Genomic DNA, 263,748 nt, shown 5'->3' on the forward strand with positions numbered 1-263,748 from the left:
AGTTCGAACTGTGTCAATAATCTTTATGAAACATTGCCATGCTGTATTTTGAAGAAATGAAAGGAAACAAATAAAAGTTAATAAAGATGTTAATCATCCCTGACTCGTTCAGATGCATTGCATCTGGGACTGCTACAAGGCGGATTGGACAGCAATTGCTGGCCTGATTGGTGAGGCTCTTATGTCATTAATAAATGATGAAAGGAGCCAAATAGACCCTTCCTAAAACGAGAAGACATTCTGGCTTCTGTGTCAGATGAGTTATTTCTTCATTCCATTTAATGTCAGAGCTAAATACAAAGAGCCAGCTCACTGGAAACAGAATTAGCTTCAGTCGGTAGCAGAGGGTGGTGGGGGAAGTTTGTTTTAAGGATAGGAGAATGTTGACGAATAGTTTGCCTTGGGGATCACTGATGGACCCGTTGCTTCTTGTCGTCTTTATCAATTATTTGATTGAGAACGTACAAGGCACGATTCATAAGTTTACAGATGACTCTAAAATAAGTGGAATCGTAGACGGTGAAAATGGTTGTCAAGAATTACAGTAGGGTCGTGATCATCTGGGCAAGTGGGCCAATAGCTATTTGTGTTTAACTCAGATAGGTGTGAGATGGTGGATTTTGGGAGATCAAACTAGGGCAAGACCTTCCCAGTGAACAATAGGGCCATTGGGATTGTATAAAGCAAAGAATATAGGAGTACAAGTACATAGTTCCCTGAAAGTGGCGTCACGGGTAGATAGGGTCCTGCGTTAGACTTTTGGCATGCGGGCCTTCATCGATCAAGAAATTGAGTATAAAAGTTTGAAGATTATGTTGCAGGTACACAAGACACTGGCGAAGCTGCACTTTGAATATATGTTCAATTTTGGTCACCCTGCTATCCAAATGATAAACTGGAAAGGTGAGATGGAAAAGATTTAATATGATTCTGAGTGAGAACTTTTTCACGCAGTGGGTTTAGTTTAGAGAAACAGTGTGGAAGCAGGCCCTTTGGCCTACCAAGTCAGCACCGACTAGTGTTGCCCGCACACCAACACTATCCTATACACACTAGGGACAATTTACAATTTTACCGAAACCAATTAACCTACTTACCTGTACATCTTTGGAGTGGGAGGAAACCAAAGCACCCAGAGAAAACCCACGCCTGGCACAGGGAGAATGTACAAACTCCACACAGATAGCACGTGTGGTCAGGATCGAACCCGGATCTCTGGCGCTGAAAGGCAGCAACTCTACCGCTGTGCCACCATGCCACCATATGTGATGGATATATGAGACGAGCTGCCAGAAGAAGTAGTTGAGGCAGGGAATACATATAGCATTTAAAAGACATTTGGACAACTACATGAATAGGAAATCTTTAATGGGTTAGAGGGCAGACACAGACAAATGGGATTAGCTTAGATGGAGCATCTTGGTTGGCAAGGACGAGTTTCATACAGTTTCTGTAATGTTTGAGTCCATGACTCCCCCTCCCTAGGCACCTTCCGTTGTAATGGTCAGAGAAGTCATGTTTAAGAAGGAACTGCAGATGCTGGAAAATCGAAGGTTGTCAAAAATGCTGGAGAAACTCAGCGGGTGAGGTAGCATCTATGGAGCGAAAGAAATAGACAACGTTTTGGGCCGAAACCCTTCTTCAGTCTAAAGAAGGGTTTCGACCTGAAACGTTGCATATTTCCTTCGCTCCATAGATGCTGCCTCACCCGCTGAGTTTCTCCAGCATTTTTGTCTACGTCAGGGAAGTAATGCCTGCCCCTACACCACCACCCTCGCCTCCGTCCATGGACCTAGATAGTCTTCCAAGTGAGACAGTGGTTCACCTGAACCTCCATCACCCATTGCATTCGGTGCTCTCGATGTGAGGCCCTCAACATTGCTGAGACCAAACACAGACTAAGTGACTGCTTTGTTGAACTCCTATGGTCTAAGGTGCAATAGTAATTTAAAATATAAATGGTACCAGGATCTGGTAACGGGGGGTATAAAATTAAAATTAAAAAAAAACACGGCTGGTATATCCTTTTTTGTGGAGTTTTGTGTTATAATAGAGCGATTGTTTTTCCTTTTTTTTCTTTTCTTTCTAGGGTCTATTTCCTTTCTTTACTTCCTTCTCTAACTTCTTCCCTAAGGGGCTTTCTTTTCCCAACACTTTCCTGCACCTTCACGATTCTTGCTCACTTTCCTTACTTCTTTTATTTCTACCTTTTTTTAAAGCTCGAAAAACAAAGTGGTACAACAAATGTAATAAGATATATGTGATGTGTATTACTGTAATTTACTGTACTTCTAATTAAAAAAATAAAATAAATACAAATAAAAAAAGAACTCCTATGGTCTGTACTCTGTAACCATTGGATCTCCCAGTTGCCAGTCACTTTAATTCCCTTCCCATTCCCACACTGTGGCCAAATACGCCCTAGAGGAACAGCATCTCATTTTCTGCCAAGGTAGTCTACAATGAACATTGCATTCTCCAATTCAAGGTAATCCACACACCTCTGTACCCTTTCCCTCTCCTACCATTTTTAACCCTCACCCCCCTCTCCCCCCAACCCCCATTACCCTGTTTCTATTTCTCACCTCCCCATACTCCTTCCACTGGATCCCCTCCCGCTCTTTAACTCACCACTCCCACTGTTGTTCCCAGCTGCCATCAGCTCTCATTCAATTCCATTCTTTCTTTCCCATCAGATTCCAATATCTGTAGCCTTTTGTTTTCAACTTATCACCACCCAGCATCTGTTGCCATCTCTGTTCTCTACTCATCCCCGATTATTATCTGCCAATCAACCCCAACTTCCCACGGTGGCGCAGCGGTGGGCAGCAGTAGAGCGCTTGCAGTGCCGCAGACCTGGGTTCGATCCCGACCACGGGTGCAGTCTGTACGGAGTTTATACTGTATGTTCTCTCCATGATCACGTGAGCTTTCTCAGAGACCTTCGGTTTTCCCCCACTTTCCAAAGCTGTAGGTTAATTGTCCCTCACGTGTGTAGAATAATGTTAAAATGTGGGTATTTGCTGGTTGCCGCGGATTCAGTGGGCCGAAGAGCTTGTTTTCGCAGTATCTCTAAACTAAACTAAATTCAGCTATATCCACGGTCACTTGCTAGCTCTTGCCCCATCCTTCACCGACCTCTTTATACTGGCTATTTGCCCTCTGTGCCTTCAGTCTAGACGAAGGCTCTTGACATGAAAATCAATTGCCCATTTCCCTTCACAACTGTTGCCTGACCCGCTGATTCCATCAACTGCTCTCCTTTCTTTGCATGGGATTTGTTGTTGAAAGGTTTAGTAGGGCATCTTTGTCGAATGAAACATCAATGATAAAATATTATATAATTATAAAATAATTATTATAAACTAAAATGATTAAATATAGTGAAAATTAACGTTGAAGTATTTTGGAATTGAATTTTGCAAATTATGATGTAAAATATATTCCTCTGTTTCAATATTGAATATGATATTGAAAATTACTTTCCTCTTGCCCTTGTCTTGTGACGGTGTTGGCCATTTATCAATATTAAGGTCTACCTTTGAGAATATGAGAAGGAAAATAGTTTAATGTTCAAATCAGAACTCAATAAGACCTTTGGAAAATAAGACAATGACAATTGTTAACGTCCATTCTAAGAGTATAAGCAGATACAATTAATGATGTCTGATTGAGCACAAGCAACCCTTGATATATATAGATAATGTATAACCTGACACCCTATTAATATAGCATATCTTAGTTATTCAATATTAATTGAAAGCTTTTCACAAAGGAATGCATTTAGTTTAATTTAATTTAGATTAGAGATACAGCGTTTTTCTGGTGGAAGCTCATTAAACTGATAATGAATCAGTTGACCTGAAATCCCTGAAATAATTTATCTAACAGAAATGAAAATGAGAAAAGACATTGTCATCAGTCACTCTGTCAATAATTACATATTCAATATGTTCAATCATTAACTTCATCTCATTATTTCCAGATTTTTTTTTCTCTTCTTGTGTTGTTTAATTTCTTTAGGATCTTGGGCATCTGATCTTAATTTAGGAATCCATAGATTTGATTGGAACACGCACAATGAGCTGCAACAGAATTTAAAAATCATTATTATGTTTATAAGAAGTTAGATGGAATTTTCAACCATTGAACAAAATGGTTTAATCAGGCTGAAGACTTAATTGGAAGCATTTCTACTACAAGAAAGAATGGAGTGACAAATGTTGAGCAATAAAGAATAGTGTGGATTTAATACCATCTTTCCAAATAGTTTTATATTGCTTTGTTGCAATACAGTGCCATTTATTATAAAAAATCACTGTGCTAAAATGTTACCAGTACCAAATTAATGGCAGGAATAGTTTCTGTTTACTTAGTAGGATTATTTCTACAATTAATGTTGTGCAGAATGTAATGACATTGGTATAGTTTTCTGTTTGTACTGCTTATTTATATTCTTTCTTTCAGAGCTTGTGCTTTGGATAATTTATGTCATGCATGATATAAACATTATGCAAGAAATATTGATTGCATTGGTTAGAATGTGCGAGGAGTATCACAGCCAGTTATTCTTCATTCTACACTCTTCATTCACTCATCATTAGGAGCCAGAGTACAGAGCAAAAAAATCATAGAACGAGTATCATTAGTCAGCAACCGTTCTAAGGGGATTGAAGTTCCCATGACTTGAGCACATAATTTTGACTGACAGGTGAGTATAATATTGAGAAAGTATGAAATTGTCAAAGATGTGGACTTTAGCTAAAATATTAAACTGAGGCTCAATCTGCTCTCTTGGGTGAATGCTGAATGCCCCCAGCTACCAATTCTAACATATAGATAGTAATCATCCCCATTTCAGATAAAAGCAAGACAATTCTCTCAATTTTCATAGACAACGTTTAACGCTCATCAAATATCACCATCTGCCCACTATCACATTAATCTTTATTTTACAAATATGCCAATAGGTTGTTACGTCTCTCAAAAGCACAGTAAGAATTACAGATCATAAGTACAGTCTGATGATTGTAAAGCACTTTGGAATGTCCTGAGGTCACGAGAGATGCTACAACACTGCATGACTACAGATGTCCCAAGGACACCTACATTGCAACCTCCTACTTGCCATGATGTTGATGGTGAGCCTGATCTTTAACAGCCACAGTCCATGCGATGAAAGTACTCCCATGTTGTGCTAATATAGAGCATGTCCATGTGCCTATCTGAAAGTCTCTTAAATGACACTATTGTATCTGCCTCCATCACCACCCTGGCAGTGGGTTCCAGACACGCATGGAGCTTAAAAAAAACTTACCCAGCACATCTCCTTAAAACATTGTCCTGTTCACCTTAAAGCTATGCCCTCTGGTCTTTGACATTTTCACTGGGAAAAGGGTTCTGACTGTTTACCCTATCTATGTTATCATAGACTCAGAGAGTCATAGATGCATACAGCACAGAAACAGGCCCTTCGGTCCAGCTTGCCTAAGCTGACCAACATTCCCCATCTACACTAGTCCCACCTGCCTGTGTTTGGCCCATATCTCTCTAAACCTATCCTATCCATGTACTTGTCCAAATGTTTTTTTCAATGTCGTCATAGTACCTGCCTCAGCAACCTTCTCTGGCAGCTTGTTCCATAAATCTGTCATCCTCTGTGTAAAGAAAGTTGCTCCTCAGGTTCCTATTAAATCATTCAGCCTCTCACCTTAAACCTATGCGCCCGGTTCCTGATTCCCCATCTCTGAGTAAAGATGATTCAATTATCCTATCTATTTCTCTCGTGATCTTATAAACCTCTATAAAATCAAACCTCATCCACCTGCGTTCCAGGGAATATAGTCCTTGCTGTTCAACCTCTCCCTATAGGTGAGGCTTTCCAGTCCTGGCAACATTCCAGAGAATTGTGAGCCATTGAGTGAAGAAATACCTCCTTATTTTCATTTTACATGGGCAGTCCCTCATTCTGAAACTATGCCCTCGTAAGGGAAAACATTGTCTCAGTATCTCTCCCCTGCCAATCCTCTTCAGATCATCTTCCATTCTTCAAAACCCTAAAGACCACTGTCACAACATGCTCTTTAACTCATCCTGGATGACAGTTAATTGTAAAACAAAGACGCCAAAACTGCAGTTTTAACAAATCCAAATTGTTTTGTGCTCAGTCAGTTTATTGTCCGAGATACCGAGGTACAGTGAAAAGCTTTTTGTTGCGTGCGATTCAGTCAGGAGAAAGACAATACCTGATTACAATCGATCAATTTACGGTGTATAGATAAACGATAAGGGAATAACGTTTAGTTCAAGGTAAATCCAACAAAAGTCCAGCCAAAGATTGTCCGAGGGACAAGAAAGACGTAGATAGTTTCGCACTGCTCCCTGGTTGTGGTTCAGTTGCCCGATGACAACTCAGTACTTGCTGTTTGACAACTATCCAAGCAACTGAAGAATATTCCCTCACACCTCTCACAACTTCCATGCAGAAGGTGGGAAGGCTTTCGGAGAATCTGATGGTGCCTTGTTTAGCTGCAGAACATCTCGCCTGCTGTTCGTATAGAGATAGCAGATTCTGGAATCTGGAGCAAAAACAAACTGCTGGAAGATGTCAGCGGGCCAGGCAGCATCGCTGAAGGAAAATGGATAGACCCAAATGTTTTGGTTCGAGACTGAAGGGTCCCAACCTGAAACCTGGTCTGTCCATTCCCTTCACACATGCTGCCTGGCCCGCCGCATCGGTCTATTTTTTTTAAAAACTTGTTCATATATGCTGTTCTCATTATTATAAATCTGTCAGGGGTTGCAATGAGGAACGGATGGCGAAGCAATGATAAGCTCAAAGACAGGAGCAAATAAAGGGGGAAATGGAGCAAAGAAGAAGGATGGGGCAAACGAGAATAGACCGGGCGTGCTTTTGAATAGGGCGCAAGTAAACAAGGAAGGGGTAAACAAAGCAAAGAGTGGTAGCAGAATAATGACCCAGACCACAGCACAAAGGAAACAGATGATACACTGTCTCCGTGCTTTAGCTTGTAGCCGACGCTACAACACGTCCTACATTCGAGTGGATTCCGTCCCAACCGCGAGTGGAGCTGTTCGCTTTAATTCCAAGGATCAAAAAGGTGGTTTCTGCTGTGAAGCGTTTCCGGAGCAACACTCAGCAATGATTGCGCCGCCCCTCCCGCCGATCCACAGACTTGCTCTGTGACGAGCTGCACAGGCGGAGTTTTCAGGTGGAGCGGCCAAATGCCGATGCACAGACTCGACCATTATTTACTCACACAGGCGTCGCTCGCTGAATGAATCAGTGAAAGTGCGGCGTAACGGCGGTGTAACGGCGGCGGCGGAGCTGACGGACTGTAGTCGGGGCTGGGAGGAGGTTGCTGTCGATCCGCTGCCGCCGTTTGGGAAAGAGGTCACCCCCCCTCCCCTCCACCCCCACCCCCCCCCGCCCAGCGCGGGATGGCGTCCGGTCTGCGAGGCTTCACTCACTTGGCGTTTCAATGACTGGTTCAGTCAGCGGCTGGAAGAGGACACACGTGTACAGAGCGGAGAAACCACGGTAAGTGACCCATTGTGGGGACATTGACCAGCCGGTGAAAGGCAGACAATCGCACCCACCAGCGGCCAAGCCACCGACACTGATCACTAATGTCCACAGCAGCAGCAGCAGCACCCCCCCCCCCCCCCCCCCCTGAATCTGCACCCCTGCTTGCATTTAGCCCATTGCTCATCGATCTGCTCCGATTCCCCACCCCGGAATATTTTTCTAGGTGTGCGCTGTAAACTTTGGTGCGTTTCTTGCCTTTGGGCTGCACCGGAATGCGGTTCGCATTGAGAACGGGGGAGGTCGGGCCGACACCCTCCCTTCTGCAGGCTTCATCTTTATTCATTGTCTGGAAGAACGAAGTCGGTTCATTTTGTTCACTCCAAGTAACCGACCCTTCACCGTAAATTGAGTAAACTGACAAGAGTGAGCAGGGAAGTGCCATCATACCCAGGTCTTGCATCGGAACTGCCCGCAAACTTTCAGTCATCCTGCTTCATTTATCTTCCCGTTAGCAACGTGATTATGAAGACAGATTCACGACCTGGGTATAATAGACTTCGGCACTACCTTGTTGTAATCTGGTGCCTGTGATACTGCTGTCTGATTCTCGGCCCCGCACGTACGATAGCCGGGAGAAATGGGCAAATCGATGCAATTATTCAATGTGAGCGAGTTTGATTATGTGTTTTTTCCACGTTGGAGATACACATATGCACCGTGCAAGCCATGGCGTATCCCGGCGGGCACTCCCTGTATGTCAGCGCCATGGGCTGTGCCCAATGTACACAAGGATAAAGAGAAACCAGCTTGCTTCACTAATGCACATGAATCACGCGTAAGAATTATTTGTTTAAGTAAACAGATGGTAGATGTCCACCAAACTGCATGCCAGGCACCAGCATATTCATCTGGAGGGATTGGCTGGTGAGCAAATGCCGTTGACAGTTAAGTTTTGTCCGGTCCATTCTTTTTGCGGCCTGGGGGCATCCGCAATGTATTAGATTCCAAACATTTGACAACATGTTTATTTTATCACCAGCAGTTTGTGATGAAATGTAATGTAACAAAGAAACATGTGCAGTGATGGTGGTTCTTCCGATGTACAGCATACGACGTTTCAGGAGTCAAGAGTTTTATTGTCAGATGTACCAGGAAGGAAACAATGAAAAGGGGTGGGCCCCTTGCAGCCTGATTGTAGTAAGCCTGGCAAGCGATAGGTGAATACAGGTGAGGGAGGTTTATTTTTGCAGATAGGTGAACAAAGGGTAGAGATGAAAAGAAGACATAAGTATGGCAGATAAGCAGAGAATGGGAATCAAATATAAAGCCCGAGGAAGGGATACCCAAGTGGAATATGAGGTGCTGTCCTCCAGTCTGTGTGTAACCTCACTCTGACAATGGAGGAGCCCAAAGACAGAAAGGTCGGTCTGGGAATGGGAATCTCACCTGGAAGGGCTGTTGGGGTCCCTGGATAGAGAGAGGAGAGGAGCTATAGGGACTGGTATTACGTCTGCAGCAGTTGCAGGCGAAAGTACCAGAGGAGGGGTTCATTTGGGTGGGAAGGGATGAGTGAACTAAAGAATTGCGGAGGGAGTGGTCTCTGTAGAAAGAGGCGGAATCATGCTGAAAGTGGTGGATATATCGCCGAATGATGTGTTGGATGAGGAGGCTGGTGGGGTGAACTCGATCCTTATTCCGTCATGGGATAGGGGGAGTGAGAGCAGAGCTACGAAATGCAGAGGAGATATGGATGAGGGATCAAAGCGCAGCAGCATGGGGGAAACCATGTTTAGTAAAGACAGAGGACATCTCAGGTGCTCTAGAATGGAAAATCTCATTTTGGAAGCAGATGCATTGGAAATAGAAATTGAGGGTGGGGTGGCATCCTTACAAGAGACAGCGTGGGAAGAGATGTAGGTTTATTATTGTCACATGTACCTAGACACAGTGAAAACCTTTGTTTTGCATGCTATTCAAACAAATCAGATATACTATACACAAATACAATTAAGTTAAACTCTACTACGATAGATACAGCAAAGGGGAAGATACTGAGTGCAGATTATATTTCTCAGCATTGTGGCACATCAGTTCCATAGAAAAAGTCCAACGTCAACAATGGGATGGAGGTGAATCGGGTAGTACTGTAGCTTATAGAGTGTAGTAAAGATAACTGAGGTTTATGGCAGATTGTCAGTTTATAGTCTGAACACTTGAGAGGTCAAGAAAGGAAAGAGAAGAGTCAGACATAGTCCAAGTGCATCTGAGAACAGGGTAGAAATTAGTGGTAAATTATGAAATCCACGAGTTCTGCACAGTTATAGGAGGCAGCCGAATGCAATCTTCATGTAATGGAGAAAGAGTTGGCGAGTGGTGCCAGTGTATGTTTGGAACAAGGACTTAACCAACAAGAAGGCAGGCATATCTGGGCTCTGCACGCGTGCCCAGGGTAAACCTTTAACTTGAAGAAAGTGAGAGTAGTCAAAAGAGAAGATGTTGAGGGTGACGACAAGTTCTGCCAGGAGGAGTGTTAGTAGTAGGAAACTAATTGGATCTCTGCTCCAGAAAGAACTGGAGGTCCCTGAGACTCTCCTGGTGCAGAGTGGAGGTGTAAAAGAACTGGACATCCATGGTGAAGATGGATAATGAGGTATAATTGAAGTGTTGAAGTGTGCATGATTTGTCTTGGATATAGGTTGGAAGGGTCATTTGGAGTGGAATCTGGTGGGGCAAGAGCAGGCAGAAACAATAGGTCTGCCAAGGCAGTCCTGGCTGCATCGTGAAAGAAGAAAGAAATTGTCAGTATAAGGTTGGAGGCTGTGCTGGGAAGATCGGCAGAGGTGATGAGATCAGTAGCAGACTGGGAGAGAGTGATCTGATTTTTGACCTGGGGTCATGGTCATGGAGTAGGTATTAGGATGTCTGGCCTCGGCATGGCAGAGGTCAGCCTGCCAGACTACAACAGCATATCCCTTGTCAATGTGTTCGATAACAATATTGATATTGCTGCTGCGTGAGCAGAGTGCTGTGCATTCAGAGTGGGTTGAGTTTGGAGTGGGTAAGTGAAGAAGTCGAGACAGTTGATATCGAGCTGGCATTTGGAAATAAAATGATCTAGAGATGGTAAAAGATTGGCTAGGGTAATCTATGAGGAGGAGGAATGTTGGAGTTTGGAGAAGGGGATTGTAACTGGGAGATGAGGATGCCTTGCCACGGAAATAGACCCGGGGGTGGAGGGTGCAGAAGAAGATCTCGACATCATGATGGGCTCATTGAGGTTTCTCATAGGGGCACAGAGGGAAGGAGGACAGGGTTGTGCAGTGTGTTTCATAAATCATATGGGTGATGGGAAGAACCTGTACTTGATCCCGGAGGCAATGGTAGTCCGGCTCCTGTAGCACCTTTCCGATGGTAACAGCAAGATGAACATGTGGCCAGGGTAGTGGGGGACTTAGACAATATTAGCTGCTGCCTTGAGACAATGCTTCTTGCTGATCCCTTTGGCGTTTGGGAGGTCAATACCAGTGATGGACCAGGCAATGGCCATCTGGCGATGTCCACAAACATCTTAGTAAAGTGTTAATGTGTAAAAAAATGATTTTTTCAGACAGAAAAAAGCAAAAACAGAAAGTGTTGGAAACAGTTAGCTGATCAAGCAACATCTGTGGAAAGAGAAACAGAGTTATTGTTACAAGCTGAAGACCTTTCATCAGAGCAGTGGATTTTATTAGCTGACAAGCTTCATATGTAATCCGGGTGCTTTGGAGTCAAAAGTGTTGGTTGTTGGTGATCAACAATGTCTTGGTATTTGCACAGCTGGGCCACTTCTGGTCTTCATGCAGATGTTGGGGTATATGAATAACCTGGATCAAAAGCTGCACACTTAAAACGCACAGGAAAGAGCTTTCCCACCAGTTTCTGAATGAACGTTGGGTACTTTTACATGGTTAAATATGGATTTTCTTTTTAATTAAGCATGGGGGATGTGGGTTGAAGTACAGGGAAGTTACTGCGTTAAACTAATTTCTCTTTTAAGTATCATTTCCTGATTTGAGTACTTTTACCTGTTTAAATAAATTATGGTCGAAAATAGTTATGTGTGCTGTGGCAGGAGAGAAGAAGTTAATGCATTTATTAACTCATTCCAAAAGAGGAACCAATATTACTAATGTCTTAAATTTTTAGCTAATGTTATATTGATTGCCAACCCACGGTCCAACATAGCAAAATTGTTCCTTATTTAGTGAATTAAGAAGCGATCTTGATACGATACGATATGATAGAACTTTATTTATCCCAGAAATTGATCTGCCGACAGTCATAAAAAAACCATAAAAGACATGAAACATGAAATTAAAGTGACGAGTGGAAAGGCTTGGGGGATGTGCAAAGATTGAGGGGGGGAGGGGGTGGGGGGAAGAGAGTCACTCAGTCTACCCCATGACAGAAGGGGGAGGAGTTGTAATGTTTGATAGCCACAGGGAAGAAGGATCTCCTGTGGCGTTCTGACATGCATCTTGGTGGAACCAGTCTGTTGCTGAAGGTACTCCTCACGTTGACCAGTGTGTCATGGAGGGGGTGAGCTGTATTGTCCAGGATGCTCTGCAGTTTGAGGAGCATCCTCCCCTCCAAGACCACCTCCCATGAATCCAACTCCATCCCCAGGACAGAGCCAGCCTTCCTGATGCGTTTGTTGACCCTATTGGCATCCGCAGCCTTCACCCTGCTGCCCCAGCACACGGCAGCAAAGAAGATGGCACTGGCTACCACCAATTGGTAGAACACCTGCAGCATCTCACTGCAGACGTTGCAGGAGCAGAACCTTCTCAAAAACGTACAGCTGGCTCTGTCCCTTCTAGTACAGGGCCGCAGTGTTCGTGGACCAGTCCAGCTTACTGTCCAGGTACTCTCCAAGGTATTTGTACTCCCTGGTAAACTGCACATCCATACCATTGATGGAGACAGGGGACAGAGGTGTTCCTGTCCTCCTAAAGTCCACCACCAACTCCTTAGTCTTGTTGGTGTTGAGCTGCAGGTGATTCAGCCCACACCACTCAAAGTTGTTGACTACACCTCTGCATTCAGCCTCCCCTCCCCTCACTGATGCAACCCACAATTGCAGAGTCATCTGAAAACTTCTGCAGGTGGCAGGAGATGGAATAATATCTGAAGTCCGAGGTGTAGATGGTAAATAGGAAGGGAGAGAGGACCGTTCCCTGGGGGAGGGCCCTGTGTTGCTCACCAACCTATCCGAGACACAGTTCTATAGCCTGACATATTGTGGTTGTCACGATGAAACACTCGAGGCATTTAACAGATTAGATGAAGGGAACAATGATTTCCCAGGGAGATGAATTCCCTTGAGCTAGGGGTCACTATCTCAAACCAAAGGGATCAGCCACATAGAGCTGAGTTGAAAGGTAATTCTAAAATCTGGTGGAGAATTAATGTTTGTAATTCTCTACCCAAGAGGTTGCGGAGGCTTTGATGCTTGAGTACATTCAAGCAGAGATCAGTACACTGTTGGATATTAATGGAATCAAGAGGTTTGTGGTCTGTGCTGGAAAGTGACTATGAGGTAAAATATCAGCAATAGATTTATTGAATGGCAGAGCAGGAACAAGGGGCCAAGATGGATGGAAATGGAATGAGAACTTGAATGCCTTTTCAATGAATGTTTAGAACTGTGTAGAAATATCTTTGCTTGGCATTATTGGTGTAAACTGACAGTTCTCAACAACCTATTTACAGCGCAATTGTCAAATCTTACTTTCTTCTGCTCAAGATTCCAGCATCTGCATATCTCTGTGTCTGCTCAATTGAAGATGTCATTTACAAATAGAATATGATATTTGAGTTTAACAATGCTGTAAATAATCAAGTCTAAAAATCCCTCGGTATTGTGTTAATGTAGAGCAATAAATAATGTTCAGAAGTTAATGGTAATGAAATTTGAAATTTATAAAATATTTTCTTGATGAAGATTGACAACCAAATCTCTGCATTAAAATGAGCATATTGTAACAGTGTACCTTTCTCCGACTAATACAATATTAGTGATCAGATTGATGTCTCAAATGCTTTACAGAGCATTATAAATGTTCAATGTAATCAAGGAAATTCCTGGATTGCAAAATATGCTCAATGTGTAAAGGGCATTAATGAAAACTATTTCTGAAGTGTCCTTAATGATCGAGGCAAAAATGCAAGTTTATTCAGTTATTTTAGGTTTAGGTTTATTATTGTAACATGTACCAAACTACGATGAAGAGCTTTATTTTGCAACCTGTCCAATCACATTAGATAATACTTTACCTAAATACAATCAAGTCAAATTCAAGTACAATCAGTAGAGCAAAAGGGAAGATAGATTGCAGTACACAGTTCTCAGCATTGCAGTACAACAGTTCCATGGACAATGTTCAATGTCTGCAGTGGTGAACAAGACTTGCGTACGGATGACCGCTCTAATGCCAGACAACAGAGGAAAAGAAGCGATTTCTGAATATGGTGGTGCTTGCTTTCAAGCTGCTGTACCTTTTGCCTGACGGGATCAGGAGAAGAAGCAATGACTGAGATGGGACAAGTATATGATTATATTGGCTGCTTTTCTGAAGCAACCTGAGGCACGGTGGCATAGTGGTAGAGCTACTGCCTTTCAAAGCCAGAGACCCAGTCTCGATCCTGACTTTGGGTATTATAATAAAGTCTTCAACCTGTTATATCATTTAAAAGTATAATAATCATAGGGAATATATTTTTTGTGTTTACAGGTATGGCTGATTTTTTTTTGTGTGAATGAAAACCTCGTTAAGAGGTCTCTTGAACAAGCAGTTTGATTTCAGTTTTTTTTTTTGCATTGTCAATAGACTTGAGAAAAACATAACTGGTTTAAGCAAAACATAACATCAGAAAAATATATTATGTTTGCCTTATGAACTTTTAAGTTTATGAAAGAGAAAGAGAGAGATTAATAAAGATGTATAATAATTTTTATGTAGTGGTTCCCTGAGACATGAAAATTATTTCAAGGGTTCTGCAAGGGTAAAAATATTGAGAAACGCTGGTATAGAGAGTATAGATGGGGATTGAGAAGCATCCTTGTAGCGTATTGATGTTGGGAATTATTGTGGAGCAGATGTTGTCACTGTCTTTGCTGATAATGGCCTGTGGATCAGAATGTTGAGGATTCAGTGGCAGAGGGGTTCTAGCTCCAGGTCCAGGTCAGTTTGGCGGTGAGTTTAGAGGGGATGATGGTGTTGAAGGTGGAGCTTTAGTCCGCAAATAGAGGAGTCTAACATAGGCATCCTTGTTGTTTAGATGGTCAGGAATGTGTTTAGGGCCAGGGAGTGTAGAGAAAAAAATGCTGAATTATGGAGAAAATAGCAACTGAATATTGAATGGTACAGCTTGAAACTCTCGTCCAGCAATGGCGAAACTCTCCAGTCTGGCAACTCCCATGGTCTGGTATGGTTTGAATCTGCAGTATAGATCTGTGCTGAGACCAGTCTAAAGAATGGTCTCAATCCAAAAAGCTGTCTGTCCAGATCCCTCTACTTCCCGCTGCCTGTTCTGATTAGCTCCTCCAGCACTTTGATTTTTTTCCACATGATTTCTTGATTGTTTTTGTGGGCTGGCAGCAGTTAGGTTTCAAACGTAGACAAAATGCTGGAGTAACTCAGCAGGACAGGCAGTATCTCTGGAGAGAGGGAATGGGTGATGTTTCGGGTTAAGACCCTTCTTCAGACTCAATCCGAATAAAAGGGTCTCGACCCAAAACGTCACCCATTCTTTCTCTCCAGAGATGCTGCCTGTCCTGTTACTCCAACATTTTATGTGTATCTTTGGTGTAAACTAGCATCTGCCGTTCCTTCCTATAGGTTTCAAGGGTGCTGGACTAGAGTGTTTCAACCTGGATTACAAATGACATCTTTATGTAGTGATGATATTGTTTGTAAAATGACATAAAATACTTCAGGGGGAGTAATTTGACAAAAAGAGGAAAAATGAGGTGGCATGAAGCCAAGAGGTTGGCCTTGGAAGTAGGTTGATTTAAAAGAAAAGAGAGTTTACAGAAGTGATTCGAGTGCATTGAGCTTAGATAGCACAGCTATCAATCAGACTATGTGATGAGAGATGTCAATGTCAGATATTTCACCTGCTGCATTGTTTACTTGGCAATTATGTCCATGTTGGTGCTTATATTTTCATCTTTGATACCTATCACTGGTTTGATCTTGCCTTGTGCTTGCGTTTTTTGGGTGGGGAGTTATTTCCCAGTTATTATTTACCTAAAGTTTAATGTGCTCAAATACCAGGGATGACTAATCACGAATTTCTATTGAGCAAAGATGACTATAAACATCTGTGAGCCATCCACACTTGCAAACACCCAAATATACGATATGTTATGCCAGCTGTGTTGGAAAAGTACAGAATGTACCTATACTTCTATTTTAATTATGATAGAATTTACACTATGTATTAAACAGACTAACATGTTAATTGGTAGTGAAATGGCTTCCAATACCTTGTTAGTAGGAAACACATGTAGGTCAAATGTGTAAGAAGGAACTGCAGATGCTGGTATACACGGAAGATAGACACAAATTGCTGGGGTAACTCAGCAGAGTCAGGCAATATCTCTGAAGAAAAGGACTAGGTGACTTTTCGGGTTGAGACCATAATCATATGTTAAAGTTAACGTCACATTTAAAATATAATTTTAACAGCAATGTTGTTGCATTGAACAAATACTATTTCTTGGATTCATTTTAAGCTGCTGTTATTTATTCTAGATTTCCTTTGTCTGATTATTAACTTCTTAAGATATGTTAGTGTTGAACTTCACTAACAAAGATAATCAACAATTGCCTCATCATAAGAAGTCTTTACAAAATGGGATGCAATAATTCTGGACATTAATTATGACAAAATACTGATAATTAAAGTGGTGCCTGCTGGCTGTCAATCACAGGCAGAAATTTAGGTCTGGAATTTGCGTGAACATATTCCACGTGCCTATCAAAGTTACTTTATTCAAGAGAATGCTTGCAGCACATGTCCAGTTAATTTTGAAATGAAAAAGTTGCTATCAGAATTGCACTCTTCCTTCGCCTGCTCTACCTTGCTGTGAGATGAAAAACCCAGCATGGAATGCCTATCGTTCTGGCACTTGCACTCCAAATGTGCCAGGCATAGATGGGGCTCTGCTGATCGGCTGTATATTAACTGTTAAACTTTATGATGAGTCTTAATTGCAGAGGTGGCCTGGAGGGCACCTGACAATATTGTCATCAGTCGGATGGAACTAACTATTAATCATTGTCAAACAACCTCTGTGGCACTAGAAAAAAAAATGTATTTAAAGGAGGCACCACAATCATTCAGATGTGGTAAACTTTTTTATACTTCTCTCTCAATCCCATCTTTCCCTCTCTGTTTTGCTTTCCACTTGTTAACTGAAATGTTCAAATGTTCCAAAAAAATATTGCCTAACTTCAAATTTATTAAGTACCTTCAGAACGACTGGTTGGTTATGAAACCACCGTTTTTCCTTTTTACATGGGTTCCAGATCTCCTGCAATGGTGTCATGATGAATATGATCTTAAATGCTCAAATTCTACATGGGAAAGCTGCCAAAAAACTTGCAGGTTGCCACAAGCACCATTCCTTTACTGTTAATCACAAAACCGTTGCCATCAAACTAAGGAAAAGCCTTCCTCCCATAGAGATTAAAAATCAAAGGTAATTCATTCCTTGGTCCCCCATCAGATTCGTGAAATGGACACATTTCAGACTGAAACCCAGCCGTTAAGTGTGTCACCATAGTTGTTGAGATATTTAAGGATGGAGAAAGTAATTGAAAAAATGATTCATCCCTAAATTTACTTGGATATCTCCAGAAATTCCTAAACTCCTATTAATATAAACTTTGAAAAAGTTGTTCTTGCAAAGAGTTTTGTGACTTCACTGAGATGTTTTAAGTGGCCATTACATTATATATGGTTCACAACATTGAAATGCTTGAGAATATATTCACATATATTTAAGCAAACTTAGAGCCCTATTGAATAATTATAAACCAAAACAGAAATACTCTTTTTTATCATAAATTCTTATCACGGGATTGAGTCTGTGCGCGTCCCTCTGCAACTGGATTCTTGACTCCCTCAACAGACCAAATTTGGTACGAATTGGCTGCCACTCTTCCTCCTCAATAATCATCAGCACAGGAGGGCCTCAAGACTGCATGCTCAGCCCCTAGTTCTATTCACTCTATACTCATGACTGTAGCCGGACACAGTTCCAACTCCATCTTTAAATTCACCAAGTAGACCACCGCTGTTGGATGACTTATAAATTACGATGATTCAGAGTATAGGAGGGAAACCGATCGACTGACCAAATGGCGCCTTGTTCTCAACTTCTGTAAAACCAAACGTGTCTTCATGGACGGGGAGATGGTGGAGCCAATTCCTGGATGTGCATCTATTTGTCCTGAATCCAGCAATTTGTTGCAGTCATAAAGAAAGCCCATAAATGCCTCGGCTTCCTTGGAAGATCTAGGAAATTTGGATTGTCAGCGAATACTTTCTTGAACTTCTACAGCTGTACAGCGGAGAGTCTATTGACTAGTTGCATCCCAGCCCGGTTCGGCAACTCGAGTGGCTAGGAGCAAAGAAGATTGGAAAAACTGGTGAACACTGCCCAGTGCAGCTTGGGTTCTCACCTCCCCACAATCAATGGGATCTACGGAAGTCGCAACCTCAAAAAGGCAGTCGGTATCATCAGAGACCCACACCACCATATACACACATACATATAAACATATATACATATCTATCTTTATTTTTGCAAACATTATAGTGAATACAGAGTACTATGTTTACATATATGTTGTGCTGTTGCAGGCAAGAATCTTATTGTTCTGTTTTGGGACATTATGACAATAAAACTCTCTTAACTACAATAATTCACTCGTACATTGAAAGCAATCTTCCAGATAAGAATAATATGTACCAGGACTGAAGTAGTTTCACTAGTGCTGTCCTGTAACACAAGGTTAGCCTTTTCAAGCATAACTAGTTTCTGGGTGTTGCTATGTATGCAGCAGTTTAATAACACATTTGCACTCTGCCTATGTTTGTTTCCTGGAGCTATGGTTTAATAAACTGGATTCACTAATTCAATTTATGCAGGTTAGGATAGTTGACATGGATTCTGTCATTTTGTTTTGAATGCATCGAGTGATTCAATAGTGATTGTCAGTTTGAATGCAGGTCTTGAATTGCAGAAACTTGCTTTGCAATGTCAGTCTGCCAGTAAGTTGCTCAGTGCAAAAATAGCTGCTGTGTTTATCTGCATAACAACGGTTATTGGATGTGTAGTGTTTAAGATGTCCTGAGGACATGTTAAGGCAGAATTGAAATGCGACTTGTAACCTTACCAATTCTTCCTGCCTGAAGTCACAGTGCAGATTCAGGACTTTAAATGATGGGGAAAATGGAATTGAAATGGTTGGCAACCGGCTGGTCCCGTAAGCCTAGGCGGAATGAGCGTAAGTGTTCAGTGAAACGGTCGCCGAGCGCACGTTTGATCTCGCTGCACACTTACGCTTGGTCCGGCAAGGCACTTGGTCCGGCAAGGCACTGTGCCATTCCCATACTGACCTTTCTGCCCTAGGTCTACTCCATTGCCAGAGTGAGGGCACGTGCAAATTGGAGGAACAGCACCTCATATTTTGCTTGATAACATACAACCCAGCCGTATGAACATTGAATTCTCTAATTTTATGTAACTAGTCTCCTCCCCCTCCTTGCCCCCTTCCTCCACCCTAGTCATTTTACCTGTTCCCTAATTTTCCACATTGTTTTTCTCTTGAGATTACACCTTCCCTGGCCAACAATGGACCTACTAGGCACTGCCCTGGCTGAGGTCATTTATGGCTGGCCCTGATTTGTGCTGATCTTTTCTTGCTTCCACCTTCCCTGTTATCTAGTTAAGTAGGAAAAAGAAGAGAAAGGACTTTTCAGGAACTAGAAATATTCCAAATTGGCTTTATATCCAATAAAAGTCCATCCATTGAATTTAAGTCCAGTAAATATGTAAAGAAAAGAAGCTTCTTCTTAACCTGATCTTAATTATAATGCAGATGATGGGGCTGTATATTTCTCAAATGATCTGCAGCAGGACTAATTTTCTGATAAAAGTGCAGTTTCTTCATTGACTGAAATTGTTTGAACTTCTGCCAATGAGTCTGAGAATAATTGGAAATGCTTTGGGTGCGAAAATCCTCTGTGTTGCTGCTGTGATGTAGGAAACCTGGGAGGCCATTTTGGATATAGCAAGAGCTGTAAGTAACAATCTGATAATGACCATATAATATACTCTTCAGTGTTGGCTGAGGGGTAATTGTCATCTAGATGAAAAATAGAATTACAGCCATTTCTGATGGCAAAAGATGAAATATCAAATAGGTAATTCCCATTGTACTGCCCCAAAGTGCCAGGCTGGATTATATGTGTTCAAGTCAGTTAATGTGGCTACCTCACAGCTCCAAGGACCCAGGTTCCTTCCTCCACTCGGGTGTTTTCTGCATGAAGTTTGCACTTTCTCCCTATGATTGCTTGGATCTCCAGGGTGCTGTAGTTTTCTCGCACATTGCAAATTAGTTGGGCATATTAATTGATGATATGTAAATTACTCCTTGGTGCAGTTAGATTGCTAAAGAATTAAAAGGCACTTGATAGGTACTGTAGACAGAATAAGTTGAAGGAGTGCAGGGGATATAACTTGGGAGGTGGGAGAATGGGATTGTTCCTTTTGGAGCCAGTATGAACCAGTGGGTCACTGGTTAAAAATAAGTAAGCCCGAAACCGGGATTGAATTCAAAACCTCTCCAAATATTCTCGCATTTTGGAGTTTTGACTGACGGTTATTGCAAATTAGCATTTTAGTTATCGCTTAAGCAATCTGTCTATTGACCCTAATATGAATATTTAAATATAGAAAGGCAGGTTCTCATTAATCAGATCCTGAGTATAATGGAGGTGATGGAACTGTGTATTTATCAAATGATCTGAAGCAAGCGCAATTTTCGGGTAGAAGTGCAATAGCCTCGTTGACTGAAGTTGTTTTGAACTCCTGCCAGAGAGTCGAGGGTCCATGATAATTAACGGAAGTGCTTGAGGAGAGAAAACCTGCTGGTTTATACAGCCCATACTGAGATGAAAGGAGATGCTCATTAATACTATTCTGAATTGAATTAAGCCTTCTCCACTTCATTTTATGTACTGTTAGTATTTTGAAAATAACCTTTATTATTATGAGTAAGTGACTTGACGGATATTAAGGAACCAGTCATATTTACTGGGGACTTCTGGAGTTTCTAAATTATTAAGAAACGTAGTCACAGGGAATTGCAGATGCTGGTTTAAAAAAAACCCCCACAAATATGCCAGAGTAACTCAGTGGGTCAAGCACCATCACTGGAGAACATGGATAAGTGACGTTCTGGGTCAGGAGTAAATTGATTGAAGGCATGGATTGTCTGCAGGATAAAGTGAAGTTGAGGTCCATTAGAGGTCTGGATGAGTAATGCCTGGAGCTTTGGGAGCGACTGGGAGAGGAAGTGCAGTTACACTTGGCAGAGAGAGTAGAACACAATGCATGGAGGGAGAACTGTTACAAGGTAAATTGATTGAAGCCGTGGATCCAGTGGAGGATAAAGTGATCAAAAGCATGGATCACGTGGAGGATCCCAGCCTGAAATATCACCTATCCATGTTCTCCAAAGATGCCGCTTGACCCACTAAGTTACTGAGGCACTTTGTGTCCTTTCTTGAAGAGACGCCGATTTATTTCTCGTTCCCAAAAGGCCAGTTGATTCTGTTGATGATTTCAGTGTCAATGGCACATTTACAGTAGCATCCACAAACTACATTTTGTGGGTGAATTTTATGATAAGGTATAGGATTTTGCTCATTTTATTTGAGCATTTTCAAGTGCATTATCGCAGTGCCCCAAGATAAACTTAGCGTGAATAATAACCAGAATGTTATTTACTGAAGTCTCAAGTGACAGCTGAATTGAGACAAATTTATACTTCTATTGCCAAGAAATTGCAGGATTTGGATTCGGTTCTGCTTCAGTCAGTATTTCTATATGACTGTAGTGATAGATTTATCTTGTATTTAGGTTGATATTTGTTTGGACCCACTTTTGTTTTCAATCTTTATTCAGCTGTGGGCTATCTTTGTTAAATTTCATGGTTGCCAGCTTTGCTTAAGGATGCATGTTTGACAATTGCTGCCTTCCACACTTCTGGTTGCCCCTCTGCAATATTCAGAGTGCGATGACCATATGAGCAAAAAATAATAATAATGTAGCTGTTAAACTAATTTAGTGCTTAAATTCTGTCAGTTCTACCCATAGTTAACATTTTGCATAGACTTTACTGTTTAAAGAAAAGGATTACAGGTGGCAGCAGGCCATTTTAATTTCTGCTGACTAAGATAAATCATGTTTAAGAATCAAGTGTGTTTATTTGTCAAACTCGTGAACCGGAACAATGAAATTCTTCCTTGCTGCAGTGTTTATAGGCGCATTAGACATAATGACAGCATGTAATAGATTTTCAGTTGTTCAAAATAAAACTAGACTGTTCATTGCAAAAACCAAAGTAGTTAGACAATCATAGTGGTGCAACGTCCGCAGTGGTTGTGGTTAGGATTGTGTTGTGTGGTTCGAGAACCTGATGGTGATTGAAAGAAGTTGTTCTTGAATTTGCAAGTTATTGTTCTTGGGCTCCTTTACCATTATGGTGGTGAGAAGAGGACGTGGCCACATTGGTGTGGGTCTTTATTTGATGCTTTTGTGAGACAGCACATCCTATAGATCCCTTTGTTGGAGGGAGTTCAGAACCTGTAGTCCACCAGTTTCTACAGCCTCTTTCATTCTTGCATTTCCAAATGTTCCAACCCACAGTAAGTTCTCCACTGTACATGTGCAAAAGGTCAATAGAGAATTCTGTGACACGCTGGGCCCAGTAGAGATCATCAGAGATGTGTACGTCTAAAAACTTGAAGCTGTTGACTCTCACAACCGCTGCCCCACATGAAGACACATGCTTGGTCCCTCTACTTTTGCTTTCTATTATTTGCATTTAATTTGTTTATTCATTCTTTTATTGGGTCTGGGCACTACTAGCAAGGCCAGCATTTATAGCGTGTCCATAACTGTTTTTGAGAAGGAGATAATAAGCCACCTTGCTGAACCACTGCACATCTTCTCATGAGGGGATTTCTAAAATGCTTTAGAGACGTTCTATGATTTAGACACAGATGATGAAGGATCAGCCATATAGTCCCAAGTCAGGATCATGTACAAGTGGTAATATTCCTATGCATGTCAAACCTAGTTCTTCTTGGGGGTAGAGTTTATGGGTTTATGAGATGCCATCAGAGTAGCCTGGGTGAGTAACTGTAGATGGAATCGTGCAATATTGGCGATCGATGGGATATCAGTAATCGCATTGCTTGACTTTGGATGGCGTTGAGCTGATTTAGTCCTATTGGAGTTGCACTCATCCTGTCAGGGAGAGATTATTCCATAATACTTCTAACTTGTGGTTTAAGGATGGTGGAAAGGGGCAGCACCTGCTCTGCTCTTGTATCCATGGTGTATATGTAGATGGTCCTGTTGAGTTTTTGGATAATGGTGGTTTCCCAGTTTGTTAAAGTTGCTCATGGGGGTGTGATTCAACTGTGGTAATGCCTTTAAATATCAAGGGTAGGTGATTAGTCAATGTCTGGCAACCTTTCAGCCTATGTCTGTGTTATCTGGATTTGCTGCAGGCAGGTATGGCATGTTCCATTATGTTGAACAGCCGTGAACGGAGCTGAACATTGTGATTACTCTTTGGTGATCCTTGCTGCTGATCGTGTGGTGTGAGAAATATTAGCGATTAGGCAACTGAAGATGATGAGACCTCCCTGGACCCTGCTTTGAGGAATACTGCCAGCGTGGCCTGTAGCTGGGAAGAATAACCTTCAACAAACATAACCATGTTCCTTTGTACCTGGTATGACTGCAACCATTGGAATGTTTTCCTTTTAATGCTGATTTGACCTGAGTTCTTTGATAGACTAGTTGAAATGCTCTCGTGATATGCAGGGCAGTCACTCTCGACTCATCTCAGGAAGTTGGCTCTCTCGTCAGTTTTTTTTTGTACTAAGGCTATAATGAAGCTAAGTGGTCTAGATGAAACCCAAACTGAGCTTGAATGTGTATGATATTGGTGAGTAAGTGATGCCTGATTGACTTGACTTCAGCATTTGTTTGATGGGCCCAATGTTTGCTGAGGGTAGGTATGCTATTTGAGGATTTGCCTCTCATGATCTGTTTTAATTGTAATTTGGGTCTATGTGTTTGTAATGTATGGCTGCAGAAACGGCATTTCGTTTGGACCTCAAGGGGTCCAAATGACAATTAAATGTATCTTGTTAATTGTCCACCAGTGTTCAGGATTAGATGGGGCAGGACTAGGAGACCATATTTCAATCCAATAAAATGTTAGATGCAAAGTTGAATTAAATTCCAACGATTGCAGTCAATCAGATTCTAACCCTAACCATCTGTAACCTGACTTTTAAATGATGGAAAATAATTTTTAATAACATAAATGTCTCTTATCTATGATGGGATACAGTAGTTAATGCCTTAAAATATGTCTGTTGTTGTGCTATAATGAAAGTACAATTTTTTTGGAATCTCCTTGAAGTTCCACAATGAACCACTTATGAATAGTTTGATTTCAGTTCCAGCCAGAGTAGTCAACGTGAGACTCGCCCAACAATTTTTGCCGTCCTTCTTTTAAAAATCCATAAATTATGCAAAATATTGTGACGCTAAATGACTTGGTGTGTTCAAGCTAATTTACGAACAGGTGACCTTATCTAAATGATATCCTGGTTTATCAGCTAAATTATTATTATAGACATGAAGTATGTACATGGCACAAACCTTTTTATAACAGCCCTTCAATGAACTCTGTTAAATGCAGCATGCTGAGTAAGCAAAACGCTGGGAGTAATTTAGTTTAGAGACCAGGCCCTTCAGCCCATCGTGTCACGCCGACCAACAATCACCCGTACATTAGTTCTATCCTGCACTTTAGGGACAAGTTACAGAAGTCAATCAGCCTACAAACTTATACATCTTTAGAATGTGGGAGGAAACAGGATCACCTGGAGAAAACCCACACGGTCACGGGGAGAATGTACAAACTCCATACAAGTAGCACCCATAGTCAGGACCATACCTGGGTCTCTGGCGCTGTAAGGCAGCGGTTCTTCCACTGCCCAACTGTGCCACCCTATTTGTCACAAGTCTGTTCTAGACAGTTGTTCACACTATGCCCATTTGAAAGTGCTTTAAGTCTCAGGAATATTTAGTGGCAGGATGAATGTCATCAATAATTACTGCATTATTTCTAAAGCTCTTCGGCTAATCGCATCTGTGTTCTATAGGAAAAGAGTAAAAATATTTTGCTTGTTTCAGTAAAAAAATTAGTCAACATTTCCTTGCGTATGGCATTATGTAGTGGAGTGGATTGAAATGCGTTTAAAGGTTTTATAGTAATGGGTATGAATCAATAGAATTTATTTCTGTGGTCATTAAAACCATACTTTTTATCTGTTCTTGAAACTCTTACAGTAGAGATTTGGATGTCATTCAAATTTTGAGATATATTTGAATTTGAGAGGGCAAATTATGCACAGTCCCGAAGCTTGAATAAGAGCCAGTTGGCCAAAGATCTTTCCTATTTTGCACTTTGTTTTAATGGTCTTCTGTTTTCTAGCGCAGTACTTAAGTCTGGTGAAAGCATAGCCTGTGAAATTCACTTGGGGATTTCCAGATTTCTGCGGTACATTTTGTACAAAGGTTTTGCTTAGAAAAATGGCATGTTGCAGTGATTGGGAGATTGTTTATTTCTTGGAGCTGCGCACTACACAGATTTTTATAATTTTTATTCCTTCTGGGTTGAATAAACTATCAACGGCATAAAGTTATTGCTCCTTCGTGGAATGCACTGCCAATGCTCAAGGATACGCACAGCAACTTGCTGCTCTGCCTCTTAGATTCGTACCCCTGGCTTTCCACCACAAGGCACTCAAAGGTAGTAACATTCCTTCTGTTTCATCCTTTTAGTCTCTCTTCGAATCAAAATAATATATTCTAAAGCCATGGAAAATTCTGCAGCGTTTTTAGGCTGACAAACACTCATTAGGTTTGTACGTACTTCCCTGTGACGGCGTGGGTGCTCCGGTTTCCTCCCACACTCCAAAGACGTACAGGTTTGTAGGTTCATTGCTTTTGGTAAAATTGTTGTGTAGGCAGCGGTAGAGCTGCTGCCTTAGCGTATGGGGCAATGATTGATCAGCACGGATTTGGTGGGTCGAAAGGCCTGTTTCTGCGCTGTATCTTTAAAATCTAAAGGCTATATCACAGCGCTGCATCAAGTAATGACCTCAGAGATAAGTGCCATATGCTTATTTTTGTTTTAAACCAAAACTTTACGATTGTAGGCAATGGCCCCCAACAGCCTGTTGTACGATGCACAGTTTATGTTGGAGTGGGAGCATTGTTTATGGTTGCCAACACTGTGGAATTTGCACTGTAATTCAACCAGGGCTGATGACTGACAACCAAGATAATAAACTCCTTTTAAACTAGTACTTTAAGTTGGAGGTGGTTTGCTATTTCTTGCATTTGCACTGCTACACTCTTTTTTTTTCTCTCTCTCTCTCTCTCTCATTAGCAATGGCCTCTTACGAATTGGATCCACAGATCTGTCATTAACATGAACAAACAGATTCAATAAACTAAATTAAAGATTGATGCAAATTTGCTTAGTGCTTCTTTCTTGCGCTAGCTCCATATCCCTTAGTTCCCTTAATAGCTAAAGAACAATTGATGTCTGTTGAATATAAAGAGGAGGGTCCCACGTGGGTAAAGAGTTCCATAGTTTTATCACCCTCTGTGTGATAATTTTGACTCGTCATAATCCTGAATGGCCAGTTGGTTGTTTAGGTTGACACTTGTGTGTGGACAGTGAAGATGGCTGCCAAAGTATACAGTTGGATATAGATCAGCTATAGAAATGGGCAGAGAAATGGCAAATTATGTTTAATCGGAGCAAGTGAAGGTGTTTCACCTTAGGATGTAAAACATAAGGGGAATATAAAGTTAATGACAAGAGTTATAATAGTATTGATGTACAGAAGGATCTTGGGGTCCAAGTTTAGAGCTCCACGAAAGCGACAACACAAGTAGGTAAAAAGAAAGTATACAGTAGGCTTGCCTGCATTGGTTGTAGTATTGAGTATAAGAGTCAGGAAGTCAATGCAGCTCTATAATGTTTTGATTAAGCTGCAATTTGGGGAATGCTTGCAGTTCTGGTCACCCCATTATGGGAGGGATGTGGAAGCTTCAGAGGTGAAGAAGTGGTTTATTAGAATGCTGCCTAATTTAATGGGGTATTAGCTGCAAGGAACGTCTAGACAAATTTCAGCACATTCTCCAGAGATATTGCCTGACCCGCTGAGTTACCCCTGCCGTTGTGTCTTTTTTGTAAACCAACATCTGCAGTTTCTTGTGCCTCCATTGGACAGACTTGGATTGGTTTCCCTGATGCACTGGAGTTTGAGGGGAGACCTGATGGAAGTATATAAAGTTACAAGAGGCATAGATAGAGGAGACAGTCAGAGCCTTTTCCCAAGGTGGAAATATTAAAGACTGGGGGATAGCTTTCAAGTGATTGGGGCAAAGTTTAAAGGGGATGCGCAGAGCAAGTTTTATTTTACACCAAGGGTGATGGGTACCTGGAACAGGGATGATAGTGGAGACTGATACGATCGTGGCGTTTAAGAGGCTTTTTGATAGGCACGTGGATAGGCAGAGACGTGGAGGGATATAAATGATGTGCAGGCAGATGGGATTAGTTTATCTGGGCAGCTTGTTTGGCACAGACATTCCGCTTGCAGTTCCGGCTGAAGGGCCTGTTTCTGTGCTATACTGTTCTATGTTTTATGTAACTGAATGTGACTGTCGTAAACTGAAGGTGTAGTCCTAATCTCCCAAACTACTTAATTTCACCTGTGAATGGTTGCATTTTCCCTGTAGTTGTAACACAATATTCTGCACTCTGTTTATTTTCTACTTTTCACAGTCTGTTGTTATTGTGTTTGGTTTGATTGGACGTGTGTATGACACGATTTGACTGATAGCACACAAAGCAAAGCTTTTCACAATCGTGGTCCTTAAAAGTGGTCTTAATGACTTTAATAAATAAACCAAGCCATTAAACCAAATACTATAAACAGTTTCATGTTTATAGTGAAGGCCATGACCAGTGTTCCACAGCCGTGGTTGTGGGCAACATGGCATAAAGTTAGCCATTTGACATGATGTTGTTAATGAGAGGTTGCTGTGCTGAAATTGCTGACTCATTTTCAAAACTACAATAGCGACCACAGTAAACTTCACCAATTTGCTTTCCTATCGTTTGAAAATCCCATAGGTTCAGTACCTCAAGAGTCAAGAATGTCTTATTGTCATATGAAAAAAAGAAAAAGTTCAATAAATGACAAATATAGTGCAAATAACAAATAATAATATAGTCTTTTGCAGTTCAGAGCTCATAGCTTATTTGTTCTGTTTAATAGCCTGATGGCTGTGGGGAAGCGGCTGTTCCTGAACCTGATCCTGGTTAGTCTTCAGGCTCCTGTACCTTCTTCCTGATGGCAGTGGTCAGATAAGTGTGTGACCAGGATGGTGTGGGTCCTTGATGATTTTGGCTGCCTTTTTGAGGCAGTGACTACGATAGATTAACTCAAGTTTTATTCGTCACTTGCCCATAAAGTACAGTGAAATAAATTTGCCAGCAGCGGTACAATAAAAAAAAAAACACACAATACACAATAAAAATGTAACACAAACATCCACCACAGTATTCATCACTGTGGTGGAAGGCACAAAATTTGGTCCCATGGTCGGGACCACAACGTTCCACAGTCGCCGCTGCGGGCGTCCATATTTGCAGACAAGGTAAGTCCTGAATCGGTGCCTCCCCACCCGAGACCGTGGCTTCAAGATGGTGCAGGCCGGCGGTCGAAGATCTAAAGTCCCCGCAGCCAGAAGCACCACAGACCGCAGGGCCGGCGGTCGGAGCTTCCCTCCAGGGATCCCCGGCGAGGGATCCTGCTCCGGATGTTAAGTCCCCGCCCGCGGCAGAAGTAAGCCGCGGGCCGACAGTAGGAGCTCTTCTCCGGGGTCCCCAACAAGGGATCCCAGGCTCCGGACACTGCGCCACCTGGAACTCCGCACTCCCCTTCAGAGACCCCTGGCGAGGGCTTGCCTGCTCCGTGAGGAAAGAGTCCTCAATGCGCCCGCTGCTGAAGCCTCGGGCGCATCTCCGGGAAAGGCCGCACCGATCCTCTGTGTTAGGCCACGAGGGAAGCGACATGGAAAAAGTCGCCTCTCCGTGGAGGAGGCGAGCAAAGCGGTTTCCCCCTCCCCCCCCCCCCCCCCACACCACCCCCCACACAAGACACAAAAGACACACAGAGAAACATTAAAAACACACATTGAGACAAATTAAAAAAAAAAAAAAAAGTAGAAAAAACTAACACGCTGCTGGCAAGGCAGCCGACTCCCAGCGCCCCCACCGACCGACCCTTCAACGGTGAGGAGGTCAAAGCTGGTGATGGACTGTGCAGTGGTCACAACATGTTGTAGTCTTTTTCGCTCCTGGACGTTCAAGTTGCCGAACCAGGCCACGATGCAACGAGTCAGAATGCTCTCTACCATGCACCTGTAGAAGTTTAGGAGAATCCTCTTCGACATGCCGAATCTCTGTAATCTTCTCAGGAAGTAGAGTCGCTGGTGTGCCTTCTTTACAATTGCATCGGTGTGCTGGGTCCAGGAAAGATCTTCTGATATATGCACGCCCAGGAATTTGAAGTTATTGACCCTCTCCACCATTGTCCCGTTGATATAAACAGGATTGTGGGTCCTCATCCTTCCCCTACCAAAGTCCACAATCAGTTCCTTGGTCTTACTGATGTTGAGAGCCAGGTTGTTGTGCTGGCACCATTTGTTCAGTTGGTCGATCTCACTTCTATACTCTGACTCGTCCCCATCTGTGATTCGTCCAACCACAGTGGTGTCATCGGCGAACTTGATGATGGAGTTCGCACTATGACCGGCTACGCAGTCATGTGTATAGAGTGAGTAAAGCAGGGGGCTGAGCACGCATTAGCTACAGGTTCGCATACTCCCTTTAGCACCCAGGGGCCATGGTTTGCAAGCATCCTTCAAACTACACTGGAAATGTTATTACACTTCCGTGTAACATCTACAAAAAAAAAGTGGATTAAAAGTATGTTAGTGTCAATTGGAATAATGATCAATAGTGCAGGAAATGTGCCTGACCCGAGTGTGCTGGAATAAAGGAGTTTTACTGTTCATTAAACGTTCTGAACACTTTGAGACGTCAGGATGTGAGAGGCACCATATAAATAAAAGTATTTCTTGTTTTAGACATTGAGATAAAAGGTCTATGTATCAGTGTGTTTTGAACAGTTTGGTGTTGCCCAATTCTGGAGATTTTATGCTCTTTACATGGCTTTCAAAATATGAATTGAAGTCTCACGTGCATGCTATTATGAAAACAGCTACTGACCTTTCTGTCCTGGGCCTCCTCCACTGTGAGAGTGAGGCCACACGCAAATTGGATGAACTGCACCTCGTATTTTGCTTATTACAACCTAGAGGTATGAGCGTTGGTTTCTCTAATTTCAAGTAACTCGAGCATTCCCTCCATTCCCCTCTTCCCCACCCTAGTCCTATCAATTCCACTTTGTAATCTTGGCATCCCTCTTGTTAAAGCACTTTCCCCAGCCAACAATGGGCCATTATTGGTTCCACCCTTTCTCAGGTCATCTGTTACCAGTCCTGATTTGTTCTGACCTTTGCTTGCCTCCACTTTATTTCCCCCCCACCCCCCACCCCCCACCTCTACTTTCAGTCTGAACAAGGGTTCCAACCTGAGATGTCATGTCTTCTTTTTCTCCAGGAATGCTGACTGACCTGCTGAGTTGCTCCAGCATTTTGTGCCTATCTGCTAGACCTGTTGATCACTTCCTTAATTTCATTTTTATATTTCATAGAGTCATGGAGCCACATAATACAGAAACAAGCCCTTTGACCCTTTTCATCCAGTGCTTTATAATCACTGCATTGATTCGTTCCAGCTAATTTAATCCACTGCAAAACCGGGAACAAACATTGACCAACTTTGAAAGTGAGAATGCTGTTGAATGAAGAAATCATTTATGCCAACCAATGGAATCAGAGCGTTGCGCTGTGTCAGTCCTTTTTGGACTTCCCCAGTCAAACCCAGTCTCACTATTTTAAGTATTTTATTTTTAAAGTGCATCTTTACAACAAAGCTTTCCAACATATCTCCATACTCTCCATGATGCTCATTCCTCTTCTTACTTTGCAAGATGCATTGTTACACATTTCCGCATTAAAGGGATTTAAGGAGAATTAACTGCTGAAAATCCATTCAGCCTTAATCTCCATTAGGCTTGGGAAATAAGAATGTTTATTGTTCAGAGGTCTGTGTGTCGGATGGGGTTCAAGCTCCGTTTTGATTTCCCGTATGTTACTTTCTCCAATTTGTAACCTTCCCCACTGTCCTAGATCCTTCATGTTGCCTTTACAGACTTCTATGCAGTCAAGTCAAAATTTAAAGAAAAAAAACCTACAGATTCTGGAAATCCTAAATAAAGAACAGAAATTCCTGGAAATGCTCAGCAGATCAAGTCACATCTGTGAAAAGAGCAAGAGAGTTAACATTTCAGGCCCAGGGCCTTTTGTAAGAAGAGGAAAGGACTAAAGAAGTTTTTAAGCTGTGGGGACGGCAAGAGCAGAGTGAGCCTCTGACAGATTTAAACTGGGGTGACCATATGGATACGCTGTAAACAAGCATCAATAGCAGAGTGACAACACCAACAAAAATCATGGGAGTTGCAAAATAGAGAGCAGTGAGACAAGTGTAGGAAGGAACTGCAGATGCTGGTTTACAGCAATGATAGACACAAAATGCTGGATATAACTCAGTGGGCAGGCAGTATTTCTGTAGAGAAAGAATGGTTGACATTTTGTGTCAAGACCCTTCTTCAGACTCAGCATGGAGACTTGCCTGGCAGGTTAAGATGGGCAAGTCTTCCATTCCAGAGGAAAAAATGCAATCAAGTCTCAGGAGTTTCCAATAATCTTTAAATAAAAGTGTTCAAATAGCACATCATATGTAATTAAGCTGCCAGCAATTAACCATCCAGCAAAAGGGAGTAGATGATAGATTTCATCAGGAGTTGCAGGGACACCCGAAAGCTTAAACACAAGTTTGCACTACTTCACTGTGTAAATATTTTTTTGTTAAAAAATGAAGGTGGTTTCAAGATGATTGGGCAATTTGAAAGTGGAATAGAAATGTTATTTTCCAAAACTTCAAAGACCTTTCTCATGCTGAAAAGTGGAGTGTTGGTGAAAACAAATTTGAAGGCAGGTCACCTGAAAAATTGAAGATGGAGGTAGCAGTAAGAGTTGAAAAATGGGAATAAATAACATGGAAAGTAAGGAAATATGTTGGACAGCTTTATTAAAAAGATGCACATTATATATACATATTAGACTAAGTTGGACCCGTTGGGTCCCAGCATCACACGGGAGGGCTGGTCCCCCAATGCAATATTCCACCTCTCCACCAATTCCAATATTGGTGGCCAGTGGGGGAGGGGGGGGGGCTTTCTGGAGCGCTAGTATGGGTGTTGTACGCTGAAGGGACTGGTTTCCAGAGAGCAAGTATGGACATTGTGGGCCGAATGGATTCTTGGGCTGGCGTCTCAGTCACTCAAGCCTGTTGTGCTGGCAGCTCACTCACTCACTCACGTCTGGTGGGCTCACAGTTGACTCACCGTTATTCCTTGAAATTCCATTTCAAGCACGGTGCAAGGGCACCAAATTCAAGTGCTGTTTCATACCATTTCAAGCAGGATGCATGGCCACTAAAGGCAGCGAGTCATGACCTCTCCCTCCCCCATCCTGCAGAGACTGAGCCACACCCACACTTCTGGGTTTTATAGTCCCTCCCCTCCTCCCACCAGAAGGGGCGTGGCCTTCATGGCGTGATTTTCAGGATAATCTCAACATTTTTTAAACACTAATAACTTTTATTTTTCATCGCTGTGAAATATGGCCAAACTTTACAGCCGTACGTTGTAGCGTTTTTTCTAAAATCAATATAAAGCGCAAACAGGAAGTGGTCAAGATTAGACTTTTAATTATATAGAAGGCAAGGCTGCTCTAATTAGGCAAGGCAGCTCGCTTTAGCACTTTCAAAACCAAAGGCAAGGCAGCTCGCTTTAGCACTTTCAAAACCAAAGGCAACACAGCTTTAGCACTTTCAAACCAAAACACACTTTTGCATTTTCAAACAACATTTTCATTTTCAAACAACATTTTCAAACCACATTAAGGGCGCTGATAGGTCAGTAAAACCACTCACAGTTTAGTAGACATGTGTTCAGTGTTATTCACAGCTCAGACTGAGAATTGTGACCTCTCACTCCCCCATCTTGCAGAGAACTGAGACACCTCCACACTTCCGGGTTTTATAGTCCATCCGGAAGGGGTGTGGCCTTCAGGAAAGAGAATCTCAACATTTATTAAACACTAATAACTCTTTTATTTTTAATCGATGGGAAAAATCCTCTTGTCCTGCGCAGCGGAGGGGGACTGAGTAAGATGGCCAAAAATCACAGCCGTAAGTGGCAGCGTTTTTTTCTAAAATCAATATACAGAACAACAGGAAGTGGTCCAAATCAGACTTTTAGTAATATAGATTTAGAATAGTGAGGTTGGCATTCAGTGGGGAATTAAAATGAAATAGGATGTTTAAGTAAGAAATAAGCATTTAAAAAAAAGCTCCTGAGAAAATGCATTAGAGACCCAATAGAAGGCTGGCTCGGCAAGGTGCATGTGGACTGAGAATGAGGAAACATCAGACACCAGAGGACCATACAGAGTAAAAATAAGGAACTACAGATGCTGGTTTACAAAATGGTTTACCAGACAGCCATACCAGACTGCCTTCGGGATGTATTTTCCTGAATGCTAGATGCTTTTAAAGGTGCTAGACTGAATGCTTTCAACATATTTGAAGCATAATTTCAGGTTATCACAAACAAAGCATACACATTTTCTGGCACATCAATAACTGCATTGATACTGCCTCCTGCATTCATACTGGACAATTTCATCACTTCCGTTCAGAGTGGTCAATTTCCATCCTGCTCTCAGCTTCAATCTCTCACTATTCCATTTTCTGGATCACTCTGTCTCCATCTCAGGCAATAGGCTATGCACTCAACCCATTGTAAGTACCTGACTCCCACAACTATCATGACAGCTCATCCCATCCTACATCCTATGAGAACTATTCCATTCTCTCAGTTCCTTTGCTTCAATGGAGCCACAAGGAACAGCAGATACTGGTATTTTGCATAGAACCCAATGTACTGGAGCAGGTCAGGCAGCTTATCTGCAGGACATGGATTTGGGTTTGGACTAAAGAAGGATCCCAACCTAAAATGTTGCCTATCCATGTCTTCCAGAGATGGTGTCCGACCCATTGAATTACTTCAGCACTTCGTGTCCTCTGATCCAACGATTATACTTGCTGTTCAAATGCCTCCTGAAATGTCTGCCTTCTTCTTAAACCTTGCTTCCCCTCCACCATTGTTAACAATGCCTTTGATAGCATCTCATTCATTTCCCCAGCCTCTGCTCCCATCCCCTCCCTGGGACAAAAAAAAGGACTGAATTCTTCATGTTCAGCCACACGAGCCTCCACAATCAACAGGTCATTTCATCATTGTAATGTTCAATCTCCAGCAAACTTGTAACATTTAAAAAATGGATAGTGCAACCAAGAAATGATTGCCTTCAACATGATTTTGGGGGGCAAATAGTCAGTCATAAAACTTAATGTATAAAATTAAAGTTTGGAAATTTTAAAACATTTGTTACCATTTTTCATACACTCATCTCCCATCTCTGAGTCACACATTTCCTTCCCCCCTCTTCCCCTCCACCCTGATCCTTCCAATTAAATTTGTCCATCCAGCTTTATTTTTCACGCCTCCTCTTTCATCTGCTTATCACCTCAAGCCTTTGATACTAACTTTACGTGTTTGCCAGTCAAACCTTCCTCACATGTACCAAGCTATCATTAGCTAGTCCACCACCTTTCCCCCCCAACTTTCTCTCCCAGTCCAATCAGTCTAAAGAAGGCTTGCACAGCTCTGTGGAAATATGAAATTCTCTCCGCTGGCAAGCTGTTGAGGCTGGGTCGATTATTTGAAGCTGAGGCTTCCAGCCTGTTAGTGAAGTAGAATTCATTAAGCATTAGATGGAGAATTAGGTGGCTAGATGGACGTGAGGTAAGACATGATCTAATTGAATGATGGAACAGGCTTGAAGGGCTGAAAAGCCTCATCCTGTTCCTATGATTCTCTCCTGTCAGTGTTTTTTTTATATTTGATGCATCACTATAACCAATTCGTGTTCATTCTCATTGATGAGAACGAGTCAGACTTTTACAAGATCGTAAAGTGAAATTGGAAGTGTATAAGACTCCTGGTGATTGTGTGACTGAGATGGAAACCACTATTTAATGTTATTAATATCCGCAGTACATTCTGACCATCCATTATTCCAGCAAAAGCCAAGTCATCTGCGTGTCATAGATAACTGCTAGGCTATGGAAAATGAACACTGCAATACTTCCTTTAAGGGAAGGACCGGACCAATTCCTTTGGGCTCCACCATGTGGCAAATTTGATAGGGCCTGTAAAAGATAAGTATTTAAAATTACGTGGGAAGGCTTTTTTTAGACTCTAGCCTTTCAAAACTGAGAGGGATTAGCTTCCATGAGTTTTACTCCCTGAGAAGCAGTCAAATATTTTAACATTGCAGAGCTGAACATTATGTTAGCAATTTTAATGCGTTTTGTTATTAGTGAACTTTTAGGATTGAATGATGTATATCAGTGTGCCGAAGAAATCAAATTTGAAATGTGACAAGATAGACACAAAATGCTGGAGTAACTCAGCGGGACAGGCAGCATCTCTGGATAGAAGGAATAGGTGACATTTCAGGTCGAGACCCTTCTTCAGACCCAGCATCTGTAGTTCCTTTCTGACACTTGAATTGTGACATTATTGTTCTGTACATTTTTCTTTGTTTTCTTGTATCTCGGTTGCTTCAGTGTGGTCAAAATCTACCGAAGGCAAAGCTTTGAGCAGTTCCACCAGAATTCTTTCACATAGCTTTTTTTAATTAAAAAAATCACAGTTGCCCGTGCTGTTGGTAGGATGTAGAAACTCGCTGGATATGTAGATGAATGCAGATGTTGATCGATGGGTACTCTACATGAAAAGAATACTCTGCGTCGATTGTGACAGTGTCAAATATACTGTATTGATTAAGAACCTTGGGGGGAAGGGGGGGTCCAGAATCCAGGAATGACAGAAGTTCAAGTAAATATTTTATGAAGGATTTTGCATTCTTTTGAATGGTTACATGCAACTTTTGTTTTAAGATGCTAGAATTATTTTTTATAATCCTAGGCTATATATAATTGTTGCAATAACTGAAAAATGATTTACAAAAGTGGACTAGGCTTCAACAGCTGACAATTATTTTCTATCCATAGATTCCTCGCATGGTAACTTTAGTGTGGTTGTTCAATATAAGGAATGCCCCTTATTTATTGAGAGTAGGAGAGGACTGAGTGATGGAAAGAGAGCCTCTACAGTTAGGATAGGTCCAATGGCATCCCTCCATAGCCATTCCCTGATTCTAATTTACTTACATATTGAAGGGGAAGTTACCCTGGACATATCTTACACAGGCGGCCTGCCACCTCAATGTACGTAGGACAAGTGTAGGGAGCAGACAACAAATTGCTGGACCAACTCAGCAGGACATGCAACATCTCTGATGCCTCTCATCTTCTGTCCATCCCACTGAGTTACTCCAGCATTTTATGTCTATCTCGGTTTAAACCAGCATCTGCAGTTCCTTCCTACATAAGTACCAGGAGCATCTAGAGATGTGGATAAAGACACAACATGCTGGAACTGCTCAGTTGCTCAGGCAGCATGTGTGGAGGACAAAAAGAAGTTCCCATTTCAGGTAACTGACCATTTATCAGGTGAAGATTCGGGGCATTTTCTGCTTTTAAATATCCAGCACCTTGCAGAGTCGCTTCTGCTGAAATGCTGGACAGAGTTACAAATTACTGAAACCTTTGTATGAGTGTGTGCCGACAGTGAATTATGGGTACTTTTATTTGGATGAATAGAATACATTTTTGGGGACAAGATGCTTGAAGATATTAAGCCTCATATCGATTTTTCTTTAGCATTTGTGTCTTTGGGTATTAAACCAAGGATTCTGGGGGAAAAAAGATCCAGTTACAAGATAAATATTGTCTGCTGAGATTACAATTGACTGGAGACGCTTGTACTGTGAATATGATTTGAAGAAAGCTTGCTCAGAGAAGTTAGTTACCTGGTATAAAAAAAGGATTATAGTCCTCGCCACAAATGACATTGAAATAAGAATACAATAGATTGAATCTTTGTAATATGGGAGAGAGCGAGAGAGAGAGAGAGAGGCAGAGTGAATATATGGAAGATGTACGAGGAATACACAGTAAAAGGTTTCTAACTCACATGAGTAGGAATTCACTTGGTCCACACATCATTGTACCATCTGGTGCAACAGCATGGAGTCTTATTACATTGTTTTAGCATTTATTGAGGGTAGGAGAAGACTGGATGATGGAAAGAGAGCCTCCACAGTTAGGATGGGTCCAATGGCTTCCTCCCATAGTCATTCCCTGATTCTAATTTACGTACACATTGAAGGGGAATGATGGTAGAGGAAACACAGCAATATTTCAGACATTTTCAAAAACAAATGACAAAACTGGAAAGGTTGCAAGAGGCATCTTTGACCGGATTAGGGACTATTTTCCTTTTTGCCAATTAATTTCATATTTGTGTTTTAATGTTTATTATGGGAAAATAAATGCACTCACCAACCAGTTATCCCAGATTGAACAGGGCAAAGACGGAGAAAGAAAGTGCTATAATTAAAAATGGGATTTAATAACTAATTTTTCTTCAACATAAGGTCATAAATCTACTCCACCATTCAATCATGGCTGATCTATCTCTCCCTCCTAACCCCATTCTCCTGCCTTCTCTCCATAACCCCTGACACAAGTACTAATCATGAATCTATCTATCTCTGCTGTAAAAATATCCATTGACTTGGCCTCCATAGCCTTTTGTGGAAAAGAATTCCATAGATTCACCACCCTCTGACTAAATACCAAAACCTAATGATTTTGAATGTATGGAAGTGTGAGGACAATTATTTTGAAAAATACACCAATATAACTTTTATTCAAGTGCAAATGGCTTTTAATATCAATAGGGACATTGACTATAAATAAGCTGGTGCAAGTACGGTTCCGCTTCTCCCCCCATGTAATGTACAAAGGAAAGGAAACTGGGTGCGTCTTGATAAAGAAAATTGAGAAATCTAAAGTCTAAGATAAGTGGTTGGCCCGTTGCTATGCACAGGGTACATGTATTAAATTCACTGCTGTCCATTTAATCATGTATTCCTTTTTAAAACTTATTTTGGTGTAGTGACTCCTTGCAATTGTTTGACAACACATAATAGCAGGGTACACATTTGTTTAAAAACAAAACCCAAATTGGAAACTGTCTCATTTAGTTTTCCTTTCACAAGGGAATTCTAATGGGCTTAGAAGCTGTGCTTCCTAAGCTTTGAGTTCCATCTGGTTTCAATGTACACAAATGCACCATTTTTGAGCAGTGCACAACCAGTGCACAGCAGTGCTGCAACCCAGAGAGACACAAAATGCTGGTGTAACTCAGCCAGCCAGGCAGCATCTCTGGAGTTATAGTGATGGCCATACAGTGTGGCCTAACCCGCCCACAGCGGGCCACAATGTCCCAGCTACCCTAGTCCCACTTGCCTGCGTTTGGTCCATATACCTCCAAACCTGTCCTATCCATGTGCCTGTCTAACTGTTTCTTAAACGATGGGATAGTCACAGCCTCAACTATCTCCTCTGGTGGCTTATTCCATACACCCACCACACTTTGTGTGAAAACGTTACCCTTTGGAATCCTATTAAATCTTTTCTCCTTCACCTAGAACCTATGTCATCTGGTCTTCAATTCCCCTACTCTGGGACAAAAGACTCTGTGCATCTACCCGATCTATTCCTCTCATGATTTTGTATACCTCTCTAAGATGTTCCCTCATCCTCCGGCACTCCATGGAAGGACCCAGCCTACTCAACCTCTCCCTCTAGCTCACACCCTTCAGCCCTGGCAACATCCTCCTAAATCTTTTCTGAACCCTTTCAAGCTTGACAATATCTTTCCTATAACATGGTGCCCAGAACTGAACACAAAATTCTAAAGGTAGACAAAAATGCTGGAGAAACTCAGTGGGTGAGGCAGCATCTATGGAGTGAAGGAAATCGGCAACGTTTTGGGTTGAAACCCTTCTTCAGACTGATGTGTGATGGGTGGTGGGGGGGGGGGGGGGGGGGGGGTGGGGGGGGGGGGGAGGGGGGGGGGGGGGGGGGGGGGGGGGGGGGGGGGGGGGGAGGGGGGGGGGGGGGGGGGGGGGGGGGGTAAAGGAGAGGAAGAGGAGGAGCCAGAGGACTGAGGGAGAGCTGAGAAGGGGAGGAGAAAGTAAGGACTATCTGAAATTAGAGAAGTCAATGTTCATACTGCTGGGGTGCAAACTGCCCAAGCGAAATATGAGGTGCTGCACCTCCAATTTATGGTGGTCCTCACTCTGGCCATGGTGGAGGCCCAGGTTATTTCCAGTGACTGCTCCAATTTCCTCCGTCCCACTGTCTTTCTCCTCGGTAAATACAGAGGAGAAATACTCATTTAGGACCTTGCCCATCTCCTGTGGCTCCACACAGAGGTGACTGCTTTGATTCCTGAGAGGTCCCACTCTCACTCTAGTTACCCTTTTCTCCCTTATGTATTTATAAAATCTTTTGGGATTGTCCTTAATGTTACCCGCCAGAGCTATCTCCTGGCCCCTTTTTGCCTTTCTGATTTCCTTTCTTAGTTTACTCCTTAGTTCCTGAGATTCCTCCAGGGATGCACTTGATCCCAGCTGCCTATACCTGTCCTATGCATCCTTCTTGTTTTTCACTAACGTCTCAATTTCCCTCATCAGCCAAGCTTCCTTACATTTGCCTGCTTTGCCCTTCACTCTAACGGGGGCGTACACATTCTGAGCTTTCTTCAGTACACTTTTAAAAACATCCCACTTGGCCGAAGTTCCTTTCCCCTCAAATAACCTGCTCCAGTCAACTTGAGTGAGCCTTCTCTCATACCCTCAAAGTTGGCCTTATCCCAGTTGTGCATTTTAACATGTGGACCCTCTCCGTCCCTATCCATAACTATCTTAAACCTAATCGAACTGTGGTCACTGGTCCGAAAAGGCTCCTCCAGCACACTGCATTAACTTGCCCCTCCCAATTTCCCAATACTAGGTCCAGTGTTGCCCTCTCATACTCCACATACTGCTTGAGAAAACGCTCTTGAACACTTTTGAGGAAATGCACCCCATCTAAACGCTTCACGCTATGATTTTCCTAGTCTATATTGGGAAAGTTTAAATAAAACTCTACTACAACAACCTTATGTGACCTGCAGCTGTCTGCAATCTCCTAGCACATTTGTTCTTCGAATTCCCGTTGACAATTTGGGGGTCTGTAGTACACCCCTTTCTTGTCTGTAGATCATCCCTTTCTTGTTCCTCAGCTCCACCCATATAGCCTCACTAGACGAACTGGCCATAATGTCATCTCTGAACACAGCCGTGACATCCTCATTAACCAACAATGCAACTTCCCCCCCCCTCCCCCCACCCCCTCCTTTTTTTCCCTCACCCCTGTCTCTCCTGAAGTTCCTGTACCCTGGAACATTGCGTTGCCACTCTTGCCCGTCCCTTAACCAGTTTTCAGTCATGGCTACAATGTCCCAGTCGTTCGTACCTATCCATGCCCTAAGCTCATCTGCCTTACCCGTCAGGCCCCTTGCATTAAAATACGTGCAATTTAAACCAACCCTCCTTCCTCGCTCTCCGCCTTTTACCTGCCATTTCTGTCCACTAACCTTCAGTCTGAAGAACGGTCTCGACCCGAAACGTCACCCATTCCTTCTCTCCAGTGATGCTGCCTGACCCGCTGAGTTACTACAGCATTTTGTGTTTATCTTCGATTTAAACCAGCATCTGCAGTTCTTTCCTACTCACTGCTGCAACCCAGACAGCAATTTCTGAGCTGTAAACAAGGGCTGTTCTTTGTAAGAAAAAAATTACATTTATATTACATCATTTTAAACCACTGACCAAACGTGTTCTTCAGTCAATGAAATGCACTTGAAGCCTTGTGACTGCTGTGAAGCAGGAAACTCAGCACCCAATTTCCAAAACCTCTGCAAGCAGTGTGGAGACACTGACCAAGTATTCTGTTTTAGTGTCTTGATCAATGTTCCAAGAGAACTCTCTTGCTCAAGAGTTGCTTTACATCCACCTGAGAGCTTTGGATAGATAATCCCCAAGTGAAAGACGGCACACTTCAAACTTGCTTTTTAGGAAGTATTTCAGAATAGAATAAATTGCCATATTTTCCCCACTATTATAGGCCTTTCAATCCTGTTTCCTTTTGTGTGTTTTCTGTCTCCTGCCAGTGTGGGTTGGTCAGTGTCACACCTTTATTTGGTTTTCAACCAATATGCCCACCTTCGTTCCTCTCCAAATGCTAATTGTTGGAGATAAAATGAAGGTGTTGTTTCTGCCACTATCTACTTGTGCCACTTTACTCCTTCTTTACCGAGCTCATGTACGGACCAGAAACATGGTCTTCCTCAACCCTCAAGTAACACCTCAGTGAAGTTACTGGTAATAAATGGGGTTACAATGGGTTGTACCCAAAGATGGATAAATCCATATGTGAGAGGTCATTAAACCTATTCTGATTTATTATGTTTCAAGGAGAATCTGCAATATCATTCCAGCATTTGGCTGTCTTTATAATGTAGCGTGAATGCTAGAAAAAAAATTACGTATCATTTTTTGGTCAATTAAATCTAAAGCCTAAAGGCTTTGCAGAGTGTATTTGTGTAAAATGTATTCAATTAAATTAAGAACTAAATTTATTGCTGCCCATTTAATCTTGTATTCCATTTCTTGGTGTTATGACTGCAATTTCTTGATGACACCAGGGGAATGGTTTAAAAAATAACCAAATTGAAAAGCATCTCATTTGGTTATCCTTTCACAAGGGACTTGTGGGCTTAATGGCAGTGTTTCCAAAGGTTGGGGTTCTAGCAAGTTTCAATGCGCTTATGTAGCCCTGGAGTAGACATGGAGAAGTACTGGATACATCAGGAGAAGTGCTGGAGTAACTTAGCAGGTCAGGTAGCATCACTGGAGAAGAGGATGTGCGGCGTTTTGGGTCAGGTCCCTTCTTCATACCAGATTCTACTACTCGCCTACAGATAAGGGGAATTTATAGCCAATAAACCCCCTAGTCAACATGTCTTCATGAGGGTGGAGGAAACTGAACCCACACTGTCACCAGGAGAACGAGCAAACTCCATATAGACAGAGAGTTTGAAGAAGGGTCTCGACTCGAAATATCACCTCTCTCCAGAGATGCTGCCTGTACCGCTGGGTTACTCCAACATTTTGTGTCTATAGACAGAGAGCATCACAGATCAGTATCAAATGTTTGTTGTTGCACCAGTAATGCAGCACTTTTATCAGAGGGCAGATACATAGAATTAAAATTTAAAAAAAAAACAATAGAATCAGTTATTCCCTTTCAATGTTGTACCTGAAAAACAGTTCCAGGTGTTGATCATTAGTAGGAGGAACTTTAAAGTATTGTTTGCCTTTTCTAGTTTGGATCTTTAGCCTAGACCATCATAATACTAATTACCATTTATATTTAAATTATTCACTGTATGGTATTCTTCAATGAGGCTCCTTAGGGACCATCACTGAAACCACCAACATCATCAGATTTTTACATTGCCTTTAAATTCAGATGAGTGTTGCAGAAATGTTTCCCTGCAATGCCAATGCGAAGGCTTCAGCAATACAGTAAACGACTGCAAAGCAGTATATGAAACTGTTCATAAAAGATGGGAGCAGAATACGGCCATTCGGCCCATCAATTCTACTGTGCCATTCAATCATGGCTGATCTATCTCTCCCTCTCAATCTGATTCTCCTGCTTTCTCCCCATAACCATTGACACCCGTACTAATCAATGTTATCTAATATTACCTTATAAATATCCATTGATAGCCTCCACAGTCATCTGTGGCAATGAATTCCACAGATTAGCCACCATCTGACTAAATAAATTATATAATAACCATATAACCATATAACAATTACAGCACGGAAACAGGCCATCTCGACCCTTCTAGTCCGTGCCGAACACATAATCTCCCCTAGTCCCATATACCTGCGCTCAGACCATAACCCTCCATTCCCTTCCCGTCCATATAACTATCCAATTTATTTTTAAATGATAAAAACGAACCTGCCTCCACCACCTTCACTGGAAGCTCATTCCACACAGCTACCACTCTCTGAGTAAAGAAGTTCCCCCTCATGTTACCCCTAAACTTCAGTCCCTTAATTCTCAAGTCATGTCCCCTTGTTTGAATCTTCCCTACTCTCAGCGGGAAAAGCTTTTCCACGTCAACTCTGTCTATCCCTCTCATCATTTTAAAAACCTCTATCAAGTCCCCCCTTAACCTCTGCGCTCCAAAGAATAAAGCCCTAACTTGTTCAACCTTTCTCTGTAACTCCTCCTCATCTCCTTCCTAAAGAAACATCTTTTTATTCTGAGGCCATGACCTCTGGTCCTAGACTCTCCCACTAGTGGAAACATCCTCTCCACATCCACTCTATCCTAGCCTTTCACTATTCGGTAAGTTTCAATGAGGTTCCCTCTCATCCTTCTAAACTCCAGCGATTACAGGTCCAACGCCATCAACGCTCATCATACGTTAACCCACTCATTCCTGGAATAATTCCTGTAAACCTCCTCTGGACCCTTTCCAACACCAGCACATCCTTCCTCAGAAATGGGACCCAAATTTGCTCACAATACTCCAAATGCAGTCTGACCAGCACCGTATAACGACTCAGCACTATTCCTGCTTTTGAGCTTTTGGCCATAGAATTCCAGTTTGGAATCCAGCCATCGTTGCTGTTCACACTCTACTTTTCTTTCCAGCATATCTGTAAAGCTTGGGGTTCGTGCAGCCAGACTGCAGAAACAGTTTTGTAGTTTAGTCATGTAGGGTCCAGTTTGTTTATCCTGCTGCATGGATTTTATGTGAGAATGAGTCCACAAGGAGAATAAGCACAGCAGATGCATAACAAAGCTGCCAGTTAGTGCATCAGTACCAGCTATCTGACTGCTGGTAAGATCTGCATATGTGCAGATTTGTGTCATTAACTAATACATGTGCAGAATATAATTTTCTCCACATTGCAGAGCGGCTGCCTGGGAGAAGGGATGATTTTATTTCCTGCTGTTGCTTCATGTAGTTGTGGTGTTTGCTGTTAGGTTTGAACCTTGCAGCAGAAAGCATTTACTGGCCCTGTTCTGCCTTTAACCCATAACTTGAGGAAACAAGTATGTATTGCTGATGAATAGCATGCAGTGCTGGATTAATGATTTACAACAGGGCTCGGCAACCTGTGGCCCCCCGGCCGAATGCGGCCCGTAACCCAAAATCATCCGGCCCGCAGGTGGATTTTTTCCCCCGTAATCAACCAGCCAGCCACGTGCCCGCCCGAGCACGGCCGAGCTCTGGCTGTACTGCATCCTGCGCAAAGCCCTTGGCACGGCCACGAACCTTCCGTGAACACGTTTAAGAATGAACTGCAGATGCCGGAAATATCGAAGGTAGACAAAAATGCTGGAGAAACTCAGCAAGTGAGACATGCAAGAATGCATGAGGCTGCCTCACCTGCTGAGATTCTCCAGCATTTTTGTCTACCTTCTGTGAACATGTGATTTGATGCCTGCCATCCGGGGCGGGTTCCATGTGCACACGTGATAGATGTGGCCTGCCATCCGCTCACAGACATGCGTCCCGGCCACTATGCAGAACAAGGTTGCCGACCCCTGATTTACAACATTTCTATGTACATGGAATGAAAAACAAGCTAATTTGCTAACAGACTCTAAAACAAAATCTTTCAATGTTTACCATGAAAAGTAGAAGATGTCATATTGGAAAAGTGCAACAAACATATCAGACGCATAAAGATCATTCTGCAGGTTTACAGCTCATTGACGTCTGTAGTCATGCTGCCTAACCCACAGATTTACTCCAGCACTGGATCCTTTTTAATAAATCAGCATTTGCAATTCTTTGGTTCTACTTTTTGGTATATCCTGGTATATTTGCTATTTGTTATATTTGCTTTTGATCGGTAATGTCAATTTAATAGACAAAATATGTTCTGCTGGGAATTTGTATAACGTTAGGCCAAAACAACCAATATAATTCACAATAGCCTGATTATTATCTTGTTCTTTTTAAGGCAGTATCCTAGATTACATTTGCACTTAATAACTGCGGTATCATATTGATGCAGCACTATTTTAGAGTCAATCAAAAACTCTCTATAATATAGGCAAGGGGAATGGAGTCCCCCTTCAAGAACTATATCAAAAAGCACAATAAGATATTGTAGAATATCTAATGGGCACCACGGGTGAACAATGAAAGCCGTTCCTCACAAGTGCAGTGAAACTTGGTAAAACTAGCTTTAAATATTCCATTTTGGTTTGCACTCGATTCACTAACGGAACAAAATAGTACTGTTATAGATCGGCATATATTGACAGAGGAACTCAAGACATTCTTCCCCATTCTCTTCTCTGTATTGGCAATTCTAATCCTACAGCTTTTTTCCCAGATCAGACTTTCTCTCCTTGTGATCCATAATTTTCTTCCTAATATTTTGTTGTGTCCTGCCCTTGTCTGCCTCTAATATATATGCTTCGATATTTGTCGTTGTCTCCATGTGTAACTGTTGCTGCAGTTGGTAGCAATGACACATTGAGAGTGGGCTGAAGCTCCGCACCAGATCCTATAAATCCAGGCTGCCACTTTGAGCAGTACGGTGGAGGTGCTGCTCCGTCAGTAGGGCCACATCCTGTTTCTTGGGTGAACATGAGATTAAGGCTCCAAACATTTGACACGTTTCAAATGTTCAAGCGCAGGGGAATTTATTCTGGTCACACTGTAATATTTTCCATACGGGCTGGAATTGGGGTATTCAGCTGTTAAATCTCTGTCTCCTCGTGGAACAATCCCACTCCCCCACATATTTCCCCGCAACATATTCTCTCACACATGCTCATTAACTCCTTCCACCTCCATCCCCATGCTGATTTCCCCACCAGGTGCCTACACTAAAGGTTATTAAAGCTATCTGTAAATTGATTAGTTAAACAACCAAGATGTTATTTGGATGGGGACGGATGTTTGCTGATGACACCAAAATTGGAGCAGTTGCAGATAGTGTGGAATGCTGCCAGAAGATACAGAGGGATATAGACCAGCTGCAGAATGGGCAGAGAAATGGCAGATGGTGTTTAACCCAAGCAAGTGTGAGGTGATGCAGTTTGGGAGGTTGAATGTAAGGAGCGAGTATACAGTTAACGGCAAGACCCTCAACAACATTGATGTGCAGTGGGATCTTGGAGTCAAAGTTAGACACAAAGTGTGGAATTCTCTGCCACAGAAGGCAATGGAGGGCAATTTACTGAATGTATTCAAGAGAGAGTTAGATATAGGGCTAACAAAATCAAAGGATATGGGGAGAAAACAGTGCTGGCTCGAAGAGCTGAATGACCTACTCCTGCACCTATTGTCTATGTTTCTACGTTTAAAAGCAGTTTGAAACGGATGTAGATTAGTGACAGAATTCCATTCAGTAGGCTGCTGTACTCACCCACACAGATTCATTTACTTCAAATAGCAACAGTGGCCAATCCTTTCAGCCCTGTGGTTAAACCATTGCTCTTGGAACTCAGATTGTCTAACATTTTTTTTCTATTTTCATTTTTTAATAGTAAGTAAAATGATAGTGTTACGTGTCTTTGTAGTGACCGTAGGCAAACTGCAGCGGATCGAGATTATCGAGGAGGCTTTAATTAATGTGCACCATGACAAGTCTCTTAAAGCACTTCATGATGTTTATGTCAGAGTTACTGGACTGTCCAATGAAGGATCCTGACCCAAAAAGTCACCCATCCTTTTTCTCCAGAGATGCTGCCTGACTCGCTGAGTTACCCATAGAAACATAGAAAACAGGTGCAGGTGCAGGTGTAGGTGGCGGCTAAGACACTCATAGTTAGGAACGTGGGTATGTAGAGATGGAGGGATTTGGATCCTGTGCAGGCATGTGAGATTAGTTGGCATCATGTTCAGCACCAACGTGTCAGCCAAATGATCTGTTCTAGTGCTGCACTGTTCTATCTTCCAAGGATTTTTTTAGCCCAGGTCATTCCCTCTTCTCCCCTCTCCCGTCAGGCAGAAGATACAAAAGCTCAATAGCATGTCCCACCAAATTTCGGAAAAACTTCTTCCTCGCTGTTATCAGACGACTGTATTGTCCTCTCATAAGCTAGAGCTTAGTTCCGATCTCCAAACCTACCTCATTGTGGTCCTTGTACTATAGTAACACTGTAATTCTGTAACAGTGTATTGTACACACTGGGTATTTTTCTCTTTGCACTGCCTGCTGTACTTGTAGATGGCCTGATTGTATGATTTTAATTGACTGGATAGCATTCAAACAAAAGCTTTTCACTCTATCTCCGTTCATGCGACATTCATAGACCAATACCAATAGGTATGGAGGAAGGTGACCCCCGGTGCTGGTCTAGGAAGTGACCTGGGCAGCTAAAGAAATTGGTGTTTATTTGAAACTGACTCTCTCCTTTACGCAAGTGTCAAATGGGGCTGGAGGCCTATGGTAATGTCTTTGTTTCATTCTTCCTTATCTCTGTCACACTTGTGCCCCAACACAGACCCAGACCTGGTCTAGTGTTGAGGAGTTTTGAAGGTCTTTTTGGTCACACTAAAGCATGAAAAATGCCACATTGATGGTCAATTGAAGTGATTCTAATATTACTGCAACACCTCGAGGCAAGATGAGTCATTTTGGAGAGGAATGCATGCTCATTGTACACGCTGCTCACAGTTCATTCTGTTGATAAAAGGAAAGTTTTCCGTTTGAAAAAATAATTTCCAATAATATGATCCACTGTTGCTTAGAACTGTTTGGAATTTGGACATTTGGACTGGTGCTTGGTGTGCAATTCTACAGACATTCACCACCTGATTAGTAATCTGATGGAGGGGTTAATTCGATGGAGGGGTGGGGGGGGGTCATTGAAATCTACAGTATAATGAAAGGCATAGTGGATGCGGAAATAATGTTTCCACTGGTGGGAGAGTCTAGTGCCAGAGGTCATAGCCTCAGAATTAAAGGGCGCTCTTTTATAAAGGAAGTGAGGAATTTCTTTAGTGAGAGGGTAGTTATTCTGTGGAACTCATTGCTATAGAGGGCTGTGGAGGAAGTCAGTGGATATTTTTAAGGCAGAGATAGACAAATTCTTGATTAGAATGGGTGTCAAGGATTATGGGGAGAAGGCAGGAAATAGGGATTTGGAAGCAGAGAGCAGCCATGATTGGCAGATGGACTAGATGGGCCAAATGGCCTAATTCTCCTCCTATAACTTGTGAACTTCGGTTTCTCCCACACTCCAAAGATGTACACGTTTGTAGGTTAATTGGCTTGGTACATATATAAAAAAATGTCCCTAGTGTAGGATAGTGTTAATGTGCAAGGATTGCTGGCTGGTGCGGACTCGGTGGGCCGAAGGGCCTATTTCCGCGCTGTGTCTCAAAACTAAACTAAACCGATTTGGTCCAAGCGAGCAGTCACTTTAAAAAAAAATCATTTTAACTATCATCCATCAGAATTCCACTTGCAAGAATAACAAAATTGGTTAGAAAATGTTGATTTGATTGCACTTGCTACTTCGAAAGGGAGTGAACTAATCATTGCCTTGGAATAGAACAAGGAGTACAGGAATGGAAATTGTAAGCAATGTCAATGAACATAACACAGAATCGATCATTTGGTGTAATTTAACATTTTGGGGCATAATTCTTTTGTTTAAAATCAAATCAAAACATTAAACCTTACCAGATGTAATTGGGCTTTTAATTGGTCACCAAGTAATAATTACTGTTTTTCTGCCTTGAATAATTAATTATACCTATGGAGGCCCATTGCAGTTAAAAATTAACAGGTTTTCAAAAATAAATAGTTCTTATTTTTAAAGTTTGCTTAATATTTCTGTGTCTCCCTTAACACTATGACCATAATCCAATCTTCATTATACTTTCTTAATTTAGTTAAGTTTCGTTTTGAGACATAGTGCAGAAACAGGCCCATCGGCCCACCGAGTCCACGCCGACCAGCGATCCCCGTACATTAACACTATCCTCGTGCACACACTAGGGACAATTTACATTTAAACCAAGCCAATTAACCTACAAACCTGTACGTGGGAGGAAACCGAAGGTCTCTGAGAAAACCCACGCGGTCACGGGGAGAATGTACAAACTCCGTACAAACAGCACCCGTAATCGGGATTGAACCTGGGTCTCTGGCACTGCAAGTGCTGTAAGGCAGCAACTCTACCACTGCGCCAGCCTGCCGCCCTCTCCAATAATTACAATGTAATTGATAATCCCTGTATTTTATCTTCTACTTTGCTTCCTCTAAGAATCCTTCAGTGCACAATGAAACAGGCGTCATCAAATGGCATCAAATTCATAGTCCTGTCAGAATCAATGAAATGTCTCTATGTAACCTGGGACATCTTTGCAGCAACCATATTTCAAAACTGAACAAGTGTCTGGAACGTTTTAGGTCATTTGGACGTACATGAATAGGAAAGGTTTAGAAGGATAGGACTACATGCGGGCAGGTGGAACTAGCGTGGATAGGGCATCTTGGCCTACCCCAATGTAGCCTAGGGAAGATCTGTGTACAGAATTCGGGGCCCTCTTCTTGGTGAGATAACCATTGGAAATATTGACAAAAAAACAAGGGAATCCTAATTTCCCAAACCTTTTGATGAACTACGGAATAAAGATTTTTATATTTACGAGGATCTTGCCTGGACTTGAGAGCCTGAGCTGTAGTGAGAGGTTGGGCAGACTAAGACTTTATTCCTTGGAGCGTAGGAGGATGAGAGGTGATCTTGTAGAGGGGAATAGATAGAGTAAATGCCCAGGTTTTTTTTACCCAGAATATGAGAATCAAGAACTAGGGGACATAGATTAAGGTGAGAGAGGAAATACTTGATAGGAATCTGACGGAGGATGGTGGGTATATGGAACGAGCTGCCAGAGGAGGTAGTTAAGGCACGTACTATAGCAACATTTAAAAGGCATTTGGACAGGTACATGGATAGGAAAGGTTTAGAAGGATATGGGCCATATATATGCAGGTAGTTGGGATTAATAGAGATGGGGCATCTTGGTTGGCATAGGCAAGTTGGGCCAAAGGGCCTGCTTCCATGCTCTATGATTGTATGACTCTAAGCCAGATAAAAATTGTTGGAAATTAATAAGGTATGACCCGGTGTTACGTGAAACTGCTGAAGAATGTAGTTGTCTTGCATACACCGTTTTCTCTATGATTTATTACTATGATTTATTACCTGTCAAAAGTTACCTTCTCTTTAAATGAATGTATGTTGTAAACAACGGAGGATATTTTTCCTTTCAGACAAGACACTGTAAGTATTTTTCAAGTGAATTTGCTAATCGTACTTTTCCAGTACTGCATGCTTTGACAGTGAAAGGGTTAAGTCATTAGCTTCCACCCAGATGGGAATAACATGTCACAACATATATGGACTCCTCTTCAGCATGTAAAATAGGAATGCTGTGCACCGTCTTTGAAATAGCAGAATTAATTATCTCTCTGCGCGCTTACTTTAGTGGCTACCTAAGATGCCATCGCTCAAATGATTACCATGTCATTAATCCTAGAGGCAAAATATGTTGCCTTTCAGGGTTTGGCTAATGAGAGCCAAAGTATTGTTGTGGGGGTGGGAGGTTGGGGGTGGTGGCGTTTGCTGTGTGTGAGAAGCAATGATAATGTGCCCCCAGCCAGGGGTATGCTTTATAGATCTTGTGGATTGTGAGGAATGCAGGCTGATTGCTGTGAACATTGGCTGTGAAAGAAAACGACACACCCAGACATTTTAAATTGGCTTTGCGTTGCGGGGAGCCCTGAGAAGAGCTTCCATTCTGGCAATGTTCTGGCGGCGGCTCATGATGAGGAATTATTTGTGCAGGAAAAGTGTCTTGTTTCACCAGGAATGCTAATTGGGATTCTAATCAGTGGCAGAGTGCCATTTAAAGTGGAAAGTGTATGCACAGAGAATGCAAATGTATAATCAACCATCTCCCTCTCCACCAATGCATGTATCCTCTGATGGGGACTTCTTGACCACGTGGACTACATTGAAGAATGCAGATTTTGCAAAATTCCCAACATCAGCAATGAAATAAGAAACGGGTAAATCTGTTTCATGGTTGTGCTGTTGAAATAGTATTCATCAAACCAATACATTCTATTTACAATGCACCAAAGCCACGCTTTCAGCAATGCACCTGTGAAATATTTGAGAGACTGTTACACAGGGTCCAGCCCCTTAATGTTCTGTGGAGGCAAAAGTTTTTATGTGGTCCTTCCCCAAAAAGCCTTTGAGGCGGCTACATTGGTGTTCAGTGCATCCTTTAACACGTACTTAAAGTCCCTACAGGTTGGAATACAGCAGTCAGCAGCAGTCACTGACGGATATCTCGTTGCGTTCGAAGACCAGTGTTGCTCCTACACTTTGAGTTCTTCAACCAATATCACTTTAACTGTGTTTTTGACCCAGGTGTGTTATGAGGCAAACAAATATGTTGGATCCTGGGGCAAACAGAGCTTTATTCACACACTAACGCACTCTTCAGCGCTATCTGTCCCAAGTCTTAAACATTATCCATTACATTTGGAATGATCCCAGGTGCCTTTCCTCTGCTCCCAGAATCAAGGGTTCCTTGTTCTTCACCAAGGTTAGCCTCCGATGGTCATCTTCATTCCTGTGGACGGAGCTCTTAAAGTAGGCCTTTGCTGACTGTGGTCCTCACTGGCTGTTGTCAAGGTTCTTCACTGCTGACCACCAGAGTGGAGTTATTGGTTGCTGATGGGTGTTAATTATACCCTTGTTATCACCTACCAGAAATTTATCTTGACTTGACAAATTGAGTGTTTACATGGGAGGGCCACTGCCAGTCTCTTCAAAGGAGAATATGTTTGGGGTAGCTTTGAAAGCATCCCTCCAAGTACATCAAAGCAGGAAACCAAGGCTCTGCTCAGTCTGTTTCTCTGATGTTCACTTTCCCTAGATGGACACTTCCATTGAATGTTGGTGAATAGGTCAGCATGTGGTTAGTGATTTCTCCATTGTATGACCAACCTGTGAGCTCAGGCTGGTCCAACTAGTGGATTTTGATGTTCCACGTCAGTTTAGCCAACCTTCCCATGAGCCTTCCCATTATGGACTCCACCCTTGGTCCTGTTCCCCAGCCAACAATGGGTCATTAAGGGCTGCTTCCCTCCTTGGTCAGCGATTCGTTCTCACATTTTCCTACCCCCAGTTCCCTCCCCATTACTTTCAGAGTTCAATCTGAAACGTCACCCATACATTTTCTCCAGAGAAGGTGCCTGATCCGCTGTGTTACTCCAGCACTTTGTGTCTACCGTTGGTATAAGCCAGCATCTGCAGTTCCTTTCTATACACTTCCCACGGATCACAGCTTCCCTGTTCTTGGGAACTGCTTGACCAAACCAGCAAGTTTTGGAAAGACCAAATTGTGTCTTTAACTGAGTGGATGAATTCCAACAGTAGTTGGTAGATGTGTTTAATTCTACTCTATCTATTCAATGGGTAAGCTAATTGTGAATGGTATCAGATAGAATCTGTACATGACCTCTAAATTACATCATTAAAACAATTACATTGTTCTATGTACAGAATTATGTATTTTTGAAGTGGGGTGAGTGGGTTTGATGGAATCTGTTAATTCTCATCCAGTGAACCCAATAATAGGAGATATAATATATGAAAGCATCTCTGTAGCAAGAGATTAATTTTCTAAAAGACCACCTCCAAAATCTATGTAAAATGTATTCTTATCCTATTCTTCTACCTGTTTCCTATGACTTGGCAGGAGATGTATTCTATGTCCACTCGTGTCCCAGAGAACCAGCCCCTTGCATGAATTAATTTATTTCCATTTGGGCACCCTGTAGAACATGGAGTTCTTCGGGACCTTATTTTCTCATTATTACAAAGTATTCCTGCACTGGCATCTGAAGCTTATCTTGCATCCACTGCACCCCATTGTTCATTAAAGTATCAGCCATCCCTGTATGTTGCTCTTTCAACTCTCACCTATTGGTCTCTCCATTTTCTCTTTTGTTTGTGCCAGTTGACTCTTTACAAATTCTAAAACTCCATGAGGCCTTGGTCCATGTGTTTAGCATCAGCTAAGTATTAGTGCTAAGCATCAATGTACTGTAATACAAATTCAAAGTTAAGGTTCATTGAATTCCAAAAGTAACTCCATACTCCATCATATTTAATTCCTGCCCCAACAATGGTCCTCAGCATTACATTTATCTATGATAATTTTATGTTGCACATTTCTCTGTAGTACTGGTTTGGAATGGATTTTACCAAAGGTACCTGATTGAATTGTACCAAAGCTACATTTGTGAAGTGTAAGTCCAAATGTTATGATGTGAGCTAGTGCTGATGTAATGCATAGTTATGTGATGCATAATTTGACTATGCTCCAAATAGAGTGAGAAAGCACATCTTTGTGCACCCTGCCGTTGGATTCATTGGCTGCATTCAAACCGTGACCGGCCTCATTGCAGGGTAAATTCTTGGAAATTGGTTTAATGATACATTATATGTTATATGTTATATTATATTTTTGAAGAGATTAACTATGTAAGAGATTAAACACATTTCCTAATGATGATATTGTCTATTTCAAGACACTTTCACTGGTTGATATTGGTTGCCATATTTACAAACCCCAGCAACTTCATTTTAATTTACAAATACTTGTTGCGGTTCATGTTACTTTGTAGCACTCTCTGGAGTACAGTGGATGTGGGATAATGTCCCCCACCAGAGCCTGAGTATATGATCCAGGCTGGCACTTTAATAAGGTGATGCAGCAACTGGTGCTGCTGCTCCACAGTGTGAGGAACCCAAGTTCAATCCTGACTTTGAGTGCTGACAGTGTCGAGATTGCATATTGTTCCTGGAACCTCCTGGGTTTCTGTTGGGTGCTACTGTTTCTTTCCATAGGGTAGATTAATTGGCCACTGCAGATTACCCTAATTGCCAGTGTGTGGTTAAAATATAATTAAAGGCAAAATAATGGGCATGTGAAACTAGAGGGAAATGGAGTGAGTGGGGCTGTGGGATTGCTCTGTTGGTTTTCAATGTCTTCCATCTGTGAATAATACTGGCAGATTTTCAACAATATATTAGCTTGCATGTTGCTATTAGAACATAGAACAGTACAGTACAAGAACAAGGCCTTTTGGCCCACAATACCTGTGTTGAACATGATGATGTTATTTCTCTCAGTCCCTCTTTGCCCCTTTTCCTTCCTTCCCTTTATCTTTCTCTCATTCCTCCTTCCTGCCTTATTCCTTCTTTTGATTCATTTTCTCCGTCTGAATCTCACACTCGGGTGAGGATGTAATTACATCATCTTGGATTGATACAGTGCCTTTAAACAACCTGGGGTTCTTTATGGGACCATTTCAAATAAAATTAAACACTAGCCATTTATAGAGATGCTACAAAGACGACCAACGGCTCACTTGAAGAGAGATGTTCGAGAAGAAGCTTAAAGGAGGATGGAGAATTAGAAAGATAGGGGATTGTGGACTGGAGCCGACATGTATTTGGAACTTTCCCTTTCTCCATAGACGATATATGGCTGGTTAGTTGTTAATTTCATAGCTTCCTTTTGTATATAAAGGGCAAATGAAAGTGCTGGAAACACTTTAAAAATAAGACAGCATTTGTGGAATGAGAAGCAATTAATATTTTGGGCTGAAGAATTCTTTGCCACAGAAGGCTGCGGAGGCAGTTGGACTGGAACTGACTGCATTGTTCTACAAAGAGCTGGCATGGACGTGACTCAAATGGCCTCCAAATGAGTTGCAATAATTTTAATTTTTTTAAAGTTGATGACGACATGGGAAATTTGATCAGCAACATTATTTGGGTCCATAAGTTAGTAGTGGCTTTTTCAAAAGGAGACATTAAATTTAAGAAATAAGAAATGTGGACACTATAAATACAGAAAAACCTTGTTTTAACAGACCACTTTGCAATGAATTTTGGTTGCAGTGGACAGACCTGCCGACAGCTGCCCTGGCCACCCTGGCCACTTACTGTTAATGAATTTCTTGCATTGCTTTTTTATCTTTGAATATTCATTGTTGAAAAGTATAGATGAATCTGCATTTTAGCCACTGCTTTTAGATAATATCCACACGTATAAAAACCTGATTTTCCTTGTCACCCAGGTACTTGGTCAGACAGTTTAAATCTACCTCCTCCTTCAATGGAAACCATTTATTTCTACTTGCCCTACCTAATCCCATCACGATTTTGTTTAGGAAAATCACCCTCTTCTATTGAAGGAAGAACAAAATGTGCATAGTCCTGATAATTGAATTAGTCGATTTTTTCTCCATGCCCCTCATGGCATGACATTATAAGTCATTGTTATTCTGTAAGAAAGATCGTAGTTTTCACCGTAAAATCGTACTTCCCATCCTGTGGGAGGGTAAACTGACTAGGCATACTCTAGACCTACCTGTCTGATTCAACAGTGTACAAAGCTGTCAGAGAGGCTTAATAGATAATCGCTAAGATTAATGGAAGCACAGAACATCACTTTATTCTGCCAGTCATTGTCGAGCTCCTTAACTCTTGATATTTTCCTGAGAGCTCGAGACTGTTCAGAAATAGAGGAACTTAAAACTGTTGGACGTAGATTTAGGGTAAGGGATAATAGATTTAGATGAGAAGGAGGCATTTTTCACTCTGAGAATGGCAAGTACTGTCTGACAGTGGTGGAAGCAGCGTTGCTGACAATATTGCATAATTTAAGCACTTTTAATTAACTTGACATAGAGTGCCATGTGCTGGAAGATGGGATTAACGTGGATGGGTCCCCACTTGTCGGCATGGATGTGGTGGGTCGAATGGCCTATGACTTTGACTAAATTTATCAATGTCACATTAGGATACAGACCCAGTATCATTAACTCTCAATTGCTGATTCAGCAGTGCGATTTTAGCCTGAGAATGCTCAGTTATGTGGTGATTAAACATGGGCTTCCTCATTGAAGATAATTAGTTGAGAAAAAACACAGCAAAATAATAATTTGTTGGATAGTGCTGACAGAAGTTTGAAATTCATCTGGCAGAAAAATACCCATTCCTAAGTGAAGCTGACCCCAGTTCAATATATTCCTGGAGATATGATCACATTGCCTTTCACTGCCATCTGTCATGTCCCGTGTAATGGGCATTTTTGTTACCCATCATCAATATTTTTACTACTGAAAGAAAATGTTCGAGATGAAGTTATACATATCAATTTTGCAATGTTCCTCTGGCTTTTCTCCAGGATTGCTTGCAGCGCCATCTGGGTCATTATTTGTTTTATTCCTTGAATTGGCTGGTCTGAGCTAGAGGATTGACAACCCTGGTCCAAGCTGGGTCTGCAGAACAATGGACCCACAAGTGACCCTGTCTGAAAAAAGTGCAACTTACACTTGAGATTTCAGTAAAGTTTTTGATGTAACTACCATTGTATCAGATTCCTTAAGACATCGGAGCAGAATTATGCCATTTGGCCCATCGGATCCACTCCACCATTCAATCATGGCAGATCTATTTTTCCCTCTCAACCCTATTCTGCTGCCTTTTCCCCATAACCTTTGATACCCTTACTAATCAAGAAACTATCAATCTCTTCTTTAAAAACACCTAATGTTAAAAACCCAGCTATCTGTTGTAATGAATGTTCTTTTATTGTGAGGTTGTGTCATCTGGTCCTAGACTCTCCCATTACTGGAATATTGTTTCTAAGTCCATTCTGTCTGGGCCTTTCATTATCCACTAGGTCTCAGTCCCAGAGCCTTTAAACACTCCCCAGACATTAACACAATCACCCCCTCACTAACATCAACAAATCCTTCCTCGGATACAGCTCAAAACTGCTCACAATATTCCAAATGTGGCCTGACCTTATAAAGCCATGCATTACATTCTTGCTTTTATATTCTAGTCCCCACAAAATGAATGCTAGCAGTGCATTTGCCTTCCTTACCATCGATACAATCTGCAAATTGATCTATTGGGAAAGTTTTACCAACCACAAACTAGACTAATTGGCCAATAGTTTCCTTTCTTTTGCCTCGCTACCTTCTTAAACAGTGGAGTTACATTTGTGATTTTTCCAGTCCTTAAACTAGGTGCAGGAATAGGCCATTTGGCCCTTCAAGCCAGCACTACCATTCAATATTATCATGGTTGTTCATCTAAAATCAGTACCTCTTTCCTGTTTTTTCCCAATATCCCTTGATTTCACAAGCCCCAAGAGCTAAATGTAACTCTCTCTTGAAAATGTCCAGTGAATTGGCCTCCACTGCCTCCGTTTGTCCTCATCTCAGTCCTAAATGGCCTACCCTTTATTCTTAAACTGTGTGACCCCTGGTTCTGAACTCCCCCAACATCAGGAACATTTTTCCTGCAGTTACAGTAGGTGAAAATCTAGCAGGCAAGCAGGATGCTTTCTCCAAGCACCCCCATTTGACTGCCACTATCTTCCAGCGCTTCTACCCAGTGCTTGGTACCTACTCCCAGCAGCCACGGCAGCATCCAGGATGCACCGAGCCGCAGCCTGGTCTACGCAGCCTGGACCAGGGCAAATTCGGCGTAGAGACTCTCACGGCAGCGGCACAACACTTCTGACGCCTCTGACGACCGGGATTCTTGCACTGAGGCTGCTCCATGGCCGGAGCTGCAGTGAGCTACTTGCCTGCCCGGGAAACACTCGCCAGCCCCGGCCCCCCGTCTCCATCTCCCCCCCCCCCCCCCCCCTGCTTCCGCTTCCATCCCTCCCTCCGCTCCGGCTCTCCAACACCCGCGGCCCATGCAGTTGATGTTAATTTTGAAATTCTCGTTGATCACAGAATATCTCACGACGGAGCGTGAGAAAGTCTGTGATCAGCGTGAGAGCGTGATAATTGGGCAAAATGCATGACTCTCACGCTCAATGCATGAGAGATGGCAGCTCTGCCCCCCACCCAATCCTCCTCAATCACCAACTCAAACCTACTTACAGCCTGACTCCAGTCTGCAAAGTCTGGGCCCTCCTCCACTACCCACCCCCTCCTTGCTGCCCAATGGCCACTCCTCCATCATTAACACTAGAAATTGAGGAGGTGGGAAAGCTATTCTGGAGACAAAAAAGACAGAAATCTCCAGGACCGTACAATGTTTCTCCCACTACCCACAAGCTCTGTGCCCAACAACTGCCACCGGTCTACACAGACATTTTCAATCGGTCCCTGCAAACCTGCACTGTCCCTGCAAACCTGCTTCAAAGTCTCCACTATTGTTCCTGTACCCAAAAAGCCAAGGATTATTGGTCTTAATGACTACAGGGCTGTCAAACTGCCATCTGTAATCATGAAAACCAGTGGCGGACTGGGTCTAAAAATATTGGTTGCCAGGAGACAAAGGGGGCCCACTTCATCAGGGGCCCACTTGCCATCAGGCCAGTCCGCCACTGATGAAAACCCTTGAAAGACTTGTGCTGGCCCACCTGAAAAATGTCACAAACCTCCTGCTGGACCCCCTGCAGTTTACATACCAGGCCAATAGATCAGTGGATGACACAGTCAACTTAGGCCTGCACTTCATCCTCCAGCAACTCCAGGGGACCTATGCAAGGATTTTGTTTGTGGATTTTAGCGCTGCATTCAACACCATTGTGCCAGAGCTACTACACTCCAAAATGTGCCTGAACCCCTCTGTCAGTGGATCACCAACTTCCTGTCAGACAGGAAGCAGCATGTGAGGCTGGTAAAGTACCTCGGACCCGCTGACCTTCAGCATAGGAGCACCGCAAGGCTGCGTACCCTCCCCTCTCCTTTAATTCTCTACACCAACGACTGCACCTTCACAGCCACCTCTGTCAAGCTTCTTAAGATTGCGGACAACACAACCGCTGATTGGACCTGTGTTTAAGAAGGAACTGCAGATGCTGGAGAATCGAAGGTTACACAAAAAAGCTGGAGAAACTCAGCGGGTGCAGCAGCATCTATGGAGCGAAGGAAATAGGCAACGTTTCGGGCCGAAACCCTTCTTCAGACTGATTGGACCTATTCCTTTTCTCCAAAGATGCTGCCTGACCCGTTGAGATGCTCCAGCATTTTGTGTCTACAGTACATTATTTTCTCTGTCTCTGCAGTAGAGGTGTGGTCCATGTAGGTCCTCTTTCACAATTAAACATCAGACATTCTCGATCTATGCAGCTCTGTACCAAGCTGATTGTTGTATTTACGATTTTCCATTTGAGATGCAAATTTTTGTTTAAAATGTAATAGTCTGGTAGTTTATTGATTTAATTTGAGAACACACCGATGGGGCTGATGATAAGTTTGTTTATGAATAAAGATGGCCTTGTGGAGTTGATGAGCCTGTCCTTGGAGATTCTTGTCAGTAGAATCAGTTCACCTATTGTAAAAGGGAGAACGCTGTCCCCTGCAGTTCACAGCAATTGTTGGAATGCAGACAAGCAAATTTAACAATACCAACGGGGAGCTGTGATCAAAGTGAATGTGGATCAGATGTAGTGCTACAAACCTGTAATGCTGTAATACACACATTAATGCTGCTTCTGGGGCTTGTTCTGCCCACTCTGCAGCTCCATGTGCTCCATAAATATAACCTCAAATGAAAGACTCACATTTTATAGATAATGTTTCACAGCCTCTGGGCATCCAAAAGCCAAATTGGGAAGCATGATGCCTAAGGGGTGCCGATGATTAAGATGGGGAGCAGTGAGACCATAATATTATTCAGGTAATTCTGTTACATGATTTACAAAAGGCTTTAAGGTACATTAAAAAAATATGTTTGGGACTTGAGCTGCCCTGATTGTGGGATTGTGCGCTATCCTCTGGAAAACCCAGCTTTGACAAAGTGGGGTTTTAAGGAGGGTGGTTGCATTGTCTGTTTAATATCAACAAATCTTTCAGACAAAAACGCTGCAAACTGTGGTTTAAAACAGCAGGATCCTGTTAGTGACAGGGACAATGGGTGCACACCCCTCCTCAAATCACCAAATAACTTAAGGATGCGTGCGTGATACAGCACAGAAATAGTCTCTTTAGCCTACAGAGTCCGTGTCGACAATCAAGCAACAACTTCACTCGCTTACACTGATCCTACACAATTCCAATTTTATTATCCTCTCATTCCACCAATTATCCCCAGATCCCCACCCTACCTACATTCATGATCATTTACAGTGACTATTAACTTACCAAGCCATACATCTAGGGGATGTGGGAGGAAACTGGAGCATCAAAACAAAGAACTTCAAATTTTCTGATGTTACAATGGTACTGTATCGTTAATATGGATGACTGAACCCGAAGGCCTTGTCATATGCAAATGTACGGTGAGTGTAGGTGCAATGAAAATCTTGCTAGCAGCAACATGACAGGCATAGAAACTTGGACAACCATGTGTTAACACAAATTATACATACATTACACAAAATTCTGTAAGACTAAAAAGATTAAAAAAATGTGCACACAAAAAAGCAAGGTATATGTGCAAAACACAATGATTAGAAACAAAGATGATGGGGTGGAGAGGTGTCATCTTGTTCATGAGCAATCTGTACTTTTTGGATAATTATTGAACGACTCTTGCCATAACTTGTCCTCACACCTCTGCCTTTCTCAAGTCTCCTTCATAATGCATTGTATCCAAAGGGGGTAACAACTGGAAAGGAAACTCTGTCTCTGTATGCATTCTGGAATTTATAAAGGAAACAGACTAGCGATTGTTAAAATCCTGAAGTTCACTACGTTTGAGGCTGGCAGATGAACAATGCAAACTGTCCATTCTAGCAGATGTAGAACTGCCTCTTAACTTTGTTTTAATTGTGGCCGGTTAGAAACTTGAGATTCATTTTCTTCCATCTAATAGTTTCACGATTCCAAGTCCACGGGGATCACTCCAGTATGCTAAATACCTTTTTGCTCTGAGTTGTAGAAAGAAAAGGCTAAGCTGTCGATAGCCTTTTATGTTTCTCTGGAGAGCTTTCACTAGACCTTCCATAATACTTGATGAATAACTCATGAGACCCTTCTGAGGCTGTTTACGTCAATCTAGATTGGTTTGCATGAAGAATAAATTGATCACCTCCTTCCCCTCTAATTTAATTGTGCTGTGTAAAATAAATCTGAATTGGCAGTGCTTAGCTGATCAGGCAAGCTGAGAAGAACAGACTTACAACCAGTGAACTCATTACATTTAATCATATGCATACTCAAATAATCCATGCAGTACATTATCCACCTGTGTTATGTGTTAATTTCAGGAACAGGGTGCTATGGACTCAGAAACGAATCGCATTACTATTAGAAAAAGCTGAATGTTGTGCACTTTTGACAAAGCATGTGCCTTGTTTGCAGTTGACTAGTGTCATATCACTGGATGTGTTACAAAAACATACAGTTTAATCTTTACCAAGTTGCTACAAGAAACTGGATGGAATCTTGAGCAAAAATCACCAAAGTTCTGGAGAGTAGCTCCAGCATCACTGGAGGACATGGATAGGTGATGTTTTGGGTCTGAACTGTTGTTCATGCTGACTGTAGTAGCGACTAGAAAGCTGGCATCAGTCTGATGCAAGAATTTCATTGTCCTATACAGGGACACATGACAATAAATTCACTTGAACTTGAAGAACCTTAACGTCACCTATACATGTCCTCCAGAGAAGAAGGGTTTCGGCCCGAAACGTTGCCTATTTCCTTCGCTCCATAGATGCTGCTGCACCCGCTGAGTTTCTCCAGCTTTTTTGTGTAACCTGTCCTCCAGAGATGTTGCCTGACCTACTTATTCTTTTTTTCATCTTTACTAATCTGTATGATCGACTCTGGGCTCTACTCACTGGACAGCATGCAATGGCTGAGTAGGTTTACATAATTTTGCTCTCAAGATTGTAATTCTTTTTGGCATCTTCAACCACTTGCAAGACCAGTGTCTGGAAAAATATTCTGGCTGTTGAGCAGCTGTGATATGAGTTTAGAATTATTTGCATTGCAGGTGATTTGACAGTTTTTATAATTGCGTGAGGAATTGTTGCATTTCCCATGTAAAACTGAGCAACTTCAGAATTTTCTAGGATGTGCACATCTATCAAAAATCACCACAAAAACTCCTCCAGTTACGAAGGAAAATTCATATGAAATTTTGTGCAAGATTGGATCTAGCATGGAGGCTGGTTCACTGATCATATCAATGAAGGGGAATAACTGTGAGGGACTGCTAAGGATTAGTTAATTCGTTTTTTAATTGTTTGAACTTGGGTTCTTAAATACCTTTCAAGGTTTTAAAACTTTTGGAATGATTCTAAATGTTTTTGAATGTATGAAATATTGTAATGTTTAAAACCAGGGGAAATAGATTAGCTTGGCTGTTGAAGATATTTCTTCCTGGTTGTCTGATATTTCTACTCAGAAAGAGGCAGGGAGCAAATGACAGAGAGGGAGGGAGACGGGCAGACAGGGAGAGAGAGAGAAAGAGAGAAATATTAATTAATTATTGTGCAGGACTTTACTTCAAGATCTACTTGGTTCTACGTAAATCTATAATTTACTCCAAATCATCTCGGGCTGGTTCAAACTTTATTCAGAAGTTGGCAGCAAGCTGCACACAGCTGAGCACGTACTCTGAGTTTGTGTTTGACGTTGTACCTGTGAAGCAAGCTAGAATGCTTTATTAAATTAAAATCACTATATAAAAGGTAATTGCAGCTCTCCTAACCAAGGTGGATTGTCATTCGCTGCAGATATTTTTACCGTAAAGATTATAAAACAATTGCTTGACACGCAAAAGGTTCATTTGTCTCATTTTCATTGGCAGGATTATAGTAATAATGTTTAACTATTGTTAATTCTTAACTATTATTAATCCTTAACTATTGTTGACAGGCATTTACTATTAAGAAGGAAGTTAGCTGCTTGTTAAAGCAAGTGACCTTACGGTACAAGACTGCATTGTAACCATGAAATGTAACATGAGGAAATCGGGGGGTCATCATTGCATCATACAGTTCCTTTAAAAGTATCTACTTCGGATTTTCTTTGTAACAGATTTATATTGTGTATTGATTTAAAACAATAAGGGAATGTTATGCAGGGTTGTTAGTGTAGTTACATCCACAACAAGAAGTCCAATGTGAGCCATATTAAGTGTCTGTAAAACCTATCTAACAAAGAGGTTAGTCAGAATACAACAATTAGGACTTATCCTTTCAAACCGTAGCTGAACTGAGAACTGTAAACGCTGTTGGCTAATGTCAATGAGTACGAAAGCCTAAAGTGCCCAAGGATGGCTGTAAAACTGGCACTGCTGGAACGATCCTTTGAAAAGTATAATCACTGTTCAGCCCTACAACACTTTTCAGGTCTATTTAATTAGCTGAGGAAATGTTGAACTTTCTGTCATGAACTAAAGCTTGCATTTATTATAGTATTAACTGGTTATGATTGGAGAAAGAAAACACCCTATAAGAACTAAAAAAAAATCAGTCTTTTTTAATGTACTGATAAAACTATAATGCACAGACTACTGAATACATGCAATTCATTGTGAATCTGTAACATGATATGTTAGCTCATGACAGGTCGAAGTAACCTTGGACAATAAAAATGGATTAGTAAAATGTGGGCAGCAGTAAACAACTTTACATTTGTGAGCATTTTGTTCCCTATTTAATCACTAATTTGTTGCACAAAACAAAGTTGTTGAATTTGCCCTTATTTAAAACAAAAATGACAGGTAATGAGAAAGCATCTATTAACTGAATCAGAAATAAAGCCTGGGAAATTCAGGGATCACATTCATTTGTGAGGCTTGGCATACTGGATGTGCCGAGTCAGGTGCCCAAACTCTGGTTACATCCATTGCTTCACAAACATTGTGAACTCTTCACTTTTGAAGCATTTGATGTGCTCTTTACTTTAGGTGAAAGAAACAAAAATGCAGGCTTTGTCTTCCATTTAAATAGCTCAACTTATTTTTAAGTGTGTAAATTATTTATAATGCCTTTTATTCCCAATGCAACTCCCAGGAATCTTTTGAATTGTAGATTTGATACAACCAAATATTGAAGCAAATTCCCAAAGGCAGCAAGGAGAGTGATATTTATTGTCCTTGCCTCTCTTTGCTGGTATGTACATGTTGTCAATTTTCCTTGTAGGCTTCTTTGCTCTTTGCTTTACTACCTTCAGACCCATCACATGTACTTGAACATGCAAATGGAACCTTAGCTTAACATCTCATCTGAAACATTGGATCACACTCAGCGTTACCGAAGGAATGAATGCATAATGCTTCTGAGCTGCAGTCACTGAACCAAGACTGGCACAGGAGGCTACATGGCTTACTCCTGCTCGTATGCCTTGAACTCAAATGTTCTTATGACACTTTATGTTTTGCATTTGAATTTTAAATTGTCTTTATTGAAGGGCAAATTGTTTTGGATTGAGGGAAATTCTACATTTTTACATTGCTCTGCCTTTCAATCTTCACTTACTTTGATAAAAAGTGCTATCATTTCAACAAATGTGTCACTCTGTGTCCTTGAATCGTAGCATTTGCAACTTCACTTTTAGGCTGTGCACAGGATAAATTTGACCATGGGCCAGGAAAGACAACATTTGATAACGTAAAAGATGATGTTAAGGTACAGTGTTAATTAATATATACAGCCATTCATTTAATTACTGCGAACTCTGAAGGAAGAACGCGTGAGGCTATTACTACATGAAAGATTACATTAACATTGAATTTTCAATCTTTTTCAAAGCCAAAGTGTTGAGATGTTAGGAAGGCCCATTTTAAGATGGTTCAGATTTTGGAAGCAGCCAGCTTTGTAGTAGAATGTAATGAGCTTATGAAAGGAGAGCAAGTGACTGTTGTGCGGCCACCAACTGTTTGGTATAAAGTAAAACCCGGCATATTTTCTTTAGTGCAATTCGGAAAAAGAAATGAACAATTTTGAAGAGTTCCCGGAGAGAGCTATTGCTTTGGTATGAAATGAGGTGAGAAACCGTCTACTCAGAGTTAGTGAAGTATAAAGCAAGGTAGATGTCAGGTGTTGCATCTTTCTGCTAATGATGCTGAGGGACTGCTTTGTGGGCTGAGGGACTGCTTTGTGGGACTCCAAGTGTTTTCACATCTGTTTGTAGTGAACTCCTGGAAGTGCCCATGGTAGATTGTGCAAGATACTAACAAGGTGCAGGACGAGCACTAATTAGATCAGCCCCAGGCAATACATTTTTCAAAGGCGTAAATCCAAATGTGAATGTTTTTACCACCAGTGAAAACCTTGACAAAGATATTATTAATATATTTATAAAGTTGTGAAGCATAAATTGTCAAATACTAACAAAGACTTGATTAATATTTTCATGTTTGCATTGTTTCCCAGACCAGACTGTTCATGATGTTCTTTGTAAATCCTGATATAACTGTAGGTAAAGGCAGCTTGAATTCCCTCCATGACTCACTGGAACATTTCCAAGATTTATGAACTGACACCAAACTGTTTGCTCTTTGAACCAAGCCCTTATAATCCTTGTTAAATGCTATAGATAGTCAGCATTTACAATACCAGGTGATAGTGTGGACTATAACTTCTCTTGCATTTAGGAGAAAATTATCTGTGCATATTAATATTGACATAATTTACAGCTGAAGGAGTTATGAGTCATATAAAGTGCCTTTAGGTCTATTGACTGAGGAAGTAATTATATGCAGTAAATCTTTGCATTTTTTGTGACCCGAACCTGGATTAATTTTTCAGCATTCTTTTTAGTTTATTTTAGGGATACAGCACGGAAACAGGCCCTTCGGCCCACCGAGTCTGCACTGATCAGCAATCCCCACACACTTAAACTAGGAGCAATTTACATTTATACCAAACCATTGCATCTACAAACCTGTACGTCTTAGGAGTGTGGGAGGAATCCGGAGCTTCCGAGAAAAAACCCTCGCAGGTTACGGGGAGAGCATACAAACTGCGTACAGACAAGCACCCGGTGTCAGGATCGAACCAGGGTACTGTAAGGCAGTAGCTGTACCACTGTGCTGCCCACTTGTGTTAATTTGGTCAAACCAACTGTAGAGAATTCCTTTCCCTTGCATTACTTTGCATCATAACTTTTAATATAATCCAAATTTAAAATTACAATTTAGGAAAAAAATTGGTAAATTAGCTTCTTAATTGTTTGCATTACGTAGGAATTGGAAAAGAAACGTACTCCAGGTTCATGGCAATTGAGGAAATGGCGTCCTATTGCGTCTAATCACTTGGAGATTCATGCTGTTGAGTTGTGGGCTATCCAAGTGGAAATTGAGGTGCTGGTCTTCTATTTTGCATATAGCGTTACTCTGGCAAAGGAGGGTGCCATGGACAGACAGGTCCATGTGGGATAGGGAAGTGGAATTAAAGTGACTTGCAACTGGGTGCTCTAGCTCGCCCTAATGGTGGGAGTGCAAGTGTTCAGTAGCCTAGTCAGTTTAAGGCTGGAACTCCAGTTGTATATCTCACTCTGTACTATCCTTTCTTATCAGATTTCACCATCTGCAACCCTTTTGCCTTATTCACTTATCACCGCCAACCTTTGTGACTACCTCTGCCTTTTTCTACAAGAATGATCTGATGGATGATTGCGTTAACATATGCTGACCATTTGACCGCACTGGGCCTGTACTCGCTGGAGTTTAGAAGGATATGGAGTAACCTCATATCTTGTATTGAATCCAACTGAATAGTAAAAGGCCTGGATAGAGTGGATGTGGAGAGGATGTTTCCACTAGTGGGAGAGTCTAGGATCAATGGCCATGAACTGCAAATAAAAAGACAAGCCTTCAGAAAGGAGATGAGGAATTTCTTTAGTCAGAGGGTGGAATTCATTGCCAAATCAATGAATATTTTTTAAGGAGGAGATTGAAAGTTTCTTGATTTTTACCGGTGTCAGGGGTTATGATGAGAGGGCAAGAGAATGGGATTGAGAAGGAAAGATAGATGAGCCATGATTGAATGGTGGAGTAGACTTGATGGGCCAAGTGGAATAATTCTACTCCTATGATTTATGAACATGAACTCTCCCCCATCTTCCCATCTATTAATCAAACCTTCCTTGTCTCGATCCACCTATCGCTTGCCAGATTTTGCCACACCCTTTCACCTCATCTATCTTTCTGCCAACTATCTCTTCTCTCCTCCAGCCTTGATGAAGGGTACTGACCCAAAACGTCATGTCCATTTTACCCACAGAGATTGCCTGTCCTACTGAGTTCCTTCAGTAGTTTGTTTCTTTTGCTTAAGATTCTAGCATCTGCAATCTTTTGTCTCTTTGTTTCATTACTGTTCTTTAATTTGCAATCTTATCTTTCTTCTCTGAAATACAAGTTATACATTATTTGTGCCCAGATTGCCCAGTGTTTACTCAGTCTGACTGGAACTTTCAGAGATGCTGTTCCTATTTTTTTTTCCCCCCAGGTTAGCTGGTCACTTACCTCCTTTAATTCGTGGCATCTTGTTATATGCAAATTTACTGCTACATTCTAGAAACAAGGAACTGCAGATGCTAGCTTACAAAAAAAAAGTGCTGGAGTAACACAGCGGGTCAGGCAGCAAATCTGGAGAACATGGATGGGTGGCGTTTTGGGTCTCAGGCTGGGACAATAGGCAATAGGTGCAGGAGGTCATTTGGGCCTTCGTGCCAGCATCGGCGTTCAATGTGATCATGGCTGGTCATCCCCAATCAGTACCCCAATCCTGCCTTCTCCCCATATCCCCTGACTCTGCTATCTTTAAGAGCCCTACCCAGCTCTCTCTTGAAAGTATTCAGAGAACTGGCTCCACTGCCCTCTGAGGCAGTGAATTCCACAGACTCACAACTCTCTGTGTGAAGAAGTGTTTCCTTGTCTCCGTTCTAAATGGCTTACCTTTTATTCTTAAACTGTGGCCCCAGGTTCTGGACTCCCCCAACATCGGGAACATGTTTCCTGCCTCTAGCGCGTCCAAACCCTTAATAATCTTATATGTTTCAATAAGATTCCCTCTAATCCTTAAAAATTCCAGTGTATACAAGTCCAGCTGCTCCATTCTCTCAGCATATGACAGTCCCGCCATCCCGGGAATTAACCTTGTAAACCTATGCTGCACTCCCCCAATAGCAGGATCTGTCCTTCCTCAAATTACGAGACCAAAATTGCACACAATACTCCAAGTGTGGTCTCACTATGGCCCTATACAACTGCAGAAGGACCTCTTTGCTCCTATACCTCTCCTATTGTGATGAAGGCCAACATGCCATTCACTTTCTTCACTGCCTGCTGTACCTGCATGCTTACTTTCAGTGACTGATGAACAAGGCCCCCCAGATCTCATTGTACTTCCCCTTTTCCCAACTTGACACCATTTAGATAATAATCTGCCTTCCTGTTTTTGCTACCAAAGTAGATAACCTCACATTTATCCACATTAAACTGCATCTGCCATGCATCTGCCCACTCACCCAACCTGTCCAAGTCACCGTGCATTCTCATAGCATCCTCCTCACAGTTCACACTGCCACCCAGCTTTGTCATCTGCAAATTTGCTAATGTAACTTTGAATCCCTTCATCTAAATCACTGATGTATATTGTAAATAGCTGCGGTCCCAGCACCGATCCTTGCGGTACCACACTAGGCACTGCTTGCCATTCTGAAAGGGACCAGTTAATCCCTACTCTTTGTTTCCTGTCTGCCAACCAATTTTCTATCTGTGTCAGCACTCTACCCCCAATACCATGTGCCCTAATTTTGCCCACTAATCTCCTCTGTGGGACCTTATCAAATGCTTTCTGAAAGTCCAGGTACACTACATCCACTGGCTCTCCCTTGACCATTTTCCTAGTTACATCCTCAAAAATTCCAGAAGATTAGTCAAGCATGATTTCCCCTTCGTAAATCCATGCTGACTTGGACCGATCCTGTGTCGGCAAATGTGCCGCTATTTCATCTTTCATAATTGACTCCAGCATCTTTCCCACCACCGATGTCAGGCTAACTGGTCTATAATTCCCTGTTTTCTCTCTCCCGCCTTTCTTAAAAAGTGGAATAATATTAGCTACAGTCCAATCCGCAGGAACTGATCCTGAATCTATAGAACATTGGAAAATTATCACCCATGCGTCCACGATTTCTAGAGCCACTTCCATAAGTACCCTGGGTTGCAGACCATCAGGCCCTGGAGATTTATCAGCCTTCAGTCCCATCAGTCTACCCAACACCATTTCCTAATGTGGATTTCCTTCAGTTCCTCTGTCACCCCAGATCCTCTGGCCACTACTGTATCAGGAAGATTGTTTGTGTCCTCCTTAGAGAAGACGGATCCAAAGTACCTGTTCAACTCATCTGCCATTTCCTTGTTCCCCATAATAAATTCACCATTTCAGTCTTCAAGGGTCCAACTTTGATCTAACTAATTTTTTCCTCTTCACATACCTAAAGAAGCTTTTACTATCCTCCTTTATATTCATGGCTAGCTTACCTTCGTATGTCATCTTTTCTCCTTGTATTGGCTTTTTAGTTATCTTCTGTTGCTCTTTAAACATTACCCGATCCTCTTGCTTCCGGCTTATCTTTGCGACACTGTACTTCTCTTTTATTTTTATACTGTCCCTGGCTTCCCTTGGCAGCCACTGTTGCCCCTTACTCCCCTTGGAATCTTTCTTGCTCCTAGGAATGAACTGATCCTGCACCTTCTGTATTATTCCAAGAAATACCTGCCATTGTAGTTCCACTGTCATCCCTGCTAGGGTATCTTTCCAGTCAACTTTGGCCAGCTCCTCCCTCACGGCTCCATATTCAACTGTAACACTGACACCTCCGATCTACCCTTCTCCTTCTCCAATTGTAGTTTAAACTTGACCATATTATGGTCACCACCTCCTAATGGTTCCTTAACCTCAAGTTCCTTTATTAAATCCGGTTCATTACATAACACTAAATCCAGAATTGCCTTCTCCCTGGTAGGCTCCAATACAAGCTGCTCTAAGAATCCATCACAGAGGCTCTCCACAAACTCCCTGTCTTGGGGTCCATACCAACCTGATTTTCCCAGTCTACCTGCATGTTGAAATCTCCCATAACAACCGTAGCATTACCTTTACTACAGGCCAATTTTAACTCCTGATTCAACTTTCACCCTATATCCAGACTACTGTTTGGGGGCCTATAGATAAGTCCCATTAGGGTATTTTTACCCTTACAATTCCTTAGTTCTATCCATACTGACTCCACATCTCCCGTTTCAATGTCACCCCTTTGGGTCCCAACCCAAATCATCACCAATCCACGTTCCCTGGGGACACTGTCAGACCTACTGAGTTACTCCAGCACTTTGTGTTTATATTAGCTTCTACATTCTGTTCATTATTACTTCATTATAACATCGGCCATTCAGTATTGAGGGATTCCTGCATCTGTCAAAGGGCACTTCATATCCAAAGGTTGAAAATGAAAAAAATGTATATTTTACTTCATCATATCTACGGTGCATTGCAAAGCCACGATTGGTTTCAAACAGTAATTGTTACAGGTGTGAATAGTAGTTATTTCATTAATAACTATATCCCAATAATCAGTAAAACCACACAGATAATGTGTTGACTTGAAGGAAGTACATTGACCAAAATACCTTTTGGTTAGGTCTGTGGGATCTTCCATGCAAGTTGAGATGAGACTTGTGTTTCAGCACTGTATCGTATTCCTTCAGTCTGCTTCTGTCAGCCACATTTACAGTATATGTAAAATGTGAAATGCTTTTCTTACTGAGCTTTAATGCTGTGAATGTCAGACCTGTTTCTGCACTGTAGGATCCATGACTATATGTTGGAGGGGTAGATTTTGTATCTGCTGTGGTCTTGCTGAATTTCTGTGTGTTGCTATGTCAGAGTGAAGAGTTCCCCCAGGAAACTGTTTTAGTTATTTCAGTATGCTGAAATGTGTCATCATTACACAGCAATTTTTCAGCAGAAGAGCTAACCTTTAGCTTCGCCTTTTATTTTTGTTCATGGTCTTCCTTTTCATTTTAGTCGCAATGATAATTAAATATAATTGCCTCTTCTACCATATTGTTTGCTTCCTTGTTCTTGTGAATCTCAATTTAAGATACAGTTAATGTTGTAAGTGTAATGTATCTACCCTCTTCTGAAGGATAGATTCATGCAATCAGTAAGGAAGCCTCAGGAATCTAAACCTTTCTCGATCTTCTGCCTTTACCATTTATTAGATGGGCAATTTACCAACTAGAATCTGCATGTTTTGCATTCCATTTCATTCTTTCCTCTAATCACTGACCAATAATGTACTGATGTGAAACAATATAATGTTACCCTTTCTCACTGATGGGTTTAAGTTGTAGCAAGACCTACAATTAAAACTCTTTGTTATAAATCATAAATCCTATGTCAGTCTTACTACCTGCTGGTTGTCTTTTTATTTAATGGTAAGGTAGCCACCAATGGTGGAAGGAATGTGGGTCTCCAGGATCTATGAGGTAAAGTTCTGTTGCTATCTTTTTCCAGTTGTGCCACGTGTGATTCCTTGTTACAAGTGCCTAATCACTATCTTCACATGTATTTTTATTTCTGGATATGCAAGACAATTTAAGTGTATTCCTACTTAGTATGAATGCTGCAAGTAGTATTTCTATACTTAAACTCAAACCCCAATTTTCTTCTTAAATGGTAAAGTATTGGCGGTGTCAAACAGCCATCTGCTGCAGGTACCCTTTGGACATTGTCAGGAATTAGTCATCTTGTTGGTGTTCTTATTAGGTAGCCAAAATCCCACTGGTATATCATCCGCTGCACCTGACCACCATCTTGATCGAGGAGTTATTCGTAATCTTTTAAAAAGTAGAAACGTTGAAACCTGACATATGGGGTCCCATTGGATTTGGATCAGGTGTGATCAGATTCAGATTCAGATTCAGATTCAATTTTAATTGTCATTGTCAGTGTACAGTACGGAGACAACGAAATGCATTTAGCATCTCCCTGGAAGAGCGACATAGCAAATGATTTGAATAAATAATAATGTGTCCGGGGGGTGGTGATTGGCAGTCACCGAGGTATGTTGTTGACTAGAGTGACAGCCGCCGGGAAGAAGCTGTTCCTCGACCTGCTGGTTCGGCAACGGAGAGACCTGTAGCGCCTCCCGGATGGTAGGAGGGTAAACAGTCCATGGGTTGGGGTGAGAGCAGTCCTTGAGCCCTTGGCAATGCTGAGCGCCCTCCGCAGGCAGCGCTTGCTTTGGACAGACTTAATGGAGGGGAGCGAGGAACCGGTGATGCGTTGGGCAATTTTCACCACCCTCTGCAATGCCTTCCGGTCGGAGACAGAGCAGTTGCCATACCATACTGTGATGCAGTTGGTAAGGATGCTCTCGATGGTGCAGCGGTAGAAGTTCACCAGATCATAGAGAACAACTTGGAATAGTTGGGAATCAGGGAATACAATTAAAGATATTGGAAAATATGTCATTTAGCAGCTTAGTATATTCTGAGAAATTATGATAGATTGTAGATCAGAGGCTGGAAAGTGCACTGCAGAAAGTTTATACAAAGGAGGGGAATATCTTTGAATATTCCCTCTCCTCATGGCTCTCCACCACTTGTTACTCCATCGGAAGATTTAATCTATTTTGATGTCCAAGGAGTTTTTCATCAAAGCCGCTGAACCAAGGAAATTAATTGGTATTTTGTTTTATATTGAACAAGCCGTCACAGGTAATGTTGGCAAGAACAACAAAAGGTCTTTTTGAGTTCACTAATCTGTTTCAGTGACGTCAAACACCTGTCTATATACTTGACTTATTAAAGTAGTTTCTCCACATTAAACATTTATCTCCTTTTCTTTTGGTATTCTCTCTGGGACATACTAAAGTATTTCATAATCTACATATTTCTAAAATGAATGATGAATTTCAGGCTGTAGAGGGACATGGGACTCAAATTTTTAGAGTAACAGGGGGACAGGCAGCATCTTTTGAAGGAATGGGTGACGTTTGGGGCAAAGACTGAAGAAGGGGCTCAACCCAAAACATCACTCATTCCTTCGATCCAGAGATGTTGCCTGTCCCACTGAGTTATTCCAGCATTTTGTGTCTATCTTCAGTGTAAACCAGCCTCTGTAGTTCATTCCTACACTAGAATTTTAGCGTGATCACGTTTTTCTATTATTTGCTTTCTGTGCACTAACTTTTAATGGGGAAGATGGAGAGAATCACATACAGGAAACACCAAGAAGAGAAGGTATTCAGTTAAGGGAGGTAAACACAGAAATATTGACATATTTCAAATTATTTCCACCCACATTACAAAGACTGAATAAAGAGAACTATAACGACATCATATGTACAATGCATCTAGACAATTACTTTTATGTATCAAAACTGAAGATGAAGTAGTGATCTACCACAGGAATAAAAATCTGAACTCTTGATGGAAGGTGGGTGGTAATCAAAATACGTAATTTTGGGCAGAGCAGTAGGGCAGAGCAAAGTAAATTACCAAAAAAATTGAGACTTTTTTTCTGATCTTATAGTCTACAATTCTCAGCATTTTGCAAAGCATACATTGATGGCTAAGTGAATTTACCATTATTTTGCCTCAGCATTTGATTAAATCGAGCTCTTTGATCAAACCTCTGTTTATTTGCCTTGGTTTGCCTAATCTCAAATATTGTTAAAGTTGTGCATGCACAGAGGTACAGATATCATTGGTAATGCCAACATCTATTGCCTATCCCTATTGCCCCTGGATTAAGGTTGCCATTAAGGATCAATTAGTATGTCTTCAGTGACATGTGAGCCAGACCACATGAGAATGGTCCCCATGTATGTTAATTAACCATTTATATACTATTTATATACTCTGATAGTTTTGTGATCACCACTACTGATACAATGTTTTTTTTTAAATTATCCTTGAATCCATTGAAATGTCCAGGGCAAAGTGAGATTCAAACTTGTGCCTTTGGACTTTGGATTCTGACTGTTACTCCAGTAATGTGACCACTCGGACATATACTCCTCGGACTATGCATTCATATAACATTTTGGTTTGTTTTACTGTGGTAAATGCTCAATAAAAATGAACTGCTGTTACTTTATATCATTTGATGAAAGACATTGCAGAATAATTCAATTTCCTGATGCACTGGCATGTGAAACTACAGATTAATTATTGCTGTGGGAAATTTTAAGTTTACATCTATTTTGCTATTTTTATTATTTTCAAAAATGCTGATGTTAAAAATAGCAGCAAAGGAAATTGAATTAATCTGTGAATTATTGATCGAAGGAAACCAATTATGACAATTATTAATTATAGTTTTTGTTCAGCAGGTTTAATAATGGGCAGTAGCAAAAGCAAGCTGAAAGACCCGTCTCAGAAAACAAAAGGTGGAGACAGCAGCATTTTGTCCAGTACGCAAAATCTACGTTATGGTCTTGAGGGACCACAAGAATCCCACTCAACCCCAGCTAAAACTTTGGGTCCGGATGAGAACAACTCCAGCATTGCACCATTTGGAGGGACCACGGAATTAACACTATTCGGAGGAGTTATTTCTTCCAACGCATCTTCTCCGTCACAACGAACGGGCCAACTGGCAGGTTAGTGCGAGAAACAGAGTGGTGCCAGTGACCAAGGAAGAAAGAATTTTTGACTAGTTATAAATTAATTTGAATACATTGAGCCAAAGATAAGGACTGAGGGAACTCAGGGGGTCAAGCAGCATCTGGGGAGGCTGGGGATTATTTTTTTTTTTAATTTAAGCACAAAGGGTAAGAAATGTTTGAACAAAATATTTCTCGCTGTATTACCCACAATGAGAAAAGCCATTTATACACTACAACAGAAATAACTTGTAGTCAAAATTTTCATACAGTTGTATGGATTTTTATAATGTGGAGCGTTATAACACCAAACAAATTTCAAATTGTAAATTTTAATACCCCATCACTATCACAGTTTCAAGGAATAAGACAAAACTCTCAGAAGCACCAAATCTACTTCAAAACACATTGGCCTGTGTTATTCACTATAGTGCCATATGTGTTCATTCACTCCTGATTACGTGTCTGCCTCCAAGTGTGCCTGTTTATTTCCACTGTTTTTTTCAGCAGTTATTTTTCTGCCTTCCAAGTTTGTATTTTCCTTATCTCCCTTTCTGTCTTCCAGCTAGGTTTGGTTTCTTTCTTGATAACTCTCTCTCCCTTTCCCAGTTTCTTTCTTTTTTCTCCTTTATTCTATTCCTCTCCTCCCACATTCTCTCCCTCCACTTTCTCTCCCACCTATGCCTCATCCGGACCTTTCATTTTCCCTCCCACTGTCACCACCACCCTCCCAAGCTTGCTCTCCTACTTGCACTTCTTTCCACCCCCTTAATGATTCATGTTTTGTGTTATCAACTCTTTTCCAGATTGGTTCCCTCTTTCTCCTCCCAGTTGTGTTTTTTGTTCTGTTTCTTGTTCCCCTTGTTTCTTTCTTTCTCTCCACGTCTCCCTTTCCCCCCCTCCCCATCTCCCTCCCTTCCCATCTCCCTCCCTTCCCCCCCCTATATCCCTCCCTTCATCTCCCTCCCTTCCCCCCCCCCCCCCCCCCTCTCCCCCTCTTATCTTCCATGCTATCTGACATATGAGGAACATTTTTCCTGAGCAAAGAAGTTTGAGAAAATGGCATTTTCTTGCCCTGTCTGAAACCTGACACAATGGTCCCACTGCCTTGCGAGTTCATTTTAAAATTTCCTTTTGAAGTATTTACCCTTTCAACGAAAGTTATTATGCGGAGACTCCATTGCCGAGCATTTTCAAGACTGGAATAGAGGGGAGATAGAAAGAGGTGGGGCAAGAGCTGGCAAGAGATAGATGGGCACAAAATGCTGGAGTAACTCAGCGGGACAGGTAGCATTTCTGGAGAAAAGGAATGGGTGACACTTCGGGTCGAGACGCTTCTGACTCTCCAGAGTTGCTGCCTGTCCTGCTGAGTTACTCCAGCATTTTGTGTCTATCTTCGGTTTAAACCAGCATCTGCAGTTCCTTCCCACACAAGTGATAGATGGGTCCGACCCAAAACACAATCTGTTCATTTCCCTCCACGGATGCTGCCTGATCTGCTGAGTCCCTCCAGCAATATGTTTTCTGCCCTCAATTCCCCAACCTTCGAAATATTTTTGCCATCTCCACCTTAAATATTTCTAATGACCTGACCTCCAACATCACCAAGAGCAGAGCGTTCCAGAGAGCCACTCCCTTCTGAGAGAAGAAATCTCCATGCACTTTTGTTTTAGATGATCCATCCCTTGTTCACGGCCCTCACAACAATGGAAGTAATTTCTTCTCTTTATTTTATCCAACCCTTTTTCTCATTTGAACTTTGAAGAAAGATAGAAAAGAAAATATTCTATCACTGGTTAAACAACATACAGATTCGCCTTTTCAGATTATTTTTAAGTTCATGCTATATTCAGTGTGTCGCATTAAATAATTTGTGCTTATCACTACTTTCTCTCATTCATCCATTTTGTAAACTACCGTTATGTGTTAACTGTTTAAGTAAGATGCTGGAAAAATCGAAGGTAGACAAAAATACTGGAGAAATTCAGTACGTGTTGCAGCATCTTTGGAGCAAAGGAATAGGTGACGTTTTGGGTCGAGACCCTTCTTCAGACTGATCAGGGTGTGTGTGTTGCCTATTGTAATTCAGTTAAATATCCCTGTAGTATTAATTCAATTTGAATTGCACAAGTTTAAGTCCAACTGAACAGGCACTACAGATTATCTTCATTTAAATGATCCACTATGCAGAAATAATGAGCAACAAAAGATGAGAAATAATTCCCCTATTACTTATAGCTTCAAATGAAATTTGTGGTAGAATCTCCTGGCAATCAAATTATTTTTTATATGAAGTGGTTCTCCTTTGAATGGTTGATGGCACAAATGTGGAGTGATCAATATACAATCTCCTTCGCTAGCAATATAATTTAATATTTTAGAAGAAAGGGATGCCTGTCTTGTGTGTAGTGTTGGTATGTTTTTTTAGAAATTATTTACTGTAAAATATTTTAGGCTGGGATTAGATAATTAGATTAAAGTATTCCCTCATCGCCTGGATTCCAAAGCCTGTCAGTTAAGATTGTAAAAATATCAAAAGGAAAACTGTCTTAATTTGATACCAAATTAACCAGGCTATCATTTTTCATGACTGACTGAGAATCAAGTGATTCAAACCTCGCAGTGGACTTGTACACATCATCTGGACTTCAATGGAATACTGTGGGAGTCGGAGAAGCTGCCTTTTGGATGTGACCTTGAAGGGAGTCCCCGTTTCAGATGAAAGGAAATGGTCCTATTTAAAGAAGGGCAGGGAATTCTCCTTTGTTCAAGCTCACAATCCTTCCTCAACTGACCCCTGTTGGGATGGAGCCTGCAACCTTGAGATTCATTGTCTCATCACCTTTCCTATTCACTCCTTTATCCAAATCCCTTACCCAGCATCTCTGCCATTCCGGGCACTGGGCTGCTTACACAACTGAATATTATTCCATTACTCCAATAAAGATGGAACTGGGCTTCAATTGTTTATGAACTTCCTAGACTGATGTTCCTTTCCATATTTAGATTCATTTTGGAAAAGGTGGTCAGTGCAAAATAGGGGGCTACTCCTTCGGCAGAGTGAAGGATTTTTTTGAACATCGATTAAAGCGCATCATTGAGGGAGAGTCCAGAAAGCATTAGTCTATATGCAAGTCATCACCAAGAACTGCTTGATAGCCATTATTTGCTAATATTGCTCACCTCAATGCACATAAAAGCACAAGTCTTCACACAAGAGAAAGTAAGGCATTTTTACAATTAAGCAAAATATTCAGAATAGTCCTTTGCTAATGTACACTTAATGGTAGAATCTATTTGGAAAACCAATTGCTTTGTACTTGTGTACTCTAAAGTTCCCAAATTTGCACCCGAGAGTTCTGTACACAAGAATGGGGCAGAAGTGGGTTGCTGTTCAGAGGCATAAAATGCATATCTGAATGCTGCTTCGGACTTGTTAAGTGCTTCTATGGCTATCTACAATTAGAGTTGCACACTATCTCTGTATGGCAATTTGATAAAATTTTGGAGTTTATTCTTTCCTACACTTTGGTTAAAAGTTGATCTCCAGAAGGACAAATTGGATGCAGTAACTAGCGTTGTTTATTTTCTTCGGCTCATAACTGAAGACTCATAACTTCAACCTTAATTGCTTAAGGATACCACATTAAAGCTGTTTCCCCAAATAAATTAGCTATTTGCATATGCCCACATTCATACCAAGAAGCTAAAAGTGTGGGAACAAGCAAAAATCCAATTTTTGCACATTAATGATATGTTAACATTTCCCCATTAATCTAGCCTACTTTTAAGAGTGGCTATTTCTCCCGTACAGACCCATTACTCATATGTTTAATTTCCCAAAAGCAATCAGAGTGAAAAATGCAGCAAATTACACATTGTTTACTCTATATCCATTTTGCAATTTAGAAGTGGTGTTAAACCACTAAATATTATCAGCATGATCTAGTTCCAAAGATAGCGGGAGATGTTGACAAATGGAGTATCATTATGAACTCCACAGCAATGATAATAGCACTCTCTAAGTTTCCTACTGAGGCTATATTTTAAAAGTACTTAATTGGTTTTGAAGCTCTCTGGGATGCTCTAAGGTTGTGCAATGAGCTGTACAAATGCTTGTGATAGAAACTTAATCAAAAATGGGAAGGAAGAATTGTCAGGCTTTGAGATTCACAATGACAGGAGGGAAACATGCTACTGGTTAATGGGGCAGCATTCATGCCATGGTTTAATCCATGTACTGGTCAAGCCTGTGCAGAACGACCTCTGATTACATTCTTGTATCTGAGCCAAAGATGGAAGCAAACTACATTCATGGAGTGATGTGTGATCCTGGAAAAAGTGAGTGAAAAAATTCATCTCTTCCAAACAGCGAGGATATGCCACATGGTCAATCATCCAGTGAACCATTTTGATCCCTGGAGTAATGTTGGCATGTGTCAGATGGCCAACAGCACCAGCTAAAACCATTCGAGTGGAGCTCACTATGACAAAATGGGTGCAGTAAATAGCGTTGTTTGTTTTCTTCGGCTGAAGACTGAAGACTCATAACTGGATTCCTATGAACTTCGTTCGTATCACTATAAGTACGCCTGCATATAATTGTCCCTAGCATCAGACTTTGGAGAGAATTTTTTTCCTCTTTTCCTAATGGCCTCAAGTCTTTCTCTCTCTATCCCAGTGGTGTTAGCATTGGTTTATTATTGTCATGTGTACTGAGATTCTGTTTTGCGTGCTATCCAGGCACATACAGGGCTCTTAAAGACAGCGGAGTCAGGGGATATGGGGAGAAGGCAGGAATGGGGTACTGATTGGGGATGATCAGCCATGATCACATTGAATGGCGGTGCTGGCTCAAAGGGCCGAATGGCCTACTCCTGCACCTATTGTTTATTGTCTATTGTTTATACCATACACGAGTACATCAGGTAGTGCTAAGAAGAAAGGAATCAGTGCACAGAATATAGTGTAGAAGCTCTAGAGAAGGTGCAGGTACAAAAAAGTGTAGGTGCCGCCAAAAGGGAGATGAAAATATGGGAAATTCCGCTTTGCGTATGAGAGGTCCGCTCATGAGCAGGGAAGAAGCTGCTCTTGAAGTTAGTCGTACATGCTTTGGAGCTCTTGAGCTGCACAATGGGAGTTGAAAAAGGAGAGAATAACCAGAATGTGAGTGGTCCTTGATTATGTTGGCTGCTTTCCCGAGGCAGAGTGAGGTTTAGTGGTGGATGGTGGAGAGAAGCTGCTTAATGTAGTGGACTGGGCTGCATTGCCAACTCTGCAAATTCTTATGGTCTTAGGCAGACCATTTGGGATGTCAAGTCTCAATGTATTTGAATGCTTTTTATGGTGCATCTACATATGACTACTTGTGTAGTCATTCACTTTACACAAGCAACCCTCTCTCTTACGTACTCCTAAAATGATCTATTTCTAGGACACATCATGGAGGCATCTCAAATTCACTGCTCACCACTATTCCTGACACACAAAGCTAGAATCTAAACTGGATTCTGGAAGTTTTGATTTCCTGTTCCCACGATAGTTTAAATCAATTAAAGGAGTCATACATCATAAAGATGAGACTATTCTCCTGTCTTCAGCAGTTGAAACGATGGAATCTCATTCCTGTGGCTGCTAATTCATTTTTCAAAATTTCTGAAAAAATAATATTTAATATTAATATATGACTTTGCTTTGAATAAATTTTCTCTCCCTTAATCTGCTTTTACTATTTATTTTCCTCTCTGCACAGCATTTACCTCTTAACTCATCCTATCCTCACCTTGATTTCTCTCCACCTTTAAATCTTTTCGATTAAGGAGATAGGCCAGTCTCATCATTCACCGATTTCCCTTTTATATTCACACTTCATATAAAGCTGAAGGGTGATGCAGCCACAAGAAACCACAGCTTGTGCAAACATGATGTCTTTGCAAAGTTGCTTTGCGGTGCCGTTAATGAAATGGTGCCACTAATCATTTGCGTGACCTTCAAGACCGTTGGGGAGACTTAGTTAAGATGAAAATGAATTCTCCAGACTGCAATTATCAACACCAAAAAACAATCCATTGCACTCTGCTTTCGACTGATGGTCTGTACGAGACCTGCACCTTAATGGCCTGTGGCAGAACTAGCTTACTAGAGGCCACTCAATGATTCAAGAAATTTGCTACTTATTTTTTTTATAATTATGTTCTGCTGGCAAGATTTTATTTTCAGAAATTATCTGTGATTCTGTTGGCGTGGTGTTAATTAACTGGATAACTGGTTAACTAATTAACAAGAGCTGGTAGCGTCCTGAAGAGATTTATTTCTGAAGTTGCGAGAATGCTTTTTTCTCATTCTGGAGAGCAGGCATGAGACCCATATGCAAGCTGCTGTTAGAATTCAAAATGGTTATTATCCTGGTGTTATCCGACGACATTAATATTTCACAGAACTGGTCACAATAAGCTCATTTCCACCGTTTCAGAAGAAGCATTTATTTTGTGAATTTAAACAATGGACACGTTAGAATTTCTATCCATAACAAAATATTACCAATATACCCAAACTTTTTTTTTAAAAATCCCTCCTGCTCAATTGTCCATTGGCAAGGTAAGGCAGTAATAAAGTCAATTTTATACTTGTAGTGAGTCTACTTTCCTTTCCTATCCTACACCTGTTAGATTTATCTTTTTAACCTTTCTAGATATCTTAAATAGGTTGTTGCCCTGACACCGTTAGACACAAGGTTTTCCATCTTTCCTCGATTCACGTGCTGATCTACATACTTTTTAAAATGTTGTGGGAATATTTGCCACATTTCTAGAAAGTGCATTCCAAATGCTAACCACTATGGAGGAGAAGAAATTGTTTATGTCCTCCTGAAACCTGTAATCTTTGCCTTAAAACAATCTCCTATCATTTTGCTACCTCTGCTGTGGGGAGAATTTTATTTCTGTCCATCAAGTCTATAACCTTCATAATTTTGTACACCTCAGTCAGGTCAGGTCTCCCCTCAGCCTCCTCCATTCTGAGGAGAGCCAACCCAGTTTATCCAGTCTCTCCTCAAAAGTGAGACACTCCATACCAAGTAACATCCTAATAAATCTCTTCTGCACCCTCTCCAGATCAACTACATCCTGAAATGTTGGTTTATGCTGCAGTTGAGTCCTGGTTTTACCTCAGCTGAATGACTCGCGGCAGAACTCTGAGAAAAGGTATTTGACGCAAATACTGATAATTGTCCCTAATATGAAAATCCTCTCCTCATGAATCAATTTGGTAAATTCGCCAAATCATCTCGAAGGAAGATGTTTCCTTGGGTATAGAGACTTCTTGTGCTTCTGCCACCGCCCCTTCCTACACTCCCCACGCACTGTCAGGCAAAATATGTTTCAAAGCCACTGTGCCCTTTTGTGACTGCAAGCTGCTTTCTGCATCATTAACAAAACATGATCATATTTTATGTCTCGTTACTTTTCATCTGCAAGATAGAAAATTCTGCCAATTTCTGGAGTTAGATGGAATAAAGGAAGCTTAAATATAACGGTGCCAAAACATTTTTCAAAACCAGGAATTAATTAATAATGATAGTTTTAAAGGGTTTTTGCAAAATCGGTGATTTGATTGTATTTTTCCTTTTCTTTCGTTCTAGGTGGAGTAACCACATTTGTGGCATTGTATGATTATGATTCCAGGACAGCGAGTGACCTTTCCTTTAAGAAGGGGGAGCGATTGCAGATTGTTAACAACACGTAAGCACTATGTTGGTGTATCTCACTGGTATTCATTGAGACCCCACATCATATACACAGCATATAGGATGTTTCTTGCCAGTTCTATAATTATTCCCACTTTCTGCTGCTCGAGATGAGTTTTTACATTTCATTGCGGAGTTTCAGCTAACTGTGTTCATATCTTCTGGGCCAACACAACTATTTAGGGTTGATTTTTCAAACTGGTTAATCAAATCCTAAATTTGAAAAAAATATTAAATGTTTGCACGGTTGAGGTGGCTTGTGTTTTGTGATTCTTCAGCTGCTCAGTCATTGTGGGCTTTTTGCCAAACCTACTCAAACTACACATGCCTGATGAAAAGTTGTTAACAGCTTAATTCACCCTCCTCTCAGTTAATCTTGGATATTGTCAAATACACATAAAATAGCTAAACAGCTTTGATGCAGTTTTCGTCCTTGAATTATTTCATTGTGGAACACTTTGTTCTGAACATTTCTTTCACTCGCCATCTACGGAATTGTTCCCAGTGACTGCTAACCTTGCAATTATTGTGCACATTTCAACAATTAAAGCTTTAATGTTTCAGTTAATCTGAGAGTTCTCCCTGTTTTTTTTTTAACCCCTTGGGCCTTTCTCAGTTGTTTCACTCATTCTGTTGATACTGTAACATAGAAAATAGGTGCCGGAGGAGGCCATTCGGCCCTTCGAGCCAGCACCGCCATTCATTGTGATCATGGCTGATCGTCCCCAATCAATAACCCGTGCCTGCCTTCTCCCCATATCCCTTGATTCCACTAGCCCCTTGAACTCTATCTAACTCTCTCTTAAATCCATCCAGTGATTTGGCCCCCACTGCCCCTCTGTGGCAGGGAATTCCACAAATTCCCAACTCTCTGGGTGAAAAAGTTTTTTCTCACCTCAGTCTTAAATGGCCTCCCCTTTATTCTAAGACTGTGGCCCCTGGTTCTGGACTCGACCAACATTGGGAAATAATTTTCCTGCATCTAGCTTGTCCAGTCCCTTTATAATTTTATATGTTTCTATCAGATGCCCCCTCATCCTTCTAAACTCCAGTGAATACAAACCTAGTCTTTTCTTTTCTGTGGCAGGATCACATGCGAAACACTGTAGCATTATTTACATTTCTCCTTTGTTTTTAGCCATATTAGCTATTCTCAAGACATGGTGGTTTAATTGGCATTGTACATTATAGGCCAAACAAAATTCAAATTTGCACTTATCGGTACAGTCACTGGGAAAATGTTTCAAATGGCAAGTAAATCTCTTGACCAGCAGTTAAATAAATCACCAGTTATTCTAAAAAAGGACACAAAGTAGAGTAACTCAGCGGCCTAGGCAGCATCTCTGGAAACATGGATAGGTCCGGACCTTTCTTGCCTGACCTACTAAGCAACTCCAGGGAACTGCAGATGCTGATTTACAAAGTAGACACAAAGCGCTGGAGTGACGAAACGACTCAGGCAGCATTTCTGGAGAACATGGATGGGTGTTGTTTTAGATCGGGAGCCTTCCTTTGACTAATTATGTGGGGGAAGAAAGCTGGAAGAGAGGAGGGGTCGGATGAGGTATGAGACAAAAGGATTGAAGAGTTGCGACTTGTGCAGCAGGAGTAAGGAATGCAGGTGGAAGGGGAGGGGCAAGGGGGAAGGTGGAGGGGAGAAAATGTTACGTGAAGATGGGGCACAAGGGAGAGAGGGAGGGGGACAAAGTGGGGGAGGGGGGTGATTGTAGTTACCCAAAATTGCAGAATTCAATGTTTGTACCATTGGTTTGTGAGCAATCCAACAAAATATTAGGTGTCGTTCCTCTAGTTTGCATGTAGCCTTTCTCTGGTAATAGAAGAGGCTCGGGACAGAATGAATATGGGAATGTGAGTGGAAGGAGGTTAAATGGTTAGCAACTGAGAGAGCCAGTAGGCCTTGATGGACTGAGCACAAGTGTTTGGAAAAATGGTCGCTAAGTCTATGCTTGGTTTCATCAATGCACAGGAGGCCACATCGGGAACACCGGATGCAGTAGATGAGGTTAGAGGAGGAGGTTGATGTGAACTTCTGTCTTACCTGGAAGGACTGCTGGGGTCCCTGGATTGAGGTGAGGGAGGAGGTAAAGGGACAAGCATTACATCTTCTGCAGTTGCAAGGGAAATAACCTGGGGAGGGAGGTAGTTTGGGTGGGCAGGGATGAGTGAACCAAGAAGGAGGAAGAGGTCTCTGCAGAGGTCGAAAAGGGATGGAGATGGGAAGACGTGACTGGTGGTGAGAAGATGTGACATTGGTGGTGATGGAAATGTCAGAGGATGATGTGTTGGATGTGGAGGCTGGTGGAGTGGAAGGTGAGCACCAGGGGAACTCTATCCCTGTTCCATCTGGGGTGAGAAGGAACAACAGTAGAACTACGGGACACAAAGGAGATCTTCTTCTCCCTTTGTGTGGCATGCACAGCCTAAAGTTGTTGGACAATGTTCTATTTGATCTTCTGTTTGTACACGTCGAGTTGATTGCATTAGTCGCAACAGGGCGGACCACATGGAGGTTGCAATCTTCCACCCCACAGAGGAGATGTGGGTGAGGGATCCATCTATGACTGCAGGGGGAAACCACGTTTACTAAACCACCCCACCTACAATCAGTCTATGAAAGGGTCCCGACCCAAAACGTCACCTATCTGTGTTCTCCAGAAATGCTGCCTGACTCGCTGAGTTACTCCAGCACTTTATGCCTTTACTGTATCTGTTGTTCCACGTTTCTTCATCATGTAGTTTGTTTTGCTAGTAGTGGGCTGAAATACTTTCTCTTTCAAATAGTGCTTTAAGGTTTATCAGGCTGTCACTGCTCCTGATTATCCCATCTCTTTGGTACGTTGAAATAAAAAGGCACAAAGTAACTCAGCAGGCCAGGCTGCATCTCTGGAGAACATGGACACAGATTCTACAATCCTGCACTGGATGATAATGTGCTCAGGCCCTGCGATGGAGCTTGAGCCCACAAAGCTTTGACTCCGGGCTGAAACCAGTACTGATTAAGCCAAGCTGAAGGTGGCAGACTAGAAAGAATACTTGAATCTATAGTTGAGGTCTGTCTCTGCCTTAGTTAACAATGAATAGTCTAAACAAAGATCCTATCCTGCACCGATTCAGACTCTGAATGAACTGTAATCTGCTATCAATAGCCTTGAGAAAAAACACTCTGAAGCCTTGGTCATTGTACCCGGAGACCTCAATCAAGCTAACCTCAGGAGCGTGCTGCCAAAGTATTATCAGCACGTCTCTTGTTCCACCAGAGGCTAGAACTCCCGCGACCACTGCTACCCAACAATAAAAACGCCTACTGCTCTGTTCCTCGGCCACATTTCGGGTAAGCTGATCACCTAGCTGTGCTTCTACTCCCTGCCTACAAACAAAAACTGAAGCAGGAGGATCTGCTACAGAGAATTCTTCAATGCTGGTCGGCGGACACCGGTGACATCCTTAGAGTCAGTGGACTGGTCCATATTCATGGATTCAGCAGCCAACCTGAATGAGTTGGCTGCTGAAGTACAGGAGGGAGATTGAGAACTGCCGCGACTGACTTCATCAGCAAGTGTGTAGAGTGTGAACTATGAGATGCATTCATAGGTGAAGGCCAAGTCCACTGCACACAAGTCAAACAATTCCGAGCAGCACAACAAAGCTCTCCATGATCTTCACAAAGCTATCAAGAATGTTGAGACAATACCGGGACATATTTGAGTCCCAGTATAATCATTTGGACACCCGCAGAATGTGACAAGGTCTGAATACTACTGTAACTGATTGCAAAGCAAAGTCAGGCAACAGACTGGTAATAATGCTGCCCGACTTGGTTAACAATGCATTCTATGCTCACTTTGAGCAGAAGGCCAACAGAGCAATGATACATGTCCAACAGACACCACCAATGTGCCTCTTCAGTTGCAGAGGTTAGATTGTCCTTCCTGAGTTTGAACCCGTGGAAATCAACTTTCCTAGACGGAGTCCCTGGCCGCGTCCTTGGAAACTATGCGGACAATCTAGCAGGAGTATTCACGGACATCTTTAATCTCTCCCTATTCCATTCTGAGGTGCCCACCTGCTTCAAGAAGACCATTATCATCCCAGTTCTGAAGAAAATCAAGATCGCATGCCTTAATGACTAGCGTCCAGACTATTCACAGACTGCAGCTCTGCTTTTAATACCATTATCCCATCCAAACTCATCTCAAAATTCATGGAACTTGGAGTCAGCACTCATCTCTGCAACTGTATCCTCGACTTCTTGACCAACAGACCACAATCAGTGAGGATATGTGACAAATCATCCCCTCTGGTGGTGCTCTGCAAGGATGCGTTCTCAGCCCCCTTCTCTACTCCATATACACCCACAACAGTGCAACCAAGTGCAAATACAACTCCGTTTACAAATTCACAAATTACACCACTGAAATGGGCCGGATATCAAATAATGACGAGATGAAGTACAGGAGGGAGATTGAGAAATTCGTCACCTGATATAAAGACAACAACCTTTCACTCAATGTCAGCAGGACAAAGGAGAGAGTGATCGATGTCAGGAAGTGAAGCGTGCACATACCTGGGTATACATCAACAGTGGCAAAGTTATAAATGCTTGAAAGTTTCATGTTCCAATGAGTAAGTATCACCAGCAACTTGTCCTGGTCCAGCTATATGGAAGAAATGATCAAGAAATGACACCAATGCCTCTACTTCCTTTGAAGGCTTTGGGGGGTCGGCAAGTCCACAACCACTCCCGTCAACTTCTACAGATGGCCGTAGAAAGCATTTTATTGGGATGCATCACAGCATAGTTTGGGAACAGCTCCATCCAAGACCGCAAGAAATTACAAAGAATTGTTGATGCCGCCAATCAGACCATCACACAAACCAACCTCCCTTTCATTGATTCTACCTACACTTCACGCTGCCTCGGAAAGACCACCAACATAATCAAGTTCGAGTCTCAGCTCAGTCACTCCCTCTTCTCTCTTCCATCAGACAAGAGGCACAGAAGTATGAAAACGCATACCTCCAGATTCAGAAACAATTCTGCCCAGCTGTTATCAGGCAACTTAATTATCCTATCACCAACTAGAGAGCGGTCCTGAGCTACCATCTACCTCATTGTACACCCTCGAACTATCTTTAATCAGACTTTACTGGTCTTAATCTTGCACTAAATGTTATTCCGTGTATCTACACTGTGGACGACTCGATTGTGATCATATATAGTCTTTCCGCTACATGTGACATTAAAATAAACTGAACTAGTTAGCTCAAGGTGACTTTGGCCACAGTGCCACATCAGCAACCGTGGGGAGTTAGGAAAGTATTTGTGTCAGTGTGAACAGACACAATGTGTAGAGTAGGTGGTAGGGGTGTCAGTCTCAGGACATCTCTACAGGAGGTTCTCAGAGTAGTATCCCAGGCCCAACCATCTATAACAGTTTTTCCAGCGACCTTCCTTCAGTCGTAATGTTAGAAGTAAGAATGTTTGTTGGTGATTGCTCAATATTCAGAACCATTCATGATTCCTCGGATATTGAAGCTGTCCACATTGAAATACAACAAATCGTGGACAATGCCAGGCCTGGGCTCATAGTTGACCTATAATATTCATGCCGCATGAATGCTAGGCAATAATGATATCCAACAAGAGAAAATCCTTCTGTCATTCAATGGTAATACCATTACCATTACCCCACTGTCAATATTCTGGGCTTATCATGGACCAGAAGCTGAACTGATGTAGCCACATATATAATATGGCTACAACAGCAGGTCAGATGCCAGGAATCCACAGCTCAAGACGGCAGCAGTTTATGAAGGTAGCCTATCATCATCTTCTCAAGGGCAACACGAGACAGGCAATGAAATGCTGGCTCAGCCTGCAAAACTCATCCCTTGAATTATTTTTTTTTTAAAGTGGAAAATGTTCCTTTTGTTCCAAATACACTCACAGTTTATAGATCTTGCATGTTAAGCAGAGTGTGTGCTGGGCAAAGTAATCCTGGGCCACCTGCCTATACAGCTACTGATGAGTCAGTTTAATTTTTCCTGCTGCCTTTGACAAGTTTCACAGCCCCTACTTGGCCTTCAACAGAAAACAGTCCATGATACCTGAGTTGGGAAGAGAAATTAGTCTTATGAATGATCATCCAATCTCTTCTTTCAATGATATTTATTTATCTATGTTTACCAGTCAGTTTTACACAGTTTAGAGTGCCTACTTTAAGTAATACAACTATTTGGATTGTAAAGGAAAAACATTTTTTATGAGAATACAAAGATTGTAGATTGTAGATACCACAAAATAAAAATAAAAAACTAAATGTGGAAACGCTCAAGAGCATGGGCAGAATTTGAAACATTCTGTGGAAGATACTTTGTTAACTATCTTTCCACAGATGCTGCTTGACCTACTGAATATTTCCAGCATTTTCTCTCATTATTGAGGAAAAATTATTTTACGATTAATCCAGCTTGTGTTGCATTGAGTATAAGTGTAAATGGGGAGGATGTGGAGAGCGTAAGAGTGCTTGACTTTTAGTTCAATCCATTATCTTCCAACTCATAATCACTAAATTTTTAGATGGGGGAAAAAAAAGTACATTTTATGTTATTCTATATTCTGGTGTTGATTGTATTCTGTTGTCTGGGACATGCTAAATCAGCCATATAGATTAAACTCGCTTTTAAAAGAATGACCATAGGTTTTGCCTGAGATCTCTGAAAGAGTTACAAGATGACAGATTGGATCTTGAAGGAAACTTCGGAAAGTGGTGTCTAACAAGTTCAGCTCGCACAGATTCAAACACTCAGCAGACAAAATAAAAATCCAGAGATGTGTTGAGCACAGTTTCCTTTAAACTGGCGATAAAACTAGGTGGAAATTAATCTCCAGTACTGACGTTTCCCGAAATGTTCCCATAAAATGCCGATACTGTCTGTAATTGCCTCAAGTGAATGGGAACTGTGCTGTCATCACATAGATCGGCAAACATTGAAACCTGAATCATTAGCGGATGAAGTTTTGTGAACACCTGAATGTGTAAAACCTCTATGGTTCAGCATGGCTTTAATGAATGAATAATTGTAACTGTTGTATATCTTTACAAGCGTGGCATATTACATGGATATAGTCTAATCCCCTTTTCTCTTTCCACATGCAACATTGATTAAATTTAGGAGATTGGATGGCAGGTCTGTATTTTCTCTCTATTCTTTTGCTATATGTTCTCCCTTAAGTTCACATGATTCTTAATTATTTCTTGATTGTTAATGACAATGTCGCACTCCTTGGGACTACCTCTGCCACTAGACAATCAATTTTCACATTTAAAGAGGGCCATAAAATCTGGAGTTAAAGGATTGAGTGTGGTTATACCTTATTTAATTAGCAGTGTGTATAATCAGCAGCCATTTAACCACGATTACATTGGAGAACTGCAATACCATTGGGCAAGGCCATCCAACTCATTGCCTCTGAGCTAAATCCTTATGGAACAATTTAGTCAGTCCTATTTCCTGTCTATGAATGATATTTCTTCAAGTATCCACCACACTGAGAGCCACGATTGACACTCTGCTGAAAGTGTTGGTTTCAGCTATTTAAAGAAAAACGGTGCTACCAATGTGTTAAGCTGCAATTGTTGATGCCCAGAAGCAGAAATAACTGCTCTAGTAACTTGACAAATAATAAAACCTATAAGAGGAAATAATCTGGTGTCTGCAGCCCCTAGAATACATGGACATCAGTTTGAAAACTTATGCTTTAAAAGTAATAGACTTTATACACAAAATGATGGAGTAAGTTTGCGGGACAGGCAGCATCTCTGGGAAGAAGGAATGGGTGACATTTCTGGTCGAGACCCTTCTTCAGACCGAAAGTTACTCCAGCATTTTGTGTCTATCTTCAGTGTAAACCAGCGTCTGCAATTCCTTCCTACATTATAGATTTTATAGTTTCTGGAAACATTCATTCAGTGCCATGGCATTCCATGACTCTCGCTGTCATGTGGAAACAAAGCAACGTGCCTGGGCAAAATCAAACCTGAGCAATTTTGAGCAGTACACAGTAGATCATTTGGCTTGTAGCATTTCCATTTCATTAAAGAAATGTAGACTTGATAAATGTATCAGATTGCATTTCCGTTTAGAAGTCATAATGCCTGTCCACAGTAGATTCCACTCAACCAGCTCATAGATGATTAATTTTAAACTGGCATCTTGCATAATATTCTGAGGCACATGATGTTGGTGCAGTAGGTTACTAGTCAGCCCATGGCTGTGATTTACAACTGCTGCAAAGGCGTGAGTATGTTGTGTGGTTTCTCCTTGATCAGATTCGGGAGAAATACTTCTGCTCTCAACATGCAGCTGCAGGCTTGAAATAATTGGAGTTCACAGTGTCAGTGCTTTGACAGTGAAGAATGTGTTGAAAATTCACAAATGCTTTTCTTTTAAATGGTGCTGGAAGATCTTTTTACTTTTTCCACACAAGTGTTCTGCATTTTAAAATAATACTCTCTAGGAAAGAAAGTGATAGAACACTGGTAAATGGTGGCAACTGCATATTGAAACTGCTTCCAATATCCAGTTCTATTAAGGAAAGACTTAAAATGCTTAAGTAACTCAGTGGGTAAGGCAGCATCTCTGGAGAATATGAATAGGTGACGTTTTATTTCATGGCCCTTTTTCAGACTGATTACAGGTGGGGGAATGAAAACTCTAAAAAAGGTTTTGACCCACTAAGTTACTCCAGCATTTTGTGTCTTTCCTTTGTAAACCTGCAGTTCCTTGTTCCTCCAGTTCTATTAACTTCAGTGGAGTTGATTTTCAGAAGCGGGGTTAGGTGTGTAGATGTGTTTATTGCAAGTGAATGAAGTTGGATTTTTGACAATATAATTGCAGGGGGAGGATTGCTGCTTGCTGACTGAGATTATCAAGGATCAAGAAATGGAAATGTTGCTTTGTTTATTCTTTCGCTTGGGAGGCCAATAAATTTATGAAGCAAGAGGTTCCTCTCACTCACACTGGTTTCTCAGCCATCTGACTAATCACTTCAAAGGCCAAAAACAAAATAAAAAAAATAAGATTAGATCAAGTGGAATTGAGGATGACACATCAGTGTGGAGTGTGGATTGGTTCATGGTCAGATAACTGAATGGGACCATATACAATAGGTGATCGTTTCATGAGGTACCTGCAACTAGAGATTTGCCAAGTGATCAGGAATGTAGCCACAGTCTCCAATTGGTACATGTTACAAATACAGTGCATTGAGAAAGTATTCAGACCCCTTCATTTTTTCCACATTTTGTTACATTACAGCCTTATTCTAAAATTGGTTACAGTCATTTTTTTTATCATCAATCTACGCACAATGCCTCATAATATAAAAGCGAAAACAGGTGTTTAGTAATTATTGCAAAATAATTAAAAATAAATAACTGAAATATCACATTTACATAAGTATTCAGACTCTTTGCTGTGACTCTCAAAATTGAGCTTTGGTGCATCATGTTTCCATTGATTATCCTTGAGATGTTTCTACAACTTGATTGGAGTCTACAAGTGGTAAATTAAATTGATTGTACATGATTTGGAAAGGCACACACCTGTCTATATAAGGTCCCACAGTTGACAGTGCATGTCAGTGCAAAAAACAAGCCATGAAGACGAAGGAATTGTCTGTAGACCTCCGAGACAGGATTGTGTTGAGACACAGATCTGGGGAAGGGTATAAACCATTTTTTGGAGCATTGCAGGTCCCGAAGAGCACAGTGGCCTCCGTCATTCATAAATAGAACTTTGAAACCACCAGGACTCTTCATAGAGCCTGGCCAAACTGAGCAATTGGGGGAGAAGGGCCTTAGGATAGAGACTTACTAACATATTCAGGGAGGTGACCAAGAACCCAATGGTCACTCTGACAGAGCTCCAGAGTTCCTCTGTGGAGATGGGAGAAACTTCCAGAAGGACAACTATATCTGCAGCACTCCACCAATCAGGCCTTTATTGTAGAGTGGCCAGACAGAAGCCACTCCTCAGTCAAAGGCACATGACAGCCCGCTTGGAGTTTGCCAAAAGGCACCTAAACAAGATTCCCAGGCCTGATGAAACCAAGATTGAACTCTTTGGCCTGAATGCCAAGTGGCACGTCTGGAGGAAAACAGGCACCTGGCCAATACCATATCTACGGTGAAGCATGGTGGTGGCAGCATCATACTGTAGGGATGTTTTTCAGCGGTAGGAACTGGGAGACCAGTCAGGATCGAGGTAAAGATGAACGGAGCAAAGTATAGAGAGATCCTTGATGAAAACCTGCTCCAGAGCATTCAGGACCTCGGACTGGGGCAGACGTTCACCTCCCAACAGGACAACGACCTAAAGCTCACGTCCAAGACAACGCAGGAGTGGCTTTGTGACAAGTCTGTGAATGTCCGTAAGTGGCCCGGCCAGAGCCCGGACTTGAACCCGATCGAACATCTCTGGAGGGACCTGAAAATACCTGTGCATCAACACTCCCCATCCAACCTGAGAGAGCTTGAGAGCATCTGCAGAGAAGAATGGGATAAATTACCCAAATACAGGTGTGCCAAGCTTGTAGCGCGATACCCAAGAAGACTTGAGGTTGTAACCACTGCCAAAGGTGCCTCAATAAAGTACTGAGTAAAGGGTCTGAATACTTATGTAAATGTGATATTTCAGTTATTTATTTTTAATTATTTTGCAAAAATTTCTAAACACCTGTTTTCACTTTTTTATTGTGGGCTATTGTGTGTAGATTACTGATAAAAAAAAAAAGAATTTAATCCATTTTAGAATAAGGCTGTAACGTAACAAAATGTGGAAAAAGTGAAGGGGTCTGAATACTTTCTGAATGCACTGTAAATGTATCTTGTATCTTGTATGTTATAGGTTTTTGTGGTTCTCAGTCTTCCAATCAACCCAAGCTTTGCTCGCACATCAGTCCTGCTGTCTCATGAGGCAGACATCCTCCATGGCAAGAACATAGCCTCTCAGATCCAGTCTCCCTCTATCATAGTCTTTTATTGCGCTGTACCTGTTGCAAGGATATACATTAAAATATTATGAGTTTGATTCTGGAGTGAGTGGATTGTCCTGTCAAAGAGATTAAGTAGACTGACCTGATGAGAAGAATGAGAGGTGGTCCCATTGAAGCATGCAAAATCATTAATGAGCTTGGCTGGGTTGATGCAGAGATCATATTTTGCCAGCAGATTTCCCAGCTTGAATCTAGGATCAAAATAGAATAAGGGACTCGTAAAATTTAAATTATTCAACCATAGGATGGCGAATCTTTAGAATTCTGTACACAACAGGGTTTTGGAGGCACAATCAAAAGAAAGATTTGAAGGATTTTGAATATTAATAGAAACAGTCATAGCAGGATAGAAAAGGGAAGTGACTGAAATAAAAGATCAAACATAATCTTATTGAAGGGGTAGAGGAAAGCAAACAACTGAATGGACTACTTTTTCAATTGTGTCTCTTCTAACGAATTGGAATGTCCTGATAAAAGATTGCAAGATTTTAAACTCAAGTTGTATTCAGTGCAAATTACCTATTCATAAACCATTACATTTGCTTTATAAACTTCCAAAAGAATTGAGGGTGGCACGGTGGCACAGCGGTAGAGTGGTTGCCTTACAAGGCTAGAGACCTGGTTCGATCCTGACTACGGGTGCTGTCTGTACAGAGTTCGTATGTTCTACACATGGGTTTTCTCCAGGTGCTCCGGTTTCCTCCCACACTCCAAAGACGTACAGGTTCGTAGGCTAACTGGCTTGGTATAAATGTAAACTGTCCATAGTGTGTGGGGATCGATGGTTGGCGCGGACTCGGTGGGCTGAAGGGCCTATTTCCGCACAGTATCTCTAAAATAAATTGTGGTTCCCGGTCGTGAGGTCACAATACTTTTAAAAAATGGGGTTGGAAATGTGTCTGGCAGTGTCATTTTATTCACCTGGCTGAGTACAGTTTCTTAACTCATTTGCTATTGTTTAAATTGGGTCATGCTTGGGTTGAGGAACAATGCCTACATAGCGCTCAAACCCACCAGAGGGAAGAAGTCATAATAGTGGAGTTTCCATTAATTGTGCCAATCATAGGAAACGTTTAAAAATTAACATGGATCGCTGAAACAGAGTACTGATAGAATGTGGTAAAAACAAATAATTTAGAGATTATTTCATTAAAAACACATTCTATGAAATAACACCTGTGCCCCAATGTAATCTGGCAAATATGTTTTATGCTTAAAATTTAATTGTTCACAACTAGTATATTGATGCTAATTAAAATTGAGCTACTTTATGGCCAAATCCACTGACCATTGTGTCAATCCATTTGCACATATTTAAACATATTTAGGAATATTTTTAAAGAAAAATCTCGAGCGGGAAGGATTAAAGTAGGTACTAAAGGAAAGGAATTTGAGAGTGCAAATCACTGAAGTTAGTACAGTTCAATAAGGTTATAAAATAAGCAAACTAAGCACCTAGCTGTGTTTCTGGTGGGGTAGAAATAAGATAATTTCATAAGTTCTAGGAGCAGAATGAGGCCATTCGCCCCATCATCTTCCGCCATTCAATCATGGCTGCCCTACCTTTCCCTCTCAACCCATTCTTCTGTCTTCACCCCAATAGACAATAGGTGCAGGGGTAGGCCATTTGGCCCTTCAATCCAGCACTGCCATTCACTGTGATAGAAACACTAGAAATTAGGTGCAGGAGTAGGCCATTCGGCCCTTCGAGCCTGCACCGCCATTTAATATGATCATGGCTGATCATCAACTCAGTATCCCGTACCTGCCTTCTCTCCATACCCTCTGATCCCCTTGGCCACAAGGGCCACATCTAACTCCCTCTTAAATATAGCCAATGAACTGGCCTCAACTACCCTCTGTGGCAGAGAGTTCCAGGCTGAATCATGGCTGAACATCCACCTTCAGTATCCTGTTCCTGTCTTCTCCCCATATCCCCTGACTCCGCTATCTTTAAGAGCTCTATCTAACTCTCTCTTGAAAGCATCCAGAGAATTGGCCCCCATTGCCTTCTGAGGCAGAGAATTCCACAAATTCACAACTCTTTGGGTGAAAAAGCTTTTCCTCTTCTCCGTTCTAAATGTCCTACCCTTTATTCTTAAACTGTGGCCCCTGGTTCTGGACTCCGCCAACATCGGGAACATGTGTGTCCAATCCCTTCATAGTTTTATATGTTTCAATAAGATCCCCTCCCATCTTTCTAAATTCCAGAGTATACAAGCCCAGCCGCTCCATTCTATCCACATATGACAGTCCCGCCATCCCGGGAAGTTAACCTTGTGAACCTACGCTGCACTCCCTCAATAGCAAGAATGTCCTTCTTCAAATTTGGAGACCAAAACTGCACACAACACTCCAGGTGTAGTCTCACTAGGGCCCTGTAAAACAGCAGAATTACCTATTTGCTCCTATACTCAACTCCTCTTGTTATGAAGGCCAACATGCCATTAGCTTTCTTCACTGCCTACTGTACTCCATAACCCCTTACACCCTTACCAATCAAAAATTAATAGGAGATTGCTATATCAAACCTCAATTAAGCAATTAAGACCATGGCAACAGTACAGGTCATCATATTAGGTCAAGCGTTTAGGACTATGGGAGAGGTTGAAAGAATAACTAAGAAGGATCATGCCAGAACTGTGAGGTTATATCGAGGAGGGAGGAACAGACTAGATACCTTTATTCCTGAAAAAAAACGGTCAGATGTTTTTAAAATTATGAAATATTTTCATTGTTTATTATCAAAGTATGACAACATGGGGGAAAGAACATATCTAGAAGCTGCCAATGTCAGATGGTCACCTAAAAAATTAAAACGTCAATCGATTATTTGTCCAAAGAATAATGAGATTATTATTCACTGTCTGAGGGAATGTTTCAGGCATGTAGTTGGAGTCCATTAACTGTAAGGATGGGTAAGGACGAAGATGTAAGGAAGAAATTATTATTCTGAAATTATGAGTAACTTAGGAGCTGGGGTGGAGAACAAACAACTAGTTGGACTCTAAGACCTACCTCGATTCTATGAATCCTATACAATTCTATGCAGTGCCTTTTTCCCTAGTTGTATCAGAGATGGGATCATGTCCATGATGAAAGTGAGATAGTAACATCGGCAAGACCAAGTCTGAACTTGGCGACTGTTTGATGAACACTTGCGCTGCGTCCACCAAGACCTACTGAATCCAACCATTTTTAACTCCCCGCCCCATTCCCACACTGACCTTTCTGTCCAGGGCCTCCTACATTGTCAGAGTGAGGCAACATGCAAACTGGCAGAAGAACACATCATATTCCACTTAGGTAGCTTTCAACCTTGAAACATTGAACATTGAATTCTCCAATTTTAGGTAACCTCTAACTAACTTCTCCACACACCCCGATGACCCCTTTTTTCCCCCACCCACCCTTCCCTCTCTCCCCCCCCCCCCCCTTTCCCTCCTGTATGCCCCACCTGGACTCTCACCTACTCCCCTTCTTCTGCCTATCAAAACCCCCCTCGCCTATTTTGACCTTTTACCTGCCACACTTTGTCCTACCTCTCCTCTTTTCCAGCTTTCTTCTCCTCCTCCCACAGTTAGCCTGAAGAAGGGCCCAGACCTGAAACGGCACCAATCCATGTTCTCCTGACATGCTGCCTGGCCTGCTGAGTTAATCCCACTCTTTGTGTCCTATTGAGTAATCCATGGGCAAAGAAAAACATATTTGGCATGAGATCAAGCATTTGTCTATGTGTTTCATTTTCCAAACTGTAGCAGCATTACTTATGTAGTTGCTGTTGACAGAATTCGGAAAGGCTAACAATTGTAAACCCTTAACACTTAATAGCATTTTAAAGTAAATCAGGTAGGTGCAAAAATATTAAGAAATCTATAATAAATCTTATTTATAATGCTCGGCCTCAAGAGATGTTATGCATCCAGCTACATGGTTGATGAATTGCCAGCAAACTACTGTCAGAAAATACCAGACTTTCATGTTTATGCATGTAACTGTGACATTCCTGAACTCTCTGGCCTTTATGCTGACAATTCCCTGTAACATCAGGCTTAGTGATAAAATTACTCAAGATGTTAGGTCTAGGTTACTAGTAATAAAACTAATAGCATTTACTGTGGGTATTGTATTACATATCCCAGAGTGCAAATATATCTGTCTTCCTTTTAATAAACTGTGGGGCTACAAGCTTTGTTTTTCATTATTGGAGCAAATCAAGAAATCAGCTAAAAATAATGCACTGCAATACATGATGCAAACTTACTTTTCGCAGTGCTATTTATTCAAATGCTTTAGATTACAAAGGAAGACATTGGATGGACTTAAAAAAACACGTATTCACTTGCATTCAAAAGAAATCCAATATTGGCAGCTGCACCAGATAAGCAAGTCGATTCAGTGGGGGAAATATTCTTCAGTAGCTGATACACTGATTTGATAGAGCAGTGGAGGGAGTGAAAGCATTAAACAACTGTACACATCGACTCCAAGTTAGGAAAGACCAGTGTCAAAGTACTTCTGCGAATGAGCAAAATACTATTTATTTTAAGCAGCACTTTTTTTTGGCAAATGACTTGTTAAAGTAAAATCATATTGTCTTTATGTGGCTTTGTCAAGATGCAAAACTAAAATCAATCTAGTGATCAAATGGAATTAAAAAAATCTAATTTCTGTGTATCAAACGAGAAAGGCTGATTTAAAGTACCAGATCTACGAGTGGGCGGCATGGTGGTGCAGCTGCCTTACAGTGCCGGAGAGTTCAATCCTGACTACGCGTGATGTCTGTACGAAGTTTTCATGTCCTCCATGAAAATGTACATTTTCTCTGGGTGCTCCCATATTCCAAAGACGTGCAGATTTGTAGCTTAATTGGCTTCTATATATTGTCCCTCGAGTGTAGGATGATACTAGTGTACAGGGTGTTTGTTGGTCAGCGTGGACTTGGTGGGGCAAAGGGTCTGTTTCCTTGCTGTATCTCCAAACTAAACTAAATCTTCATAAAACAGTGATGAGCGAACCTTTCCCTTTTTTAAATAATTACGCCAACATTACTCCAATAATTACCACCAAGAACAAATGTCATTATTGCATACAACCATGTGTTATTTTAAAGCCAGTTCTGGACTTTCTCGTGAAAGTATCAGCCCTTTACATCAGTTACACTGGCCTAATAATACTGATTGTAGAATGGTCAAAAATTGCAATCATTGTAGTTACTGTCGTGAGAATAGTTTTTCAGTTTGTTTTCCTGCAGTGACTTGCAGTGAAACCATTTTTGCTGATTAACTTGCAGTGATTCAAATTACTCTCCTCCAGAAACATGAAATGAAGACAGTAAGGTATTTGATAAAATCCTCCAACGGTAGGCTAATCCAGAAGATTAAGGTGCACGGGATTAACAGCGATTTGGTCATATGGATTCATAACTGGCTTACTTGTTAGAAAACAGGGATGTGGTGGAAGGATAAAACTGAGGCTGGAGGCCTGTGACCAGTGAAGTTCCAGAGTAAAAAAAAAAATCCCCAAAAAAAAAAAAAAAAAAAAATTGGAGCGCAATCAGTGTTTCCACTTTGAAAGAAATTATCGGAAATTCTGGTTCCGGCCTGCGGGACAATTTTTTTTTGCGGGGGAGGGGGTGGAATTTGCGGCCATCCGCGCCTGCGCAGTTGGGGGAAGCCGGTGCCGCAGTAACGACACAAAATGACGCCGTCTCTCCGCACGTGCGCAGTGGGCCCAAGCGGGATCAGTTTCCCACCATTTTCACACCTCGTGTCTAGTCTGGGTGAATCAGTGGGGCCATGGATATTGCATTGCGGGAGGGGGAGTCTGTTTTTTATCGGGGGTGTCAAACTGCCCGCCCGGTCCATCGCCTCCATCGGCGGTGTCGGAGCCTCGCCGCCGGTCAACCTGGTGTCCAGGGAGCGGGTCCGCTGCCGGCGGCACGGAGAAACCGCTCTCCCGTTGCCGGGCGGAAGCGGGAATGACCCAATCCTGGCAGTGGCCGAGACCCGACACCAGGCGCCGCTCTGGCCGGGCCCACCCCTCGCCCGTCCCCGTCCCCCCCCTTTTGAATAGGTACATGGATATATGCAGGGGCTGGAGGAATCTTGGCATATTGTTCGGCACAGACATCATGGGCCAACAGGCCTGTTCTTGTGCTGTTCTTCTATGTTCTATGAAAGTGCAAGTGACAGGAGAAATTATAACATCCATTTTCACTGACAGAAATGTGTCTGTTATAAAATACAACTTGTGTCACTTGAGGCTCTGCTGCGTCCGCTCTCTGAAATCAATGACAGATATTGACGTTTAAGTTAGTTGCTTGTATTTAATCAAAATACACTTAATCCAGTCAAGTGTACTGTGTATCGCATTCACTGAAAAACTGGATAAGCATGTGCAGAAAATTATGATGTTCTATAACATTGTTAGCACTTACACTACTAGAGAGGCAAGAGATTTGACTGAAATTAGTCCTGCATTGTTTGAATTTCAACACTTTCTTCATAGTGGTTTATTTGAGGCCAGCAGTGCACCTGTAAATCTGTATGGGCTGGATGACGGAATATTTATATGTAAATGTTTATTTGAAAGGAACAGAAATGGTTAACTACAATGTAATTTTTTTTGTCTCTCTTGTATTTTGCAGGGAAGGTGATTGGTGGTTAGGCCGTTCCCTCGCTACAGGGAAGACTGGATATATCCCCAGCAATTATGTTGCACCTTCTGACTCCATTCAGGCTGAAGAGTAAATAATTTGCTTTAGAAATGATAAACCGTTCTTCTTAACTTTTGATGCACTATTGTTTTGAAGGGAAGAATGCTTGTGATATCTGTGTTTGATATTTTATGGTGAGAACATGATTTGTTTGTGTTTTGCAGTAAGCATCCCCCTCCCACTTCTCCAGCTATCCCCTGAAAGGTTGGTAAAGGTTAGGCTGCCCTACTCATCCACATTCTGGGCTCGCTGTGTAATGAAAAAAAAACAGCCATCCAGGACCACTCCAGCAAAAAATCTGAGCCGTTCACAAAAAGATTACCTTTTAAACCAATATCGTCCTCTAACTATGGAACCATTTTTGTACAAATTCTAATCCTCAACATCTTTGTTTATATTTGTAGGTGTTTTGCTGGCTTTATTTTATCAAGATATCTCCTAAAGTGCAGAAAAGGAACATGGTTTTATTTCAGAAGGTAGACACAAAATGCTGGAGTAATTTAGCAGGACAGGCAGCATCTCTGGAGAAAAGGATTGGGTGATGTTTCAGGTTGAGGCCTTTCTTCAGACCCGAAACGTCACCCATTCCTTCTCTCCAGAGAAGCTGTCTGTTCCACTGAGTTACTCCAGCATTTACTCAGCATCTGCAATTCCTTACTACACATGTTTTTTTTCAATGTTCATTCTTGCCTATCTGCAGTATCTGACAGATCATCATATTCAAGTCATCTTTCTGTATCCACATGTCCAGCAGGATATTTAATGGGAGGGAGTGAGGGAAAGAGCAGCCATTACAGCAGACCCAGTTCATCTTGTCCTCTGCTAACATCACTATATTCCAGTTGCATGAGCCTGGCTTCTTTAGCTGCTCTCCAGCATTTCAGCTGCTACTCTGGTGCTTTTGTCCCAGTGGCAGACTTGCATCTTCTGGAGAAAAAATACAGGCCGATAGCATTAACCGTACATTCAAGGATCAAATTTAAAACAACCCAATTACAAGTGTACCTTATGCAATTAGCTGACATTAACAAAATCAAGCATCATAGAATATATACATCGCTTCATTGAGGTCTGTTGGATAAAGCATAATTTCCTCTGTTGTGTTGAGAGCATCCGATAACAAAAATAAACAGTTTCAACATTGAAACTGCACAGGCACTGCTTTTCCTTTGTGCAGTGGTACACAGTTGAGTTTACAGCAGACGTAACTGTGTTAAACTGAGCTATGACAAAGCAGGTCATGAGTTACCTAATGTCAACGATTGCAGCAACACTGGGGCTCCACAGGAAAATTGAGCAAGTTTCCGTCTTCTGATTGTCATCGCCTAACCGTTATTCTGCACCTTTGAACATCACATGAAGGTGAAAATGAGTTCAGCTGTGATTGATAAGGGCATCACAGAGGCGCAGCAGTAGTTGCGGACATACAGCGCCAGAAACCCAAGTTTAATCCTGACTACGGGTGCTGTCTATATAGAGTTTGTACTGAATATTCTTCCTGTGAGCAAGTGGGTTTTCTCTGGGTGCTCCGGTTTCCTCCCACGTTCCAAAGATGTAATGGTTTGTAGGTTAATTGTAAATTGTCCTTGGTGTGTAGAATAGTGCTAATGTACTGCTCGTGTACGGGGTTATCGCTGGTCGGCATGGACAGTGGGCCGAAAGGCCTGTTTCCACGCTTTATCTCTAAAGTCTAAAGTAAAGTCTAGAGATTAAGATGCACAAGTTTATTGACTTGGTCATATGGATTCAGAATTGGCTTATTCATAGAAGATAGAGGGTTATCGTGGAAGATAGATATTCAGGCTAGAGGTCTGTGACCAGTGCAATTCCATAGGGATCTGTGCTGGGACCTCTAGTTTGCGATTATGTATAAATGACCTAGACATAATGTAAGATAGACACACAATGCTGGAGCAACTCAGCGAGACAGGCAGCTTCTCTGGAGAGAAGTAATGGGTGATGTTTCAGGTCGAGACCCTCCTTCAGACGGGTCAAGACGGGTCTCGACCCAAAATGTCACCCATCCCTTCTCTCCAGAAATGCTGCCTGGCCCACTGAGTTACTCCAGCATTTTGTGTCTATCTTCGGTTTTAAGCAGCATCTGCAATTCCTTCCTAAAGCATTTTGTGTCTATCTTCTGTTTAAACCAGCATCTGCAGTTCCTTCCCAGACATAAATGTAGATGGGTTGGTGAGTAAGTTTGCTGATGACACCAAAATTGGAGCAGTTGCAGACAGTGTGGAATGCTGCCAGAAGGTACAGCGGGATATAGACCAGCTTCAGAAATGGGCGGAGAAATGGCAGATGGTGTTTAACCCGAGCAAGTGTGAGGTGATGCAGTTTGGGAGGTTGAATGTAAGGAGTGAGTATACAGTTAATGGCAAAACCCTCAACAACATTGATGTGCAGAGGGATCTTGGAGTCAAAGTTCGACACAAAGTGCTGGAGTATCTGTGGAATTCTCTGCCACAGAAGGCAATGGAGGGCAATTTACGGGATGTGTTCAAGAGAGAGTTAGATATAGCTCTTAGGTCTAATGGAATCAAGGGATATGGGGAGAAAGCAGGAATGGGGTACTGATTCTGGATGATCAGCCATGATCATGTTGAATGGTGGTGCTGGCTCGAAGGGCTGAATCTCCTACTCCTGCACCTATTTTCTATGTTTACAAGACGTTTGGAATGGATGTAACAGAATTCCATTCAGTAGGCTGCTGTACTCACCCCCACAGATTCATTTACTTCAAATGGCAACAGTGGCCATGCCTCTCACGCCTGTGGTTAAACCATAGCTCTTGAAACTCAGATTGTCTGACGTTAGTTTTTTTCTATTTGCCTTTTTTAATAGTAAACAAAATTATAGTGTTACGTGTTTTTGTAAGGACTTTCCACTTGAGCTGTTGGTTTGTTGGTGAATAAATTTTGGGTTAGAATACTTGGGCCAGGCAATCATAGAGATATAATAATCAATATGATCATGAATTCACACCATAATGATTCACAAGATTCCATGTAAATTACCTACATGGTTCCTGAAACCAGTAACCATGGGCTTTCTTGAATAAGACCAGTATGTATATTTTGAATTAAATATGGCTCTAATAGGCAGCAAGGTGTTTGTGGTATTTAGGAATATTTTGTGAAGAGAAAGATTGGAAGAGGGCAGAGGACATATATCTTTGTGAAAATGGAAACAAGATTTAAAAAAATCAAAGATGTGAACAATACTCATTTCAAATGCTGGAGAAACTGCTTTGGTACTTCAGAGGTTAAATACACAGCTTGGAGAGCTCCAGCTCTGGAGGAATTATTTCTTCAGTTCTTTCAGCACAGCGGGTTGTTGGTGCCTTTGCAGCGTACACAGTAGGGGGTGCTGAGAAGGAATCAGCAGATCAGCCCTAGATGGGAAGGGCTGCTACAGGTAGAAACATTACCAAGATGCCAGTGAAAATGTCATTATCCAAGAACCACCTTTGTGGAAAATATATGCTCCGACATATTTCCAAATTGAGGTGCAAGGCACCTCCTGAATTATTGAGCCTACCATCTGGAGGACAGGTGCATTATTGAAGCTGGAGAGTGTCTGGTCTTAACACAGTGAACGAATGGCTATTTGAATGTACTTGAGACCTTTTAATAGGCGATTCAATTGATAAGTTAAAACAATTAAATGGGTTAGCTATTCCAAGAGAATCCTACTTTAAATCTTCAAATACTAACTAATAATGTTAGTTCCATACTATTTTGAAAGGACTGGGATATAAAAACAGGGATGTAATGCTGAGGCTTTATAAGGCACTGGTCAGACCACTTGTAACTTCATAATGCTTAATTCCGACAAAATTGGTGCCTCTTGTTTGCCATTCAAGACAAGTTTCCTGAAGTCATTTTGAGAGCTAAATTCAATCCAACAATTTAATGCATCACATAGTTTTTTTTTCTATATTTAGCCTGTTATCTTGTTGCCTTTCAAACATAAAACAAAGACTTGATTCCATAAAAGAAATTTGTGAAATTAATGATTAAACCTTGAATGTAGTGTCAGGAAAAAGTGCACAAATTTTTGATGAGGTCGATGAATACATTTTGATGGCCATTGTTGTCAATCTCACTAGTGAAAGCGCCTTTGCTTGCTTCGAATGATTTCTAACCATCAAACTGTGTAATCCTATTGGGATTTGCTGCAAGAGTAGAAAGCATTATGTTAGCATTAAGTGAATACCTTAGAGTCCTGCTTTGTTAAAATTATAACAGTGTGCATTGTCATTGAACTGCAGCTGTTTAACTTTTACTCTTTCAGGTGGTATTTTGGGAAGATTACGAGAAGAGAATCAGAGCGAATGTTGCTCAGCCCTGAAAATCCAAGAGGTACCTTTTTGGTCAGGGAGAGTGAGACCACAAAAGGTAATTATGACTGAAAATTCATTGAATGAAATTCCTTTTATAATCAGATTCTTTCCCTGGGTCTTGCTTACGTAGACTTATAAAATTGATATTTTTCTTGCTAAAACATGATATGCACAGATATGCACCATGACGTTTTGTTAATGTACCTTGGAATAGCATGCTTACATTTGCAATTTTGCAGATTACTTACTGTACCATCCCAAGAATATCCCAAAGAGCACAGCCAAAATCTGTCGAAATCCATCAGTTGCTGAGATCGATGCACTTCTGTGCATTTATGTGAATGAGTTACTAAATAAATGAGAGGACTGATCCTAGTTTGTATATGTTTAACTTCTTATGGAAAATCAAAAAGAAAGATGAATATGATTGTTACTATGCCCAATATTTCACAAGCAATGAAGGGTTTCTCCACTTGGAACTTAATGTGGACTATTATTAATTGTTGATCATTTTAGCATGTAGTACTTAAAATAACTGAGCTGCTCTTTATACGCCTGGGCTAATAACCTGCCAATATTTCAATATTCTTGCTGACTCGTGACTAGTAATCCAACAAGTGCCCCATATAGCTGAAAGTGTAAAAGTGAGCAGCACAGTCGTACGATTCTACTTGTGTTGCCTTCAGGTCTTGAGTAAATGAATGAGATGGTTGTGTTCTTTTTCTCCAATGTCATGGATTTGACAGCATTTTTCTTCAACATTGTATAGCCGATGAATCTTTTTGAACTTGCCAAAGCTGAATGAATGTGGCTAAAAGCACTGAAAATCAACTAGAATGGAAGGGTGAAGAGCCAAGGGATCTGGGGAAGAATGCAAATTCATTTGTCAGTCTTTGTTCTGGGGAGGGAGGGAGTCTCCATCAGTTACACAGGGAAACCTGATTAAAGCAGCTTTTAACTTTTATACATTTGAGTAAGCATTCTCAACTTGTTTGAGCAATCTAACATGTATCTTCTTTTTACCAAAACTTGTTATTCTTGAGCTGTGTAACTAATGTGTAAGAATGTAGGATGTGGAAATTGGTGCCCTTGGGCTACAGGTTGACAGCTTCTCACTACTACTGCTTCATTGTTGCTGTGCAAAGGGCAAATGTGTGTTGATGTCATTTAGTGATGAAAAGAACAATAGAAGGAAGCAAATCTTTTCCGTTTGACATGCATAGCACTCCCCATTTCATACACTTTTAGATGACAATTTACAAAACGGCAGGTTAACAGAAAATAAGTGTGCAATGGAGAACCGATGTTCCCTTGGTTTGAATATTTAGGATTGAAATATTGCTGTACATGAATATCTTCACCTGGTAACAAGAATTTGTGGGATGAAGTATGGACTTTATTCCAAGCCATAGTCCACATGGGGTTGCCTTCCAATAAAATTCAGTAACGGAAACAAATGATGGTTAGCAAGTAGTATAGCTTCTGATGCTATCAAGTCCAGAACAATATTTAGGTTTGTAGTACAAATGTACAATATTACGGTCAAAGTATTGTTCATTGCCAATTTTGTGAGGCCATTGTGACATTGCCTCATGGCATTTTTTTTCTAATCTGAGTGACCTTTTGAACCAACATAAATAGTTGTAAAATGATTGATTATTCTAAGAAAATCGTCAATTTAAAATAAAAGTAAGCCATTAGCTTTTTAAATTGACAATATTGGGTAAAAATATAGAATTTTGAAAGTTTGATTGGGTAAATTCATTTTGTCAAATTATCATGTCAAAAAATATGAGAAGCCAAGGTCAACAAAGGTAATATTGATGTTGCAAGCCAAGGTTAGACTTTAGTATCAAAGAGGGAGTGCTCATGAGAGACCACGTATTGGCTAGAGGCAGAGTAATGTGAAAAGTAGGTCACTGAATAGATAAAATGAGTTTGTTTTCTTGCTCTCAAGGCACTACAAAAGAGACATGCTTCACATCCCAACTACAAGTTCAATTATCAGAATCCATTAAAAACCAGACACACAAATATCATTATCCTGATTGTGTAAGGTGGCCAAGATTGTAAGAAAATTGTTAATGGAATATAGCAAAGATGATTTACACTGAGCTAAATAAATTAAAGATTTTCAATCCAGTATTAATGCCGCATTTCAGAAATAAATATAGCAAATATGCTTTCATCAATTAAAAAAAATTATATGCTCCTGACCAAACAAAGAATCCTAGCACTAAAAATAGAACTCAACAAGGTAAATTTGGGGTTGTAAGTTTCATTTCTTTGCACCTGAACAAAGCCAGTCTGTTGCTAGTGTCGGCTTTGCAACCACCTCTGCATCAGGCTAAGGATAAAGCCACAGGAGCCCTCCAGTCTGCTGCACTATTAACTGCTTATGAATCTCTGTGTATAATGGAATAATGACTGAGAAATTATGCATTTGGGTGAGCGATCCAGGTGGTTTTCTTCTTGAGTATGGCGTGCACAGCCTAAAGTTGTAGGACAACTTGTTCTATTTGATCTTATTTGATTGTGCGCGCCAGGTTGATTGCATTCGTCAAAACGAAGGCGGACCACGTGAAGGTTGCAATCTCCCACCCCATCCAGGCAGTGAACTATCTACAAGTTGTATCGTAAATGACATGAGCATATTGTGAACCAGGGGTGATATTAAGCAAATGGCAAAGCACAGAAGCCTAGGTTTCAGCAGACAGTGCTGAAAGAGTGAAGAGTTAACATCAATCCTAATGCCAGGCTCATTCAATAACAGCCCTGCCTAGGTGGACCTTGCCCATGTTCTAAACTAGTCAACCATGCACCAGTCAGACCCATCCTCTCCACTGCTTGCTTTACATAAAGGGAAGCCCACTTCACTGCAGGTTTGACTCGGAGCTGAGATTGTTTTGGAGACACCTAATTTGTCCATGGGAAAATGTTTACTGTGGCCTTCAGAGACTACTGACCGATATAGGTATGGGGTTCTGACGGTAGCATGACATGGCAAGCTCGTGAAAGGGATAATGAGGATCACTATCACCCTAAGCCTCCTGCGTTCCAAGGAATAGAGTCCTATCCTGCGTAACCTCTCCCTATAGCTCAAGCCTCTGAGTCCTGGCAACATGCAACATAATTCAATGCATATTAGGTATCCTGAACCACAACTTCCACAGCTATGACTCTGGCCTTTCTAATTTTGTACATGGGAATGCATCCTGGAGCTGGTTAATTTATCGTAAAGATTGTTTCCAAAAAACCCAGATAATTATAATTCAGTCACCAGGCTAATGACTGCAGTGTCTCATTTGTGAAAAGCTTCACACTGTCCATAAGGCAGAGAATTCATTATTTTAAATTGCTGCTCTCTGTGAGCAGTTTAAAGAGGCACACATGGAATGCCAAGCTGGAAAGGATGCAGAGAAGATTTATGAGGGTGTTGCCAGGTCGCGGGGCCCTGAGTCGTAGGGAAAGGTTAGGCAGAGTAGGACTTTATTCCTTGAAACGCAGGAGGCTGAGGGGTGATCTTACAGAGGTGTATAAAATTAAGAGTAGAATAGAGAGGGTGAATCCACAGCTTTTACCCAAAGTAGAGGAATCAAGAATCAGGCGTGCATAGATTTAAGGTGAGAGGGAAAGATTTAAGAGGAACCTGAGGGGCATTTCTTTACTCAGACAGTGAACAAGCTGCCTGAGAAGGTAGTTGAGGCTGGTACTATAACAGCATTGAAGAGACGCTTGGGCAGGTACATGGATAAGAAAGGTTGAGAGAGATATGGGCCAAACACAGGGAAATGGGACCAGTGTCGATGGGGCATCTGGTTCAGCATGAATGAGTTGGGCTGAAGGTTCAGCTTCTGTGCTCAATGACTATCAATGCTCAGACACTCAACTTTCTCCAGGTTATTTAAGCGAATGTATTTCTCTCCATTATATGAAATGATTAAGTTACCCATTATTTTTAAATGTAATTGTCAAGGGTCAAGAGGGTTTAATTGTCATATGTGCTGAAATGAAATAATGAAATTCTTACTTGCAGCAGCACAACAGCTTTGAAAACTCAGTGCTTTAGGTAACCCCTAATTAATACACCGCAGCAGCTTGTTCCAGCATAGGCCAGTCTTTCGCTTTAGGTATTTAGTTCAGCTCTGTTTTTACATCTTCCAGCCTAACTTCATTCTCAAGAGATGTAAATGAATCCCATGGTGCAGAATGGGAAGGAGGTTATCCCCATTGTCTTGGGCAAAGTTAATCCCCTACACAATATTATTGAAAGAGATAATGTGAGATTTATTCTGTGAGGGATTCTTGTGCTGGCACTTTTCTTACATTATAACGGTGATAATACTTCAGATGTACCCCACTGGCTTTGGGAGTTTCGATAAAGTATGTGCAATGCAGTTTTTCTTATGTGCTTATCTTGAGTAATGCCTTTACACAGATTGTTGAAGGCCAATACTGCTTCTTTATATAAGCATGCGTTATGGCCCGAGCTTTTCCATTATGCTTTTGTAACCTGGTTTTCTTTGTGCATTTAATAGTGTACCAGACTTTGCTCATAGCTAATTATTGATCTATCCTGCTTCTCCCCTGTTATTCTGCTGATAAACATTGATCTCACAATAGTTTTGTTCCTTGCAATTAAATATACTGATGGATTTACTCATACTCATGCATTATCAACTCTGGTATTCTTCCTAGATTGAACTTTGATTGTATCTCTTCCCATCTCCACATCTTGTCTTCTTGTGCTGCTGATAGATAGTCATGAATCATATTTTATATGATAACCTGATAAATTCAAATTTTCTCCACCTGACCATTGGTAAAATCGAGATTTGATTTTAAACTAACATTTTGATGTTGTGCCAGTGATTACATACACTGTAACATCCAAGCTGAACCAGAGTACAAACAAACCTTGATACACTGCTTCGTCGCTATTGGCACGTTTCATTTCCATAATTTAGTCTTCTTCCGACATATTTCAACTCCAGTTGATCCTTTATCCTGACCAATTCATTCTTGATTCATAGAGTCAGGCCCTTCAGCACACTTTCACAATGACATGCTGATTACAATACCCATCTACACTAGTCCCACCTGCCTGTGTTTGGCCCATATCCTTCTAAACCTGTCCTATCCATGTACCTGTCCAAATGCTTTTTAAACATTGAAATTGTTCCTGCCTCAACTACCACCTCCAGCAGCTCGTTCCATATACCTAACACCCTTTGTGTAAAAGAAAAGCTGCCTCTCGGACTCCTATTAAGTCTCCCCCCCCATCACCTTAAACCTATGTCCTCTGGTTCCTGATACCCATTCACTAGGTATAGGAGACTCTATGCATTTACCCTATCTATTCATCCATGATCTTATACACCTCTATAAGATTACCCCACATCTTCCTGTGCTTCAAAGAATAGTCCTAGCCTGTTCAACCTCTCCCAATATCTCAGTGCCTTGAGTCCTGGCAACATCCTCGTAAATCTTCTCTGCACCCTTTCCAGCTTAATAACATATTTCCTATAACAGGGTGACCAAAACTACACACAATAATCCGAATGTGGCCTCACCAACGTCTTATACAACTGTAACATGACCTCTCAACTTCTCTACTGAATGCTGACTGACGAAGGCCAATGTGCCAAAAGCCTTCTTGTCCACCCTATCTACCTGTGATACCACTTTCAAGAAACACTGTATCTGCGCTCCTAAATCATTCTGCTCGACAACACTGCCCAGAGCCTGCCATTCACTGTGTAGGTCCTGCCTTGGTTAGACTTCCCAAAATGCAATACCTCACACTTCTCTGTTTTAAACTCGTGCTTGCCTGTATTAAACTCCATCAATTCACCTGCCCAATCAATCCAGATTCTGCAACGGTTTTTGTCAAGCATCTTCACTACAATATCACATAGATCTACATGTGTGGCATCTACAAACTTATTAATCATGCCTGTGCGTTCTCATCCAAATAATTGATACAGATGACAAAACAGCAGTGGGCCGAGCACGGAACCCTGAGACACTTCACTAGTCACGGGCCTCCAGTCCAAAAAACAACCTTCCACTACTTCCTTCCATTAAGCCAATTTTCTATCCAGTTGGTTAGCTCTCCTGGGATCCTATGCAATCTTACCTTCCATAGCAGCCTACCATGCAGTAGTTTAGTTTAGTTTAGTTTATTGTTATGTGTAGTGAGGTACAGTAAAAATCTTTTTTTGTTGCATTCTAATCAGTAAACGGAAAGATTATACATTTTTTCAATCGAACCGTCCACAATGTAAAGAAAAATGATAAAGGGAATCGTGTTTAATGCAAGATTGTCCATTAAAGATAGCCCGAGGGCCTACAATAAAGTAGGTAGCAGCTCAGGAATGCTCTCTAGTTGTTGATAGGATGGTTCAGATGCCTGGTAATAACTGGGAAGAAAGTGAATCTGGAGGTATGCGTTTTCACACTACTGTACCTCTTGCCTGATGGGTGAAGGGAGAAGAGGGAGTGATCAAGGTGTCACTCATTCTTGATTATGCTGGTGGTTTTGCCGAGAGCGTGAAGTGCAGATGGGGTCAATGGAAGGGAGGTTTGTTTGTGTGATGGTCTAGGGTAAATCCACAATTCTCAGCGATTTCTTGCTGTCTTGGATGGAGCTGCTGCCAAATCATGCGACTCTATGTTGCATCCCAATCAAAATTATTTCTACGGTGTATCTATAGTAGTTGATGAGAGCTGTTGGGCACTTGCCAAACTCCCTAAGCCTTCTAAGGAAATATAGGCATTGATGTGTTTTCTTGGCCACTGCTTTGATATGGGTAATCTGGGACAAGTTGCTTGTGATATATAATCCTAGGAACATGAAACTTTCAACCACCTCTATTTCAGCGCCATGTACGTGCACCGGGGCGCTGAAGTAGTAATGATGGAAAGCTTCAAGTTCCTCGGAGTAAATATCAACAGCAACCTGGCCTGGATTAGCACATGTGACAATAAACTAAACTAAACTAATTTTGAACTAAACTAAAGAAATTTAACTGTGTCAAATGCCTTGCTGAAATCCATATATACAACGTCAACAACTGTGTCCGCATCAACCTTTTTGGTCACGTCTTCAAAAACTTGTCTCTCAGAATACTCTCCAGTAACTTCCGATGACAGATGTTAGACTCACTGGCCTGTAGTTCCCAGGCTTTTTCCTGCAGCCTTTCTTAAATAGAACGTCAACATTTGCCACCCTCCAAACTTCTGGCATCTCACCCATATTTAAATATGATATAAATCTCAGCTATGGCACCTGCAATTCCTCTCTAGCTGACTTATTAGTACTCAGATTATCTGATCAGTGTACTCAGATATATCTGATCAGGCCCAGAATATTTGTCTACCTTCAGCACCTCCTTGACCGTAATACTGACTGGCCCTCAAGACTATTCCATTGACTGCCCCAAGTTCTCTTGTCCTCATCTCTTTCTCCACAGTAAAAACAGAGGAGAAATACTCATTGAGGACCTTGCCCATCTCCTGTGGTTACACAGAAAGTTGACCGCTTTGATTCCTGAAGGGCTCCCATTCTCTCTCTGGTTACTCCTTTTCCCTTAATGTACATAAAATCTCAGGATTATCCTTAATATTATCTGCCAGAGCTATCTCTTGCCCCCTTTCTGCCCTCCTGATTTCCTTATTTGGCGTGCTCTTCAGTTCCCAAAACTCTTTCAGAGGTGCACTTGATTCCTGCTGTGTGTACCTGTCCCATGCCTCCATATCTTAATCAGGGGCTCAATTTCTTTCATCATCCAAGCTTACGCCCACCTGCTTTGCCCTTCACCTTAAGAGAGATGTGCATGTCCTGGACTCTTGTCAGCACACTTTTAATAGAACAGTTGTTGCTGGTCCCAAAAGACTCCTCCACAAACACTTCATCCACTTTCCCCTCCCAATTTCCTAAGACTAGATCAAGTGTTGCCCTCTCCCATGTAGGGCCCTCTAAGTATTGTCAGAGGAAACTCTCCTGAACACATTTGATAAATTTTGCCCCATGTAAACTTCTTGCTCTATGACATTCCAAGTCAATATTGGGAAAGTTGAAATCCCCTACTACAACAAACTTATTAGTCCTTAAACAGCTGCCTGCAATCTCTTGGCATTTTTGCTTTTCTAATTCCCGTAGACTATTTATAGCAATGTTACAAAATTTTGAGATTTTAAAAATCAAGTTTGCAATTTATCCCATCAGATAAAGCATAAAATGAAGTTTAAATTGACACCTAATTCACTTTCATATCTTCAGTATTAATAAAGTTATGGCCATTTTCATACTTGGAAATTAGCATCTTGTTCCCTATTGATTTTCCATTGACTTAACACAAAAGCTGTGATCGAGGACAGTCTAAAGCCCATAACTTTATTAAAAATTAAGAGAACTGAAAGAAATTTTCAGTTATTATAGGTTGAAGCATTCTGAAACAAATATTAAACAATCTTACTTGGATGACCTGAAATTAAAGCATATAACTAGTGAGTTACCCAATTGTAGCTAATTCCAAAATTCAATTACTAGATCTAAACATTTATCCATTTCTTAAGGAAAGATTAACATTTTTAAATAGCCTAAGTGTCCAAAGAACATTCCCACAAGAATTCACAATAAAACATGATTTTTAAATCTCATTGACATTCATTTATAGGCCAAATGGAAGGGATTTAGTGTTCAATTGCTGTAAATTAATGGCCATTTAAATCAGCTTGCCAGTGGGATTCTGTGGAAAGCGCTGGTTTAGAACGCTGCCATTACGGTGAATTTGTACCCCATGTCGGCATGAAAGATACTGCGGGATTAAATGGGCCCCCAAGTCAGCTACTCGCAACATAAGATTTTGTATAAAGGGATCTTAAGAAGCCCTTTTTAATGTAAAAATAAACAACCTACCTTGCCTTATCCCCTACATGAGATCCGTCCCGTTGTCGGGGTTCGCGGCTTTAGAGGATGATTTTTAATCTACTATAACAATTAAATAACCCAATTTAGTTTTAAAATACCTGCTGTGAACGAATTTTGCAGCGATTTTTCGTCAGCAACTAAGTAGGCTGAACAACATCGATTTCAACTGCCTAGAGAAAATCGTGTTTTAAACCCGCCCCCCTCTCAAAGGTGCCAAAGTCGTGCACACGGGCAGAACTGCAGCGCCGCTGAAGGTAAGTTTTGCAACATATCTACTATTTGTGGGCCTGTAGTACACTCCCAGAAAATTGATTATTCCTCTCTTATTTCTCAGCTCCACCCATATAGCCTCACTGGACAAACCATCAGTAATGTCAACTATGACCACTGCCGTGACATCCTCCTTAATCAACAAAGCAACCCCTTTTTTTCCTTTACCCCCACCTCTATCAGGTTTCTTTTCAACTTCTGACATTCCAGAGAAAGCAATCCACTTTGTCCAACTATTATTTCCTGACTTATACTCAGTGCCCCAACCGATGAAGGCGAGCATACTATGCACCTTCTTGACCACTCTTTCTACTTGTGTTGCCACGTTCAGGAAACAGACTAGAAAATCCTAGTGTGGAGAAAAGGTGTATATAGTACATTGCATGTTTGAAATTGTTGTGGTGTGTGTATGTTACACAAAATATTACAATACTTGATAGCATATATTTCATTATAAATCAATAGTCGCTATTATTTAGAATGTAGGTCTGGAACACCTCTTGAGCACCGCACCAACCCTGTCTACCTCGGTGTAACACTGGATCGCACTCTCTCCTATAAGGAACACGTCAAAAACACCAAACTGAAAGTTAACTCCCGAAATAACATCCTCCGGAAGCTGACCAACTCCAAATGGGGAGCCACAGCACACACATTAAGATCTACTGCTCTGGCCCTGTGCTACTCCTCTGCGGAGTATGCGTGTCCTGTTTGGGAGAGATCATCCCATGCCAAGAAACTAGACCCAGCGTTGAATAACACCTGCCGCTCAATCACTGGCTGCTTGAAGCCCACCAACATAAACAACCGGCACCTCCTCGCTGGCATTGCCCCTGCCGATGTGAGACGGGAAGTCGCCAGCCGAGTAGAGATGACTAAGGCCACTAGTGATGAACGCCACCTCCTCTACGGACGTGTACCCCCGGCCCAACGGCTGAAGTCCAGGAGAAGCTTTCTCAGCCATGTCCAGCCCCTAATAGCATCACGGGAAGAAACCAGACTCCAACTATGGACAAAAAGGCTTGAGGACGACCCCCCTCCTACTGACATGGGTATCCCTCCTTCTGAAGCCCTCCCTCCGGGCTCAGAAGCACCATGGGTCCAGTGGAAGACGCTCAACCGCCTGAGAACAGGAACAGGGCGATCAAAAGCTGCCATGGCCAGATGGGGCTATGAAACTGGCCAAACCACCTGTGAATGTGGAGAAGAGGACCATACAATGCAGCACTGCCTTGTCTGCCCCCTACTACCCAACCAGTGCAGCCCAAAGGATCTTGCAGTGTTCAATAAAAACGCAAAGGACTGTGTAAGGGAATGGGAAACTGTCATATAACCAACCAGCTTCAAAGACACGAAAAGAAGAAGAAGATTTAGAATGTTCTATGCTACAGAACACAATCCAGTTCAAAAAACAATTTGCAAGTCTGTATATATATTAGAATTCTGAAAGATGTTCTCACTGATGCAGCATATTGATTTTTCAATTAAATTAGTTCAACCTACCAGACAAAATAACGTGAAATTCAGCATTTCATGCCTTGATGTCTTGAAGAATACTTGGGTCTTTGAAGCTACTGCAGAGTTGATTTGTATGCATGTCCCGTACTAGTGTGAAGGGAAAGTTTATCTGAGTTAATTTAATGGTGCTGCATGGCAGCTCCTCCTGTATGCAGGACACGTTAGTTCATACATTTGCCTCATTCTGGCAAAAGCGATGCTGACATGTCTTAACATTTCTGCTTCTGGTCTCTCTGCTTCGTTGAAGGAAGTATGAATGTTTATGATAAACATTTCACTTTCATGGTCAAATCTTCAAAATGACCCACTAGATCTTGATCCTTCCACACTAACAGTTAGTGTTGCACAGTGAATTTAACACAGTTATTTATGCTTGGCATTGTCAAGACTATGAGGCAAGAAAATATCTAGTCGTTTTTGTTTTAATGTAATTGAAAATTTACAGCATAGAAACACGCCGATCATCGATCATCGATCATCGATCACACATCTTTGGGATGCTGGAGGAACCACCAGAGACCATTTACAGAAGCAGAAAACCTACAGACCTGCACGTCTTTAGAATGTGGGAGGAAGTAGCGCTCGTGTTTAGAATCAAACCCTGGTCTCTGGCTCTTTAAGGAACCTGAGGGGAACATTTTCGCAGGATATATAGAATGAGTTGCCCAAGGAGGTAGTTGAGGCAGGTTGCATAGCAACATTTAAAATACATTTGGACAGGTACATGGATAGGAAAGATGTGGGTGGATATGGGCTAAACACATGCATGTGGGGCAAGTGTCGATGTGGCATCTTGTTTGGCATGTGCATGTTGGCCTCATGGCCCCTTGTCCTTGCTCTATGACATTATTACTTTATGTATCCTTTTTTGTGGTGGTATTAGAACATAATTTGTGGTTGCCAGAGAAGTTTCTATTACTTCACAAATCAAATATGCCATAATAAATAACAAGCATTTATTTTTCTTTTCCGAGACTTTCCCCAGCTGGTTTTGGCCACTGTATTGAACTATTAGAAGGCCATTATAATGTCGTCAATTATTTGCAAGAATAATCCGTGTGTGATCAAATCTCTCCTCAGATCTTTGTGATTTCCTGATCCTTGAACTATGTCCAGTTTTCCTTTAAAGGCTCTCCCTGTCTCAGCCATTCTTTATGCCAAAGCTATACCTGTTTACTAATCTAAATGCATTTCTCTTAATCTGTCCATAAATTCTCAGGTTGCAATTCACTATTAAAGTCACTATTAGGAATTGTTGGATCCAATTATTAAGATAAGACTGGTATGAATTGAAATTTTGTGCAGTTGCTTTCAATTATCAAGCAGGTATGTTAAGTTTCCCTCCTTGCCTCATATCCTGACGTTAGTAATTCAGATGTATTGCCATTATGATATTAATCCATACATTCCAGGAAGTGCCTGACGATCTCTGGTTTCTGAGACAACTCATCTGCACTTAGGCTAAGGAAAAGGCTAATACTTGTGATCACAATTCAGTGGTCTTTGTTAAATGCCTTCAATGGTAAATTAATGTGCAAACACACAGTTCATGTCTAAAGAATAGTCACATGGGTCGAAAGTGAATCAATGATTGTGGTCGAAGCATTTTAATGACTTTATTTGTTAAAATGAAGTACAGTTTGTGCATTCTGATTTTTCTTACTGAACAGGAGTCTATCCTGAAGGGTAGTTGCACACTCAAACGTGAACATTTAAGAAATGATGTTGAGGTTTATTTCCAGATTTTTGGCTTGAAATATTCATTCAGAATGTGCAGTTGGTGTCGCAGTTTAAAGTGCAATTCACTCTGGCTTTCAGCTGTACAGAATGGGTAACTACAAAATCAGCCCATGATCTGTGCTTCATTATCTTATCTGAACCAGTTAGTAATGAGGATGCCACAATAAGAGACAGCTGGAACACGATAGCAGGATAGAATTAGTGAGGGAATAAATTATCTGTACTTTGCTCGTCCTTGCTGTTTAGTGACCTGTGCTAGAAAAGGCATTTGTGCCTACATTGCCTGAGCACCTATTTCAGTTTGTCCGTCATCTCACTCTTCCCAACTGAAATCGTGCTCTCATGATATAGTTTATGTAAATATACCCACTAGCACCAATGGGCATCTCAGTTTAGTGAGCATAGTTCACAAGTAAATGACACCAGGACTTTCTACCTTTCCACCCAATACTTCCTTCAAGTGAAGATAGAAAAAGTTGAAATGATTAAACTTTTTTACATTTCATAACTATTTTCCTTATCAACTTTTAAGGTGTTATCCAAATCTTCGGACATGACAGAATTTCACGTCCATAATCACGCCTATTTTTGAAAGATATTCTCAGTGTAGATTGAAACACAATAAAATATTGAGCAAAGATAAGTAAGGTGAGACCACACTGTGAGACTAAATTTGAAGCCCTTCTCTCATTTTTAGTGTATATATCTGCAATGTCCATGTCCAACAGCAGCAAGGGAATGCCTGGAATCAGAAACATAACATGCTAACATTCTCTGCTGTCAAGAATTCTTGGCCTGGGAACTGCATTCTGCAGCAATACCAGAAAAGCAACCAACAGAGCAAATTAAAAGTGGCAGTGGGCAGATTCAGCCTCGAGTGAATTTTGTGCTAAATCTAATTTAACGGTCTTGAGAACAGTTTCCCTGTAAACGCATGATGCATTCAAAATGATTTTCCAGCAGAGTGCTGTTCAACATAACAATGAGCTTCCGTCCTTGGTATTATTCACAGTTCTGCTATGTCTCCCTGTAAGCTACATGTTTCTGGTATTGCAAACACTTCATTGAACAATCTTGTGCCAAGCAAATTTTGCCCGTTGCGTTGGAGGAGAAAGAACAAACTTGGAAGATAGTTTCCAATTCCTCTTTGATGCTTGCACAAGTCTTCAGTTGAACTGTGCAGGTTGTTAATCTGTAATTTGAATCAAAAGGGACATGAAGACCTCCCCAAGTCCTGACATGTGTACAACCTGAACATATGAATGAGCATTCTGGAGACTGGGGATGGGTTAACAATGGGTTTGCTGGCTGCTGTGAGGCCACAGCCATCTTCTGCTATGTGGGAACTCAGTTCATGGCAATATGATTTAAACGTCACAATTTACTCTGCATTCACATGGTGGGTCTGTTTTTATTTAAATATACTGCTGGGCTGACTCATTTCTGACTTACAAGCTGTTCGGTTTACAATCAGTTCTCAGAAGCCCCCCTGTCGTAACCTGGGGTGCACCTGTATTGGGAATGTTTGAAAGGTGCAGTGACACTGTCTAACCCGTTACTCTCAACAAAACACTTTACATATGCGGTGCTTTCAGTTCTGTTTCATTACAAATTGGTATGAAATACATTTCAGTGAAGCAGGACAAGTGCGATATTGCACCATGTAAACAAAGTTGAAGGTTATTGATTTCCCTGTGGCAGCCCACAAGAAGACTCATTTGTAATTACTGCAATTATAATCGTCTCCTTCGTGAAAATGCCTTGTGGTCGTGGTGTTTTAGCTCCTGGGACTACTGTTCATTCAAACCAGCTTTTCGTGTTTTCTGGTAGAGAAGCAAAGGATCCGTTCAAGTGTTAATTACATTTGACATCAGGAGAGTGCAGATGCTGTGAACAACTTGTAGCTCCTGTGGGCTGGAAATCACCAGGTTGCCTGTGAGATGCAATGTTTATGGGAGGGTCTTTGAGATTTTCAACATTGAGTTTATTACTAATGTGATTTGGGGCCAGGCTGATGAAGATAATGGATGCCTTTCTGGGGGTTTATGTGTCACCTAGCCATACTATCTGCAACTAATTGAGGGAGAGTGGGTCTCAGCTGACTATCCTAGAATCTGAACTGCAATATAATAAAAGTTACACAAATGACAATGGTAGCTCGGGAACAACCCATATTACACACTGTAGACAAACTAAAGATCTTTTTTAATTTCCTTCAGCTAAATTCCTTCGGTAACTTGATACTTGTGCACCAGCAGAATCCAACTAGAAGTATAGAGTTATATGAAGTAAACTGCTTGTAGAGTAATACCTCTATCCTTTTACAGGAACAGCCCTTTCAACCCACATGATGCCAAGTTAAACTACTCTCCTCCACCTGCTTCTGATCCACATCCCTCCATTCCCTACATATCCATGTGTCCATCTAAATGCCACTTAAATGGCACTATCATATCTGCCTCCACCACCACCCTTGGCAGTGCGTTCCAGGTACTCACCACTCTCTGTGTAAAAAAAATCCCACACATTTGCTTTAAACTTTGCCCCTTCCATCTCAAAGTTATGCTCTCTAGTCCTTGATATTTCATGTATATGCCTCTCATAATTTTATATCATCTCCTTTCTACTTTATCCAGGTGCTTACTGTCTATCTGTGTCCGATTATGACAATGCAAAAGGACTGAATGTGAAGCACTACAAGATACGCAAACTGGACAAGGGTGGCTTCTATATTACATCACGGACACAGTTTGATAACCTGCAGCAACTGGTAGTCCACTATTCAAGTAAGTTCAATGACGGTACAGACTATGATGAAGATATCTTTCCATGTTACAATGGTGCCTGTAAATGGATGAAATAACGTTAGTGTTGGGCATCTGTCAATGAATTAATTAAATAGCTAGAGTGGCAGAAATAAAACATTGCACATGTCACTGGTGCTCTCTTCACAGACCCTCCATTTCACAACTGAAACAGTTGTCTAGAAAACAGATCCTTAAGGTTTCTTGTGTCAGGCTGCAACGATATTGAATTTTAGAAACAAAGAGCTTGTAACTTAATGAAAACTTATGAACTCGAACCTGCAAATGTCTTAATTATTCAAAAGTAAATATTTGCAAAATTCTCACTTTGCTTACAGTTTAAAAATGAGTGATGGGGAAGTCAGAATAACTAGTAATGCCAGAGTGAAACTCCCAATGAACCATTTCCCTGGAGTCTCATTATAATCTTGAGTGAACCTGTACATGTGTGGCGTGCACATGCCTTTGAGATCTGCAGAACAAAGCACATACATCTAAATAGAATGAGCTGCCATTAGCCTAGCTGCCAACACATCCTCTGAGAGTCTGTGAGTGGAATATTGCAGAAGCCTTGCTGAAGAATAATGAACCTATAATACTCCAGGCCTGAGAATAAATAGGAATCTGTTTTCAGCAGAAATTCTTTATGTGCACAAATAAATAAAACAACATACTCTAATGTAAGAAAGGAGCTTGCAAATCTCTAGGATATATGTTTTAATTGAGATATTATTTGTAGCGCAGTACATGTTATTTGACGTGTATGGTATTCACTGACTTACATTTCTTCTTTTGAAATAACTGCTCAGTTTTTAAATATTAATTCTTGTTTCAAGCCCCTTCAAGACGTCACTCTTTCTGTCTGTAATCATGTCCAGCCTTGTGAGCCCTGATTTCCTGCATTCTGTTTCTGATCACAAAATGTAATCACTCCACCCCTTGAAAGTAGTGTCACAGGTAGATTGGGTAGTCAAGAAGACTTTCGTACATTGGCCTTCATCAGTCAGAGTACTGAATATAGAAGTTGGGATGTAAGGCCACAATTGGAGTTTTGTGTTTGATTTCGGTCATCCCATTGTAGGAAAATTGTTATTAAGCTGGAAAGGGTGCAGAGAAGATTAACGAGGATGTTACTGGTACTCAAGGGCCTGAGCTATAGGAAGAGGTTGAGCAGGCTGAGATTTTATTCCTTGGCGTGCAGGAGGATGAGGGGTAGTCTTATAGATGTGTATAATATCATGAAGGGAATAGACAGTGTGAATGCTCAAGAGTCTTTTACCGAGAGTAGGGAAATCAAGAACCAGAGAAAGTAAATGTCAGCGGGTACATGGGAATGCCCAATGTTGCACGTTAGCCTCCAAGTTGCATTCCATCTTGTCAGGGCTTCATGAAAGTGATTCATCACCATCTTCTGAAGGGCAGTAAGGGATGGACAATAAATGCTAGCCTTGCCGGTAATACCCAAATTCTCAAAGTTATGTAAAATCGTTTTAGGACTTCTTCAAATGTTCTTTCCAAATTCAAGTCTTGATTTTCCATTTAGGCATAAATTGACTGGGGTTTCTATCGGGATTTCTGGTGCTGAGATTGGCAAACCAGATCCATGTCTTAAAAGGAACTGCTGGAGGAACTTAGTGGGTTAGGTAGCATAAGTATAAGCATTAGGTAGCTGGAGGATAGTTGACTTTACCAGTTGAGAACCTGTATCAGGAACTTTTTCAAAGTCAGTGTGCTCTTAAAGAGAATTTCCAGTGGAGTTATAAAATGTCCAAATCCAAGCTGATATATATCTCTGGTACTTAGAGCCAGACTGTCAAGTTGGTTTGCAAAAAGAAAATACATGGAAATCAATCCAATTTCGAAACAGACATTGCGACCTTAAGACCAGATATGTGTCCACTTTCCAGACCGTTGTGTCCACTTTCCAGACCATTGTCAGTAGAAAAACAAATTTGTAAAAGTCAGCATATATTTGTAACTTACAGAACTGTAGACTTGGATTGTTTGACTTTTAAGTACAGGTACTTGTAGGCCTTACCTCTTGGAAAACATTCTGAGTAACAAAGCCGCTATTTACCAAAAGATGCGGTTTGACAGACTGCAAATTAAAGCAACATGATTTTTTATTTGAAATATATCCTGAAGAATACCAGATTATTTTCTGATACAGCCCACAAAGTTGAAACTTGACTGTGCCCGTGTCGTATGATGGGAGCTAGGCAGAGTTTACATCGTATACATTGGGCCGAGTGCTTTGAAGGATAGTGAAGTATTTATGCTGTGCTGTGGTCTTCTTTTGCAGAGCACTCTGATGGTCTGTGTCATCGGCTGACAACTGTCTGTCCAACCGTGAAACCCCAGACCCAGGGATTAGCTAAAGATGCTTGGGAAATCCCAAGGGAATCATTGCGATTGGAAGTGAAGCTTGGGCAGGGTTGCTTCGGGGAAGTATGGATGGGTAAGAGACTTGGAAATATTTTAGTTAATAGTAGTTGGCGATTTAATTGTGTTATTTGAAAATTTACATTCATGGTAGAATCAAGAATAACTCTTCTAACCTACTTTGTTAGTGTCTAACAGCAATTTTAAATGTTGTCTTTTATAATATAATCCTTAATAATAAATTGAGACCATTTGGATTCTAATTTACTTAATTTTTGAATGGATGCCCAGTTTGTCCCATCGACCTTGGTTGATTTGCCTCAGGCCTTGATTCCTCTTCTGTCCCAGATCCCTTTTGTCCTCAATTCTCCTGTCATCTACCTCTACTTTAAAAGCCCCAATCATCCAGCCTGCACACTCCTTGAGGTGGAGAATGCTGAAGGTTCACCACCTTCTGTGGGAAGAAATTACAATGCACCACAGTTATAAATGACAGCCCTCTTATCTTGTATCCGTCCCTTTGTTTGAAATTCTCCCCCAGACGTCATCTGCACAGTATCTTATATGGTTCAATAAGATCACCCCTTGTTCTTTTGAACTTCAAAGAATGCACGTCTAGTCATTTCTGATAGGCCAACGCCCATTTCAGGAATTAGTCAAGTGAATGTCTTCTGGTCATTCCAATGCCAATATATTCTCTTTTTTTTAAATAAGAGAACCAAACCTGCAGCCTCACACTCTGCATAATTATAGCATTTTTTTTATTTTTACACTCCAACCCCATGTCATTAAGGCCTGTATTTCATTTCATTTCCTTTCCTGATTACCTGCTGCATCTTCTGCGAATGTTTTTTGCTTCATGCACAGAATTCCTAGATCCTTTCTGTACTTCACCCATTGACCATCTCTCTCCATTTAGATAGTAGTCTCCCATTTGATTGCTCCTATAAAAATGCATAACTTCACATTTTCCGGCATTAACATCCATTTGCAACGTTTTTGCCCTCACCCATCCAATTCATATTCTGTTGCAGAGCGTCAAATAGCTTAATTGCATCTTGCTCCCCCAGCTCTCTTTTTGTGTCATCAGCAAACCTGTGCCCCACCCCTTTCTCCAAATGATTAATATAAATAGTAAATAATTGATGGTCGGACTAATCCTTGCGGAGCTTCAATAGTTGCACCTAACCAGTCATAAAAAGACCAGCAGAGATCAGGATTTAATCTTCATTGCTGGAACTATGAGACAGCAGCTGTACGACCTGTATCTCTGTGCTACCTTATATGTAAGATCACATAAGCTATATAAACTGTGATGGACTTATAAGCTGGTGTAGTTACAAACTTCCGAACAGTGTCTAGACTGCCTAAAAATGTTGCTCTTTGTGGTTAAAGGACATTTTCATTGGAGCCCTAACTGGTGCTTTTCAAACAGCTTGTTGGCAGTCCTCGCTGACCAAAGGGAAATTTAAATTAAAAAGGAAAAATGCTAAAAATATTGAACCAGTCAGGCAGAAGAAAACAGAGTTGACATTTCATGCCCTTGACTGTTCATCAGCACTAGAGCTCCAGCCGTTCTTTGATTTACAAAAGGAATATATTTCTGAAAAACATTTTGTTAATTGAAATTTCAATATGTGGGTATGTCAAGGTGTGGGTATTAAGATACAGTGTATTGAGAGACAAGTGACACTTAAGGAAAAACATATTTGTAAATAGAAGAGATGTACCTCAGAGACACTGACTTTACAGTGATAACTTGTAAATTGAATGTTGAAGAAGGAACTGCAGATGCTGGAAAATCGAAATAATATTCTGGAGAAACTCAGCGGGTGAGGTAGCATCTATGGAGTGAAGGAAATAGGCAATGTTTAGGGTCGATACCCGTTTGAAGAAGGGTCTCGTCCCAAAACGTTGCCTATTTCCTTCGCTCCCTAGATGCTGCCTCACCCGCTGAGTTTCTCCAGCATTTTTGTGTAAGTTGTAAATTGAATACTTGTAAACCAAGAACTAGCTGATAAAAGGGTTTATGATCCCGCGGAAAGTGGAGGTGGGGAAGACAACGAAAGAGAATGAAGATGAAAGAAAGTGGTTTTGCTGCAAAGAAATAACGTCAGCCTGGAAAATTGTAAATAATCAGTCAATAAAGAAAATTGGTGGAGAACAAATAAAAAGTCGAGAAATATTGATTGTGTAGGAAGGAACCACAGATGCTGGTTTATACCAAGGAAAGACACAAAATGTCACAGCAACTCCACAAGTCAGGCAGCATCTCTGGAGGGAAAGAATAGGTGATGTTTTGGGTTGGAACCCTTCTTCAAATGGGTCAGGCCCATTGAGTTACTCCATCATTTTGTGTCTATCTTAGAAATATTGATTGTTCACTTCACCCTGGAGTCGATAAGGTTGACTCAAAGAATGAGGTGCTGTTTCTGCAGCTTGCATTAAGCTTTACGGAGTATCGTAGAAGTTAGAGGATCGAATTTTGAGTGGTAGTAGATAGGGGATGGAGAATTAAAATGATGGGTGTTTGAAATGTCATGGTGCTTTCCGTAAATAAATATCAAATCCCTGGAATTTTATGATGTACAGCAATGATTTGGAGATTTAAAATTGTAATCCTATCGCTAAAAGTTTAAGAGCTTTCATGTCAATTACTGTCATGGCTGGAATGCTTTAGATGAAGGCTCTGATAATGACTCCTTGTAAGCACAAGAGGCAGATAGGAACATTTAGTTTAGTTTCGAGATACAGAGCGGAAATAGGCCCTTTGGCCCACTGAGTCCGCGCCGACCAGCGATCCCTGCACACTAGCACTATCCTACATAAATCTTTACTATTTGTGCATGGAGAGAGGAACCAGGAGACAATGAAGAGCAGAAAGTAGTCGTGTTACTTTTCCGTTTTGTATTAACCCTTTGCATACATTGTTCTTTGTTTATAGGAACATGGAATGGAACAACAAAGGTAGCAATTAAGACTTTAAAACCTGGTACAATGTCCCCAGAGGCTTTTCTGCAGGAGGCCCAGATTATGAAAAAACTTCGGCATGACAAATTGGTGCAGTTGTATGCTGTTGTCTCCGAAGAACCAATCTACATTGTTACTGAGTACATGAGCAAAGGTATTTACATGTGGAATGTTTGTGACTAACATGCTGTTATATTTATCATCACTAAAACAAACCCTGGCATTTTGTAAAACCACTTGCAAGACCAATGCAAATATGAATAGAGTCTGGGGACAAAATAAAGTCTGATATTTCTCCTTCAGAGAAAAAAAATCACTTTACAATGGTTTTACTTTTTAGTGTGATTAGATTTGTTTTCCTTGCAAAATTAATAGGAAATTACGCAATTCCAAGCCCAATTGGAATGGGCTTTTGTAATGGCACATCTTAGGGACTACAATTCATTGTATTATGCTCCTTTTTAACTTTGAAGGTATGAGAGAAGGTCTTGCTCAAGTTGACTGGAGCAGGTTATTTGAGGGGAAAGGAACATCGGCCACATTCACCACTCCTTCATTGTCACTGTGTCTAATTAGAGTCATAGAGATGTATAGCAACGAAACAGGCCCGATGGCCCACTGAGCCCATCATGCTATCTATACTGATACCAAAACCACCACCCTGTCTCCAAATAGTACTGTGGGAATATCTTCACCTGACAATTTTGTAGTAGTTCAAAACGGTGTCTCATTATCTTCTCAAGTGGAATTAATGATGAATAATAATTGCTGACTTGGCAGCAATCAGCACATTCCAAAACTGAATAAATAAAAAATGATAAAGGCTGCATAATTTCTGGTGTTAAAGTGGAATGAACCTTGGTGCTGTGTCTAGATGAGCTGCACCTGGCCTGGGAATACTTGGCATCGATGCTCCGCATTTCAACGAGCCTGAAAAACAAGACTTTATTGTGGTCTGTAATACACCTTTGATAAGCAGACAGCTAAGGATCAGAAAGAAAAAATGTTGAAAGGAATTCCAGTCAAAGCCTGAAGTGTTGTATTCTTGTTTAATGTTGCAGGAAGTTTGTTGGATTTCCTCAAAGGAGAGATGGGCAAATACTTAAGACTTCCACAGCTGGTTGATATGGCTGCTCAGGTTAGTCCTAATGTTGTTAAGAGCTTAAAAGAAAATGATTTTCAATGGTCCTACTTCTGATTATCGAGTCCACACACAAGATTAGAAGTTGTTCAGCCAGAGCTGAACACACTTCGCAGTATCTACGTACAATGGTGTCTGACTTGCGCTTCATGTGCGTGGTGGTGGAATGATTGGTGGAAACGGGGCCAGAACATTAAAGCTCTTTCCTTGACCCCAATGGTCCCACTGGCCTTGGTGGATTTTATATATAAAAAAGGATATACAATAATGTTTTAATCAAAAATGTTTTATTATTAATGTTTAATGTTTTACGTATCATTCTTAACTGTCACTGTATGTCATGTTGTCACTTGCGGGCGGAGCACCAAGGCAAATCCCTTGTATGTGAATACTTGGCCAATAAACTTATTCATTCATTCACAATCATTAGTATGAGTAATGAACCTCCCACAAGAGACCACAATATTGTGATACTTTACCTAAAATAGCATGTAACCTGTACAACAAAGAACAGTTGAAAGATATCGGGAATAGAAACAGAAAATACCAAGAAACATTCAGCAAGTTGTGAAGTGAGAAACAGAAATAGCACTTTGGGTCACCGTCAGAACTTAGAAGTTATTGTTTCTGGGGGCAAGGAGAAAACAAAACTATTAATGCAGCAAAATCTTCCCTGATTTTTTTAGTGCTGAGAAAACTTTGCAATGGGTTTTACTGCCATCTCGAATTATGAATTTGGATTTTTTGCACCCCAAATTTCCATTTGATTAATTGTGCACCAGCTGTTGGTTAACGAGTGCAGATATCAAAATACCATATTATTTCATCCACAGACTGTGTCTCATTTCTTTAATTAATAAGGTTGTTCCACAATGTGCTTTTGGTCAGTTTATTAAAAATATAACTGCTTAAGATGAGCATTATTCTATTCTATGTTGAGGTTTGATGGGTATTAAATGATGTGATAGATTCTTAACAATTATTTGGACATATACCTAGAATATGACTGGCTATCTGAAAGCAAAGCAGATCATTGAAGAGCTTTATTGGGGGAGAAGGCAGTCTTGAAATGAGAGAATAAACTAGTGTTTTTTTTAAACTGCAGCTGTTAAAAAACGGAATTAAAAAGTTAAAGTGCTGAACAAAACTCAGCATGTCAGGCAGCATCTATGGAAAAAAAATGATTGCATTGCATTGACCGTCTCTGGAGAGCTGGAGAAGTGAAAAAATAAAGTGTTTTAAATGTTTTAAAGATGGGAAGGGGAGGAGAGGACAAAGCACATATTATTGCTAGGGTGCTGACCAGTGTTGTCCAGAAGACACAATGCTTTTGGAGCCATCTAGTTAATAAGTAAACAAAGGCAGATTAAGAACAAAACTTTTTTTTAAACAAAAGAACATACTTGAACCGTGAGTGGAAAACAGCAATTGCTGGAGATCAGAAATGAAAGAGAATGCTGCAAACCCCCAGGAGAAGGGCAGCACCTGTGGGAAGGCAAAGACTGAGTTAAGGTGGACGGCCTTGTATGAGAACTGGCCACGCCTGACACAAACTGGAAAAGCTGGTTACCTGAAATTGTTGAACTTCATACTGAGGAAACAAATATTGCCTGAGGGATCGTTGAATGGTGATGAAACCATTGCATGTAAATAATGACTTTCTCCTCTGACCTCAAGTTGCTCCTCTATTGTAATGGGAAGAATGTACGACAAGATGATTTTAGATTATTTTCTATAAGCTTTGAAACTGTGGTAAGATGATAATAATAATAATAATAATAATAATAATAATAATAATAATAAACTTTATTACGGACTCAAGGTCCAGACAAGGGGCAACATTACATTAAAAATGCATTGCATATCAAATATCATAAATATATATAAAATCATGGTATGTCACATAAAAACATCATCATTTATATTTAACAAAAACCCACAATACTTAAGTTAAAAATCCAGATTAAAAGATGATCAATGTCCTACAACGAGACAACGATACCAGTGTCTCCACAACTGGGATTCGTAGCGTGTAGTGCTAACCCTTACATTTGAAATTTACAGAATGGGCCACGCACTGTGACTTGGTGATTTATGTAATTTATCCTTTAATCAGCTGAGTTAAGTTTCAGTTCTCTGAAATGCACCTGGAAGATAAGAACCTGATTCCCAAAACTTGATTGCATCTACATGTAAATAAATATTGTCACATTCATTTCATATCAAACATTTTGCCCATAATTGTACGTACAGTATCCTTATTGAAGGAGGAATGTTTCATGTTCCAAAACCTTACAAAGGTAAATATAATTCTAGACCACAAGCCCTGATCCTGGGAGGCAAATAACATGTGATACGCCTCTGTTGTTTAGCCTTGAATTCAATGGTATGTTCATTCTGATTTTACAGATCTCAGCTGGTATGGCCTATGTGGAAAGGATGAATTATGTTCATCGAGACTTGCGAGCAGCTAACATTCTTGTGGGTGAAAGCCTTGTGTGTAAGGTTGCTGACTTCGGCCTGGCTCGACTGATCGAAGACAATGAATACACAGCCCGGCAAGGTTAGCACTGATCAATTAATGACTAAGATGATTCCAAGCAACGCCATTTTAGAAATATCCTGTCAATAACTTTTTTTTCCCCTGGTATCAGCAGAGTTCAGCATGTGACAGAACTGTTTCAGGGTTTGCCATTCATGTTTTAGGACAATTCTATTCCCATCCAGGGTTTAAAAGTTTAGAGAGAGATCATTGTTGACCATCTCGGATGCATGCTCATCACATATTGACGTATGATTTAACGAGAAGAATGCATGATGTTTTATTGATCTTAGTTCCGAGCCCCTGTAATTCATCTTCATCCAAAACAATGTAAAATGTCCATTGCCTGGTCCTTCCTCAATGAGTGAGTTCCCCACCATTCATCCAGTTACAAGCACCTTTGCCCATTGTAGCCACTTGAAATAGCCCAGAATTTGCAGTTGGAATGATGGGGGGAAACTTATGAAGTGTATCATTGTTATGCAAGAAACTAACACTAATTTAGGAATTTTCAAAAATGAATGATTTCAGTGTAATTGTGGAAAAGGCTGACAATAAATTTATCAACCTTCCAGCTATAGCAATAATAACTTGAATTTTTAATTTAATATTACATTGATTGCAACTATTTCAAGTATTAATCGATTCAAACTTGTGCTTCTTTGCTCTCTTTGGTCTCGGTTGTCTTTGGGAATTTTACAATGAAATTGAGTACTCTTGTCATCCCAATGGCAGTAATGTTGCTGGATGTCAGAATTGACACTTTTGAATTGACACTTAGCAGCAGCTAACATCAGAAAAGAGGAAGTCAGCATCACAGAGATCACCAGATTTTTGTGAGCAGTTTTATGTGAGGTTAGCTGATTGCTGCTCACCACAAATTCAGGCCAATTCTCATGGATACGAGATTGGAGGGGGAGATTTAATAGGAACCTAAGGGATACCTTTTTTCTGGAGGGTCTATGGCACGAGCTGCCGGAAGAAGTAATTGAGGCAGGTACTATCATAACATTTAAGATACATTTGAACAGGTACATGGATAGGATAGGTTTAGAGAGATATGGGCCAAGCGCGAGCAGGTTGGACTAGTGTAGATGGGGCATGTTGGTCGGCGTGGGCAAGTTGGACCGAAGGGCCTGTTTCCACGCTCTATGACTCTAAAAACAGTCCTATCCCAGATTTATTTCACTTGCCTCTTTCTTTAGACCACTTCCTATCATTTTGACTTTGTGGAACTAAATCACATGCGGTTGGTTCACATCCTCAATGATAAAGCAGAATTTTTATTTCCATTCATCCCAAGGCTATGGCAAGATTCAATTGATAGAATCATACATTGCTTTAAGCCACAATTTCATCTTTTAGCAATGATTTGATCTTATCAAGATTTCACAGTGTATTATGAACTGAATTATTAAAAAATCTTGTGGATTCTACAATTGTATTTGATATTAGCTCAATTAATCTGAAAAACGTCGCAGATGATTTATTTTTGGATAGATTAGGTGGTAATGGATGAAATAAAAGGAATTGCTGGTTTCCAGTAAGGAAAATAATCTATTTATTGAGAAATAGGACACTGTCCTTTTCCTTCAGCCCTGATGACCTTTAACTTGGCTCCTCGTCTAGAATATTTAATACAAAATCTGCATATCCAATCATGAAATCAATTAAAGGACTCTAATCTTTATTTTGAAATGTAGCTGCATTTTTTGTCTTTGTTACAAATCAACAGTAAACCCTGCGAATGCTCAAATACCAGTGTTTAGTTTAGAGATACAGCACGGAAACAGGCCCTTTGGCCCATCGAGTCTGCACCAACCAGCGATCCCCGCACATTAACACTATACTATCCTGCAACACTAGGGACATGCCGGAAGTGGCGGGGCTGCCTTGCAGCTGCGGCTCGCCTGCAGTCCGTTTGTCTTTTCTTTTTTTGTTTTCTTTTGTCCTGTTTTTACAGTTTATTTCGGTTTATTTAGTTGTGTATGTGTGGGGGGGGGGTGGGTGTAACATGTTTTTTGACTCTTCCTTCGGGGGGGATGCGACCTTTCATGCCGTATCCCCCGTCTTCGTCTCCGTCTGCGCCGAGGCCTATGAGCCTCGAGCTCAAGGCCGCCAGCCTTGAGCTGGCGGCCTCCAACTGCGACTGACCTTGAGGCTCCGGAGGCAGAGCCAGGACTTACCAACGCAAGGCTGGCCGACTTCGGGGCCGTGGTTGCGGGGCGACCAAACTTCCGACCCGACTTTGGAGCCTCGGAGGCTCGGCCGCGGGCCAGTGGACGACATCGTCGGGAGCTCACAGATTGGTGACCTGTTTTTCCGGAGCTCCCACAACTACAGGTGCGTCCGCTGGACTGGAGGACGGCAGCTTCGGCAGCTTCGACCGCCCCGGGCCGCAGAGTTTGAACCAGCCCGTTTGCGGAGCTCGGATTCAGCCGCGGGACTTGCACACCATCACCTGGCGGGGTCGCAATATCGGAGGCTTGGATTGCCTCGGCGCAGAGGGAGAGCAAGGAGGGAAGAGACAATGACTTTGGGACTTTAAACTGTGTTGAGTGTTTGTTTTGTTATTATTCTATGTTATGACTGCAGGCTAAACCATTTAGTTGCACTGAAAAGTGCAATGACAATAAAATTGAATCCAATCTAATCTACACATACACCAAGCCAATTAACCTACATACCTGTACATCTTTGGAGTGTGTGAGGAAACCGCGAAAACCCATGCGGTCACGGGGAGAGCCTATAAACTCCGTCCAGACAGTACCAGTAGTTGGGATCGAACCCAGGTCTGCGCTCTGTAAGCGCTATAAGGCAGCAACTCTACCGCTGCGCCACAGTGGCCGCCCTTAAATGCCCAGAGCATTAATAATTGGGGGCATATTGGAATGTGCACCAATTACCTGGTCTTTAGGTCTGCTGAGCTGTTAGACTGAGATTCAAGTTCTGATCTTAATCTGCCCTAATTTGGTGAGTCGAGACGTTAGGATGTACAAAATTCTTTATTTTAAAACGAAAGTAAAGTAGTCACCCGAGTCGAGATAGACAGTCAAATGTTAACGATGCTTCTTCTATTCACGTGGCGCTAGAATCAACGTTTACAGAAAAAAACCCGCGAAAAAGCTCCCGTGCTCATGTGACCCCGCCAGCTAATCGCGAGGGTTCACTATTAACAAGGCAAACCACTACGTGCAGCTACACTAGCATATGTGTGTTCTTCACACTGACCTTGCTATCTTCCAAATCCTTCTCCCCAGTGAACACAGATGCAAAGCACTAGTTTAGTACCCCACCTACATCCTCCAACTCCAAGCATAGATTCCCTTCTTTATCTTTGAGCGGTCCTACCTTTTTCCTGGTTACGCATTTATTTTTAATGTACGTATAAAAAACCGTGACATTATTTTCTTAATCATTCTTACCAATGACAGTTCATGGCTCCTTTTGGCCCTTCAAATCTCCCGCTTGAATTCTATCATACTCTTTATATTCCGCATAAGCCCTGTCTGATGCCACCTGACATATGCTTCATTTTTCATCCAGACCAAGTTCCCATCCTTATCCCTCATCCTCACCTGAACATGCTGATCTGTCACTGTGGACTAATCCGATAATATCTGCTCCCAATCTACCCTCCTAAACTCCTGCCTAATGACATTGTAATCTGCCTTGCCCCAATTAAGTACCTTCCCTCAACATCCACACCTGTCCCTATTCAAAACAATCTTAAAACTTAAGGTTAGACACTGAGTGCTGGAGTTACTTAGGGAGTCAGGCAGCATCTCTGTAGAAAATGGGAAAAAAAGTTGGGATCCTTCTTCAAATTGAAAATCGGGGGTTGGGGTGGGTGGGAAAGAACTTGGAGGCTAGAAAAGATCTGGACAAATCATGGCCAGCAACAGATGACCTCAGATAGACACAAAATGCTGGAGTAACTCAGCAGAACAGGCAGCATCTCTGGAGAAAAGGAATGGGCGATGTTTCGGGTCGAGACCTTTCTTCAGCCAACCTCATGCAAGCTGGTGATCTGGTAGGCTCATTGTTGGCTAGGGGAGGTGTGATCCCATGAGGGATACATTGTGACAAACTTTGGAACCGGTAAATGACTAGGATGGAGGAATGGGGCAAGGGGGGAGGGGAGGGGCGTGGTGTGTTAGTAGAAGTTACTTAAAAACATCACATCATATTACAAAATCATACTTCCAAGCACTTCTTCTCCTTCTTCTTTCGTGTGGCTTGCACAGCCTAAAGTTGTTGGACAACTTGTTCTATTTGATCTTCCGTTTGTGCATGTCGAGTTGATTGCATTAGTCGAAACAGGGCGGAACACATGAAGGTTGCAATCTTCCACCCCATTACAAGCACTGATCCAGGCTCTAAGTTCATCAACTTTACCCACAATACTCCTTGCATTAAAGTGCTTCATTGTCCCCACATTGATGAACCTCTCCCTGCCTGTCCTTCCTTTGAGACTTGCTTATCATAACCTCCACTTTCTCATCAGCCTTTCCCTTTGCCGACTGGCTGCTCTGGTTCCATCCTCCTGCCATTCTAGTTTAAACCCTCCCGAGTAGCATTGGCTGGAGAACATAGATAGGTGACATTTCAGGTTGGGACCCTTCTTGAGATCTTCAGATTTTATTCAGCAATCTGCTGTTTGCCTGCAGCTGTCAAAAACAAAAAAATGTACATGTTTCCAAAGCAAAATGCTGCAGTTATTGAAAGCTGAAATTGAAAATGATGGAAATACTCAGCATGTGTAGAGTAAGAATACTGATGTTAATTCTTCATGCTGATGACCATTCATCAGTTATCACCTGCCGTTAAGTTATTTTAAATTCTTCTAAATAACATTTTATTGGTGGAACAAATATGTTAGGGGAGTGTAATTTAGAATTTATGAGTAAATAAATGTGTGGTCTCTACGTTAACCTCATGGACATTAAACTGTAAAATATTCTCTAGTGGAATAAATGTCATCCATATTGGCTCAATCTCGAGAATCGCATTCTACCAATAGTAAATCCTTATACAGTTCCCATTTCCCTATTAAATCATTTGCCCTTACGGTGTGATTAAGGAAATATAGTTGAAGAAAAATATAAAATTTGCTGCTGCATTGTTTTATAATTATTTAAGTGGTCAACAATACAACACGGTGTAATTGCTCTCAGTAAATTTCTAACTCTGTACTAGTTTACTATTGTGCAGGCGAAATATGAGTTGGCCTCATCATTTTGTTTCTTCATTTGCACTTATGTGATGCAGGTGCCAAATTCCCCATCAAGTGGACAGCTCCGGAAGCTGCACTGTATGGCCGTTTTACCATAAAATCAGATGTGTGGTCATTTGGAATTCTGATGACTGAACTCGCTACAAAGGGCAGAGTGCCATATCCAGGTAAACCTTGAAACACAAAATTAATCTACTGGTTAGCTGCATATTAAACAATAGTCTTGGAAAAACACAGCCAATATGCTCTTTTGAATACAATAATTACAAATGCCAAGTTCCCTTGTTGATATTAACCTGATTTGCCAGTCTGTGTAAGCCAGCAACTTTAATGAAAATTCTGGAAATACAGGATTCTGCGCTTTATAAGTGGAGGCATGGAATATAAGAGCTAATAAGAGTTACAGTACATCTGGAGTATTGTGTCCCATTTGGTGCACTGCACTATAAGAAAAATGTTATGGCTTTGGAAAAAAAGCAGAAGGGATTTTACCAAAGTCTCAAGGGAGGAGGAGCTTTGATTATGTATAGAGGTTGTGGTCACTTTCCTTGAATGAGAAGTGGCTGCAGAAGAGTTTGACACAGGTACTTACATTCAGAAAGTCTCCAGAGAGGAGATAGAGACTTCTCCTACAGGTCAATGGGCCAAGAACTGGAGGACAATGATTGAACCCGGGTATTTTTAAGGTGGGGATTGACAGATTAGTAAAAGTGTCAAGGGGGGGGGGGGGGGGGGGGGGGGGGGAGAAAGGCAGGCAAATGGAGTTAAGAGGGAAAGATAGATCAGGCATGGCAGAACAGACACGATGGGCCAAATGGCCTAATTCTGCTCCTACGACTAATGAACATAAAAATTATTAGCAGAACATCCACAAGTAACATGAGGAGTAATTTAATGATATTACAAACAATTGGGGCTTGCATTGTACTGTTGGGAGTAATTATGGAGCCAGATTCAACTGTAATGTAATCAGGCTAGATATATACATGCACCAATATAATTATCGGGGTTATAGGGAGAGGTTGGGGAGTTGTGTTAGCAGGATTGGTTCTTGCATAGGGCCTGGTCTCATTACTGCTGTAACCATTCTATGATTCTATGAAATCCCACTTAGTTGTTATCATCGCTACATAGATACATAGACAATAGGTGCAGGAGAAGGCCATTCAACCCTTCGACCCAGCACCACCATTCAATGTGATCATGGCTGATCATCCACAATCAGTACCCCATTCCTGCCTTCTCCCCATACACCTTGATTCCGCTAGCCCTAAGAGCTCTTGCTAACTCTCTTTTGAATGCATCCAGTAAATCGACCTCCACTGCCTTCAGAAGCAGCAAATTCCACAAATTCACAACTGTGTGAAAATTTCAGCCCACCTCATCCATGCCGTACAAGTTGGCCCATCTAAGCAGGTCACGTTTGCCTGCATTTAGTCCACATCCCTTTAAACCTTTTCTATCCATGTACTTGTCCAAATGTCTTTTAAATGATATACCTCCTCTGGCAGCTTGTTCCATCTACCCACCACCCTTTTTGTATAAAGGTTGCCCCTCAGGTTCCAGTAAATCTTTTCCCTCTCACCAATGTCCTCTGATTCTTGATTCTCCTACCCTGGGTAAAAGACTGTGTATTCATCCTTTTAACTCCCCTCATGTTTTATACACCTTTATAAGATTAGATCCTAGGTTTGAATGTCCTAGATTGCCCAAACTTCCCCTGTAGATCAGGCCCTCAAGACCTGACAGAAATATTATTCTTTACAGCTTAATGATATCCTTCCAATTGAGAGCTTCAATTGAATGTTATTCCCACTTTTCATAAATTCATATATTTTAGCAATGATCTAAGGAAAGACAAAAATCAGCTAAAGCTTTCAGTCCTCTGCCATCCTTTACCATGAACCTTCCTGTGTAAATCTTGGATTTAAAGTGGAGCAGCCTCCTTTCTGATGTCTCTTCTTGTTTGCACATTCTCATTTGTCAAGGCATTGAATAATGGCACTGGTGACTAACTTATAAGCCAAGTAATAAAAAAGAGTGCCATTAGGAGAGGAAATGATAGTTACTCAGGGGGCAAACACTTCAGGAGATTTATCATAAATTACAGCTAATATAGGCAAATTGGGCAAGAAAACGACCAACTAATCCATTAGCTCTTTACATTGCAGTCATGATGATTTAAACATCATGATTCACAACACAACCACCACCCAATGATCATGTCACATCCTGTCTCTGACTGCCTGAGCAAACTGAATAGATGTAAATTTTAAACCAGACTTAATGTTATGTTTTTAGCTGTAGATCGTCACGTTCCTAATATACCCAGTTGCCCACTGCACATAAAATTGCACAAAAAATCTGCTTTGGCATCTTGTAGTCGGTGGCTTTCAATTTAATATAATTGTTTTTAAGTTGGTAGCTTTAACAAAAATATTATGGCATTATAAATTCACAGGTTGCACATCAGAAGTAACAACTTAATTTGAAAAGGAGTGTTTCAATAGGTAATGCAGTGGTGTGATACCCATTGATCAGTACTGTGACATGCACAACAGCAATTCAGACAACACACATACCCACACCATCAGGATTCACCTGCCTCTTCTGCACCAGGATCTGGGTATCTCATTGGCTTGTTCGTTACCTCAGACGCACAGAACCAGTGTGTGTGCCATGTTGGGTGGACCTTTGACTGGGTTATTTTCAAACAATTAAAAAATGCACCTGCTAACATCTTTACCCCCTCTCTGATTGATTTAATTTTGAGATCAGGGTTGTATAATTTGAAAATAATGAATAATCAAATAATCTAATCAAATCACATATTTGTTTGATTGCAGATGGGAACAGTATTTCTTGGTCAGATTTCTCAAATTGCTTTCATTTTTTGTCTTTTGCAGAGCAGGAAAATATTAAGGCATCTGACAAGAGGCAAAAATAGGGATGAGTGTCTAAAAATGCAAAAACCTTCACCTCTTATTCTTGTCCATTTCTTCTGATTGACAGGAATGGTGAACCGTGAGGTGTTGGATCAGGTGGAACGTGGTTATCGAATGCCGTGCCCACCTGAATGTCCCGAGTCTCTCCATGATCTCATGATTCAATGCTGGAAGAAGGAGCCAGAAGAGAGGCCAACCTTTGAGTATTTGCAAGCTTTCCTAGAAGATTACTTTACTTCCACAGAACCTCAATACCAGCCTGGTGAAAACTTATAGGCCCAGCCATTACAGGCAGCATCCGAGACATTGTGCAGTTTGAGAATGCAAAGGTTCCCTCAGCCCAGCTGCACGCAGCCTTTAAATCTGCTTAATAACTGGAATTCCCACGCACTGTGCACTAACTCGTTTTTGCATATTGTTTCTCAGTGTATAGATAACGTTGTTTCTGAGGCACTCTAGATACTTAATTTACATTTCAACGCCTGTTGATGGGTAAGGTTCTGACGAAAGAGGTAATCAAGAAACAAAGCCAAATCACCAGATAAGAATTAACTTTTAAACGATCTCTAAAAATGACCGTCCCTGCTATAGTTTACCTAGAGAAACAAATGTGGTATAACTTTACAACAGAATTTTCTTTAGTTTTATAGATCTGGAAAATATTGCTCCAAGGATTAAAAGACACCAAAAGTGCATTTGGTGCTGGATTACTTTATCTAGTAAAAAACAATGTTTTTATCTATAATTTACTTAAATGGAAATTGCAACATCATAAAGACATTTTGTACATTTCTGTTTTATTATTGTTGGTAACATGCCTTTGTTATCGTGATTATTATTTATATTTTTAATCCATATGAATTGTAGAAAAATTATTCTGATTAATATGGTGGTCATACCTAAGCATTTCTGTGTTTTGTGTCTTCCCTGTGGTACTTTGATATGTATATAATGATTTTTTTTTTGCTGATCAGAGGAGTGTAAACATTGGTTCAGCTGCCATCTTTTATGACTTGAAAGAGCAATAATGTGAACAAGAAAATGAAACATTTTGCTGTTTCTTAAGAATAAAAAGTGAATTGGCAGAGCCTGCAGAGATGGTATTACTCTACATGGTTATAGCAGGTATATTAGGCAACAGTGATGTTTGTATCATAGTTTCAGTTGTATATGTGTGCAAACCCAACCCATTGTAGTAGGTTGTCCTCAGACTGTCCTCTGGTGGCCAAAGTGAATATGAAATTAACAGTTCTGTTTTCCAGACAGAATTAATGAGGTGCCAAACATGAATGCTTATTACAAATGCACATTTGATTCCACTGGATGTACGAAATATTTAGAGAATACTATGATAAAAATCTTTCCATTGCGAATAAACCAGCCTCAATAAATATTCGCTTTGTTTCAAGACAAGCGCGTACACGTTTGGCCATTGTTATGTGAATGTTCAGAAATACATTTGTGTGAAAATCCGTTTTACTGGAGATGTTAACACCTTTATTTTAAACCTGTTAATAGGTTAAACAGGAATTTCATACAATTCATAAATTATTCAGCACTAATATTTGCAAAGTGGGATTTCAAGGCCCTGCATTTTAAGGTAATGAAAGTATTTTTGCACAGGCTGTAACATATATTCTGTTTTGCACACTACAGCAGGATTGCATGACAAGTTTTTTTTCCCCCATTCCCTGCATAATGTCTGGAAACATGCTTCACAAAATGTTGAAAACGGTTTCTTTTACTTATAATTGGCTGCCTTGGAGATGGGAAGTGGCAATTTACCTTTAAGATTATCTTCTCATTGGTGGCCAGGTCAAGCTATGGTAGTCAGATATGGTAATTGAGGATCAATAGACACTATTGCTTTAGGGTACAAAACATATATTGAATTGGACTGAAATAACAAAGATCGGTTAAAATGCCATGGGGAGGATCATGGCTTTATTGAATGAATGAATATGTTACTGTCACATGTGACAAGTCACAGTGAAATTCTTTGCTTGCAAATAGTCGCCATGTAAAGAGCGCTTACAAATTTACAAAGTTACAAAGTATGCGCGCCAGGTCCCCCTTTGTTCTCCCTGCGCCGTCCCCCTTGTTCTCCATCCCCGCCCTCCTCCCTCACGGTGGCCCCCCCAAACCTGGTTACGGATCTTTATTAAATCACCATCATTGTATGTGCTGTATCAAGGCATTTATAACGTTGGATCCAAAGGGTTTTTATAAGTACCTCTATGGGCAATTGTTAATATGCTGAAGCTTGTGAACTAGTGGCAACATTTTTTTGCCACCATTGCTAGCTGTCTTCTCTAAAGAGAAAAGACAACTCAAGCCTGTTGGAAAGAACAGGCAATGCCTTTAACTATTTAGATGAGCACAAAGATGGAGACTGATGTGGTGAAATGTAGAGGGAAAAAACGTAATGGTCCTGTCAAAAATATCCCAAATTCTTCATCATCAACTGCATAACCTTGGTTGTTAACTCTTGCAAAGTGAATTTTAGAAAACATGCTAATGGCAGTTTAGCCTGAACTGCACATTCAGGCTAAACTGCCATTACTGTGTTTTCTTTTCTGGCTAATTGGAGTTATCAATAATCACTGCATGGAACTTTAAACTTTGGAAAAAAACAGGCAAGAAAAGATAGAGCTGAAAAATTCTTGTTAATAATCCCCTGTGAATTCCTAATGAGTGTGAATAATTATTTTTTGCAAACTGAATTTGTTATTCATTAGCAACTACCTGTATTTTGCAATGCCTCTTATAAGTCACTGGCCTATCTCTTGTTCTTCTCTCACTGTGATCAAAGACTGTACAGAATCTTAAATATGCATTTGGAATGAAGCAATGTGTGAGGGAAAAGAATAATAAAGTTTCTACTGAATAGGAGTGAAGACCTCCCATATATTGGGAATAAATTCTAACTAGCTTGGGAAATTAATGTACGTAAAGACACTGAAGTCAGACGGTGGCGCAGGTTCAGTCAGTCCTCTGTATATAATATAAAGTATTACAACATTTTAGGGCAAAAAGTATGCAGCTCAATTTTTTTTAATTTCCAGCTGCATAAATTGGCAAAACTAAAGTGTTAATTTTAATAATTTCTCTTTGAATCTCATTTTTTAATGCCTATATTACCAAAATTCCATGTGTTTTCTTTATTGAAAAGAATGAATTGTGTATGTAATGTTTTGGCTACTATGGTACTTCGGATTTATGATGTACACATTCTCTTGGCCTGTGCAAAGAATATATTGATTTTGAATTCTGATTTAATTTTTTTATAAAACAAATGCGACCTTTGCATTTTGAAAACCTTAATAATACTCACCTTTGTATGTATTTCCACATATTTCTGCTGTGTATAATTATGTCCGGGTGTAAGCTCTTTTGTATTTTGGGGAAGGGTGGGGAGCAAGTTCATTTTTTTTGCAAGTTCGTGTTCCATTTTGTGCAATTAAACAAAATGATTAAAATGCACTGAAGTTATCATGGCATTTTTGAAAAATGCAAATATCATAATGTTTTCAGTCTGATCATTGGATTAACGAATTATCCCCGCTGAATTCTCTGCTAAATTTAACGAACATAAGGAAGGAACAGGAGTAGGCCATTTGGCCCCTCAGGCTTGCCTCACCATTCAACATGGTAATCTACCCCAGGCCTTATCTTTCTTATGGCCGTTCCTCATAGTCCTTGGGGTGGGAGATTGACCTTTACTTGTAACGCTATTTCCCCATTTATAAATTCCAACCTTTTTGCAATATAGGCCATTTAATGCTGTGCAATAACCAAGCTTCAATCCATGCCAACACACTTCATCTAATACAATGTGCTCTTACTTTGTACACCAGATTTTTATGTGGCATCTTGACAAATGGTGGCACAGCAGTAGAGTTGCTGCATTACAGCGCCAGAGACCTGGGTTCAATCCTGACTAATGGTGCTGTTTGAACGTTATCTGTGTGATCAGCATGGGTTTTCTCCGATATCTTCAATTTCCTCTCACACTCCAAAGACGTACAGGTTTGGAGTACATGATATAAATGTAAAATTATCCCTCGTGTGTGTAGGATAGTGTTAATATGTGGGGACCGTTGGTCGGTATCGACTAGGTGGGCCGAAGGGCCTGTTTCCGTGCTGTATTTCTAAACTAAACTAAATGTCTTCTGAAAATCCTAATAGAGGTTCTCCATTAACTCTGCTCATTCCATCCTCAAAGCATTCTAGAAAATTTGTCAAATAGGAATAATCTTAAATACACATTGATTTGGTGTCACTATATTATGCTTGGTTTAATTATAAGTGACTGGCTATTCCCTCCGTAATTATACATTCCAGCATCTTGCCAACTTCGCATATTAAGCAGGCAGATATATAGTTACCCAACTCCCTAGAACATTTGCCTTTTTCCATTCTGTTGGACTAATTCCCGAAATTAGGTACATTTGGGAAACCTCAATCAATGGCTCCACTCTCTCTGCAGATACTTCCTTTAAAATAAGAACGAGGTGATGGTCTTCCTTTGCTTCCATCAGTTTTTCTAATATCTTGATCCATGTGATTGCAATTATTGAAAGTTCTTTGATTGTGTTTGGAACTTATCCATCAGAAATCCATGGAATAGTTGTAATATTCTTCACTGTGAAGACCGAGGCAAAATATAAATTTAATGTTTCTGCCATTTTTTGTTTCCCCTTGTTAATTCCCCAATCTGGTTAATGGAGGGTCCCACGTGTAGCCTAACCATTCTATTTTTATATATCTATAAAGCCTGCTGCTGTTTGTTTTGATATTACTTGCTGGTTTTCCCTCATAATAACCTTTTCTCACCTTTTATTATTTTCTTGGTATCTTGCTGATGCACTTGGAAAATTCCTTGTCGTCTTTTGAGGTGTTCTTGCCACTTTAGATATGATTGGTGCCGCATGGTTACTTCACTATACTAACTTCAAAGCCATCCATTTAGTTATTGATTTGAGTTTTAGAGATACAGCATGGAAACAGGCCCTTCTGCCCACCGAGTCAGTGCTGATCAGTGAACACCCATACACTTGTTCTAATCTACACACTAGGGACAATCTACAGAAGCCAATCAACCGACAAATCTGCATTCCTTTGGAATGTGGGCGGAAGCCAGAGAACCTGGAGAAAACCCACAAGGTCATAGGGAGAACACACAAATTCTGAACAGACAGCACACATAGTCAGGATCAGACCTAGGTGTCCTGCCCCATAAGGCAGCAACTTTACCACTGTGACACCTTTCCCAAGTGTATCTCCTCTATAGACAGTAATGGAGAGCCCATAGGCTCTGGGCTGGAAAAGCCTGATCATGTCTGATCTGGGAAACGAAGTGTGAATCGTACGAATGAAACCCACAAATGACTACAGGATATACATCAGGAGATGACAGGTAATATCGAGCCTGAAAACCCACCTTTGATGCAATGCATGTTGCAGTGTCTCGGGTACCTGGAATGGATACAGGAGTCTTGGGCTGTCTGACCTGTGGTGAAATAGGCTTTGATTTTTAAAATGGAAACAAAAATGCTGGAACCGCTCATTGGGTTTGGCAGCATGTGTGAAAAGACAAGCAGAGTAAATCTTTCACAAAAAAACTCTTCATCACAAGTTATTTGACTTAAGAAGAATATTATTTGAGACACGGTGGCTCTGCCTTACAGCGCTTACCGCGCCAGAGACCTGGATTGGATCCTGGCTAAGGGTGCTCTCTGTACGGAGTATGTACGCTCTCTGCTTGACCCGCGTGGATTTTCTCCAAGAAATTTGGTTTTCCTCCCACACTCCAAAGACGTACAGGTTTAAATGTTAAATTGTCCTTAATGTAAGATAGTTTTAATGTGCCCACCAAGTCCGCACCGACCAGCGATCCCCACACATTAACATTATCCTATGGTACAATTAACACTTCATACCAAGCCAATTAACCTTCAAACCCGTACGTATTTGAAACATTTTTTGAAGACAAACAGGATAAGAAAAACAAAATAAACAATTCTGAATATCCTAGATGCACGATCTAAGTATTGGATTTCTAACCAAAGTTATCTTCCAGACACATTTTGTATTCCATTTTACATACAAAGACACAAAATGCTGCAGTACTCAGCGGGTCAGGCAGCTTTTCTGGAGAGCGTGGACAGGTGACATTTTGATTCAGTCTGAAGAAGATCCCGACCCAAAACACCACCTATCCATGCTCCCCAAAGATGCTGCCTGACCCACTGTGTTACTTCAGCAGTTTGTGTTTTTTTTGTAAACCAGCACCTGCAGTTCTTTGGATCCACCAACTAATAGCCATGGAGTCACACAGCCTGGAAACAAGCCCTTCGGCTCAGCTTGCCCACACAGATCTACATGTCCCACCTGCCTACATTTGACCCATATCCCTCTAAACCTACCCTATCCATGTAACTGTCTAAATGTTTCTTAAATGTTGCGATAGTACCTGCCTCAACTACCTCCTCCGGCAGCTTATTTTATGCACCCACCACCCTTTATGTGTTAAAAGGTTACCCCTTAGGTTCCTATTAAATCTTTCTCCCCTCACCTTAAACCTATGTCATCTGGTTCTTGATTTACCCTGCTCTGGGCAAGAACATCTATGGGTTTACTCCTCTATTCCTCTATTCTATTCCTCTCACAATTTTATGCACCTCAATAAGATTACCCCTCATCCTCCAGCATGCGAAGGGATAAAGTCCTAGCCGGCCAGTAGCTTAAGCCCTCGAGTTCTGGTAAAATCCTCGTAAATCTTCTCTGCACCCTTTCCAGCTTGACAACACCTTTCCTATAACATTGTTCCCAAAATTGGACACAATACTCTAAATGTGGCCTCGCTAATGTCTTATATAACTGCAACATGACCTCCCAACATCTATACGCAATACTCTGACTGATGAAGGCCAATGTGCCAAAAGTCTTTTTGACCACCCTCTCTACCTGTGATGCCACTTTCAAAGAACTATGTACCTCTACTTCTCGATCCCTCTGCTTAACAACACTCCCAGAACCCTACCATTCAGTGTGAAGGTTGTGTCCATGTTAGTCTTCCCAAAATGCAACACCTCACATTTTTCTGTATTAAATTCCATCAACCATTCCTCAGCTCACCTGCCTAACCGATCAAGATTCTACTGCAATTTCTGTCAACCATCTTCACTATCTCCAAACCACCCTCTTTACTGTCATCTGCAAACTTGCTAATCATGCCATGTATGTTCTTATCCAAATCATGGATATAGATGACAAACACCATTGGGCCCAGCACCGAACCTTGAGGCGCTCCACGAGTTGCACTGCCTGCTACCAGCAAGCCAATTTTTTATCCATCCAGCTATGTCACATTGGATTAACCTTCCTGAGCAGCCTACCATGTGGAACCTTGTTGAATGCTTTGCCGAATTCCATATATGCAGTACGTCTACAGATCAGTCTCTTTGGTCACATCGGAGTGGCGGCGCGGCTCTGGCTGCAGCGGCTTACCGGCAGTCCCGTTGTTTTGTGTTTTTTATGTTGTTTATTTTGTTTTGGTTAGTCTAGTTTTTTGGTTTTAGTTTGTGTTTTTGGGGGGGGGGGGATTGAAACGGGGTTTGCAGTCTCTCCCTGCGGGGGAATACGACCTTTTTGTCATATTCCCCTTCTCTGCCTCCGTCTGCGCTGAGGCCTAATGGAGCTGACGACCTCGAGGCTCCAGAGGCAGAGCCCGCCAGGGCTCGCTCCCGTGAAGGTGGTCCGGCTCAGGGCTGGAAGAGGTTGGGATGCTCCCGTGAGGGCGGCCAGCCTGAGGGTGGAACGAGGCTCCCGTCGGAGCGGCCGAGCTTGGGAAGGTGCGGCGCTGGCAGCCCGAGGGAGGTTCGGCGCCCAAGTCGGGGCGGCCCAGCCCGGGGAAGAAGCGACGCCCAAGTTGGGGCGGCCCAGCCCGGGGAAGAAGCGACGCCCAAGTTGGGGCGGCCCGGTCCGGGGGAGGTTTGGCGGCCAAGTCGGGGCGGCCCGGTCTGGGGGAGGTTCGGCGCCCAAGTCGGGGCGGCCCAGCCCGAGTCTGAAGATGGCGCAGTACTCACGTGAGGGTGGCTGGGACGGTGTTCTGGCGGTGGTGGCCTGAGTCCGGGGTTCGGCCGCGGGCCAGCGGCTGCGTCTGCAGGACTGGTGGGCGGCAGCTTCAACCACCCCGGGCCGCGGTGTTTGAGCCGCGGGACTGTTTTTAACATCGCCCGGGGGGGTATCGCCCCAGCGCAGAGGGAGAAGAGGAGGGAAGAGACTGCAGACCTAAGACTTTTGCCTCCATCACAGTGAGGAGATGCTGGGTGGACTCACTGTGGTGGATGTTAATATGTGTTTATTGTTGTTTTATTGTATTATATTATATGTATGACTGCTGCAATTTTGTTCAGACTTCGGTCTGAATGACAATAAAAGGCTATCTATCTATCATCAAAAAACTCAACAGATTCGTGAGACATGACCGCCCACATGCAAAACAATGCTGACTATCCCATAATTAGCCCTTGTCCATCTTTACATGTCTTTTGCATGTTCTTTCTGTTCACATTATTTTTATATGATATTATTTGGCTGAGCCGCACTGGGCTTTTTACTGGGCTTTGCTACAATTAACTTCAATGATCTTTGAATGGAGAAGGGGAAATCAACCGGGCTTTAATAATGTATCCATGAACATTTGAAGAGGAATAGACACAGCTTTGACCTAATAATAGAATAATCAAAGTAGATTTTGGCTGCCTTTAATTTAGGCATGACAAAGTACTAGAAACACCTGATAACTTGGCTTTGTATCTGAACAAGGAGTCAATGTCCTGAGTAGAATTAACCGATTGGCAAGGGAACAAGATCACCAACATAAACATGGAATGTGTCTAATATTTGAAATGACAACGTGGAAGTGGACTGTGCCCGCAGAGAGGTACACAAATGGAAACCTCATCACTTACTAACTACCACTATGCACAAAAATTAACGGGCTATTTCAGACAAATCTCTCCTCTTTCTGGATCACTCTGTCTCCATCTCTGGAGACAAACTATCCAGGGGTTGCCCACAGCTACACTAACTGCATCTCCTGACACCCTGCCTCTTGTAAGAACACAATCGCTTTCAGCTTCTCCATCTCCTCCACACCTGTTCTCAAGAAGACCACTCGGGACCATCAGAAACATCTGGAAAGGAGGCTTCCTCTCTTCTGACGGAGTCATTACCTGCACCTCCTGCACATATGCTCTCGCCCAACTTAGCCCCATGACAGAAAAGTAGAGTTCCCTTGGACCCTGCCTTTCATCAAACCAGCCTCTGCATCCTGCACATCATTTTCCATCATTTCTGCCACTAGCAAAGACACATCGACAGTCACATCTCCCCTCCCCACCACTCTCTGCTTTCCACAGGTACCACTCTATCTGTGACTCCCAGGTTGGCACTTTCTTTCCCATCCATACCACCTCCTCCTCCCCAGCCACTTGCCCCAGCAACTGTAAGAGGGGAAAAAACCTATGCCTCCTTATCACCATCCTAAATGCAGACCTATACTGCCTTTCCAGGTAAGGCAGACGTTCACATGTGCCTCCTCCAAACTTGTTTTTTGCATTTGGTATTCTGGATATGGCCTCCTCTTCATCAATAAGACCAAGGGCAGATGAGGCAACCACTTTATCAAACTCATGCTCTGTTCACAATGGCCATCTTGAGCTCCCAGTTGCAAGCTATTTTAACTCCCCACCCCATTCCCATGCTGATTTTTCTTTCCCCTCCCCCACCTGGTTCCACTCACTCAACTCACTGGGTCTCCTATCCACTGTCTGCATTTGCACAGTATCCCTCACTCATCTGCTTCTACTCATCACCTTCCTTAACAGATTCCATAATCTGCAGCCCTTTCTTAGAACATAAAACATAGAGTGCAGAATTGGAACAGGCACTTCAGCCCACACTGTGCCGAACATGATGTCAAGCTAAACTAACCTCTTCTGCCTGCACATGACCCTTTCCCCTCTATTCCCTGCACATCCAAATGCCAATCTAAAAGTCTTTTAAATGCCACTATTGAATCCGTTTCCAACACCAAACAATGCGTTTGAGGAACTCACTGTCAAGGGTCATGCTGTTAATCGTATATTTTCCCCTTGCTTAGTAAAGTGTAGCACCCCACTCTTGCTCCGATTAAACACGGATGAGTACATCCATAACTCTCTGAAAGTGGCACTCAGGTAAGCAGAGTGGTAAAGAAAGTCAAGAGAGTTTTATTGTCATGTGTCCCAGATGGAACAATGAAATTCTTGCTTGCTGCAGCACAACAGAATATTGTAAGCATAATACAGAACAGTTCAGTGTGTCTATATACCATAGACCATATATATACACATAAATAAACAGATTGTGCAATAGGCTGTTATAGTTCAGAGTTTGTTTGATGTCGTATTTAATAGCCTGATGGTTGTGGGGAAGAAGCTGTTCCTGAACCTGGATGTTCCAGATTTCAAGCTCCTGTACCTTCTTCCCAATGGCAACGGAGAGATGAGTGTGTGGCCAGGATGGTGTGGGTCTTTGATTATGTTGGCAGCCTTTTTGAGGCAGCGATGGTGCGGAGGTCAGACTCGATGATGGACTAGGCAGTGATCACAACTTTATGCATTATTTTCTGCTCCTGGACATTCAAGTTGCCAAACCAAGCCACGAAGCAACCAGTCAGTATGCTCTCTACTGTGCACCTGTAGAAGTTCAAGAGAGTCCTCCTTGATATACTGACTGTCTGTAATTTTTTCACAGAAGTAGAGGCGCTGATGTGCCTTCTTTATGATTGCATCAGTGTGCTGGGACCAGGAAAGATCTTCGGAAATATGCACACCCAGGAATTTGAAGTTCTTGACCCTTTCCACCGTTGATGTAACGGGATTGTGGGTTCCTATCCTAACCCCTTCCAAAGTCCACAATCAGTTCCTTGGTTTTGCTGGTGTTGAGAGCCAGGTTATTGTGCTGGCATCATTTGGTCAATCGGTCAATCTCACTTCTATACTCTGACTCGTCACCATCAGTGATTCGTCCCACAACAGTGGCGTCGTCGGCGAACTTGATGATGGAGTTCGCACTATGTCTGGCTACACAGTCATGAGTATAGAGTGAGTACAGCAGGGGGCTGAGCACGCAGCCTTGAGGTGCTGATTGTTTTCGAGGATGACACATTTCCACCAATACAGACAGATTGTGGTCTGTGGATGAGGAAGTCGAGGATCCAATTGCAGATGGATGCGTAGAGACCCAGATCTGAGAGCTTGGTAACCGGCTTGGAGAGGTTGATGGTATTAAACGGCGAGCTGTAGTAACAGCCTGACATATGAGTTTTTGTTGTCCAAGTGGTACAAAGTGTATTGTATGCTTACTTTCTTAGATATTGAATAGGCATTGAGTATAAAAGTCAGGAAATTTGCAGATGACACAAAGATTGCTGAAGTTGTGGACAATGACAAAGGTGGTCAAAGTATATAGCATGATGTAGAACAGCTACAGAAAAATGGCAGATAGAGTTTAATCTCGGCAAGTGTGAGATGTTGCACTGTATAAAGGGGAATTTTACTTCGGAGTCACGTGAGTGACTACGTGAAGAAGACCCCGTCCAGCCGCACACGCGTCATATCGTCAGACACATAGCGCAGCGACCGGTTGTAGAGGAGCTGCTCCTCCAAGCGGGAAGTGTAAAAAGCCTGAAGGTAAGCGGTTTCACTTTCGCTTTCAGGTCGGTTTCTTCCGGGAGACTTGTGCTGTGTGCCAGACAAGTTAGAATGGAGAAAGTGCGTAAAGGCAAGGGGAGGCGTACCGCAGGTAAAACTCGAGAGAACCGCGGGACTACATGCCCTCCGCTCCCACCCCTCATAACGGTCATCTGGAAGTTCTAGTCGTCACTTATCTTACTATTATGCTTGGGTAACTATTATCTGTGATTTCACACCGCTGCTTTGAAGATTGACGCGTGTGCAGCTGGACGGGGTCTTCTTCACGTAGTCCCCCATCGTAACTCCTCATAAAATAAAGATCAAACTTCAAACTGGTAAGTTCTCATTTAAACTTACTATTATAAAGGGTATTAACTACAGGGATATGTTGGACAGACTTGAATTGTTTTCTCTAGAAGCCCAGAGATTGAGGAAAAGTTTTAAGAGGCATAGATAGGGGAGAGTGCCAAAAATCTGAATGGAAAAAATCAAATACTACAGGGCATAACATAGGAACAATGATTGTGCCGAACATGATGCCAAGTTATGTCCACACCTGAAATGTAGGAGTTGTATAAAGGCCAGGTGATTGAAGTTCAGAACCGACGTTCCAGTAAGGAAGAAAGGTAATAATGGTAAGGGAGGCTAATGTAAGGGAACCTTGGATGAGCAAAGAGGTTGTAAGTTTGGATAGAGAGCGAGAGAGCGATTGATTGATTGATTGATTGATTGATTGATGTATGATGTGATGTATGATGTTACTATTTGGCTGAGCTGCATAAAACCAGCTTCTCCTGAGCTTGGTGTTCGGTTTTGGTAAGTTAGCTAAATTTTACTGCGCTTTTGTTTCATTTCATCGGTGATCTTGAACTGGAGAAGGGAAAAGCAACTGTTGCAAGTATGTGTGCGTGTCATTTGAAGAGGACTGTACGCAGCTATGACATAATATCAGAGTTATCAAAACAGAATATCTATTGGCTGCTGTTCTTAGCGGCATGATAAAGTACTTGAAACACTGATGTTTTGTCACTGTATCTGAACAAGGAGTCAATGCCCCGACTAGAGAGACAAGTTTGATGAGTGAACAAGGTCACTCGCATAAACATAGAATGGCTCCAATGATTTTAGAGACAACATGGAAGTGGACTCTGCCCTCAGACAGATAACCAAATGAAACCTTTACCTCTGATTTCAAACAGTGATTATCCAGTTTTACAATTCACTGTTACAATTTACAGTCCACTCTCTCTGACTCCCTGGTTGGAACATCCTTCCCCACCCATACCTCCACCTCCCCAGGCACCTGCCCCTTGTAATTGTAAGAGGTGCAAAACCTATCCTTACACCTCCTTCCTCATCAGGCACTAAGCGGCCTTTCCAGCCAAGGCAGATATTCAACTGCACATCCTCCAAACTTGTTTATTGTATTCAGTGGCCTCCACCTCGTCAGTAAGACCAAGCGCAGACAAGGCGGGCACATGGTTTGTTCACATGAGCCCTGTGCACAATGGTCATCTTGTGCTCCCAGTTTCATGTCATTCTAACTCCTCACCCCATTCCCACACTGAACTATCTGTCCTCAACCCTTCCACTGCCAGGGTGTGGTCAAATGCAAAATAAAGGAACACCGCTCCATATTCTTCCTGGGTAGTCTACAACCCAAAAGTAAATAAAATGTGCTGGATTAAGTCAGGCAGAGTCTTTGGACTAAATGGATAAGTGACATTTTTGGTTCTTCAGACTGATTGTAGTAGACGGGGCTGGACGGTGGAAAAGAAGTGGGGTTGGGACAAAGCCTGGCAAGTGATAGATGGATGGATGGGGGGGGGGGGGGGGGGGGGGGGGGGGGGGGGGGGGGGGGGGGGAGGGTCTAGATTGTAGGTGATGGACAAAGACTAGAGGTGAAAAGAATACAAATGGGTGTAAAATAGAGAAGAGTAGTACAATGTGAAATCAGGGGAAAGGATATAGGTGGAAGGAGACGGGAGAAGGGAAAAGGGGGCAGGATAGTGTGAGAAAAGAGTGCACGCTAGGGTGGGCCACAGCAAAGAGAAGGGGACAAAAGGAGAGGTGGTTGTTACCTGTAATTGGTGAATTCACTGTCCATACCATTGGGTTGTAAGCGACCCAGGCAGAATATGAGGTGGTGTTTTTCTAGTTTGCATGTGGCCTCATTCTGGCAATGGAGGAGATCCAGGACAGAAAGGTCAGAATGGGAATGGGTCTTAAAATGGTTAGCAACTGGGCGAACCAGCAGGTCTAGGTGGACCGAGTGCAAGTGTTCGGTGAAACGATAGTCTGGTCTATGCTTGTTCTCACAGATGTAAAGGAGGCCACATCGGAACCTCCCTTACCTGCGTCTAACTATCACTTGCCAAGCATTGTCCCGCCCCCCACCTCTTTTCCAGCTTTCTCCTCCTGCTATAATCAGGCTGAAATCAGGTCTTCACCCTAAATATCACATCCATATCCTCCAGAGATGCTACCTGACCTGCTGAGTTATTCCAGCAACTATTTTTTTTAATAAACCAGCATCTGCTGTGGTGTTTCTTGCTAGTATACAATCCAATGATATGTTCATGCCCAATTTCAAATGACCCTCGATCCCTGACCTGTCTCTTACCTGATCCACCAAGGTCCTCTCACACACACCGTTCTTTCCAAAACCCGCCTCCTCCAGCCCAATTTCACTCCCCTCCTCAACTAGTTCCCGTTGAATATTTACCTAATCATTCGACCCACTGGGTTGCCTATCCATTCCTTCCCTTGGCCCATCTGCCCAACATCCCTCCCTAATCTGCTTCCATGCACCAACTTCTTCTTATCAGACTCCACAATCTGCAGCACTTTAGTGTTTCCACATTTCACCTCCCAGCCCCCATCTGACTCCATCTTCCCATCAAACCTTCCTCACCAAGATTCACCTATTGCTTGCCAGCTCCTCCCCTCATCTCTTTATACAGGCTGTCTCCCCTTTACACTCTTGGTCCTGATGCAGGGTCATGCATATCAACAATCCCTTCACCTCCACGGATTCTGCCTCACCCCCTGAGTTCCTTTTTTCCCCATATTTCAGTATCTGCAGTCACTCTGCATCTCTCCTGTTTTCAAGTGGGATACTTATAGCTACTCTATTTGATATCTACTATATTCAAACTGTATTCAGGAATCAATCTTTTTTTTTTTAAATTGTCAATTTGGCCAAGTTTAATGTCCAACTCGTGCAATGTTATGATATATGGCAATATCTTTGTTAAGATCTCAAGTTTAAAAATGACACTGGCTGTTTGCAAAAGGTCATACATTTTGACAACACTTAGATTGTTGTCTGGATTGCTCAACTTTTACCATGTCTTATCAGATTCTGTACTTGATTACGATTGAGCGTGCCCCATACGATTAGCTCTTCTCCAACACGATGTAGCAAGCTAAATTATCGAGGCAGTAATTGGAGTAAGATTTCCAATAGATAATCATTAACATACACACATGCACAAATCTGCTGGCTACATTTTATAAAAATGAATTTTGCATTTTTAATTCAGTTTCCTGCTTTATTCACCTTCTCATTTTTACCTAGATTTAATTATGTGAAGAATTGTTTAAAAGGTTAAAATGAATTATGGGCACTGGCTTTCCTCCAGACACATTTTGAAATACATTTTACATATTGTTTGCATGTTCTTTTAATTGACGTTATTTTTATATGGCAGAGTTGCACAAAACATGTTTCTCCCGGTGCTCGATCTTAGTAAGTTAGCTAAAAAATTACTGCACTTAGCTACATTTAAGTCATCTTCAGTCATCTTGAACTGGAGAAGGGAAAACCAACTGTTGTAAGTGTGTGCGCGTGATCATGTGAAGACTGTGCGCAGCTATGACATAATAGCAGAATAATCAAAACAGAATATCTATTGGCTGCTGTTCATAGGGGCATGACAAAGTACTTGAAATACCTGATGTTTTGGCACTGTATCTGAACAAGGAGTCAATGCCCCGAGTTGAGAGGCATGTGTGGCAAGGGGACAAAGTCACTCGCAAAAACATAGGATGAGTCCAATATTTCTAGACACAACGTGGAATTGGACTGTGGTCACGGACAGGTAAACAACTTAAACCTTCGTTACCTCTGATTCCAAACAGTGAATATTCAGCTTTCAGCTTTAATTTACATCTATGCTCTATGGTGACATTTTTACTGTTAAGGGCCTGTCCCACTTAGGCTATTTAGGCGACTACGGGCGACTAGGCTGTATGAGCGTAGCTTGACTTCTCCTGACGTAGGTGCTGTCGTAGGTTTTCGCCAGGATGAGGTAGGTTGTTGCCAGGTGACGTAGGTTGTCGCCAGTGCTGACTGGTGAATTCCATTGACGACTACCTACGTCAAACTACATCAACCGGCGACAGGTACCAGCGACTGAATTGTCTTCAGTTGTCGCCGACAGGGTCGTAGCTTGTCGCAGGCAGATGTAGTTGTCTCGTAGATTGTCGCCTGTATGGTCATAAGTTGTCGTAGGTGTGGTCATAGGTGGACGTCCTAATGGGTCGCCGTTTGTACGTAGCTTGCCTTAGCTTGACGTCGACTAGGTGGTAGGTTGTAGTAGCTTGTCGTAGACATTGTCGTTGGGTGGGGTCCAGTCACCGTTTTTTCGGCAACTATAGCAGTCGCCTAAAAAATCGCCTGTGGGACAGGCCCTTTACCCTATGGTTTTACTGAATGACATTGACCATTTTCATGAGAAACAGGTGCAGAGAGGAACTAAATTAATTCTTCCTTTATTTTATTCTTGGATTATGAGGAATGCTTTGTTAATAAATGCTATTAGATATTCCTTTAACCCAGCAACAACATGCCAAATAAAACAGCATGTTTGCATGAATTGCATGTAAAAATGTTAAAATCCAGAATCCTGGCGCTCTGAAGGTTGAGACAAGCAATCTGTTCCCTGGGCAGTTCATAATTCTAATATTATAATCAGGCTATGCTTAGCAACCATTTAAAATTTACTTCCAGTCTGCCAAGAAAACTCAGCAACTAAATGATTGTGGGTGGTGGCGACCATTCCCCATGCTTACCTTCTTCTCCCAGTCCCAATAATCCCGCCACCTCCTGACCTTCCCAGCTGATTCCTTTGATCACACCAACATGCTCTCTAATCTGTCCCATGCCCCTTTTACTGCTTTGATATCGGGATACTTGCAGCCAATATATTTGATATTTACTGCATTCAAACTATATTCAGGACTTAGTTAAAGGTCATTATTAAAGCTACTTGGGTATTTGATACCTACTGTGAGTTTAATGTCTAACTCAAGCTGTGGTAAGATTCGAGAAGGAGGAAGACTGTTTAACTGTCAAAAGCTGACAGGAATACATTGCAGAACAATCTATGATCAATCAGCCTGGCATTCTGGTAGGTTACTGCAAGCAAAAATGTCAGGATCATTTTGGGTTCAGTTAACTGACCTAATAAGAAATAGAGATGTTATTCTGGATAGTCATAGAAAATTGCAGCGCGGCCACAGGCCCATCAACCCATTGAATTGTCACTAATCATCAAGCACCCATTCAATACAAATCCAATCCTAATCCATGTTATTCTCCCCAAATTCCTATCAACTACCCCCCTGGCCCAAATTCTAGCATTTTTTACACACAAGAGACCAGTTTAGATGAAGCAATTTGGTCAGCATGGGCTGAATGGCCAGATTTCATGCTGTATGACTCTATGACAAGAGGCAATATAAACCAACCTGCAAATCTTCTCATCATTATCCATTATAACAAAGTTAAAACTCACTGAGTAGAAACAAAGAACTGCAGATGCTGGTTTATCTGTTTATGAATCTGAAGTAGGTTCTCAACCCAAAACGTCACCCATCCTTTTTCTCCAGAGATGCACCTGACCCGCTGAGTTATTGCAGCACTTTGAGTCTATCAAACTCATTGTGGTTGTGGAGGATGATTGACATTTATTTCCTTTGATATGATGGTACCTCTAAGTATGAATATCTCACAATTTACCAGTGAACATCCACTGTGGGCAATGTGCAATGATGGCTTCAAACTGAACTGTACAGAACAGAACACTGGAACCAAGTGAGGCCCCCCCTAGATTTCGAGGCCCTAAGCATAAGCTTGTGAAGCTTATACATAAATCCGGCCCTGGGGAGGGTCCTGCAGTCCATTGAGCCTTTATACCTTCTGGGTGGGCACTGTGGCTGCAGTCCCTCACAGGGAGTAGAGTTTTTGGGTGAGACTGGATAAGCCTGGACATTTTTCCATTGAGCATAGGATGTGGAGGGGTGACCTTATGGAGGTATGTAAAATCATGAGGGGTGTCGATAAGGTGGGTGGCGAGTCTTCTTCCCCAGGGTAGGGAAGGCTGGTGCCAGAGAAAGCTGAAGAAGTGCGTATAATTGCAACGTATTGTCAATACTTTGACACGTGGATAGGCGAGGTTTAGGGAATGAGGCAAATGCAGACAAATGAGACTAGCTCAAATGGAAATCTTGGTTGGAGTGGACGAATTGTACCAAGGGCAGTTTCCGCGCTGTACAACTTTGATCTATGTTCTATTTCATTGCTGTTTGTGGAACATTTTGTGTAAAGGCTGTTATGTTTTGTACACTCCACGTTTGAATTCTTTCATTTTTTTTAAATTTTGGTTTGGTTCTGGTGATTATTTTGTTTTTTTACTAGTGTTATCAAAATTGGCTACTTTTAACTTTTTTTTAAAAATAAAGATAAGCATCATCTTTTGATTTCTGCACAATGCAACTAAATAGCAAATCCATAATAACATCTAGATTTTTTGGGGCTTAAATGTTTTCCTTTAGAAATAAACATTTTTGCCCCATTTCTGTGCTTAACTCCTTCCAGTTTTTTCATCAGGTCATAAAAATCAAAGGCAATGACATGCGCTCAGAACAATCAATGGGAATAATTTACTACAACTGTATGAATATTTTGTAAGCACGTGGTATTCTTTGAGCAGAATGAAAATGAACCCGAATGGTTGATCAACTGCTGAAATGGAGTCTTAATACAGAGAATATTTTTAGACTTTCTAGGTAGCCCATCAGGCATTTCCCCCTGTTTTTTATTGATTAAAATGAAAGGAAAACCAGCTACGGCAGTAACTGTACTTCAAAGTTACTTTATTGCCGAAAGCTATCTTTAAAATAACCTAATGTCATGAAAGGCAAATACGGGTATTTGTCTTTCACTCAGATTGCTTGGCATTTCTCTGGCGAGCATTCTAAGTCCACACAAACAGTTCACCAAATTTTAAAAATTCATAAAGCGAAAAAGATTGTCCAAGATGACTAGTGCAATGTCTACCACCTATCTTACTCCCACTCTCCGGCTGCAGGCTGCTGATTCTCCAAGGATAAGAACACCATTGACCAGCACCTCATCAGGACCACTCCCTGATTCATTGACAGACCTCCATCTTCACCCTCCCATTCGCCCTGATCTGAGCAGCCATGTCCCCCAAATCCTGCAACCTACCTCAGACCTATCCCCCCCTTGAACCTCTTCCAGAGAACACCTGGAGAATCTTCAGCTGCCTCCCCTACCCCCTTCCCTGAATTAGTACATGGAACCATCATGTAATTATTTCAGAGACTTGGTTAAGCTAGGAACAGGACTGGCAGCTCAATGTTCCAGGATTCAGATATTTCGGACGAGATAGAGGAAGGTAAGAGTTTTGGGATTGCACTACTGGATCAGGGAGACCATCACAGCAGCACTTCAACAAGATATCCTGGAGGCAATATGGATACACATCAGAAATAGGAAAGGTACAAAATGGTTGCAAATAAATCTGGACAGTTCCATAATACCCAACAAAAAATAAAAGACAGGCTTGACTAGGACACATATTTGTTTCTATAGCTAGAGCTTAGATATAGATATGCCATTTATTGTCACTATACATGTACAGTGAAACTGAAAGCTGCTCGTACTCAGTGCATACATACAATTTAGCACAAAAAACAAGAGACAGAAAACAAAAAACAGAAGGGAGATGGGGGGGGGGGGGGGGGGAATAGGTGCACAAATTCTGCGGCGCTACATTCATATATACATATATACAGAAGGAAGTCCGTGTTGGGCGGTGTAGTCAGTGCATGTGTGAATTTGAATTTATAGTAGATATAATTCTCGGAAAGCAACTATTCCTGAGTCTGTTTGTCCTGGATTTGATGCACCTATAGCGCCTTCCAGAGGGCAGCAGGTCGAACAGTCCAAACGCAGGATGGGAGCTGTCTTTGATGATCTTCTTTGCCCTGCTAAGGCAGCGGGAGGTGTAGATGTCCATCAGGGAGGGGAGAGGGCAGCCAATGATCCTCTGCGCTGTCCTGGTTACCCTCTGAAGCCTCTCCCTGTCTGCCATGGTGCAGCTGCCATACCATGCTGTAATGCAGTATGTCAGCAGGCTCTCGATGGACGAGCGGTAGAAGGTCAGCAGCAGGTTAGAGTCCAGGTTGTGCTTCCTGAGGACCCTCAGGAAGTGCAGCTGCTGCTGAGCCTTCTTGATGACCGCTGTCGTGTTGTCCGTCCAGGAGATGTCAGCAGCGATATGGACACCGAGAAACCGGAAGGTGTTGACCCTCTCCACACACTCGCCGTTGATGTGTAGGGGGGCTAAGTCGGTGCTGTGCCTCCTGAAGTCGACAATGAGCTCTTTTGTTTTCCTGGTGTTCAGAGCCAGATTGTTTTCTGAGCACCAGGTTGTCAACTTCAGGACTTCCTCTCTGTAGGCTGCCTCGTCTCCCTTCGAAATAAGTCCGACCACAGTAGTGTCGTCAGCAAATTTGACGATGCGGTTGTTGTTGTGGGCCGGACTACAGTCGTAGGTGTAGAGACAGTATAAGAGGGGGCTTAGCACACAGCCCTGTGGGGAACCGGTACTCAACCTGCGAGTGGAGGAGAGGTGGGGGCCGAGTCTCACAGTCTGGGGCCGGTTGGTGAGGAAATCCTTTATCCAGGCACATGTGACAGTGGGGAGGCCGAGAGTGACCAGTTTACCTATGAGAATGTCCGGAATGATTGTATTAAAGGCTGAACTAAAATCCACAAAGAGCATCCGGACGTAGCTCTGCCCCTGCTCCAGATGGCTCAGCACAGAGTGGAGAGCTACGGTGATGGCGTCTTCTGTGGATCTGTTTTGGCGATAGGCGAATTGGTGGGGGTCGAGGTCTGGTGGTAGATAGTCCTTGAAGGGTACAAAATCCTTAAATCTGCAAATAATAAGCAGAATGAAATTGCAAGGAATCTCCTGTACTCAAAACCTCTCATGAAAAGGCCAACGTGCGATATACATTCCTGATTGCTAGCTGCATTTGCACATTGGCTTTCAGTGACTGGTCCAATGGCATCTATGTCCTTTTGCATAATGGCAGTGGTCAATCTCTCACCAATTAAAAAGTATTCTGTTCTATACAGCAAAATGGATACCTTTTTCTCATCTGCCAGATTTTTCTCATCTGCCATGTATTTGCCCACTCTCAAGTACACATGTACACAGAATGTCTTTGTTTTGTTCAAATCCTTCAAACCCACTTGATAGAATTTACAAAGTGGCCACATGTCAACAGGTCGATATTTGTATTTCTAATATTATTTGTGCAATCCAATCCACACCGAAAAGATCAAAGTGCGCAGAACAAATGCAGTATTTTATTGTGCCAAAGAAAAGTTCATGCATGGAGATAATGGTTATGATAGTTAACACAGAGTAGCAGTAGAGTTTTGTTCTAAAACATTAATATTGGAGAAATGTGAATAAATCAAACACACAAATCACAGATATGGTATCATGTTAAAATGCTAAGTGTTCCCTACATTACACCAAGTATAAGTATATATGGCCCTTTGGCTGGATCAGACCAAGCATAAACACAAGTATCATCCATTTTGATGTTCAGGCTACACTATAGGTAAATATAAAGATCCGTCAATGTACAAATATTAAGAAATTTCAAGAAGAAAAATCCCTTTCCCTCACCCAACTCCCAACATAATTCATAACACTTGGTTGTTGCTGGATGAGCACTTATTGTTAAAATTTCACCATGAAGCAGCAAAATAGTAATTGAAGCAGATACAATAACATTTAAAAGACATTTGGGCAGGTACATGGAAAGGAAAGGTCGAGGGATATGGGATAAATGCAAAAATATTGGGTCAGCATGGACTAATTGGGTCGAAGAGCCTGTATCTGTGCCATATGTGCCTAAAATATTTCCACTGGAAATACCTAGAATTTGAAAGAATTGGGAAAAAAATTGCAGATCCTAGAAATCCAAAATACAATAAAAGGTGATAGAAATGTGTCGAAACTGAAATTAAGATTTCAGATCAATAAGATCTGGTCAAAGGTTTGCCTCCTGAAATATCAAGTAAGTTTATTTTTCAACAAATAGTGCCAGGCTACTAAGTGTTTCAGTATTTTATATTTTAAATCACAAAGTTGAAATGCAGGATTACAACAAAATGACACGTGTCTCAAAGACTTAATTTGCAAATCAGATCAGTAATAAGGAAGGCAAATGTAATGCTAGCTTTTGTTTTGAGAGAACTAGAATATAAAAACAGGGATGTAATGGTGAGGATTTATAAGGCACTGGTCAGACCATATTTGGAGCACTGTTTTGGGCCCCAGTATTTGGAGTATTGTTTTGGAGCACAATTTGGGGTCCCATATCTGAGGAAGGATGTGCTGGTGCTGGAGAGGGTCCAGAAGAGGTTTATGAAAATGATCCTAGAAATTATTGGGTTCACATATGATGAACGTTTCATGGCACTGGGCCTATACTCTCTGGAGTTTAGAAGGATAAGGTGGGACCTAACTAAAACATACCAGTGAAAGGCCTGGATACTGTATGTAGAGAGGATGCATCCAATAGTGGGAGAGTCTAGGACCACAGGTCATATCCTCAGAATAAGAGGATGTACCTTCAGAAAGAATATTAGGAAGAATTTTGTTAGTTAGAGGTTGGTGAATCCGTGGAATTTATTGCCCCAAATGGCAGTAGAGGCCGAGTCAATGGATATTTTTAAGATGGAGATTGACAGATTTTTGATTAGTATGGGTGTTAGGGGTTATGGGGAGAAGGCAGTAGAATGGGGTTGAGAGGGAAAGATAGATACCCATGATTGAATGGCGGTGTAGACTTGATGGGCCAAATGGCCTAATTCTGCTCCTATAACGTATGACCATCCCCCAATAGTCACCTTCTGCTTGTTCTTTGAGGTCATGCAAGTCACAACTCCAGAAATTAATTACTTCATTGTTTGATGATCCTGCTGATACAGAATCTGCACTCCCTTTACACTCACTGGGACCCTGGTCCCACCCTCCCTTGAAATGCACCTGTTTGTGCTTCGAACGCTCCATTGAAACTTACCAGATTTGCTGGAAAATTTATACTACCGTTAAATCTAAAAAGAATTCAAAACATGCCAGATTACCTGAGTGCCTGAGTTTTACTGCAGCTGTAAACATGTCGACCGAAAGCCTTGAACTTGAAAAGAGAATTGACAGAATTGTAGACGAGGCTGGCAAAATTCCACAAATGTAATTTATTTTTATTAATTCCATTCATTTGCCAGTCATAGAATTATAGTCATACAGCACAGAAACAGGCTCTACAGCCAAACTTGTCCATGCTAACCACGATGCCCCATCTAAGCTCACACCATTTTGCACCCTTTTGGTCCATATCCATCTAGACCGTTCCTATCCATGGATCTTTCCAAGTGTCTTAGATGCTCAGAGTCATCCAGCCTGTGTGCTCGAGGGGCAAGGGAAGCTGTGTCAGTTTTATATTTTTCTTAATACAGTTAGGAAAAACATTTCTTCAGTTCACTTCAGACAAGGTTAATATATACCCTTTGGGAACATTGCTGTCCACGGCACTAATGGAAGGATGTTTGAGTGAAGGGAGTTTGACTTTAGACTTTAGAGATACAGCGCAGAAACAGGCTCTTCGGACCACCGAGTCCACAACAACCCCCAGCGATCACCCCGTACACTAACCTATGCACACTAGGGATAATTTTACAACTTACCAAAGCCTATTAATCTACAAACCTGTACCTCGTTGGAGTGTGGGAGGAAATCAGAGCACCCAGAGAAAACCCAGGCACAGGGAGAGCGTACAAACTCCATACAGACAGCAGCCATAGGCAGGAACAAATCAGGGTCCATGGCTCTGTAATGCAGCAATGCTAACGTTGCACCACTGTACCGCCCACAATTCACTCATTTTACTTCTCAAACAGGCAGGTCTGTGGTCTGGGATCAGTGGAGGTGACAGCAAGTCTCAGAAACAGCCAAGAATGAGTTCAAAATCCACAGGAAAGTTGAGATGATCCAACTGGATCCTGATGATCAAATCCTCTGCAATAGAAGCCTTATGTTGTAGAAGATGCAATATTATATATAATTTGGCAAAGGCCTTAACAACTTTGGAGATGAAACAATATCTTTCTGTCATGGGCAACTGTTCTAGTAATCTTAAAACTTCCATAAATAAAATTATAATCCTGAAACTGTCTGCTTAGCTGCAACGTATTAATATAGTTATTTCCATTAGATATACCAATACCTTAAATGTCCATCATTTTTAATTACTGCCTGTGTCTACATTGTAATTACCAGCCTTTCTTCATAATAAATTGAATGTGGTCCAATCACCATAATACCAAATCCTTATTTGTCTCACTAGAGCTGATAATCACAGCCAAGTGTTCAAATAAGATTTAATTAATAATTACTAATAAATTTGACACATCTAGAAGAGTATAGCAGAAGAGTGAGAGCTCAGTATGCTACATGCAGCTTTTCACTCTTTTTGATGAATTCTAGTTCACTGGTTGAGGGAGCCAAAGAACTCAACACCATAGTTGCTGGCAAATTGGGTTTACTGATGAGTGCAAACATCCAGAGAGGATTCTAAATTAATTGCAAACGTGCACTTTATTTTAATGAGTTCAGGAATACTATCAGATCTCATCTAGGCCTTTATCTTCCAGTGACTCACTTTTTATTGTGAACCTTGGAAAGAAAGACGCATAATCAAAATACAGAAAGCTTTATGCGAGAATCTATTTTAATGATGATGATGGAACTATTGGCTGTGTCTGAAGGAAAACTGCCTTGCTAATCAAGATTTAGTGAATGTGAAATGAGCAAACACAGCCCGAGTTTGACATTCCATTATGGAATTTCTAGGATTGCTATCCTGTACAATGCTGTAATGTCCATCCGGCAAGATTAAAAAATCTAATTTCTGAAGTGAAAATTCAAACCACAGCCTTTGGACTGCTGCTTCGGCCAAATCAACTAACTAAGCCACAAAAACAGTTACAACTGTCAGACATACATTGCTCACTTGCAATTACATTTAACATGAGTTTTACAATCTATGCATAACCTCCATTTACATTTTATATTGCGATCACCTTACCTCACCATCTGTAACCAATTTTGAACATGTTCCCTCAACATCTAAAAGCAATCGCCACATCATTTAAAACATTTTTGTAAACGTTTGAAAGTGTGTAGTTGTCATATAAATTTTCCCCCAATGCTCCAATTATTTCTGTAAACCGAGCAAGTTTCGCACAATTTTTGATGACGCAAGGTCATTTGGCTCACATCTAGACCAGCATTCCCTTGACCCACTATTTTTCCTGGATCCTCTCTCCCTCACGTCTAACAACTCTTCAAAACCCTACTACACCAAGGGTTTTGTTAACTTACTGATTTAACTTATCAACCAGCAAGTCTTTGCAATATGGAAAGAAATCAAAGTAACAAGAGGGGCTGGATGTTGGGAGCAAGAGAGCATTCACAGGAAGAATGTACACACTCCGTGCAAACTCCCAAGCACAGGTACAAACCTATAGGTTGCATTAATTGTTGTGCCTCCACACTGCTGTCAGCCATTTCTCTCATTAGAACTTCGACACCTCGTAAAGCAGTTCATTGATTTCTTGTGGAGAAAAAATAAATCACATTTCTAGTCGGTAGAAAATTGTGCTCAATTGTAGAGAAATTGTGCTCAATTGTGTTCATTGGAGAGAAATGCCAGCATAGCCTTATCTGCTCGACAAGTACTTGGAGACAAAAACGGCAGATACAAGTTTTGCAAAAAAAGACACAACGTGCTGGAATAACTCAGCGGGTCAGGCAGCATCTCTGGAGAACAGGAAAAGGTGATGCTTTGAGTCATGACCCCTCTTCAGATAATTGAAAACATTGACTGAAATGTAAAATTATTTCTTGATCAATTGCTGCCTTGATTAAAAGTATTAGCTGCAAGGAGAGGTTGGACAAACTTGGGATCATTTTTTATGGAGCTGAAGGGAGTCCTGATAAAAGTGTATAGAAAGGTTGAGAGGCATTTGATATGGTAAACAGTCAAAACCTTTTTCCATGGGTCAAAGTGTCAAAGACTAGAAGGCACAGCTTTAAGATGAGAGGGCAATGTTTAAAGGTGCTGTGCAGGACAAAGTGCATGTGGATATGTTTATTTTAAACAGAGAGTGGAGAATACCTGCAACGTACTGCCAGGAGTGGTGGAGGCAGATGCATTTAAGAGGTTTTAGGACACGTGATTATGCAGGAAATGGATTCATATGGAGACATGCAGACAGCGATTAGTTTAACTTGGCATTATGATCGGCACAGACATTTGGAGCCAAAGATCTTGTGTTTTACTGTTCTATGTTCTTAATTATTAATATATTAAATCAAGTTTTTAAACTGTAAATCCGAGAATAATTTTTAACCTTCGAAATTAATCCACATTGCACATTGGTACAGTGCCCTCCATAATGTTTGGGACAAAGACCCATCATTTATTTATTTGCCTCTGTACTTCATAATTTGAGATTTGTAATAGAAAAAAAAATCACATGTGGTTAAAGTGCACATTGTCAGATTTTAATAAAGGCCATTTTTATACCTTTTGGTTTCACCATGTAGAAATGACAACAGTGTTTATACATAGTCCCCCCCATTTCAGGCCACCATAATGTTTGGGACAAGGCAATGTCATGTAAATGAAAGTAGTCAGGTTTAGTATTTTGTTGCATATCCTCTGCATGCAATGACTGCTTGAAGTCTGCGATTCACGCACATCACCAGTTGCTGGGTGTCCTCTCTGGTGATGCTCTGCCTGTATTGCAGCCATCTTTAGCGAATGCTTGTTTTGGGGGCTAATCCCCTTCAGATTTCTCTTCGGCATATAAAAGGCATGCTCAATTGGGTTCAAATCAGGTGATTGACTTGGCCACTCAAGAACTGACCATTTTTTAGCTTTGAAAAACTCCTTTGTTGCAAAAGACAATCGGTGCAGGAGTAGGCCATTAGGCCCTTCAAGCCAGCACCGCCATTCAATGTGATCATGGCTGTTCATCCCTAATCAGTACCCCGTTCCGGCATTCTCCCCATATCCCCTGACTCCGCATTTTTAAGAGCCCTATCTAGCTCTCTCTTGAAAGCATCCAGAGAACCTGCCTCCACTGCCCTCTGAGGCAGAGAGTTCCACAGACTCACCACTCTGTGAGAAAGTGTTTCCCCATTCTAAATGGCATATTTCATATTCTTAAACTGTGGCCCCTGGTTCTGGATTCCCCCAACATCGGGAACACGTTTCCTGCCTCTAGCGTGTCCAAGCCCTTAACAATCTTATATGTTTCAATGAGAACTCCTCTCATCCTTCTAAACTCGAGAGTGTACAAGCCCAGCTGCTCCATTCTCTCTGGATATGACAGTCCCGCCATCCCGGGAATTACACTTGTAAATCTACGCTGCACTCTCTCAATAGCAAGATTGTCCTTCCTCAAATTAGGGGACCAAAACTGCACACAATACTCCAGGTGTGGCCTCTTTAGTGTCGTTTAGGTGTGGTTGCTTTAGCAGTATGTTTTGGATCATTGTCTTGCTGTAGAATGAACCGCTGGCCAATGAGTTTTGAGGCATTTGTTTGAACTTGAGCAGATAGGATGTGTCTATACACTTCAGAATTAAATATGCTACCACCATCAGCAGCTGTATCATCAATGAAGATAAGTGAGCCATTACCTTCAGCAGCCATACATGCCCAGGTCATAACACACCCACCATCGTGTTTCACAGATGAGGTGGTATGCTTTGGCTCTTGGGCAGTTCCTTCTATCCTTCATACTTTGCTCTTGCCATCACTCTAATATAAGTTAACCTTGGTCTCATCTGTCCACAAGACCTTTTTCCAGAACTGTGGTTGCTCTTTTAAGTGCTTCTTGGCAAACTGTAACCTGGCCATCCTATTTATGTGGCTAACCAGTGGTTTGCATCTTGCAGTGTATCCTCTGTATTTCTGTTCATGAAGTCTTCTGCGGACAGTGGTCATTGACAAATCCATACCTGACTCCTGAAGAGTGTTTCTGATCTGTCGGACAGGTGTTTGGGGGTTTCCCTTTATTATAGAGAGAATTATTCTGTCAGCTGTGGAGGTCTTCCTTGGCCTGCCTGTCCCTTTGCGATTAGTAAACTCACCAGTGCTCTCTCTCTTCTTAATGATATTCCAAACAGTTGATTTTGGTAAGCCTAAGGTTTGGCTGATGTCTCTAACAGTTTTATTCTTGTTTCTCAGTCTTGGCTTCTTTGACTTTCATTGCCTCAACTTTGGTCCTCAGCTTTAGAAAGACTGGAGGAAAGACTTGGTTCTGAGAGCTCTCTTATACCTCCATTAAGGAAGCAATTAAACACCTGAGCAATTACAAATGCCTGTGAAGCAATGTGTCCCAAACATTATGGTACGCTGAAATGGGGGAGGAGGTATTGTGTATAGGGTGATTTCACCAAAGGTCAAATGAGCGTAGATCCCCCCTCACGTGACCGAACATTTTAACTGGAGGACATATGTCACTTCGGTACATGTTAGTGAATGGGGAAACACGCACTTTCACACCCGTTAAAAACATGGAAAACGGACGATTTTTGAGCTGAAATTTTCAGTGCTAGTCGGGGTGACCGTGAAGCACAGCGTCCAAAATATCGGGAATTATCGCATTTGCTCGCTGAATTTCATCAAAAGTAAGTTAATAATGCCTTACTTTTGATGAAATTCAGCGAGCAAATGCAATAATTCCCGATATTTTGGACCTTTAAATCTCCACGGCAAATGTCTGCTGTTCACTTCCGCTGTTTTTCCACCTTCAGTTCCCTTTTGTAATTACCTTACTTTCTATCTTTTTTTTTGCCTGAAAATTTAGGTCGCTGTGCTTCACGGTCACCCCGACTAGCACAGAAAATTGCAGCTCAAAAATTGTCCGTTTTCCATGTTTTTAACGGGTGTGAAAGTGCGTGTTTCCCCATTCACTAACATGTACCGAAGTGACATATGTCCTCCAGTTAAATTTTTCGGTCACGTGAGGGGGGATCTACGCTCATTTGACCTTTGGTGAAATCACCCTATAAACACCGCTGTAATTTCTACATGGTGAAACCAAAATGTAAAATATACCCTTTAATAAAATCTGACAATGCGCACTTGAACCACATGTGATTTTTTTAAATTCCAAATCTCAAATTGTGGAGTACAGAGGCAAATAAATAAATGATGGTCTTTGTCCCAAACATTATGGAGGGCACTGTATTTATCAATATATCAATGGGCAAGAGTATCCATAACGTTGTGTGTAATTTACACGTTAAACTTTAGGCGTTGGTTCTATTCTTATGCTTATTTTCTCCCAACAGTGAAATTTGAGCCACAGTCAGGTGGAGAAAGGAAACCTAATCATAATCACTGTGGGGATATCCTTTACCAGCATGTCCAGTAGGAAAATATTTAGATGACTGTCGTAAGAGTAGTTTGGTTTTAATGAGACTCCGTTGTGTGATTATTTTGCCAACTTTTATTATACAAATTCAAAGGGCAATGTTGATCTAGAATAAGGGGAAGTTTTAAAAAAAGTAATTTCATAGATCAAACCAATGTCAGCTCGACTCAGAATACAAGCAAGTAACTCAGTTAAAATGTTCAAAAAGTTTAAAAACGATTCAGAATATATAATATAATTCATATACAAAATATGGCACCCACAAAGGTACAGTTTAGTAAAATCAATGCCAATAACAGGATCATTGATCAAACAAGAAAGGATGGAGGAAATCTGATGCCTACACATCTAATTATATTTAAGATAAATCAGGAAACAATGTAGGTAATGCTGTAAACCCGTTTTATTTTCTGAAGCTCATTTAAAAACATTTGGTGCTGTAGACTGCATCATGCAACACGCTCGCACATCACAGACGCAGATAGAAGTGCACAAGTGGGTTTAAAACATGATCAACACAGATTAAGTGGAAATATCACAACCAAACAATCTCAAGTAGCTCAATTCACATACGAAAAAGAGCTAAAACAATGAATGAAATGCACTTCCTGGTGGCACAAAGATAATGAACTGGAAGTTTAATATCAATATTGCCAACATTTATATTTATTTATATAAACATTTACAATATTTATAATATGACATGTACCTCAATTTCAAACCCACTGTGCAAAAATAAACTGGATATGTAAACTGTGAAACATTTCATTTAATTGTAACCTACACTAAATCCCTGCACTTTTAAACACAAAAGCGATACTATTTCAGCTAACAAAATTGTGCAAAAATAGCATCCTTGTCATAGAAAGGCCAGGAAACACGCACACCAAATGAAAAGTGTATACGATACCCTAAATTAACTTCATGAACACCAATACCTCCCACTGAATAAAGTCCTGCACAATATTAGCCAGAGAAGTATCTTCAAAGTCACCCTCAAGAACTTGAAGACTGGTAATAGACATCAGGTCTCTGTTGGAGGTTGATCATTTCCAACTTTGACAACCAATACCAAACACTTCCACGAAATTGAGATTGCAAGAAGGCCACTTCTTCTGGGGGTTTGAAAGAACCGTAGAATACTGAGTCGAGTTTCAGTAATCGTTCACAGCGCAAGCTCTAAATACAATCCATGCAAGTCTTGCTTCTCGTCGGCAGTTCACCCTTTGTAGAGGAAGCGATAGACGAATATTTTTCACATCAGCCAGCATTTTTGGAAGCAAGAATGCGGTGAAAGGAAAATCCAGATCTGCTCTGGCGAAGTTTCCGAGATCACCACGTCCACTTGTCCAAGGAACCGCACGGTGTCGGAGAAGGAAGAGACCGCCACCAGGAAGACGAGAATAACGTAGTTGCGACTGTGTGGCGAGGTCTTGCTGTAACTAGGTGCCCACAATACTGGGGTCGTGTGCCGAGTCGGGCAGCGGAGACCCGCCGCAGTGATAAAGGAAGCAGTTGCCCCAGCAGCTGTAACAGATGAGGAACAGGGCGGCGAGGAAGACCAGGGCGCAGATGGTGCACGGCTTCCTCTCCAGTAGGAAGCTCAGCAAGTAGAAGCCCATAAACATGGAGTGGCTGAACCACAGCGCCGGGTTCAGCGGCTTGGGGATGAGAAGCACTGGCAGGAGCCATTGCAGGCAGTACATGGTGCAGCGGCGGGCAGCCTGGGCCACGCCAGACCCCGGGCCTCGGGGACTGCAAGCAAACCGCGCCGCGGCGGGTGAAGGGAAGCGGCCGCCCCTCACTCTCTCGGCTGGGCCTCTGTCGGGAGTATGGGCCTGTCCCTACAGGCTGCCGCCAATGCTCCCTCCGTGTGTATGTGTGTTCGCCGGGCCGTGTATTGTCGCCTAGTCGGTGTCAGCGTTCCTCCCCCATGTAGGCCAAGCCCCGTGTGCGCAGCCGCGGCCGCGTCTACAGCACCAGGACCCCGCCGCCTGGTGCCCCGAGCAGCGCCTGACTCTTCTCCTCCTAGCAGAGCTGGTCCTGACCAAAGATACTAGAGGAACGCTCCTCTAAGATCTTTGGTCCTAATATCAGTAAAGAACATTCTAGAGTGTGGAGGGAAAGGAAAAGGAATAAAGTTGTTGTTTGATTTCTTGAGGGCCTCTGGGCTTATAAAAAGGATCTAATATAAAGACATGAGTACTGTAGAATGAAGCCAGAAGGTGGCAGCAATGCAACATTGCAGATGCCGGCTGCCGTAAAACTTCAAAGAAGAAGCAGAAGAAGATCTTTGGTCCTGACTCAACAACTTCTCCTTCGACTCCTCCCACTCCCTCAAAGGTGTATAAGTATGGTATGAACGAAATTTCGTGCCTTGCAGTCATAACATAGAATAAAATAACAAAAACACACAATAAACACAAATTTAACATCCACCACAGTGAGTCCACCAGGCACCTCCTCACTGTGATGGAAGGCAAAGGTCTGAAAGTCCTTGTCTCTTTCCTCCTTGTTCTCCCTCTGCACTGAGGCGATCCAGGCTTCCGATGTTGTGACCCCACCGGGTGATGGTAAGTAAGTCAGTCCCGCGGCTGAATCCGAGCTCCGCGAACGGGCCAGTTCAAACTCCGCTGCCCGGGGCGGTCAAAGCTGCCGAAGCTGCCGTCCTCCAGTCCAGTGGAAGAAGCTGTTGTTGCGGGAGCTCCAGAAAAACAGGTCACCAACCTGTGACCTGCGAGCTCCCGTCGTCCACTGGGCCCGCGGCCGAGGCTCCGAAGTCGGGTCGCCGTCACCGGAACGCCGCCACAGTCCCGAAGCCGGGTCGCCGCTGCTGGAACACCACCACAGCCCCGAAGTCAGGCCGCCGTAACGCTGCCACAGCCCCAAAGTCAGGTTACCGCCGCCGTAACGCCTCGAGGTCGGTCCCAGTTAGAGGCCGCCAGCTCCGCCATTAGGCCTCAGCGCATGGGCACTGGCATGAGCCCCAGCAATCTTTGTGGGGTACGTCTAAAAGTTTCAGAAATTATAAATCTGGCTGTAAAATTTAAAAATCGCCCATGGTTCTCAAGTGGGCTTTTACATTTTTAGATATCGAAGAAATTAAGAAAAAACACAAAATTCCCAATATTGTCAATCTTGATATCTGCATGGCCAATGTTCACCAACCATTTTAGCCATTGTTGTCCCTTCAGCTGTCGCTTCTCTCTACCATCATTTCTCCTCACTTTTGGAATACTGAAGTAGGATAAATGTCTCTCACGGTTACCCCGATTTCCACAATTATTTACAGCACCAAAATTGACCCTCCCCCCCCCCCCCCCTCCGACCGCGGAGACAGACGGTCCGGGGTCCGCAAGTGTGTAACCATAGTGTGGAGTCCGGATACTGGGGCAGAATAAGGGCCGGCTGTACTGGCAGCCATAGTAAATGCTTATCTGACATTCACCGCGTATACTCCAGACGGCGTTGCGTGCCAACAATACGGGTCATGGGTTGTGACCTCGACTGCCGTGCAACCTCCCTATACACTGGCCTTTTTTATGAACTCTGTGTCCGCTACATTGGGGCTACCTCCTGCATCCACACAGAACTCTCCGACTTCATTAACTTCACTACCGATTTCCATTCTGCACTCAAATTCACTTGGACTATCTCAGGCATCTTCCTTCCTTTTCTTGATCTCACCGTCTCCACCACAGGAGATGGACTATTGACGGACATCTATTCTCAACCTACTGATTCCCACAGCTATCTAGACTACACTTCTTCCCAACCAGTCTCCTGCAAAGGCTCCATGCCCTACTCCAATTTTTCCGTCTACATGCATCTGTACCCAAGATGAGGTTGGGCGGGACCTCCGTCACTAGCCACATCTTCCCTTCACCACCCCTTTCCACGGAGACCACTTCCTCAGCAAATCCTTGTTTAACTCATCGCTTCCCACCCAAACCACCCTCCCTTGGTACTTTCCCCAGCAACCGCAGTAGATACATCCATCACCATACCTTCCCCTCCTCTGTATGCTCATCCACCATCTCCGGGTTCCACATTTTTCTTTCACCCCTCCCCACCGTCGTCTTCCACCCATACCTCTCCCTCCAGCTTTACATTTCACTTCTTGTCTTTCCTTTGACATTCTCTTGTCTCCTTTTTACGTTGAGCCTTTATCACTTAGTCCACCCATCTGAAATTGCACCACCCCTGCACCTGCTTTCACCGATCACTTGCCAGGCTTTGTGTCACTCCTCTTTTCCAACTTTCTCTCTGCTGCTCCAATCAGTAGGGTTCCAACCTGAAATGTCACCTGTCCAGAAACTCTACAGATGCTGCTTAACACACTTGACCTCCTCGAGCAACTACAGTTTTTTTGCTCAACATTCCTGCGACTACAGTTTTTTGTATCTTTTGAATTAGTTTGTATATAGTTAAGATGCAGCAGGTGGTAGAAAACATCAGCAGGAAATGTCTATAGGCTTCCAAGTAAGAAAAGTGCATGCAATGGGTAATACAGGAATGATTAAGGTATTTAATCCACATCTAGGTTAAGTAAATCTATCAGTACTGGTAATATGGAGGCTAAAAGCTTATGCAAACAAGGATCACAATAAAAATGAAAGTCACATCAAATGTAAGGTAAAGGTTTATAATGTTTCTGGGAAAAAGCAGTAATCCCAGGGCTTGAGAATATTTTAGAATTCAGCAAAAGATAACCAAAAGCCTACTAAAGACAATGTAATACGAGAATATACCAACAGGAAATTGAAAATAAACCATGAGCTTCTATAAACGTATAAATAAATGACTTGCAAGGACTGTAGAACAGATTCAAACAGCTTTGCTCCTTACAGACGGAGATAGAATGAAATGGCATAGGAATTAAATATAGTGTATGTCACATCTTCAAAAAGCTATGAAAGAGGGAAAGAGTCCTATCAATATATAATCTCGGGAATTCTCTATCCCAAAGGCTTTTGAAAGCTTGTCCACTGGAGATACTTAAAGACCAATGTGATATTTTGAAAGATCAGGAAATCGGGGATTTTGCAGAACCAGCACAGTTGAGTTGAGGCCTGAGACAGATCAGGTGTGAGCATGTTGAATGTCAAGCAGGATTAGACAGGATAAATGTCCCACGCCTCCTCCTACGTCCTTGTGCTAGCCTGATATTGGTAGCAGGGAGCAATAAACAAGTTTAGTTGCAGGGTCCAAATCCAAAATGCTGATTTTTTTTTCCCCCCACAGATTACTGTTTGACTGCTGAGCTCCTCCAGCAGTTTGCATTTTGCTCTAGCTGCCAGACCTGCCTTCTCTTGCGTTGCCATTGGTAGTAGGCAAATTTCTGGAATCTATAATGAAGAATATTTTACCAAGGCACGCCTAAAAGAATGTGAATAATGTGAGCAGATTAATTTATGAAAGATAAATCACGTTTGATTAATTTTTTGAGGATTAATATAGTTAAAGAGATGAAAGGGAACTGGTGGATGTATAGATTTTCAAAAATCCCTCAGTAAGGTCCCACTTAGGAGGCTGTTAAATAAGGTTAGAGCATATGTGCCCCACTAGTGTGGATCGAGCATTAACTAACAGATAAAAAACAAAGGGTAGGAGTAAGTATGCCCTTTGGAATGCATTGCTGTGATCAGAAAATATCACAGAGATCAGTGCTTGGGTCCCTGCTATTTTCCCAAATTATTTTTATGATTTAGTTGAAGGAACTAAACGTAACATTCCTAAGTTTGCTGATGACACAAAACTAAGTAGGAAAGTGAGTCATGATGAGACTGCCTGGGACTAGTGTAGATAGGGTATCTTGGTCGGCAAGTTGGGCCATAGAGCCTGTTTCCATGCTCTATGACTCTATGGGCTAATGGCAGTAACTAGACGATCCAGCAACAATGTACCATCTAAGGAAGGATGTGTTGGTGTAGAGAGATTCACAAGATTGATCCCAAGGATGATTGTGTTAACGTGCGAGAAGCGTTTGATCATTCTGGGCCTGTACTCACTGGAGTTTATAAGAAGAAGGGGGGAATCTCATCGATATCTACCGGATAATGAAAGACCTAGATTGAGTGGATGTGGAAAGGATGTTTCCAGTAAAAGCAGATTTCAACTTTCCTCATATGCCCTCTATACCCAGTGCCCTATAGTTTCAGATATGTGGGGGCTTCCTACTGTCTACCCCATCTATGCCCTTATCATTTTATATGCCTCGATCAGGTTCCCTCCACACCCCTCACCCATCCTCACCCCCAATCTCAACCACCACAGCCTCCTTTGCACCAGGAAAAATACATATAGCATATCCTGTATCTTCTCATAACTGGATTGCACCAACCCCAGAAAACATCTCGATGAATCTGCCCTAAGTAAGCTCTCTCAGCACTTCCAAAGAATTTACAGTAAAACAGCAAAAACCTTTATGTTGTAGAAACTATCTCTTTTGATAGATATTATCTAGGTTTGCTGCCTTTATTTTAAGAGAGATTGCAAGCATTGCAAAGTAGCCTAAACAAGAGATTAGATCCTACAAGTGAACCACCACATAAAGCATATTGACAAATAACTGTTTTACACAACAGTAAATATTCATCATTACTGGAAGTGTACATCTGGATTCCAATATAAAATATGTTACTTATTTTTTGTAGTTTTCTTAGAAGGGAAGGACCTATTACAATTACCCTTGCAATGCACATTTCTATAAACTGCTTGTTAAACAGACTGCCTCCTGATTAATTTAATCTTTGCTGTACGTGACCATTCACTTGAGAGACAAGGGATTGTAGATGGTGCAATATTGAAAGAAATCAGGAAGAACTCAGTAGGCCAGGCAGCATTTTAGGAGGGAAAGGAATGGCTGATATCCTGAATCTGGGAATTCTGAGACCGGACATAGGACTTCTCAGTCATTTCTCAGCAAAACATCAATTAGTTTCGCACTCACCTGCAAACATGAAGCGGTGATCTCACTGGCTGAGCTTTGCCTTCAATTTCCTAGCTATGCTCTGTTGCTGGATTCTGAATTGAATTCAGAGGTAGAACATGAACCTGCAATAATTCACTAACATTTACACAAAGGAATCTGCCCAAAGAACTTGTTCTAGGTTAGTGTAGAAATAAACTGCAGATGCTATTTTACACTGACGAAAGACACAAAATGGGTTAGTCTGCAGAAGGGTCTTGACCTGAACATCACCCATTCCTGGCTCGCTGAGTTGCTCCTGCATTTTGTGCTCTAGATTAGAACTGGTATACTGTTCTGCAGCCCATTCACATGAATTGCAATTTTATAACCTCGAAGAAGAAAGGTAAGCCACCTCAAAAAGTTACTTGCGCTTACAGTAATATCACTTATAATTATGTTTATTTATAATTTTTTAAGCTTTTTTAAGCTAATAAAAAAGTTTAATTGATATTAAATAGGGTTATTCAGAAGTATTAAAAATCATTTTTGATAGTTGCTGTGTGTTGTAGCTGGAGCTTGTGAATAAGCTCACACAAAGTCTTATTGTCACACAGGGACCTCCCAAATAGAACATGGACGTTCAACCTGCAATTGTCCCTCCAAAAACACATAAGACAACTGCGGGATAACTGTGTTTCCTAGCAACAATGCAGGCATTGGGGAGCAATTTTAAGATTTTTTTTAAAGTACTTGTTTCACTTTAATAGTGCCGCAAGATGGCAGCAAAGCCAAACATGATGGAATGAGTAACCAATTATATTCTGATATAGACCTAACACAGGCATAACAGCCTTGTAAATATGCTAATGATTTTATTCCTCATATGAAGGAGAACATTATCGTTAGAGTACATCATTAGTATAACAGACTACTGACAAACATCTACTACAAACCCACTGACTCCCATAGCTATCTGGACTACACTTCTTCCCATCCTGCTTTCTGTAAGGACTCTATCCCCTACTCCCAATTCCTCCATCTACGCTGCATCTGCACCCAGGATGAGGTGTTCCAAACCAGAGCATCGGAGATGTCCTCATTCTTTCAGGAACGGGGGTTCCTCTCTTCGACTATAGATGAGAGTCTCACCAGGGTCTCCTCTATATCCCGTAGCTCTGCTCTCACTCCCTATCCCCCCCACTCGTCCCCCTGGTCCTCACCTTCCACCCTACCAGCCGTCACATACAACAGATAATCCTTAGACATTTTCATTACCTCCAACGGGATCCCATCACTGGCCACATCTTCCCATCTCCTCCTCTTTCGGCTTTCCAATTTCAGATAGTCCTTGCTTTCTCCCTCTTTCCCCTCCCCTTCCCAGCTCTCCCACAGCCCAATGTCACCGCCTCTTCCTTTCTTCACCCAGCTTTGCGTCATCTGCAAATTTGCTAATGTTACTTTGAATCCCTTCATCTAGATCATTGATGTATATTGTAAATAACTGCAGTCCTGTACCCCACTAGTCACTGCCTGCCATTCGGAAAGGGTCCGGTTAATCCCTACTCTTTGTTTTCTAACTGCCAACCAATTTTCTATCCATGTCAACACTCTACCCCAATACCATGTGCCCTAATTTTGCCCACTAATCTCCTTGAGTTCAAACTCAAGTATCATAGGTAGAGCAAAGGGGGAAGATACAGAATGCAGAATATAGTTCTCAGCGTTGCCGCATGTTGTAGCACATCAGTTCCTTAGACAAAGTCCAATGTCCTCAATAGGGTAGAGGTGATTAGAATAGTACCTTAACTACATATAGCATTAGTAATTGCTATTAATTACAAATTGGATTTCTAATTGTTGGTAATCAGATTTTGCCATAATAACAACCCCTACTGAACCAAAGATAGACACAAAATGCTGGAGCAACTCAGCGGAACAGGCAGCATCAGTTTGAAGATGGGTCTCGACCTGAAATCTTGACATGAATTCTCTCCAGAGATGCTGCCTGTCCCGCTGAGTTGCTCCAGCATTTTGTGTCTACCATTGGTTCAGATCTGTAGATTCAATGATACCTTATCACATAAACCATGCAAAGTTCGAATGTTTAGAATGTGTTTTTTTAGTTTTTTTCAGTATTTTATGTGGAGGAAAGCGGGTAGGTTAACACCAGTGAATACAGGCCTAGTCTTTTCAATCTTTCGTCATATGACAGTCCCGCCATCCCAGGGATCAATCTCGTGAACCTACGCTGCACTGCCTCAATCACAAGGATGTCCTTCCTCAAATTAGGAGACCAAAACTGTACACAGGAAGTGGTAGCTTTTGGGAAGTTTGCAACTCAAGTTTGCAAGCTCCAGCAAGTTTGAGTTTGAACTCAAGGAGATTAGTGGGCAAAATTAGGGCACATGGTATTGGGGAAGTTTGCAAAATTGGAAGCAAAAAATAGAGTTTGGAGAAGACTGAACCAGCGGGCAGCGGCACGTGAATAAGCGACTGACGCCACCAGTTTCACCCCGATGGTGGAAATTGTCTAGTAATTTATACTATGTTAACACAAAATTTGTCATGGTACATTCTTCAGTCTGAAGAAAGGTTTTGGCCCGAAACTTTGCCTAGTTCCTTCGCTCCATAGATGCTGCTGCACCCGCTGAGTTTCTCCAGCTTTTTTGTGTACCTTCGATTTTCCAGCATCTGCAGTTCCTTCTTGAACAGAAAAAATAGCACGACCTTTTAGCAAAAAAAGGCTGATTTAGGCACTCGACCATGAAAAAGGCATTATCTTGGTGAAATCATCAAAAAAAGGCATGAAAAGGCACATGGCATTTATGGCAAAATCCTGGCTTTAGTCATGAGTAAATTCGATAACCCATAGCACTAACCTATATAAAAAATGAACCACAAAATAGTCAAAAACGATTTTTTAAAAAAAATGTCAGCTTCCTCTGCAGATGCTGCCTGACTGGCAAACTTTCAATAGTAGATTTGTTTTCTCTCCATAATCCCAGCATCTGCAGTCTCGATTTTATATTCCCTCTTTCCCCTCCACCCTGAGTGGTGTCTCACTTTCCTCATCATCTACAACTAAAACCGGGCATACTTTGCAGTTTTGCTCCCTCGCAGCTGTCCGTTTCTCCCTCCAGAAATGGCAGGAATAAAACTGTGGGTCATACTAAAACGGAACTATCACAGGCCCCAGCGAGATTTGAACTCGCGACCCCTGGTTTACAAGACCAGTGCTCTAACCCCTGAGCTATGGAGCCGGTACGTAAGACGCCGACGTGGCCGGATTTAAGAACGCGAGCAGCGGTTGACGTACAGCTCCGTCTGTCATATGTAGGTGGCGATCAGCACGTTCTGAATGGCTGTGTTGCGTCTCGATCCCCGCATTAAGATGGCGGCAGCGCCCGGGCGCCCTGCAAAAATATGGCAGCTGGCGTCACCGAAGCTCTAGTATATTTGGACGTCATCGCGCTGCCTGCCCGGAAGTGACTCTCCAGTCGGCGGAGACGGCAGAAGCGGTCAGTGGGTAACGGCGGGAGTGCGGTTACTATGGGAGCGAACGGCGAGGAGGGAAGCCAAGCTGGTGGCGTGCCAGAGTCCGAGGGTCCAAGTACGGTGAGGAGGGTCCGATTATTGACCACTAGGCTCCGCAGCTGCATAGCTCCGTCCGGGTGGCTCGGTCGACAGCAGCTCGGTCACCGGACACCGGGCGGCGACAGGTTTCTGGTGGTCCTGGGGTGAGAGCACGGTGATGGGCGTTAGGGGTGATGGAGAGGGACTCCGTGGATCGTGCTTATGGGTGATCACGAGCTGCTGCGGTTTGGGAGTTGTACACATACACAGGAGGCCATTCGGCCCACCGATCTCTGTCAATCGGGGAGGAACTACCCAGCTTATACCCAGATATTATTCCATCTTTCAGTTTTGACCCTGCAGGTGACTGCTTCACAAGTGCACATCCAAGTCCTGCTTCTTCTTGCGTTTGAGGCAGCAGAAGTTATGTAACGCCCTCCAGGCGCTGCAGCGTTGTTATTTCTGCTGCTGTCTCTGTTTGTTAGTCGTTTGCCTGACTGAGGTCAGTTGACAGGACTCACCACGGGGAGGTGGACAACATGAGCCCCATCCAATACTGTTTCAACGCGATGAGGCGTTTTACCGCCTAGCACCTTCTGTGACAAAATATTTCCACAACTTCTTTCTACTTCTATCAATCCCTTAAAATCCATTCCCTTGATTTTGACATCAACTGAGGGAAATATTTGTCAACATTTGAACTAGTCTGTTCACTCGATTATCACCCATCTCAGCCTTTTCTATTACAAAGAAATAGCCCCTTTGTCTCCAATCGTTCTTCTTAGCTACAACTTTTTAATCCTGGCAATATCCTTGTAAATCTTCTCTGCACACTCTCCAGTGACCAAAACTGCAATAAACAAGTAGTCAGGGATTCACGGGATATTGAGGACCGCCAAGCATCATGAGCCAAGGGTTTGCCTCTAGGTAGTGAGTCATTGTGTATCTGCAGTATCTTTAGCACCTGTTGTTTGTGGTTTATATCAATGGATTGGAAGAAAATGGACATGACACGAGTAAATTTGCAAATTACAGTAAAGTAAGTGGTATTTAGACAGTACATACGGTTATCAAAAATATAGTCAAACCAGGACAGGACCTTCACATTGAACGATAGGGCCCTGGGATGTGTTGTAGAGCAGAAGGGTCTAGGAGTATAGGCACATAGTTCACTGCAAGTGGCATTAGAGGTAGATAGGGTGGGAAAGAAGGCTTTTACATAGAAAATAGGTGCAGGAGTAGGCCATTCGGCCCTTCGAGCCCGCACCGCCATTCAATATGATCATGGCTGATCATCCAACTCAGTATCCTGTACCTGCCTTCTCTCCATACCCCCTGATCCCTTTAGCCACAAGGGCCGCATCTAACTCCCTCTTAAATATAGCCAATAAACTGGCCTCAACTACCTTCTGTGGCAGAGTTCCAGAGATTTGCCTTTTGATACATTGGCATTCATTATTTAGAGTATTGAGTGCAGAAGTTGGAATGTTATGTTACAGTTATATAAGATGTTGGTGAGGCTGCATTTGGAGCATTGTGTTCAGGTTTGGAGATCCTGCTATAGGGCATTTCAATAAGCTGGAAATAATGCAGAGAAGATATAAGGATGTTGTAGGCTACAAGCGCCTGAGCTATAGGGAGAGATTAGGCAGGCAAGGACTTTATTCTTTGGAGAGCAGGAGGCTGAGAGGTGATCTTATTAGAGGTGTATAAAATCATAAGGGAAATTGACAAGTTGAATGCCTTTTGTCCCAGGGTAGGGGAATCAAAAGGGTATAGGTTAAGGTGAGAGGGAAAGATTTAATAGGAACCTGAGGGGCAACTTTTTCACTCGGGGAGGTGGGTATATGGAACAAATTGTCAGAGGAGGTAGTTGAGGCAGATGCTGTAACAGCATTCAAAACACACACGGACGTGGATAGGAAAGGTTTAGAGGGATATGTACCAAACAGGTGATATAATTTTTATTGCCCAGATCTGTTGAGGTTGATAAATATTTAGTGATGATACAATGATATGTGAAAAGTAAGTTGTGAAGAGAACAGAGGCTACATAGTGATGTAGAAAGTCTAATTGGAGGTCATAGATCTGCCAAACGAAGTGTATGGTTAGTAATTGGCAGGAAACGTTTTGTTTTAAGTATTATCTAACAAGAGATAACAGATCTCTTAGATGCAGAGAAATGTGGATACTTTATGATTCAGAAAATTGTAATGTGCAGGTATAACAAGTGATGGAACAAGTGCTATTACTAAGGCATTTGAATGTATTTGTAAGGTATTTGAATGTAAAAGTAGAAAGGCTTGCTTTTCTGACAACCTTTGTGAGACGTCAGAAACATCCACAGATGTTTCTGACATGCGAGTACATCTAATATTTTCATTTTTTATCTTGCTATGTTTTCCTTTGCAGAATCCCTGGAACATCATGATTAAACACCGCCAAGTTGCCCGACGGGGTCGGAGATCTCAGATGGCAGTGAGGTAAAACATTTTATTGATCAAAGTGCGTGTAAGAATAATACTTCTGTGCTTATTGTCCTTCCCCAGAAACCTATAGATCAGATAGGATTAGTGCTTGAATGGGAAAACTGAACTCCCAATATATTTGTCTATTGTGCCTGGTACTAGAAAGAGAAGTATTATTGGATTGTACTGTAACTCCCCAAAGACCTTTTGTAAGAGTTAATTTCTATCTGTGTGCTCAGGACAACTTGAGGAACAGGTAGTGTGATAGAGGTACACAAAGTTGTGAGAGGGAGAAGAGCAGATAGTAAGAAACATTTTGCCCTGCTGGGTGTGTCTAAAAGGGTATAGATTTATGGTGTGAGAACAGTTTCACATGGAGTGGTTGCTGTGCATGACCAAAGTATATGGTAGAGGTAGGTAACCTTGCAGGTAGAGGTAGGCAACCTTGCAACAGAACTGGGAAAGTAAGAAAATAACAGAGGGGAAAGGGGTGGGGACAACAAAGGAAATGTCTGTAATAGCAGGATCAGAATCCAGGTGACACAAAGGCTGTTGGCACTTTCTGAAAGGGTGGTGAATGCTTGTGACTCGTAACTGATCAGTCTGGAGAGGTATACATAAAGGTGAATGTGGATAGTAGAGTAAAGGAAAGAATGCTATCTATTTTGTCTTGCTGACATTGAGGGGGAGGTTGTTGTCTTGGCACCAGGTTACAAGGTTCTCAATCTCTTTCCTGTACTCTGCCTCATTATTATTTGATATCCGGCTCGTGACAGTGGTGTTGCCTGCAAATTTGTAAATTGAGTTAGATTGGTATTTGGCTGCACAGTATAAGTAGTATAGTAGGGGTCTAACAATGCTTCCTTGCGGGGAACCAGTGTTGATGATTAGCGTAGAGGATGACTTGTCACCTATCCAAAATGGGTGGACCACCAAAAACCTACAAACTTGTAGTAAAACTTCCTTGCTATATTACTCCATTCCTTTGCATTTGCAGTATGACTGACATTTGATGGGAATCTTGATCTTGGTGTGGTCTATTGTTGATGTCTAGCCTTTTGTTTAGCATGCTCACAAAGTGTAATGAGATGCCGTAAATATAGATTATCAATGGAACCACAAAGATCTGCCAATGCTGGAATCGCGAGTAAAATACAAAGTACTGCAGTTACTCAGCTGGTCAGGCAGCATCAGTGGAGGAAATGGATAGGTGACATTTCAGGTGGTGACCCTTCTTCAAATAGATTTTTAATGATTGTTACCCTGAGTTGACTGTCATAAGATATTTTTGTCCTCCAAAAAATATGGCATATCACTCTGCCCTTTCTTCAGCTTCACCAATCCAAATATATCCATGGATTTGTTGCGAGCTGTTCTGCAGCCCCACATCAATGAGGAAATCCGTGTTGTAATCAACAAATACACCAAGGTAAGGTGACCTGGCCTCCTGCATTCCTACTCTGCAGTGGGTGAGTGAACGACTCTTCTTGCTTGGTGGGTTGAAAGTTAAGCTAGAAAAAAATATTTTAAGGATTGTGGCATCCTTGATGTGTCCCGTGTTTATTAACCGTCCTTACTAACCTTTGAATAGGTAGTAGCGATTCACCCCTGAAATTGCTGCAATCCACATGTGGAAAATATTTGCATTGTGCTGTTGGGAAAAAAAATTCCCAGTTCAATATTTTCTGGAACAAGCAAAATGTGGAACATGCAAGATTTTGTCCTGTATAAAGACACAAAATGCTCAAATCATTCAGGCAGCATCTGTGGATAAGAAACAGTTAATGTTTCAGATCATTGACCCTTCTACCGGACTGTTCTGATGAAGGTCATCAATCTAGCTTAGTTTCAGGATCCAGTGGCGTGGAGTCCAAGTCGACCGGAGACCCTTTTCTGCTGCACCCTTCACCCGCCTTCCCAGCCGTTGTGACACTCCGTTAAGGTCAGCTATCGTCCTCCGCCTGTTCCACCGTTGACGTCTTGGTTGGATTGCTCTTTGTCAGAGACCTCTCCCTTGACCTTAACGCCATGGGTGGCCCTACCAGGAGCATAGCTCCAGGCGGCATCACTCTCAGGCTCTCGGGTCCACAACAAGCTTCTCCACCACGACATTAATCAATGTGGATTGATTAATATATTAAATCTGATATAATTTTTGTATTTTCTCTGTTGAAGTGCTAATTATTGTAGACAGAAAGCATTCTCACTTTTTTGAAGTCTCCTGGTTCTGACTGAAATTATTTTCAGTTTTTCCAGAAAGCTGCGTGTAATGTGAAGGAAAATATTGGCGAAGATGTAGACATTGAGCAACTGGTGCAAGAAACCTGTAAAAACTGTTTGGAACAGGTAGGAAAAATGGCAGTGGGAGAATGTGAATGAATTGGTCAGATGGCCCTGAATGTGTGCACAGTGTCTTGTTCCTCCACTGATTGTGAGTTACAATAATTTCTAACACCAAAACTACACTTTCATGTTTGGCACTGGAAAATGCCTTCTTGCATGTTGAAACTTTGTTCATATTATTTCACAAGACTACAGGGTTAAGTTCATAAGACATAGGAGCAGAATTAGGCCATTTGCCCATTGAGTCTTGTCTGCCATTTAATCGTGGCTCATCTATCTTTCCCTCTCAACCCTATTTTCCTGCCTTCTCCTTGTAACCTTTTGACACCGTTACTAATCAATCTAACAATCTGTTACTAATGAATCTAACAATCTCTGGTATAATATTTCCCTAAGGCTTGTCCTCCACAGCTGTCTGTGGTAATACATACCACATATTCACCACCTTCTGGCTCCTTTTCAAATGTACATCCTTTTATTCTGACGCTGTGCCCTCTAGTCCTAGACTCTCCCACTAGTGGAAACATCCTCTCCACATCCACTCTATCTAGGCTTTTCATTATTTAGTACGTTTCCATGAGATCCTTCTAAACTATAGCGAGCGCTGTCAAACACTCAACATATGTTAAACCAATCATTCTCGGGATCCTTCTCATAAACCTCCTCTGGACTCCTTCCAATGCTAGCAAATCCCTCCTCAGATACAGTGCATTCAGAACATATTCAGACCCCTTCACTTTTTCCACATTTTGTTACGTTACTGCCTTATTCTAAAATGGATTAATTTCATTTTTTATCATCAACTACACACAATACCCCATAATAAAAAAGAGAAAGTAGGTGTTTTGAAATTTTTGCAAAGCAATTAAAAATAAATAACTGAAATATCACATTTACATATGTATTCAGACCCTTTACTCAGTACTTTGAGGCACCTTTGGCAGGGATTACAGCCTCGAGTCTTCTTGGGTATGACGTTACAAGCTTGGCACACCTGTATTTAGTTAATTTCTCCCATTCTTCTCTGCAGATCCTCTCAAGCTCTGTCAGGTTGGATGGGGAGAGTCGATGAACAGCTATTTTCAGGTCCCTCCAGAGATGTTCGATTGGGTTCAAGTCTGGGCTCTGGCTTGGCCACTCAAGGATATTCACATGTCACGAAGCCACTCCTGCGTTGTCTTGGCTGTGTGCTTAGGGTCATTGTCTTGTTGGAAGGTGAACCTCTGCCCCAGTCTGAGGTCCAGAACACTCTGGAGCAGGTTTTCCATTAAGGATCTCTCTTTACTTTGCTCCGTTCATCTTTCCCTTGATCCTGACTAGTCTCCCAGTTCCTGCCGCTGAAAAACATTCCCACGGCATGATGCTGCCACCACCATGCTTCACCGTAGGTATGGTATTGGCCAGGTGATGAGTGTGCCTGGTTTCCTCCAGACATGACACTTGCCATTCAGGCCAAAGAGTTCAATCTTGGTTTCATCAGACCAGAGCACCAGAGAAAACAACCCTTTTGGCAAACTCCAAGCGGGCTGACATGTGCCTTTTACTGAGAAGTGGCTTCCGTCCGGCCACTTTACCATAAAGGCCTGATTGGTGGAGTGCCGCAGATATAGTTGTCCTGCCAGAAGGTTCTCCCATCTCCACAGAGTAACTCTGGAGCTGTCAGAGTGACCATCGGGTTCTTGGCCACCTCTCTGACCAAGGCCCTTCTCCCCCGATTGATCAGTTTGACCGGGCGGCCAACTCTATGAAGAGTCCTGGTGGTCCCAAAGTTCTTCCATTTAAGAACGACGGAGGCCACCGTGCTCTTCGGGACCTGCAATGCTGCAGAAATTGTTTTATACCCTTCCCCAGATCTGTGTCTCGACACAATCCTGTCTTGGAGGTCTGCGGACAATTCATTCATCTTCATGGTTTGGTTTTTGCTCTGACACGCACTGTGAATGGTGGGACCTTATATAGACAGGTGTGTGCCTTTCCAAATCATGTACAATCAATTTAATTTACCACTGGTGGACTCCAATCAAGTTGTAGAAACATCTCAAGGATAATCAATGATAACAGGATGAACCTAAGCTCAATTTTGAGTGTCATAGCAAAGGGTCTGAATACTTATGTAAATGTAATATTTCAGTTTTTTTATTAATTACTTTGCAAAAATTTCTAAACACATGTTTTTGCTTCTTCATTCTGGGGTATTGTGTGTCGATTGATTATTTAAAAAAAAAAAATAATTTAATCCATTTTAAAATAAGGCTGTAACGTAACAAAATGTGGAAAAAGTGATGGGGTCTGAATATTTCTGATTGCACTGTATGTGACCCAAAACTGCTCACAATACTCCACATGTGGTTGGGCCAGTTGCCCTTTAAAGCCCCTTTATTCCCACTCTTTACCTTCTGCTGGTCAGCCAATCTTCTCTCCCTGCTGGTATCTTCCTTCTATACCATGAGCTCCCATCTTGTTAAGCAGCCTCACGTGCAGCATCTTACCAAAGGTCTGAAAATCTAAGTAAACAACATCCACTTTGTCTATACTGTTATTTACTTCCTCAATGAATTCCAACAGATTTGTCTGGCAAGATTTTCCCCTTCACAAAGCCATGCTGACATCACCTTATTTTACCATGTGCTTCTAAATGCTCAGAAACCTCATCCTTTATAATGGACGTTAAAATCTTATCTACTGCTGCAGTCATGCTAACTGGTTTACAGTTTCCCCTCTCATGCTTTTCTCCCTTCTTGAACAATGGTGTAACAATTGCAATTTTCAAGTCCTCGGGCACCATTCCTGACTAGTGATTCTCAATTTTAATAATATTTGAAGTGTCTTTGAATGTCAGAGGTGGAGCAATCCTGTCAGTGAGGCCAGAGATTCTGTGTTTCACAGCTCGCACACTCAAGACCAGTATGTAGATATTTCCTATCAGAATGGATTGAAGATCAAACTCCTAATGCAATGAGGTGGTGAAAATGGGGATTACACCTGTTGTATGTTTTGAGCTTTGATAGATTCAATGGACAGCATTGTCAAATTATGGAATATGTATGCTAATATCTCTATTCATTATGTTTCCCCCGTGCAGAATTATATTTAATAGGAATACCTCTGAAGATCTCCTAATCAGCTATTCAGGATTTTGAGCTTTATCTAGTTCCTCAGCAATGTTGTTAGAAATTGCTGTTTAGAATATAGGAATATCCCTGAAGATCTCCTAAACAGCTATTTGGGATTATCATATGCTGATCAACACATGACCATAGATATTTTGCATGAAGAAATTATTGGATGCTTTCAGGGATGTTTGAACAACAATATTTTTTTACTTCAATACGGTTCCCTTTGCTTATTATTTCATAGGGAAGGGCAGTTCCAGCTTTCTAATAAAACATACCACAGACAACAGAATTAACTGTTTTTGAAGCTTGGGATAAGTAAGTTGTGGTTGCTTGCTGGGGAATTTATGACAGATAATTTATGACAGATAATTTCCTTTGTTCTTTATGTACTTTAACAATGAGCCAGCATCTCAATGTCTTATCTCATCTTCCTGTTGCAGGCTAAGATGATGTACTCAGATGGAGGGAAGATGATTACTAAACCCATTGGAGACACTTCTGCTACAAAGGTAGGCTCAGAGTTGACTTCAGACCACCAAGTGGAATTAATACTTTGCTTCATGGAGTGTAAAGTAGAGTGAAGCAGTACAATGTGCTATTCTGTACCAATTAGTTGCTGTGTCATTCTGTTCTCTAATTGTAGCAGGAGATTTGGTTCTGAAAATAGCACCAACTGTCATTGTTCAGCAATCCATCTGATGTGTGCACCTGTTTTCAGACATCGACTGAAGAGCTGTTACAATATCCAGTTGTTCATCCAAGATCACCAGCAGGTTTATGGAAGGGTGCAGTCGGGACACTCCCAATAACTGGATAGATTGATCTGGGCAAGAATTTGAATTTGCATCATGTTCCAGAGTGATTTGAAAAGTTTATAGATTCTAAGGGTGATTTGCCATAGCTGACAACTGAAAAAAAATGTGACTTTTCATATCCAGTCGTATCTTGGGTTTGATCACTTTTGTTTTGTTTTGATTCATAATGCTGCCGTTTTAAATAGATTATATATAGCATTATCCAAACTAATTTGAAATAGTGGCATATCACAAACTCTCTCATATACTTTCTGGTTTGGTATGCCCACAGGACTGACATAGGGTATGTTGGGTTAGAGTTCAGAGAAACAACATGGAAACAGGCCCTTAGACCCACAGAGTTTTTGCCGACCATTGATCACTTATTCGCACTTGTTCTCTATTATCAAACTTTCACATCCACACCCTATACACCAGAGACAATTTACAGAGAAGAATTAACCAACAAACCCACACGTCTTTGTGATGTGGGAGAAAACCGGAGGACCTGGAGAAAACTCAAGCAGTCACAGGAAGAACTTGCAAACTCCACACAGATAGCATCTGAGGTCAGAATCGAATCCTGATCTCTGGAACTGTGAGGCAGCAGCTGTACCAGCTGATACAGGATATTTTGGGGGATTGCATTTATTGCAGGATAGGGAATTACTGATATCTAGGCATTTGCAATATTCAAGGTTAACATCTGATATAGTAACACCTCGAAGGGAGATGTGAGATAGTTTATGCTTATAGGAATTACTTGGGTATACTAGTGTGTTTTCCCCCTCGAATTTACATTGACTCGCAATAGAATAGAGATGCTGTAAACACAGATCCATGATCATCACTTTACAGCAGCAAAAGGTTTGGGGTAGAGATGGAGAAATTATGGAGTGGAAATAGTGCATTCATCCAAGCTGACCTTTTGTTTCGGACTTGGATGATGTCCAAGAAAGGATTGGTGATGATGTACGAGGATAGGGGTTTGTGATGGAGGAGTCGCCCTGATGTCCAGTCACTTGACATCTCAACAATTTCTTATCACACCATTGTTATTTTCCTGTTTGTGGTATATTGTGCACAAGTTTGTGGCTATGTTTATTAAGTCTCACATTTAAAAAAAAAAAATTAGCTGTAATGTACTTTTTTTAGCTTGCGAGCTATCAGTGTGATATTTTAACGTGAGATATGTCTTACAGCGTTCACGACAGATGGAGGATGACCTAAGCCAGAGGGGAAGTCCAGTCCCAAAGAAGGTTAGTCTGAATGAAGCTAACGTGATTGTTGTAGTTTTGGGAAGTTTAAAATGGCATAGTGGTAAGCTTAGTTTTCCAAATTTCTTCATATCTATTGGAGGCACTAGTCCTTCCCCAACCTTCCAGTACTAGACCTGAAAAAACATTATTCATATGTGCTGGTGATTTGTGGACCATCTAACTAAGAGGGACATTACAATTGTGATGTTGTCACCCTTTCCAGAAGAAGCCATTTGATGATGGCCTTCAATAGGAGTCATTAGATTGAAAGGCAACTTGTAGCACTGCATGTGCCAGTGCAGATTAGACCACATAAGTGACTCACAAAATTCTGGTCATCACATGATGTAGCCAAGAGAATAGATCAGTGCCACACTCAACACAAAATATCATGCACAACATTAAGTAGAAACAAGGAATTGCAGACACTGGTTCACACAAAAGGGCACAAGTGCTGGAGTAACTCGGCAGGTCAGGCAGCATCTCAAGATCCATTCCCTATAGTGACAATGATCAGTGCCACTTTAAATTGATGTCGGCATCTGCATAAAACATAGAACATGTAGCCAGCATAACGGAGGAAAAGGCCCTCCAGCCCATAATGTATATGCCGAACACAATACCAGGTTAAACTAAACTAAACTTGATCTGTACAGCTCCTTTAAACTTTGCAGCCTCTATGTTAAAGCTTGTCCTTTAATCTTTGACATTTCCATCCTGGGTAAAAGGTTCTGACTGTCTACCGTATCTATGACTCACAATTTTATATACTTTGATCAGGTTTTCTCTCAGCCTCCCATGCTCCAGAAAATAATAAACCATGTATACCCACAGTGAATGGTTTTTAATACAGTAACTCTGCTTATAAAATAAGCTTTGGGGAAGGAGGAAGCAAGCCAATAATGAATCCAAATGTGCCTACAGTATAACTCCATAGCTTGTTCCATCCCACCAAAAGAAAGTAAAAGTTAGAAACAATGAAGATCATCAAATTGCAATGTTTTGAAGATATTTCTCTCTTGCAGAGGAAAGGACGGCCACCAGGGCATCTGATGTCTTTTGACCGGACAGCACCAAATGCTGCGATGTGAGTATGAACCCTCAGGCGAGTGTATCCATTCTTGTTAACAGCAGTGGAAGTGAGTGGGTGAAACCATTCTTCTCCAGTTGCTAGTTTTTATTGCATATTACTTTTTAAAATGATGGCAAATCTTTCTGATGATGATGCAATGACTGGGTAATGCAGATGGAGAAAAGTAACCTATTTCTCCCTCCCAGTGCTGCTGTTTGTCAATTCGGGGCCAGAAAAATATTGAGAGTTTCGGAATGCTGTCCCAATGACTAGTGTAGAATTAAAAAATATATACATTGAGGTTGGTGCTAACCTTTCCTGTGGAGCTAGGTGATGCCAGTAACTACCACCTACTGTCAATTGTTTCAGTGGTGTAACTAGTGGTGAAATAAATTTGTGAACACAAGATATTCTGAAATGTGCACCTTCCAGACAAAATCTCTCTCTGTTCTATTGTGCTGCGATGCTAAGTGGTCATACAACCAAATGGTCTTCAGCTACCAATGCTCGAAACTCTGAACATCCTACACCTTGATTGATTGATACTTTATTGTCACATGTACTTGGTACAGTGTGATTCTTTGTTTCCATACAATACAAGTATTTAAGAGTTGCCACATAAAGGGTGCCGACAAAGTTACAAAAGTATTCAATATTGTCCCTCTTCCTCCTCCCCCCCCCCCCTTGTGCTCGGCTCCCTCATGCCGAGCCCCTCCTTGTTCAAGGCGGTGCATCCTCCCACCGGCACTCACGCGGGCGACGGCTCTCCGACAGCCCTTCACTCTCACCAACATCTCTCCTCACTCTGCCGAAGGGCTGAGCCCGGTACTGGTTGGTTCTGTGCCTCCCACTCTGCTTCACTTTTGCTCATTAAGATGATCTTTGTGGCCTATTCCTTTAATCATGCCTTGCGGCATTTGAGTGGGTTGGCATTGAACTTTGTTTACAATGTTCGACTGAAGCATCTTGAGACATGGGATAAATGCAGCTTGTTATTGAACAATCATCTCTGATTTGCGCTTGGCCAGCGTTAACAATCCATTTGACCTTGGAGGTTATTATAGCAGAACACAATACACGATTGGTTAGGGTGACATTTGTTGTGAGACAAGAGCATAAGAAATAGGAGGAGTGGTTCATATGGCCTCTTTCGACCACTCTGCCATTCATTGAGAGAGATCTATGACCTTGGTGCCACTTCTTTGAACTAACATATATCTCTTGATTCCCTTTATATCCAAAGATTAATGAACATACTTAGCAGCTGAGCTTCCAGAATTCTCTTGCACAGAGAATTCGAAAGATTCTCGACTCTTTGTTTAGAGATATTTAGATTCAGGGAGATGCAGCATATAAACAGGCCCTTCAGCCTGAGTCCATCTCGAACTATTAATTTTCATTAATCAAATCTCTTTTATTCTCATCATCTCCCAAAATTCCACCACTCACTTACACACAAGGGCCAACTCACAGTAGCCAATTCACCTCCACCCAAACATCTTTGGGATGTGGGAGGAAACTGAAAGGCCCAGAGGAAACCTACATGTCACGAGGAAAGCATGCAAGTTTCGCACAAGTCACCCGAGGTCAGAATTGAACTTGGGTCTTTGGGCACTGAGGCAGTGCCACCATGCTGCCTGTTTGTCCTGAATTTTCTGAGACTACTGGTTCTAGATGCCTGATCCAGAGAATCATCAACTTTGGTCTAGTATCTTTGGTCAATGTAATCATCTATTTGGTCAAGTCCCCCAGAAATTTGATTGTGTATTCGATAATTTTGTTTGGTTCAATTCGATCAAATTCTTTAAATAAAGGAATAATTGAAATCTCAACCTTTTTCTTCAGCGCAAAGGTTAAGTACGCTGAGCCAATAAAACGAGAAGGACCAAAGGTAATGCTTTCTACGTACTCCTTAAATAGACTTTTATTTGGAGACATAAGGAACTGAAGATACTGGGAAGTTGAGCAAAACACAAAGTACTAGAGGAATTCAACAGGTCAGACAGCAGGGATTAAAAGTAACATTGGCAAATTTGCAGATGAGCCAAACCTAGATGGCAGTGTGAACTGTGAAGAGATGTTATGAGGATGCAGGGTGACTTGGACAGGTTGGGTGAGTGGGAAAATGCATGGCAGATGCAGTATAATGTGGATAAATGTGAGGTTATCCACTTTGGTGGCAAGAACGGGAAGGCAGATTATTATCTGAATGGTATCGGGTTAAGAAAATGGGAAGTACAATGAGACCTGGGTGACCTTGTACATCAGTCTCTGAAAGTAAGCATGCAGGTACAGCAGGCAATGAAGAAAGTTAATGGCATGTTGGCCTTCATAAAGAGAGGAATTGAGTATAGGAGTAAAGAGATCATTCTGCAGTTGTACAGGGCCCTGTTGAGACCACACCTGGAGTATTGTCTGTAGTTTTGGTCTCTTAATTTGAGCAAGGACATTCTTGCTATTGAGGGAGTGCATCGTAGGTTCAAGAGGTTAATTCGCAGGATGGTGGAACAGTCATATGATGAAAGAATGGAGCGACTGGGCTAGTGTTCACTGGAATTTGGAAGGATGAGAGGATATCTTATAGAAACATATAAATGTATTAAGGGACTGGCCACGCTAGATGCAGGAAACATGTTCCTGATTTTGGGGGAGTCCAGAACCAGGGGCCACAGTTTAAGAATAAGATGTCGGCCATTTAGAACTGAGATGAGAAAAAACTTTGTCAAAGGGAGTTGTGAGTTTGTGGAATTCTCTGCCTCAGAAGGCAGTGGAGGTCGATTCACTGGATACATTCAAAAGAGAGTTGGATAGAGCTCTTTTGGCTAATGGAATCAAGGGATATCGGGAGGGCAGGAAAGGGATACTGAATGTGGATGATCAGCCATGATCACATTGAATGCTGGTGCTTGCTCGAAGGGCCGAATGACCTACTCCTGCACCTATTGTTTATATATCTATGTAACATTCTAACCACTGCTTTGAAAAGACAGGGAAACAACGTAGGGAGGTTCCCCCGGGATGGACTACTACAACTGTGGATTATAGCTTTCTCCTCATTTAAATGATACAGACTGGAAATGTACCCCAGCAATGTAATTAACAGACAACACATTCTCATTTAAGTATTGTTGACAATTACGGTCAGGGTTTTATAATGGGGTGACAGAAAAATATGTCCTTGAAACTTTATTCTGTACTTCGGAAAAGACAATTAGTCAATTTGCATTACCTTTTGTTGGAAGTGCACGATAGTAAAGAATGGCTGTCAAGGAGAATGGGAGAGCAAAGGTTAAGGAGCTCTTAATTGTCAAGTCAAGTCAAGTTTTGTTATTCCATGTTTTCAGTGGGACCCAGCCAGACTAAACTCATCAACCACATTTGCGCTTGGATCACGTGCAAACAAGTAAGCAGCTAGTTTTTATGTTCTTTTTCAGCCTGTGATGGAATGTTTTTTTAGAAAATTACCTATTCCGCCGGATGATACACTTTGTATTGCTAAATAAGTATTGCTGAATATTCAAATTTCAATCTGTGCATGATCTACAATTTGCATCTACTCAAAAATCAGGATATGTTTGGTGAGATTTCAGTTAGTTGTGCACTCCCCTATCAAATCTCAGGGAGGTGCCACCGTGATTAGATGTAGAATAGACATGCTGCTATATGGTTGCTTGCATTACCAATGCAGGAACAGCACAGGCTAGTTGAAAAGTTCCATTTATTTACACAGTACAATTAAATAACTGTACCATAGGCTGGAGACACTATAATGCTCTTTTGTACTTGCTATATTAATCTTGATGACATACATAGGCCAGGGTGCATGCTGAAATTATTAAAATTAGACGCCATAGGATATGTGGTAATTTTGAAAAGAGATTATGAGTAGCATCATGGAAGATTTAATGAAAACTGGTTTTGATTTGGGGAGATTTTTATTCTCCTCTGTGAAGTAGATTTTTTGCAATAACCACCCATTACCTCAGACTTTGCTTCACGCCATTATTTCCATCATTACATTCATAGAAACAGAAGTAGGCCATTCAAATAATTTGTTTAGAGATCCAGCATTTTTCAAAAAGCAGCAATAATGGAGCTAGCCAAGCCCCTTTCCCACCTTTCCATCCATGATCTTGTTGGTTACATTTCTTCAAAACTGAACCAGGCTTCTTATAAACGTGATTAGCATTTTTGCTTTCAGACAGTAAGTTCCAGACTTCCTCTGTTCATTGAGTAAAAAAATACCTTGCCTTCCCTCTAATCCTTCTACCAAAAAGCACTAATCCGTGATTCCTAGTTATCAGCATCCATGTCAAATGAAGTGCTCCTTTCCATGTACTGACCAGGCCTCTTAGTTTTTTAAGGTAAACACAAAAAGCTGTAGCAACTCAGCGGGACAGGCAGCATCTCTGGAGAAAAGGAAAGGGTGACGTTGGACCCAAAACGTCACCCTTTCCTCTCCAGAAATGCTGCCTATTCCGCTGATTTAGTCCAGCTTTTTGTGTCTATCTTTGGTTCAAACCAGCATCTGCAGTTCCTTCTTACACTCTTAGTTTTGTACATTTAAATCTCCTTTCATTTTCTTTTGTTCCAAATAAATCAACCCCATCCTGTACAGTCTCTGGTGATTACTATATTTCTTCTGTCATAGCTCCATCCTTGCAGATCTTGAGTCCTGTACTATCCTTGTGCTGTGATGAAGTGTACACTGTTGTAGGAGGATTACTGTTCCCCACAGAACCTTCATACCATCTTTTGAGTAAACTTTACAACAAGCCTTTTAATTTCTGTGTGTTGCAATCTGAGGGATCCACATCTCTGATGAGATTTATTAGAAATTGAACGTTACTGACGGAACTGCATGCAAGTTCGTTCCCAAGCATTTCCCCTCTTGTTTCAGAGCCTTGGGAATGGGTGGCACTCGTGGAAGAATCTACATAAAGCATCCTGAACTATTCAAGGTAAGACCAAATGAGCCTTCTTCCCAAGGCATGTGTGTAACGAGTGCACCATGTAATTTGATTATTCTCACTGCCCACTGCCAGCAGTGATAGTCCAGTTGGTGAGAGTTACAGTATGGCTTTTATCTCCAACACATCTGTCAAGAGCCAGAATCCATATTTCACCAAACTTCTTTATTCTTGGGAGTAATATTTAACACAGTCCATGTTTCAGGATTAAACCTATGTCATGCAAGATACTCCATTGAAAAATAATGATGGATTATAAAATCTTCAAGACAAAAAACCATCAAAGTAACATCCCATATGAAACAAAAAGCCTAATTTGTTATGCAATCACAGAATAATCAGTATGTTGCACTGCCAGTGTGGGGGGGGGGGGGGGGGTCATTGCTATGCTTTGCTATGGGTCTGGTATAGGACCGTACCGTGTTTCACTGGGTCAGTACAGTAAAATGCCAATATGCTATCCAACAATTCAGAAATCCTGATGATTCAGTATTTGGCTCACCAGGTGCCGATTGCAAAACATAATTTCCATCATCTGTGCTCCCTTTCAAAATGGTTTGCTGGAACATATTTCTTTTTAAAAAAATGACTGTTGGAGTATTCATTGAAATAATATCTAGTATCTAGTAAATCCAAAAGTCCCAACTCTGCAAGGTTATTGGAGTTTTCCTACGCAATATTTCATGGCTCTATGCTGAATTTCACTGAGGGCCATGGTGGGTCAGTACAGTGCAGTTTAGTACTGTAGATTTAGCATAGATCAGTGTTTATCATGTTCATCGTTGCCCTTTACTGTATAATTCAAGTGTGGGTCACTGTGGACCATCTGTTCTTACCTGCACTTTCCTGGACTTTTAGTATTCTGCAGACTCGCAGGACAAGCACTGGCTTGGAGAAAAGCATCATATGCCAGCCACAGGGGGCAAGATGGTGAGTATTAACACTCTGCAACAATAATGTCATACTTTATGCAAAATATTTCGGTGTATTTCTGGTATTTTGGTGGGGGGGGGGGGTTTTAACACCATGTCCTTGTCCCCAAACCAAAGATTTCCAGCAACATCTCAAATAAGTGCCATTATTGTTGTTTTACCTTTCATGCGGCAACATGGACTGCTTTGTCCCTCCTTCAACTGGTTTGTTTTCCACCCCTTTCTATTTGCCACTTTCCATCCAAGATCCTGCACATCATCACTGCTATGTGGAGCTACTGGGGGGGGCGCTAATTATTCAGCTGACCCGCTGCCTCCCTCCTCCCTCAACTTACAAGGGAGTAAAGCCTGCGGCTAAAGGGCTCCTTTAATAGTTCATAGCAACGGGTAGCCTGATGAGATGGGGCACTGTGTGTGATGGGAAAACTCCATATTACTTGCTGCAGTGCAAACAGAAAATGCAATCGGCAACTGTGGAATTGAAGAGTCATTAGCCTGAAGTGTGAACTCTATTTCTCACTCCACGGTTTTGGTTTCACCGATGCTGGAGAATCTGCTGTGTATTTCCATCATTTTCTGTTTTCATTTTAGATGTCCAACATCTGTGGTTTTTAATGCTTTTTAAGGCCTACTCCTGCACCTATTGTCTATTGTCATGGGAGCAGAATTAGGCCATTCGGCCCATCGAGAATACTCTGCCATTCAATCATGGCTGATCTATCTTTCTCTCTCAACCCCATTCTCCTGCCTTTTCCCTGTAACCCTTGATACCCTTACTAATTAAGTTATGTACATATGAGAAGTTAGACCATAATTAGAAGTTGGGATGGTGGAGGTCATCTCTAGAATGACCATACAAAAACAAGATCCCTTTTGTTCTTGGTCGATCACAGAGTTAATCTGTCACATTTTAGGCATGTAGTTTGGATGTCTGACCAGAACTATACCTGAGCAGTCCAAACTGCAATTGTGGCAAAGAAATCCATGCATGTTCAAACCACTTTTCTTAACAAGTAAACACACAGTATTAGTTTTGCCTCCTTGCAACGGAGATTGGTATTTGCAATAGATTTCCAGTGACCCTGTATCGAGAGAGAATCAAATAGCCTATACTCAATGGACAAACCATTTCTGTGATTAACAGAATAATTAGTTATTCCCCTTGCATGCACGGTCTTCACGTTGTGTAGGTATAATTGAAGATGCAGATTCAATGGCTGTTAGCCATGCTACTCTCAATGTAATGTATTTGTGTTTTAGGCCTACCTGCTAATAGAAGATGACATTCGAGAACTTGCAGCCAATGATGACTACAGGTGAGAACCTTTGCAACCAGGTAACTCGTCCCAGTGAGAGAGGCAAGGCAGAGATTGCACCTATCTGCATTAAAATCATTCCTCAGCTCACTTGCCCAACTGATCAAGATCTTGCTGTAATTTTTGATATCCATCTTTGCTATCCATAATACCACCCACTTTAGTGTCATCTGCAACCTTACTAATCATGCCTTCTAGGCTACCGTCCAAATCATTGATATAAACCACAAACAGCAATGGGCCCAGCACTATGGCACACCTCTAGTCTGAAAAACAACCTTCCACCATCACCCTCTGCTTCCTTCCTTGAAGCCAATTCACTATTCAGTCGGCTAGCTCTCCCTGGATTCCATGCATTAAACTTCCAGAGCAGCCCACCAGCGCCTGATCAAATGCTGTTTGTTTTCCTATTTTCTCTGTAAATAGGAGACGTGTCCAGTCTCCCTGCTCTGTGTTTTGCAGCTCCCACGCTCTTTTGCCTGTGTTCTTTTGTTCATGTTTTTGCTCTTCTAATTCAGTCATTGATCAGTTAACTTTGTTTGCAGCTCATCCTCATGGTCACCCCAGTTTTGCCCTATCAGAGATCTCCCTCCACACGCACCCTGCAACTTATCGTGCTGATTTCCATTCTCTCTGAATTCAGATGGTTCAGTGACCTGAAACATTGATTCTCTCTTCCCAATGGATATATTAAATTGTGCTTCCATCGGTTATTAATATAAATTTCAACATCTCAGGATGTGACAGATTCTTGTGACATCGAGCCAGTAGCAGTCTACTAAACTGAAAATGGCTTGCTGATTCCTTCTGTCATATTCCTTTAACAAATCAATTAAAATGTCATCCTCAATCCTGAAAGCCCTTATTTTATTTAATTATCGTTATATTATCAACTATCTTTTTAAAATCCAAATGCTATTATCCATCTTATTGCATTGCATCCTCAAACCCGTAATTATATAAAACATGATCTTACTTTCGTATAACCATTTTGACTTTGATATTCTGAAATATGTAATTCTGAATGATACAGCACATTGGTGCAGCTGGTAGAGATGTGCCTCATGACCTCTGGTCCTGTCCGTGTGGAATTTGCACTTTCTCTCTGTGACTACATAGGTTTCCTCCGGGTGCTCTAGCTTCCTCCCACATCACAAAGACATGCGGGTTTGTAGGTTAATTGACCTCTAAAATTGCCCTAGTGTGTAAGGAGTGGATGAAAAAATGGGATAACGTGGAACTAATGTGAATGGGTGATTGATGGTTGGCACAGACTCCGTGGGATGAAAGGCCTGTTTTCATGCTGTATGTACCGTCCCCTCCACAATTAGTCTGAAGAAGGGTCCCAACCCAAATCTTCACTTGGTCTCCAGTGACGCTGCCTGACCCACTGAGTTACTCTTAGCATTTTGTCTAACCTATAAATCTGCATGTCGTTGGAATGTGGCTGGAAACTGGAGCACCCACACGGTCACAGGGAAAACGTACTAACTCCGCACAGACAACACCCGTCGTCAGGATCGACCCCGTGTCTCTGCCACAGCGGTTGCAGCACAATAACCAATGTTCCACATTCTGTCACAGGGACTGTCCTGAGCTGAGATTGGACGAGCTCCGACCATTTATTGTTCCAATGTGGATGCTGGAGAAGATGCAGAAATACATGATTGCTGTACGGACAGAGAAGGAATAGGAAGTCATCCTGCAATGGGGAGGGAAGGATGGTTATGATGGAAGTTTTTATTGCCAAGATTGCCCAGGCATCTGGTGGTATAATTAGTCCTTTGACGCACAGGATACTCCTAGTTTCTATCACTATCGTTCCTGAAAGTGATCCTCGTTGTACGTACCTCAGAATCATCAAATGAGCACAATACATTGAAAAGACCAGGATTGGTCATTGTATGAACTAAGTGAATTTGGTCACACCTAAATTGTGCCCTACATAATTGTGCTCTGTAAAGCCTGCATCTTAAGTTTTCTCAGGTGTCCAGTTGATTCTTGGAGGAATCTGCACCAACAAGAAATGTATCTGTGCAATGGCTGAGTTGCAATAGCCTTAAACCTAAAGCTAGCTTTAAGCTAAGCTAATAGCAACTGTTCCAAACATTGTTCAAGTGGGTGAGAGGAGCCATCATCACTGAGCTGGATGGTGTCTTCCACCAATTGAATGGATTGAACCCTTATCCTTTCAGTAATAAGTGTGTTAATTATCACTAGTTAATATCATAATGAAGAGGTTTGATTGAGCAGCTTTGGAGCTTGTGCAATTACATCAAGAATAGGGCACAATATAGATAGCAATGGTAAAAGGATGTGATTACAAATAATAAGTCTTCATCAACCTGGTGAATATAAAGCTATTGTCATTTCCTCTGCCACATCAGTTTCCTGAGGCTGGAGTATTTTGAGGCAAGCTGTCCTATCCTCTGGTATTGATGTTACTGGCTTTTAGTACTGCAGTTGAATCCAGCACGGGGCATGTTCGCAGGGTGACTGCTTCAAAACATGAGGTTTATATTGTGTAGACTTAGAAATGAGGCTGAATTGTTAGTGCTGGACGTTTCCCTCGAGCTGATGTAAATCAGAAACACAAAAAAATCAAAAACAAGCTTCTACCATGTCTGTCTATTTAACTTTTTAAGTTTGCAGATTTGTATCTTTCTTACGCTTGTCTTTAATTAAAAGTTGTGTTTTCTTTCCCCCCCCCCCAAACCGTGTCTGTTTTTTGCCTCTGTGTCCGATTTCTCTATCTGCTGCGGGTGGCAGTGTCTAATCCTTAATTGGAACAAACTGAGCCAATTAAATCACCCCCTCTGGACAAGTATCGGTTTGTCTCTTTCATTTCTCCAGCTGAAGTTGTCTCCTGGTTGTGAGGTATCTTCTTCCCCTGACTCATCTACAGCTTGACAGGGAAATCAACCAGACACCAAAACATTTGCCGGAAATGTGAACTTAAAGGCAGGTGATGTTGAAAATACTCAGCAGGGCAAGCCACCGGAATGAAGCGGTTGTTTATTTTAATTTAGTTTTTAACCCCACATATAAACACTATCATACACATGAGGGACAATTTACAATTTTATCAAGCCAATTAACCTCCAAACCTTTATATCTTTGGGCTGAGGTATGGTTGATGGTTCCCTGAAAGTGGCAACACAAATAGATAGCGTGGCCAAAAAGGCTTCATCAGTCAGAGTATCGAGTATATAAGTTGGGAGGCCTTGTTGCAGTTGTATAAGACGTTGGTTTAGTTTAGAGATGCAGCGCGGAAACAGGCCTTTAGGTCCACCGGGTCTGCACCAACCAGCGATCCCCGTTCAATAACACTATCCAATACTAGGGACAATTTTTACATTTATACCAAGTCAATTAACCTACAAACCTGTCTTTGGATCTGGGAGGAAACCAAACTTCTCAGAGAAAATCCACACGGTCACGGAGAGAACATACAAATTCCGTACAGATAAGAAGTTGGTGAAGCCGCGTTTGGCGTATTGTGGTCAGTTCTGGGCACCATGTTATAGTAAAGATGTTGTCAAGTTAGAAAGTGCAGAGAAGATTTTTGAGGATGTTGCCAGGACTCGAGGGTCTGAAATATAGGGAGAGGTTGAGCAGGCTAGGCCTCTATTCCTTGAAGTGCAGGAGGATGAGGGGTAATCTTATAGAAGTGTACAAAATCATGAGAGGAATAGATCAGGTTGCCCAGAGTGAGAGAATTGAGAACTAAAGGACATAGATGTAAGATGAGGGGAAAAACATTTAATAGGATTCTGAGGGGTAACTTTGTCACACAGAGTGGTGGGTATGAAATGAGTGGCGGGAGGAGATAATGTGTAAGAAACAAACTGCAGATGCTGGTTTACACTGAAGACACTTACAATTATGCCACCAAAATAGAACAAGAAATTTCAACCAATAACACAAGAACTGTCTGGAAAAAACTTCAGGAAAGCACCAACTACAAAAAGAAATCCACCCCATCCCTGATAATGATCATCAACTCCCAGATAAACTGAACATTTTCTATGGCAGGTTTGAACAGTCTCCAGTCCCTCCACCCCCGTCCCCCTCTCTTCCTCCCCCTCCATTCCACATCCAGGAGGCCGAGGTGAGGATTACCTTCAGGAGACAGAAGAAAAATAAATCAGCAGGCCCAGACAACATCAGCCCAGCAGTGCTCCATCATTGTGCTGCAGAACTGGCCCCCGTCTTCACCAACATCTTCAACACCTCCCTCTGCCAATGTTCAGTGCCCCAGTGCTTCAAACAATCCACCATCATTCCTGTGCCCAAGTCTAACACAACATCCTGCCTCAATGACTACAGACCAATTGCCCTTACATCCGTGACCATGAAGTCATTTGAGCGCATCATTCTCGCTCACCTCAAAACCAGCACTTCCTCCAACATGGACCCATATCAATTTGCATATAGAGCCAACAGGTCAGTAGAAGACACAGACAACCTGGCCATCCATCACACTGCAACACCTGGAAACCGCCAACACTTACGCCCGCATCCTGTTCATGGACTTCAGTTCTGCATTCAACTCCATCAACCCGGTCAAACGCTTCCATAAATTAACGGACATGAACATTGACCCCTGCATCTGTCACTGGACCCATAGTTTCCTTTGGAATAGACAACAAAGGGTGAATATACACAACACCATATCTCACCCTCTGCACCTCAGTACAGGAGCCCCTCAGGGCTGCGTCTTGTCACCCTGGTTATTCTCACTCTATACAAATCATCTCACATCCCAGTATAGTTCAGTCAAAATATACAAATACGCAGATGACACAACCATCATAGGTCTCATCTCTAACAACAACGAAACAGAATACCGCACTCAAACACACAAAGCAGTCACTTGGTGCACAGACAATAACCTCCTACTCAACACATCAAAAACCCATGAACTTATCATCAACCTCAGACGTAAGGCACAACCCAAGACCCCCCTACTCATCTCCGGCGAACCCATATCCACCACTGACTCATTCAAATTTCTTGGCACTCACATAAGCAATAACCTCAAATGGAAAACCAATTCAGATCACATTTATAAAAAAAGCCAACCAAAGACTCTTCTTTCTCCGCCAGCTCAAGAAGTTCAGAGTGAGGAAACATCTCCTAATCCAATTTTACACAGCCATCATCCAAAGCATGCTCACTTCATCAATAACAGTTTGGTACAGCAGTTTAGATACTCGCTCCCGTAATAAACTACAGCGCATTGTCAACAAAGCATCCAAAATCATCAGCACTCCCCTCCCATCAATAGAATCACTCAATCTCGAACGGTCCGTGTCAAGGGTGAAGAAAATCATTTCTGATCCCTCCCACCCCGTTCACCACATCTTCCACCTGTTGCCCTCAGGGAGGCGCTACAGCTCACTGCCTGCCAAAACATCACGATTCAAAAACAGTTTCTACCCATATGCAATTCGAACTCTGAACACTCTATGATAATATCACAAAGCCACCCCGTGCATGTACTGAACACTGTATGTTGTCTGTGCTTTATGTTATGTTATGTTCTGCTTACTGTGTTCTTCCGTTCCACAAACTGTATGTCTGCACGACTGGAATCAGCTTATTGTGTAACATTCTGTACTGAATATGAATTCCACCAGTTTGACGGTGTGGTGATTAAATAATCTTGAATCTTGAATCTTGAAGACAGACACAAAACTCAGTGTCAGGCCGTTTTGGGTCTATATTGGACTGAGAATCGGGGAGGGAGAAACTAAAGGTATGAGAAAGTACAGAACAAAGCAAAGCTTATATTGATGACTCGGGAAAGGTGGAGCCCACAATGGACTGTTGTTGTGTTCAAAGATCCTATAGTCTGCTATAGGATCTTTGGTTGTGTTGGAAGGAAAAGCAGATTCTGGTTTAAACCAAAGATAGACACAAAAAGCTAGAGTAACTCAGCATCGCTGGAGGAAAGGGATGGGTGATGTTTGGGGTCGAGACCCTTCTTCTGACTGGTTTGGGATAAGGGTCTGAAGAAGGATCTCGACTCGAAAAGTCACCCATTCCTTCTCTCCAGAAATGTTGCCTGTCCCACTGAGCTCCTCCAGCTTTTTGTGTCTATCTATGTTCTGTTGTTGCCTGGGGACCAGGTGATAACGAAGAAATACAAACAGTGAAATTAGCAAGAGTAGGGTACGGGAGGGACGGGGTGAGAGGGAATGCAAGGGCTGCTTGAAGTTAAATAAATTAATATTGATTCCTTTTCTCCAGAGATGCTGCCTGACCCGCGGAGTTTCTCCAGCATTTTTTGTCTATTGCCCGGAGGAGATTGTTGAGGCAGGTAATATCGCAACGTTTAAGAAACATTTAGACAGGCGGATAGGGCAGGTTTAGAGGGACATGGACCAAACGCAGGCAGGTGGGACTAGTGTAGCTGGGACATGTTGGCCGGTGTGGGTGAGTTGGGCCGAAGGGTCTGTCCCCATGCTGTTACTGCCCCACTCTCTGACCCTCTCCGCCTCTGTGACCTCATCCGCTGCCTGGCAACAAACACATAAACACCCGACGACCATTGGTTCAATTAAATTAAAACGGCAACCTGATTGGTGGGGTGTTGACGGGAGCGATATTCAAATAAACGGCGGGAGGGGCGAGGCGGTCAGAGAGGAGGTGGAAGCGGCCGATATACACACGGGCACGGCTGTTGTTGGTGGTGGAAGCGGCCGATATACACACGGGCACGGCTGTTGGTGGTGGAAGCGGCCGATACACACACACGGGCACGGCTGTTGGTGGTGGAAGCGGCCGATATACACACGGGCACGGCTGTTGGTGGTGGAAGCGGCCGATATACACACACGGCTGTCGGTGGTGGGAGCGAATATATATATACACACACACGGCTGTCGGTGGTGGGAGCCCGGACGAGCATACCTCAAGCCCAGGCGAAAACAGCACCGCTGGTCAGACCCACCCCCCGCCCGCCCTGCAGCCACAATGGCCCAGAACGTGGACCCCACCACCGCCGCGGGCACCGCCGCAACCCGAAAAGGCAGCGAAAGCGGCGCGGCCATCACCCGTGGTTCGGTGTCCAAAAGGCAAGTCGGGGTGGACCGAGGGTTTGCGGGGCGCCACGGCTGGCGGCTGGGCTACTTGAGTCTAACTGTCTCGTGTCTTCCCACAGGTTACAACAGGAACTGATGGCCCTCATGGTGAGTCCACAAGGGGAAGATTTGTGCGGTTGGGGGTGGGGATACTCCTTTTTCCCCATTATGGCCAATGTCGCTTGCAGAACCTGAATCGAGCCCCTTGTTGTTTTGTTCTTTCAGATGTCCGGTAACAAAGGAATTTCCGCTTTCCCCGAGTCGGACAATCTCTTCCGTTGGATTGGCACCATTGACGGCGCCGTGGACACGGTGAGCGGACACTGGGGGCAAGCTTGGGCCCGGCCTAGTTTTGTAGCGTGAGCAAGGATGTGATGGGCCGCCGACTCTGCTTTAAATTCTACGCGAGGACCTGAAAGTAAATGTGCTCTGATTGATCTTGTTTACAGGTCTATGAGGGTTTGAGGTACAAGCTCTCTCTAGAATTCCCCAGTGGCTACCCGTACAACGCTCCCACGGTGAAGTTCCTGACCTCCTGCTATCATCCCAATGTGGACGGAGAAGGCAACATCTGTCTGGACATCCTCAAAGACAAATGGTCAGCACTTTATGACGTCAGGACGATCCTGCTGTCGATTCAGAGTTTACTGGGAGGTAAGAATTTCTGTCTGAAATAGAGGATCCGAGTGACTTTGTGCAGGTATTTAGCACGAGGCTTATTTGCTATTGGACCTCGGATGTTGGGGGAACTAATAATTTCACTATTGCAAAGCGCCTTGCATTATTAAATTAAGGGCTGCAGTTCAATTGAGCATTTGCGAGGCCATATCTGGAGCCGTGCGTGTTTTTGACCTCCAGTAAACCTTTCTCTGAGCTAATACTGAGAATGAGTGTTGTCTTCTGATAAAAAAAAAGATTGTCATAAGAGCATGGGGGAGAGTGATTTGAAGCGCAAGATCCCGAGGAGTATTCAGGTGAGAGGATACTTCCCCTTTGTGGGGGAAATCTGCAACTCGTACTCTCTACCTAAGACGTATGGGGCACTCTTTGGCATTATCCCCGTAAGGATTTGGAAGCATAATATTTGAAGCTGACTTTATTGTGAGAAGTTACTCTGATAGAACGGGAATGGGTGGTTGACAGTCAATTTGGATTCCGTGAGCGCAAGGATTAGTTTTGTTACTCTGTCTAGACAAACGGGTAGTTTACAGTGTCCGTGTGGCCTGCTGTTGCACATATTTCGCATCTATTGTACATGTTGTCCTTGTTTGGGTATCTGCACTCATTCCCCTAGGATTCCTCTTTGTTCTCAATTTAAATTGAGACGCTGCCCCACCCATTGATTTACTCGAGCACTTGGTGCCTTTTTATTCCCAGCCATTTTGTTCTTGGATCTGATTAGTGTTGAAGGGAGTATTTGTTTCAATTTTTGTGACTTCCCATTGAGATTTCACACATTTCTACATGAGTAGACCTGCTTGTAATGGTTTTTCCTTTGCCCCTAATGTGACTGAATTTATTGTTAGTTGCCATTTTTATCAAAAAAATATATAAAATGGCGTATGGGATCCTAGACTTTATGTGAAACTAGGCAAGAAAATTGTAGGTAGACAAAAACGCTGGAGAAACTCGGCGGGTGAGGCAGCATCTATGAAGCGAAGGAAATTGGCAACTTTTCGGGTCGAGACCCTTCAGAAAATTGTAGGCTTTTTTTGCGGGGGGAGGTGGTTTGACCACAACACCAATTCACTCCTGGGTGCCACGTAATAAGATTGGAGAAAATAGGTGATGTTTTGGGTCGAGACCCTTCTTCAATCTACAGTTTAAGCCAGCATCTGTAGTTCCTTTCTGCACATTTCGTCTTACATTTGGTAACCTTTGTTTTTTTCCTTTCTCTAAAATAGAGCCAAACATACAGAGTCCCCTGAATGTTGCTGCAGCTCAATTATGGTCTAATCAGCAAGGTAAGGGGCCATTCCAGTTTTCCGTTAGAAGGCTTTGGAGTGGGGTGTCCTGGACTGTTTGTCTCTGAACATAGAGCATCTTGAACTTTGCATTGAGATTTCATGATACCCAGTTTGTAAAGTACCCCATCTTCATCCATGCCCTCTCTTCCCAACCCCACCCCCTGCTCTGGCCCGTACCTTCTGCCCTTTTGTGTGGACCTGGTCGAGTTGTCATTTGAAGTGAATCTGCAGAGGGCATTTAATCTTAAAGCCGCTCACCCCCCTTTGTCTGGACTGTTCGTTGCTGGTATTGTCCCTCTTTGATCATCCTGGTCCTGTTTTAGTGAAATTAACCAAGTGATCTATCAGCTGGTTCCTGGAGGTAGGATGATGAATGGGGTCCTCCTGAGGGCAGTAGGCTCTACTAGGTGGGAAATCTGGGGACTAACCCTTGCTTTGGCTGGGTGGGAGGAAAGAGGAACAGTTGATTATAGCTCTCTTGTATATCAGTTTCAAGTTTAAGGCAATTTAAATATTTGCATGTGTTTTTAATTTGTAACATCCATCCCAATGAGGAATGCACTGCAGTTTCATTAAAACAATCTGAGTAATTCCATGACTAGAGTTTTACTCCACTAGACATTTGACCCCCACATTTGGTGGGTGGGAGCTTGGCCTGGGATTGTTGTGGATAGAGTTACTGAATGAGCTCTCAGTCTGACATAATGTGGGTTTGTTACAGAGTACAAGCAACGGCTACATGAGGCATATGCACGACAGCTGAAGAGTTGAGGCTGGGCCCAGAACTTCCAGCTGCTCTCCTACCTCCTGTGTTCTTCTCCTGTGTTCCCCTTTTGAATGTCTGTCAGTCCAATTATGTAAATGGGCATGTGCTTATCTTTTTTTTTAATTTGCCATGTGAATAAAGTGCACTGTGGTTGATTTTCTAATAAATGCTATGAAACATTTAAGTGTTGTAGCTATTCTGTGGATGATCTGCTGACTGAGAGGACAAGTACTATTGGGACTAAAAAGTAGCATTGGAACATTTTCCACCATTCTTGTTAGCTTATCAAGTTGAAATAAACGAGTTCACTATTCTGACTACGCCTGCCCAGGTCATAGGTCACTGGAGATAAACATTCTCGGCAGCTAAACTGCGTGTACACAGACCTGCGTTTCATCCGTAGTCGGGATCGAACTGGTTGTCTGGCACTGCAAGAGCTGTTGAATTTCTACTGGCGTTGGTGACACTAGTTCTCCCTTCTCCACTGGTCCATGCAGAAATAGACAATAGGTGCAGGAGCAGACTATTTGGCCCCTTGAGCTAGCACTGCCATTCAACGTGTCATGGCTGATCATCCACAATCAGTGCCCTGTTCCTGCTTCTCCCCATATTCCTTGACTGCCATGTTCAAGAGCTATATCTAGCTCTCTCTTGAAAGCACCCAGAGAACCAGCCTCCACCACCCTCTGAGGCAGAGAATTCCACAGACTCGCAACTCTCTTGTGTGAAAAAGTTTTTGCTCATCTCCATTCTAAAGGGCTTGCCCCTCATTCTTAAACTGTGGCCCCTGGTTCTTGACTCCCCCACCATCAGGAATGTGTTTCCTGCCTCTAGTGTGTCCAAGCCCTTAATAATTTATGTTTGAATAAGATTCCCTCTCATCCTTCTAAATTCCAGGGTATACAAGCCCAGCTGCTCCATTCTATCAACATGACTGTCATCCTGGGAATTCACCTGGTGAACCCAAGCAGCACTCCCTCAATAGCAAATCTCAGCAGTGACAATCTAATGAATCATGGTCCGGTCCCCTCAGCCTGGGTATACTGGTTCCATTCTCACTTTGCTGCCCACAGGGCACAGGGGCGAACCGCGCACACCTCTCCTGTATAACCCAGGAGGTAGATTTGTGAGCGGCGTCTCACTACCGTCCCCGTCCCCTGTCTGAGGGTGGCTGGAAATGTCCGCGGTGACCCTGGACTGGGCAGTGGCAGCCCCGGGTTTACAGCCAGCTCCAGTTCATCTCTGCTCCAACTCCTGAGGAACTGTTCCCCGACGGGCCGGGACCATCAGCTGCACCTCTCTTTATCCAGTGGCTGTCGGTTAAAAGCCGAGCACCAGTCATCAACGGGGATACACAAAATGCTGCAGTAACTCAGCGGGTCAGGCAACATCTCTGGAGAAGGGTCTCGGCCCGAAACGTCACCTATTCCTTTTCTCCAAAGATGCAGCCTGTCCCGCTGAGTACTCCAGCACGTTGGTGTAAACCAGCATCTGCAGTTCCAGTCCTGATCTCTGTTGATGCCTATGGGGAAACGGGTGGGGAGAGAGCAACTCGCTATTGCGGCTTCACTGCAGGTCCCGGACACCCCGTCTCTGCAAGAACTTGCATTCAGTCCTGCCGTTAGGCAGTTCAATTGAGGGCAGGACTGAAAGCGATGATGAAATTGGGCTCCAGTTCCCAATAGTTCACTGGCATAGAGTGGGGTGTATTGAGATGAGGCCCGAGCTACAACTTAACATCAATGCAAACTTTGAAAGTCATTAAATACCCCATAGGGTTCATCTGCACTGTTGCTTTGTCAACACAAAAACACTTGAGCTTTGGGTGTTTGACATGTAGCTGCTTACTGGTGGGACAATTTCAATTTGAACATTTTTATTTTCTGTACATATGATTGAAAGAGCGAGGTATGAATTAGGGTCTTGGCTTGGACCTCTTGAAATCTGGCACTTTTTTACATTATTACTCTTAAATTATAGGACTGCAGTGCAGGCCTTCTGAAACAGACCAGTGTTAATTCATACACTTGCTCCCAGAGCTTGCAAACTACAAATGCTCAAAATACATCACTCACAACCAAGTCTCGGAGGAAGGCCTGAACTTTTTATAACCTCCCAAGCACTCAACGGACGATGAAAATGTGTAGCCAGTTTGCACACAGGAAACGTGCTGTAACACTACACCATGCTTCTGATTCAGTAAAATTGACAGGTATGTGTAGACAATTTTTCAGAATAATATCTTGGAAAATTTACATTGACCCAAAAGAAGAGAGGGCTTCAGGTTTAACCTGTTGTGAAAGATTCCTAATCTTTTGTCCACATATTTACCCCTGTGACAGCTGAGCTATTGGGCTATAACTGTGTTCCGTCCTGATCTCTGTTGCTGTCTGTGTGAAGTTTGTGTTATGGTTTTCTCCCACATACCAAAGACATGCAGAATGGTAGGTCAATTTGCCATTGGAAATGATCCTGATGCTGGAGGCAAGCTGTAGAATCTGGGGGAGTTGATGAGAATGTGAGGAAAATAGGTTGGAGGTAAAATCTAATAGGGGAAAGGGATTGCTCTGTGAGCAGGAACAAATAATGGGCCAAATGACCTACTATGGCATAAATAAGGAATACGTGGAGTGAACATTTATGTCAGAGGCAGAGGCACGATAAAATAGGTCAAAGTCCGCATGGCGTTGAGATGGGGAGGTTTTGCTTGACAAATTTGCTGGAGTTTTTTGAAGAAGTAAATAGTAGGACTGACAAAGGAGAGTCAGTGGATGTTTCCTTATATTTTCAGAAAGCTTTTGATAAGGTGCCAAACGATAGGCTGCTTAGGAAGATCAGTGCACATGGTATCAAAGATCATATATTAGCATGGATAGCAGGTTGGCCGAATGGCAGAAGACAGGGTGGCAATAAAGGAGGCTTTATCTGGTTGGCTACCAGTGAATAGTGGAGTTCTGCAAGGGTCTACTCTTCACATTGTATATTAATGATTTGGACGAGCGGATTGAAGGCTTTGTGGCAAAGTTAGCGGATGATACGAAAATAGGTGAAGGGGCAGGTAGTGTACAGAAAGCAGGGACTCTGCAGAAGGTCTTGGACAGGTTGGGAGGGTGGGCAGATAAGTGGCAGATGGAATATAGTGTAGCAATGTGTGTAGTCATGCATTTTGGTTGTAGGAATAAAGGCGTAGACTATTTTCTAAATGGGGTGAGAATCCAGAAATCGGAGGTGCAAAAGGACTTGGGAGTGCTGATGCAGGATTCCCAAAAAGTTCATCTGCAAGTCGAATCGGTAGTAAAGATGGCAAACTCAATGCTAGCATTTATTTCAATAGGGCTTGTATACAAAAAACAGGGATGTAATGTTGAGGTTCTATAAGTCGCTGGTAAGGCCGCATTTGGAATATTGTGAGCAATGTTGGGCACTGTATCTGAGGAAGGATGTGCTTCTGGCTCTGGAGAGGGTCCTGAGGAAGTTTACAAGCATGATCCCAGGAATGAGTAGCTTAACCTATGATGAGCATTTGTCAGCACTGGGCCTGCACTCGCTGGAGTTTAGAAGAATGAGGGGGGACCTCATTGATACATACAGAATAATGAAAAGTTTGGATAGAGTGGATGTGGAGAGGATGTTTCCACTAGTGGGAGAGTCTAGGACTAGAGGTCATCAAGAGGAGGAGCCATCTTGGGGAACGGCTGCTAACCAGCAGCCGTCCGTTAAATTCACTTTTTTTTTGTAGTTCTAGTGAGTCCTGTGTTTTGTGGGAGAAATAGACTTTTTAATGTGGGGGGAAGGGGGTAACTATATTTCTAGGTCCCTACCTGGTCGGTGAGGCAGCTTTTTCTCTGGGCTGCCCCGTCGACCCGTCCTCGTGGCCTACCAGCGAGGCCGTTTCCTGGCGGGGAGCGCCCAGCACCTCAGCTTCGGTGGCGGCACAGCGCTGGAGCGCTATCGCGGAGCGGGCGATGCCTTGCCTGGGTCGACGCGCTGGAGCTCCGGTGAGCTGTGACCGCCGAGTTCAACAACTGCGGGCTGCGGGTCTGCGGAGCGGAGCGGGCGGCGCCGACTTCAACATCGGGAGCCTGGGAGCTCCAAACCGGCACGGCCTTGTCGGCTTCGGAAGCCGCGGTCTCCGGTTAAGGAAGCGGCCGTTCCAGGTGGCCCAGCCGCTGAGAGGACTCTCCCGACGCCGGGGCAACAGCACCCGGCAAGAACGGCCAGGAACATCGGGCCTCCGTAGAGGCAACAGCGGAGGCCTCAATAGGCCTGACTATGGGAGAACTGGGAGAACATTGTGCCTTCCCCCACAGTGGTAACCATTGTGGGGGGATGATTTTTGTGTGTAAGTGATTATTTTATTCTGTGTCCAAGATGGCTGTCGGAAGGGAGAGTGTACGCTGGTGCAGTTTAGCTGCCGCTGCTCTCTTCACATTGTGTTTTTGATTTTTTTGTCTTTGGATCGAATTCTGTCTTTAATTTGTGTATTGGTGATGTCTTTACTATTTAATTTACTCCGATTATATGTTTTTTACTCTTGTTAAATTCTGTAAGGTGTCCTTGAGACTTTTGAAATGCGCCCACAAATAAAATTCATTATTATTATTATTATAGCCTCAGAAGTAAAGGATGTTCTTTTTGGAAGGAGATGAGGAGACATTTCTTTAGGTAGGGTGATGAATCTGTGGAATTCTTCGCCACTGAAGATTGTGGACGTCATCAGAGGATATTTTCATGGCAGGAATAGATAGATCTTGATTAGTACAGGTGTCAGAGGGAGAAGGCAGGAGAATGGGGTTAGGTGGGAGAAATAGATCAGCCATGATTAAATATTTGAGTAGACTTGATGAGCCGAATGGTCTAATTCTACTCGACGAGTAAGGGGGAATGGTACAAAAGGGACGGATTGCATCTTAACAGGTGGGGGACCAGCATTCTGGCCGGCAGGTTTGCCACTGCTACACAGATGGTTTTAAACTGAATAAGGGGGGTGGGGTGTCAAATGGGATAGTTGAGGATGGAGTTAAAGGGAAAGGGTTTCTTAAATGTGTGAGCGGAGAGACAGAGGGGTGTAAAATGAGGGTAGAAGCAATAGGTAGCAAGGTGAAAAGTAAAAGTGGCAGGCAGACAAATCCAGGGCAAAAATCAAAAAGGGCCACTTTTCAACATAATTGTATAAGGGGTAAGAGTGTTGTAAAAACAAGCCTGAAGGCTTTGTGTCTCAATTCAAGGAGCATTTGTAATAAGGTGGATGAGTTGAATGTGCAGATAGCTATTAATGACTATGATATAGTTGGGATCACGGAGACATGGCTCCAGGGTGACCAAGGCTGGGAGCTGAACATCCAGGGATATTCAATATTCAGGAGGGATAGACAGAAAGGGAAAGGAGGTGGGGTAGCGTTGCTGGTTAGAGAGCAGATTAACGCAATAGAAAGGAAGGACATTAGCTTGGAGGTTGTGGAATCGATATGGGTAGAGCTGCGAAACACTAAGGGGCAGAAAACGCTAGTGGGAGTTGTGTACAGGCCACCTAACAGTAGTAGTGGAGTTGGTATGGCATCAAACAGGAAATTAGAAATGCGTGCAACAAAGGTAAAACAGTTATAATGGGCGACTTCAATCTACATAGGCTTAATTAGGAAAGGGAAAATAGATTACGAAAGAAAACTGGCAGGGAATATAAAAACTGACTGCAAAAGCTTTTATAGATATGTGAAGAGAAAAAGATTAGTTAAAACAAATGTAGGTCCCTTGCAGTCAGAGACAGGTGAATTGATCATGGGGAACAAGGACATGGCAGACCAATTGAATAACTACTTTGATTCTGTCTTCACTAAGGAAGACATAAATAATCTGCCGGAAATAGCAGGGGACCGGGGGTCAAATGATATGGAGGAACTGAGTGAAATCCAGGTTAGCCGGGAAGTGGTGTTAGGTAAATTGAATGGATTAAAGGCCGATAAATCCCCAGGGCCAGATAGGCTGCATCCCATAGTACTTAACGAAGTAGCCCCAGAAATAGTGGATGCATTAGTGATAATTTTTCAAAACTCTTTAGATTCTGGAGTAGTTCCTGAGGATTGGAGGGTAGCTTATGTAACCCCACTTTTTAAAAAGGGAGGGAGAGAGAAAACTGGGAATTACAGACCAGTTAGTCTAACCTCGGTAGTGGGGAAACTGCTAGAATCAGTTATTAAAGATGGGATAGCAGCACATTTGGAAAGTGGTGAAATCATTGGACAAAGACAGCATGGATTTATGAAAGGTAAATCATGTCTGACGAATCTTATAGAATTTTTTGAGGATGTAACTAGTAGAGTGGATAGGGGAGAACCAGTGGATGTGGTGTATCTGGACTTCCAGAAGGCTTTCGACAAGGTCCCACATAAGAGATGAGTATACAAACTTAAAGCACACGGTATTGGGGGTTCACTATTGATGTGGATAGAGAACTGGCTGGCAGACAGGGAGTAGGAGTAAACGGGTCCTTTTCAAAATGGCAGGCAGTGACTAGTGGGGTACCGCAAGGCTCAGTGCTGGGACCCCAGCTATTTACGATATATATTAATGATTTGGACGAGGGAATTGAATGCAACATCTCCAAATTTGCGGATGGCACGAAGCTGGGGGGCAGTGTTAGTGTATGGAGGATGCTAGGAGGCTGCAAGGTGACTTGAATAGGCTGGGTGAATGGGCAAATGCATGGCAGGTGCAGTACAATGTGGATAAATGTGAGGTTATCAACTTTGGTGGCAAAAATAGGAAAGTAGACTGTATTCTGAATGGTGGCCGATTAGGAAAAGGGGAGATGCAGCGAGACCTGGGTGTCATGGTACACCAGTCATTAAAAGTAGGCATGCAGGTGCAGTTGGCAGTGAAGAAGGCGAATGGTATGTTAGCATTCATAGCAAAAGGATTTGAGTATAGGAGCAGGGAGGTTCTACTGCAGTTGTACAGGGTCATGGTGAGACCACACCTGGAGTATTGCGTACAGTTTTGATCTCCAAATCTGAGGAAGGACATTCTTGCCATAGAGGGAGTACAGAGAAGGTTCACCAGACTGATTCCTGGGATGTCAGGACTTTCATATGAAGAAAGACTGGATAGACTCGGTTTGTACTCTCTAGAATTTAGAAGATTGAGGGGGGATCTTATAGAAACTTACAAAATTCTTGAGGGGTTGGACAGGCTAGATGCAGGAAGATTGTTCCCAACATCGGGAAGTCCAGAATAAGGGGTCACAGTTTAAGGATAAGGGGGAAATCTTTTAGGACCGAGATGAGGAAAACATTTTTCACACAGAGAGTGGTGAATCTCTGGAATTCTCTGCCACAGAAGGTAGATGAGGCCAGTTCATTGGCTATATTTAAGAGGGAGTTAGATGTGGCCCTTGTGGCTAAAAGGATCAGGGGGTATGGAGAGAAGGCAGGTACAGGATACTGAGTTGGATGATCAGCCATGATCATATTGAATGGCAGTGCAGGCTCGAATGGCCGCATGGCCTACTCCTGTACCTATTTTCTATGTTTCTACTCATATTCCTTGCAGCTGACCAGTACACCTCTACTTGGAGCAGATGGAATAATTGCTAATGTAGGGTTCTCCTGGCTATGCAACTGCAACTATGTAATCATGCATCTATGCAATGGTGCAGCAATCTCCTGAAGTGCGGCTATTGCCCTGCTGCGCTTCCTCTTCGGTCAGCATGTCTGGTGATTCTGTGTTGCTTCCATCTCCAAAGCTTGCTTCTGCCCAAGCTTCCGCGGTGGGTTCCAGGCCCCAGCTTGGAGCCTGGATCTTGGTTTCCACCTCGAACAGCATGATCCCAATCTCTGCAATTTGCGCCTCAAGACTCGGCTCCACATAGTCTGTCTCCCCATTGGCCTCCTGCTCAGTGCTCTCCTCTATAGCGTCACAGGTCAACCCCGTGTTGGTCAGGAAGACAGCGGAATGGTCATGGGGGAACAGCTGGCTGAGACGGTGCACCAGGCCGAGATCCCGCTGGAACAGTTCCATGCAGAAGGCGAACCGCAGCCACCAGTGTTGCAGCTGCTCCTGGTCCACAGGCTCCAGGCTCTGCCTTCTGCTCAGTAGTAGCAGCAGCTTGATTCCTGTCGCTGCCGGGGGCAGAACAGAAAACATGGTTATTGGCCAAGCCTTACACCAACATGGTATCTTGGAGCGGGGTGCACCCCAGAGCAGCAGGGGAACATTTTCCCCATCCCAACAGTACTTGAGCCTACTCCGTCTGGACTATAGACAAAGAGCCTTTTTCACCACTCTATCTACCTGTGGTGCCACTTTCAGGGAACTATTTAGTTATACGTTTAGAAACGGGTCATTCAGCCCAACTGGCCCATGCTAACCAACATGCCCCATCTACACTAGCCCCACCTGCCTGTGTTTGGCCCATATCCTTCTAAACATCCTATTCATCTACCAAATGTCATTTAAACACTGTGATAGTATCTGCCTCTGGCAACTCGTACCATATACCCACCACCCTTTGAGTACAAATGTTGCTCCTCAGGTTCCTATTTCCCCCCCTTATATACTTGTGATCCTAGATCTCTCTGTTCTACAACACGTAGAATGGTAAAGGTAATGGTAAAACAACTTTCCTAGGACTCTACCTTTCCCTTTTGAAAGTCCTGCCTTGAAAATGCAAATTTAACTGAAATAAACTCCCTTTACCATTCATTGCTCTGGCCTGTAGTCCAGCGTATCAAGATGCTGCTGTACCTCTTGAAGACCGTCTTCAATACAGTATTATGATACTGTGATATCTACAATACCATGATATCACATACTTTTGTGTCATCTACAAACTTACAATTGATGCCCCCTGTTCATTCTTATCTAATTTGTTGATATAGTTACAGGCCTCCAATCTGAAAATCAACCTTTCACCACCTTTCATAAATCTCAGCCTCTTGCAATTTCTTCTCTAGCTTCTCACAGTGTCCTCGGATATATCTACTCAGGCTGGGAAGATGTCTCTATCTTCATACGTCTTAGAATGTCCAGCATTTCAACTGTCCTCAAGATATCTCTTTTAACTTTCCAAAGTTTCCTAGGATTCGTGTTGTTCTCCACAGAAATATTGGATGACGTGCCAATTTCCTGCAGCTTCATGCATAGATGACTACTTTGGTTTCTGTGGGCTCTCTCTCTCTCTCCCTCACTTCCCTCACTAGCACTACCACTCAATATCATGGCAACTGATTTATGCATCTCGATATTTTCTCTAATACATTTTATATTACAATATAACCTCTTTTTTTAAAGTATTAATACTGATTTCTTCCAAAATGATTGCAGCATGAAAAGAGGCCATTCGGTCGATTGAATTCGTACCGCATTCATCTTCATTCAGTTTTTAATCTTTCTACCAACTGGAATAATGTCGCTTCATCTGCTGTCCACACCCTTCGAGCTTTTAAATATACCGGTCGGACCTTCTCGCTCAACATAATTGCAGTCTCTCGTCCCTGCAAATCATTTCGACGAATCTCTTCTGCACCTTTCACATTTCGTGTAACTTGATGCACGGGTGTGTATCGCGATTCGCGTACTCTTCAACGCGCGGCGGGGGAGGGGGTGGTACTTTCACCAAACTATGTACATATCGCCCCGGATCGCTTGTGTAGGAATGAACTGCAGGTGCTGGTTTACATCGAAGAGAGACCCGAAATGTCACCTATCCCTTTCACCAGAGATGCTGCCTACATACCCGCTGAGTTACTGCAACATTTTGTGACTAACCCCCGATCTCTCTGTCTGTGGTTTTTAAATTATTTCGCTTCTTCTTCTTCCCATCAAACTACAACTCTTCACATTTCTCAGCATTAAATATCATTTGCCGCCCGTCGCACCAGCCTGTCCCGGACACCCACCTGCGCTCCGCTCTCTCATCGAGCACCGGGCGCGCAGCAGCCGCTGGCGAAGAGCGGCCGAGTCGGCGCTGCTGCCCAGACACCGGGCCAGCTCACGGTGCGCGACACTCAGCGCCTCCAGCCCGTCCACGGTCCGCCCGCATTCGCCCAGCAGCCCGGCCGCCCAGCCCGGCTCGGCCAGCTGTACCCGCAGGTAGGAGCGCAGGCAACGCAGGGTCTGAGCGGGGAGGAGGGCCGGCCGTTGATAGTTCATCGCCAGTCCGCCTGCCACTCGTTGCAGAGCAGAGTGAGCGCACCGCACCGCTCTTCACCGTCTCCTCCGCGGGAGCGCCAGGTGCTCGCTGCCCTCCCGGGAGGGCTGCCTCCGAGAGCGGACCCGGTCCTGGGGGATCCCGGGAGACTGATACCGGACAGTCCTGGCCCTAGGAACCCGTTGCTGCGGGATTGTTCCGTTGGCGGAAGATCCCATTCGGACCATCGGTTTTGCACCGATATTATGTGTGTGTGTTTGTGTGAGAATGAGGAAGTGTGAGTGTGTGTGTTGTATGTATGTATATTTGTGTGTGTTGTATGTATGTATATTTGTGGGTGTGAGTGTGTGTTGTATGTATGTATATTTGTGGGTGTGAGTGTGTGTGTTTGTGCAAAATATGTGGGAAATAAAGAGATTGTGGAAGTATGAGTGTGTGTGAGAGTGAGGATGAGTATATATCTGGAAATTAAAAATGAGCAGGGGCAGTTTCTAACCGCCCTCTATAGCTAGCAGGGAATTAGTAGGATGACTTGCTCTTCAATTATGCCATCTTTTAATTTTTTGTTTACAATTCAGATATGAAACATGCCCAGACTCGGCTCTCCTTCAGACCCAGCGCACGTCATGCAGTGTAGTGCACAGAGACCAGGACCTTCCAATGGGAACATATCTTCCCGATCCAGACATACTGCCAACTGCACCACACTTGCACCCCCATCATTAGAAGCTGAAACCTTCATATCCATGTTCAGGCAGAAATGTTCAACATGTGATGCTGAGATCCTCACCATCACAGTAGTTAATCCTTAGCCAATTTGAAATCAAGAAATGTTTGAGAGCACAGAATACAGGAGCAGGCAACGTCCTGGTTCTAGTACATAACGACCTGTTCTGCAGATTCAGCTGTACCTCTAGCCAAGTTGTTCCAATAGATTCACTTTGACAAATGTTTGTGGGAAACTGCCCAGGTGTGCCCATCAAAAGGCAGGACAGATCCAATTTGGTTAATTACCATCCAATCAGTCAATTCTTAATGTGAACATATGAATCGGGAGAATGGTGTCAAGGTGAGTCTTGCTGAAATTAAAGACATTATTAAGCAAAGACTGAAGGAAAGATGGCAAAAGCAATGGGAGGAAGAGCGGAAAGGACGGTGGTTCTACAGAGTCCAGAAGAAAGTGGGAGAGATGAGATGTGCAGGAAAGAACAGAGAAGAGGAGACAGTGATTTCAAGAATTAGATTTGGACACACTGGTCTGAACAGTACACTTTTTGTAATGGGCAAGCATAATACAGGCAGATGTGAATACTGTGGGCAAGAGGAAACGATAGAGCATGTCATTGTACATTGTGAGAGGTATGAGGAGCAGAGAGAACGGATGAGTGAGCAGTTCAGAAAAGAAGGAGTACAATTTGATTTGGTAGATATTTTGCAAGGGAGTTCAAATAAGTGCTATCAAAATCCTGATGCTTTTTCTTAGGGTAACCAATTTGTTCAGAAGGATATAGGTTATTAGAATATGTAATGGTGTTGTTTGATCCACACTCCATGCCAGTTGGTGGCGGTAATGCACCAAAAAAGTTGTTTGCCAACCGCCAAAAAACACTATATAGAAGAAGAAGGCGAGTCTTGAGTCTGTTCTAGTACTTTGTACTATTTCACCAATCGAAACAAACATATTTGACCTGGAGCAGAGGAGAATGGTGAGTAAGGTGGCAAAAAATCGTAGCGCTATGGGGGATTGTTTTTGTGCAAATTTAATTACAACGCAGACAGGAAGTGGACAAGATGAGAGTTCTAGTAATATAAGATAGAGGTTATTGTGTACAGATGATATAACCACTTGGCTTAATTTGGGTTATGTTCTGATCAAGATAGTAGACCTAAAACATTAACTGTTTTTCTTTCTGCACACGTGGTCTGACCGACTGAGTCTTTCCTGCGTTTTCTTTTTTTTAATTGACTTTGTTTGGGAACAAGGTTGTGATTGTTGGTTTTGATTCATGGGACAGTGTCACCTGTGGATAATTACAGTGTGGAGTGAATCAGCAATTCTAGCTCTGACCCTTTCAACTGATGAACCTCACCCTCTCCCTGGACAATGTGACCACTTGGCAAAGAGAGAAGGTGTGGAATTTTGGTCACATCGTTCCCCCACGCATCATAATATCCCCACAATCCTCAAATTAAAAGTTATCCTTTAAGATTCTGCTTCAATGAATAGAGGAAGAAAACCAGTAAAAATTTGCAAGTCATGTTCACATTTGATTATTAGCTAAATAAGGCCGAGGGATAAGAGACAATTGGGATTTGGAGGATGTGATGAGATCTCCAGGAATACGTTTGCTCAGAGCTGGTCTCAGCTGCACAGGAGGTGATGTTTTTATGGAGACTTACTCAGGAGCTGAGGGGAGGGCTGAGGAAGGAGGTTCATCTGAACAGCAGCCACCCTGGGGCACTGATTCCATCAAAGGATAAACCTGAGTCAACTTGGGGATTTGTTAAGTCCTCAGGACATCAGAACACCATTCACAATTAATGATCTTGTTCATGGACGGTACTTTCATCAGGCAGCTGCGGCCCTTTCCTCACCCAGAGCCCTGCCTCAGCAGATGAAGCAACAGATGTAGCTGGTCCTGGGCAGGGAGGCCAGAGGTTGACGATTGACAGAGATAATATTTGGTCAAAGAAAAATATCCATAAGATGGTCGTTCAGCACACAACCCACCGATCAAAGAGGGGTGAATGGTCCACATACACTATGCACAGTGCCTTTGTCAGACGGACTTGTACCAGCCAGGGAGGAATTCAAGAAAATAAACCCACCCATCTCAGCAATCAGCTTTTACACTGCGGCACAGTGGTGTAACAGTGAAGCTGTTGTTTCACAGTGCCAGAGTTCTGAGTTCAATCCTGACTACGGGTAGTGTCTGTGTGGAGTTTGCACATTCTCCTGGTATTAGTTTATTGTCAAGTGTACTGAGGTACAGAGTAAAATGTTGTTTTGCTAGTTTTATCAGTCAAATCGTATTGTACATGAGTAATATAGATGAGCATAAGTGCAACAGGTAGTGCAAAGAGAAAATTAACGAGAGTGCTGAATATCACGTTACAGCATTACAGTGTTACAGCTCCAGAGAAAGTGCAGATAAGAAAAGTGCAAGGGCTGTAATCGGGTAAGCTGGGAGACTGGGGACTACATCTTTAACTAATGCAAGGTAATTCAGTATTCTGATAATGGCAGGGACGAAGCTGTTTCTGAACCAGGATCATGATTTCAAGCTTTTGTATTTTCTGTCCGACGGGAAAGCTGAGAAGATGGAATGACTGGGTGTAAGTGGTCCTTGATTACACTGGTTGCTTTTCTGAGGAAGTGGGGTCATAGTGGGGTGCCTCAAGGATCCGTGTTGGACTATTGCTGATTGTGGTTTATGTTAACAATTTGCATGTGAATGTAGAAGGCATGATTACTAAGCTTGCAGATGAAACTAAAGTGGATGGAATTGAAGATGGCAAATTGTCATCAAAAATTACAGCAGGATTTTGTTCAGCTGGGCAAGTGTGCTAAGGAATGGTTAATGGAATTTCAGGCAGATAAGTGCAAGAATTTCAGGCAGATAAGTCCAAGTAGGGCAGGAATGGCAGGGCCGTTATAGAGCAGAAGGACACGAATGGTGGTACAAAGTTCCCTAAAAGTTGCATCAGAGGAATATAGGGTGATCAAGAAGATTGTAAGAACATTGCCTTCATTAGTCATAGTATTGAGTTGGGATGTTATTTTATATTTGTACAAGACGTTGCTGAGGCAGCATTTGGAGTATTGTGTTCAGGTTTGGTCAAACTCAAAGGGATATTGCTAAGCTGGAAAGAGTGCAGAGAAGATTTACGAGAATATTGCCAGGACTTGCGGGCCTGAGCTAAAGGGAGAGTTGGGCAGGCTAGGACTTCACTCCTTGGAGAAGAGAAGGGTGATCTTATTGATGTGTCTAAAATCATGAGCAGAATAGATAGGCTGAATGCACAGAATCTTTCCCACCCTATCCAGTGTAGTGGAATCAAGAAACAGAAGACATAGGTTTATGGTGAGAGGGGAAAAAATGAATAGGAAATTATGGGGCAACTATTTCACACAGATGATCGTGAGTATGTGGAACAAGTTGCCAGAGGAGGTACAGGTGCACAACCTTTTATCCGAAAGCCTTGGGACCAGACACTTTTCGTAATTCAGAATTTTTCGGCTTTCGGAATGGAAGATTTTTAGCGTAGATTTTAACGGCTGGCTCAGTGGTAGAGTGCTCGGCTCATATCCGCAAGGTCGGGAGTTTGCGCCTCGATCCCGGCAGTTACTCGATCGCGAGTTTAAGTCTTCAATGTAGTTTTTTCTTGCAGAATAGGAGAGAATAGGGAGGGTTAGGCTGGGATCATTCTCTGCGAGATAATCTTAGTGCGGGAGACAAGTGTAGGAGAGGTGTACTGACTGTGTGGGCAGAACTTTGGAAGTGATTGCCCACCATTCTCAAAAGCCGCTGTGTCTCCCTGTCCCTCCAACTCCAGAGGAATCCGCTGCCCGATGCGCCGCTACGGCGACAAGTGGCAGTTCGCCCACAGCCCGAGCTGCGCCCCCTCATCCGCAACCCGGGTTCCTCTGGAGTTGGAGCGGGGCTGGGCTAGAGTTGTTGCTGGCTGTGAGTCTCTGGGATCTCCGTGCTTGCAGTGGGCCTGGGGGTCGGTGTCCCGATGAGGGGGCGCAGCTCGGGCTGTGGGCGAACTGCCACTTGTCGCTGTAGCGGCCCATCGGGGAGCGGCTTCTGGTGGTCCTGACGTCTCTCAGCTCCTGTCCAGGGGGATGGCCGGAGACGTCAGGACCAACAGGAACCCGCTCCCCGATGCGCCGCTACAGCGACAAGTGGCACTTCGCCCACAGCCCGAGCTGCGCCCCCTCATCCGCAACCCGGGTTCCTCTGGAGTTGGAGCGGGGCTGGGCTAGAGTTGCTGCTGGCTGTGAGTCTCTGGGATCTCCGTGCTTGCAGTTGGTGTCCCGTTGGTCCTGACGTCTCCGGTCACCCCCTAGAATGGAGCTGAGACTGGGAACTGTACCGCCTTTGCCCCCTCCCTCTGCAACTGCAAACAACCCCACAGTTCCCAGTCTCAGCTCCTGTACAGGGGGTGGCCGGAGACGTCACAGCCCGAGCTGCGCCCCCTCATCCGCAACCTCAAGACCAAGACGCACCTTGCACACCATCAGCTTCGGTCCCTACGGGGAGCGTGTTCCTCTGGAATTGGAACGGGGCTGGGCTGCTGCTGGCTGTGGGTCTCTGGGATCTCCGTGCTTGCAGTGGGCCTGGGGGCCGGTGTCCCGTTGGTCCTGACGTCTCCGGTGATTGGCACTGGCTCCGACGTGAAGACAGTGCAAAACCCCCGCGCCGGTGCAATGGGCGGGGAGCTGGAGAGGGGAGGGAAGGGGTCACACACATGGCCGGGAAGCAGAGGGGTGTAGGTGGGGTGAAACTTAAGGGAGCGACAATTTGCTGCTGCCTGCCCGCTGAGTTAAAAAGTTCTCATGCAAGACTCACGATACACTGTGTATCGTGAGTCTACCGTGGGAACTTTTTAACTCAGCGGGCAGGCAGCAGCAGATTGTCAATTATTAACCCTCCCGCGCAATATACCCTCACCTTCTCTTTTATGAATGGGGATTTAGTTTCCCTTTCTTCGAGGACTGACCGGAGGTTCCGCTGTCACCTCTGCGGGCCGCCCTCGGTGAACGTTTTCAAGGACCTTTCTTCAAGGACTGAAAAAATGTCGCTATTCGGAGGTTTTCGTTATTTGGAACTTCGGATAAAAGGTCGTGCACCTGTAGTTGAGGCAGGAACGACAACAACATTTAAAATACATTTGGACAGGTACATGGATATGAAAGGTTTAAAGGGATATGGGCCAAACTTGGGCAGGTGAGACTAGAGTAGATGGGCGCCTTGATAGTTGTAGGCAAGTTCGGTTGAAGGGCCAGTTAGCATTCCGTCCTTTCGTCACATCTCTTCCTAGAGTCCAGGAACATCCACTTGTACGTTTTTCAATCTAGTCTATTGAATTTGGTGTTCACAATAAGGCCCAGTCACCAGCAGGCCTTGGCGGACAGAAGTGGCAACTTAACCACTAGTCTACTCTTGTCCAAGTATAGACTAGGTGCAAATTTTGCTGAACACTCATACCCTGTCCGTTAAGGCCTGGTGGAACTCATGGTTGCTAAATATTCTAACGTCCCTTCACATTCCCAAACTGACTTTCTGTCCTTGAACTTCTCTATTGCTAGAGTGAAGTCACATGCAAACTGGAGGAACAGCATGTCATCTTCCTTGCATCATATCCCTCCATCTGGCTTTACATTTCACTCCCCCCCTCTTCTTTCTATATCTGACATGCTTTTGTCCCCTTTTCACCTCTCCCCTTTGTCTCCACCCCTCACCAAATGAAACTCCCCTCACCTGCACCCACCTATCACTTGCCAGATTTAGCTTCAGCCCCACCTCCCTAAGCTGATGGAAAGAATGGTAAATGAAAGATTAATGCATCTAATGGAAGAAAAAGGTATAGTGGCTAATTATCAGAGTGGCTTTAGAAAAGTGAGAGGTACTAATGATCCAGTTCTGTGCTTGGAAGATGATATAAGGAAAGCACAAGTCAAAAAATAATCTGTAGTTACCATATTTTTTGATGTAGAGAAGGCTTACAATATGTTGTGGAGAGAAGGTCTTCTAATATAGCTGCATTTAATGGGAGTAGGAGGAAATATTTTTAACTGGATAATGGATTTTCTAAACGGTAGAAGTATCCAAGTTAAAATAGGGTCAGACATCTCTAGTAAATGTGTAGTCGAGAATGGAACTCCCCAGGGAAGTGCGATAAGCCCAATCCTATTCTCAATCATGATCAATGATATATTTGCAAACATTCAACCAGAGATGGGGCGATCGCTCTTTGCAGATGATGGCAGCCTATGGAGAAGGGGGAGGAATATACATTTTATCGTGGAAAAAGTACAGCAAGGGATAGCCCAGGTGGAAGAGTGGGGAGGGAAATGGGGTTTTAAATTCTCTATAGAGAAGACAAAGTCAATGATTTTCACAAGGAAAAAAATTAAAGAGGATGTCCAGTTAAAACTATACGGCAACAATTTGGAAAGAATAAAAGATTTCCGTTTCCTGGGGGTTCATTTTGACTCCAGATTAACATGGAGGGTCCACATTACAAAAATAATTGAAAAATGCAAAAAAGCCATCAATGTAATGAGATGCTTAGCAGGTTTAGAGTGGGGAGCAGATGTATTATCTCTTAAACGTATTTATGTATCACTGATCAGATCCAGACTAGAGTATGGCAGTATAGCTTATGGGTCAGCATCTAAGTCAGTGTTGTCCGAGTTGGACAAAGTCCAAGCGGAAGCTCTAAGAATCTGTATAGGAGGTGTGCGGACGTCACCTGTATGTGCACTACAGGTGGAAACTGGGGAGATGCCATTGAGACTGCGCCGCAGACAACTAATGGCTAATTACTGGCTAAGCCTTAAGGGTCATGGAGAGAACCACCCAACAAAACAGGTAGTACAGGAGTGCTGGGAGAGAGGGGTGGCTCAGTCTGGAAGCTTCGGCTGGGTTGGAGGAGTTGTGGCAAGGGACATGGGAGTAGAGGACAAAGAGTTCTGCCCTGCAGTATTGTGGCCATCTGTGCCAATATGGTTACTGAACATCCCAAAAGTTGATCTGGAGATATGGGAGGCAAAAAGGAGGAACAAAAATTCAGACCTAAAGACAGAATATCATAGCCATATAGATAATAGATACAGGGAACACCTCTTAATTTTCACAGATGGATCAAAGGACCCAGTAGCTGAAACAACAGGGGCGGCTGTGGTAGTGTAGGGGATAAATGTTGAGCTTTACAAGAGAACAAATAACTATTTAACAGTATATACAGTGGAACTGTACGCTATTTTGATGGCAGTTTGGTGGATGGAACAGATGCAACCATGTAAAGTATTAATATGTAGCGACTCATTATCTGCAATCCAGAGTATTGGGTCTGGTGCATCCCATAGGCGGCCTGACTTAGTGTATGAAATCCTGCTACTATTAAGCCAAGTGACAAGGAGGGGCAGTGACGTGACTTTGTTGTGGGTCCCAGCACACATTGGTGTTCTAGGGAATGAAAAGGTGGATAAATTAGCAAAGGAGGCTGTAAAAAAAAGAAACATAGAGGTAAACTTACAACTATCCAAATCTGAAGGAAAACACATTGTGTGGAAGAAAATAAATCAGGAATGGCAACAATACTGGGAACAGGAGACAAAGGGGAGACACCTCTATTCGCTACAAAACAGAGTGGGCATTACAGCAAGAAGAGGGGGGAACAGGAGGGAACAGGTAGTATTAACAAGATTGAGGATAGGACACACTCACCTGAACAGCACATTAAAAATATTGGGAAAACACCCTACTGGGCTGTGTGAGGAATGCCATCAGCCAGAAACAGTTCAGCATGCCCTAATTGCATGTAGGAGATATGAGACCGAAAGAGGACTGATGATCATTGAAATGAGGAAAATTGGATTGACAGAAATATCAGTAAAGAACATTCTAGAGTGTGGAGGGAAAGGAAAAGGAATAAAGTTGTTGTTTGATTTCTTGAGGGCCTCTGGGCTTATAAAAAGGATATAATGTAAAGACATGAGTACTGTGGAATGAAGCCAGAAGGTGGCAGCAATGCAACATTGCGGATGCCGGCTGCCGTAAAACTCCAAAGAAGAAGGAGAAGAAGAAGAAGAAGAAGCCCCACTTCCCCTTTCCAGCTTTCTCCCCCTTACTTCATCAGTCTGAAGAACAGTCGTGGCCTGAAACGATGTCTGTCCCTTTCCCTCTACGGATGCTGCCTGAGCGCTGAGTTCCTCCAACACTTTGTGTTTTGCTCAAGATTCCAGAATCTGCAGTTTCCTGTGTCTCCCTTTTATTCCTGAACCCGTGTGGAAGCTGGATCTATGGGTGAATAGCTACATTCATTATTCAGGTCTGTCTGGTTCAAAATCTCACTGGTGATGAGTTCAGGGTGTTAGGTTGGTGTTACTTGGGTGAGTGTGATCTGGAAATGCATTGCTTGATGACACGAAAATAATGCCAGAAGATATAGGTGACTTGCGCTGAAACACCCAGACATGTGACCAAAGTTGCATCACTCTGCAATAAGCTTACTTTAATCAGAATAATACCTTTAATGGCTTAACAGACAAAATCCTGGGCATGTGTCCTTAGTGGTCTGAGTGCTGCAGTACATAGAAGAAAGGCGGCGTGTACATTGGGGTGATCGGATGCCTTATACTGTACACTGCTGCTGCTCTGGAGGGTGGGCTGACCAAGAGCTGTAGCAGGAGTCCATCGCAGTAATTTACACCACAAAGAATACAACTAACCAAGAAGCAGGGTCACCTCACACACATTTTTTACAAGTAAATCACACAAAGTTCATTTCACCTTTTATAGATCATTCCTGTGATTATTTTTGTGTGAAATCAGACCCATCAGAAGATCTGGCAGTATTAAGTGAGTCTGATGGTTTGCATTCAATGACCTATTAGCCATGTTGCACCAGTTTCCCAGTTTCATAAATTGCACCTTTAATGTTCTTGTTTTGACCTCCAGTTTCGACAAAGCTGGAGGTAGACTGGGCTACTGTACTGTATTTATTGTTATTTAAAGGGATGCAACTGAGCAGACAACAGCCATCAAAATACTGGCCAAGTTCTATAGACTGGTTAACACTCGGTGGGAGTGCTTTCTCAGACCCTCATTCACCCATAAGGTGACACCATTGCCACACCATTAATGCAGGCTGTGAACTGAGCATGGCTTATTGCCCAGGGAGGGTCTGGGACCTGTGGGCGGAGATCACAGAGAAGACCATCTGTGGGATACAAAGCACAGAGACTCTTCAGAGACTTCATGTCACACCACAGTGTGCAATGTGTTTGCATGCTCAGGCTTACCAAGGTGGTAATCATTGAGATGGATGATAATCTGGAGGACAACCTTTAGTTACTTTCTCAAGGCTGGACTACTGTTTCTGTGAGGGTTATGGCTCATAGTTTCCTCGCTGAACCATCTACAGCAAACCTCTAACCTATCCCCTGTTCGCTGCTCACTACCAGTCACACAGGCACCATATGCAAAGGGAATAAAGTCATTTTCTGGGATCTGGGCATTAGACCCACACTTATAGACCATCTCAAATTGAGGAGATGGTGATGAACCATTTCTTCAGTCACTGCAGTGCTTCTGGTGAAGGCACTTGCACAGTGCCTTTGGGGGATGGGTTCCAGGATTAAACCCAGGGATGATAAACGACCCACAATGTAGTTCCAAGTTGGGATGTTGTGATGTAATTTCATTCACTCTGGTGCAAGTGAGGTGCAGGTGGGAGTACTTGCACTGGGAATTTGATTGAGAGGAGCGACTGCTGGAGAAAGAGCAGCAAGCGTGTTGCCCCGTGGTAGTGGGCTTTGCTGTACTTAGTGGAATATTCTCTCCCAGATGAATCTAGCAGGCTTCGCCCTCGGGTGGGATTGAGTTATTTGCTGTCTTGTTTCACTCCAGCAACTTCCCATCAATTAATATCTCAGTCCCACACAAGCTGCATCTCTCAGCATCTGGACCAATGCAAAGGCCTCTCATGGTCAATGGTCTCTTTAGCTTGTGATTTCCTGATTTATTTGATGGTACAGAGAGACTTACTGTGAGACTCAGACACCAGTGGACAGGGAGTCAGGAAAGTGCGACCATATGTCTCCCCCTGCTGGCGGCCATCTGGGAAATACTTCTGACCTTCCTTCCAGAATGGAAAGAGTTAACTGTTTGTGCACCAGCTTCAAAATTGTGCTGTTGTTTCATCACGGAAAACCTCTGTATGTGTTCCTTCAGAGACTGCACCATCTCCTCCTCCATGTCTACATCTGGTTGGGAGATTTCCTCATTTGGACGCCTCATTCTTTTTAATACCTGAGAAGAGAATTAAAGTGAAAAGTGAATGATTGTCCCCGAAGTCAGTAAGTACTTGCATTTACATGTTTAGTTTAGTCTAGAGATACAGCATGGAAACAGGCCCTTTGCCCACCAAGTCCACTCCGATCATTGATCTTCCGTTTGCGCTAGTTATTCCACTATAAACTGAGGGCAATTTACAGAGACCAATTAACCTACAAAACTGCACATCACTCAAAGGAAACCCACGTGGTCAGAGGGCGAACGTGCAAACTCCATACAGACAGCACCCAAGGTCAGGATCAAACCTGGGCCTCTAACGATGTGAGGCAGCAGTTTCACCGCTGCCCACATCTTTCCTGATCTCAGAATAAATGCCACAACACTCGGCCTCTGGCTCACAGATATGAGTGGGGCAGTCTAGGGCACTGAAGGTTTCCCACTGGCCATTTCTCCAGCTGGGTGCTCACACAAGCTAAGGATCTATGCTCACCTTGTACACTGTGTGGATCTAGGGGCAATACTTCCAGCACAGTATCAATCTCCCACAATTGATCCACGGGATCCATCCTCCATCCCCACTACCTCTCCCGCATTTTGTGACCAGCTGTCCCAAACTCCTGCTGCTTTTCGACAAACCCCCGACTTAAAATCTCACTGTCTCACCAGGTAGTTTACTTCATCCCAGCCTTAATGTTCCCATGTAGGGCCAGATATCCCACAGCCTCTCATAGTTTGTAATGTCATTCTGGTTTGATCTCACTGTATTACCATTTTTTACCTTTGTGGGATTCTCCCACAGTGTGTGTCTGTGTCTATCCTTTGTCTGGGGTGACCCTGTGTGTGTAACAACGGCCTGTATCGGCCTGTATCCTATGCCTGGAGTGTGTGTAACAATTTTCTGTTTCCTCTGTCTGTGTCGACCCTCTGTGTGTAACAACAGTCTGTTTCCAGTGTCTCAGGTGGTTTCTGAGCTGTTCTCACAACTGGTATGGACCAGTTTTTACCTCCTGTGCTTAACCCATATTGGATGTATCCCATTCTCTGCCCCCTGCAGTGTGTGTTGTGGTGGGTACTTTGTCACATGTCTGGGTTATTTCTGGGCTTTACTACTGTTCTCTACAGCTGGACACAAATATTGGTTCAAAAACTTGGTGCTAAATATTTGTAATTCTGTTTTTTACAAATTAAAGACCATTCACATTAAATCCTAACTCCTGCCCCTCGGCCTGCCACCCCTCCCCCAACCCCTCGCCAATACAGAAGGTGCCAAAAGCAATCTGCGAAAATTCTCACCCGCACAATGCAGTAGGAGACCACGCCTTTGACGATGTTGAAAGCGACCAGAATGGTCAGCCAGGCAGCAGGTGGGACCAGGGAGCTGACACAGAGGCAGAATGCTGGTGGGGTGTTCAGTGAGGCGTTGAGGGATGTCCCGGGAAAAGTCACTGCAGGGCTTGTGTCTGCACCTGGGAATAGACAGGCTGAGCAAACAGAAAGAACACCGTCACAACACAGTTTGAGAGGACAGTTTTGCCCACTATTATCCAAAAAAAAACTTTTGATATTTGGTTTGAATATAGTCAATGACCGAATTTCCACAAACCTTGTGGGCAGAGAATTCCAAAGATTCACTTCCTATTGACTGAATAAATTTCTCCTCATCTTTGTCCTGAATGGTTACTCCTTATGAGTCTCAAATGTTCATTTTGTTTCTCTGCCCAGTGAAGTTCCCTGACCAGCTAAGTGTAGCCAGCATTTTCTATTTTATCCTCTAATTTGGGACTATCACCCCTCAGTTTGAGACACTCCAGCAGGGGAAATATTAACTCCATGTGTACTCTGTCAGGCCCATTATAATTGTGTACATTTCAATGAGATCACTTTTCATTCTTCTAAAGTCAAGACTGTATAAAGCTAGACTGCTTAATCTCTTCTCCTATGACAAACCCACCATCTCAGGAATCAATCTGGTGAACCTTTGCTTCACTCCCTCCATATCCTTTCCCAGGTAGGGAGCTAGACCTGTACACACTACAGGTTGATGTGTTTGAAGAGTTATGGCCCCACAGCAGCGTTCTACTGCTATAAAATAATGTAGTTAAAAAATTATAGTCCAGAGAAGATGCCGTTGAAATATCTAGGCAAACGTTTGAAGGTTAAGAAAAGGGAATTAATAAATGGCAAAAGAGAGTACATGCAAGTCCGTTTCAGATTCAGGGTAAAAACGCTGACGGTCAGGCTGAGAATAAAATATGCAGGTGAATCACAAAAATGTGTAGGAGGAATAGAGTTAGGGTGGCACAGTGGCGTAGGGGTAGATTTGATGCCTTACAGTGCAAGAGACCCGGGTTCGATTCTGACCACGGGTGTTGTCTGTCTGTAGTTTGTACGTTCTCCCTGATATCGAGTGTGCTTTCTCCGGGTGCTCCGGTTTCCTCCCATACTCCAAAGATGTACAGGTTGGTAGATTAATTGGCTTCTGTAAAATTGCAAAATTTGTCCCTGGTGTGTAGGATAGTAGTCTCGGGTGATCGCTGATCGGCACGGACGGTAGTAGCGGGTTTCAACTTCCCCCGCTCCTCACATTAACTGTGATTGCCCTATTGCTAAAAGATTAGATGTGCTGGAATTTTTAAATTACACACTTTGGAGGTAGACAGTCCTACCCGGGATGGGCAGTGCTAGACCTAATCCTCGGGAGTGAAAAGTGGATGAAGTGCCAGTGGGTGAAGACTTTGGGGGTTGTGATCACAATCTGGTAGGTTTCAAGGTAGTTATAGAAAGCAGCGAGGAGTAGGTATGGAGGAATAAGGCCAGTCCATAAATTAAATGTCTGTATTGGGGGAGAGGTGATTAATAAAGGTGACAGGACCTAGGAGCAGCAACATGTAGGTAAATCTACATCCAATTAACTGAGCCTTTTAAAATGGAGGTTCTGAGAGTTCAATGTTAATGTGTTCCCATTATGGTGAAGGGTACAGATGGCAAGTCTAAGGAACCTTGGACACCAACACACATTGACAGTTTGATAAAGAAAGTATAAGGTTGGTGTAGAACACTGAAAATGGGGAATCTCTTCAGAAATATAGATAGTGTAGGGATGTGCTTACAAAAGAAATTAAGAGGGCAAAGAGTGGCATCAGATAAGATTACAGGAAAACCCAAAACATTTAATGTATATTAAGAACCGGAGGGTAACCACAGAACGAGAGAGGTCGATTAGGGATAAAAGGGGTGATCTATTCATGAGGATGTTAGCAATGTCTGAAATCAATATTTTTCATCTTTCATCAAGGAAAAAGTTGTAACAGTAAAATTAAAGAGCACGTTAAAATTAAAAGGGAGGAGGTATTAGCTGTTTAGAGGGCATAACGCTGGATATATTCTCAGTGTCTGATGAGGTGCTTTTCAAGCTGCGGTGGGAGATAAGGGGAAAAATTGCTGAGCCGTAACAAATCCCTGCAGAAGGAGGAAAAGTGTGGGGATGGGAAGATGTGACTGTGGTGGGATCATGTTGATGGTGGCAGAAGTGTGAAAATGGCGTGTTGGATGTGGGGACTGGTGGAGTTGGAGAACGAGGGGAACTCTATCTATCCTTGTTCCATCTGCGGTTGAGGGAGCAAGAGCAGAACTACAGGACATAGAGGAGACAGAGAGTTTACGTATAATTCAGTAAAGCTCTTATTAAGTGAATGTTTGACCATTTCGCTTATAAAAAATTCTAACATTTTCCCTATTATATCTGTAGTTCCCTGTTTTCTCTCTCCCTCCTTCCTTAAATAGTTGGGTTATATTTACCACTGAAGAAATGTAAAAGCGGTAGGCATTTGTCCATGCAGACTCACTCCACCATTCAACATGAACGTGGCTGCCTTTCAACTTCATGAACATTTTCCCTCCTCCTCCTCCTCCTCATATCTCTTGATCTCGTTGAATATATTGACTTGGCTGGCACTGCATTCCATGGTAGAGAATTCCACAGGTTCATCACCTTCAGGGTGAAGAATTTCCCATTCAGTTGTAAATGCCAAAGCCACATTGAGATGCTGTGACATCATGGTTCTGTACTTTCCAGTTATTGGGAACATTCTCCCTGTATCTGGACTTAGTTCTATTACATTATAACATTACATTACAACATTATAAGTCCATACTCTGGTGACCATAGGCTTAATTGACAATCTGTCCTCAAATTAGTTCTGTAATCCCAAGAATCAATCTAGTATATCTTTGGGTACAAGGAACTGCAGATGCTAGTTTACAAAAAAGACACAAAATGCTGGAGTAACTCAGCAAGTCAGGCAGCATCTCTGCAGAACAAGGATAGGTGACGTATCTGGGGAAATAAATCTTTGCTAAACTCCCTCCATGACAAGAAGACCTTTCCTCACAAAAGGAGACCGACACTTCTCACAAAACGTAAGATGGTCATACTAATGCCAAGTACAACTGAGCAAGCCAACATTTCTTCTACATTCAAACCCTTTTGTAGCAAAGGCCAAAATACCATCTGCCTTTCTACTTAGCTGCACCTGAACGCTTGCTTTCAGTGACTGGTGGGACATCCTAGTTTTGTTACACCTTCCTTTTTCCATTTATCATTCAGATAATAACCTGGCTTTCGGCTTTTAGAACCAATGTCAATAATCTTACATTTATCTTCATTAAACTGCATCTGCCATTTTCCTTACTCGTCCAAATGACATTGGATCTTCTTTGCATCCCCTGTTTACTCTACCACCCCCATCCCATAACACCTCAACCCCACCAGTTTTGAGTTACTTTCAAACTCGTTATATTTAGCTTCCTCATCAACATTGAAATATCCTGTGTATAGCTGGAGTCCAGGCACAGATTCCTGTGTCTCCCCATTAATCACTGCCTGACACCTGGAAAAAAAAACCCATTTCCCTTCTGTCAGCCAATGCTCAATCCATGTCAGTATGTGTTTTACTTTTACACATTAAACTCATATGTGAAGCATTATTAAAAACTTCTGAAATTCCAAATACATAACACCCACTGGTTCTCTCTTCCTCAAAAAATTCCAGTAGATTTGTTAGATTCAGTTTCATGTCTATGCTGACTTCGATCTACTACTATTTTTAATATGTAAAGCAGGATTGGGCCACTCTTCGCATTGGGTTTTCCGCCTTAAATGACTATATGTAAACAGTCTATTCATTCTTTTAAGTGTTATAGCCACTGCTTGTTTGCTGTCATAGTCTTTAATGCAGTTTCCTGATCAACCATAACCGACTTATATCGAGTGTTTGTGATTCCTAGTTTCAGATTAAACACACTTATTTTCAACCTTCGTTGTCCCACCTGCGGCAGATATTATCCCACCAGGGACCTGGTGTGTAGAAGGGCAGTGACCTGCCTGAGACTCTCAGTGAATGAGGGACAGTGTTCCACCTGAGATCAGAATCAACAACAGACAGACTGAAAAAGAGTCTAAATCAAAAATACACCTATCCATGTTTTCCAGGGATGCTGCCTGACCTGCGAGTCACTCCAGCACCTAGTATTTTTTTATTTCTAGACCAGCTCTGCAGTTCCTTGTTTCTACAAGAGACAGACTGTGTCTCACCTGAAACCTGTAGTGATATTTGACCATTCTGGTTGGTGCCTCCCAGTGAAGCTATGATGGAGCATCTATATATTCCACTGTCTTCTTCTTTCACTTGATGAATGGTGAGTGAGTCTCGTTCTCCAATCATCACGTTCTGGTCCACGTCGCGGTAGAGCTTTGTTTTGCCGCCACCTTTCCAAATAATTCCCTTCAGCTCTTTCTGATTTACCACCTGTGAATAAAGCAAAGGTTTTTAATTAGTTTTCAGTTGAAGCTGTAGTTCCTGTGTGCTGCGCTTTGCAATGTAATGAGATTGTTTTTATTCACCTATGGAAATCGGTCTCGTGTCTCTGCTTCATTTCAAATAGAAAGGCAAAATGATCCCTTTGTATCCTCTACAATCATCCTTGATGGATGTCACATTTTCTCACCAGTTTTATCAGACATGAGCGAGACAAGAAGCAGGATACTTCAATTTCCTGGCCCTTCCTTCCATCCTGTAGTTTTGTTCCATGTCCCAAACCCTTTTCATCTGTTTCCTTGTCTGAGCAATTAATTGCCCTCAGTCTGTTACTAAAACTGAAGCTCTAGCACTATCTCGAGAGGCTTCTGGAAGCCCCTATAAAAGAACAGCACAAAGAGCCTCTCCACCCCTACACCAGGAACATTTCAAACATTCCCATCCGATTCAGCAGGCACAGTCTGGCCTTAAATCGGGCTGACGTAATGACAAATTACAAGGCATTCACTGAGACTGAACAACAGGGACCCTTGTCACTATGTTTTTACTTGTTCAGGTTCATTGGTTTATAAATCTCTCATTTCATGTCTCAGTTTTCCAAAATAAAGAAATGACCTGCCCAAGTTTTCAATTGAAAAGAATAGTTCCCCTAATGTTTGGAAATTAAATCCAAAAGCTTAGCTGCAGCTTCCTGCTCCTCCCTCACAAGCTCAACATTAATCATGAATACAGTTCATCAGACAAGCTCAAATACTCTTAGACCTGAACTAAACTCAGCTCATTCATAAATTACAAAGACCTCATCTATTTTTGTCCTTGTATCTGTTGTTTCAAAAAATGTTCCACAACCCACTTGTACCTTGTACCAGTTGACAAACTTGTAGGTCTGGCTTTTCACCCTGATGGCTGTGCAGGGTAATGTCACGGACTCCGCACACTGGGCAGTCACCATGGCCTGTGGTGGGGCAGTGGTCGGTGAGATCCAGAATAATACGATTACAATCCATTGCTGAGCCAATCCTGAGGACAGTGAGAGAACTATATTATTTTAAGTGGAGTTGGAGAATGATAACTTATTTTCTCATAAGTGGAGTTGGAGCGAATAAGCAGCGTAGGACAGATTGAGGATAAACAGAAAATAGTTGGTACAAAAGCTTGAAGAGGTATAGAAGCTTGAAACTGCACATCAGTAAACTCAGAAGCAGCTTCTTCCCCTCTATAATCAAGCTTCTGAACTGACCTTCCATAAGCTTGAGCACTGTACAATTCACCTCTACCCTATTGCGGACATTGAACTTTGTCTATGGAACAGATGCACTGCAATGCTGAGAACTGTATTCTTATTTTCCTTAGTTTAGTTTGGAGATGCAGTGCGTAAACAGGCCCTTCGGCCTACCGAGTCCACGCCGACCAGCGATACCCGCACATTAACATTATCCTACACACACTAGGGACAATTTACACTTATACCAATCCAATTAACCTACATACATGTACGTCTTTGGAGTGTGGGAGGAAACCGAAGATCTCGGAGAAAACCCATGCGGTCACAGGAAGAACATACAGACAGCACCCGTCGTCGGGATCGAACCCGAGTCTCTGGCGCTGTAAGGCAGCAACTCTACCGCCGTGCCACCACACTGCCCCTAATTGTACTATGGTACTTAATTCTATTTATGCATAGTATTTTCTGATCTGATTGAAACAGAGCTTTTCACTGTACCTCGGTATACGTCACAGTAATAAACCTAAACCTATTGCCTGCTTGGGAGGGTGGGAGCAACTATGGAGAGGGATATGGTGGGCTCAGGATTGAGAGAGGTTTGGCATCAAAAGCACGAAGAATTTAAGTTCAGGAAGAATAACTAGAACAGAGTAAGCTTGTGATCAAAATGTATTAAAATGTCAGATCAGGACAGAGAAATGGTAATAAACTGGGACTATTAAAGTAAATTGTCAACCCAAGACAGTTTCAAAGAATATTATGAGAGCAGGAATGAGTGTGATTAATGTCAATTTCAAAGGAAGATGGAGAATACAGTTAATTTAGGATATACAGTGTACAGAGATGTTATAGTGCTGCTTGGGAATATTCTGTTAACACCTGGATGATAATTTACAGTTCTTGCATTTATAGACCAAGCAGTGTATTGCAATGTTGCTCGTATTGCAGCAACCTAGTGCTTGAGAAGACACACCAGTTAATTGCGCTCCCCCTGGTTCTTTCAGGTGGTACATGACATGCAACGAAGCACCAGTTACAGTTCACGCAGCTGGGTGAGCTTCCAAATGGAAAAAGACAATCAAGTGATTCCTCAGAAGTGCGTCCAAACTCACCAGCTGTCGCTGCACATATCTCACCAGGGCTACGCACTCAACAATTAAATTTCACACAACAGACTGTGGAATTCAAAGCCCTGTAGATAATCATAACTCTGGACTATATTATCTGTTTCATACCACATCCCAGAATATTAGCTGAATGTAACAGCCAAACATTAAACATAGCCAGCTGAACTGAAGTTGGCACTCACCGTGTAGCTCCCGTCTCATGCTCTCTCTTCCCTGCTTTAGCTTACAAGACTTCCTGTTGCAGTCTGCGATTAAACTGGTCAAAGATTGCAGCACTCACCACATCTCAAAACCTGCACTCTGTTATTTTCTTAGAATGGGTGTTACCGGAAAGGTCAGCGCATTGTCCATTGGCGTTTGCTCACTACTGTAAGTGGCAGTCAGCATGAAACTGAGGGCACTCTAATGCATTCACCTCTCCATGTGAGCTGAGTGGATGTGAATAAGACAGAGAAGATGGTCCATGGAAGATACACCTAAGATGAGAGAGTCTAACAGCCTGGAAGGCAATCAATTCACGCAGTGTGACTACACTGGTTTATATCAGCTCTATATGTATACGGCCTCTCAATCAGTTTTGCTTCTCTATTCTTTGAGTTAATTGACATACATTTAAATATATGAGCATTTGGGAGGAAGTTGAGTGGTGTGGGGAGAATAAAATGGGTTATGGTAGGATTAGTGCAAAAATGGAGCTCAAATGGCAAGAACCCAGTGGGCTGAAGGGCCTCTTTCTATCCGTGTGTCTTCCCTGACTTAATGTACTTATTCCAAGTGCTGTTTAACATGGCAGTGCACAAGGTGATTGGATAAAAGTTGGTGCTTTGTGGTAATCAGCAGGGAGTTTCTTTGTTCAAGATTGTTACCCATTTAATAAATTAATGTCTTTGTTGCCCTTTACATTATCACTTTCCCAGTCTACTTTAGATCACCACCATTGCTACTATGTGGTTCATGAAACTTTATGAAATTTGACTTTTGTCTCATCTTCTCATTGTATTTGCAAGAGCATAACAGATCATCAGTATCTTAACACAACCTAGCTGATTCAGGTAAGATAGAGTTAGTTCTAGTGAGGTGAACAGAGTGATGTTCAGAAGAGTAAGGATGGAAGAGCTGCTGGAAGTCAGATGTTGTGGGTGCATCTGACTCATTTGAAGACCATGTAATATCCTTCTGAGAATGACAAGAAGACAATCATAACAGAAGCATAGCTTCCCCTCTGCCATGTTTGATTTTTTTAAAAATTTCAAATATACTTTATTTGATAAATAAATATATATAATGCATGATCCATACAAAACTCCATCTGACATTCTCGGAGGCTATAGATACATTCAATGCAGTTTCCCCCAAATCACAATTTTACCCCACACCCTTGCCACTCATGTGACCCTCTGCCATGTTTGATGGAGCATTCACACATATTTCATAGGTTCATAAGACATATGAGTGGAATTAAGCCATTTGACTCGGAGTCTGCTCCACCATTTGATCATGGCTGATCTATTTTCCCTCTCCTGCCTTCTCCCCATAACATTTAAATAGCCTTACTAAACAAGAACCTATCAATCTCCGCTTTAAAAATATCCAATGACACTCTCCACGGGTAACTGTGGCATTGAATTTCACACATTCACCAACTGGCTAAAGACCTGACCTGTGCCATATAAGATCTCAACATTATATCCTTTTATATTCTAGGTTTTGTTCGCAACGGCCATCTCAAACTTTCAGTTGCATGTTATTTGAACTCTCCTTCCCACTCCAACACTAACCTGTCTATCCTCGGCTTTCTTTATTGCTCGGGAGAGGCCAAATGTAAATTGATAAATCAACGTCTTATATTCCGCTTACAAACCAATGACAATAGACAATAGACATGGTATGGACATTGGATTTCCTGGTTTCAGGTAACCAACACATCTGTTGGTCTGGTTGTTATTCATCACTGAAAGAGTTAACCTGCTGTTGAGGGAGCTGGCTCTGCATGGATATTTCCTGCATTACAACGATGACAAGATGTCAAAGTAATTAATTGGGTGTAACCTGAGGTAGTGAAAGATGATAAGTAAATACAACTCTTGCTTTCTTTGGTTGTATTTGGCGTATCCTTTGATACACTAACAAATAGGACAGTGCAGTATTTGTTTCAGCTCCAGGTTCATCTCAATATCACACATACCCAGTGCCCTCCATAATGTTTGGGACAAAGACCCATTATTTATTTATATGCGTCTGTACTCCACAGATTTGTAATAGAATAAAATCACATGTAGTTAAAGTGCACATTGTCAGATGTTAATAAAGGCCATTTTTATACATTTTGGTTTCACCATGTAGAAATTACAGCAGTGTTTAAACATAGTCTCCCCATTTCAGGGCACCGTAATGTTTGGGACACAGCAATGTCATGTAAATGAAAATAGTCATGTTTAGTATTTTGTTCCATATCCTTTGCATGCAATGACTGCTTGAAGTCTGCGATTCATGGACATCACCAGGTGCTGTGCGTCTTCTCTGGTGATGCTCTGCCAGCCCTGTATTGCAGCCAACTTTAGCTTATGCTTGTTTTGGGGGCTAGTCCCATTTAGTTTTCTCGTCAGCATATAAAAGGCATGCTCAATTGGGTTAAGATCAGGTGATTGACTTGGCCACTCAAGAATTGACAATTTTTTAGTTTTGAAAAACTCCTTTGTTGCTTTAGCAGTATGTAAGTGATCATTATCTTGCTGTAGAATGAACTGCTGGCCAATGAGTTTTGAGGCATTTGTTTGAACGAGCAGATAGGATGTGTCTATACACTTCAGAATTCATTATGCTACTATCATCAGCAGTTGTATCATCAATCAAGATAAGTGAGCCAGTACCTTCAGCAGCCATACATGCCCATACCATAACACCACCATCTTTCACAGATGCGGTGGTATGCTTTGGATCTTGGGCAGTTCCTTCACTCCTCCATACTTTGCTCTTGCCATCATTCTGATATAGGTTAATCTTCCTCTCATCTGTCCACAAGACCTTTTTCCAAAACTGTGGTTGTTCTTTTAAGTACTTCTTGGCAAACAGTATCCTGGCCATCCTATTTTTACGGCTGACCAGTGTTTTGCATCTTGCAGTGTAGCCTCTATATTTCTGTTCATGAAGTCTTCTGCGGACAGTGATCATTGACAAATCCATACCGGACTCCTGAAGAGTGTTTCTGATCTGCCAGACAGGTGTTTGGGGATTTGTTTCTATCATGGAGAGAATTCTTCTGTCATCAGCTGTGGACGTCTTCCTTGGCCTGCCAGTCCCTTTGCGATCAGTACGCTCACCAGTGCTCTCTTTCTTCTTAATGATGTTCCAAACTTGATTTTGGTAAGCCTAAGGTTTGGCTGATGTCTCTTACAGTTTTATTCTTGTTTCTTACTTCTTTGATTTTCATTGGCACAACTTTGGTCCTCAACTTTGATCAACAGCAATAAAAGTTTCCAAAGGTGATCGAAAGACTGGAGGAAAGACTAGGTGCTGAGAGCTCTTATACCTGCATTAAGGAGGCATTTAAACACACCTGTGCAATTACAAACACCTATGAAGCCATGTGTCCCAAACATTACGGTGCCCTGTAATGGGATGCCTATGTATAAACACAGCTGTAATATCTACATGGTGAATCAAAAATGTATAAAAATGGCCTTTATTAAAATCTGACAATGAGCACTTTAACCACATGTGAATTTTTCTATTACAAATCTCAAATTGTGGAGTACTGAGGCAGATAAATAAATGATGGGTCTTTGTCCCAACTTTATGGAGGGCACTGTACTACACACAGTGCTCACGATGTAAGTCCATGTGTCCATGAGGAATGCCCTCAGAGGTCACTGCCCACAGCCTGGGCAGGGTCTGGATCTTCTCCAAGGCATCTCTTGGAGGTTGATTGTCCATATAGCTGCTGCTTCCCGTTCAGCAAATAAAATAGGACTGGAAGATTCCCTAAATGTTGAAACAGCTTATGACGTTCCTCTTTATCACAGGGAAATTCCCCAGATCAGAATATGTATAGAAACAGACTGCCAAATGTGATTAAGAGTCTGAAGATGGGTCAAGATAGTTTTTGAGGCCGTCTGAAGAAGGGTCTCGACCCGAAACATTACCCATTCCTTCTCTACAGAGATGCTGCCTGTCCAGCATTTTGCGCCTACCTTCAATAAGATCTACCTCCCCGCCAAGTCTAATCGTGAATGGTTATGAACACTGCACAACACTAACCACTACCTCAGCAACTGTGATCTTCTGTGGAATATGTCTGGTTGCATTACGGAGTTTGTTTTTGCACTCTTATGGTTACATAGTATTACTTTATTAATTTATTGTATTATTAGATATTTATCTGTGTGCTATTATGTCAATATACCTGTTAGGTTGCAGCAAGTATGAATTCCATTGATTGACTGTTGGTACATATGACAATTAAACTCTCATGATTCTTAAAATGATATCAAAGAATGGCTGAACATATTGTATTCATCAAAGACTATAGGACCAATCAACATCCCAGATGTAGCACTGAAGACGTAATCGAGAATGTGGCCAAACGATTTCTGTACTGGCACTGGCATGTGGGCAAATTGTCTTGGCATGTTTGCTCACAAAATTCAACATGACTAGCAACAGCCCAAAGGAAATGAAGAGGAAGAGGGAGAATGTGGGGAATAATTGGTGATGAGCTGGAGAATGCTAGAGTTATAGATGAATGAAAGGGTCTAAAAAGAGAGAGAGAGGGGGAGAGAGAGAGTGAGAGAGAGGCAAAGCAACAGTGAGATGGGAGTAAGGGTTCTGTGGAGAAAGAGAGAAGGGAGCCAAGGTGGAAAGAAGAAGAAGAGGATCCTGGAGGAAGAGGCCTTTCTGGGAAGAGGCAGAGAGGGAAAAAGTCCAATGTCCTGTGGAAAGAAAGAGGAAGGCAATGTGGAGGGATTAAGGAGTTAAGGAGAAAAAGGAGAGAACTCAACAGAGATGGTAGAGTGAGGGAGAATGGCTGTGTAGACACAGATGAGGGAAATAGGCTCGGATGATTTGGAACCTCACCTCTGGGATCAGGTGATTGGACCTGAGGATTGGGTAAAGGAATAGCTGAGGAATATTTCAGGCATGTCTGTGCATCGGATGACTCTGAGCGATCAGATTTAATGAGGGTGTGCAGGATGTGGTGCTTTGGAACTGAGATTCATGAGCAGCTGTCCACAGATCTGGAATTCATGAAGTTGTATCTAAGAATCTGGGGATTTGGTGGTTCAGTGAAGACTGTACAGTTCCGTTTGAGAATCCATTGGTTGTTCCTCGGGATTGGGTAGTTGAGTCTGGAGATTGGGTGGTCAACTCCGAGGATCAGATTGTTGTCTCTATTGGTTCTCATTGGGTTCAGGCAACCGTGTCTGGAGACAAGTTGAGGAATGATAGCTCCAGTTACCCTGGTAGGAGAGTGGGCAGGTGGAATTAATCATGTTTCTTGTAAACAGGAAATGAAACATTCAACTAGTGACCACAATCTGGAGACTGACCCCACAGGAAGTCACCACTGACTGCTGAGGAAACGAAAGCTAAAATGAATAGTTTCACATTTATCTAAAACAGGGGCCTGATGTCCAGAATGATCATGGGTTTGACTGGAGCAGTCCTGGAGATAGGTTCCTGTAATTGGATGAGGAGTGGAGGAGACCACACTCGAAGGCAAGGGTTGCCAACCTGGGGTACATTTACCCTTGAGTAAATGTCTCCTACCTAGGGGGTAAATTTGTTAATTCTGGATTTGTTAATAACAATATTTTCAAATGTCCTCTTTGTGGGTTGCTTTATTATGGTAGAAGTATAAACTCAAATTACTGAACAAAGCTGGGTGCGGGTAAATTTACTTTCAAAACGTTGCCTGGGGTAAACGGGATGGAGAAGGTTGGGAACCCCTGGTCTAAGGGTAGCTGTAAGGATAATGGGAGCAGGGAAGTTGAGCCAAGATAGTGACCAGAATGAATTAGGTTATGGCCAAAACAGAATAAATTTAAAAAAGTATTTGGCAAGGTTCCACGCAAGAGATTAGTGTGCAAAATTAGAACCCATAGTATTGGGGGCAGGGTATTGACATGGATAGAGAACTGGTTGGCAGACAGGAATTAACGGGTCCTTTTCGGAAAAGGCAGGCAGTAACTAGTGGGGTGCCGCAAGGCTCAGAGCTGGGACCCCACTTATTTACAATATATATAAACGATTTAGACGAGGGAATTAAATGTGACATCTCCAAATTTGCGGATTACACAAAGCTGGATGGCAGTGTGAGATGCGATGAGGATGCTATGAGGCTGCAGGGTGACTTGGATAGGTTGGGTGACTTGGCAGATGCAGTATAATGTGGACAAATATGAGGTTATCCATTTTGGTGGAAAGAACAGGAAGGCAGATTATTATCTGAATGGTGTCAGATTAAGTTAAGTGGAGGTGCAACGAGACCTGGGTGTGCTTGTACATCAGTCACTGAAAGTAAGCATGCAGGTACAGCAGGCAGTGAAGAAAGCTAATGCATGTTGGCCTTCATTGGGAGAGGATTTAAGTTTAGGCGCAAGGAGTTCCTACTGCAGTTGTTCACGGCCCTGGTGAGGCCGCACTTGAAGTATTGTGTGCAAATTTGGTCTCCTAATTTGAGGAAGGACATTATTGCTATTGAGGGAGTGCAGCATAGGTTTACCAGGTTAATTCCCGGGATGGCAGGACTGACATATGATGAAAGAATGGATCGACTGGGCTTGTATTCACAGGAATTTACGATGAGAGGGGATCTTATGGAAACATGTAAAATTCTTAAAGGATTGGACAGGCTAGATGCAGGAAAAATGTTCCCGATGTTGGGGGAGCCCAGAACCAGGGGTCACAGTTTAAGAATAAGGGGTAGGCCATTTAGGACTTGAGATGAGAGAAAACAAATTCACCCAGAGTGTTGTGAATCTGTGGAATTCTCTGCCACAGGAGGCAGTGGAGGCCAATTCACTGGATGTTTTCAAGTGAGTGTTCGATTTAATTCTTAGGGCTAAAGGAATGAAGGGATATGGGGAAAAAGCACGATCGGGGTACTGATTTTAGATGATCAGCTATGATCATATTGAATGGTGGTGTTGGTTCGATGGGTCAAATGACCTAGCTCTGCACCTATTTTTCCATGTTTCTATGTTTCTAAAAGGAGTCGGATATTTGGTTCTTTGAGCCGACTCACCAACCATCAATATTGCAACTGATTTTTTTTTCTCAACTCAAATTTCCTGAATTATCCTCATATCCACTAACTCCCATCATATCAAGATATGTTGCAGCTTTGCTCAGAATCCACTAGGAATATTACGTGTAGTTCTTGTCAACATAGTACATGAAGGATGTGGTAATGTTAGGGAAAATAAATTAATCTAGATATTTCCTGGAATGGAGAGGCTGGGTTTATTTTTGCTGGAACGTTGGAGGGTAGGAAGTGATCTTGTAGAAGCTTGTAAGATTATGAGGGTTTTAGATCAGGTAGAATATCAGTCACTTTCCAAGGGCAGGTGAGTCTACTCAGGTGAGTCTAGTTCAGGTGCACAGGTTTCAGGTGAGAGGTGAGAAATTTAAGGTAGATCAGAGGAGTAGATTTTTGACAGTCAAAACTTTTTTTGGTGGTCGGCCACACCCCCTCCCCACACACCCCCTCCCCACACGCCCCCTCCCCCCACACCACGCTTTCCCCCCTCCTACACCCCCCTGCCCACATACACCCACTCCCCCCCCCTCCCACCCCACATCCCCCTTCCCTCCCCTCCTCCCCTCCCACACATGAGGAGGAGGGGGAGGGAGTGCTGGGGGATGAGGGGAAATGAGACACTCCTGCACAGTTAGGGGCTATGGGTGGGTGGTGGAATATTGCATTGGGGAAATGGTCCCTCTTAGTCTAGTAAGTCATCATAAGTGGATGTTTGTCCAAAATGTCAAAGCTGACTTTGTATGAGAGTATCAAGGTTTCCGGAACCCCAAAGCGGATGGATAGTTTTGAGATCCAGAGGAGCAACGATCTCGTTGAATGACGGAACGGACTTGAGGAGGGGGGGCGCTTTCCTAGGGTTTTCATTTGCATATTTGCAAATTTATTTCCTAACATGTCAATGCATATATTCTCAAAGACAAATATATAAAACCAGGAGGGTTCCAAACAATCTTGTTCAATCCTTCCTCAACCTTCTGAAGAAGGGTTTCGGCCCGAAACGTTGCCTATTTCCTTCGCTCCGTAGATGCTGCTGCACCCGCTGAGTTTCTCCAGCTTTTTTGTGTACCTTCCTCAACCTTGTTTGCCACTTGATTTATCTGCCCTTAACTCAAAAAAATACATCCTATGGTGACAAGTCTGCCTCACATTATTCCCAGTAAGATGGCTCTTCATCACGATCTACACAATAAAAATATAAAATATATCATCGTGCAATTATACATGCATTACACAGTAGGACTCTGAGAATTGAGATGTATTGGCACACGTTAACAGGGCAGGTCTTCAAAAGCTTGAAGACTGCATGCATCCACTAAAGATGATGTTACTCTGCCAACGACCCACTCAGAATCAATGCCTACTATTTTTATTGCTTATTATTGTGTAATTATGATACAGAAGATCATTTGGCTCATTGGATCCCTGTTAGTTTCTGGCAGAGCAATCCCATCATTCCTGTTCCCCTTTCCCTATTCTCATGTAACCCTAACACTCTCTCCTTTGATTCATTTAGCACTTGACTACACTCAGAAGGAATTAACAGTAGCCAATTGTATTGAATGGCCTCCCTATGTTGCCCAACCCGGAAAAAAATTGATGTTTTTGTTGGATGAGACTTAAATGAAGTCTAAAGGATTTCAATAGAGACTCAGTAAACTTCAGTTAAGTCTCACCAGGAGAACTGATAAAGTCTCAGCAGGGGAATCTATAACCACCTTCAAATGATTTGTGGCAAGTCAGAGAGCAAATGAGGGAAAATATATGAACTTGGATGGTGTTACAGATCTGGAACCCATTACCTGTAACCCTCATCACATTTAAACATCTCCTTTGGTTGCCTGGGAAAGAACAGTCCTCATCTCAGGAGTTAGGTTAGCAACTAATATCTGTTACAAGACTATTGACTGTTGCAGATGTCTGGAGTCCACCTACTCCCACCCTGCTTTCTTTAAGACTCCATTCAATTTCCCTGGTTCCTCTGTCTCCATTGAATCTGCTCTGATGATTAGATTTTCTCCGCAGATGTTGCTGAGATATCTGGCAGTAGACAGTGCAGAGACATTAATGTAGACGGTGAAATACTTGACCCTGGCACAATGCGGACATGGTGATTACATGGCACCTAATGAAGATGGAATGGAGGCAGAGCTATCTCACTTCTTGGAGAACGTGTCAGGAAATCCCACTACACTGCAGTCTTACCGGAATTTGTATTCATGATGCCTTGTTCAGGTCAGTCAGCTTGTGAATATTTCTCTGATGTCCACTTAACTACTCTCAGATTACACCTCAGCCTTCTCTTACATGAAGAAAAGACCCCAGCCTGTTTAGTTTATTCAGGCAAGCCAATCCTCTCAGTTCCAGGATTATCCTTGTAAATGTTCTTATACCTTTTCAGCTAAAATAAATGGTAATTCTTAAACTTGCCAGATACAAAAACCTAACCAAACCCATGAGTGCATATTCTGAGGCTGTACTGGCAGTACTAGGATCCCGAGGGATGCAGTTAAATTGGAAACAGATTTATGTCCTAACTGGCATAAAGCTACTTCCTGGATCTTTTGTACAAAATGCAAGGCTGGGTCCCAGGCTGAATATTTGAAATACTTGAGGTAATGAGGTCCGCCCTCGCCAGTCTGGTTACAGATGTGTTTCACTTCATATCTCCGCCGTCTCACTTAGTGCTGCTCCATCACCCCTGGACATGAGGACATGGTCCCCCTTCCGTCTTGCCCTGGCCCTCACCCTTGCTACTATCCTATTATGGCTGGGGTCAACCCCAGCCACAGGACTCAACTTCACAGGTGAGTTCTCAACTGTTTTCATGTCTCAAAGTGTTTTTGTTTGCACTCCAGTCTTATGAGCCGTGTACTGTGGAATCCAGTATATGTAAACGCCTTTTAATGTCAGCAAGGAACCAAATGCAGCTGACCTGTATGGATATCCATCTTCACACTGCACACTGCAGTCTTATTTCTAGACTACAACTTTGATCTTTCAATATTGCTGCGTTTACTCTCGCTCTGGCTTGCTTCACTGTTTCTCATTCTGCCCCACTCTGACTCCAGTCTGCCTGTCTCTTTCCCCTATCTGCTTCACTTTCTCTCTCTCTCTCTTGCCTGCCCTATTCTCTGTTCTGTCCGACTCACTCCTTTTGTCCTGTGTGCCTCTTTCTTTATGCTGTCTCAATCACTCTCTCTCATGTACTAAGGAATATAACAATAGGAGCAGGCTATTCGGTTAACCCTTCGAGTCTATTCCAATGTGCAATAAGCTCATAATTGATTTGTGAGCTATCCCCATCTATATTTGTTGATACCTTTGATTAACTAAAATATATCAATCTCATTTAAAACTGAGTTAACATTCTTGGCATTTGTCAAAGAAAGTTCCATTTTCTTGCTGCCCTCTGCCTGCAAAAATGTTTCCTGACTTGCTCCCAAGGCTTGAGTCTAGTGTTTTGTTCCTCTAGTACTTGATTCTTCAACTAACATGAATAGCTTTGCGCTATTGTCAATTTCTATCGTGAAAACTTTTAATCAAATGACCCAGTAACCTTCGATTTTCTATGAAATACAACCATAGGTCTTGTAATCTCTTGCGTTCTAATGCTTGATGGCATGCTTACATTCTGCTAAATACACATGGTACTCCCTGTGATTTGAGGGGTGTTGTCCATTGCACTCCTAATGCAGTCTAAGCATTGCCTCTTCCCTCTCTTTGTTTTGTCTCTATTACTCATTATCTATCTTCCTGAATGTTACATCTTTGCTCTCTTTATCAATCTCTTTCTCCTTCTTTTGTGTTTCTGTGTCTCTTCCTTGTCTCCTACACTCCCTAACATCAGCACAGAAGTACAGGGAAAGATTGCAAATATCTGGTGATGCTTGAACAACCTACAGTTATTTAAATCCTAAACATTGCAATAATTCACAATCTGCATAGGTTCAATATTATATGTTTTAAATGAAGTAGTATAATTGTGCAGGAATATGGTAGTGGATAAATAGACAATACCCTATCCAGATCCAAAAGATTAAGATGCATGGGATCCAACAGGGATTTGGTAGACAATAGGTGCAGGAGTCGGCCATTCGGCCCTCCGAGCCAGCACCGCCATTCAATGTGATCATGGCTGATCATCCCCAATCAGTACCCCGTTCCTGCCTTCTCCCCATATCCCCTGACTCCGCTATCTTTAAGAGCCCTATCTAACTCTCTCTTGAAAGTATCCAGAGAATTGGCCTCCACCACCCTCTGAGGCAGAGAATTACACAGACTCACAGTTCTCTGTGAGAAAAAGTGTTTCTTCGTCTCCCTTCTAAATGGCTTACCCCTTATTCTTAAACTGTGGCCCCTGGTTCTGGACTCCCCCAACATCGGGAACATGTTTCCTGCCTTTAGCATGTCCAAACCCTTAACAATCTTATATGTTTCAATAAAATGCCCTCTCATCCTTCTAAACTCCAGAGTGTACAAGCCCAGCCGCTCCATTCTCTCAGCATATGACAGCCCCACCATCCCGGGAATTAACCATGTAAACCTACGCTGCACTCCCTCAATAGCAAGGATGTCCTTCCTCAAAGTAGGGGAACAAAACTGCACACAATACTACAGGTGTGGTCTCACTAGGGCCCTGCACAACCCTCGCTCCATAGATGCTGCTGCACCCGCTGAGTTTCTCCAGCATTTTTGTCTGCCAACTGCAGAAGGACCTCTTTATAATCCTATACTCAACTCCTCTTGTTATGAAGGCCAACATGCTATTCGCTTTCTTCACTCCCCACTATACTTGCAAATCTTACTTTCATTGACTGATGAACAAGGACCCCCAGATCCCGAACGGAATCGAACTGAATCTGAATAGAAGAAAGAATAGTAGTGAAAGGGTGCCATTCTGACTAGAGAACTGTAATCAGTGGTGTTCTGCAGGTATCAGTACATGGATCTTGATTGCTTGTGATATCTATAAATGCCCTGGACAAACATGTAGATGGGTTGGTTAGTTTTGTAGATGCTTAGACAGTGATCTTACGGTCCAAATCCACAGCTGGCTGAAAGTAAAAACACAAGTAGATAGAGTGCTAAAGAAGACACATGGTATTCTTGCCTTCAACCTTTGGGGTATTGAGTATAAGAGTCAGGAAGTCATGTTACAGCTTTATAAAACTTTGGGTAAGCAGTATTCAGAGAACTGTGTGCAGGTCTGGTCACCCCATTACAGGAAGGATGTGGAGGCTTCACAAAGTATTCTAAAGACATTTATCTAGATGTCACATGGATTTGAGTATATTAACTATAAGGAGATGTTGGACAAACTTGAATTGTTTTCTCCGGAGGAGACCATATATACGTTTATACAAGGCAGCATAGAGGTAGACAGTTTAAACCTTTTTCCAAAGATGAAAATGTTAGATACTAGAGGGCATAGCTTTAATATGTGTATCTTGTGTTTTTATGACTGTTGGCAGATCAATTTCCCTCCTGGGATAAATAAAATTGTATCATATCGTATCGTTAAAGTCAGAGAGGGAAAGTTTAAAGGGGATGTGTGGCAGGTTTATTACATAACCTGACATATGAATGGATGTGCTGCTAGGTGGAAGCAGATACAACAGCTAAGAGGCTAAAATCCACTAGGATGTCTGATACTATTTAAGACGTTATTTAATTTTGCCTCATAATTACATGCACCTCCTCGAACCACATCTATTGCATTCGGTTTCCTGCTGTAGCCTTCTTTACGTCGGCGTAACCAAGCGTAGATCCAGCGATCATTTTGTCAAACACTGTGCTCGGTTTGCCAAGGCCTGCTGGATATCCAGTTTGCTAATCATTTTAACTCCCCTTCCCATTTCCATACTGACCATTCTGTCCTGAGCCTCTTCCATTGCCAGAATGAAGCAACAAGCAAACTTGAAAATATCACCCCATATTCTGCTTGGGTAGCTTACAACTTAAGGTTATGAGCATTGATTTCTCCAATTTAAGGTAACTAAACTACAAACAATCCTTCCTCCCTTCCCCTCTCTTCCCAGTGCCTCACCTGGACTCAGACCCATTTCTTCTCTTCTCCCTCCCCTTCCACCTAAGTTATTTCCTCTGGCTTCACAATCTGCACTTTTGCTGTACTTATCTCACACCTTTTGCCTTTTCATCCGTAGCTTTTGTTCATCTATCAGTCTATAAAAAAAACCCTCATCTATATCCATAAATCATTTCCCTAGCTTTGCCCTGCCCTTGCTCTTTTTCAGCTTCCGCCAACCCCCGCCACCCACTCAATCTGAAGAAGGGCCCCAACTTGAAACATCACCTATCCCTATTCTCCCAAAATGCTGCCTGACCCGCAGAGTTACTCCAGCACTTTGTCTTTTTTTGTAAACCATTTGCTAAACCATTTGAGATCAGAAGTTCCTGATATCAACATCCTTTGGTTATAATTAAGTCTTGTCATTGGCCTTTCCATTTAACTACAGACCTCCAATGATGGGTCTGCACTTGCAATAGGTTTTCAAACTCCTTGCTGTGTTTGTTGCAAAGATGAAAAAAAATAATGACATCCATTGAGATTGAGAGTTCCCACAGCAACATCTGGTTGGGAGGTAATTGACTCTCTACATCTCACCCAGTCTTTGCCGCACATTCACCTCAAGCAAGATAGTTTGCTGTGGATTCAGAATGAGCATATATTTCAAGCTTTGCTTGAATTAGATGCTCATTGAAAGTTAACCGAGACTCAATTATACTGTCGCAAGTGTTCAGACTCTGCACTGAGTCTAATTTCAGTGGTAGTGTGGGCAAATATTAGTCGGGGGCCCAGGGAGAAGACCACAATCAGACCACTTCTAATTGAATAAATGCAGGAAATAGCTGCAATCAGAGAAAATCAGGATTTTCTGAGAAATTGTTGAAAGGGCCCATTCAGCCTGAAAATTACAACCTGCTGTCAGCCGCAAATGGTGAAGGAAATAGTAGTACCTGTGTTGAGCAATTGTACTATAAAAGCTGAAAGCTGGACTTGATTGATGCCCATTAAACCTGACATTGGACCAGGCATTCCCTCAGCTCAAGTGTTCCCACTGAAGTGCCACTAAGTGAATCGCAGACTAACTAAAGTTTTACTGTATCTTTTCTTCATCCAGTTCTGGGGTGTGTCGCTGTAGGTATTCTGGCCCATTGCAGAGTGCAGTTAAGAGTCAATGGCTTGCCCATGGGTCTGAATCTATATAGGACAAACCCTGAAGTACACTGGTGTCCGAAACGGGTTCTTTTGACGGTGGAATTGCCTGTCAGTCACCAAGAATGAAACATTACAGAAAATATCAGGATACATTTTGGTACCTTTCAGAACATATTGGTTTCAAGATGCATATAGTCAATCATCAGAGAGTCACTAAAGCTAAGTATACATGACATGGGACATCTGTAGAGATATGAATATCGATATTTCTCCAGTATTCGGCTTCAGGATAGATATTGTTAACTAGGGTAGAATCAGTGCCAATATAGACCACTGTGGAGTGTTAATCTCAGGAGAGTTTCTAATATTGGGCAGAGAGAGACTTTGTTCAAAGCATATATTAACAGCATTCTATAGCATTGTGGATAGAATAGTGATTCAGTTGATTTCACTCTATTTCTGGATGGCCCTGGACTAACTTGTTATTCCTGAGACTACACTAGCCTGAAATATTATCTTCTCTAGTACCAATAGGGTGCGACACTGTCAGAAATGCTGGTTTTGGGATGATATTATTTTGTTCATATTTTCATGGCACATGGTTAATCATTACCATCGATATTTATTGCCCTGCAATATGTGACTTTTTGGGCCATTTCAGGGGATAGTTCAATCATAATTACAGATCTGGAGTTACATATCGAGCAAATCTTCATTGATGGTATTGGTGAAGCAGATGAACTTTCACAACAGCTGATTATTCATTTCGAAGGTTACACAAAAAAGCTGGAGAAACTCAGCGGGTGCAGCAGCATCTATGGAGCGAAGGAAATAGGCAACGTTTCGGGCCGAAACCCGTTTCGGCCCGAAACGTTGCCTATTTCCTTCGCTCCATAGATGCTGCTGCACCTGCTGAGTTTCTCCAGCTTTTTTGTGTAACCTTCGATTCTCCAGCATCTGCAGTTCCCTCTTAAACACTGATTATTCATTTCATTGTGCTTACCAAGACTCATAGATTTTATTTATAATTTGAGTCCCAGAATAATCATTCCGACATGCGCAGAATGTGGCATGGGCTGAATAATACAAATGGCTGCAAAATGGTCAGGCAACATCACTGGTGATAGCACAGCCCGAAGATCATAGAACACTAAAGATCATCCGCTCTATGATCTTTGGTGCAGCCCTACTTGATGTACATAATGCATTCTATACTTGCTTTGAGCAGAAGGCCAACCTGTTTGTTCAGACCCCCCCCCCTTACACTGTCAGCATATACTGTCTGCGGGGAGGGACAAATAACATTCCAACCTCCTCCTTGAGATCCCTTTCCCAAACTGTGGTGTGTCTTAACATTTACTATGTGTCCCACCAAGATACATGTGGCTAAAACCACAGGCAGCAATTGGATTGCACAGGGGAACAAACTGGCAAGCTCCTGTACTCTGTACAGACAATCAGCAAATAAGAATTAAATTAGGGTCCTTGTTGTTTTCATACACATTGGCCCAGTTGAAACATAACTCATGGACTGTTTCCAGCGCCGCCTGGGTACCTTTGTTTAGCTGCAAGTGAAAACTGAAGAGTGTGGGTCATAATTCTTTGATGTGAGTTCTGCTGGAAAGGAAACAATGAGTAATATGCATATTGGTGACCTGATTGCGTGCAGGAAATGGGTCAAGGAAATTCCATCTGTGCAGCATGCACCTGCCTTGAAACCCTGCCCAGTTTTCCAAAGCTTTAGACTTACAGGAAGTGGGCACAAACATTCAAAACACCTATGATTTACACATAAAAAATAAAGTCAGATTCAGAGGCTTCAGTAAGCAGATCTGCTGAATTAAACTTAAGTTTTCACTCAAGTCCTATGCCCCTGTGCTGAAAGCAAAGGTCATGACACAGGAACCCACAAATATCTGCATTACAAGGGTTTACAACGTTGGTAAACGTACTGCAGCCGACCCCAGGACTCTGTCCCTGTCCTATCCTGCACTATGAGGCCCTATGCAATTTGTCAAGGAACATGATTTTCCCTGGCAAACGCACGAAATGCTACACTTGTCGCTTTACCTCCGCCCTCGACTCCATTCAAGGACCCAAGCAGTCTTTCCAGGTGCGGCAGAGGTTCACCTGCACCTCCTCCAACCTCATCTATTGCATCCGCTGCTCTAGATGTCAGCTGCTCTACATCGGTGAGACCAAGCGTAGGCTTGGCGATCGCTTCGCCGAACACCTCTGCTCGGTTCGCAATAACCAACCTGATCTCCTGGTGGCTCAGCACTTCAACTCCCCCTCCCATTCCGAATCCGACCTTTCTGTCCTGGGCCTCCTCCATGGCCAGAGTGAGGCCCACCGTAAATTGGAGGAGCAGCACCTCATATTTTGCTTGGGCAGTCTGCACCCCAGCGGTATGAACCTTGACTTCTTTAATTTCAGATAGTCCTTACTTTCTCCTCCCCATCTCAGCTCTCCCTCAGCCCTCTGGCTCCACCTCTTCCTTTCTTCCTCTCACCCCTCACCCCCCACCCACCCTCGCATCAGTCTGAAGAAGGGTTTTGACCCAAAACGTTGCCTATTTCCTTCGCTCCATAGATGATGCCTCACCCGCTGAGTTTCTCCAGAATTTTGTCCACCATGAATTGCTCCTATCCCGGTGGCTTGGGGACATTAATTTGGCTGATACTCTGAGAGAATGCTGTAGGGAAGCATTCCTTTCAATGCTCCTCAGTTGGACATAAACATTTCACTGTTGAAAAAAACTGGGAAGTTCTCTGCAGTGTCCTGGAAGGTCCTTTCTCTGACTGCAGTATTCGCCCATTGATGTATCAGACTCGTTAATGTTCCATTAATGGTTGCATATGGTCCCTGAGATTTGCAGTCTTCAATGAATATCAGACTGTGATGCAATGTATATGTGGAGAATCACAGGAGAGTGTTTTGTGTTTGGAAGAGATTAAACTCGGACAGTGCCCTCGGAGACTGGTGGTTGCTGTGACAAAGCGCGGATGTAGATGTGATGAAGATTGCCCTGGCCCGGACAAGTGCTGTGTCTTTGATTGTGGTGCTGTCTGTGTACCACCAGCATTCAGTAAGTATCTATCGCCTCACTCGCATGAAAATTGCCTAGTCTTCTAAACTCACAAAAATATGTTTTTTTGCACTTTGGAATACATCTTGGATAAATGCAGAGAAAATTCCAACGAGAATGTTATTTTTTTGTGGGAAGATGATCTCAAACTAAAGACTTGAGCTTCTCAGTAACGCCTGTTGATATTAATGAAATGTGGTCTTACATGTCGGGGCCCAGCAATGCTCCGTTTTATACCATGTAGAACAGTAGAATATCATGAGGTTTTTGAAACAACATTACGGAAACATGTAACAGTTTTAATGCTCAAACAATGGAACAATTAAATCTGTAGGTCTTGTGCTACTAAACCAATATGATTCCCCCTTCAGCCAGCTACTCCCCTTTCCTGAAGCTTGCTTTCAGTGAGAGGTGCAGACTCCATTCTTGTGTGACTCCATCCCCCAAGGTCCAGCAATATCAAATCCCTGCTGGTGGTTCAGTTCCTTCTCACTGAGCTTCATCTTCTGAGTACACGCATCACAGATTCCAGAAAAAGTAAGATCTCACAATAGACAATATACAATAGGTGCAGGAGTAGGCCATTTGGCCATTCGAGCCAGCACTGCCATTCAATGTGATCATGGCTGATCATCCCCAATCAGTACCCCGTTCCTGCCTTCTCACCATATCACCTGACTCCGCTATTTTTAAGAACCCTATCTAGCTCTCTCTTGAAAGCATCCAGAGAACCGGCCTCCACCACCCTCTGAGGCAGAGAATTCCACAGACATTAACCCTTCCTCACATCTGCTCCAAACTTGTATCAGGCTCGCAATGCCTTGAAATCCACTTCAGACAGGTCATAGTCTGCAGCAGGTACTCCTGGTTGCTAATTGAAGATGATATACCCATTCCACTGAACAGAGTGACAGAGTGCATTGCTCACCATAAAATGAAGATCTGGGTAATTATTATTTCCTAACAGTTCGATATTTCCTAAACCTAGATGTTCCTATGGAACAAAAAGTGAACTGGTTACTTATAACCTGGGCTTAAAGAGCAAATTTAACTTGCTAAATCAAACTCAATGAAGAAGCAACCCAATAAAAACAAACCCTCAGGCATGAGGTAAAGATCAAAATAAGGGGAGGAGTTAATAGAGGGTATGGGGCACTTGAAACAGGAGCCTCCGAGCATAAAATCTGCAGGGGAAATAATTTCACTGGATATTACAAGTGTGATTTATGTTGTATTGCACATTCTGACCCAGCTCTAACAGCAATTAATGTATTTGATTTCCATAGATAAGCCTGGGATCTGTCCTTTGAGAATCGGAGGAATTGGCGTATGTGCTGAATATTGTACAGATGACAGTGACTGCCCTGAGGAGGAGAAATGCTGCAGCAATGGATGTGGCCATGAATGCACCACTCCCCAAGAAGGTAGAACACACCTGAAACATGTTATCATAAGAGCACAAAATATAGAAGCAGGTGTAGGATGATTTCTTCATCTGAACCACTGATACAGATTGTGAACAGTCCGGGCCCCAAATCCTATCCCCATGATAATGGTGTGAGAAAGAATTGTGGATGCTGGATAAAATCAAAGGTAGACACAAAAAGCTGGAGTAACTCAGCGGGTGAGACAGCATCTATGGAGAGAAGTAATGGGTGACGTTTCCGGTCGAGACCCGAAACGTCACCCATTCCTTCTCTCCATAGATGCTGCCTCACCCACTGAGTTACTCCAGCATTTTGTGTCTACTCATGATAATGGTATTGGTTCACTGTTGTCACGTGTATCAAGATGTGTGAAAAACATTGTTTGCCTGTTATCTAGACAGATTATACCATATATGAGTTCATCAGATAGTGCAAAAGAGAAAATAAACAGAGTGCAGAGTATAGTGTTACAACAACTGAGAAAGTACAGGTGCTGGAGGGAGGCTGGTTTGCATGATGGTCTGGGCTGTGTTCATAAATCTTTGCCAAATCCTTGCCAGTTAGGGCAGAGCATTTGCTCTCGCAGGCTATTATGCATCTGGATAAGATGTTTTCTATGGTGCATCTGTAGAAATTGGCCATAGTCGTTGGAGACATGCCGAATTTCCTTATTCTTCTGAGGTACTAGAGGAGTTGGTCTGGTTTTTTGGTCATAGTCAACCTGTTTGGATTCTACCAGATTTGTCAAATACAATTTCCCTTCATAAATCCGTGTTGACTCCATCCAATCTTATTATTTTCTTAGTGTCTTTTTAACACTTTTTAGCAATATATTCCAGTATTATATGATTTTAATTTCCTCAGTCCCCTGTTTAATTTATCTGGTGCAAGTCTGCAGGGGATCTACATTAATTGTTGACAATCTGTAGAAGCTTATGCCAACTGTTTTTATGATACTTTCCAGCCTACATTTATATTCTATTTCCCCTTATCCAAGCTTTATTCCTTCTTTGGCAAATTTTGAAAAATTCCCAAATCTTGTTTTCGGTTTCTTTTTAGCCACAGCTGGACCACTTTTCCTGTGTGATTCCTGTGTATCTTAGTCCCTTAAATGTTAGCCATTGCTAGTTTGCAGTCATAACTTTCAATGTAGCTTCCAAATCCAGCACATACAATCAAAGCCTTACGCTTTGCTCATGTGCTTCATTCAAATTTAAGACTGAATAAATCTTTCAATTTTTATATAAAACTATATATTATGATCTTTGTTTCCTAAAGACCCCTTAATTATCAGTCCAATGAACCCTTCCTCATTAAATAGGATTAGTCATTCAAGCCAGTTGGCGGCACAGTGGTAGAGTTACTGTGCCAGAGAACCGGATTCAATCCTGACTACAGGTGCTATCTGTAAGGAGTTTATACATTCTCCCTAGGACCGTGTGGAGTTTCTCAAGGTGCTCCGGTTTCCACCCACACTCCAAGGACATGGAGGTTTGTAGGTTAGTTGGCATCTGTAAATTGTCCGTAGTGTGTAGGTTAGAGCTAGTAAAATCGTTGGTCGGTGATCGTTGGTTGAAGGGCCTGTTTTCACAATGTACCTCTAAATTAAACCAAACCAAACCAAACTAAACTAAATAGTCACTCAGAACAAAAGTTACCCAATGTGTATCTGTAAGGGTCAATGTACAGAACTCTATGAGTCCAGGGTTATCATAGATTCAGTAAACTGCAGTGATGTGCTGACCACAACTTCATGGCTCTCTTCAATTAATTTTTCAGGATATTATCGCCACTGGCAAGGACGGCATTTATTGCCCATCTCATAGTTACCCTTTAGAAAATGGTGTTGAGTTGCTTCTTAAATGTGGTAGATCATAGAGCTGTTTCCATGCTGTATAGCTCTATGGCAGTATAGTCCTTCTGGTGAGTGTGCTTCCATAGTACAGTTGGAGAGTGAATTCCAGAATTTAGACTCGATGACGATGAAGGACCAGCAATATATCCCAAGTCACGATAATGTTCGAGTGGAAGGGAATCTGCAAGAGAATTCTCAGACATCTGCTGCCCTTGCCCTTCTTGGTGGTAGAGCTTGTGGGTTTGGAAAGTGCCATTAAAGTGGCCTAGGCAGGTAACCAAAGCACATTTTGTAGATGGTACAAACTGCAGTCACTCTGAGTTGGTGATTGAGGGAACAAATACTTATTGCATATTCCCATGAATAGCTTTAAGTTGCTTACAATCATGCAGGGAATTGTTTGCAGTTACCAACATTTAAATACCAACATTTTCCTACAAAATCTGGTCTATTGGTTATTCATGGTAATGTTTACTCATTAACTTTGCTCCCTTTATTAGGATCTTTCAGTACAGTACCTTACAGTATTAAATCTTCTGGATGGCATTCCCAACAATAAGCAAACTTATAAATTATAACGTGAACATGAAATAAAGTCATAATGTTCCCCACTGACCCAGCAGTGTGTGTACCTTGGCCCTGAAACATTCTGGAGTACACCCAAATGCCTGCTATTACTTTTATATGCATTGATCACCTCAGTTGTTGACAATGGTATTGGTTTTGTTTATACAGTGAAACCAGGAAGATGTTCCTTGCCCCAAAGAACTCAGATGTGTGCTGAGTTCTGTCAACATGATGGTGACTGTCCAAAGGAGCAGAAATGTTGCAAAACCACCTGTGGGCATGCCTGTGCTGAGCCATGTTAATGTCTCGTTAAGTGTATTTTCATGCTCATCACGGTTGTTAGACGTCTGTTTGTGCCATATTCTAGCCATTAATGCCTGATTAGTAATCTATTACTGCGCTTTTAAAACCTAATCCTGCTCTGCCAGTGGTCAATTACTGCCATGTCCTTGGTATATTTTTGCCCTGCAAGTGACCTAATAGTGCTGCTTATGCTGCATTAAGACGTTATTAAAGTTGAAAGTGCCTCCTCATTCTGTTGGAGCCCTGTGATCACACTGAATGTTATGTGCTGAACAACTGTAAGACCTTCATTGGAGTCCTACTGAAGTCCTGGATCAGCTGCTGATTTAGCAGTGATCTGCTGGAGTCATAAAAGGATCCTGCTGCAGTTGTGCTGCAATGACACCAAGTCACAGTATTCTCCTGGAGCGACGTCAAGTCACAAATGGCCTCCCACTTTGGAATGTTCACAGGCCAGGCAACTTCCTGCTTCATAAATTAGAAACCGCTAACAGACATGGATACATATGGAACTGTTTAATCAAAGGTAATAAAATTTATATCTGCATAAATTACTTTGTGAGATGTTTTTTGTCTTGATAATGCTTCTGAAAGCACATAAGTCAATTTTTCAAGAACAAAAATCATTCTATAAATTTTCTCATATTTTCCTATAACATAGGTGACCATTTGGCACATTGATTCAACGTTGGCTCTTAGGACAAGTATGTCAGTCCCATTTTCCTGATAGAAGAGCTTGTTAGAGCTATATAGCACAGAAACAGGCCCAGTAAGTCCATGCTGACAAGATACCCCATCCAAGAAAGTCCCATTTTCTTGCATTTGGTCCATATTTCTCTAGGTCTTGCCTGTACAAATTTATTTTAAATGCTGTTATTATACTTGCCTAAGCAACATTCCCTGGCAGCTCATTCCATACCCCCACCACTCTCTGAGTGAAAAAGCTATCCCTTAAGTTCCTATCAAATTTTCCTTCTCTCACCTTAAAGCTACAGTATGTCTTCCGGTTCTTGATTTCCTTAATCTTGTTAGAAAACTCTGTTCATTCACCCTATCTTATCCCCTCATGGTTTTAAACACCTCTATAACATCACCCCTTAGCCTCCTGCGTCCAAGGATTGATGCCCTAGCCTTCTCATCCTTTCCCTATAGCTCAGGCCCTTGAGCCCTGGCAACATACTCATAAATCTTCTCTGTAAATTTTTCCAGCTTGATGACATCCTTCCCAAAGCAGGGTGACCAAAACTAAACACTCCAAATGCGGCTTCACCTACATCTTGTATAATTGTAACATAACTTCCAAACTTTGATACGCAATAGGAGATACAAGGAACAGCAGATGCTCGTTTACAAAACTGCCGCTCCCAAACATTCATTCAAAATCGGGAGCAGCAGGAGGGAGTTCAGTGATTGGTAAGGTCTTGGGAGTTTCTTTGTGGTCCCGTTCAGGAGCGGTTAGTTCAAAACTGGGCGCGACCAGCTAAGAACTCATTCCTTCAAGTTCAGGAGCGGCAGGAGTGAGTTCAATGATTGGCTGATGAATTGGTTAAGTGGCAATTTGGGCAATTTATCAGCCAATATAAGCAAGGTTTGCAGTCGGGGAGTGCCTTGTCGAGGGAAGGGCCGTGTGAGACAAGCGCGAGTCTTTGGCTTGAAAGTCTTCGGCGAGGAGGCTGAGGAGAGGAGACCACGCAAAAAGCTGGAGAGGATGGGACGCGGTGAACACATGATGGGTAAGATGATTCAGTGCGATGCTTGCAGGATGTGGGAGGCCAGAGACACCGATGGAGCCTCTGGCTGCTACAACTGTGGTAAGTGTGTCCAGGTTCAGCTCCTGAAGGAACGTGTTGGGGTACGGGAGAAGCAGCTTGATGACCTCAGGGCCATCCAGGATAACAAGAGTTTCCTGGACAGGACCTAAGTTAGGTTGTCATGCCAAGGATACAGGAAGTAGCTTCCAGTCTGAGCGGCGGACATAGAAACATAGAAACATAGAAATTAGGTGCAGGAGTAGGCCATTCGGCCCTTCGAGCCTGCACCGCCATTTAATATGATCATGGCTGATCATCCAACTCAGTATCCCGTACCTGCCTTTTCTCCATACCCTCTGATCCCCTTGGCCACAAGGGCCACATCTAACTCCCTCTTAAATATAGCCAATGAACTGGCCTCAAATACCCTCTGTGGCAGAGAGTTCCATAGATTCACCACTCTCTGTGTGAAAAAAGTTTTTCTCATCTCGGTTTTAAAGGATTTCCCCCTTATCCTTAAGCTGTAACCCCTTGTCCTGGACTTCCCCAACATCGGAAACAATCTTCCTGCATCTAGCCTGTCCAACCCCTTAAGAATTTTGTAAGTTTCTATAAGATCCCCTCTCAATCTCCTAAACTCTAGAGAGTATAGACCAAGTCTATCCAGTCTTTCTTCATAAGACAGTCCTGACATCCCAGGAATCAGTCTGGTGAACCTTCTCTGCACTCCCTCTATGGCAATAATGTCCTTCCTCAGATTTGGAGACCAAAACTGCACGCAATACTCCAGGTGTGGTCTCACCAAGACCCTATACAACTGCAGTAGAACCTCCCTGCTCCTATACTCAAATCCTCTTGCTATGAAAGCCAACATGGGCCATTCGCTTTGTTGAGGGGCCTGCTGCTGCACCTCAAATGCCTACCATCAATGTCTGGTGTACCATGACACCCAGGTCTCGCTGCATCTCCCCGTTTCCCAATCGGCCACCGTTTAGATAATAATCTGCTTTCCCGTTTTTGCCACCAAAATGGATAACCTCACATTTATCCACATTAAACTGCATCTGCCAAACATTTGCCCACTCACCCAGCCTATCCAAGTCACCTTGCAGTCTCCTAGCATCCTCCTCACACCTACCACTGCCCCCCAGCTTAGTGTCATCCGCAAACTTGGAGATATTGCCTTCAATTCCCTCATCCAGATCATTAATATATATTGTAAATAGCTGGGGTCCCAGTACTGAGCCTTGCGGTACCCCACTAGTCACTGCCTGCCATTGTGAAAAGGACCCGTTTACTCCTACTCTTTGCTTCCTGTTTGCCAGCCAGTTCTCTATCCACATCAATACTGAACCCCCAATGCCATGTGCTTTAAGTTTGTATACTAATCTCTTATGTGGGACCTTGTCGAAAGCCTTCTGGAAGTCCAGGGAGAACCACATCCACTGGATTTTCTCCCCTATCCACGCTACTAGTTACATCCTCGAAAAATTCTATAAGATTCGTCAGACATGATAATCTACCTTTCGTAAATCCATGCTGACTTTGTCCAATGATTTCACCACTTTCTAAATGTGCTGCTATCCCATCTTTAATAACTGACTCTAGCAGTTTCCCCACTACCGATGTTAGGCTAACTGGTCTGTAATTCCCCGTTTTCTCTCTCTCTCCCTTCTTAAAAAGTGGGGTTACGTTTGCTACCCGCCAATCCTCTGGAACTACTCCAGAATCTAAGGAGTTTTGAAAGATTATTACTAATACTGAATGTGTGGCTGAGGGGCTGGTGCAGGGAGCAAGGATTTAGATTTATAGACCACTGGGATCTCTTCTGGGGTAGGGGTGACCTGTACAAAAGGGACGGGTTACACCTTAACAGGACAGGTCAGTGGCTCCAATCCTAGAGATGAGACTCGCCCGGTGAGACTGACGTCGGGCAGAGGCATAGTGGTGGGTGACTCCATTGTCCGAGGTGCAGACTGGTGATTCTGTGGCGGCAGGCGAGACTCGAGGATGGTCTGTTGCCTCCCTGGTGCCAGGGTTCAAGATATCATGAATCAAATTCAGAACATCCTCGAGAGGGAGGGTGAATAGCCAGCAGTAGTTGCGCATGTAGGCGCAAACGACATCGGGAAGAAGAGGAAGGAGGTTCTGCAATGCATTTAGAGAGTTAGGAAGAAGACTGAAAAGTAAGACTTCTAGGGTGGTAATCTCTGGATTGCTTCCAGTACCTCGTGCTAGTGAGGACAGGAACAGGGGGATATGGGATCTGAATGTGTGGCTGAGGGGCTGGTGCAGGGAGCAAGGATTTAGATTTATAGACCACTGGGATCTCTTCTGGGGTAGGGGTGACCTGTACAAAAGGGACGGGTTACACCTTAACTGGAGGGGGACTGACGTTCTGGCAGGCAGGTTTGCTAGGGCCACACGTGTGGGTTTAAACTAATTAGTGGGGGGGAGGGATTGACAAATTGGGAGTATAAAGATGGAGTTAACGGGGAAGTGAGTACAGGAAAAGTTAAAAAAGATTCTCGAATTAACGGGAAGGAAAGTTCGAGAAGGGACAAGAGAGTAAGGTCTGGGCCAATTGTGAGCGTTGTGAGAGGGGAGGTCAATACCAAAGTCAAAGTGTTCAACATGAATGCACGAAGTATAAGAAATAAAGTGGACAAGCTTGATGCTCAGTTAGAAATTGGCAAGTATGATGTTGAGGAATTACAGTGATATGGCTGCAAGAGGACCAGGGCTGGGAGCTGAATATTCAAGGGCATACCTCCTATCGAAAAGGCAGACAGATGAACAGAGGGGGTGGGGTAGCTCTGTTGGTGAGGAATGAAATTCAGTCCCTTGCAAGGGGTGACAATGAAACAGGAGATGTGGAGTCAGTATGGATAGAACTAAGGAATTGTAAGGGTAAAAAGACCCTAATGAGACTTATCTACAGGCCCCCAAACAGTAGCCTCGATATAGGGTGCAAGTTGAATCAAGAGTTAAAATTGGCCTGTCGTAAAGGTAATGTTAGGGTTGTTATTGGAGATTTCAACATGCAGGTAGACTGGGAAAATCAGGTTGGTACTGGACCCCAAGAAAGGGAATTTATGGAGTGCCTCCGTGATGAATTCTTAGAGCAGCTTGTACTGGAGCCTACCAGGGAGAAGGCAATTCTGGATTTTGTGTTGTGTATTGAACCGGATTTGCTAAGGGAACTTGAGGTTCAGGAGCCATTAGGAGGTAGTGACCATAATATGGTAAGTTTTAATCTACAATTTGAGAGGGAGAAGGGTAAATCAGAAGTGTCAGTGTTACAGTTGAACAAAGGGGACTATGGAGCCATGAGGGAGGAGCTGGCCAAAGTTGACCGGAAAGATACCCTAGCAGGGATGACAGTGGAATTACAATGGCAGGTATTTCTGGGAATAGTACAGAAGGTGCAGGATCAGTTCATTCCAAAGAGGAAGAAAGATTCCAAGGGCAGTAAGGGGCGACCGTGGCTGACAAGAGAAGTCAGGGATGGTATAAAATTAAATAGAAGCACAACTAATGTAAGCTAGCTAAGAATGTAAAGGAGGATAGTAAAAGCCTCTTTAGGTATGTGAAGAGGAAAACATTAGTTAAGACCAAAGTTGGAATCTTGAAGCTTGAAAAAGATGAATTTATTATGGGGAACAAGGAAATGGCAGATGAGTTGAACAGGTACTTTGGATTTGCTTCACTAAGAAGGACACAAACAATCTTCCTGATGTACTAGTGACCAGAGCATCTGGGGTGACAGAGGAACTTAAGGAAATCCACATTAGGCAGGAAATGGTGTTGGGCGGACTGATGGGACTGAAGGCTGATAAATCTCCAGGGCCTGATGGTCTACATCCCAGGGTACTTAAAGAAGTGGCTCTAGAACGCATTGGCGATCATTTTCCAATGTTCTATAGATTCAGGATCAGTTCATGTGGATTGGAGGGTAGCTAATGTTATCCTGCTTTTTAAGAAATGAGGGAGAGAGAAAACAGGGAATTATAGATCAGTCAGCCTGACATCGGTGTTGGAGAAGATGCTGGTCAATTATAAAAGATGAAATAGTGGCACATTTAGATAGCAGTAACAGGATTGGTCCGAGTCAGCATGGAATTACGAAGGGGAAATCATGCTTGACTAATCTTCTGGAATTTTTTGAGGATGTAACTAGGAAAATGGACAAGGGAGAGCCAGTGGATGTAGTGCACCTGGACATTCAGAAAGCATTTGATAAGGTCCCACATAAGAGATTGGTGGGCAAAGTTAGGGCACATGATATTGGGGATAGAGTGCTGACATGGATAGAACATTGGTTGGAAGACAAGAAACAAAGAGTAGGGATTAACGGGTCCCCTTCAGAATGACAGGCAGTGACTAGTGGGGTACCGCATGGATCGGTCCTGGGACTGCAGCTATTTATGATATACATCAATGATTTGGATGAAGGGATTCAAAGTAATATTAGCAAATTTGCAGATGACGCAAAGATGGGTGGCAGTGTGAACTGTGAGGAGGATGCTATGAGAATGCAGGGTGAATTGGACTGGTTGAGTGAGTGGGCAGAAGCACGGCAGGTGCTGTATAATGTGAATCAATGTGGGGTTATCCACTTTGGTAGCAAAAACGGGAAGGCAGATTATTATCTAAATGGTGTCAAGTTGGGAAAAGGGGAAGTACAACGGGATCTGGGGGTCCTTGTTCATCAGTCAATGAAAGTTGAAGAAAGCAAATGGCATGTTGGCCTTCATTAGGCAGGAAATGAAGGGATGTCAGGACTTTCCTGGGATTCCTGGGATTCCCTGGGATTCCTGGGATGTCAGGACTTTCATATGAAGACTGGATAGACTCGGCTTGTACTCGCTAGAATTTAGAAGATTGAGGGGGGATCTTATAGAAACGTACAAATTTCTTAAGGGGTTGGACAGGCTAGATGCAGGAAGATTGTTCCTGATGTTGGGGAAGTCCAGAACAAGGGGTCACAGTTTAAGGATAAAGGGGAAATATTTTAAGACCGAGATGAGGAAAACATTTTTCACACGGAGAGTGGTGAATCTCTGGAATTCTCTGCCACAGAAGGTAGTTGAGGCCAGTTCATTGGCTATATTTAAGAGGGAATTAGATGTGGCCCTTGTGGCTAAAGGGATCAGGGGGTATGGAGAGAAGGCAGGTACAGGATACTGAGTTGGATGATCAGCCATGATCATATTGAATGGCGGTGCAGGCTCAAAGGGCCGAATGGCCTCCCCCTGCACCTATTTTCTATGTTTCTATGTTTTTATGCTTCATAACAAGATGGGTTGAGTATAGGAGCAAATAGGTCCTTCTGCAGTTGTACAGGGCCCTAGTGAGACCACACCT

General features: G+C 42.4%; 7 protein-coding genes and 1 non-coding gene across 10 annotated transcripts; 4 read left to right on the forward strand and 4 right to left on the reverse strand.

The window, feature by feature from the left end:
• Positions 1-7,192: 7,192 nt before the first annotated feature.
• LOC129707364 (proto-oncogene tyrosine-protein kinase Src-like) lies at positions 7,193-140,453 on the forward strand. Of its 3 annotated transcripts, none has more exons than XM_055652346.1 (12): positions 7,194-7,561; positions 74,784-75,056; positions 82,699-82,798; positions 100,533-100,631; positions 104,901-105,004; positions 120,049-120,198; positions 122,519-122,674; positions 125,543-125,722; positions 126,630-126,706; positions 129,119-129,272; positions 134,523-134,654; positions 137,500-140,453. In XM_055652346.1, the coding sequence occupies exons 2-12, from the start codon at positions 74,795-74,797 to the stop codon at positions 137,706-137,708; spliced, it is 1,623 nt and encodes a 540-aa protein (XP_055508321.1). In that variant the 5' UTR covers positions 7,194-7,561; positions 74,784-74,794; the 3' UTR covers positions 137,709-140,453. The 3 variants fall into 3 exon arrangements, with proteins under 3 accessions (XP_055508322.1, XP_055508321.1, XP_055508320.1); XM_055652345.1 differs by having other exon boundaries at positions 74,787-75,056; XM_055652347.1 differs by lacking the exon at positions 100,533-100,631 and having other exon boundaries at positions 7,193-7,561; positions 74,787-75,056.
• Positions 140,454-167,418: 26,965 nt separating this feature from the next.
• On the reverse strand, positions 167,419-169,007 carry blcap (bladder cancer associated protein). Its single transcript, XM_055652355.1, has one exon. It carries the CDS (start codon positions 168,734-168,736, stop codon positions 168,473-168,475), a length of 264 nt encoding a protein of 87 aa, XP_055508330.1. The 5' UTR covers positions 168,737-169,007; the 3' UTR covers positions 167,419-168,472.
• Positions 169,008-177,130: 8,123 nt separating this feature from the next.
• trnat-ugu (transfer RNA threonine (anticodon UGU)) lies at positions 177,131-177,203 on the reverse strand. Its single transcript has one exon. It is a non-coding gene; the product is annotated as a tRNA-Thr (tRNA).
• Positions 177,204-177,402: 199 nt separating this feature from the next.
• On the forward strand, positions 177,403-198,497 carry LOC129707365 (deoxynucleotidyltransferase terminal-interacting protein 1). The gene is made up of 13 exons (XM_055652349.1): positions 177,403-177,558; positions 179,929-179,999; positions 181,317-181,413; positions 182,232-182,330; positions 185,884-185,952; positions 187,440-187,496; positions 188,522-188,583; positions 190,414-190,459; positions 191,913-191,971; positions 193,469-193,529; positions 194,397-194,468; positions 195,731-195,786; positions 197,371-198,497. The coding sequence occupies exons 1-13, from the start codon at positions 177,493-177,495 to the stop codon at positions 197,477-197,479; spliced, it is 924 nt and encodes a 307-aa protein (XP_055508324.1). The 5' UTR covers positions 177,403-177,492; the 3' UTR covers positions 197,480-198,497.
• Positions 198,498-202,465: 3,968 nt separating this feature from the next.
• ube2c (ubiquitin-conjugating enzyme E2C) lies at positions 202,466-205,791 on the forward strand. Its single transcript, XM_055652350.1, has 6 exons — positions 202,466-202,868; positions 202,955-202,982; positions 203,100-203,186; positions 203,324-203,528; positions 204,779-204,838; positions 205,563-205,791. The coding sequence occupies exons 1-6, from the start codon at positions 202,768-202,770 to the stop codon at positions 205,610-205,612; spliced, it is 531 nt and encodes a 176-aa protein (XP_055508325.1). The 5' UTR covers positions 202,466-202,767; the 3' UTR covers positions 205,613-205,791.
• Positions 205,792-212,526: 6,735 nt separating this feature from the next.
• Positions 212,527-215,920, reverse strand: zgc:109913 (regulator of G-protein signaling 9-binding protein). The gene is made up of 2 exons (XM_055652360.1): positions 215,504-215,920; positions 212,527-213,724 (listed from the first exon to the last, which is right to left on the reverse strand). Exons 1-2 carry the CDS (start codon positions 215,754-215,756, stop codon positions 213,246-213,248), a joined length of 732 nt encoding a protein of 243 aa, XP_055508335.1. The 5' UTR covers positions 215,757-215,920; the 3' UTR covers positions 212,527-213,245.
• Positions 215,921-224,995: 9,075 nt separating this feature from the next.
• LOC129707373 (uncharacterized) lies at positions 224,996-236,010 on the reverse strand. The gene is made up of 5 exons (XM_055652359.1): positions 235,135-236,010; positions 233,460-233,620; positions 232,378-232,591; positions 228,078-228,265; positions 224,996-226,799 (listed from the first exon to the last, which is right to left on the reverse strand). The coding sequence occupies exons 1-5, from the start codon at positions 235,151-235,153 to the stop codon at positions 226,566-226,568; spliced, it is 816 nt and encodes a 271-aa protein (XP_055508334.1). The 5' UTR covers positions 235,154-236,010; the 3' UTR covers positions 224,996-226,565.
• Positions 236,011-244,834: 8,824 nt separating this feature from the next.
• Positions 244,835-257,181, forward strand: wfdc2 (WAP four-disulfide core domain 2). Its single transcript, XM_055652361.1, has 4 exons — positions 244,835-245,014; positions 252,341-252,478; positions 253,765-253,902; positions 256,496-257,181. The coding sequence occupies exons 1-4, from the start codon at positions 244,915-244,917 to the stop codon at positions 256,627-256,629; spliced, it is 510 nt and encodes a 169-aa protein (XP_055508336.1). The 5' UTR covers positions 244,835-244,914; the 3' UTR covers positions 256,630-257,181.
• The last annotated feature ends 6,567 nt before the right edge of the window (positions 257,182-263,748 follow it).

Source organism: Leucoraja erinacea, chromosome 21 (genome assembly GCF_028641065.1).
Source record: "Leucoraja erinacea ecotype New England chromosome 21, Leri_hhj_1, whole genome shotgun sequence".
Taxonomy (NCBI): domain Eukaryota; kingdom Metazoa; phylum Chordata; class Chondrichthyes; order Rajiformes; family Rajidae; genus Leucoraja; species Leucoraja erinaceus.

Coding starts and splice junctions, on each gene's coding strand:
- LOC129707364 (XM_055652346.1), top strand. CDS start 74,795: ATGGGCAGTAGCAAAAGCAAGCTGAAAGACCCGTCTCAGAAAACAAAA. Junction 100,632..104,900: donor GACTCCATTCAGGCTGAAGA/GTAAATAATTTG, acceptor TTACTCTTTCAG/GTGGTATTTTGGGAAGATTA. Junction 126,707..129,118: donor TGGTTGATATGGCTGCTCAG/GTTAGTCCTAAT, acceptor CTGATTTTACAG/ATCTCAGCTGGTATGGCCTA.
- blcap (XM_055652355.1), bottom strand. CDS start 168,736: ATGTACTGCCTGCAATGGCTCCTGCCAGTGCTTCTCATCCCCAAGCCG.
- LOC129707365 (XM_055652349.1), top strand. CDS start 177,493: ATGGGAGCGAACGGCGAGGAGGGAAGCCAAGCTGGTGGCGTGCCAGAG. Junction 177,559..179,928: donor AGTCCGAGGGTCCAAGTACG/GTGAGGAGGGTC, acceptor TTTCCTTTGCAG/AATCCCTGGAACATCATGAT. Junction 195,787..197,370: donor GCAGCCAATGATGACTACAG/GTGAGAACCTTT, acceptor ATTCTGTCACAG/GGACTGTCCTGAGCTGAGAT.
- ube2c (XM_055652350.1), top strand. CDS start 202,768: ATGGCCCAGAACGTGGACCCCACCACCGCCGCGGGCACCGCCGCAACC. Junction 202,983..203,099: donor AGGAACTGATGGCCCTCATG/GTGAGTCCACAA, acceptor TTGTTCTTTCAG/ATGTCCGGTAACAAAGGAAT. Junction 203,187..203,323: donor TTGACGGCGCCGTGGACACG/GTGAGCGGACAC, acceptor TCTTGTTTACAG/GTCTATGAGGGTTTGAGGTA.
- zgc:109913 (XM_055652360.1), bottom strand. CDS start 215,756: ATGAACTATCAACGGCCGGCCCTCCTCCCCGCTCAGACCCTGCGTTGC. Junction 213,725..215,503: donor GATGAGAGAGCGGAGCGCAG/GTGGGTGTCCGG, acceptor TGCCCCCGGCAG/CGACAGGAATCAAGCTGCTG.
- LOC129707373 (XM_055652359.1), bottom strand. Junction 232,592..233,459: donor AGTTTGTCAACTGGTACAAG/GTACAAGTGGGT, acceptor CTTTATTCACAG/GTGGTAAATCAGAAAGAGCT. Junction 228,266..232,377: donor AATATCACTACAGGTTTCAG/GTGAGACACAGT, acceptor CTGTTTGCTCAG/CCTGTCTATTCCCAGGTGCA.
- wfdc2 (XM_055652361.1), top strand. CDS start 244,915: ATGAGGACATGGTCCCCCTTCCGTCTTGCCCTGGCCCTCACCCTTGCT. Junction 245,015..252,340: donor CACAGGACTCAACTTCACAG/GTGAGTTCTCAA, acceptor TGTGTTTGGAAG/AGATTAAACTCGGACAGTGC. Junction 252,479..253,764: donor CTGTGTACCACCAGCATTCA/GTAAGTATCTAT, acceptor TGATTTCCATAG/ATAAGCCTGGGATCTGTCCT.